The sequence below is a fragment of the Chionomys nivalis genome, chromosome 3, assembly GCF_950005125.1.
Source record: "Chionomys nivalis chromosome 3, mChiNiv1.1, whole genome shotgun sequence".
Taxonomy (NCBI): domain Eukaryota; kingdom Metazoa; phylum Chordata; class Mammalia; order Rodentia; family Cricetidae; genus Chionomys; species Chionomys nivalis.
Window position 1 is genome coordinate 112,091,647 of NC_080088.1, and position 239,966 is coordinate 112,331,612.

At 52.1% G+C, this 239,966-nt stretch overlaps 2 protein-coding genes across 13 annotated transcripts; one reads left to right on the forward strand and one right to left on the reverse strand.

Moving 5' to 3' along the window:
* Positions 1-45,866: 45,866 nt before the first annotated feature.
* Positions 45,867-223,206, forward strand: Cux2 (cut like homeobox 2). Of its 10 annotated transcripts, XM_057764410.1 has the most exons (23): positions 45,940-45,985; positions 52,686-52,760; positions 160,578-160,691; positions 164,288-164,335; positions 183,126-183,204; positions 194,135-194,269; positions 195,514-195,634; positions 196,893-196,969; positions 197,962-198,028; positions 199,122-199,170; positions 201,729-201,833; positions 204,090-204,281; positions 204,358-204,416; positions 205,626-205,674; positions 205,749-205,869; positions 206,697-207,338; positions 207,956-208,057; positions 210,999-211,783; positions 212,271-212,442; positions 213,563-213,832; positions 215,626-215,814; positions 217,091-217,364; positions 220,189-223,203. In XM_057764410.1, exons 4-23 carry the CDS (start codon positions 164,300-164,302, stop codon positions 220,949-220,951), a joined length of 4,287 nt encoding a protein of 1,428 aa, XP_057620393.1. In that variant the 5' UTR covers positions 45,940-45,985; positions 52,686-52,760; positions 160,578-160,691; positions 164,288-164,299; the 3' UTR covers positions 220,952-223,203. The 10 variants fall into 10 exon arrangements, with proteins under 10 accessions (XP_057620392.1, XP_057620391.1, XP_057620397.1 ...); XM_057764409.1 differs by lacking the exon at positions 52,686-52,760 and having other exon boundaries at positions 45,867-45,985; positions 205,770-205,869; positions 220,189-223,205; XM_057764408.1 differs by lacking the exon at positions 52,686-52,760 and having other exon boundaries at positions 45,867-45,985; positions 220,189-223,204.
* A 4,354-nt stretch (positions 223,207-227,560) lies between these two features.
* Pheta1 (PH domain containing endocytic trafficking adaptor 1) lies at positions 227,561-233,267 on the reverse strand. Of its 3 annotated transcripts, none has more exons than XM_057763415.1 (4): positions 233,152-233,267; positions 231,935-232,019; positions 231,256-231,335; positions 227,561-230,163 (listed from the first exon to the last, which is right to left on the reverse strand). In XM_057763415.1, exon 4 carries the CDS (start codon positions 230,137-230,139, stop codon positions 229,426-229,428), a length of 714 nt encoding a protein of 237 aa, XP_057619398.1. In that variant the 5' UTR covers positions 230,140-230,163; positions 231,256-231,335; positions 231,935-232,019; positions 233,152-233,267; the 3' UTR covers positions 227,561-229,425. The 3 variants fall into 3 exon arrangements, with proteins under 3 accessions (XP_057619398.1, XP_057619396.1, XP_057619397.1); XM_057763413.1 differs by having other exon boundaries at positions 231,242-231,335; XM_057763414.1 differs by lacking the exon at positions 233,152-233,267 and adding an exon at positions 232,808-233,142 and having other exon boundaries at positions 231,242-231,335.
* Between the last annotated feature and the right edge of the window lie 6,699 nt (positions 233,268-239,966).

Sequence of the window (239,966 nt, forward strand, 5' to 3'; positions counted from 1 at the left end):
GAATCCCAAATACAAGCCTTTGCTCTTATAGGGCTAAATGTTGATTTATTCCTCTAAGCAAGCAAAGAACAAACCAAACAACCCCCAAATGCCAAACCTCAAGGAAATTCACGTAAACTTCAGAAATGACCAGATGGAGTCAAGTCTTCGCCTCTGCACTAAAGGGGAAGTGGGTTTACAGAATTCACTGTCTCCAGCTCCAATCCTGGTACTGGGTTAGAAAAAAACATGTTTTAAACTGAAAGTGGTGGTGCATGCCTTTAATCCCAGCACTCGGGAGGCTGAGGCAGGCGGAGCTGTGAGTTCGAGGCCAGCCTGGTCTACAGAGCAAGTTACAGGACAGCCAGTGCTACAAAGAGAAACCTGTCTCAAAAAACAAAACAAAAAGATGTTTCTTTGTTACAAAAGGATGGACAGAAGTGACTGATGGTGGTTCTGGTTGTGGGGGCACCAGTGTGTGCCACACAGGGACTGTCCACAGAGAGGACACAACTCCTCGGGCTGGAGAGACCTCCCATGCTCAGAACAAGGGGAAACACACCAGATCCTGCAGTTTGAGGACCACAAAGACATCTGACTTAGTCCCCGGCAGAAAGATGTAAAACCTCTCGGGGTTGTCACGAGGATAAAATCAGAGTTTTTGTCTTTTGTTTTTTGTCTTTTTTTCAAGACAGGGTTCCTCTGTGTAACAGCCAAAATTAGATTATTTTATGGTTGTGATTATTTTGTGGATGTTGACCTGGGGACTCTGTTGGGGTGAAAAGCCCGCTAACTTGCCTCCCCGCCCCCCAGGCTTGGGGATTGGTCTGATGGTGAGGGGCAAGCTTGGAAATGGAGCATCCTTTTAGTATGGGCTGTGGGCACTACGGAGACCCACGGTCAAGGTCTCCATCTGAACCTGGGCCTGATACCTCCTCCACCTAGGTTCACAGTGCTCTTGAAGAGAGCCCTGGAAGGAGCTCCCCACTTCCAGAGGCCTGTTAAAGTAACAGTTTGAACTTAGTAGTGAGCAAGCACTGGAGTCAAGAGCACTGGAGCCGGAGTTGTCTGAAGCCGGGACGGCAGGGCAAGACTGGGGCTGGAGTTCCTAGCTTGGGAAAAAATAAAAGAGAAATAAGGGCTGGAGAGGGCTTGGATGTCAAGAGGACTCACTGCTCTTCTAGAGGAGTCGAGTTTGGTTCCCAGCACCCAGGCAAGGAGGCTCAACAGCCACCTGTAACTGTAGCTATAGGAATTTGTCACCTTCTTCTGGCTTCCCCCGAACACATGCACTCTCTGGGCATATCTACAGACAGACAGACAGACAGACAGACAGACATAGAAATTAAAAAGACTAAAATAAGTTAAAAAGCAAAGAAAACAAAATCCTGAAACAGGATTCCTGTTAAAGTAGAATTTGGGATACATTGTGAGCAATTTGGAGACTTGGGTGTGCAGGGATGTTTTATGCCTTTTATCCATCTGTTTGAGATAGATTCTCACTGTGTAGTCCAGGCTAGCTTTGAACTTGTGATCTTCCTGCCTCAGCCTCTTGAGTGTTGGATCACAGGCCTGGACCACGATGCCCAGCCTGGGAAGGATTTGAACTCATCTTCTCTTCAGGTGCCTTTCCCATGCCAGCTGCCAGAACGGAGTCTAAGCTGTGTGGCTCGGCTGTCAGGAGCGAGGCCCCTTGTGCCTTGCTGACACGGTTGGTTTTGAAACTTCTCAGTAGAGCCCAGGAGCTTGGAGCGAGCAGCAGAGCGTGAGGGTTGGCCTATCTAACTGAAAGGCCGAGCAGGTGAGGGGAGGTACCTACCATGGCTCTCCGGTCTCTTTAGAAAGTGGCCTCACCACGCCAACCTGCCTTGGGTGCTGGGCCATTTAAGGAGGGTGATGGAGCTCGAGTCTTTGTAGAAGGAGGGCCCTGACAGCCTGGAGCTGTGACTGACGGCTGCTGTCTCCACGGATAGCTTATCTCCTTCTGTCAAGACTTGGAAGGTGCTGGTGACAGCTGCCCCTGGGAAGCAGTCACTCCAGCTGGCCAGGGGGAACAAAGGGGGGTACTCTAGCACCTGCTGGGGGGCACGCCTAGAAGATGGACACACAGAACTACCTTCAACATTCTAGAATGCTCCTGGGCACAGCTACGTTCAGTCAGGTAAGCTCTTACACACAACGCTGGGTGCACACAGAAGCATTGCAGTGTGAAGTCCTTGTCCCTTTTTGTCCCCCAACTTTTTTTTTTTCAGTTCTAACTCTTCCACTGATTCCCAGACCCAAAGCCCCTGTTGTCTTGATTCAGCCCTGACAAGATGTTTCTGTATTCTTCCCCGATGATGCCTTGCTTGTGAATACAGTTCCCTCTAATTCCACCCCAGATCTTGCTCATGACAGTAGCTACCATTACTTTGGGGTCTCCCCTCTACCCCCACACTCTGCACTCTAACTTTCCTCTACGCCCCGCTCTGATGGCCCTTCTGGACCACTCTGCCCTCCTTAACCTGACAGTAATTGCTTAGCAATTGACCTTGACCTGCTAAAGTGCCACAGCCATTGAACGCTGGGGCTCCAGGTCAGCTTTCCCGGGGGGCCCTGGACGAGACTTCACCAGACCCAACCCTGGTATTGTCACCCTGTGAACAAGCAAATAACTCTAGTCTTAAAACATCGCTGTTATTAAATGATGGTGAACAACAGCTAACATGTACTTACTTTGTGCTGCGGCTGCAGGTGGTCTGTGCAGTTCTAGTTGCGGGATGACAGACAGACAGACACACACACACAGTGGGGTTGGGGAGGGAGAGAAATTGAGATTATTGTCTTCAGCCTTCCTGGCTCCACTCTAATTGCAGGAGGACAGACAGACAGACACACACACACACACACACACAGTGGGGCTGGGGAGAGAGAGAAATTGAGATTATTGTCTTCTGCCTTCCTGGCTCCACTCTAGTTGCGGGAGGACAGACAGACAGACACACACACAGTGGGGTTGGGGAGGGAGAGAAATTGAGATTATTGTCTTCTGCCTTCCTGGCTCCACTTCCCACTCCAGGCCGCAGACACTCAACTCTTTAGGACAGATGCTCCGAGCCGGCTGAGTTGGAATGGACATGCCCTAGGCCCTAGGAGAGATGGTATGGCTTGTGCTGGATCCTCAGGACTGGACGAGGGCTTTATGCTGTGGCATCCCCAGCCTCTGAATGGTGATCTTCCTGCACCGAGTGACAGCAAGTGCTTATCGCCAGCTCGCCCACCTCTCCCAGTCTTCTCCCTGTCTATTTCACCCCAAACCACACCGTAGGGCAGATGTTCCTATCAGATTCTTTTCTCAGACGAAAAGAACTGAAGTTTGGAGAGGATCCTTGCTGGGCCTTATAGTCAGAGTCTCTGCCTTGAGCAATGCTGGGTTTGGCACCCAGGATGCTGGGGTTTCTCTCTGCACCTCCCTTTGGCCTGAGATCCAGCTGCCCCTAGCTGTCCCCCACTAGGAGCAGAGGTCCCACTGGGAGCCAGACACTATTGGTGGCTTTTTCTCCCACTGTATTGTCAGCCTGGGCTGACTGGTTGGCCAGGCGCCTTTTACCAGCGCCCTTCAAATACCCTCCGGCAGCTGTCGTGGCGAGCACGACATTCCATGGCATTGTCCTCTGTGTGAGACCCAGATGCCAGTGACAGCTGGCCTGACCTGCCTGCAGCCCCTTCGCTGAGTGACTTGGAACCGCTACAGCCCAGCGGGTTTCTGAGCCCTCTGATCTATATAAAGGCTCCTCAGTCATGCGACCTGAGGTCATGGGGGTGAAGAGCCTTTCAGCTTGTCCTCAGCCAACACTCTGTGGGCCCCTGAGCTCAGGGAGCACAGGCTGGTGGCCTCAGCTCTGTGCACACAGGGGCAGTGCCTCCTGGCTTTGGCAGGATGAGTAGCCACTTTTGTGGTCTTTGCTCAGCTGCTGCCAGGAGCAGCTTCCGCTGGCCACATGCCCACAACCAAAATGTCCCCAGATGCCGCCAACTATTCCCAGAGAGAAAGGAATCAGTGGCTGGGATGACGGCAAGGGTGAGATGATCTCCTACAGGGCACAGTCTCCTTCCTGTCCCCTGGATGACCCATCACCATTATTTACCATCCTCTGAAGCAAGTACCAATGAGGGACCTTGGCAACAGGCAGCACTTGCGTTGAACTTGAGTGCTGGTCTCTTGGGACACAGAACAATGCCAGCTACATTTTGTCTTGCCTGATCATATGGCAAATATTCAACTTTCTTGCAGATGGCAGTCCTCTGGGGTCACCCTGTTTGTGGTAGGGACCAGACATACCTCCAGCAACCCGTACCCCGCCAGAGTTCCGTGAGTGTTTGCTGAGTGACTGGATGATGGTCTCTGGTAATGCTATCTCTTTCTCTAGAATTTTCCAGGACAAGAGTAAGGAACCGTCCATCGGTCGGGTTCTTGTTCCTGGCACACAATAGGTGGTCATCAAGACTGGTCCCATAGAAGTGAGTTTTCTCGTTGGCGCAAAAGGACAGTCAAAGTTATTTTGCCTCCCAGGGGAAAAGTGTATAGAAATAGCTGGCTGGTGCCGGATGGAGAACGGAGGTAAGGTGGCTTTGTCCTAGCCAGGAACAAGGGCTCTCTACAGAGGGCGCCAGAAGATAGGAGAGAGGAGGGAGACAGAGGCGGGGCTTTGGGAAGGAAGGTATGTAGATGGTTGGCTTTGGGGTGGCTCAGGAGTTTCCAAAAGTGATCTGGCCCCATCACTATGCCCTGATTGTCCCTAGAGTCAGCCAGGGAATGTTTAGACACAGGGGAAAAAACAGCTGCTTCTAATCCTAAACAGGGGCCCAGAACTGCGTTTTTTTCCATGCCTGCCTGCTTCTTGTCAAGTGTTTTGTTTTCAGAGGACATGTTCAAGATTGTGTCTATTGAGCTGGGGAGATGGCTCAACCAGGAAAATGTTCAGCTTACAAACATGAAGACCAGAGTTTAATCCCCACAAACCACAGAAAAAGCCAGGGGTGATGCTGTGTTAGCACCAGCATCCCTTCCTGGGGTTGGAGGCAGGAGGCTCTCTGAGACTTTCCTAGCTGAACTGAGAGTCCCAGGTCCCTGGGAGAGACCCTGTCTCAAAAAACAAGGGGAGACTGTCAAGATGGCTCAACAGGTAAAGGGGCTTGCTGCCAAGTCTGACAACTGAGTTTAGTCCTGGAACCTACATAGTGGCATGGTGGAGGGAGAGGATAGATTCCCACAGCTGTTCTGTCCTCTGACTTCTGTGTGTGTGGTCTCACATACACACAGACACACACACAGACACACACACAGACACACACACAGTCTCACACACAGACACACACACAGACACAGACACACATATACACAGACACACCCACAAACACACACAGACACACACACAGACACAGAGACACACACAGACACAGAGACACACACAGAGACACACACAGACACAGACACATACACAGACACACACAGAGAGACACGCATAGACACACACACACAGAGACACACACAGAGACACACAGACACACATATACACAGACACACACACACACACACTTGTAGTCGGAATTTCTTTGGATTTTCAGCTCCTGAATGGAGACTTTTTATTAATTATGAAAGCTTGGCCTTAGCTTAGGCTTGTTCCCAACTAGCTCTTAAAACTTCAATTAACCCACTTATATTAATCTACATTCTGCTACCTATCCTCAGTTCCATATGTCTGATTCTCTCCACATCTCACTTGTAAACCGCCCCTTCTCAGATTCTTCCCAGAGTTCCTCTCTCTCCCCAGAAGTCCCGCCTGTCCTCCCTGCCTAGCTATTGGCCATTCAGCTCTTTATTAAACCAATCAGAAGGTGCCTTAGGCAGGTGAGGTAAAACAGACATCTTCACACGGTGTGATCAAATATCTCACAACACATGCTCATAAATAAATAAAATGTAAAAATAATTAAACAATCAAACAAAAACCGCAAAGAAAAACCAGGCGGGTGGTGTCTGAGGGAAGAGGCGTGGAGCTGGGTAGGCAATGGATGCTGTTTGCCTGACCCTCCATGTATAAAGGCAGTATTTTATTTATTTACTTACTGTTTTCAAGACAGGGTTTCTCTGTGTAGTCCTGGCTGTACTGAAACTCACTCTGTAACCCAGGTTAGCCTCGAAATCACAGAGATCCGCCTGCCTCTGCCTTCTGGGTGCTGGGATTAAAGGTGTGCGCCACCACTGCCCAGCTCGGGTAGTGTTTTTCTTGACTCTCATATCAAAGGTGGTATTTTAACAAAGCCTGCTAAGTCCTTGCAATAATGGGGAGACCAGGAAGACGGCAACATAGGAATTCAAACCCAGGACCTGTGTTGGGTTGGAGTCCACAGAACAAGCAGCCACTAAAATGGACAAATGACTCCTCTCTAGGGAGGGTCTTTGCCATGACTGAAACTCGAGAAGCTTCCAGCCTTTCTTGTTGTGTTTCCTCTCGGCTGAAGAGCCCCTGGGTCCAGCTGCGGTGGTGTTGGTGGCAGTGGCAGTGGTGGCGGTGGCAGTGGGTGACAACGGTTGAGGTGATGGCGGTGGTGGAAGAACCCAGGTGATCCGTGCCCTGGTTGAAGTTGACCTCCGTTCCTTTTTCCTGACCCCCCTCCCCCGTTCCTGCTCTCAGTCCTCACCGAGGGGGAATTTGGGACTTGACTTTATTTCTGCGAGCATCTGTCTCCCACCAGAACTCCTTTAGTGCTGAGAGTTCCTCCCGTAGGGACGAGCGCTAAAGTGGGCTTGGCTCCCTCTACTGGCCGCCTGCTGCTTGCTGTAGAAATGGATAAAAGCTCATGAAACCAAGGAAAGCAGCGCTGCTCCTGGCCGGACGCCGCTTTGGATGCAAAGCCATTATTATCAGGAATATTGATGACGTCACCTCAGGTCCTGGTAGCCATGCTCCGGTGGCTGGAATCAGCTGCGATCCTTGAAAAGTCACAGCTGCGTGGGCAAGAAGAAAATCGCCAAAGAGGTCAAAGATCAAGTCCATTGTGAATGTGTACGACTAACAATCACCTCATGCCCACGGGGTACTCTGTGGATATCCCCTGGACAAAACTGGGCTCAACAAAGATGTTCCTAGAGATTTAGCTCTGAGATATAAGGCCAGGTGGGAAGTCAAGGTCAAATGTGGGATGTGAGGGCTGGAGAGATGGCTCAGTGGTTAAGAGCACTGGCTGCTCTTCCAGAGGTCCTGAGTGCAATTCCCATGCACCCACATGGTGGCTCACACTATCATGCCCTCTTCCGTCATAAAGATGTGCATGAAGATAGATAACAAATAAATCTTTAACAAAACCGGGCGGTGGTAGCACATGTCTTTAATCCCAGCACTCGGGAGGCAGAGGCAGGTGGATCTCTGTGAATTCGAGACCATCCTGGACTACAAGAGCTAGTTCCAGGACAGGCTCCAAAGCTACAGAGAAACCTTGTCTCGAAAAACAAAAAACAAACAAACAAAAAGTTTGGGCTGTGATACAAGACAGGCAAGAACAAGTGGTTCTTCTAGAAGCTTCGGTTTTAGGTATATTTTTGTATCCCTTATTGAAAATAAAGTCAGCAAAAACTGGGCTAGAAGTTCTGATTTTGTGGGGAGATTTGGATGCAGTAGACCTGTATGAAGGGTAATCTTGGTTGTCAACTTGACAAGTGGGAAGAGGCACTCAGTTGAAGAATTGCCCCCATCGGATTAGCCTGTGGGCACGTCTGTGAGGTATTTTCTTGACTGCTGATTGATGGAGAAGGGGAACCACTGGGGGCGGTGCCACCCTGAAGGAGGAGGTCCTGGGTTATGTAAGAAAGCTACCTGAGCAAGCCATGGAGAGCAAGTCAGTGTGCAGCTTCCTCCTTGGTCCGCGCCTCCAGCTCCTGCCTGGCTTGGCTTCCAGCGGCTACACACTGTAACCCCTCAGGCGCAATGCGTCCTTCTCTCCTCGTGTTACCTTTCGGTCATGGAGTTTATGACAACAACAGGAAGTCAACTAGAACATGCTTAAATATAAAGCTCGAAAGACCTGTGGGAAACTGGAGAATTTCCAGAAAGATCCCGAGGGAGCTGTACTTGAATGCCAGCTGATGTTTCTCAAGGCAAGATCTACCTTCCGGAAAGGCGATCCGCGGCTACGGGTCTTCTCTATCCCGAACCGGGTACCGCAGACACAGGCTCTGCCTTGGCCAACCAGGGACATTCCCGCAGGCTCCCAGTCCTGGTCATGCAGCCAGGCAGTTCCGTGGCCGGCCGGCAGGGGGAGGCACTGCGCCAGGCTCTGCGCTCCTGCGGGCCTGGGAAGGGAGACTGGATCTGAGTCTCCACACTCTACTTGTTTGATGGTCCATCTTCCCATCCATCCACCTACCTACCCACCCACCCAGCCATCCCCCCTCCCTTCTCCCTTCTCCCCCTCCTTTTTCTTTCCTTCCGTTGCGTCCTTCCTTTCTTGCTTTACATAAATGAGAGATAATCTTTCTTCTCTTTCTTCCTTTTTACAAAGCCGAGTGTGGCACCCGTGTAAACATTTCTTTCTCAGTAACCTGACAAGACAGTCATTCCATGTCAATCGACGCTGAGCTGTCCTGTCCTGGGGACCTGGAAGCCCTTCCTGTGGCTATCGCACAGCTCGGGTGTTAGGGAATGTCCTGCGTCCCATAGCGTGGGGCCTTTTATTTCCTGTCTGTTGCTTCCTTGTGTTTTGGTTGCTGTTTTGGGTCCTGGGATGGAAGCTAGGGCCTTGCAGATGCTACTCACCCCTTATTATCTCCTGGGATGTAAATGCTGGCAGGGAGGGCTGCCCGCTATCAAAGCAGAGGGGCCTGGTGTCATTACAGCACAGCGGGTCTTTGAGGTTCAGGGAACCCCCAGGACTTGTTTATTTAGGTACTTTGTATGTATGTGTGTGTATGTATGTATGTATGTATGTGTGTATGTATGTATGTGTGTGTTTGTATGTGTGTATGCATGTTATGCGTGTATGTATGTATGTATGCATGCATGTATTGTGCACGCATGTGTGTATGTATGTGTATATGTATGTATATATGTGTACATATGCATGCATGTATATATGTATGCATGTGTATATGTATGTATGTGTGTATATGTATGTATGCGTGTATGTATGTATATATGTGTGTATGTATGTGTGTATGAATGTATATATGTGTATGTGTATGTATGTATGTGTGTATGTATGTATGTGTGTATGTGTGTATGTATGTGTGTATGTATGTGTGTATGTGTGTGTATGTATGTGTGTATGTATGTGTGTGTATGTGTGTATGTATGTATGTATGTATGTATGTATGTATGTATGTATATGGGCGTTTTGTCTGTATGTATGTACATTTGCACACCAGAAACCAGAAGAGAGAATCAGACAACAGTTATAGATGGCTGTGAGCCACCTTGTGGGTGCTGGGAATTGAACCTGAGTCCTTCATAAGAGCAGTCAGTGCTCTTAACTATTAAGCCATATCTCCAGCCCCCTTAATTTGATTTTTTCATATATATATATATATATATATATATATCTCCTCCCTATATTCCCCAGGCTGGCCTTGAACTCACAATCCTCCTGCCTCAGCCCCCTGAATGTTGGGCTCATGTATCCCTGGTACTGAGTCGCTTGTTCTCAGAGTGGTCCCTTGGAGTCCGCATGGCTAGTCTGGAAGGACATTTTAATTTTCCTCATTACATATGACTTTTTTCTACACTGGGAACTCATAGCTTTCTATATTAATTTTCCTCAAAAGGTAGTATTTTAGCTTGTTATAAAAACCCAACACACAAGGAACAATTAAAAATATATTTCAGCCGGGTGATAGTGGCATACACCTTTAATAACTCTGTGATTAGGCAGATCTCTGTGCACCACCACTGCCCGGCCTCTGTGGCTAACCAATGGGAATGCTAGGATTAAAGGTGTCCACCACCTCTGCCTGGCCTGTACGGCTGACCAGTGTGGCGAGCTCTGCACTCCGATCTTCAGGACAGCTTGATTTGTTAGATCACAAACAAACTATCACCACAGTCTCCTGTGTTGCTTCTGAGATGTCTTGTTTCCGGTTTTACCTTTGTCTATCAACCGTTTCAAGGTAATTTTGTAGGGAGCCAAGTGTGAGCGAGCGATCTTATTCTTCTGTTTCCTTTTACATAGGGTAGCCTGATGCTTTGAGCACAGTCCATCGAAGGCAATTATTTCTCTACCAAATTGAAAACCAGTTGCCTATGTGAGGAGGTCCTCAGTTTCCTGTGTGCCTCCCTGCCTACCCACAGCATATAGCTTTAGCATGAGCTTTGAATCAGGTAACAGGGGCTGGAGAGATGGCTCAGCAGTTAAGAAGAGAGTGGTCGATTCCTACCACCTGCATGGAGGCTCACAGCTGTCCATAACTCCAGACCCAGGGTATCTGATGTCCTCTTCTGACTTCCTTGGGCACCAGTCACACATGTGATGCATGAGAAAAAAACACTCATACACAAAATTAATTAAAAAAGAGATCAGGTAATAAAATGTGATGTCTTCTCACTTGGGGATTTTAATTTGTCACTAGAGAGGCTGAGGGAAAGAAATAACTTTGTCTTCAAGCCCAACAGGTCTTAGGCCACTACACCTTGTGTTCAGCGGCCCTGAAGCTCTCCCAGCAGGGGGTGCCATGGGCTGCTGGTCTCAGGCTGGACCAGCAGGTGGTGCTGCAGGCTGCAGGCGGCTTTCCTGAAGTCCACGGTACTCTGCATGGCTAGTCAGAGCTTCCCCACCAGGTGGCGGTGTCACACAGTCCATTGTTCACCCGGAGCCATCCTTTAAGCCACACTTGCCCGGCTCCATCCTTTTACACATCCCAGACATCGCCTCTGTGTAGGAGCATGGCAGAGTTCTGAAGACCACCTCAGAAACGCCGACGTCTCAGGGTGAGGAAGCCCCCCGTATGAAAACAAAAGTTCTTTATGGCTGATTTGGAAAGTCCTTCCTGTCCCACTGTTACTGAATGCATTTCCTTGTTTTGTCTTTCCAGAAGTTTCTCTGGGGATCTTAGGGGACAAAATGGTGATGCACAGATGGTGGTTCATCCAGGCCCGTGAGAGCTGCTTATCAAATTCTGAGGTGGGGTTGCAGGCTGGCTGCTAAGGAAGCCTTAGTTTCATTGCTGAGAGCAGACACCCATGACCAAGGCAATTTAGGAAAGCCGAGGGCTCCCTTGCGGTTTCAGAGGGTGGGCAGTGGGGCATGCTGGTTGGCAGGCAGTCACGGCGTCATGGTGCTGGTGCTGGGGCAGTAGCTGAGAGCTCATATCAGATGTGTAAGTTGCAGGTAGAGAGAGACAGGCAGGCAGGCAGACAGACAGACAGACTGACTGACTGGGCTTGGCAGTTTGTTAATCCCACCATACCTGGCCCTAAGGTTTTATCATTTCCTATCTAAATTCCAAATCAAGTGCTGGGTGCAAGGTAGAAAAGAAACTTTTGTGGATTTTTTTTTTTTTTTTTTGATTTTTCGAGACAGGGTTTCTCCGTAGCTTTTTTTGGTTCCTGTCCTGGAACTAGCTCTTGTAGTCCAGGCAGGCCTCGAACTCACAGAGATCTGCCTTCCGAGTGCTGGGATTAAAGGCGTGCGCCACCACCCGGCTGTGGATTTTTTTTTTAAAGACAGTCTTTTTATGCAGCCAAGGATAGCCAGGAACTCATTGTAACTTTGGTCAGTTTGAACTCATGGCAATCTTCCTGCCTCAGCCTCCCAAGTGCAGATATTACAGGTGTTGAGTCACTACATCCAGTTTAGTAAAGGGGTTATTGATGAACGTGGAGAAACAACCGAGCCACTGACCCCCACCTCCGCCCCAAGAGTCCCACCCCACAGAGCCATGTGTCCTGGCTCCAAGCTCCGGCCACCATCACAGAAATGGAAGTTGCCTGGCACGGTGGTGGAGAGGTGGCCAGGTGCCAGCGATGGGCTCTGCTACTAAGAACATATGACTCCATATGCCCACGGACTGGGCTGGCTCTGGGCCACCCTCCCCAGATGGCCATGTATAATTCACGCGTCTGTGACGCCGTGTCTGCCTTGCTGCTCAGCCTTCAGCTCGCAGACTGACAATTTAGGCCTCTGAACTCACAGTGCCTGGGAGGCCACCGAGAATCCTGGAGAACCAGGGACCCCAGTATAGGAGTCTAGGTCAAACCAGCTCCTTAGGCAGCTTCAGGAAGGTCTGCATTTGGGTCTGCACTCTAAGATTTTCCTGGATGTCAGGTGGACCTGATCAGCCTTGTGGCTGAGGCCAGGCCACTTTCATTTACACCAGAGGTCGTCATTCTCAGGGTAAGAGTTGTCAGGCCAGTGATGGCGCACGCCCTTAATCCCAGCACTCGGAAGGCAGAGGCAGGCAGATCTCTGTGAGTTCGATGACAGCCTGATCTAAAAAGAAAGTTCTAGGACAGCCAGGCCTAAAAGAAGAGCTGGAGTTGGGGAATGGCTCAGCTGGCAAAGCGCTTGCCACAGAGGTGTTGAGACCTGAGTCCATCCTCAACACCTACATCTAAAGGAGGGGCATGGTCTGGAGAGAGACCTCAGTGGTGAAGGGGGCTTGCTGTTCTTGCAGAGGACCTGAGTTCAAGTCCCAGCAACATGCACACATGCACACATACCTATGTGCACACATGCACACAAACACACACATGCACACACATGTGCGCACACACAGATATGGTTCTCTCCCATGTGCACACACACACACAAACACATGTGCACACAAGCACACAAACACACACACGCACACACATGTGTGCACACACATGTGCACACACATATGGTTCTTCTCTCCCATGTGCACACACGCACACAAACACACACATGTACACACACACATATGGTTCTTCTCTCCCATGTGCATCTGTGCACACACAGAAAGAGGACATTTTTCAGTCTGCCCTTCTGGAGTTTTCTTTGGCTCCTGTGTTCTAGGTGAGGAATTACAGGCATGACCACTGCTGGGATGCTGAATTCACTCCCAGGTTGGGGGCCTGTGCTTGGATGGGATAGTGTGGGATGAGATCTGGTGGCCCAGGGGTTATATAGACCCAAGCACCAGTGACTTGGCAACCCTAGGAACCAGGTCTGCCTCAGCAACTTAGCTCCTTTCTATAGCAAAACGAGACAGAAGGGCTGAGGCTGGAGCTCAGGGGTGGAGCACTTGCCCACTGTGCAGAAGCAGAGGATGGAGCTCAGGGGTGGAGCATTTGCCCACAGTGAAGGAGCTGAGAATGGAGCTCAGGGGTGGAGCACTTGCCCACTGTGCAGGGATGAGGATGGAGCTCGGGGTGGAGCACTTGCCCACTGTGCAGGGATGAGGATGGAGCTCAGGGGTGGAGCACTTACCCACTGTGCAGGCAGTTCTCGAGTTCTGGTCTCAGTAAAGTGAGAAGACAGAAAGCTGGTAGGTGCTGGAGGGATGCTGAGCAGTAATGCTCATTGGTCTTCCAGAGGACCTGGGTTTGATTCCCAGCACCCACATGGCAGCTCACAACTGTGAGTGAGCTCTGGGGGATCTGATACCCTCTTTTGGCCACTGTGGTCCCTGCAAGCACATGGTGCATAGACACACGTATAGGCAAACACTCACGCACATTAAAAAAACATGGAGTAAATAATTACAGTAAGCAAGGGCACTGCTGGATCTGTGTTTGAGGCCTTCTCCCTCTTCCTCATCTTCCTGTCCTTGCTCTGTCTGCTTTGGACCCGGGTTCTTTCCTTCTGTTTCTGTGGCATGCTCGTGAATTTACAGCCATCACAACTGAGTCCTGTCCCACTGCCTATGAGTTCCTTCACCTGGGCCAGGGTCACACGGTGTGGCCACTATTACATATTTTTAACTTCCTCGTCCTTTGACCAGGTGGTGGAACACTGGAAACAAATGCTGGGGTCTTTTTAGAAGAAGGAATGAACAAAAAGTCTCAGATCAGCAGTTCTCAAACTGTGGGTCATGGTGCCTCTGAGGACCAAACAACCTTTCCACAGGGGTCACCTAAGGCTTTCGGAAAACAGATCATTACATTATGATTCATAACAGCAGCAAAAGTACAGTTATGAAGCAGCTACAAAAATAATTTTATAGTTGGGGGTCACCACAGCATGAGGAACTGTATTAAAGGGTCACAGCACTAGGAAGGTTGAGGACCACTGCCTTGGATGAAGAAGCCCAGCTACTACATGAGGGGGCGGAATCAGCTGACATAACCAGGACAATCAGACAGGAGCTGATGTGAGACTGGACAACAAACATGGAGAGAAAGTTCTTTGAGTTTCCAAAGAATCTCAGGTACCTCAGGCTGGCCTCCTTTGAGTTTCCAAAGGATCTCGTGTAGCTCAGGGTGGCCTCTGATTTGCTACCTGGCCAAGGATGGCCTTGAACTTCAGAGCCTCAGGCAGTTTATTCTCTGAGGGTCACTTGAGTAAAGTCCTCCTGAGTTCAAGCCATATACAATTGCAAGGACAAGTCACACGTGGCAAAAACACGTTTTCCATAGAGGAGCAAAAAGGACAGCAGGTAACGGACCCACCCCTCTCCGCGAGGAGAAGCACGCAAACACATTCTGAGAACAGTTTTGTGTTCTGACACAGTGCCAACCCAAACCATAAAGACATGAGTTCAGACCCCTGGAGCCCACATGAAAGCCGGACGCAGCAGCAAGGGTCTAAGCTCGGTGTTTCTGCAGTGAGCTGGGAGGCAGACACAGGACTCCCCCAAGGCTTGTGGACTAGCTGCCCTGGTGGACACAGGAATAAACAAGAGAGCCTGCCTCAAGTGAGGTAGAAGTGGAGAACCCACACCCTTGCTTGTGCGTCTACTGTTACACACATGCTGTGGCTACTGTACACTCACCGCACACACACCTGCACACACACACACACCTGCGCACACTCAAAACACGGTAGGTGGTGAGCCCTGGGCCCCATATGCCCACACATACACATGCACACACATGTATGAAGGAGACAGCAGACACCGGATCATCATGCATATTAGGCCATGACTGTGATAGACTGTTCCCTCTGACTCTGACCTTCTAGGTAGCTCTACCCCTGCTCAGCCCAAACCTTCTGCCTCCATCTCAGGCTGAACACATGATCTTATTTAAGGACGGTGGGAGCTTTTGTTGCTTTCCCTTCCTAGGTGGGTCACGTGATGGCTGTGGTGGCTGTGCTGGCCTCTGAGCCCTGGTCCCCCCACCCCTCCAGTTTCAGAGGCACCCATGGGGCACAAAGGGAAGAATGCAATCAGATGCAACAGCTCAGCTAGGTGGCTGCCACAGGCCTCAGTCATGTGGAACCCGCCAAATTGAAAAGATCTTAGGTTAATCAAATCTCTTTCTCCTCCGCTTTTATCAAACTCAAGAGGGGCCGACCTACTAATTAGAAACGCTTTTTCATGTAAAACACAGGCACTTCAGAGATAAGGAGGGGAGACCCAGACTCTGATGTTATGGAGAGAGGCCAGCAATACTCCCTGCTGCTAGACAGGATAGGAAAGCTTCTCTTACAGGATTCCAGGAGAATGTCTGCTTGAGGCTGGCAGTCACAGAGCAAGCGTTCATCCTGGAATGTCCTACACAGTCACTGTGGCTGGTTTCTATTTTTGTGTTTTTATGTGTGTCTGGGTGTTTTGCCTATGTTATGTCTGTGCACTGTACGTGTGCAGTACCTGAGGGGGCCAGAAGGGGGCCGAAGATCCCCTGACACTGGAGTCGCAGATAGTTGTGAGTTGCCCTGTGGGTGCTGGGAATCAAGCCTAGATATTCTAGAAGAACAACAAGTGCTCTTAAGCATTGAGCCAGCTCTTCAGCCCCTAGTTTATATTTTCACCTTATATGTGGGTCTTAGGTTTACTATTGCTGGAATGAAACACCATGATGAGAAAGTAAGCTGGCGAGGAAAGGGTTTATTTAGGTTTTGTCCATCGCTGAAGGAAGTCGGGACAGGAACTCAAGCAGGGCAGGAACCTGAAGGCAGGAGCTGGTGCAGAGGCCATGGAGGGTGCTGCTTCTCCGTAGCTTTTGGTTCCTGTCCTGGAACTAGCTCTTGTAGACCAGGCTGGCCTCGAATTCACAGAGATCCACCTGCCTCTGCCTCCCAAGTGCTGGGATTAAAGGCGTGCGCCACCACCGCCCGGCTTTCAGTCTGCTTTCTTACAGAGCCCAGGACCACCAGCCTGAGGTGGCACCACCCACAATGGGCAGGGCCCTCCCCTATCAATCACTAACTAAGAAAATGCCTTCCAGCTGGATCTTACGGATGCATTTCCTCAACTGAGGCTCCCTCCTCTCAGATAACTCCAGCTTGTGTCTAGTCGCCACAAAACTAGCCAGGACAGTGTGCGTGTCCTGTGGGTGCCCCACCCTATGGAACAACGCTCTCTGCTTTATTCCCCTGAGACAGGATCTCTCCTTGATCCCAGAGCTAGGCTGGTGGCTAGCCAGCCCCCGCTGTCCTCATGCCTTCGCCTTCCACAGCGCTGGGGTGACAGGTGTCTCTGCCTTGGTTTCTCACTTGGCATTTGAACTCAGGTCTCCGTACAGGCAAAGCAAGTGCTCCTAGCTGCTAAGCTGTCTGTCCAGCCACCGCCATGGCCATTTAAATGTAAATGAGTGAAATGAAAATACACTTTTTTTTTTGTCTGTCATTAGCCACATTCACAAGCCTCAGTCATAGGTCTGTGGCTGGGGGCTTTCGATCAGAGATCCGCCTGTCTCTGCCTCCCGAGTGCTGAGATTAAAGGTGTGTGCCACCACCGCCCAGCTGTAATTTATTAATTGATGTAGGAAGGCCCAGCCTATATGGGCAGTGCCACCCCTGGGCAGCTGGGCCTGTGTTACAATGGAAGGTAATTGAACAAGCCAGTGAGTAGTGTTCCTCTACGGCCTCTGCTTCAGTTCCTGCCTCCAGGTTTCTACTTTGACCTCAGTGATGGTCTGTCTGTTCCTTGGATGTGAAAGCTGAAATAAACCCATTCCTTGTTGAAGGAGCTGCGGGCTGTGTTCCTGCCACCCAGCTCCCGGCCGCCTGGCTAGCTTATGCCCCGAAATAACAACACACAAATTGTATTATTCTTTTAAACACTGCTTGGCCCATTATATCTAGCCTCTTCTTGGCTAATTCTCACATATTAATTTAGCCCATTTCTAATAATCTGTGTAGCACCCCAAGGTGCGCTTACTGGGAAGATTCTAGCCTATGTCCATCCTGGGTTGGAGCTTCATCGTGTCTGCCCTGGACTGGAGTGGCAGGGCGTGTGAGCTCACTTCCCTTCTTCCCAGCATTCTATTCTGTTTACTCCACCCACCTAAAGGCTGGCCTATCAAATGGGCCAAGGCAGTTTCTTTATTAGCCAATGACCTTCCTCCATCAATTCCTCACCAAGTTGCTTTTAGTCTGTGTTTCATCCCAGGAACAGAGAAGCAAGGTAGGACAGGAATTGGCAGTGGAGAACGTGATTGTTCTGGGGGAGGACTGTGGGTCTACAGGCCTGGAAAAGCCATTGCGTGTGTTCCTGTGCTTTCTGGACTGTTCTGTAGGAGCTTGGAAGATGAGAACGTTGAGAGCAGTGCAGAAGATGGAGGCCTGGCTCGTGACGTTTCAGAGGGAAGTGAAGACTCTATCAGGGCTACATATGTGGTGAGAATCTGTGGAATTAAAACCTGTGCTTTCCTGGGGCTTAAAATCATCTGTGGTTCACAAGAGCGCAGCATCATTGAGGTGAAATCTGGGAGGTATTTGCTTGGCAACAGCACACAGAAGCTGTGGTCCAGCAGCAGACGACCACCAAGGACGGGGGCAGGTTTGGCACGGAGTAGGCCTGAGCCTGAGAGAAGCTGTATGCACTGTCTGCAGAGCACTGGAGAGAACTGGAGAGGTGGGCTTGCCCGAGCCCTGTGGAACCAAGGAGATGGTGCCTAAGTCCCAGAAGCCAGACTCTAAATTTTCTAAACTGTTGAATTTTGGTTTGCTTTGATCTGCCTGTAACTGTGTCCTGGTTCTTCCTCTTGGAGTAAGAGAATTTGGCTTGGTTCTTTTCCCACAGGACCCACAGTTAAGAGACTGGATATCTTAATGAATCATTGAGGGTCAGCAAAGGGGTCACACAGACAAACTTGGAGATGTGCTAAGCGAAAGAGGCCAGTCACAAAGGTCGCCACTGACAGACATACGGAAGAGACAAAGCATATCGACAGAAAGTTGAACAGGGGCTGCCAGGGGCTGGGAAGCAAGGGGCACAGGGGGAGACTACTGTGCATAATTTCAAAGTGGAGTGATGGTCAAGTTTGGGAGATAGATCAAGGTGACAGTTGTCCATCGTGGAAAACGGTGACCGTGGTGTCGTGAATATTTACTACAAACATTCTCTTGCCTTTGGGGAGTGGAATGCTTCCTCAGACACCTCATGCCCACTTTGAATTCCACAGTGCATTTGTTGACTGCACCAGAGCTAACAGTCAAATGACACTGGGCATGCTAACCTGCCCCCATGGTGGGCACCAACCCTGCTGCGGGGTAGCCGGGACTGCGTAGGTCTCTCCACTCAGTGCAGTGTTTACTGAGGATTTAGTGTGGGCCGGGTGCTGGGCTGCAGCAGATACTGTGGGGAGCAAGTGGTATCTCTGTTCTGGGGGGAGCTGCTTGGTCTTCACCGCCTGGAGGACATGACTTAGATATCACTGGCCTTGACCTGAGTGAGGGCACAGTCACGAGGGTCCCTCAGGAAGTCCCCGACTCTAAAACTTAAATGTACAGGGAAATTAGGCAGGGATGGAGCCAGGATCCAGGTGGGGTAAATGTCATAGCCCCAGCGCCATGCAGACTACCAGGGACCTTATGTGCAACGCACAAGTGACACAGCCTACGGGACCTGTGGGGGAGGAGGTAAAGGTACACCGAGCTTTTTCTTCATGTCCTAGAGGTTGTTAGAGAGTTGAAGATACATGCAGGACCAGCTTTCCTGGTGTCTGCCTGTGAACCGAGCCAGCTCTCAGCTGTGGAAGAGTGTTCCAGGCTGAGGGAACAGCAAGCCAGAAGGCTCAGAGTCAAAGTAGAGCTGGCTTTTCCTAGGAATTCCCATCCTTGAGGGGAGCAGGGGGAGGCAAGGCAGAAGGACCGGAAGTGGCAGCCTCCTGAGCTTTGGTAGCCAGCCGAAGAGTTTGAACTTGACCTTGAGGGCAAGAGGAAGTCACAGAAAAATAGGGTTAGTATGAACCTTTTTAAAGTCATTTTTAAAGGATCTTTTCTGGTTAACAAAATGAGATATTATTAGTCTCAGCAACTAGGGGGAAAAAGAAAACAAAACAACCCAAACAAACCCTGCAGGCGTAATCTTTCACTTGCCAGTGTTCGCAGACAGCGGGCTTGTGTTTTAACTCATGTGCTGACGCCATTAAAGCCTGTTTGGGGACCTCAGCTGTGTTGTACTGCAGACTTGGTGTGTTTACTCCACACTGCACCCAATTCCCCCAATCTCTGCAAATTTGCCCTTAACAGGAAAATACTGGGTTCCCAGCATCTCTCTACCTCACCAGAATATGCCCCTGGGGGCAGCGCAGGCTCACGGTGCAAGTCCCTCCTTGCTGTGCACTGGGTCCAGCCCGGACCCCGCCCCCTTCCTGACCCCTGCCACTCGGCCACCAGGGTCGTTTCCTGTTCTCCAAGCCCCAATACCTGGGACATAAACACAGTCTATAGAACATTCTAGAATGTGAGCTTCGCAGCCAAAGTCTTCCCCCAACAGAAACCTGGGTGCTTCCAGGAACAGTGAATACGGATCTTACTCTAGGCTTTTGGAGCTTCGTGAGAAATGAAGAATCACAAAGGGTACTTCTCAGAGCAGAGTTACGTCCCGTGCACCCCTTGCCCCAGCCCCTACCCATACAAAAACCATATTTTACCAAAATATATCTCCCACCAGCACTCCCGAAACTCCTCACTAGCCGATGATATTTATTAGGACGTGAGTCCCATTAATTCCGGGCATCATCTTAATATTGTATTTATGATGGGCCTGCGCCCCTCTTCCAGCCCAGTCCGTGGTTGTGGCCGGGCTGCTGGGCAGGCTGCGAGAAGTCGTCAATCCTGGCTGCAGGAGATGGGCTCTGCCCGGGTTTCCGTTTGCTTTTCATGAATCTTCTTATTTAGGACCGCACCCTCCTCTCAGATGGCAATCCCAACTTCTTTGTACTCGTACTGAGCTGAGCCTGAGCCGTGGACTCTGCCGTGAGAGTTACTATCCTGGAGGACTCGGGTGGGGAGGGAAGATAGATGGGGGCGGAGTCGGGAGGTGTGGCCCTGCAACAGGGTGGCCTGTGGGGACCAGAGTCCTTGGAACGAAGGGGTTCCAAAAACTAAGAGTTCTGATGTGTGTCCTTAAATGATACCACACAAAACACACATCTTAATACCACACTACATACACACACTGCACATACACACACATACCACACACACTGTACACACCACACACAATATACACACACACCACACACACATACCACACCACCCAACATACACAGACCCCCACAAAACACACATCACATACAAACACACAAATCACACATATCACACATACCACATACATACACCACACACACATACATACACCACACATACACATATACCATACCACATACACACAGCATACACATACACCACACACATACACACACACCACATACACACACCACAGACCACATACACGCATACACAAACACATACACACACACATACTCACACCACATCACACACACACCACACACACACATACCACACACCACACACATACATACATATACCACACCACATACACACAGCACACACATACATCACACCACACACATACACATACATATACCACTGTGCAATGCCCAGTAAAAGCCACAATACAGTCAAAACTTTAATCCCAACACTTGAGAGGCAAAGGCAGGCAGATCTCTGTGAGTTCAAGGCCAGCCTGGTCTACAGAATGAGTTCCAGGACAGCCAGAGATACAAAGAGAAACCCTTTCTCCAAAAACCAAAACCAAACCAAAACAAAAAACTTGAGCAGAGGATGCCCTGGGGACACCTGCCTTTCCAGTATCCCCAGGACTGGGAGCCACACCTTCTACCCTCACTACACACACCTTGGGCAATGATATCACACCCCTCGTGCCTCTCCACACAGTGATTGGTTCTCCATACTCAGGCCCAGCCAATCAGGGCTTGCCCTATTTCTGGCTGCTGTAACTGGTTCTGAGATGACCTGAGATTGGCTTGTAAGGGTAGCCCTCCTCCAGAATGAGTGAAGTCAGGACTCAAAGCTGGGCTGACGGATGGGATAACAGCTTGAGTTTCTGGCGCCATCTTGTCATCACGAGGGAGAAGCTACTTGCTCAGGAGAACTTGATTCCTGACAGGGAAGGAGACAGCCATCACCTAACAATGACCACAATGACCCACGAGTTGTATATTCCATGGCCAAAGTCTACTCCCAGCAGCCTGAGAGTATCTGAGTTCTGTGGCAGCTTCCATTTCACAGGCAGGAAGATGGAGGCACAGGGGCCACCCAGGCAGGGCGGCGAATGGCCCCAGCTCCTACGACTCAGTCATCGTTCATCAGCATTAACTGAGCACCTACTGTGGACCGGGTTGCACAGAGACATGGACAGTATCCCTGGTCTGTGGCATAGCCAGTATTGGGTTGCCATGGTGACTCGGCACTGGCTCGGTGGGGAGGAGCAGAAATGTGCGATCTTCCGGTTCTGCTGGCATCAAGTTCAAGGTCACGGCAGGGCCTGCTGGCCTGTGGTGTGGTGACCCTACCTCCTGGCTGAAGGATGCGGCTCTGTGGACAAGTGTAGGAAGGGAGGCTCCCGATGCTTCTAATGCCTCCAGTTTTGCTGGGCCAGGCCTATCCTGTGACTTTGGTGTAACCTTAATCTCATCTTCAGGGGACAGGTACACCGTCATATGGGGTGCTGGATGGCACTGGGGTAGCATGACTGGGACACCACCTCCAGGCCTTCAGGAGTGGGGGTTGCAGAGTGGGCGGGCCAGCTGTGAGGGAGCCAGCGGGGCGTAGTGTGCCTGTGTCTTGCGGAGAAACAGGGAGCCGGGCTGGTCCTCGCAGACCCTCACAAATGTCAGGGGTATTTTTAGCCCACGATCCGATGCGTCCGGTGGCGGATGGCAGAAGTGAGACTGTCTGGGCAGACAAAATGCGCAGCCGCAGGAATCTCTATTTCAGGCTGTGGGCCCGGCTCCGCTGGAGAGAGCAGGCAGACCGTCCGGCAGCTGGAACCAGAAACCGGGCCACACTTGGGGTAACCGAGGCCTAGAACCTCCTCTGGTCCACTCCGGGAAGGGTGAGAAGGCCCTGCGACAAGTGCCATCTGAGTGGGTGTCCTGGTGTGGGGGTGGCCAGTGAGATGGCTGCTCTTGATTCCTTGATCCAGAGCCATTGTTAGCCTAACGACTGTGGGTACAGGAGAAGCCCTCTGGGTCAGGGAAGGGTCCCTAGGAGGGTGTGACTGTAGTGGAATCTGCGGGCTGTGTTCCTGCCACCCCAGCTCCTGGTCGCCTGGCTAGCTTATGCCCCAAAATAACAACACACAAACTGTATTCATTTAAACACTGCTTGGCCCATTAGCTCTAGCCCTTACTGGCTAATTCTCATATCCCGATCAACCCATCTCTAATAATCTGTGTAGCGCCAGTCTTACCAGGAAAGGTTCAGCATGTCTGACTTGGCGGCTTGCTTCATCGCGTCTGCCCTGGCGATGAGCAGCATGGCGTCTGTCTCTGAGAGGAGCTATTGAGTCTGAGCTCACTTCCTCTTCCTCCCAGCATTCTGTTCTGTTTACTCCACCCACCTATGTTCTAACCTATAAGGGCCAAGCAGTTTCTTTGTTTTTTAACCAATGACCTTCCTCCATCAGTGTGACACTATAGCAACCCAGGTCACGAAGCCTGGCCTGGCCTGGAGAACAGAAGCCTTGAGAAGGAAGGTCAGTGATAAAGACATAAATAAATAAATACAACGTGTCCCTTCTCTGCAGGACACACTGTCAGGATCCCCTGTGGACACCCAAAATGGCCAACGGTGGCATCCTTATGCCCACGCTCCTGTCTGTGTTTATGAATCAGCCATGGAAGGAGCTGCTGGGCCACCGTAGCCCTGAGCAAGGTTGACCATAAAACCCACCTACAGCCCAGAGATGCCAAATGTGCACTCTGTGGGAATGACACTTGGGGGGCTGAGGCCCAGAGAACCCTTCATCCCAGGAGTTCCAGGCTAGCCTGGACAGCAGAGTGGGAACCTATCTCAAAGATAAATTAGTGAAAGAAAGGGCAATTTCAAAGGTGGAAGAGGGATAGATGGAGGAAGGAAGGAGGGAAGGAAAGAGGGAACTTCAGCACATGGCTGACCTACGTCTGTTCTTACTTCAGTCTCACGGCAGGCAGGAATAGAAGACAAACTTTTAGTCCCATTTTACTGCTGAGGGGACAGGCTCAGAGAAATTGGCCTACTTGCCCGAGGGCACACAGAGGCAGCCGCAACCCTTGGGTCCACCTTCAGGCATTTTGTTACAGTACTGGAGACCACCCATGCAGACCACGCAGAAGATGCCCCAGAGCCCTGGAGAGCCCTGGAGAGCCCCGGAGAGCCCTGGAGAGCCCTGGAGAGCCCTGGAGAGCCCTGGAGAGCCCAGGCTCGCCCCTTTCCAGCTACAGCTCAGCTCAGGCTCCTTTCACACTGTTTGCTTTGCTCGGTGGGACCACATCTCACGCCATCCTATGTCTCCAAGACAGCTCAGGGTGCTGGCCTTCCTAGCAGACAGCCATGTGTGCCAGCCATCCACACAATTATCACTCATTTTTGTACTATGCTTTAAATGGACTCATGTTTTTTTAAACTGTAAATAGACGTATAGGACAAGGCAGCTTTACAGTACTATAAACGAAACGCCAGTTTTTCTTTGCAGAAATAGAACACAAACTAAAAATAAATATATAAATATTAAAGTTTTTTTTTTTTTTAATTCCCATGTTCATCTCTGCACAATCCGTGTGTTGCAGTCCCCTCCCACCACCACACTGGTTTCTTGTTCCTTCTGAAGGCAGAGTAACAATGGGGATTACAAAGACACACATTATTAAAGAAGTCGGGGGTGGGCTACGAATGCCAGAAACACGACAAAGCGACCCCAGGAATCTGCGGCATGGATGGACGGCCTCTGTGGTGTTACCCATTCCACGGGGCACCTAACCAACTCTTGTCTTCACGAGCATGCAGCAGACCCAAAGGAGGGGTCCCCTCCAAAGTGGGTGCTCAAAAAAAAATACCTCCATGCTTGGGGGAGATGGCTCTGTGGCTTTGCCCAAGCTAGGCTGTCAGCCAAGCACAAAGAGCCAGCCGTGGAGAGGTGGACACAGGTGACAGACACCCTCTTACTTCCTTTCCCAGCCCTTGAAGAGCCTCTGCCTGTTCTTCTCCCCTGGAAGAGTCTAGGCTCGTATTGGCATACTGAAGGCTCTGAGGAGGCCTGCAGCTGTCCAGCTGTGTTGAAGTTGGCCATTGCTGGAAACAGGGTGGTGGCTGAGGGTAGGGGTGTGGCCACATACATTCCAACTGAAACCTGAGTGTCAGTCTCAGCTGCCACCTGAGAGCTGTGTGACCTGGAACAGTCGGCGTGCACAGAGCACTTAGCGTCCCTCTGCCTGATGTCACCTAGGGGCACTGTAAGCAGTGAGGCCAGGGTCACATGGGAAGTGCCTGGTTTGGGATTTGAACCCAGGAACTGTTCGAACCATAGATCCCTAGCTGGGACCCTGTGTCCAGCTCATCCTGAACTTCTGGTTCCAATCCCTGGGTGTCCCCCATCCCTGGCATAGCCCACTGGTAACAAAGGAACAGGTTTTCTTGTCTGAGGTGGTCCCTGTCATTGCTCAGACACATGGAGAAGTTGCCTCCAGTCTTACTCAAGCTTCCTGCTACCACCACCAAATGGGATGTGGCTGCTACTGATGCCTGCCCCTCACACAGATTTCTAGAATGTTCTTTGGGCTCACCACCTGCCTGCCTTCAGATAGACTGTGCCACTCCTTAGCATTGTGTGAGATACACACTCACCAAGGAGAACAGAGGCTGGTAACATTGATGATGGTTTATTCTGGCCTGACCAGTTCTCTACACACTCAGACACGTTTGGCTAAAACAGCCTGTGTGTAGGACCCGGGTTTCCATCCCAGCCGATGTAAATTACCTCTGACCCATATATTTTCCTGGAAATCAATGCATTTTAACACGAGATAATATTTATGAAATTGAATTTTTTATTGAAGCTAATGCAATTCTATTCTATCTTATGCATTTTTATTAAACTAATGCATTTTAAATTAATCCATTGTATATTAACTACAACAGACATGGGTACTTACAGGCAAATGATATACGCCCGCCAAGATCAATACAGCGGCCAGAAGTTGCCACATGAGTGAGGGCGCTGAGAGCTCGGGCCATGAGGCCATGCAAGATGGGAACTTTCTCAAAATCATTACCGTGTACAAACCTGAAGATTCTGAATTAATTCCCTGATTCAGAATGGGAGGTGAATCACTTTTGATCAAGTAGACAACTGATTTTAATTGAATTTTAATATTTCTGTGTGTGTGATTTTGTGCCACAGTCCCTGGTGTGGGTGTCTCTGTTGCTGGCCTAGCTGCTTCTCCTAGCTCCACCCTCCATCTCCTGAGGAGCACTGGGTGACTCTATTGGCTTTCTGTGGGTGCCGGGGATTTGAACTCAGGTCCTCACGCTTGCGCAGCAAGTGTTTTACTCCCAAGCTGTCTCCCCATTTTAGTTTTTTTATTTGTAAAAGTTTTTGAGATGCTAATTTGATTAGAGTGTTTCTCTTTTCATTCCTCCCAGCACGCCCAGATTCTTCTACCCTCCTCATCTTCAAATTGAAGCCTTTTTTAAAAGCAATTTTTTTTTGGTTTGTTTTAGAGACAGGCTTTCACTGTGTAGCCCTGGCTGCCCTGGAACTCACTCTGTAGACCAGGGTGGCCTAGAACTCACAGAGATCCACCTGTCTCTGCCTCCCAAGTGCTGGGATTAAAGGTGTGCGCCACTACCTGGCTTAAATGAATTTTTATTGTATGCATGTAAGTATATGTATACACACATATATTTAGATATAACTTGTTTAGTCTGTGTAAACTACCTGTATGTGTGTTTTGGGGAATGACCTTTTGGCACTGGACAGCCTGTTGGTGTGCTCTTTCCTGGGACAGTCCACCTCTTCAGCTTTCCTCTGTTGTCTGTAGTTCTCTATGGAGGCCTGGTGGGCTTTCACCCGTCCATCTTGGCACATTTGTTGGTGTTGTCCTTGTTCAGCTCAGGTTTAGGTTGTTACGCCCAGATGGCGGAGTCACCCAGACCAACTAGGAGACGGAGTCCTGTATGTAAAAACAAAGAACCTTTCTTCTTACACGAGTTTGCAAACTCAGATTGTCTGTGTGTCCAATGTACTGAAACGATCAGAGAGCCCCAAGCTCAGTTGGGCTTGGGTTTTTATAGTAGCAAAGGTATGGGTGAGGGATTTTTAAGGCTCAGGACCCCGATTACTGACATTTGTCTAGGGGTGTCCTGGTGAAAAGCAATGGCTGGGTTCTGGCAGGTGATTCCATCTACAATGGTTGGGATGTTAGAAGTTTCCTTTGGATGGTCTGCTCCTGGGTGCTGCCTGCTTAAGGCTTTTCCTGGAACCCGGTGCTGCCTGCTGTGGCAGCTGTGTGGTCTGGGCACCATGTGTAGCTTGTGACATTCCTAGGAGACAGAGTCTCACAGCGAAGTCCCTGATCCTCTGGCTCTTACGCTCTTGCTACCTTCTCTTCCACAATGTCCCCTGAGCTATGTACTGGACTGCTTTATAGATGTATCCATGCAGACGGAGCTATGTATGGACTGCTTTATAGATGTATCCATGCAGACAGAGCCCCATAATGCTGCACTTTGATTGGCTGTAGTTTTCTGTGATGGTCTTCATCTGTTGGAAAGAGAAGTTTCCTTGAGGAAGGGTGAAGACTACACTTATCTGTGGGTATATGTGCAAATATCTAGAGACTGTTGTTTGGGAGTACGCTGGTTTAGTAAATTAGGGGCTGCAGATTCTCCTCTTAACTGTGGCTTCAGTTCTGAGTAGTTAACTAGGTGTCTAGTACCAGGCATGGTTCCCTCTTGTTAAGGGTCTTCCGTCTACTTAGAGAGCTGTTGGTTACTGCCTAGACCCTCATGCCACTACTGGACACTATGGTTATCACGCCAAGCTGGTCATTGTTGTGGTTCCTAGGCATCATAGCTAGGTAGGCCTGATGGTTACTGCCATCCTTTGTAAGCTTACATGGTGCCTTCTGGAACCACGAAAGTTAGTCTTCGGGGAGGGGGCATTCAGGTCAGTTCCAGCTCGGGGGCTCTGGGTCCTGTTTTGGAAGTGCACGGTGTCTTCGGCAGTAGGGAATGACTTACCTTATGCCTCTGCTAGGGCAACCAAGGGCAACAGCGATAGGCTGCATGGTTTGGGAGTTTTAGGACATCCCTGACCAGCAACTCAAAAGGGGACTCCTTACGTCAGATTTTGGGTTTTTTCTTAGATGGTCTTTGCATCTTGGAGGAACACTGTCAGTTTAGATTTTATAAAATTTATTGAAACCATATGCTTTCCCATGGAGGTATGTGCATTATGGTGACTTTTATTTTTGGAAATAGTTAATAGTGTGATTCCTTGTGGCTTTTTCACCCAGCTGTATTGATATTTTACCTCCCTTTCCCTTTTCCCCCAACAGAACTCTATGCTGCTGTTTCCCTCCCTTTACCCTTCTCCCACCTTCCGCTGTGTTTCTCTCCCCTTCCCTAGGAGCCCCCTCCTTCCAGCTCAGTCTTTTTAACTCACTCTGTAGCTCAGGATGGGCTCAAACTTCAGATCCTCCTGCCTTAGCCTCCCCCGTGCTGGGATGACAGGTATGAGCCATCCCATACTGAGATGAGACTCAAGTACCTGACTGCTCTGTAAAAGACACCAAAATTGCCGGGTGGTGGTGCGGTGATGGCACATGCCTTTGATCCCAGAAGAGGCAGGCAGATCTTTGAGTTCAAGGCCAGCCTGGTCTGCAGAGTGATTTCCAGGACAGTCAGGTCTACACAGAGAAACCCTGCTTCAAAAACAACAAACAAACGAAACACTACCACCACCCAAGTTTTCAAATGATTTATTTTGGAAGAGAGAGAGAGAGAGAGAGAGAGAGAGAGAGAGAGAGAGAGAGAGAGAGAGAGAGAGAAAGAAAAAAAAAAGAAAGAACAAAAGAAAGAAAGAAAGAAAGAAAGAAAGAAAGAAAGAAAGAAAGAAAGAAAGAAAGAAAGAAATTAACTCAGCCTGGCTCTCGGCAGGAACAAAACCAATGGGCTCCAACTGGCATCCGGAGAAGAGTCCCTAAGGTTGTGGCTTAGTTAGTAGAGTACCCACTTAGCATGTGGGAAGCCCTGGGGTCCACCCCCAGCACTGCATAAAGCAGTATAGACCTGCAATCCAGCCATGAGGGGAAGGCAGGCAGGCAGAGTTCAATACAGAGACCCTGCCCCTCAAGGGATGGTATAGCAGAGGTGAAGGTCCTGGGGCTCCTGACTGAGTCGTTCCCATCAGGCATAGCTGTTACCTGAGGTGGATAGCAGCCAGGAACAGGTAGGTACTCTTCACCCACACCCCAGATCCCCTGACTGGGCCCTTCCTGTATAAATCCAGCAGAAGACAGAGAACAGGTAGCCCCGGGTGGGAAGTCACTCACTGAAGGACGGAGAAAGCGACCTTGGCGCCCAGTGAAGCCATCAGGCACCTGCCGGGAGCTCAGGACTATGTGAGTTCATTCTCACGCCTGGAGAGGAAGCTACTGTCCCCTTGTCTGGATGGGGAAACTGAGGCTTATGGAGATAATATGGTACATCTAGGGTTTGGACAGAGGTCTGTTCAACTCTTCTGAGAAAGGTGACTTCTCTTTAAAAGATCTTTCTCTTTAGAAAAGGAAGGTCTATATAGCTTTCTTTAGCCCCACCATGCCTTTGTTGTATAGGACTCTGGTATGAAGAGTTGACACTTGGGGTTATGGCAGCCATATTTTTTTTTCAAGACAGGGTTTCTCTGTCCTGGAACTAGCTCTTGTAGACCAGGCTGGCCTCGAACTCACAAAGATTCGCCTGCCTCTGCCTCTCGAGTGCTGGGATTAAAGGTGTGCGCCACTACCACCGGGCCAAATGGCAGTCATTTCTTGATCATGACATAAGATACCACCAGGAGGCTGAGTGGCACAGAACATGAACAACAAAGGGGTTTGGATTCTTGCTGACTGTTTTGTGTCTCAGCCAAGCTCCAGATTCCTCCGTAGAAACTTCATGCTCATTGAGAGTGAACACACATCTTTCCTGTTGGCATTGGTAGAATCTACCCTACGTTACATTAATAGCTGGATGTTTCCCTGATGTACTGTCGTATGCAGAGGTGCAAGGCTGCTGTCCTGGTGTTTCCTGTGAGGCTCTCCGAAGGGAGACTAAGCTAAAGGTGTGCACTAATTGCAGCTCCGTTTTCCAGCGTGTGACCTCAGATAGACCGCTCTGCCTCTGGGAAGCATGCACAGGACGAGCTGGCTCGTGGCTGGAAGACTACAGGTTCCGCAGGGTCCTCCTTGACCCCTGAGCCCTTTAGCTGTGTGTCATCTTTTCTCTCCTGCTGTGCCTGGAAGTACGATGGGAAGGATGCTGCTCCAATTCTGTAGTGTCCATGTCGTTCGTCTCCAGGGACAGATGGAGGGAGGAAGCATGTGCGTGGAGGTCACCGGGGAAGTTGGAGTCATTTTTCCTCCGATGAAAATGATCTCAAAGTTACAGAAAAGCTAGAAGGGAGGCGTTGCTCATGGATTAATGCTTATGTCAAACCCCTGAGTCTGTCCTGGACCCCAAATGCTTGCTGTGTTCAACAGACCCCGACAGGACACAGTGCAGGAAAATACCAGGGCGGGGGTAGGTGGCGGCAGGAGTCAGGTGTCCCCAGTACCGGAGGCTGCACAACCGAAGTCATCTTGTCCCTTGTCAGGCACCGGTGAGGTCTGTAAATGCTGCCGTGGCGTGGCCTTTCCAGAAGACACGGGAACAAATGTCTCCTCTCTAAGACTGAGCACCAATGACAGACCATTCCAGCCCAACTTAGGAGACAGATGAGTTTATTGGGGTTCCCTACAGCAGCGTGGGTCAGTTAAAGGCAGCTGCATGGCCAGAGACGCACCCTGGTGTGGGTGAAGTCTCCTGAGAGCTTGGTCCCCGGAGCTCCCTGATCAGCGTGTAGGCAGCTCCATGGTAGAGGCAACCACTCCCTGACTCTTCTGTTTCTATAACGGGGAGGGGGCCTGTGAATAACCTTCGAACGCCACTATCCCCTTGTGAGGGTCCCACTCTCACAACCTCATCAAAACTTAATTTTTGTCTTCCAAAGGTGTCATGGGGTGACCTAGGCCGGGAGAGGAGAGGGGTGCCCTTAACCTGCAGCTGTGGCCTTGGCTACAAATAAGTCGGAGGCCAGGATGGGGGTGGGAGCAGAGGAAGGGAGTTGAGGGTGGGTGTGGCTCTGAGTGCCTTGCTTTGGGTCCTCTGCTGTGAGATCTAGGGCAAGTGTCCTACCCTTTCTAGGCAGGTCATTCCTGTTTCTAAATGTCCTCTTGGTTGCTGACCAGTTGATATCCTCCAGGCTTCTCCCTTGTTGCCACCCTGCCGTGATGTAGAATGGGCCTGGCTTCAGTCTGGCCTACCATTGTGATGACTAGCTCAGGCTCAGTCATGTGATCTCACCTGGACTAATGAGTCTCTTCTCTATTAGTAATATATTTATTTAGACAGAGCCTCGCTGTGTACTCTGATGTCCTAGAACTCACTCTGTAGACCAGAGCTTCACCTGCCTCTTCCTCCTGGGTGCTGGGATCAAAGACGTGCTATACCATACCTGGCTTCCCCAGGATCTACCTTCCTTCCTTCCTTCCTTCCTTCCTTCCTTCCTTCCTTCCTTCCTTCCTTCCTTCCTTCCCTCCCTCCCTCCTTCCCTCCCTCCTTCCCTCCCTCCTTCCCTCCCTCCTTCCCTCCCTCCTTCCCTCCTTTCTTTCTTTCTTTCTTTCTTTCTTTCTTTCTTTCTTTCTTTCTTTCTTTCTTCTCTCATTTTACATACAGTCCCTGTTCCCACTCCTTCCCTCCTCCCATTTCCTCCCCTTTCTCCCCGCTACCACCCACTCCTCAGAGAGGGTAAGGCACATTGCTTTGAGGCAGGACCAAGGCCCTCCCCACTATATCTAGGCTGAGCAAGGTGTTCCTCCAAAGAGAATGGGTTTCAAAAAGCAAGTATGAGCAGTAGGGATAAATCCTGGTCTCACTGCCAGTGACCCCACAGTCTGCCCCAGATACACAACTGTCACCACATTCAGAGGCCTCGTTTGGTCCTATGCTGGTTCCCTCACTGTCAGGCGAGAGGGTGTCAGATCCCCTGGGACTGGAGTTACAGACGGTTGTGAGCCACCGCGTGGGTGCTTGGGATGGAACCCAGCTCCTCAGCGAGAGCAGCTACAGCTCTAACCATTGGGAAATCTCTCTGCTCCAAGCCGCTTGTGCTAAGGGCAGGAGAAATCACCAGAAATGGATCTGTGACGTGATGCTGGCCAATGAGGTTCGTGGAAAAAATGGTCTGGACAGGGCTTCCAGGAGAAGTCGCCTGAGGGAAAGCACCCGCTCTTGGTACCGATCTTTTGTGTCAGCCATTTTTCTGTCTCAGTGGCAAAATCACCTGAGGACATCAGCTTAAAGGAGAAGTGGATTCTTGGCCTTCGGCCGGCTGTTTCCAGTCTGTGGTGAGGAAGATCAGCAGGTGGAGAGCCTGAGGAGGAAGAGCTGCTCCCCTGGCAGCCACCATGCCGAGAGACCTCGACCAAGTGACAGAGCCCCACACTAAGGCCTGGCAAGCTGTGCATCCATCAGCAGATTAAACCAATTCAAGGTGGAAGTAGGAGCCCTCAGGATCTTGTCCTTCTCAGAGGCCTTTGAAATCAGCCTGCTGGGGACACAAGCCTAAGGGACATCTAAGATTCAAGTGCACCGGTCCTCTCCTGAGACCTACGATTCTGATAGTGCTGTCTGTCCCCCAGGGCCCCTGTGATCACCTTGCTTTGCTGTGAGTATGTCAGAGCTTAGAGATGGGACCCTGGCACCTGGTGCTGTGTGCTCAGTTCCCATCAGTCCCTTGGGATCTGCCTACCTGAGGGACAACTCTGTCCTCATGACTGAAACAGTGCTAAGACACAGGCCTGTGACCCCAGTACTCTGGAGGTGGAGGCAAGGTCATTTTCAAGGTTATTCTACACTACATGATGAGTTCAAGGCCATCCTGGGTACTTGAGGGCCTGTTTAAAATGAAAAGACGGATGTGGAGGATGGCTCACGGGGTAAAGGTACTTGCCCCTGGACCAATTCCCGGGCCAAGGACTTGGGATGACCCAGTTGACGAGGCCTGAGTCGGGAGGTGTCTATATCACTTCAAGGAGGAAGCTGGCGATCATGTGTCCCAGAAAAAACGTGAGTTACCCACAGCCCCTGAGCTCACAGGTGGGGCCTGGCCCGCCACATGCAGGGCCCGCTCTCCCACAGAGCCGATGAGGGACAACACACCCAGCCTCTCCATCCCGGTTTGCATAAAAACCCACGTCCATGAAGTAGCAACTGCAATGTTTTGCAGTCACATAGCAAAGATATTTAAAAATATCACCCATATGTGTTTTAAATACAGGCAAATAGCTGGCGCGACAGCCGGCTTCACACCCGCGTGCCATTCTGAGCGCGCTTCTTCTCGCTCCAACTCTCAGAATCGCACGTTGAAGGCCAGACAAACCCAGAATGCTGCGAGCTGTGGCATCCAGAATCTCTCCCACTCACAGCCCAGCTTTTCCCTGGGAGGGGGTCCAATATGACCTGAGGAGGAAGCTAAGTGTTCTGAGCTAAGACCTCCCTCCACCCCAAGCCGTGATTGGTTAGACATTCTTGTAATCCAAGGCAAGAAGGTCAGGAGTTCAAAGCCACCTTTAACCACATAGTGAGCTTGGGGGCAGCATGATGAGTCCCTGTATCAGAAAAAACAAAAACAAAAACCCACAGACCCAAATCTTCAATCCATCCTTCACAAAGTCACACCTAGCAGAACATTGTCCGTGACATTAAAGAGTATGCGTGGCTTTAAGACCAACTTTGGGGTCGGTGAGATGGTTCAGCAGGTAAAGGTGCTTACCACCAAGTCTAATCACCAGAGATGGATCCACATGGTGGTGGGAAAGGACTGACTTCTGCAAATTGTCCTCTGGCTTTTGTGCATGAACACACGCACACACGCACACACACACACACACACGGCTGGGGAGACACCAGAGTTGGTGCTCTGTCTCACCCTTTATCAGATACATCATTGCTCCTCACTGTTCGGGGCTCAGTAGAGACTGGCTTCAGCCAGCGGATGAGCCGTGTGACAGGAGACAGCGCATACTGACCAGATATCCGCTTATCCTTAGCTGACCCCAAGGGACAGGAGTACCGAGGAAGGACGGGCCCTCCCTGCAGCCACAGACAAGGGACAGGATGGGACACCGGTGTTGAGCCACCCTGGCCAAGCTGTTCCCTCTGTGTACCCTGCTTCTCTCAAGTCACCAAGGCAGCCCCATCCATGGCCTCCCTGCCTCCACTGCAGACCCAGATACCTCTTGCCTTCCTTTCTCATCTCTCCCTTCTGTCTTTGCTCTTCTCCTGCTCTTCTCTCCTTTAACAGGGATTTCACAAATGCCGTCATAGTTAGCTCCCGCTGTGAACTTGACAGGCAGAGGGAGATAAACTGAAGAACTGCCGCCGTCAGGTTGGCCTGTGGCCGTTTCTGTGGGCATTTATGGCTTACTGACCGATGGAGAGGGGTCCAGCTCACTGTGGGCGGTGCCATCCCTACACCGGTGGGCCTGGGCCTTACGGGAAGGCTATTGGGTGTGAGCCTGGAGTGAGCCAGCGAGCAGCTTTCTGGTGGTTTCTGCCTCAAGCACCAGCCCTGACTTCCCTCGAAGATGGGCTGAAATGGTCTCATTTCTCCACAGGGTACTCACGGTATTCCAGATTACACTGTGCACATATTTTGGGGGACAGACCCCAAAATGCCTTCTTTGTATCAGTTTCACCTGCCGTGCCGTAGGAGGCTCCAGTTTCTTCACACCCTTGTTGACGCTTAGTGGTTGGCATTTGGCCAGAGTGGTGAGCGTCAAGTCATTTCTTTATCATTTATTTCCATATGTGGTGGTGGTGGGGGTCACTTGCATGTATGCCATGGTGCCTGTGGAGGTGAGATTTCTGGAGTTGAGTTCAGGTTCTGTGTCTTGATGGTAAGCGCCTTTCCTGCTGAGCCACTTCGTTTTGTTTTGATCCCTTCCCCCTTGCCTGCGGAGGCTGATCAGCACTGTTCTGATTTATTGGTCAGAAGAATGTCCCCTTGTGTGAATTGCGCACCCAAGGGTGTTCCATGGAACTTAGCAGGTGATGTTGTTACAGGGCCTCTCTGGGGACATTTGAGTGAGTCTCTTGGGTTAAGCACCAGTTTGCTGAGCAGCTAGAAAGAATTCCAGATGGTAACAGCAGACAGAACACAGCTGCAGGAAGCTTGGGGGAGGCCATGGGATTCTCCTGTGTGTCTCACTGATGTCCTATGGAGTGACAGGTCCCAGAGAGCCTCCCTTTCCCACAGCCACACAGTATGGTGCCTCTGCATAGCCGCTGAGCCCCTAGAACACAGGCGGAGTCATTAGGAACGCAGCCTGCAGCACCCGAGAATGTCACCCAGGTGGGTCCTGTTAGGGTGAGAGAGGAAGCCAACGCTACTGTCTTGTTTCTTTGGTTAGAGTAGATCACGTGTTCAGACCCATGCTGGAGTGGGGCTGGCGGTGAGGTGGCCATTGCAGAAGTAGGTGCATGGGTTTGGGGCTCACCAGCAGTGGGGTGGCCAAAGCAGAGGAGGAGTCGGGTGTGATTAAAGGCGGTAATGTTGCCTTCCCCTGCAGGCTGCATTGTCTGTTCTGTTCTCTGAAGGAGGACAGTGATGGCCAAAGAGGCTGAGTGTCTGCAGAGACGGCACAGCCGGCAACCATGGATTCAGGATTCACACTTGACTCAGTCACCTTGGGCAGCCCAGCGCGCACCTTTTAAATGGATGGAGGAGCTCCCAGGCCCCACCTCTCTTTTGCTGCTGTGTCTTGTCTGTACCACTATCTCCCTTCGCCTTACAGCTTAGCAGGTGTCTGATCAGCGGCATGCTGGCCCACCTCCCTGAGGCACTCTCAACCCGACAGCCATAGGGTGGGGGCGTTGTATGGCTTGTCCTCCTCAGGGACCGGAAGGAAGAGCATGGCTGTGAGGCACCCTACTCCATGTCTAAACACAGGCTTCAGATTCTCAGGAGGCTTCTGGACTTCCTCTGGCGTGCCCAAGCCAGTTCAGTGGGAAACAGGGACCTGGAGAAAGCCAGCCAGCTCTGGACTGTCCTGTCTGGATTCACCATTCCCGTTTGAAGTCCCTGGGTCAGTGACATCATCCCTGTGCCTCAGTGTTCCCATCTGGGAGGTGGGTTCAGTCCTCGTGGGGTTGTGAAGCTAGTGAGCTAGTTGGTGCTTAGAGCGATATCTGAGATCATAATTAATTCCAATGATTGGCTCGGGCTCCTGAGGGTCCCTGAGCTCCCTGCACTGAAGCCTGCTCCACCAGCTGCTCTGAGAACAGCCATCCACTTGTGGACTCTGCACACATTTCTCTTAACACAGCACAAAGAGGTTCTCACAGTGCAAACAGGGAAATGGAGACTCCAGAAAGTGGGGTGACTGTCCAAGTTCACACCTAAGAAGTGGCTGAGCCAGAACTTGAACTGGATTTCAGAGTTGGGTTTCTCTGGTTTTAGCCCTTTTTTCTTGGTCACTGGAGGCCATCCTGGACCAGGCTGGAGAGATACTGGGACAGGGAAGTGGGCGTGGCTTCCATGTGGTTCTGATTGTCTCTTCCAACTGCCCCCTTAGGAATCTGGACCCACTGACTGGCAGAGGCAACAGGCTCAGAGATGTGAGGTCACTAGCCCGGCTTACACAGCCAGGAAGGTGTGGAACAGAGATCCACGTTGTCCTTGAACTTGAGTCTGAGGCCAGCTCTGAGGCCAGCTCTGGCTCAAGGCCACCCTAAGCTGCCTGTATGCATTCCTGCAGGTCAGAAGAGGGCACCAGACCCCATTACAGATGGTTGTGAGCCACCATGTGGTTGCTGGGAATTGAACTCAGGACCTTTGGAAGAGCAGGCAATGCTCTTAACCTCTGAGCCACCTCTCCAGCCCCTGTCACATGCTTTTTCAAGTGCATGTTTGGATTTAACCCAGATTTAGAGCAGGGCAGAGGAGGCCATGTAGGAGAAGCCAGCTATACCTCCCCATCTGAGATCTTTCGGTACTGCTGCCCAGGGAAGGGAATAGGAGAGAGGGGAGCCCTTCAACACGTAGGGGTTCCCCGAAATACCCTTCCAGTTGTTACATGCCAGCTGTGGGAATGCCCAGCATACTCTGTGAGGTCAAGGGGGGCACTGGGTTGGAGCACAGTTGGAATATACAAACAGTGTCCACCAGATGGGGCTTGTGGCAAAGCCAGGTACTGGGAAGTTCCTAGAAAGCCCCCCCCCCCCGTCGCCCTCCCCAACCCCCCCACTTCCAGGACACGCCTTGTGTGCTCACAAGGCTGTGGAACTCAGATGTGCAGACGGGTGTGTCTCTGAGAAGCTGATTTTAACTTTCAAGAGTCATGCACATGCATTGCAAACCTGTACCCATTGTCCATGTGGGCAGAGGGGCACACATACAGTGTCTGTGAGTACAGGTAGCCCAAGTATGCGCTGTGTGCATGTATGTGCAGAGATGAACAGAGAGCGTGTAGGCATGTGGTAGAGGTCAGACCTGAACCTGTGTCTGAGTTCACCTGAGTCTCCTTCCTAGGAAGTGTGGAGGCCTAGGGGATAGAACAGCCGGCCTTTTGGAGTGCTGTCTGCATAAAACATTCTACAGTACCCCAAGTCAGGTGGCGATGGGGGGTGGTGCTCCTTCAAAATTAAGCTCTTTGAAGGTCTTTGGAGTGGGAAGGAGGAGAGCTTCTAGAATCTTCTTTCAGGGCTTGCTGAGTTCAGCAAGGGAAGACACAGACAATGGCTACAGAAAGGATTTTATTCCCAGCTGGGAAAGGGATTCAGCACCCCAGGGAAGTAATCAAAGGCACCTAGAGAAAGGAGATGGGGTGCCACCAAAAGCTGAGAACTTGACCCCAGCCTTGGTCAGAACAGGATTTTACCCCAGCTCTGTTGCTCCAAGGCTGGGTGACTTGAGCAAGTTACTTACCCTCTCTGAGCCATTTCCTGGGCTAGGAAGGGAAGAGAGGACAGTGCTGACCTCCCAGCACTGCTAGGTAGAACGTGAGGTGGTAGGCTGGGCTAGCCTCGGGCAAGGAATGGAAGAATGTGGGCCATAAGCTAGCTGGCTCTGAGGTTTCTTTTCTGTCCTATGGGGAGGCGGCATCACTTTGAGGTTTTGGGTACCATGTGCAGAGAAAGTAGAAGTTCCCAGGAGGCTGACAGAGAGGTGACTCAGGAACTGGAGTCACAGACAAGTGTGTCCCTCCCCTCTTCCATTCCATTGGCTGCCACTGCCCGAAGCCATCCTTATCCTGGCTGCAAGTGTGCCTCACACCCAACTTCCAAACCATGCTCCTCCTCTCCTGATGAGCTCTTCCACCTCATTGGGCCTCAGTTTGTTGACCTGCAAAATGGGCATAGCCACCTCTGCTGTAAGGATCAAGGCAAATCCTGCCACCACCACCATGCACAGCAGGCACCATGAGCCTGTAATAGTGACAACCGGAAGGGACAGAGACTAAGGTGAGAGTCACTGTCATTTTACCAAAGCAACCATGGAATTCTCCCTTTTTTGTTTGACTCATGGCTGGTACCTCAGTTAATGGCAAGGACCCCTGTCACACACACATGTTGCAGGAGAGGGAAGAGAACGAGGGGAAGGGGGAGGAGCTGGGAAGACAGCAGAGAGAAGGTGTGTGTGGTTGGAGGCAGAGAATTAAAAACAGAGATGAGGGGCTGGGAATGGTGGTGCCTGCTTATCATCCAGCACTCAGGAGGCTGAGGCAGGAAGATGGCAAGTTGGAAGGCAATCTGGGATACAGCATAAGATTCTCCCCCATTCCCCACGAGACTGGAGTAGCCCTGTGTTCCTCCTCATCCCAGGATTTTTTTGGGGGGGAGGGGATGGTAGATGTGCTAGGAGATTTGGGTTTCAGAGGACATGGCAGGTCCATGGCCACCCTGCAGGCTGACAGAGGGTCAGAGGCCTTGCAGGCCAGAAGCTGACATCTTTGAGGCAGGGGTCACATGGGTTGATATGGAATGTCCTTCTGTATATGTGTTGCTTTTATTGGTTGATGAATAAAGCTGTTTGGGCTAATGGCTTAGCAGAGTAAAGTCCGGCAGGAAATCAGAACAGAGAGAGAGAGAGAGAGAGAGAGAGAGAGAGCAGAGTCAGAGAGACACCATGTAGCCGAAGGAGACAGACACAATACCCTTACCAGTAAGCCACAGCCTCATGCTGATACATAGATTAATAGAATAGAATTAATTAATAGAAAGTTAATTTAAGATGTAAGAGTTGGTTAATAAGAAGCCTGAGTTAATAGTTAATATAGTTTCTGTGTGTTATATGGATCTGGGCATCCAGGAAATGAACGAATGGTCTCCATTTACAATGGGTATCCCGCATTCCTCACCTCTTATCTCTGGGTTTTTTTTTTTGTTTGTTTGTTTTTATTATAGACTTACCATATCTATTTAAATGTATGTGTGGGTATGCACATGTGAGTGCAGTGCCCACGGAGTCCAGAAGAGGGCACCAGAGCTCTAGAATTGAAATTATAGGTAATTGTAAGTTGTCCAGTATGGGTGCTGGGAACAAAACCCTGGCCCTCTGGATGAGTGATAAACACTTAGTCCTGTTTCTGATTACAAAGCCATCTGTGGGTAGAATCCCAGATTCTTATGCCCCAATACCTACCACAACATTGGAAACCAAAGAGACTGAGGATGAAGCTCTGGGATAGATTGCTTGCCTAGGGTATGCTAGGTTGAGTTTTTTCCTTTCAAATCCACAGTGTGAAGCTGTAATCTCAGCAACAGGGAAGTGGAGGCCGAGGACCAGAAGTTCAAGGCTATCCTCAGCTACATAGTGAGTTTGAGAGTAGCCTGGGCAATATGAGATCCTATCTCCAATGAATAGCGAAGAGATAAAATCAAACCATGGTATGCTAAAGCACCTCCTTGAAGCTAATCCTGTGTGTGGTGTGAGGTAGGGGTCTAATTGAGTTGGGGTTTTCCCTCCTATGCCGTTAGCCTGTTGGCCCAGAATCCTCTGATGTGTGTCTTTTCCTTTCTGGTTTCTGGGACCAACTTTTCCCACCTATTCTTGTGTATCTACTCCATGTGAGTGAATCCGTCCTGGCTTCTCATTCTGTCTTGCTCCTCTTCTCTGTCATCTTGACGAGGTGACATTCGGGATCTGATGGGAAAGTTCTCTCACCCCAGTAGTCTTCAAATGAGCCCCAGCTGCTCTCGACCCTGTGACATCATGATAATGTCAAGTGTCAGGTTTCAGGAGAGGCCTAGCTGCGGTTTCAATGGCAATGGCCTGAATTTATGGACACAGGTGAGGAGGGAAAGAAAGGCTTTTACCCTGGAAAGTGCCAGGCTGTGACTACAGTGGCTCCCTGCTCAGCTCTCTTCTAGATGGGCCAGCAGGCTCTGATATGCAGTGGCAGGGGTGCCAGGAGGGGTCCCTAGGGAAAGCACATTCTCCCATTCCAACCAAATGAAGATTTCTCATGAAAAGACTAAGTTATACTTTATAAAAAGGTAATTATGGAAGCCAGTGAGATGGCTCAGCTGGTAAAGGCTCTGAGTTCAATCCCTAGGACCCACATGGTGGAAAGAGAGAACTTACTCCTGCAAGTTGTCTTTAAATAAATATATATATATTATATGCATAATTAATTTTTATTTTCGTTGGTGTTTGGCCTGCATGTATGTTTGTGTGAGGGTGTCATAAGTCCTGGAACTGGAGTTACAGACAGTTGTGAGCTGCCATGTGGGTGATGAGAATTGAACCCGTGTCTTCTGGAAGAACAGCCAGTGCTCTTAACTGCTGAGCCATCTCTCTGGCCCTGTGAGTTGTCTTCTGATCTCCAGATGTCTTCTGTGTCACGTGCCCACCCCTCCCCAAATAAATAGATTGGTAGCAAGTTTTTAAAAAAAATATTTTTAATTAATTAAGGCTGGGTGTGTGGCTCAGTAGTAAATTACTTGGTCTAGCATATGGGAGGCCTGGACAAATTGGCCAGCTCCATGTCCCAACGACAGATCTTGATTCAAAAATTACGGGGAGTGGTGTCTGAGGTTGACTTCTCGCCTCCACATGCTCATATAGGCAATACGCTTGCATGTGCACATGCCTCCACATTCAATCCTCCACATGTTCTATATGCAATACGCTTGTGTGTGCACATGCCTCCACATTCAATCCTCCACATACTCATATAGGCAATACGCTTGCATGTGCACATGCCTACACATTCAATTACACAAATTTAAGATGGTGTGGAATTTAAGGGGCTCTAATTTTTTTTTTTTTTTGTGGCTGTTTGATGTCTTTTCCTTGGTGTCCCTCTGGGAAGCACAGTATAACATAAGCTGGGAATGTCCACAATCCTGCTCCAAATTTGCAGCCATCTATCTGATCGGTGATATTTCACAGCCATCTGGACACAGCCTCAGCCCACAAATAAATCACCCTGGCCTTCTTCCAGGATGGAACAATATTCTCTTGTCCACTCAACCAGGGTGTTTTGTAGGGTGTGTGTGTTGAGGCAGGGAACCAGTTACCCATTTACCGTGACCTGGCTGTCTGTTACCTGTGGTCAATAGAGTTCACTGTCTTATGCTATGGTTAAACTCTTCACGTCTAACGGATAAATTATGGTTCCTCATAGATAAGTGTGCATAAGAAAGACACAGTGTATGATCTGAGGTGTCAGGGATCTCCTGTGGGCCTTGGAGAGTGCCCCCCTGCACCTAAGGAGAGTTGTGGGTAAGGCAATGTTGAGACCTTATAAAAAGGGAAGCCACATAACCCAGACCTGAACGGAACGGGAGGACTAGGGAGCAGATCTTGGGGCCAGTGAGGACTGGAGAGGAGCAGTTCCACAGGAGCTGTTCAAATTTGAGCCCCCCCCCCCCCCCCCCCCGGGAGGAAGACTAGGAACCACTAGCCCCAACTTCCTCTCTTTCCACCCTTTGATCTCCTAACAGGCATACCATTGGTCAATCCAAATGTTAGTCAGACAGGAAGGGCGCCTGGGAGTTGTAGTCCACTGAGGTCAGCAGGTGCAGAGCGAATGGGGGAGAACTAAAAGCTAATACTCAACACACAGACAATGCAATTGTTTATTTAAGTAGTGTTGGCATTGGAGGAGAGCTGGGCGCGGAGACTCTGTCCCACTAGTGGGGTTCCTCGGTAGTTCTGATGGCTCATGGGGAATTGGCGCTTGACTGAGGCCCTATCCGAACTCTGTGGCCCATTCTTCCTCCCCATCAATCGTAGATCACTGCGGACAAGCCAGGCATCTGTCCTTACTCTGGCCCCTGAACTCATGGTAAACTGAAACTTGCCACTTCAGGACCTTATGCACCCTACCTGCAGTCTGGGAGGGCCAATCACTCCACGGGCCAGCGGCCTCTGCGCATTCTTAGTGCTTCACGCACATCCTTGTCCCATCGTGGGAACATTATCGCACTGGCACCCACGAGGAAAAGAAGACACGAAGGTACACTGGGTTGTCCAGGTCTCTAAGCCTCGGGTGACATAGCTAGACTCAACATCCAGTCTAGCCACTCTGCCTTGAGAGCAACTGACATTTATTTGTGAAATGTTCGCAACCAGTAGCCACTTTATAGGGCGGTGGCTGCCAGCACTGGGTAGAAGGAATTGTTGCCCTTGGCCCTTGCAGCCAGTCAGGACAGAGGCCGGGTGGTGGACTTGACCATGCGGCAGCCTCCCTGAGCCTCCGTCTGCAGGCGGTTGCCAGGTTGTGCCCCCTCTCCCCGACTCTCTCAGGATGTTCCCACTTACAGATTAATTCCAAAGCTTGCCTCACTCCTTGCCTGGCAGCTGCGATGGCGACGCCAGGCTCTCAAAGGGCATTTTCCTTTTGTTTCATTTTTGATGCCGAGATCTCGAATATCATTATGTGCCGGGCTGAGGACCTGCCAGCCTCTTCCCAGGGATTCTCCTACAGTTTATGAATTTCTCCAAGGACCCTGGCTGCTGCTGCTTCTTTCCGGGCTGCCCAAGAAGGGCTTCTCGGTTCCTGTTGTAATTTCCTAACGTTCATCTGGGGGAGTGGTTGGCATTGGGAGTCCAGAATTCATCAGGACCTGCTTAAGTTTCTCTCGTTAAAAACAAACAAACAAACAAACAAACAAACAAAAGTCAACCCAAAAACGTGGCAAGCATTTTATCATGATAATATTTAAAATTGTACTGTCTTATCCAAGGTCATTTGTCTGCTGAGAAAGTCTGAATTTCCTGGCTTACATGGACCACCCATAATATCACTTCCTAGAGCTAACTCTATTTAGGGGTAAAGACCTAACTGCTTAATTCATTATTGCTGAGCCAGAGACCATTACAGATGCGGCTGGAATGGGAACCCCACATCTAATAAGGCACAGGCTGGCAATGTGCTCAGAACGTGGCCGGGAGAGAGACGGCTGGAATTTATTTTGTGAATAAAGCAATAAGCCGCTAAACAAAGCTAATATGTTTCAACGGAGACAGAAAGACACGATCGCTCGGTATTTATGTAGCAGCCTGTTCCTCAGTGGGACTGCAAGTTGCCGCCATTAAAATGGTCGGAATTCTTCAGAGACTCGGCTGTATTAAGTCATTTAAAAATATCACAGACTTAAAACAATCTGAATTATTGGATTTCCGTGCTGCTCCTGGGTAAGCATGTTTGCCGTGGCAATTTCCTGCTTGGTCAAAGGCGCAGCCTGACTTAGTGAGGAAGGAAGAAAACTTGTTGGCAGAATCTTTATGTGGCGCCAAATGGTTGAAACAAAACCAGATTTTGATTTTGTGTCTGTAGTTCTGACTTTTAATTTTGACCTAATTTTAGATTCCCCAAAACATCTCAAGGAAATGTAAACAACACGTGCAGGAGACAGAACCCTCAAATGTTAGCGTGTGTATCGCCCAGGTCTCAGGCTCTGCAGAGAGAGACATGGGATGGTCTTGTCTCGTTTGCAAGGTTTGAGTTAGTCACAGGCATGGCTTCTCCCTTTTCTCTCCTCACCACCTCTGTGTGTTTTCTAGAAACAAAGCTATTTGGTTCCACGGGACACAAGGCAAGGATCCAAATCGGAGTGTTAATGTTAATACAATATGTTATCTGTTGACTTTGGGCCAAATTTGCCATTGAGTCCAGTTGATGGCCTTTGGAGACAAAGAAGACCCCTGGTCACCCCTTGTAATCACTTTGTCAAATTTCTTTGGCGTTCTTCAGCCTGGAATGTGTGCGCAGTGCCCCTCTGTTTGGACACTGACATTTTTTTTGAAGGAAGCAGTCCATTTATTTTGGAGAATTCCCCCCTCTATTTGGGATTGTGTGATATTTCTTCGGGCAGGAACACCACACAGGCAGAAGTCTTTCTCGGTACAGCATACCAGGAGTCTCGCCATAGCAGTGTGTCCCATAGAGGCAGAGTCAGACATATGTTTAAAATACTCTTTCATTGGAAGCTCTGTTTGTTAAATGTGCTTTGAAAAGGTCTCACAATCTCTAGTTTTTTTTTTAATCCTCTATTACAGGTTTTTAAAGAACAGACTCAAAGACAAGGAAGCTGCAAGCTGCACAGATACCCAAGAAGAAATTGTAGCCATTTTAAAAAATTGCAACGCATTAGTTATGAAATTTGCCTAAATTCATTTTGCAGAATGAGAGCTGTAATTTGAAGGCAGAGTTATTGAGAGAGGAAATAAACCACATGTCACGTGCAATTTAATCTGGCAGGGAAATGGGCCACTCGGAATTGCTAACTCGGCCTAATTCGTTCCTTCTCTGGGAAAGCTCCGCTCTTCGTCTGAGGAGTCTTTTCAACTCCTGAGTTAATGTATTTGCCCAGCCGTCACAGAAAAAAATGTATGAGGACAGTAAGAGAAATACTGTATCCTCCTTTAAATCACACACAGCTCGAGTGATGGCTGGGAGCGATCACACCTTCTCCCGAAGCATTTAAGAAACAGTTATTTACATTACATTAAAAACTTTAATTGCTTCGAAGCACGTGCTCGGAGACACAAATATTGGAAAATCATCAAAAATATCCATCATGATTCTCTGTCCTTTACAAACTCTTCTAAACTCCATCTTTTTTATAGCCCACTGTATTGATCTATTGTCCCAGACCAAGAGTGATGCCAAGAGTCCAAGCAGGGTCATAAAAAGAGAATATAATTTCGGCTAGCTGTCCATAAAAGCTGGTCTTTTGACAGAGAAGCTTGTGTATGTGTGTGTGTGTGTGGGGGGAGGCTGTGGCTCTTCTTTTGGAAGGGGAAGTAAATGGGGGTGATGTGCGGGGTAGTCGCACAGGGCCAGGAAAGAAGGGTCACGAGGAGTTTTCGGGATTGGTGTCTCCAGGCGTGACGGGATTCTGAGTCCTTTCTGGAGGGTGAGATGTAGGGAGAGGTCTGGAGGTTCGCAGACACAGAAAGGGAAAGGAAAATGTGAAAGATGACCCCTTGTCACTTCTTTGGTCCAAGGTCTGAACTGTAAAAGGCTAGGATCTCCCCTCTCTGTGCTAAAGATCAATTCTCCAAAGGCAACGAAAGCACAGGAACGCCATGCTGCAGGGCTGGGGGTCCCCTGGTGGATTGACCACAGTAATGTTTACATGACCTCCACACAGTGGTAAGAGGTCCGGAGCCCCTGTAGCAGGCCTGGGGCCCCTCAACCGATCCAAGAGTCTTTGGGGAAAGGCTTTTGCAAAGGTTTCTCTAAGAACACCCTGCAGCAATGATCACTCCACATCAGGGTCTTGCATGGTAAAGTTGTGGGGTGCGCCACGCCCGCTAAATAATAATGACCAAAGCCCTACTGTGAAGACTCAAAGCACAGACACGCAGGGTCCTGGGTCCCCAGCCAGGACCACGACCCCGTCTCGGGTCGAAGGCTCCCGGTGCGGGCGAGCACGGTGCTAGGCGCCCGGAGACTTTCCCACGGCTCCGGGACGCCCCCTGGCGGAAGCGTGTGTCGCGCGGGGGACCTCGGCCAGCCCGGCGCGCGTGTGCTCCGTGCTCCCCTTGCGCGAAGTCACGCAGAGACCGGCCCCACGCGCTGCAGAGCGCCCACTTTGTTCTTTCCGGTCCCTGTCGCCCGCGGCCCCTCCGCGCTCCCGCCGCCCCCTGCGCATCGATCCGCGCGCGCGGCGCTGTCGATAAGTTTGCGAGAAGCCAAAGTCAAGTGCGTACGCGTGGAGCCGGGCCGCGCTCCCGGGGTCCAGCCCGGGTGTTGGCGGCAGCCGCATCCCCGGCCGCGCGCCCGCCCCCAAGATGGCGGCCGAGGGGGGACCGCGGGGGGCCCGGGGGCCGAGGCCGGCCAGGGCGGCACGGGCGACCAGGGGGCCGCGCTCAAGACGGCGCCTGGACCTGCGGCGGCTGCAGGTGAGCGAGCCAGCTTGCCTTTGTTCGCCGCCGCCTCGATCGGCCGGCCGCCGGGACGTGGGAGCCTCCGGGGCGGGAGGAGCGCGGGGAGCGGGAGGAGCGCGGGGAGCACGGAGAGCGCGGGCAGCGCGGGGAGCGGGGAGCGGGACGCGGCTGCGCAGCCGCCCAGCCACCGCCGCCGCCGCCACCGGCTGCTGCAGCCCGGACACTCGGTGCTCCTCCCGGGCAGATCCCTGCGGGTTAGTCTCTGCGTCTTGCTTTCCCCCTCCCTCAGTTTGCTAACCCCCCTCCGTCCGTTTTCCCTCCCTCCGCCTGCTTTCTGCCTCCCTCCTTTCCACCTCTGTCTTGCCACCCCCTCCCGCTTTGCTTTCCTTACCCTCCCCTTGCTTGCTCCCTCATCTTGCTCCCTTCCCCCGCTTGCTCACCCCCACCTCCACCTTCCCCTCCATCCCAGTCCCCGGGCCTGGAGCCCCAGGCTCGAGCGCGCGCAACTTTGCGCACCTGCCGCGGGGCGGAGCAGGTGCGCGGTCTGCGGCCCCTGGGAACTTTTGCACCCGCGGCCCAGGCTTGTGGCTCGACCTCGCCGGCTTCCGCACCCTGCTCTCCCTGCCCTGGGTCTCCTGGGTTCCCGTGGACCCCCTCGCTCCCCTCTCCTTCCCTGGGGCGACGCTCTTCGCAGCCCCAGCACTTTTTCCGCTGTTCCTGGTGCGCGGGCTCCCGGTGCCCGGGGTTGGGATGTTTGCTGCCATCTTTCTGAGGCCCAGGGTTTTGGGGGGTGTCTCACAGTAGCCCAACTGGAGACACACCTGGGTGCTCAGTATGCCCGCAGAGGCTCCCCATGCCCTGCAGTCGGACAGTCACGGCAGGTGCGGCGATGACTAGGGGCGGGGAAGGCGTACGGATAACCGCGCTCTGAGAGCATTCTGCCTGGCCAGTGACATTCTCAGAAGACGGGGCAGCATGTCTGGAGATTTCATTAAAAAAAAAAAAAAACCGGGGGGGGACCCCACTTTATCCTTTTAATCTGCCCGCAGATCTCGTTAAGTTGCCTCTGATAAGTGGCTCCAGCCCCCCTCTTCTCTATTCCCACTTCTCGCTCCCCTCCTCCCGCAAAGCCATTGAGCCGGAGAGAAAATCGGGGCACTCAGGCATGCAGTTAATAACTGCGAGAACCGTACAATTCCTGGTCCGCGCCCGAGTTGAGGTTACAGTTTGGTGGCCGGCTGAGATGGGCAGGGTTGTTAGCTGTGCTTGCTGATTTAAAAGATGCTAAAGTGGCCTTTGGTTGGGGGGTGGGAAGAGAAGGAATGAGAGGGAGAGAGAGTTGGGTAGCCACATTGGGCTTGGCACGAAGGCCAATGGTAATCGTATTCCCTGCTAATGTTTGTAAATGAGACCCGGGCAGGCTGGGGGACAGCGTCTTTATTTATGATTGATGTTCTGTAACATAAGGAATGACAAGAACGCGGCAGACGAGAGGGGAGTGAGCAGCTGGGCTGGCGGAAGCCCTTAGCCGGGTGCTATTGTTATTCTGCTGGAGAGAATTGCCACGGTGAGGTTTACAGCGCCGGTATTTGCCCGGGTCGGCAGGAATGCCAGTTAACACAATTCTCATTAGATAACTCGCTTTCCATCGAGGAGCCTGGGTTGCAGGTTTGATGGGAGAGAAGCTGACCCGAGACTGAGAGCTGGGTGCGGCTTCCCGCATTGATTTCTGAGCTGGGGGTGTTGATGCTTGCTGCTCCCTGCCCCTAGTCTTGGTGGGGAGTCTTTTGTGGAAGGTCACCCCAGTCTTGGTTCCAGCTGACTCCCTAGGGTCTGCAAGCCTTTTGTTAGGTTCTTAGAACACACTGAGATAGAAAAGGATATTTGAGCTGTAAGGGGGTGGTAGACAGGCCTGTCCAGGTGGCAGGGACCGGCAGCACTAAGACCTCTCCCCCCAATAGGGGATGTGCAAGGTTGTGTGTCTGGGGGAACTCATTAAGACAATGGCTGTACGTCTGGTACAAACAGACTCCCAGGGAGTGTGGGGGGGGGGCTCATCTGAATCGATATAAAGAGGAGGAGATGTCCCCCAGGGAGTTCGCAAAGGCTGCATAGTTCTAGAGCTCAGAGCTATGACTGTGGCAGTTCCAGCATGCAGCTATCCAGCCCCAGGCCAGCACAACTGCCCACTCCTTCCCCAGTCTCAGAATCTCCTGTGCTCCCTTGCGCAGTGGGCAAAGCCCAGGGTCTTTCGGGTATCCACCTCTGAGCCCTTTGCCCAGGGACCCTTTCTGGTAATCCTGCTAATGACTCCTCCTCCACGCTCGCCTGCATCTTCATTTTTCATCCTCCACAGAGGAGAGGAAACTTCTGCAGCTTATTTTGACATACAGGTAGGAACTGTGGATCTATGCAGGCTCGGAACTGGGGCTCCCATACCCAGAGCTGGGGCCTGGGAGGACTGTGAGTCTTGTATCCTGGGTTGTTCAGGTTGCGTGGTTCCTTGCAGCTTGATTCCTAAGTCTTAAAGTGATCAAGCCAGTAAAAGCAGCCCATGTCCCCAGGCTGGACCACATTGCTGACGCTGTCCCATTCGGAACAAGAAAGGTGACCTTGTGCCAGCTGGGCTCTCAGCCCTCTGAAATATATATATATATATATATATTTTAAACATGGAAGCTGTCCAGTTAGTCATTTTTTGTTCCAGCACATTATTCTCTGAGCATAGTGGAATGAACATGCTGGGGCTGGCTTGGTGGGGTGGAAGTCAGTCAACCCCAGGGGTTGGGGGCTCAAGGACCTTGGCACTCCTCAGTCCCCTCCCCCACTCTCCTTCTTTCCCCCTTCTTTGCTTGTAGCAGCTCAGAAATAAGGAGAAATAAAATCCCGTCCTGAGTTAATGCTGGCATATTTCATTTGGTTATAGGATGGTTTTATGGTGAGCATCACTAATGCGGGCTTATTTTATGGCTTTTCTGTGTATTGTCGTTGTAACTGGATTCATGGGTTCATGGTTTTCTCTTCTGTTTTCCTTTACCTCTTCTCTCCCTTTTAGATGTTCTGGGGGGTCCTGGCCCCCAGAACATCTTTCCTCTCTCCCAAAGAGAGTTGCTTAAGCTAAGCGGTTAGGGGCACCCAGTTTGAATGAGGGGATGGAGTCCCTCTGCCCAGCTGTGCTTGTGGGAGAGGGGAGTGATGGGGTTGGTGCCCCTCCCAGGAGACTCAGGTAGGAAAATGCTGTCCCTCTCTGAGGAATCCGCCGAACCCTCAGGATGAGCCAGCAGGACTGGGCCTTTTAGAAGCGTATTACAGAAACTTCTAGAATGGCTGGAGGCCAGGTATTGCTTTGTGGAATATTGTTCTGTGCTCAAAGTTCAGAAAAGAGTGTCGATATAACTAAAATATTATAACCTGTGATGTTCAGGAGCAGGTAGATTTTACACATCAGCTGTGAAGTGCTTAGACAGTCATTAGAGCCGTGACAGCCTGACTCACCTAAATGTGCTATCACTCCACACGTGTCAAATCCTCTTCTCCCCATGACGGCGGTAAATAAGCCATCAGCCGTGGTGAGCCCCAACTTTGGAAACTTTGACAGTGTAGAGTTGCTGTCTGTCAGAGCGGGGAGGAGGCAGGGAGGGCTTGGTGTGCCATGCCAGGCCAGCATGTGGGGAGACCGAGGAGGGGGTGGGGGTACGAGTGGGATCAGGGGAACTTTCTCTAGAAATACCTCAAGGTTAAGAAGGTTGAGCCCAAGTCACCGTCCTGTATGCGTTCATTAAGTCCAGCCGGCTGGTGTGCCATTCCTTCTGCCTTCCTGCTTCCCGAGACCTCCTTTTCCCAGAAAGAGCTGGAAGCAGATGTTCATGTATTAAGGAGCCCAGCCATCGTTTCTGGGTACCCTCCCCTCCCCCAGTCCTGGTTTCTCACCTGGTCAGAAAGATGGGCTCTCTGTTGGAGTGCTGGGAAGGAGCAGAACAGCTCTCCCCCCCCCCCCCCCCCCGCCGCGTGCTCCCTGTCCAGGTTGTGTGTGTGTTGGAGATACCTTAGGATTTCCTTTAGGAGATGGAGACAGTATGAGGAGTTGGCTGAGCACTTTGGTGTCTAGGTGACCTGCACAGACCTGGCTGCATGGGCGTGGGGGTTGTGCCAGCATATACACAAATAGAATAATTGACTTCCCCCACCCCCGTCTTTCTTTTTCTTTTAATTTGCCCATTAAAAGAGGATTCTATCTTCAGACTTGACATTCTGCGAGGTAACCTTTCTTCCGTGGTGTCTTACACGTAAACACCTTGGCTGGTCTAAGTTTGGGTCTGGTTGATGGCAGTCAGGGGCCGCCTAGGAACTGTAGGTTTGTATGCCATTTTCTGCAAGGGGAGCAACGGCTAACCAGTTCCCGGTCACCTGGCGGTGAGACAGGGCTTGGTACAGGTGAGGCTCAGGTGGGCCTTGAAGCAGTGGCTTGGTACAGGTGAGACTCAGGCGGGCCTTGAAGCAGTAGCTTGGTATGGGTGAGGCTCACCTTTCCTACCTGTGCTTTTTCTTTTCTCTTTTTCTTTGAGACGGGGCTGACTAGCCCAGGCTTGCCTCAAACTCTGGATCCTCCTACCTCAGCTTTCTAAGTGCTAGGACCCAGGCAACCCTGTACTGGCCTGCTTTTGATCCTGGCCTGGGGACCTGTCTCTATGGTGGGGGAGATGACCCAGCACCCCAGGTCTTCCAGAAGACTGAGCCACTGTGTAGGCTGAGGTAGAGAGAGAGGAAGGGGCACTCAGTGTCACATTCTATGGCTTAGCCCAGCTTCAGCTCTGCTGTGACTGGTGTTGGTGGTGATGGCGGGGGCTGCTGGTCCTTTAAGTAATTTTATTCTGAGACAAGAAATTCTTAGGGTAGAGTTCACTGTATGCTGAATCTCCCTGACTCCCTGGCAAAGATAGGTTGAAGTGCTTCATAAAATGATAGTTTCCTCTGATGCATGCGTTAAGCCTCTAATCCCTTTGTTCCGATGAATACCATGTGACCTGACCCCACCCCTCCACCCCTCCATCTCTGTCCCCTACTCACTCTGCTCTTCCATCACACAGAACCCACCCCTACCCCATGGCCTTTGCACATGCATTTCCCTTATCTGGAACCTTGTCGTTGCCCCCAGTCTCTAATCGTCTCCGCTCTCCCCACAAACAGTAAATCTGACCTCTCCCATTTTACTTTATTTCTGCGTGTAGGTGTGTGTGCAGGTGCGTGTGGGTGCGTGTGCAGGTTCATGTGTGTGCAGGTGCGTGTGTGTGTGTGCAGGGGTGTGTGTGTGTGCAGGTGCATGTGTGTATTTGTAGGTGCATGTGTGTGTGTGTGTGCAGGTGCGTGTGCAGGTACGTGTGGGTGCTGTGCAGGTGCATGTGGGTGCGCATGGAGGCTGGTGGTTGACATCAGGTGTCTCCCTCAGGCACTGGCCATCCTATTTTTTGGGTCAGGATGTGATGGTTAGTTCTGACGGTCAACAGACATGGCCTCAAGTCTCCTGGAAGAGTGTAGTGAGGGGTTGTCTAGATTGGGTTAGCCTGTGGTATGTCTGTATGTCTGTGGGGGATCATCTAAATGGATTTGGGAGACCCCAGTCTGGAAGCGTGCAGCACCGTTCCCTGCCTTGGCCCAGGGTTGTGTAAGAGCATAGGAAGCTAGCAACGATCGTACATGTGTTTGTGCTCTCTGATTCTGGCTGTGAATGTCCTAGTGCTTCAAGCCTTTCCAGGGTTTTCATTTTACCCTCCGAGCCATCTCCCCAGCCTGACTTTTTTTGTTGTTGTTATTGTTTACTTTTTTTTTTTCAAGATAGGGTTTCTCTGTAGCTTTGGAGCCTGTCCTGGAACTAGCTCTTGTAGACCAGGCTGACCTGGAACTCACAGAGACCCACCTGACTCTGCCCTGCCTCCTGAATGCTGGGATTAAAGATGTGCGCCACCACTGCCCAGCTTTTGTTTTTGTTTTTTGATACAGGGTTTCTCTTTGTAGCCCTGGCCACCCTGGAGCTTGCTCTGTAGACCAGGCTGTCCTTGAACTCTGATATCCGCCTGCCTCTGCCTCCCAAGTGCTGGGGTTAAAGGCGTGCACCACCACCGTCTTTGTGTGTGTGTTTTAATGCAAAGGTGTATCCAGGCTTTCTAGGGACCATGCATTTTCTCAAGGTTGACCTCAACTTTCTGGGGATGTGGTGGCTCTGTGCAGCCTAGGAAATAGTTGTCTGCCATCAGATGTGGTAACTGACTTCCACAAAGGCTCAGGACAGTCACATACTTGGAGGTTCCTGGTTCACCATCCAACTCTGCCTCCATAGTGTACCTGGAGCCTTGGCCAATGAAAGTGAATGGGTGTGACTGGCTGTAGCCAATAAGAACAAAGAGGTGTGGCTAGCCTTAGTCAATAAGTGGTCCTAGTCAATAAAACTTTATTCACAAAAGTAGGTAATGATAGCCATGGAGTGGCCTGGGGTCTGTGGTTATTCCCTCATCTCCTGGTTGTGAAATATCTGTCATATAGGCAAGCCATTCCTGGATTTTCCCTTTTCAAGAAAGAATGCATTGCCTCTGCTTTAAGATGGAAGCCTGGCTGTCCAGGATTTTGATAGATGCCCTGCCTCCTGGCTTCCTGTCTCCCTGTCACCTGCCAGTGTGTGACCTTGAGCAGTGACTAGCCTATCTGTGCCTTTCTCTTTCAGTGGGACTGTTAGTATTCCCCTACTACGTGGAGTACGGCGGTGTTCAGCAGAGCGTGGGGCGTGCGACCATGCTTTGTAAGTGCTTGTTCCTTCTTAGGTGTTTTTTAGGGTGTGGGGCAGCAGCCAGAACCTGCCGGCTTGGCAGACTGTCTCGAGGCTTTTTGGGTGTTGCGGTATGCTTTCCTAGTATCATGCAGACGCCTGCATAGGTGACGGAGGTTGCAGCATGGAACCCTGCGTGGCCCACAGGTGTGTCTGTCTGTCTGTGTGGATGAACTGGGATGTGCATGCTTTCTCGTGAAAGCTGTTGGTGTTTAGAACATGGGAGATTTTAACTCAGAAATACAGCTGCTTCGGTTCCCTTGTAGATGAGGGGCTTTAGTGCCGGGAAGGGTGTTCCCAACTGAGGGAACAGCTGGCCGCAAAAGCGCAAAGGATCGGGGGTCCACGGGGGTCAGGACAACTGGAGGGCCAAGATCACTGGCTATCAAGGTTACCTTGTCCTGGTTATGGCTGTTTTAACAGGTGCCTTGAGTCAGAAAAAACTCTTCCAGGGACCCCAAGGCTCCTGACAGTCCCGTGGAGAGAGATGGGTGTGGTACAGAGTCAAGTAGCTAGTCGCCTCCAAAAGTGCCTGCTGAAGACCCTTCCCCACCCCCACTCTGTCTCTGCCATCCTCTAGGCGAACCAAACTGCAGTTCCCGGATATACGTTTGTCATTAAAAAGAAAGGCAGAAGAAAATCAATCCCCGGGCGTTCTGCTCTGAGTTGGTTGTCTGCCCAGGGCGCCTGGAGCCCAGCAGTGCTTAAGACTGTGTGAGCCGCTGTCACTCAAACTGGACAGGACCAATGGGTCCCTGGGAGCCGCTCTGCTGGATTGGCTCGAACAATTGGCCGCTTAGGTGTGGGTGCTGTGGCTGGGGAAACCAGAGAGATGATCACTTCCCTGGGCGGGGACCCCTGAAAGGATCACCACTCAGCAGCTTGTCATTTGATACCTGTTGTCCCCCATGAGCAACTCTGGACCTGTGTCGGTAGGCTGTGTTGAAACCTCAAATCTTCTGTCTGCTGTTTACCAGCTGTGTGGCTTGGCTGAGTTGCTTAACCTCTCTGAGCCATGGCTTCTCATATATAAAGTGCAGATAGCGGTGGTAGTAAACTCAATGCTGGGAACCCAACACACAGAAATGCTAGAGAGAGCTGGAATTTATAACTGCTGTTGTTTTACTCTGTAGATGTTTGTTTACTATTCATGGGGACACTAATAACGATAATTAGTAATTATATAAATAATAGTGTAACAACATAATTAAGATAACTTGTAAACTATGTGGTTAGAGGGTATAGATATTACATAGATGTTAGCCAGAAGGAGGAAGACTGGGTGCCGGAAGCTGCGAGATGACAGGCACAGGCAAGGTGAACACAATCTGGACACTGAGCTTGTCACCAGATGTTGGAATGTGACCAAGAAGTCGTCTGTACCTGACTTCCTGGAAACAATGACTTTTGAAGCAGGGATCTGAGGGAACACTCCCCAAAGTGGGAACAGCATGTGCAAAGGCCCCATGCGCAGAGAGCTGCATATAGCACAGACCTGGAGCAGGCAGGAGGCGGGGCCTCAGGTTCCAGCTGTGCTGTAGGAACCGCCTGCCCCTGTGCCCCCCTCCTCTCCCAGAGGACAATTGCTGCACTGTCAAACACAGGAAATGCCTCGGGAACCTTATTTTGTAACTAGTTAACCCACTTCACCCACCTTCCCTTTCAATCTCATGACTGTGCATGGCACTGCCAGGGTTCAAATCCCAGCTCTACCGCTTGCTGGCCGCGTGTCCTACTTTCTCTCTTGAGGCTTGCTTTTCCCACCTGCAGGTGGGCATGTTGGTGGCTTTGTTGGTCAGGGTTGCAAGGGAGTGTCTTGTAGAGTGTCCAGGGAAGGTGACAGGTCTTAACTGCTCAGCCTCCACAGGGGGACGCAGCACACAGAGTAGCTGGGACAGGCCCAATGCATTTTCTTTGCTATGCACCCCATCTTCATGTGTGCTTCTTGGAGGCAGCAGACAGAAAGTGAGGTCACATACCTAGGGCTCCCACTGCTGGGAAACACCCTCTAAGATGTCCATCAAATTCCGAGGGAGCTGTCATGGTGCTCTAACTCTGGTCTGGTCCAAAACGTCTCTCTCTTGCCTCCTGCCTTCATGCCTCTGTGGCATCTTCACTGTTTCCTGGCAGCACCCAACCACAGTCCTTTGCCCCAAGTGTCTGACCCGTCCTTCCCGGAGATCTTCCTCTGGTTCGCTGACCCCTGCTTCTGTAACCCCCATTTAGACAGAACCCCATCATCCTTTCTGAAATACTCCTTAGCTGCCCCCACTGGTTTGATCATTCATTCACTTATTCATTCATTTGTTCCTTCTTCCTTCTCCTCTCCCCTCAGGGAGTCACTCTGGAGCACTCAAGCTAATGGAAACCATTCGGCCTCAGGCCAGTGGTGAGCCTGGTTTATCTTTAGCTCTGTGCGACTTGCTTTAGAAACTGGTGACCCCAATTCCAGTCCCCTTCTAATTAATGTGGCTATGAATTAATTTCCAGTGGCTGTGGGCCACCTGCGATGGTTTGCCAGCCTCAGTCGTAGAAGACTCAAAGCACTTAGGGACAGCTGTCATGGTGACAGGACATAGGTAGGTGGCATCTCTCACCAGATGCCATGCGTGTCCGCTCAGGGATCAGAGAGGAGCTGAGAGCGCGGACAGTGACTCCAGTCTAAAGTCAGAGTCCAGTCTGGAGATGTAACTGGTGTGAGCGACCCTTGGACTTGAGCAGGGAGGCCTTGGGCAACCTTTCTGTCTCAGTTTCTTTATCTGTAGGATGGGTATCAGGTCTAGCCCCCCTCTTCTTGGGATGTGAGATAAGACACAGAGGCCCTTGACCACGGCCTGGAGCCAGTTTGTTCCTGTCTCTCTGGCATCTCTTGCTCCTGTCTCTCTCACGTTGGGGCCTCTCTCCACTTCAGAGAACCAAGTCTCTGGGTGGAGGTGGCTGCTCTGATATCTGGTGGGAGGAGGCACTTAAGTTTGGATGACGTAGGTGTGATGCCCCATGGCCTCCTCTAACCCAGCATAGTCAGCTGCTTCCTGCTTGGTCCACTGAGAGCCAGAAGCTGGGAGATGAGGGTTGGGGAGGTCAGAGCACGCCCTTGGGGTGCCCATGTGGTTTGGTGACTCTTGCGTCTTAATTCAAGCCAGACAGAAGTGAGAGCCTTGGCTCCCCTTGCTCTGTGATCCAAAGCCCCCGTCAATTCTCATTTTATCGCTCAATCCAATGCCATATTTCCCACAGGTGGCATTGCCAGGGCTGGAACCCATCTCTGTGAGTGACTAGGGGCCTTGCCGGGCTGAGCCCACCTGCACTCCCTACACTTGCCTTTCTCCTCCCTCCCTCCTTCCTTCTCTCTCTCTCTTCCCCCTCCTTTTCCAAACAGTCTCCTATAGCCTAGGCTGGTTTCAAACTTGCTGCGTAGCCAAGGATGACCTTTAAGTCCTGCTCTTCCTGCCTCTTCCTCCCCGGTGTGGGAATTACAGGTGTTCACACCACCCCCGGTTTATGTGGTGCTGGGGAACGGAACCCAGAGCTCTTGTGCACCAGGCAAGCACTGTGCTGTGTCCCCAGCCTCTTCAAACAACCTTCCATCATCAACTCTAGGAAATGATCCTGGCCCCAGCCCAGAACAGCCTGGGCAGTAGTTTAGTCAGTGACTCCAGACTAGTGGTCTTAACCTGTGGGTCACGACCCCTTGGGAGGGTCACCTAAGACCAAGGGGAAACCCAGACTTTTACATTATGATTCATAACAGTAAGATTCATGCAGTTATGAAGTAGCAACGAAAATAATTTTATGACTGCAGGTCATCACAACATGAGGAACTTTATTAAAAGAACTGCATTAGGAAGGCTGAGAACCACTGCTCTAGAACATTCCCTAGTCTGGATGGATAGTGAGTGCTCCCCACCATCCAGCCCACCTTCCCACCAGTGTGGGGTGGCTTGGCACCCCCAGTCCTGTGGCCTGTGTTCCACAAGATGAAACTCCGGACTGGACTGATAATAAGCAGCTATTGATCCCTGTGGTGGTCGTTATCAAGATTTATTTAGTCAATATGGCCTCCCCGCTCAATAAATTGTGTCGTTGATAAAGAAGGAAGGAGACGGACTTGTAGACTGTATTAAAAAGTTTTTCAGATTTTCATTTAACAGCTTACTCCACCCCCACCCTTTCCGAGCTGAGCCCGTAGCAGCAGCACAGGCTACCGGTGAACTTGGCACCCGCGAATTGATGTCTTCCACTTCCTTCCGGGCTTTGCTTCACCCCCTCCCATCAGCACCCCGTTTTCTCGTTTGATATTCACTGTCTTTGGGGGCTGACAGTGTAGTTACCCTAGACTATAGATGCAGTCTCTGAGCCCAAGATCACCCAGGGCTTCATCCCGGGCTGTCTGGCCGGACTGTTTGCTCAGCGGCTGTCACTCATCAAGTAAATGGCCGGCTGTGTTTTCACTGGGTGCTGTGAGCAGGCCTTGGAGCCTGCTGGGGTCTGTGGGTGCCAAACGGATGGGGAAGCACAGACGTGGAAACGGAGGGAAGAGAAGTGTCCAAGTCGGATGGGGGTGCCTGTCCACTCAGGGTGGCTGGTGCTGGGGGCCGCCCTGTGTAGGTGATGCTCCGGCTGTGAGAAGGAGTTGATTAGGCAAAATGCAGGCAGAAGAGAGCTCATAGCCACAAGCAACTTCCTGCTCTCGGCAGGGTGGGCAACATCTGGCCGCGGGTGTGAGGGTTTGAATGAGAAATGTCCAATGTCCGCCAAGGGCTCATGCGTTTGAAGAGTTGGTCCCCAGCTGGTGGCTCTCTTTAGGGAGTCTGGGCAGCCTTTGTGAGTTGGGGCATTGGGCTTATGTCTGTCTGTCCTGCCCACTTCCCCGGAGATGTGAGGGAGTCCAATCCTTCCCCTGCCCGCCACCATGACACTGGACTGTGCTCTGTCATCCAGAGTAGCCCTTCCTCCTTCAAGGTGCCCATTAGGTGTTTGGTCACAGGGAAGAAGTAACAGCATAAGGATGTGGGGGGTAGCCCCATTTTTTTGTCTCCAGGAAATCCGAGAGGCCAACTTCCCCTTCTATTTAACCACCTTCCAGAATGTCATCTGCATTTCCGTTTCTGTCCCTAACTCTTCCACCCACCCTGCAGCTACTTCCAGCTGCCACCTCCTCACAGCCCTCCCCCCCACCTCCGCCATGTCCTCCTCTTCCCTTCCCACCTCCTGATGTCACTTCCTCTCGGGTCCTTCTTGGTGTCTCTTCACTTTGTCCCCTAGGTGACTTGCCGTATCCCCTAGTTACCTGCTCTCCACCCAACCCTACCAGCTTCTTTACACAGCTTCCAACTTCTGCTCTTAGCAACATTGTAAAATTTTATTGTACCCGTATTTACTTAATTTTATCTGCATGTCTGTCTTGCACGTGTGAATATAGACCATGGAGGTACCTGGTGCCTGTGGGCACCAGAAGAGTGACAGGTGGTTGTGAGCTGTAGCCTCATAGAACATCATCCACATCCTTCTGTGGGTGCTGGGAACCAAACCCAGGTCCTCTGCAAGAGCATCTCTCTCAGCCACTAAGCCATCTCTCCAACCACTATGGACACCTTTTGACCGTGTGTGGCAAAGCTGTCTCTGGGTCCAGATGACCAGATTGAACTCTTATCCCCTGGGCCTCCACCTGAGGACCCCGAGATCCACAGGACAGAAACTATTGGCTCCCGTCTCCCACCCTCCCCCTGTCAGGCTGTCACTCAACCAAGGGGTTCACCACCATTATCTACTTATCTACTCCCTTTGCCACCATTGGCAGCTGGACAGAGGCCCTGTCACTTCCTCTGGACTTGCTTACCTGGCTTGTCTTCTGGACTGCCTTTGGCTCCCCACCATGCTCACACAGTGGGGTGTTTATAGATCAGGTAAGAACCAGCTATAGCAGGTAGAGTTCTGAGTTTGAGGTTAGCCTGGTCTTTTAGGTGTCTGTTTTGTTCCTTTTTTTTTTTTTTAAAGATTTATTATATATACAGTGTTCTGTACTGCCTGTCTGCCTGCAGGCCCAAAGAGGGCACCAAATCTCATTACAGATGGTTGTGAGCCACCATGTGGTTGCTGGGAATTGAACTCAGGACCTCTGGAAGAGCAGCCAGTGCTCTTAACCACTGAGCCATCTCTCCAGCCCCCTGGTCCTCCATTCTTTTACTGTTTTCTTGAGTATTTTCTAATGTAGCATTGGTTTTCTTTGCAGTTACACAAGGGTTTGACATATTCATTTTAACTCATCTGATTAGGGCTCAGGTTTACCACTGTTTGATTAACATTCTTGCACATGCTAGGCCAGTGTTTTAACACTGAGCCACACTCCAGCCCCGGCCCCTCTGAGTCACACTCCTGCCCCTGCCCCTCTTCTGTACCTGATCTTGAACAACTATTTCTTGTACTTTCTACTCTTTAGTCCCAGGCCTCTGGAAGATCCCCTGCCCCACACCCCTAGCATATTAATGCCCCCTCCCTACCACCCCCTCTCCCACTAGAACCCTGTTGAACATCCTTTCCCTTTGGGCGCTTATAAAATTGGGTCACCAGGGACTGGTCTTGTGGGTGTCATTCCCTGTCCACAGTGAGGCTCTTCTGCCCTGTGTTCCCACAGCTGTGGTGTTCTGTGTGCACATGTGGTCAGCAGAGCCCTCGGAAGCCATGAGCTGAAACAGATCCCTTCACCCTCAGGTTTCTTGTCGGTTTGGTCACAGTGATGAAAAGGTAACCAAAATGGTGGGCTGCTGGCTAAGCCCACCTCCCCCATAGACCCCAGGCTCCTTCCAGCTTGGCTTCTCTTGTAGCTTGTGGGTCCCCTGATGTCACACTCTCTGGGGGATCCGCTGTGGCCAATTCTGGAACTGAGTGAAGGTGATTTTGCTTTTCTTGGCTTCCCTGTAGACGTCTGGAAAATGGGCAGGCATATCACTACAGATGAAAGACGTTTAGTATTTGAAAAAGTGTATATTAAATATATATCTTTAATTACTTTTATTTGTGTGTGTGCACACATGCGCTACAGTGTGCCTGCAGAGGTCAGAAGACAGCTTGCGAGAGGTCAGTTCTTCCATTCTACCATGTGGGTCCTGGGAATTGAACTTGGGTCAAGAGGCTTAGTGGCAAGCACCCTCTGAGCCGTCTTGCTAGCCCCCAAATATTTAGCTTTTGTTTTCTTTGTTCAGATTTAGTGATCAGTTAGACCCTCAGTGCTTCCCACAGCGACACTATGATGTGGGTCTTGCTAATCTCCCATTTTCAACGACTTGTCCCATGCCACACAACAGAGCCAGGCAGTCTGAGCGGCACACGCAGGCTTACCTGGCCTGTTATTGGTGTCACTGGGAAGGGGCCACTGTACTTGCAGCTGCCTCTCCCTTCTCCTAAAGCTAGTTCGTGTGCGGGCTGATGAGCGCGGGCGGCCCGCAGGAGACAGAGATGCCTGACAGGAATGGGAGCCAGGGCCAGAGTTCCTACAAATGCTCCCCACATAAGCCGTAGGCTTAGGATGTGCAGGTCCCTATAGAAGGAACCAGAGGACATCTGTGACCGTTTCCTGTCCCTCACCAGCTGAGGTCTCTGGACCCAGTCCCTCAGGCCAGTAGCCTGGCGCCTCTCCAAGCCAGCCTGTCCCTCAGAGGAAGTCCTGCACAGCCTCCATGATTGGGGGAGTTGGTCCCATGGCCCATGGCCTACTTTGAGAGGCTCAGCTCTGGAAAAGAATCCTTCGGAGCCGTGCAGGGCTCTGTGGAGGCTTCTGGAATGTGGGTAGTAGGAGAGACAAAGGCCCAGTTGCCACTACCAGCCTAGCTGCCAAGGTGGGGATCCCAAGGAAGGCAGACCCCCTCCTTCTTCCTCAGATGCCCCCTCACATCCCGTCCAGACGATGCCCTGGGTGGCTAGGGCCAGTCTGAGCCCTGCAGGTGAGCGGCCTTAGCTGAACCTGCTTCTTCCCCGGGGACCTTAGCACTGTGATGTGTGGCCTCCACGCACTGCTTTCAGGCTCTTTGCCTCGACCCTGCAGTGTCCTGGGCCCTTCCTGTAACGTGGTGGAAGTGGGTTATGGCTTTCTTTGGGAATGGTGTTTCTCAAGCTGGTCTGTGAAGCAGCAGAGTGTGGAGTGAGGCAAATCATGCATCTGTGTAGATGTATCAGTCAGTCATCGCCGTGTAACAAGACACGCAAGTCTTGTGGGAGTCATGACTGTAGGGCTCACAGGGTCGGTCAGTGAGGCAGAGCCCAGTTGAAGTGGCCGTCACCATTCTTGACAGCTGGGCATCAGCTGGCTCAGCTGCCCCAGCTGCCCGCAGGATTGCTGTGTGGCCTGCCCGGTAGGGGTTTCTCCCCACTGCTCAGTGCCCAGGTTTCCAGAGAAAAGGTGGAAACTTGGCTTTTGTCATTAGGCTTGGACATTGGTTGTCACTCAGTTAGCTTTGCCTCCAGCAACGGTCAGCCGTCCAAAGGGAGAGAGGTCTAGACGCCACTCCTCAGTGGCTGGCGTGTCAGCCACGCTCCATGAAGAACCTGGGAAGGGAGAGATATGGTGGCTGCCATCTTGGGAGAAGTTGTTTTCTGTGGAAAGGGAGGAGATGATTCATATCATTCAGGTGCAGGCGTGACAGAAAGTGGTTGGGGGAGACAGTGAGTGTGTTATAGGTTTGTGGAATGACTAGTAGTGACAGGAAGTAGCCAAGTAGGAGTGTAACAGGAAAGTCTGTGAGGAAAGAGTGGATGTGACGAGAAATGCCCAAATAGGAAGTGTGACAGGAGAGTGTGTAAGGGGAAGGAGTGTGACAGGAGAGTGTGTGAGGAGAATGGGTGTGACAGGAGAGTGTGTGAGGGGAATGGGTGTGACAGAGTGTGTGAGGGGAATGGGTGTGACAGAGTGTGTGAGGGGAATGGGTGTGACAGAGTGTGTGAGGGGAATGGGTGTGACAGAGTGTGTGAGGGGAATGGGTGTGACAGAGTGTGTGAGGGGAGTGGGTGTGACAGGAGAGTGTGTGAGGGGAATGGGTGTGACAGAGTGTGTGAGGGGAATGGGTGTGACAGAGTGTGTGAGGGGAGTGGGTGTGACAGGAGAGAGTGTGAGGGGAGTGGGTGTGACAGGAGAGTGTGTGAGGGGAGTGGGTGTGACAGAGTGTGTGAGGGGAATGGGTGTGACAGAGTGTGTGAGGGGAATGGGTGTGACAGGAGAGAGTGTGAGGGGAGTGGGTGTGACAGGAGAGTGTGTGAGGGGAATGGGTGTGACAGGAGAGTGTGTGAGGGGAATGGGTGTGACAGGAGAGTGTGTGAGGGGAATGGGTGTGACAGGAGAGTGTGTGAGGTGAATGGGTGTGACAGGGGAGTATTGAGGAGAATGGGTGTGACAGGGGAGCGTGTGAGGAGAATGGGTGTAACAGGAGAAAGTGTGAGGGGAATGGGTGTGACAGAGTGTGTGAGGGGAATGGGTGTGACAGGGGAGCGTGTGAGGGGAATGGGTGTGACAGGAGAAAGTGTGAGGGGAATGGGTGTGACAGGAGAGTGTGTGAGGGGAGTGGGTGTGACAGGAGAAAGTGTGAGGGGAATGGGTTGACAGGAGTGTGTGAGGGGAATGGGTGTGACAGGAGAGCGTGTGAGGGGAATGGGTGTGACAGGAGAGCGTGTGAGGGGAACGGGTGTGACAGGAGGCCGGTTCTGCCCGAGTCTGCCTTGGTGGCAGTAGTGAAGTCCTGAGTCTCTGAGCTGCCCCCTGAGCACCTTGGGGCTGCTGTCCAGTTCGCACATGGGGACCCAGGCCTCACCCGTCTGGCTGCCCCTCCTGACGCTCTGGGCCCTGCTTGGCCCTGCCTTAGACTTCTCTCAGCCGCATCTTTCCTGTGGGCTTCGTGCTCCCCACTCCCACAGCGCTCCCCTTCTTTGAGAGAAAGCATGACTCCCACCTCAACAGCCTGGAAGCCCTCCAACTACCACACTTCTCTTCAAATAAAAGCAGCTAATTAACATTATTCTTTAATTATTGCCTTTATCAACAAGGGGTCTGATTGCACCAGCAGGGTAGTTGCTTTCCCTTCAACTGCTCAAGTGAGTGCTTCAGTTCCTGGTGCTTTTGAAATGAATTTGATGTCATCTGCCCAGAGTCACTTAATGGGGACGCCCGGGTAATGACTGAACGCACTAACTCCGTTAGCAGCCCTGGAAGCGTGTAATTTGGCCCCTCAGGCAACCGCACTTTGAAAGTCTCTGGATAGTTTTGAACTCTCTGTTCTTAATTAAATATGCAATTTTTCACGGTAACCAGGTTAATTCTTTTGTGTTGTGTTGTAATACTGTTAGGAATTTTCAGAGTTCTTATTAAACATTATTCAGGCATTGTGAATTCCATAATTAAAAAAAATGAGAAGAACAAAGCTTGATTCCCTCTTTTCTTTTTTTTTCCCTGGCTAATTTATCAAATGAATTTTGCAAATTTTTCTTTCTGTCCCCAGACAGTGTGGCAAGTGTTTTAAAGGGGAAGGATTTAATTGCCCTGTAGGGATTGGCTGGTTATGAAGGATTTGGCTGTTTGATTAGTAAACCCAGTTGGGACCGGTCTAATACTCCATGATCTTAAAAATTGTCTGATTGTACCCTCTCGGAGGATCTTCGCTGCTCGCTCCCGCCCGTCCGCCCTCACAAGTTTGATTATGAAGCTGTGGGGAGAGGAGCCGGCAGCATCGACTTTACTTTAAATTGGGGATCTTGGGATTTTTTTTGCCCCCACCCCCACCTTGATTGGGGAGGGAAGAGGAGAGACAAAGGCAGAGACACGTAAACAGTGAGGGTGTGGGGGACACACATACACACAGGCAGCGACAGACACACAGACACCAAGACAGAATGATTCTCAAATCTCGGGTACCATGCAAGATGGAGGATGGTCAAGAGGGTGAGGCCCTAGGGGACATTTCACTGTATCCTTACAGATGATGGTTCCCCACCCCTGCCAGCTAGTCTAGATGCAGTTCCTCTGCAGGGAGGGAGGGAGGACCCATTTCCATTCTGGAATTGGGACCTGTTCCCAAAATGTACAGTCTGCCCTACTCTGAGCTTCCTGTTGGCAAAAGAGACAGGAACCCTAACTACCCTTAATCAGGTCATGGGGCTTCTCGGGTAGGGGATATGGTAGAGTGAGACAGGGCCTTGAAATGCTGACCCCTGGCACCTTTGTTTCCAGAAAGGCCACCTGCTTTTGCCTCAGTTTTCCCCATCTGTGAGATGGGGCAGATGACTGCTAGCCCTTTCGAGCTCTCCTGCCCTTCCAAATCTGTGTCTGTGCACATGCATGCACGCGTGCACATGTGCATACACACATGCACATACACACACGAGCACATGCATCCACACATGGATGTACGTGCACACACACAACCCCAGGATGCTGGCGTGGTGCAGCCTGCGCCTCCTCTTCTCTGGTCTATTTTTACTCCTGTTTCGGTCGTTGGGGACAAAGAAGAGCTCAGGAAGATTTCTGGGATTTGGGGCAGAGAGCGAGGCACACCGTGGGAGGATTTAGGAGAAATCGTCCGACTGCAAGGGAAAGAAGTACATTGTTACAGGACCTTGGATGTGGAGAAGGGAGTGCGATCCTGGACAGGCCCAGAGGACAGCTCTCTGTGTTCCTGTCCACTTCTTAATCCCATTGCGTTCCATGAGGCCAGCAGTCCTGGTCCAGTCTTTCATTGAGCAACTCTGGCTGTCCTTGGTTTTGTGTATACCGCCCTGGTGGCCCCCTTCTCCTGTCCCCCACCCCAGGCAGGGCTAAGACCTCTTTGAGACTTTGCTTTTAGATGTCCACTCCTAGTGTCCTTGCCTTGTTGTGGCAGGAGGGCTGGAGGCCTCGTGGTCAACAGCTTGGTTATAGGGGCAGGTATGTGCCACTCTGGACCTGTTTCCTCCCCCAGGAAATGGGTCTTTGACTGGGGACAGTGGAGTGAATTTTGTATAGGCTAGCATACAGTAGGTACTTTGTAAGTTAGCGGCATGGCGGCCGGATGAGTGGCTCTCGTTATGTCCCCCAGGGTACAGTGGGCATTCACCTGCCTCAGGAATGGTCGCAGTTGTCAAGCTGCCTGGGCTGGTGAGTGCATTTCTTTGGGGGCTTTGCATTGCACATGAGGGAGGCCCCCAAAGGGAGCCCCACCTGTATTATGCATATATATGTCACAGCTAAGTCAGAGGAGTGTGCGTACAAGGTCTTTCCAGCAGACAGGCTTGCTTATCTTACTGTGATTAAATATTTATCTGGGGCTTGTGAATACAGTACCTGGAAGTAGATAAAGTGACGTCATATGTGAAAGATGGGAGAAGCTGCATGCCCAGCTCAGCCTGGAGGAAGCAGAGTGGGAGGGGCTAGGCAGGGATGACTTAATTCCTTCACCTGGTGATGGGCCAGCAAACTTTGCATCTCCTCAGTGTTAGGCAGCCAGCCAAGTACCAGGGAGGACCCTGGGGATCAAAGGTCCTGGAGTGAGGGGGACATGCCTGTAGTTTTAGGAAGGGAGGGACAGGGAGTTTGGTGTGACCGGGTCCCAGTGGGAGGCCTCTGAGCTACCAGGTATGACTGGGAGGATGGGCAGCCTGGTTCTGATGGAGCTGTTTTTTTGGTTTTTTTTTTTTGAGACAGGGTTTCCCTGTGTAACAATCCTAGCTGTCCTGGAACTAGCTCTTGTAGACCAGGCTGGCCTCGAACTCACAGGGATTCACCTGCCTCTGCCTCCCGAGTGCTGGGATTAAAGGCGTGCGCCACCATGGCCCAGCCTCTGATGGAGCTGGTTTCCAGCTCTGTTGAAGGGCCAGTCAAGGACACTATTGTCCTCTTGTCTGTGACTCTTACGACATCTGGGAAATTGAAGGGCACAGCAGACCTAGGGACAGGCATGCAGCATGTCTCCTGCCCAGGCATATGGGGAGGGGGAGGGGTGGCTTCTTCTCATTCAAATATATACTTTCTGTTTCTTTCTGCCATTTACTATTTACCTAGGGGTTTGTGGAAGAAGGAAAGATTTTTAAAAATCCACCATTGCTTGAGGCACCCAACCCAGAGGAGCAAACATTTATGCAGGTGTACACGCGTGAAATATGTCCTGTGCTGTTGAGACTGGGGAGCCTCCATTCCCTGAGGCTGGGGGAAGCTGGTGCAGTGGGGCTGTCACCTGCTAGGTGGTGTCACACCCCTCCCATCTGCCTTGAGTCCAGCTCTCAGCATGGTCACTGTGGGGCCGGAGGCTCTGCACCAGCTGCTGTCTCCCTACTGAGGTCCCCTGATGAGTGGCTGGGGTTTGGGGGGCAGTCCAGGGCACTTAGCAGTGCCCCGATGTCTTAGCATCATGGTCACCCTGGAGTACTGATTCATGGTGGCTTTCCGAGCGGTAGACCTGCTGCTGGGGTTTGATGGTTCTCCCTGAACCATTTGGGCTGTTGAGTAAATGCTGCCCATTTTAAGACTGTTTCTGGCAGGATCTGTCAGGTGCCAGCCACACTGGGATCAGGGAAGTTCCAGGCAAGATGGTCAAGGACACCTCTTCCCAGAATTGCCAGCTCAGCCCTGATGTCACTGGAGACAGGCGTCTAAGAGGCAGGCTGGACTTAGGGAGGGACCTCACTGGGTGGTGGCTCAGTAGGACAGGTGCTTGCCACAGACCCTTTGTCCAACAAAAAGGTAGGTGCTGGGCAGTGGCGGTACACACCTTTAATCCTAGCAATCCCAGTACTTGGGAGTCAGAGGCAGGCAGATCTCTGAGTTCGAGGTCAGCCTGGTCTACAGAACTAGTTCTAGGACAGCCAGGGCTACACACAGGAAACCCTGTCTCCAAAAAATAAATAAAAAAGGTGGAGTGTGTTGAGGAAGAAAACCACCATTGACCTCTACCCTACACAACACATGCACACACATAAACATGTGTACACATATAAATAAATAGAACAGGGACAGACGGTGCCTGGTGTTTCCAGGCTTGGGATGGGAGGGAACGCCCCTTTGTCTCTGGACACATGGTTGGCTCTGACCTGGATGGCTGGCCTTTTGCTCATTCATTGTAACACTCCACGCCTCCTTGGCCTCCGTCGCTCCTGTGACTCGGGGTCTCTGTGGGTACAGACAAACTCAGGGTGTCCCTTTGCAGCACCCCACTCGTCCTGACAGGGCTTGGATTTTTAGTGTGAAGCTGGACAAGTGGAGAGACCATCTCTGATCAGCGAGTCTTTTAACATGTCTTTTCTATGCTGTGTGTATGAGTGTTTTGCATGCACGTGTATGTGCACGGTCTGTATGCCTGCTGCCTGCAGAGACCAGGAGAGAGTTGTCAGACAGCGTGAGCCGCCACGTGCGCGGTGAGAATGCCACCTGGGTCCTCTGAGCAGCCTGAGCGATGAACCCTATTCTCACATCATTGGGAAGGGGGCCTGGGACTTGGGAAGCTTCGGGCCCAATGCCTGGTACACAGTAGGTGTTCACTGTTACTGTCATTGCCGTTTCTCGAGGGAAGAACTGACCTCCAAGGGGTTGCTTTTAGCATCTGTTCTGATTTAGATGGCAAACACCCCTCCCTTCCCAGTCTCACGTGTCCCAACACTCGGTCCCTAGTGGCTGGCTGTCCCAGGAGGTTGTTAAACTTTTAAGAGGCGAAGCCTCATAGGAGGAAATGGGCTGCTGGGTGGAGGTGAAGGTTTATTAGCCCTACTCCCCTTCCTCCTCCTTCCACTTCTGGTCCCACCCAGATGGCAGGAGGTGAAGAGACTCAGTCACTGGCTCTGCCTGTCGCCATGAAGGACTGTATCCCCTCTACCTGTGAGCGGAATCAGTCTTCCCTTCCTAAACCTCTGTCATAGCAATGAGAAAGTAGCCGGCAGAGCCCATGGAGAATCGGCCTGTTTTCAGAGGCTCCTGGTCTGGGCTCTGCTCTTGTTGTGGGTTATAATTTTGGGTTGAAAATCCTTTTTTTCTGGACAGTAGTGGCACATGTCTTTAATCCCAGAACTCGGGAGGCAGAGGCAGGCGGATCCCTGTGAGTGAGGCCAGCCTGGTCTAGAGAGTGAGTTCCAGGACAGCCAGGGCTACACAGAGAAACCCTGTCTTGGAAAAAAAAATAAAAGCAAACAAAGAAAAGAAGAAAGTTCATCTTAGATATGATTGTCTTCTGGTGAATTCTGCCACCTGGATGGACCCACGTGCCAGAACTCAGCCAGAGGGTAAATACTGTTCGTTTTGTTACCTGTATACCATCTTCTTACACAACCGCTCGACTCTGCCCTGTTCGAAAGCGTATGTAAACAGGTGCTGCTTGAGCCAATGAGTGCTGGGGAGGGGAAGCCTGGGAGATGAAGCCGAGGTCATTCACCCTTGTGCTCGAGAGACTTTCTGTTTGCTTTTACTGAATGTCCGGGGTATTACTAAATGAGCACGACATTTTGTTGTTGTTGTTGTTGTTGATTAATTTCCTGACCGAGTTTTGTTCTGTTTTTTGAGACAGGGTTTATCTGTGTAGCTCTGGCTGTCCTGGAACTCACTCTGTAAACAAGGCCAGCTTCAAATTTGGAGATCTGCCTGCCTATGCTCCCCTCTCCTGCCCCTTCCCATGCTGGGATGAAAGGTTCTTGGACCTGCAGCATCTTTGCTGTTTGGGAACCAGTTCATTCGGGGGCCCTTTCCAAACCTACTAAGTCAGCATCCCTGGGATGAGACCTCGAAGTCTCAAACCACACAGGTCACCCGTGTGATTCCACAGCACCACTAAGAGCCCCAAATCCTTGTAAGCGTAGAGTTTGACTACATGTGAGTGTGGACTGGCCACTTCCTGTTTCATCAGAGAAGTCTCCTGCCTCCCTTGGAGCTTGATTCCTTCTTCAAGGGTTTTCCTCAGGGTCGTGGTGGTCAATATGTGTGGGTTTAGAGCAGGGGGTGTTGAGTCCACTGGCATCAGGTTTGACTCCATCTTTGACTGAACAAGCTGTGCACTCCCCACATAGCCCCGTGCCTCTCTGAGCCCTAGCTTGTCCTCCTGCAGGATGGGATGGGATGGGATGGGATGGGATGGGATGGGATGGGATGGGATGGGATGGGATGGGATGGGATGGGATGGTGAGGCTGACCACTCATGGCGGACCCTCAGAGCTCTCCGTTTGTGGTCCTGTTTGTGACTGGCCTAGCCTTGTGAGGCAGCTTCCCGGACAACAGACTTGGGGACATCTTCCTGTGAGGTGGGCAGGTCCTTATGTAGTTTTGGGCCAGTTAGTAGGCGGGGGGCCAGCAGGTGGCAGATAAGCCTGGGGTGTCCTCCGCCTCTACTTCTAGAGTGGCCATCATACATTCTACACGTCCATCAATTCTGTGGCTTAACCGTGCCCATTCCCACAGCCGTTCCTGCAAGAGGAAATCACATGACTCAGTGCCCATCTGTGATGACACACTGAAAGCCACCTTCTTGGAGGTGACCAAGCGGGTTTGAGTCTTGTCTCTATAGCATGGCCACAGGAGTATACCTGGGCTCTTTATGTATTAAAGCTTTTTCAAGTTAAATCAATATCATCTGTAGCCAGAAACACAGCTCCCCTCCCCGCCCCAATCTCTCATGGAAGATTCTGGAAACTCTTACCCATTCCGTGCTGCCTGATCAGAATTTTTACAGTGGTGAGAAGGGAAAATATATGGCTGTTGTCTGTCCTGGTTGCTGTATTGTTTAGGGTGTTGATAACAGGGGACAGAGGGTGGCTGCTGTCTGTCCTGGTGTGCTGTATTGTTTAGGGTGTTGATGACAGGGGACAGAGGGTGGCTGCTGTCTGTCCTGGTGTGCTGTATTGTTTAGGGTGTTGATGATGGGGGGGACAACAGAGGTGGCTGCTGTCTGTCCTCGTGTGCTGGATTGTTTAGGGTGTTGATGACGGGGGACAGAGGTGGGGTGGGGGGGTCACACCATATTGCAGCTCTCCTGGCCTCCAGGGACTTCGGTGCAGTGTCTCTAGTGTTTGTGACTGGGTCCCTGGCAGAGCTTTGGCACAGTCACAGTGTTCAGGGACACCTAAGGGCTCCCTGAAACTTCTCTTCACCCCTCTAGCATAACAGCTGTGGCGTTCTGGGTGTAAAAGTGGCCTGAAGACACCCCACGCCTAGCGTCTCTCCGAGTCCATCTCACCTTTTGCCACTCAGTCCATTCTCCCTGTGTGACCTCATGATCAAGGTCGTTTCTCGTGCTGCTTTTGCCCACATGCCGTGTCTGATTCTGCCGGGATGGCTCTTTCCTCCTCATCTCTTTTCTCCCTCTTGGGTTTACGCTGGGTTTGGCCGCTTCAAACCAAAATAACTTGCAGTGCGCAGGAAAAATCATTTCTGTGTATGAGTGACACAGGGACAAAAGCCAGCAAGCTGGCCCACTGCTGTCCTTTGAAGGTGCTTGTCAGCGAGCTCCATGGTGAGAAGTGTCAGGTGCCACCTTTGTGACTGAAGATGCCTGCCCCTGTGAGCTGCTGCTGCTTCTTCTTTTTCTTCCCCGAGAAAGCCTTCTGCCCAACCTCTGGGTATCAGGGGGCCTCAAGCCACATCCGTTCTTTACAGAGATGAAAGGAGGAGGCTGGCGGAGCTGCTGGCATTAGCCATGGGCACCAGCAAGGACCTCGAGGCTGTGGCTTTGTTACCTGCCTGCTCCACCCTCACACACACCCCCGCCCCTGGTGATCTGTGTGGTCGCGTGTGTCTGGTACCTCTAGGCAGAGCCCCGAGGAGGTAGGGTGCTGGCTCTATTCCCATGCTTCCCTGTGGGTGGGAAGAGAAATCTTGGAGTTTTGAATGTGGCTCTGGAGTTCGACTTGATCTGGGTTCAAATCCTGACTCTGCTATCCTTACAGAGTCAATCCCATCACCTCCTTAAGCCTCAGTGTCCTCATCTACAGCTAGAACTGTCGGGTACAGTGGCCATAACTTTTCTTGTCTCTGTGACAGAAATGCCTTAAGGGATGAAGGAATTCTTCTGGGTCACAACTCGTGGGATATAGTCTGTCATGGAGGGGACGGTCCAGCACTGGGCGGGAAAATGAGGCCTCGGTAGACTAACCGAGAGCTTGAGATAGCTTCTCACATACACCTGGGATCAAGCCATAAGGCCTGCGCTGCCCCCAGCACCCTCTCCCCCATGAAGCTCCACCTCTTTTTATCAGATGGGTCTTGCAATTGTTTTCTCGAGGTCTCTTCTTTTGGCATGACCTTTGCAGAGCAGAAAGTTATAGTTTTCATTATTTGTTTTCAAAATTTGATTTACTTTCGTTTATGTCTCTATGCACATGAGTGCAGTGGCCATGGAGGCCTGGAGAGGGCGTCAGATCTCCTGGAACTAGAGTTACAGTTTCCCAGTGTGGGTCCTGGGAACCAAACTTGGGCCTTCTGCAAGAACATCCTGAGGAGCCATCTCTTCAGCCCTTGAACTTCTTAATTTAATGAAGTCAAGTTCGGCAACCATTTCTTTCACTGACCATGTCTTTGCGTTGGGTCTGGATCATCACCACTGCATTCCTGGTCGTCCGGGTCACTTCCTGTTCCTGTCTAGGAGGCTGAGACGGCTTCTGTACAGCGCAGTACACTGCTCTATCCATTCTGAGTTTACTGGGGTGAAGACTGGCAGGTCTTGACCTGGGCTGTTCCTGTGTGTGGCTGTGGACTGTTCAGTGGTGCTGACTTTCGAATGGCTAATACCACTTCTCCCTCGTCAAAGCTCCGTCTGTTGAAATCATACTGACCTTCCTCTGCCACGCTGACTTTATCACTGCAGCTCTTTAGCGGTGGGAAGTCTGATGTGCATGAGCCTTCCTGGGGCTTTTGTCTCTCCTTGAAACCTTGGCTTTTGATTGACAGTTCGTTGGGTCTGCAGACCAAGTTGCTGGTGTTGAGTTTGGCTGTCCAAGAACATGGAATATCTCTGCCAGTCTAGTTAGGTCCTCCACTCCATGCATGAGCGTTCCAGAGTTTCCCTCTTCCACTTCCTGTGTGTAATTTTGAAGATTCAGTGTTTTCTGCTTTGTGTGCAGGGACACCACCATCTACCCACCCAGGCTCCTGGTTGTTTTTTTTTTTTTTTTTTTTTTTTTCTTTTTTTGAGCCAGGGTCTCACTTTGTAGCCCAGCTTGACTTGGAACTCACAGTGATCCTCCTGCCTTAGCCTCCCAAGTCCTGGGATTGCAGGTAGGTGACTCTCTTTTGGCTACCAAGGGACATTTGAGTGACTCCCTTAGCAGGGCCATCTAGAACAGGTGCATGAATGTCTCTTAACGTAGAGGTACACAAGACTTTCCTGGGTGGAGATCACAGTTCCTCCAATCACACCGTTGGTCCTGGAGGCTTGTGGGATCCATACCAGGTGTCGGGGGATTCCTCTGTCAGGAGAGACAGAAGTATCTCTAGGGAGAAACCCTGGTGTGGCTCCAGGCGGCATGTGGATAGATATGGCTGGAGACACGAGTAATGATTTCAAAATAGGATGCCACCTCTGCCAACTAAGTGTGGCCTCTAGTTCCTTTTAACACATTTATTTTCTATCTAACTAATTTAAGTGTGATGTGTGGGTGATCTATGTGGACGTGCAGGTGCCAGAGGACATCAGGTGTGCTGCAGCATCACTCTCTGCCGTATCCCTTGAGGCACATCTTTCATGACTTCCGTCACTCATTTATTTAAATTTTGAAAAAGGGTCCCCCGTAGCCTCGGCTGCCCTCAGTATGTCTCCGAGGAGAAACCAATCGTTTATGTGGTGTCAGGATTGGAACCCAGGGCCCTGGACATGTCAGGCAGGCACTCTGTCACCCGAGCCACATCCCCAGTCCCACCGTTCCTTAAGGAAGAGACAGTAATAAAAGAATCCAAGCTACTCATTTCAGGGATCTGACTTCCTCTGTCCGTGTAGACGCTGCTCTGATTCTGACTGTGTGACTTTTTAGCTGGGTATCGTTCCCTCTCTGTGCCTCAGTTTCTTCAGCTCTTTCCCCACGCCCCACAATTGCCTGAGTTGACCTACATACACTTGGCATGTTGGAACGGGGCTTCCCAGGGCAAGTGAGGTGTTGACCTAGAGGGTACGGGTGTTGTACTGTGGAGCCTTTGGTCAGAGGCTGGGAATGGTGTTCAGTTTGGGTGCCAGATTTTATAATAAATCAACAAATCTGTAAGATAATTACCAATATTAATGATCAATAACAGGATTTAGAGGATGCTCAGTTAAATTGGAATATTGGATAAATAATTCTTTTTTTCAAGACAGAGTTTCTCTGTGTAGTTCTGGCTGTCCTGGAAGTTGCTTATAGATCAGACTAACCATGAACTCAGAGATCCCCCTGCCTCTGCCTCCTGAGTGCTGGGATTAAAGGTGTGCACCACCACCACTTGGCAGGACAAATAATTCTTACTGCAAGTATACAAAATATTTGAGATACGTTTAACACTAAAAAAAAAAAAAAAAATCAATGTGTCTTTTGTCTGACTTACCATGGTGTATTTATTTAGCTGGACAACCTAAAAGGTTTGCTTTTTATTTTATTTATATTTCATTTTTGTTTTTGAGACAGTGTCTTGCTGTGTGGCTCAGGCTGGCCTTAGAGTCCTTCTGCCTCAGCCCCCTTAGTACAGGATGGGATTTGGCTTACTTGTATTAGATCAGACAAACCCAACCCCTCACCTCTAGTATCTCGTCCAGGAGCCAGGCTCCATCCTGGAGGGCTGTGTCCTGGCCCAGCTGTGGTTCTCCTCTGACTCCCATGGGCTGTGTTATGAGGAGCACATGACATCACTCCACACCCTGTGTTTCTCCGTCCACTGGCCCAGGTGCTTGCTGACCAGGCTGCAGGGTGAATCCTTCAGGCAAATGAGTCAGGGTCACTTGTGGGTTCACGGGCACCAAGAGGGTCCTGTGTGCGCTGTGCCCTGCTTTCGGCTGTGGACGCGCAGGCTGGTTCTGTCTGCTTGTCATCCCAGCAGACGCGGAAGCCAGACTGGGTACATCCTAGCATGGTACATCCTCGGCAGCCATGAGCCGGGCTGCAGGGAGCCAGGCTGCGGGCAGCCAGGCTCGCATTGATCGCAGTTCTTGGAAGGCCTGTCACGAGGACAACAGGCAGAGAGTAAACAGAGCTGGTGGCCAGAAGCTGTCAGGGTCGGGCCAGCTCATTTCTAGGGACTGGCCAGTACTGTCCATTGGCATTGAGGACGCGGCACTCCTCCCCCACTCCAAGTCTGAAGCCTCCTGAGACCCTCTGTCCAGGTAAGATTGGGCCTGACTGAGAGTATGGTCCTTAAACCCCCACTGCTGTCTTTCACCCTATCCCTTCCATCCTGGAATTTCAGGAACTCAGGCTCCTTAGCTCATTCCTCCCATCCTCACGGGACCTCTCTGTCTCAGGCCTGGTCAGACTGGGTTTTGGGTCTTGTCACAGCCCTTGACCCTGGAGCTGTCTCCTGCTGGCTCTGGGGGTCCAGCTGGTATCTGTGTTGCTGTGGGCTGCCACCCGCTGGACCAGGTGTGGTGACAGCCCCGGAAGGGCTCACGATGTGGTCGGTGACCCTGAGGCAGATTCTGTCTGGGTCGGCTGCTGCAGAAAGAACTAGGTAAGAGCAGATTCTCAGGTCCTGAAGGGTCTGCGGCAGGCTTCAGTCTCTTAGCGGCTCGCAGATGCTCAGGCATCTCGGTGGTTAGTGACACGGAAGTCCGTGGGGTGCTCTTGGCGCTGTTGTTTTGAGTGTATGTGTTGAAGACGTATCTGTGACGCTTTAGCTTCTGTGTGTTTATCCAAGTGCTTGCTGATGCTCAGTATTGCTGTGGACAGGGGAAAAGCGTGCCATGACCTTGTAGGCCTCAGCACTGAGGAGTCTGCTTCAAAGAGGCCTGATGTCTGGCCTGGGGTTGAGGGCTTGCTGTGCGCCAGACAGCATGGTGGTGACCCATGTGAGGCTGGGTTCTCAGCATCCTGTGCCAAAGCACCAACAGGTCAGGTCCCTTTTCCACAGTCACACAGCCGGTAAGTGGATGAGCTGGATTTTGAACCCTGGACTTGATCCTCAAACTCAGTCACATATGGTGAAGGACCTCTGGGGTCTCGTGCCCTGAAGCACAAGTGGGGGTCATTGTTACAAAGATCAGCTCCAAGGAGGAGGCGGGGTGGATTCAGCTGGGTGTGTAGGTGACCGTGTCAAGGACTCTAGGGGTCTGTGCTGTGGTAGTGACCTCAGCACCCATCATTTTCCTGTCCTTCCGTCCTGAACTGTGGCCTGGAAAACCGGCTGTTTTCTTACTCCATTGAACCTATGAGAAAGCCGAAACTTGGAGAGTTTGTGCCCCTGCTCTGACTCACAGCCGGGACACGGCAGAGGCAAGATTCAGGCTGTTCAGTTACATCTCACCCTGCTTTGCTTCTCCCAGAGGCCCGGGTCAGGGAGCAACTGGGCTCCCCTGGGCTCTTCTCCCAGTCTCCAGGCCACCCCCCACTCGCAAGCCCCACTGAAGACGCATCCATTTCCCTCCCATATTTATCCTTCCCATTGGGTCAGCTGTTAGACCCAGGCCTTGAAGTTGCAGTATCAAATTCCGGTGGCCTTGTTGCCCTGAGAGTCCTTCTCCTTGCTCAGCAGAATGTAAACTGTGTATGGGGGAGGTGGAGAGGGAGCAGGAAGAAGAAGGGGAGAGGGAGAGGAGGTGATGGAAAACCTTTCTTTGATCTTGCTTTGGTAAGATTGGGCTCTCAGAAGAGCTCTAATTCAAGGTCAGAGAGCATAGAAATTGGTGAGAAGGCCCAGGGCCCCACTGCACATAGCTGCAGGCTCTGGACACCTCTGACCAACATCCCAAAGAGCCTTCCTTTGTATGCGGAGGCAAACGTCTGGAGTAGGTAGTATTGCTGGGCCTCTTCTGCCAATTGCCACCCCCGTCTTTATTCATTTCTGTAGTTCAAGGGAAATCTTCGCTCAACCTGGGAATCAGGAATGGCCTCCCCCAAGCCTTGTGTCCCCAGAGGCCCCGGCCAGCCTGCCTTCCCTGTTCAGAGAGGCTTTTTAGTCAAAGGCACAGCCCAGGCCAGGCCCCAGCGGATGCCAGTAATGTATTCACAGTCGTGCCACGCAGCCCCCGTGTGTCTTGAACCCTGGCCTCTGGGGATTGGTGAGGCCATGCCATCGACCCAAAGTCCTGGACCGATGCCCTGGTCTAAATCCATCAGGCTCAGCGGCCCCTGGGTCCTGGACCACTGAATAATTTACGGTTCCTGGGAGCGGCAGGGAGCGGGTCACTGGAGTTCATGGGTTAATAACAGGTTTGGTTTTCGATGTCAGCAGCTCTCCCGATAACGTATGAAAGAATCCTATTCTGTTGATTAGATTTTGAAATGGATCAATTTTTAATCAGCCAAACACCTGACTCACTCAATAAGCAGCGCATTGTGCAGACAGGATGGAGGCCGGCTTTATTTACAGGAGTGTTTGTTTTTTTGGGGGGCCAGTGCGTAAATGCCCACCCCACTCCCTCCTCCTGGCAGAAATTGACCGGGTTATCTCTGACCTCAAAAGGCAGCGTTTGATTCCCTTTCTGATTACTTGGGAAATCCATGGGTCTGTTTAAGAGATAAGAATGACAGCTAACAGTTTGATTTAGTCATCGTACTTATTGACGGAGAGAGCATTTATTTGCCAATGAAGAAATTTTGCTTAATGTAACGTCGTGGAAGGACGAGGAGACAGAGAGCTAGCTCTGGCTGTGTGTGTGTGGAAAGCGAGGTGGACAGGCAGAGGGAATTGCAGTGGTGGGGGGGTGGGAGGTTACTGGGTTCACTGGCCCTGCCCTGCGAGGGTCTGAAAATACCATCAGTGAACAAGTGTGCCAAATTTGCCAAAGACAGATGCTGGCAGAGCAGGGTGTGTCACGTTGGGTCATCTTATTTATTCATTCAACAAACACTAGAATTGGTAAGATCACGCTCAACCGGGGACAGCCTGGAAGGGTGAGGGATGGATCCGGCAGGTTTGGTCCCTAGTCAAGGGACTGAGGAGGAGATGGTGTTGACGCCAGTCCTGCCTATAATGTCCTTGGTCCGTGGGGGCAGAGGGCCCTTAGTGAGACTTCACTGTAGACGAGCCCTTGGGTCTTCCCCCAAACTCAAGAGCTGGGATCGGAGCTGAGAGTGTGAGGTTAGGCTTGTGTCTCTCAGCATTGCCTTTCACAATCGGGGTCGTCGGATAGACAAAAAATTAAAGCAACTTCCTCTATAGAACCTTCTAGAAGAACTCAACAGGAACTGCAGACAGTGGGAGTCCCCGGGAGGGGGTTCTTGGGTAACCTCAGTTCTCCGTATACTGAGGCATGTGCGGTCATTTGGGGCTATACCTTGGCATGCACCTGGGGACCAGCAGTGGCATTCAGAGCTGGAACTGGAGTTGCTCCCCCTGTTTGGGTCACCTGCCTGCAGCTGTGATCATACAGCTGTGTCATGTTGGGGGCAGCCACTGTCTTCCAGTGGGGCTCATCCTCCTCATAGTACCTGGGGGAAGTCATGAACTTGGTTGCCCCTGGAGTATCCTGGGTAGGACTCCTCCCTCTCATAACCTCTTAATCCAAGCTTGATATGGGTTGGTGACCCATTCCTAGAGAGACCTCAGCAGAGCCAGCTGAGTTAGTAGTGTTAGAAGCCCTGGGTTCTGGCCTGTCACTTGCACTCCTGGTGACCTGAACAGGATTTCTGGGCCTCTGTTTCTCACATGTACAATGGGAATGACAGGACCATCACACCTGTCGCAGGGCCTGTGAGCCTCTTGTCCTGTCTTCTCATACAAGCCCCCATTTGTCTAGTAGCCACCCCCAAAGCACCTGTGCACAAGACACTGCTGGGCCGTCTTTACTCTCCACCACTCTCAGTGCGATTAAGTGTAGACTTTGCACACCTTTTTGATTGATTCCTCTCATTAAAATGCCAGCTCTGGGAAGGCGGGGACTTTATCTCTTTTGCATGCCACTGTGTGCCAAGCACACAATTATCTGGCACACAGTAGATACATGGTTAAGTTCCCGTGCGGGGAAGGAACAAGAGGAGTCGATGTATTCTGAGCAGCAAGCTCAGGTACATTCCCGGTCACGTGACTGCCTGGAGCTCGTGAGCTGTGCGGTTTCCTCCTCTGTCGGATGCTGAGCTCTCGCCCGAGACATTGGTTACTGTAAGCTGATGCAGATTCGGAGTTCTCTGCCTACCGCTCGAGCCGTGATTTTTCAGCACATGGGGAGCGGGTGGGAGGCTCAGGGAGCTGTTGGTACCCATTTCTGTAGGCTGGAAAGCTAGGCTGTGCTTGGTAGGAACCTCAGCCAAAGCTGTGCTGTGGTGATACTTTGTGCTGTAACAAATAAACCTTGCCTGAAGATCAAACTGCATAGCTAGCTGCACTAGTTAGCCATAGAGGCCAGGCAGTGGTGGCACACACCTTTAATCCCAGCACTTGGGAAGCAGGGGCAGATGGGTCTCTGTCAGTTCAAGGCCACCCTGGGCTATGCGAAATTGATTCAGTCTAAAAGAGAAACAGAGATCACACCTTTGACACCAATACTTGGGATCACACACCTTTAATCCCAGCGCAGGAGTGATATGGCTGAGCAGAGAGAGGAATATAAGAGGGAGGAGACAGGAACTCAGACCATTCAATCTGAGGATTCCTAGAGACAGAATCACCCATTTGGTCTGAGGATTCGGCAGAGGTAAGAACTAGTGGCTGGCTGCTCTGCTTCTCTGATCTTTCAGCATTTATTTCTTTTTCTGACTTAGGGTTTTTATTATTAAAACTGAAAGACCCTACAGACCCCCTCTCAGAACCTGCAGCTAGCATACTCCCGTGAGAACATCCTGTTTGCTTGAGTCTGCTCTCATGAGAACATCCCGTTTGCTTAGGAAAACAGGATACCTATAGTCAACACATGTGCCAAACTTAAAATGTTAGCAGTTTACAAAAGGAACAGTTGCCCCTATGGAAGACCCCAGCTTAGCTGCTGTAATGCCATTCTGCAAAGCAGGATATCTGTAAAATAGGACATCTATACAACAGGATATCTGTTGCCATACATCTGTGCTGGGAGAGGAAAAACCACTTATGCCCCCTCGCCTCATTCCAACCGACCAAGGACCACGCATCTGCTTCTGTAAACCTGCTTTTGCCGCCCTCTTTCCTATAAAAAGACCTTCTCCCAGTCTGCGGGTGCGCAAGTCCTCCGAAGAGACTTTGCCGCCCGCAGGTACCTGTGTATACTCAATAAACCTCTTGCAGATTGCAGCCTGTGGTCTCGGACTGTTCCTGGGATCCCGGGGTCTTCTCCTGAGGGAAGGTCCTCTCCAGGGTCTTTCAAAACCAATTAGAATTCACGCTACACTGTGGTGTCCAGAGGACCTGACCCAGGCCACCAGCTCAAGTCTACTCCCCTGAGACTCCCATCATGAGGGACTTCCTAGACACAGGAGGGGTGGGTCTGGCCCCTAAAAACACAGTGGCAGGGGGGACAGGGCAGGGTGAGGGCAGGTTGACTGCAGATGCCGTGTGAACCACTGTATGGAGGCTGCCTCTTCGGCAACTGTGACAGGGCAGGAAGAGACCAAAGAGTCGCAGACTTCCACCTGCTGGCGACCATGTGTCTGGCTTTTTCCAAAACAAGGCCACCCGTTCTGAGGGTTGAGTGGCCTGGAGCATGGAGCCCCTCCCCACCCTCTCCCTCAGTCATCCATTCCTGGGAGCTTCTCCCCAGAGGAAGGCCCTGGGTCTAGTCTCTCTGAGAGGCATAATGACTCTTGAGTTCAAATGAATGGGACAGATGTGAGGTTGAGAAGAAAAGGAGGTTCCCTGTGACGTTCAGTGGACACCTGCTGTGTGCACGCCCGAGAGGCCAGCCCAGCACTCATGGGATTGTACTCTGGTAACAGGGCCCAGCTAACCGTGCTCTGGGCATGTATGATCACCATGTACCCTCCGCAATAAAGGACACAGGGGGCAGTATGTTGGGGGCCCTGGGACTGGCAGGGAAGCTGGGAAAAGAGGCTGCTTCAGGGTGAGCCACTTGGGACCCAGAGAACTTACTCATCCTAGGTGCCTTGGTGGGGGCCTTGCCATAGACTTTAAGGAGAGCCACAGCGGCATGAGTCCTGGTGGAAGAGTTGGTCATTGCAGGAGGGAACGCTGGGTCACCAGGGGGCAGAGGGCCTACATTCCCTTCCTGTGGATGTGTTGAGAGATTGCCTGAGAGAGCAAGATTTTTCTTTTCTTTTTCTTTTTCCCTCCCTCTTTTTAAGGCCAGTTTAAAAAGAATTTCTTTTTCCTTTCTCCCTGTGAACAGGCCAGGGGCTATTACGGAAATAGTAAACAGAGGCCCCACAGAAGCGGCCTGTTTTAATTAGGGCATTAAAGTAGCTTAACGCTTACACTTTATATTTTTGTGAACTTGATTGTATAGCATTTTAAGCACCTGTGAACGTTTTAAGGACTCTGGGCGGTGGTTATTTGCAGTCTCACAGGAAAGCTTCTATTTTAAAGCAGGCTGTGGCGAGGGGCCTTGCAGACTTCTTTGCTGTGCCTCCCGGGGGAACGAGTCAGGTCACGATGTTGGCGTGTGGCCTATGGTTCCTGGATCTCACCCAGCCACTCTGGGGTCTCTCCTGCGGGGGTGCACCCTCCTGGGTGTTGGGACTTGGTGATCCTGGGAGTCTAGCCGGTGTGCTCAGAAGCCTGATGGTCTTTCCCCAGTGTCTTTCCCCCTCCTATATGTCTTTGTCCCTCCCTTTTCTAGCCACTGGGGTGACTTGGACAACCTGCAACAGCTCCCAGCTCCCGACCCCCTCAATCTCTTCTCCATCCACTGTCTCTTTGCTCAGAAACCTTCCAGACCTCTCACCAAGGTCAGAGGAAATATAAAGGTGCACTCTCCCGCTCACCAAGGCCTTGGGCAGCCTTGGGTGCCCTCCTTTCCCTCGCATTCTCCCACAGCCCCAGCCTGCCCCGGATTCCCTCATTCTCTTAGCATCTGTTAACTTCTGTGTCTATGTGTGCATATATGCGTTCATGTACACGTGTGTGTGTGCATACATGCACGAGGAAGGCAGAGATCAAAGTCGGGTGTCTTCCTAAATTGTTCTTTGCCTTTCTTTTCTTTTCTTTTCTTTTTTTCTTTCCTTTCTTTTCTTTCTTCTTTTTTTTTTTTTATTGAGACAGGGTCTCTTGCTGAACCCTGGGCTTGCCAATTAAGCCAAGCTGGCTGGCCATGGCACCCCAGGGACCCACTTGTCTCGTGTCCCCAGAACTGTGATACATGTATCACCACGTCTGGCTTTTTACGCAAGGGCTGGGGATGGAACTCGGGTCCCTGTTCTGTGTCCTCAGCGCCTGCTGCTCTACACCAGTGGTTCTCAACTTTGCTAAAGCTGCGACCTTTTAATACAGTTCCTCATGTTGTGTTTTGTTGCTACCGCATAACTGTAACTTTGCTGCTGTTATGAACTGCGATGTAAAGATCTGATATGTTAGATGTCTGGTATGCAACCCTGGTGAAAAGATCATGACCCACAGGTTGAGAACCACTGTATTAGACCCTGCACCAAGCACACGGTGAGCTTCCCTACCCACTGGAGCTGGCCTTCAGAGAAGGGGAATTAGAATAAAGGCACAGACCAGGCACCTGGGTGGCCACCACAGTGCAGGCCTGAATGCCCTCTGGAGTCCCTCCTGTTAAAGGCTCCATCCTCAGCCTGAGACAGTGTTGGGAGTTGGCCAAACCTTTAAGAGGCGTGACCTAGTAGGAGGAAGTTAGATGACTGGGCATGCCCTTGAAGGGCACTGGGGACTCATGGTCCCTTTCTCTTCTTACTTCCTAGCTGAGAGGTAGCATTTGGAGATGTCCCCCACTAATAAAAATGAAAAATGAAGTCCTCAAAGAAGGGAAGAATAAGCCAGGGCTATTCTCACATGACCTCCCTGTTTCTTGTTCATCAGAGATAGACTGGGAATGTTGACACCACAGTGATGGGCAGAGGTCACCTCAGGGGTCTCTCCAGGGTGCCAGCCCAGGTCTGGAGCATGCTGAGGAGTCTAGAGGAGGGTTGGAAAGGCTGCCGCAGCCTTCTCTGTGGGGGGAAGCTTAGACAACATCAGATGGGAAGCCAGTGGGCTGAAAGGGTGAAGGGGCCCAACCAAAGAGACACCTTGCACACTTTTGGTTTGGACAGAGCCTGGGTTTGCTTGTGCCGTGGGACCTTTGTACACGCCACCGCCTTCCCCCAGGTTGCCTTCTCCCAGCTGGTCCCCGAGAGTCCAGTCCCTGACCATGTTAGTTGAAACACCCCTTGTCTGTATTCTGTTCAAGCCTTTGCTTCCTTCCCCAATGTGTGGTTCACTTTTCACCAGGTTCTAGATTGTTTATTTGAGGTCAGAGTCTCCTTAACACGTGGAGTTGAGAGATCTTGTTCCAGTTGGGACTGAGTGAATTTCCCACGGGTGATGGCCACCCAGGAACCTTCTCTGAGTCCAGTCTTGGCTGCAAGCTGTGTGGCTGGTGTGAGCCCAGGATCGGCCGTGTGGTGGTAGGCTGCAGGAGGCATCTGGCTCATGTGCAGTCTGGCCTGCAGCCTCGTTCCTGGTTCTTTTTTTTTTTTTTTTTTGGTTTTTCGAGACAGGGTTTCTCTGTGGCTTTGGAGCCTGTCCTGGAACTAGCTCTTGTAGACCAGGCTGGTCTCGAACTCACAGAGATCCGCCTACCTCTGCCTCCCAAGTGCTGGGATTAAAGGCGTGCGCCACCACCGCCCGGCTCGTTCCTGGTTCTTGAAACAGCATGGTGGCCACACTTAGGACTCATAGCAATGGCCTTGGTGATTGCCACTTCCACCAGCCACCAAACCCTGTCGTTAAGGGAGGGCATGCCTTCCACTCTTGTCAGAAACCTTGGCTGTGTGTCAAACTATATTCCCTTCGTGGGGAGTGCCAGAGGGCGGGGCTAAAGACCGTGTTGGTTTCATGGACGGGTGAAGTGCAGAGGCCACTGATGCCTGGGACTTCCTGACCTGGGGTGCGTCCAGCAGGGGAAACATTTTGATCAAAGGGAACATGTTCGGCTGACCTGATGATTTCTTCTCTTACTGATGAGAGCTTGGAACATATTGATTGAGGTGATCAACATTAGATCTTTCATAGTTAATGAGGAGCTGTCTGATTGATATTGGAAACAGTCACTGCCCGGGGCTTTTAATGAAGCCTGTGGAGTGGAGAGAGAGAGACACTTGACATTACAGGTGGAGGAGTGTGGGCAAGGGAGGAGGAGGGCTCTGCTCCAGCTGCTGCCCTCCATCCTTGAAGCCTCAGAGCCTGGCTCTGCCCATCCCTTGGTCTCTGGGACCCTTTGCATCATCTTCTGTGAAATGGGAATAATACTGTTCTCTCCGGGGGGCTTGGTGGCTTCGGAGGGTCAGAAGTGACTCTGCATGTGAAGCTCTTGGCATGATGGGGACACAGTGACGTTTCCTGTTGGTACCTGGCTGTGCAGTTGGTGAAATGGTTATACTGTAGAATTTCTTTCCACTGCTGTGGGTGATAGTGTTGAGCTAGACAGGGCGTTGTTCCTCGGGAGAAGGCACACACCGGCTTCTCCGACCAGCATGTCTTGGTGTTCATGGGCTTTGCCATGCGCCATCCATCCACCCAGTCATTGGGTCCTATGCTAGCGCAGGTAGGGAGGGAGGACGCGTGGATTTGACATTCCTTTGCCTGGAACAGCACTTGGACATAGTTGGAGCTTAGTAATTTTTTTAGAATGAGTATTAAGAACAAACATGCCTGGAGTGGGGGGTCTAAGAACCAAGGGCAAAATTTCAGAGAAATGGAAACTTAAGTTGGCATAAACCTGTCCTCGGCAGCTTTATACCCAAGAGCCTGAGATAGAAAAGAAGCCAGCTGGGTTTCAGTGAGCCCATGGTTATATTATGGTATGCTCCTGTGAACGGTGGTTAGACTGCTATAGTCTGCCTGAGCCCATGGCTGACTGTGGTATGTCCGTGTGAATCTTTGGCTAAACTGTGGTACAACCTATGTAAGCCTGCGTTTAATTATGGTATGCCCACATGAGCTAGTGGTTAGATTCTGGTGCATACAAATGAGCTGTTGGCTAGACTATAGTATGCCCAAATGAGCTTTTGGTTAGATTGTGATATGCCTGTGTGCATCCATGGTTAGACTGTGGTAGGCACATGTGAGACCTTGGTTAGACTGTGATATGCCTGTGTGCATCCATGGTTAGACGGTGGTATGCACATGTGAGCCCTTGAATAGACTGTGGTATGCACATGTGAGCCCTTGGTTAGACTGTGGTAGGCCTGTGTGAGGCCTTGGTTAGACTGTGGTAGGCCTGTGTGAGGCCTTGGTTAGACTGTGGTAGGCTTGTGTGAGCCCTTGGTTAGACTGTGGTAGGCTTGTGTGAGCCCTTGGTTAGACTGTGGTAGGCCTGTGTGAGGCCTTGGTTAGACTGTGGTAGGCTTGTGTGAGCCCTTGGTTAGACTGTGGTAGGCTTGTGTGAGCCCTTGGTTAGACTGTGGTAGGCTTGTATGAGCCCTTGGCCTCATCTCAAGCAAGGACGTTGCTGTACTTTGTTGGATGTTGTTATGTTTGTTTATAAGTGGGGAAACTGAGGCTTGAGGGGGGGAACTGGAGCTGTTCTCCCCTAGCCCCAGCTCCCTCTGTTTGGTTTGTCTCACTCCACTGTATTCTTAGAGTCCCCCATCCCTGTACAGTGACCCAGGAGCCAGCTCCGCAGGAATTCTAGCTGAGCTGAGATCTAGTCTGTAGGCCACCAGGCTGAGCCCTGGGCATTGACCCCTCTTTTCCACCCGAACAGTCTCCTCTCAGAGGAGGGATGAATTAAAGAAGAAAGCATCTAAAGGGTCCGTGAGGTACTGAGTCAGAGGGCTTAAGACCTGAGTTCAGATCCCCAGCACCCACAGACAAAGCACCTGTAGCCCAGTGCCGGAGCTGGAGGATCCACAATTCCTGGGGGTCTTTGACTAGCCAGTGTAGCTGAAGCAGTGAGCTCTAGGCTGGTGAGAGGCCCTGTCCCAAAGGAGGGGTGTCGTTCCTGAAGATGATGCCCGAGGCTGTTCTGTGACATGCTCACATACATGCCATACATGAAATGTGTGCGCGCACCCCCACCCCCGCGCCCAGAGTCAGCATAGTGAGGTGCAGGAGGCTGCATAGAGAGGACTGCCTAGGCGGGGGCAGCTGGCCCTATTTGGCCCTTTTATTCGGGTTGCAGAAGAGGGAGTCACACCTCAGGGTGACAGAGAAAGGATGTGACTCAGACACTCCTTTCCAGGAAGGCCTGGAGCCGACAGCTAGCACCGGGCTAACCAAGGTCAAGGTCCCGCTATGGGGACCTGAGTCTGGGAAGAAACGCAGCAGGGACATTGAGCGTACAGGTGGGCCACCTCAGCCAATGCACAGCCCCCATGCCAACTTTCCCTGATACCTTCTAGAGATCTGGAGGCAATGGTCGGCAGAGCAGTGTTAGGCCACACTCCTTCCACGGGCTCCAGGGAGGTTGTCCCTGTTCTTCAGCCCTGGTCACGTAGGCAGGGCCTCGCTGCACAGGCTGCCCTGCGTCTCCCCTCCCTGGCACCCCTGGCACCCTTCTGTCAGTTCCGTGCTTCTCTTTCTTTCCACTTTGGAGGGGCTAGTCGTGGGAGTGGGGTCACCCTAGCCCCATATGCCACCTTCACTTGACTCGATTGAATCTCCCAAAGTCCTAGATCTGGGGCCACATCTTGGGATTCTGAGAAGATGTGAATTGGGTGGGGGGTGTCACGCTTCAACCCAACCCCAGCATCATCAGGAGACATTTGGGGTGAGGGTATCCTCTGTGCTTGGAGTTTGGGGACTCCAGGCTTTGTGTCGGCCGTGTGTGACTGTCTCCACAGCTACAGGTGGAACCACGGATAGGCTGTGCACCATGATGGGGCCTTGGCCAGAGGTTGCCCGTGGACCTTGCTGTGCCTGAGGAGACCCCCCGCCCCTTGAGGGGTGGAGCTCATGCCACCCTCGCCAGCCTCAGTTTTCCGCTCAGTAAGGTGGGGATGGCAGTCTGGGTTGTGCTTCACCCCTTCCAGGCAGTGAAGGCCTTAAACCCATTGTTTCATGCTAGGGGTAGGGGCGTCCAAGGGCCTCTCTGTTGAGACAAAGAATGTGGGACTTGGAGAAGTATGACCCCAGTGATGGCTGCTGGTTTCAGGAGCTCAGCCCCACTTCTGGGACCCAGCGAGTGATTTGCCAAGAATGGGCCAACAGGACTGGGCCAAGCTCTTTATTAATAAAGTCACAGTGGGGACTCTGAGGCTCCTCTTTGCAGGGGTTCTGTGAGGGGGGAGCTGATTGCTATCCCATTTTACAGACAGTGTAACTGAGGCATGGGCAGGGTGAAGCCCACTGTGCAAGGCTACGCAGCTAGCCAGTGGCAGAATCAGAATTCAAATGCATGTCTCCCCTCCTTAGGTGCCTCCGTGCCTCAGTTTACCTTTCCTCTAGTGGAGTCATGCGATCCCTCCTCTGCAGTGGAACCACTCCTAACCTCAGAGGTGACAAGAACTCCGGTGCACTCTGGAAGTCTCAGATTCCCTGTCCCTCCCTCACACCACCACTTGAGATCTTTACACGGATGGGAACTGTGTGCGGGGTGGTGAGCCTGGGGCGGCGGTGAGCGCGCGTGTGTTTGCAGCAAATATTTTATAATAGACAGGCCTCGTCTGCCACTTCTAAAAGTAGTGGGGGAAAAAAACCCACTTTGAGAAAATAAAAATAGCCCCATTGCCTAAGATGCTGAAGTCACTAGCTCGGCAGGGACAGCGAGCAAGTCCTGGGGTAGAAACTTCTGGGACAGATGCCTACACTTCTAGGGAACAAGTCCCCATGGTTGGCTTTTGGACAAATGGGCCACTTGTCCATATCTTCTCTTCTGAGACTCAGAGGGGTGCCTCCCATGAGATGTTCATCCTCCTTATTCTTTCCAGTGACTTTACAGTTGATCATTGTTCTGACTGTGGCCACGGAGCTCCTATTTTGTGGAGTCCCAATTGTGCCTGGTGAAATGGGAGCTTGGCTGGGCCTTTGTGCCCATCTCGAGCCTGAGGCTGCCAACCCTGTGCCTCCAGGCTTGAGCCTGAACTAGTGTGTATCTTATAGGGCCCCCACCGGGAGGAGATGGACGGAGAAGGGCTTCCTGGGTGGCCTTGGGTTAAATAAGTATCGGCCACTGATGGAAGTGGTGGCCAACAACATCACCACGGGAGCCTTGATCCTGCACATCACAGAGGAAGCTTGGTGAGAGGAGTCATTGGGCCCAGCAGAGCTATGGGGACAGGGAGAAATGTGGAGACTGGTTCCTGGCCGCTGCCCTGTCATCTACAGCCAGGAGAGTCTAGATGAGGGTCACTGTTTGAACCGGGAGGGGTGCGGGAACCTGGATGTGAGAAGCGTGTCTTTCCTTGGTGCTCCTAGTAGTACCACCATCCAAAGCAGTGACAAGATGGTGGGGTTCTGTGGCGTGCGTGGGATTTGTCTGTGGGACCAGAGTTTGGATAGGTTTGTTTTTGGCGGTAGGGTAGAAACAGCTACTAAGTTGTTTCTTTGTCCGCATCACCTTGTGAGCAGTGGATCCTTGCTGAGAGTCCTCTCCTGCCCTCAGGCATTTCTCAGGGACAGCTTTTGTTGAATGAGTCACTGTTGGTTTTCCTGGGGGAGCACAAAGCTCAGAGGAATTTGGGATCAAGCTCTGGTTAGTGACCAGCTGTGCGTCCTTAGGCAGGTGGCTTGCCCTCTCAGGGGTTTGGTTTTGTCTTGTTTGATCTTGGTCTTTGAAATGGAGGCAAGGATCCATGGGTCCCTGTTTTACATTCGATTCCTCATTTGTCAAGTGTCCTGTGACTGTCCACCTGGGCTGTCGTGAAAGGCTCCTGGGAGGAACGTTCAGGGCTGTTCTGTCGTCATGGCCTTGCTCGCAGTGGGACTTTCCAAGCTACCAGTGCTGTATGACGTCCCACACTTCACTCACGGTGGCCCAGGAGGCTCATGGCCCCTGTCTACTGTGTTTGGGCACTGTTACTCTGTCATGCCCCTCCCAGTATCATTTTGATTTTTGGTTTTTTTTTGTTTTTTGTTTGTTTGTTTTTTGTTTGCTTGCTTGTTTTTTTTTTTTTTTTTTCTTTTTTCAACACAGGGTTTCTCAGTAGCTATGGAGCCAGTCTTGGAACTCGGGGTTGAGTTCAGGCTGGCCTTGAACTCACAGAGATCCACCTGCCTCTGCCTCCTGAGTGCTAGGATTAAAGACACGTATCCCCACCACCTGGCTTGTTTTGTTTTTTCCTCAGAAAAAGTCTGACTTTGTAGCTTTGGCTATCCTGGAGCTCACTATGTAGACCAGGCTGTCCCCAAACTCACAGAGATTTGCCTGCTTCTGCCTCCTGAGTTTTATGCCTCCTTCCCTCCCAATATCTTGAAGCCACAGTTGGGGGTACTTTGGACCAGTGGATTCGGTACATTCTTGGTCAGATTCCTGGAGCCTGGCCCCAGATCTGGCCTGGGGAGAGCCAGAGTGGAGCCTGGGAGTGAGGGTGGCTCACCAGCGCCCCCCCCCCCCCCCCCCCCCCCCCCCGGTCAGGCTGAATTTCTTTCTGTAGGGTCTTAGATGCAGCTGGGGCCCCGTGGGAGTGCCTGGGGCACGGCTTATCCTGAGCACAGAGTTCCCCGAGTGAGTTTCAGTTGAAGGGTGTTAGTGCCACTGAGCTCCCCATCAGCGGGAACAGCAGGATTGGCAGGAACAGCCCAGGGAGCAAAGCATCATTGTTCCTGGAGCCTGGTTCATACCCTTGTGACTTCTAGGGGCTAAGATAGAGCCTCTCAGCATGGGCAAGGTGGAGATGAACCACGCTTCATTCTGCAGCTGCTGACCTTGGCTCTCTAACACCCCCCCCCTCCCCACACACACACCACTGCTGTCCTGGGCAACCGTCCCAGTGGCCTCCATGCTTGAATGATGGAGGCCAGGCCCCAGGCTGCTGCTATCCGTGTGGTAGCTTGAGAATCTGAAAAGTAGACCCTCCCTTGTGCCTTCTCATCAGAACCCATCTTGACTTCCCTGGCTTCTTCTGATATGCCCAGGAGGTTACTGTGGGGTCCTCAGCTGTGTGTGCCTCCTGAGCCCCAGGGATGGCTGTGCGGTGAGATCCACATTATTCTGGGCTGGGCCCAAGGGTCTTAGATACTCAGTCTCACCACCCACCTCCCTTCTACCTCCTTTCCGGCCCCCCCTTCCCACAGTACTCCCCAGCCCTTCCTCCCTTTCCCTCTCAGCCCGGGGCACTAGGGAGAAAACAAAGACTCTTGGATCTCTCTTTTTGGCTTTATTTATTAAAGACAAACTAATATGGGAGACAGGCACAGGGCACCAGCAGCAGTGGGAGAGCTTTAAAATTCTATTAATCATGGCAGCGGTAACGAATGCTTATGAAGGTGTCTTGGATGCATGGGGGGTGCCTGATAACTGAGACAGGCTGCTGCGACAGGGATAGTGGGGAAGCCCGCCCATCTCAGCACAGGCTGGGGATACCACACTCAACCGCACCCAGGGCCGGACTGGAAGCAGCCACAGGAGCCACATGCTGCTGGTCCAGGCACAGGCTTGGGGCTGTATGATACCCAGGAACTTCACTGGGTCCCAGGAACAGTGCAGGGTCTTTATGATTTTGTTGGGGTTCAGGTGAGCGTGCACTGGGGTTCAAGTGGGCTTGTGTTGGGATCCAAGGGTCCAGGTGAGCATGTGTCAGGGCTGAGGGGGCTCCCTTTCTTGTGTAGTTTGTACCCAGGGTTGGGCATCTGGTGAGTGAGTTTCAGGAGCTGTTTTGTGGCATGAGCTCCCGCCATGGTGGCCTGTGCACTTGACCTTTTTGCAGAGAGCTCTCCTGCCACCACAGAGAGCAGGACTGCAGGGAGAAAGCTGGCAGGAGCTGCTCTAGAGGGCCAGGCCTGTGTCCAGGGTCCTAAGCCTGGAGACTGAGAGTCCTCAGAGTATTGTTGGAGCCACAGACAGATGTCCACTGGTGTTTCCATTGCCCACCTGTTGTTCCACTAGGGTCTGACCTGGTAGCCCTTAGCAGGACAGGTAAAAGCCCAAAGCCTGTGTCACCATCCTCCTGTTAGTGTGTCCTTGCTTGCTTCTATCTTTTCTGGTTCTCTCTGGCATCTGTGGGAGGAAGACCTAAGCTCTGGGCTGTTGTTGCCCCAATTGTTGGCTCATTCATCCTTCAACTCCCGGGATCTAGTGGTTTATTGCAGGTTGCCCTCAGGGAATCCCAGGATCAGATAGACTCAGAATGAGGCAGGTAGAGGAAGCTGACTTGAGCTGGCAGCTGGGAGGCCCAAGAGCTGTGGGTAGGTGCTTGGCTAGCCTGGAAGTCCGAGGCCAGCTGCCTGGATGGGGACAGCAGCCTGTGTTCCGCGTCCCAGTGAAGATGGGATCTAGACTGTCCTGCTGGACATAGGATCTCGGGCCCCCCAGCTGGGGTAAAAGTGACATGGAGGCTTAGAGGTGACTGAGTATGTTCTGATGGGAGAAGGCAACTGGAGCAAAAGCCAGAGTCACAGCCCAGAGGGCCTGGGGCCCCCAGGGTTGGAGCAAGGCCCCAGCTAAACTAGCATTTTGTGTCCTTTTCCTGGGGGCTGATTCACGTAGCTCACTCTGCTCTCTCAGGCCCTGTGTGGTCTCCTTTCTCATCTGAGCTGTTACTGGGCTCAGATTAGGCCCTATAGGGGGTGTGAAGTGAGATGGTGAGCAAGTAGGGTGCTTTGTGAGTGGGTAATGGAGCCCCACTTTTCATCCCGCCTCCCACTGTCAGATCTCGCCACTTGAAAGCCAGTGTGTGTGGTGCTAATGTGGAAAGCAGGGCTGGGGCCACAGGGACCCAACTTACTGAGATGTGATTGTGGGGAAAGTTGGGGTATCATTGTAGATTTGAGACTTCTGATTGCCCTGACCACTTCAGTGGGGCCTGCAGGAACAATGTAGGTGACCAGCGGGTCCCAGGGCTGGAGCCTGGGACACAGTACTTCGTGTCCCTTCGATGCCTGGCCCTGCTGGTGGTCAGTGCAGGGGGGAGGTGGCATCTAGCTGTCTCAAGAGCCAAAGAGGTAACGCCACTGCCTTTAAAATTAGAAGGAAGATGTTTGTTGCGGAGCAGAACCTGCGTCAGCTCTGAGTCCTGTGGGAAGGGCCGCTAGCAGCCTTTCGCATTTATTTTTGCACATTCTTTGCATGTGCCGAGGCTGCTGACGGCCCTCGCTCAGCTCGCTCTTGGAGGGGCTCACGCTGCCCATCCCTGCTGTCACCGGCTGTCACTGGACGTTGCTGTATCGGTGGCTCTCGAGAGGACAGAGCTGCCCAGGGTGAGTGCAGGAGGATGTGGGGTGCGCAGGATTCAAGACGGTGTCCTTGTGTCTGTCCGTGTCCTGTCTACTGTGTGTGGTGGGGGGGCTGGATGTGTAACTTCATGATTTTCTCCCTCAGGTCATGGCTTTGAGAATCACCTGCATGTGAGGTGGCGTGGGGGTCTTTGTCCTGTGCATGTGTGTTCAGGGTTGCGGCTTTCAGGGTCTGCGCCTGTCTTCAGGAGGTGGCCATGGGTGTGGCTACATGCGGGTTTATGCTCTGCACCCTGTGTGGCCTTGGGGAGACCCAAGTCTGTAATCGTGGTTCCCTGTGGCTGCAGGTATGTTGTGTCTGCTTCAGGGAATGGACGTGTGTGAGCATACACTGTGTGCCTATACAAGGGTGTGTATAAGTGCCTTTGAACATATGTGCACGCACAGGGTGCGTGAACAGTGCACTGTGTGGGTGCACAGTGTGTGAGCGTTTTGGGTGAGCGATGGTTGGGCACACGTGAGCTGCATGTGTATGTGCACATGGCACTCTTTTGGCTCCTGCCAGCCAGAGCGAGGATGCCATGGACCTGCCTGGCCTTGAAAGCTGGTGCAGGCCGAGGGGGACAGGCAGACTGCCCAGCCGGTCCTGGATGGAGCTGTGACTGTTCCTCCACCCGGCCCTGCTTGCCGTCTGTGGTATTGTGGCTTGCTGTGGCCTGTGGCTGACAAGGGCTGCCCTGTCCCCAGGCTTTCCCAGCAGCATCTCCAGAGACGGCATCTCCGGCCCTGGAGATCATCAGGATGCTCGCTCAGTCCTCTTTGGGATACAACCTCCCTACGCTTTTACCCTCCAGGGCTTCCAGCTGGGGGAACCTTTCCCCTGCGTGGGTCTGCACAGTAGATCCTACCTTCTGCAGAGCAGGTGGCTGGATGGGAGAGGGAATGTCACAAAGCAGAAGTCAGGCACCTTGCAAGGTGCAGCGAACCCAGCCTCTGGGTGGTACTATATCCAGTCTGCCTTCCAGTGCTGTGTGGCCTTGAGCATGTCAGTTGGCCTCTCTGAGTCTCACTGCTTCGGCTGTAAGATGGAGTTGGCACAGTGCCGGGGCTGGTGGCTATTTCTCGTTTGTTACTGAGAAGACCTTTCTTGATCCGCACAGGTCTACATGGCCAGCTGGTGTGCGTTGTGTGTTCTATCCATGTGTGATCCTAGCCAGGTCAGTCTACCCGTGTCTCACTTTCCTTACCTTACTTATTAAGTAGCATTATTAACTGTACCTACGTCTTGGTGGTACTGTGAGTGTGTCTCCTCATTTTACATGAAAGGTTACAGAGCAGGCACTATTGTTGTTATTTCTGGAACAGTGGAATGCAGATTAAAACATCCCTAACCTGAAAGCACTCCCATTGTTCCACTCTGCGTGGAGGCCTCTTCTCCACAGCCCTGCCTGGGCTAGGATATAGGCAGCGGCAGCATGGCACGGGGGTGAAGGGCGGTGTCCCCGTGGGTGGGCCGATCTGTCCTCCTCTCTCCAGTAAACCAGCACAGTGGGTACACACTTGGCTGAAACCACCCTGGGCTGCAGCCAGGGGCAGGAGCAACTCACAGAAGGGACCCTGGCAGTGCTCACTCAGCCTTGGTTCAGCCACCTTCTGGCTTGCAGCAGTTGCGGCCACCCAGACTGTCGTGTGCTCCCTGCAGAGGTGACGTGTGAACGGTGGTGGCAGGCCTCAGGGGAGGGTGGTGTGGTGTTGCCCGATACAATGCCCGGAGTCAGCCGGCTCTATAGCCCCTGTGGGGTGCTTAGGTGCACAGCACCGTGCGTGGCCTGGGTGGGTGGCAAAGCCGTTTCCACTTAATCCTGGCATCCAGGTTGCTGTTAAAGTCCTGGCTTCTCTAAGTGCTGGGTGACCTTGAGCCAAGCGCTTGACCTCTCTGGCTCCCTCTCTAGCTGCTTACATTTTTTTTTTTAGTGTTTAAAAATCGGGTGTGTATATGCAGGCATGTGCACATGCCACAGGACATATGTGGAGGTCAGAGGACAACTTTTGGGAGCCAGTTCTCTCCTGCCACCCTGTGTGAATCTTGGTGGTAGGTGGTAGGCACCTTTGCCCACTGAGCTCTCTTGCTGGCCCTGCTTTACTCCTTTAACCTGGTGGATGACATAGTGAGCTCCTACTGTGGCCAAGGGTGCTGCTGGATTCAGGCCCAGCCTGGCAGCTGATAACAGGGTTATGATAGGGATCTGTGCCCTCCCCTCCCCCACCCCGCAGGCTGCGGTGGTGTAGTTGGTCACCAAACTGCAGGTATAATGACCGGAGATAGAGATGTCATGAAAGGCCAAGACCAGGGTGTGGGTTAGAAGCCGGTGGTGGGGGTGGGGGTGGGGGGATGGGGGGATGGGGGGGGTTGGGAAGCAACACTCCTAGTAGCTGTCAGCTGCAGGACCCTCATTCATCCAGCGAGTGAGTTCTTCTGGGCTCTTCCTGATGCAAGGGGGCCTGTGTCAGCGACAGAGAGCTGGTTTAATGCGCAGAACCCCTGTGGGTTTCTCCGGAACTGGGTCACGGTGAGGGAGACCCAGAGCTGCTCTCTCTGTCATGATTCAACTCTGTGGATCTGTGTAAGGTGCACTCAGGGGGCGCCCACTTCTACAGATCAGGAGACCCGAATGTTCCAGGCATGGCCTCCCGTGTCTCTATCTAGCTTCTGGGATGTGGTTGTCTCGGCAGGCAGCTTTCTCCCTACTCCTAAGGCTAGAGCGTTGCTCTTCCTTAGTAGGTACAGTAAGTGACTTGGGTGTCACACTGGAGGGACTCTCTGCCAGGGTGGTGAGTGGCTCGGAACACCTGTGCGTTCTTCTCCCACAAGTCCTGCCCTGGGCTCCATGACCACTAGCGCCTAGCCCTTGTGGTTGTATCTTTAGTCTTTCATGGGCACGACGAGGTCTTGTTCCACACCTGGCACCTAGCCCCATTGTACCCCGGCTGCCTGATGCTCCGTCACAGGCCAGGGTCTCTGATAGGCCACAGCTCCCCATTTGATCCCAACCCCGTGGCATAAAAATACACTAGGTGCCAAAGGAGCTCCTATCAATGGGTTTCGAGCCTTGGGAAAGGCTCAGTTTAGAAGCCAGCCTCCTGGGGAGGCTAAGGGCGTCCTAAACAAAACCCCTGAGCCATCTTTCTGAACTCCTCATTTATAGATGGGTCCCCATCTTTCCCGGGCTCCTCAGGCTGTGAGATGTGAGACAACTCCCTAAACCTCTCCAAGCCTCTGCTTGCTCGCCTGTAACGTTCACATTTATGTCTGAGGAAGGAACTGAACACAGGGCTGTGGACCCCAGCACGGCTGCCGGTTACCAGGCGCAAAGACAGTGCTAAACTCCATTTCTGCTTAGTGGAGGAGAGAGTCCTGGGAGACTCGCCCAAGGTCAAAGAGTAGGGTGCTCACCTGGCCTCCCAGGCAGCCCCGACTCTAAATCATGGGTCTCCTGCTGGGACTTGGCCCTTGGGAGGGGGGGGGAGACGGACGGCAGCCCTGCAGTAGGGCGGGGACAGTATGAGTGGGTGGTGCCAATGTCGCCACCTCCGCCACGTGGCTTTGCTTACAGCACTCTGCGCCTCCCAGCCTGACATTTTGTGACCTTTCTCCTCCCCCAGCTTCTGCCCATAGCTGCTCAACCCAGTGGTTCAGCACTGTCCCCAGATAGCCTCAGGGCCACACTGAGGGTTCAGGTGCAAAGAGGCATGCCCCCCTTCTTTCTGTCCAGCACCTCAGAAATATTGGGGGTGATTGAAAGGAAATGTTTTAGCTACAGTGAGGTGAAGTCTGAGGTCCTGAGCGATGGTGTGGCCTTGGGGGTCCCTCTCCAGTGGCCTTGGGGGCCCTTCTCCAGTTCATTTGAGTTGATAGGCGATGGATATTGATTTCTCTCTTCCCTGCAAGGGTTGAGGAGGTGGTGACTCAGCAGAGGGAATGGTTTGAAATTCGGGACTGGGTTGGACGGGGGGGGGGGGGGGGGGGAGATGGGGGAGCAGGAAGCTGCATGTTCTCCCCTCCTCAGCTGGCCAGAGTTGTGAGTAGCCAGGTGGCTTCCTCAATGGCTGTCATCACAGAGGGGAAGGACTCTGGATCCAGCAGGAGCGTGCCCTTGTCTCCTCCCATCGAAGTGATAAAGTGCCATGGCTTTGCCTCCCTGTGACTCAGTTTTCCCATCTGCATGTGCCTACTGGGTGGGCCATGCAGGGGGCGGAGGGATTCTGACTGCAGCCATGGTGCTGGCGGCTCACCCCAAGAGCTTTCATTCGTGTGTGTGTGTGTGTGTGTGTGTGTGTGTGGTGCTGCGGTGGGCCTGAGGCCTCTCTCTCCCTTGCTAGACAAGAGGTCTGCCAGCAGGCTTCACCCCCCAGCCCCAGTAAGGAGTTTGAGTTGCTGCTAGACTGGTATAGTCTATGGGACACCAGAGGAGAGGGCTTAGGGTGGGTCTCAGGCAATTCTAGAGGACTTCCTGGAGGAGGCTTTTGAATGACATCATGTGACCGAAAGGGGTGGTGCGTGTCAGACACGAATAGATGGGAATGCATAGAAGTCTCAGGAGATGCAGGGGGACAACGACTGTCCACTGGGGCCAGGAGAGGGATGGTACAGCCGGGGTCAGGGAGAAGTAAGGAAGTGACTAAGTTATGGAGCTTTGCTGGGTCAGCCACCCTTGTGAAATGGTCAGTGGACAAGCTACGGTGACAGCTGCACCAGCACCGTCCTTCCGTGGGCACCAGCCCCGTGCTCCACACAGTGCCGATGACAGCTTATCATGCCATGGGAACCACAACCCATTGATAGTGCCCAGGGTTGGACCCTGGTGAGCCCCTCTGTCCTGGCCTGCAGGCCCCTCACTGGGCCCTGGGTCTGATTTCCCAGGTTTCCTGTGTGACAGTGGAACACACCCCTGCTCCGCAGGGCTCCCGCCTGACCTAGTGGGGCAGTTTTCATGCAAGTATCACTCACGATTCTTTTCTGCAGCTACATTTTGTTGTCCCCTGCGCTCCAGGGTTGCAGGGGCTGCTGCAGTCACCCATGCAGGAGTGGGCCTGCCTTGGAAGATCAGAGTACATAGGAAGGGAAGGTCAGGGCCTGGCAAGAAGTCACTTCTTAACTCTTGATGGTGAAATGGCTGACAAAAACATTCACAGAATGTCAAAAAGAACTGAGATAGGAATTCCCCAGAGTCCTGTGTGTTTGGGTTCCACCTCATGACAGAACCAAAGGTGCCTGAGAGCCACCCGGACATTTGGTCTCTGTTCAACCCCAGTAGGGGCTCCGTTGACTCCCATGTCCCCAGTGCGGAGTCCGTTTCTGCTCCTTCTAGTTACTTCCACCCCTGATTTACGCGGTGCTGTGCGGGATCAGCTCAGGGTCCTTAGAGGCTAGGGCAGGCACCCTCCCAGCAGTGCCACCTCCCACCCCCAGGCTTGGTCCTTTAAAACCCTGACCCTTTGGGTGTGCGCCGACCTTTTTGCTCTGGAGGCTGGCTGTCCTCCGTGGCTGTAGCTTGTGTATTTTGGGCATCGATGTTGGAGGAGGGAGACAGTGTCTTCCTGGCACCCTGACAGGAGGTGCCACTGTCAACCTGTCCCCACCGTGACTGATACTGACTTGATGTCAACTGGCCTCTCCCCTGAAGGGTTAGTCCTTCTCCGTGTGTGATCAGTAAGTCTCTCGTGGGGGGGAGGGGGCATTTGGAGGCTTGCTCAGAAGTTTAATGGTGACCCCACTGATTTTAGCATCCAAGATACCCCTTGCCTCAGTGACTGTGGTGTGCCACACGGCAATTTTCTGATTCCCATATCCCTTTCTATTGATGAGTTGATGATCTTTCTCTCCCCTTCCAGGTGTTTGTTGAATACAGATGCTGAACGTTAGAACGAGTCTCCCCATGCTTGTATGACAGGCACGTCACTGAGCCAGCCCCCCTCATTCTTCCCTCTCGTCTCTGTGCCTCTGTCTAAAATTTGAGACAAGGTCTCGGTGTCACCCAGGCTGGCCTCAGACTCCCTGTGTCTGTCCTAGGCGGGTGTGAGCCCAGACCCTGAGGTGACAGGTGTGACACTGCGCCCAGCTTTTCCTCTCGTTCTTTTTCCCTCCACGGAAGCCAGCCTGTTCATCCCGCGGGAGCTCCCTCCATTGGAGGTGACTGAGCAGGCTCCCCCTCGGGTCTCCTGTGAGCTCCTGTTCACACATCTGGGCAAGTGCTCGGTTGGCTCAATACTTTGGCGAGAACCCCTGGCAGTGGCCACTTGGTGTGGCATCGGTAGGTGCCCCACGTCTGGCATTGAGAGCTCGTAGCTGTCACCGTGAGCTGTTCACTGTTGAAGTCCCTATCCTGTGCCTTTAGTCCTCATCAGCAGCCTCTGCTGGGTCTGCAAACTCATTCACCAGCACCACCTCTTGCTCTTAGCTCTGGGACATGTCTCTATGGAGATAGTGGCCCTCAGTGCCATCAGCTCCTGCAGAAACAAGGGAAGAGTTTTCAGAAGGAAGGGCAGGCACTCACCTCCTCCCCGTCACCCACCATTGGGTGTCCTGCTTTGCCGACCTTCTGCAAAGATGTCCAGGGAAATGTTTAAAAGCGTTGCCAGCAGCCCTGGAGTGGGAATGCATGGGGCCGGCCACTTTCACTGTTACTGTCTGCACCCATGCTCTGGTTGTCACACCCTCTCTGGCACTTGGGGTCCTTACTTCTTGGCTCCTGTACCCTCTGGGCTTGCAAGTGGCCTTGGGACCTTCCTTGCTTTCTGGAAGGACAATCTGTTCCAGGCTCCGTGGGTTCATTCCTGCAGCAGTTCGGGGCCACAGTCACAGTGGCCCTCGGGACAGAGTCGGGGTACAGCAAGTGGGAGATTGACACTTGGGTCCCGTCTCTTTCCTTACTCTGGCCCAGGGTGTGTCCCACCAGTCCAGTTCTTCACCTCCACTCCCCTCCTCTGTCATCTTCCCCAGGACATGCTGGGCCATCTCCCTACCTCCCCCTTCTGACTTGGGCCTGTCCTTTTCCCCAGAGAAGATCTGAGAGCTCAAGACACCACGTGGGTCAGGCCCTCACCTGTGGTCCCTTGGTCATGTATGACTCTTACTGTGGGTCCTTTTCTGGTACTGTTCAGCCCAAGGGGCTGCTCACTGTTTCTGCCTTTCTGTATCTAAGGGTTCTCCCCTGACCAAACTCAGACCAAAAAAAAAATGACATGTAATATCCCTTCACCAAAGCAACTTAAAAAATTAATACGGGCCTCCGTGTGCCACCCCGCCTCCACACGAGCAGCTCGTGCTCTCTGTTTGAGATTAAAACTCACATTTCATTTTTATATGCTGTGCTTAATCCAATAATGATTTTGCGTTGCAAACGGCAATAATATCTCTCAGCATAGTTAATCAGACTAGACTTAATGCTGTCACTATTTATTAACCTTTGTTGAAAAGCAAGAAGTTTCTCTCTGATCTGCGATTGTTGGTCTTGTCAGGATCTATCAAGTGAGAAAACAGTTTTGGCATTCATTAAAACGGCGCAAATCCCGAAATGACAATCGGGGCTGGGTGGGATCTAGTGCGTGAAATCCGCACCATGTTTATCAGGATGACTGAGGAGCGTGGTGGGGAGGCATGCAGGATGGTGGGGACCCGGCCCTAGATTCTCCTGACTAAAATCCTATTCCCAGGAGTTGAAGGAGGGAGGGCGGAGGATGGAGACTGAGCCACCGGGTGTCAATTGTCCTGCCATTCCTTTAGACGTAAGCGGTGTGTGTCTCTCATCTCCACGGCCTGCATGGGTCTGGGGAGATGGCGCAGCAGGGAAAGCGTCTCTCTTCAGAGGTGGAGACCTAACGTGGGCCCTTGAACCCATATAAGAGGATGTGTAAAGGTGTGTGTGCGCGCGCGCGTGTGCGCTGTGAGCACGCGTAGTGCCAGCTCTGATGTCTGGCCAGCCTGGCCTGCTTGGTGAGTTCCAAGTGCATGAGGGACCTTCTCTCAAAAAACAAGGTCGTTGGCACCTGGGGCTCAGTGCAGGGGTGGAGGGGTCCCAGTGTTCTCAGCTGGGACCTGCATAAGGAGGGAGGGACCTTGTGGGAACTCCCCTGGCACCTGGGAGTTGAGCAGGTTCGAGTGTCTTGAAACTGCCTCTCTGGAAAGTCCCCAGGTGAGGCTGATGCCGTGGGTCTGTAAGCCCCGAGAACTTACTGGTTTGGAGTTTTGTGAACCTTGCTGAGATGTCACTGCTGGGCCATCCACTGACCCTGGTTGGCAGCTGGATTAGGGTGGTTTGTCCTGGGACCTTGCTGGCTCCGGGCACCTCACTTACTTCCTGCTGACTCTTTTCTTCAGCATTGTTCATGCCCTTGCTGACCAGCCCCGGATAGCCTCCCCATGCAGGTCCCCATCAGCAGGGCACAGTGAGGCCGAGAGGTACCTAAGAGGTTCCAGGGCCGTGAGGACGCTGGTGGGTGCCATGTCAGGCAGAAGACTTTGCCCATTCACCTGGCTGAGTCCCAAAGGGACAACCCGGTGCCCACACCTGTTCCCCTGATAGGAAACTGACTTTGAGAAAAAGGAAGCCTTCCACCCTCTAAAGCATCCAAAGGAAGGTGGGCTTTCAGGGTTTCCCTTTAGTCCACTTCTGAGAGCTCCTGCCTCTGGTGTCCCTCTCCAGCCTTCACTTTTCAAAGATGGCTTAAGAAGAACCTAACTGGGGGCCGGAGATGTGGCTCAGTTGATGGGGGGCTTGCCCAACACAGCCAGCCGTGGTAATCTCAGCACGGTGGAATTCTGCAGGGACTCAGAAGTTCAGAGTCATCCCTGACTACATAGTGCACTTGAGGTCAGCCTGGGCTACCTGAGACCCTGTCTCAAAACAAAACCAAAAGCCTGGGCGCTACAGTTCATCCGCAAGGTAAAGGCAGCAAGCATTCTGGAGTTGCCTGGGGCAGCCAAGGTTGGTGACTGCTGCGAGGATCTCTCCCAGGAACGAGGAAGCCTCTGCCCTTGTGAGAGGAGGCCGGGAGCGGGTGTGGTTCATTATCTGGAAGAACAGAAGAATTCAGAGCTCTCCCTTGCTTCAGATCGTGAAGGCGCTCAGCCTGGTGCAGAAGATGGGAGCTTCCGGAATTAAGGCAGCTACCTCTGACTGCGCCAAGATCAATGCCGGCTGCAACACAAAAACTACCTTTTATTTCTGCCTTGCAAAATCAAGGCCTACACGCGCTCTGGGAGGCAGCATGCTGGGATAGCAGGACTCTGGGATCTGCCTGTAGGGGTAGAGGAACTGCTTCTCCCCCTGTGGAGGTGGGACCTCAGGACTGCAGAGACCTAAAGGGCCCCAGGATGCTCCCAGCAGCACTTACAGTCTGTGCTCTCTTCTCTTCTGGGCCCTGAGAAACATCTTGCCACCTCTGAAGGCTAAAAGAAACCATGTTGAGGAAGCCCGTGGGTTTCAGCTGCACAGGGTCTCTCGTGTCTTCTGTCTGTTCCATACAGTATTTCAAAGGCTTATTTTAGTTTTGAAAAATTAGGTGTATGTGAGTGCAAGTTTTCATGGGGCGCAGAAGAGCATCCGATCTCCTGGATCTAGTTCTAGGTGGTTGTGAACCACCCAATGTGAGTGCGGGGAACTAAACTCAGGAACTCTGTAAGAGCACGAGCTATCTCTTCTGCCCCTACTTTAATATTTATTGTATTTTATTTGTGTGTATGCACGTATGTGTGTGAGCATGTATGTGCACCTGTGTGTTCTTGCATGTGTACACATGTATCAGAAGACAGCATACGGGAGTCAGTTCTCTCTGTCAGTTGGGTCTCAGGAATTAACCTCAGGTCAGCATGCTTGGCTGCAAGTGTCTTGCCAGGTGGCCCTAAGGCCACTTGGTTCTAAGATGTAGCATGGCCCCATGTCCGTAGGCACTGAGGTGTTGTGTAGCATCAATTGTTCACCTGGCTGAGCTCAGCAAGTCTGCAGTCCCGGCCACAGTGCTTGGCACTTTGGGTCATCTCTCAAGGAGGTGATGTGTGAGGCACATTTGGAAGGATGGAGCTCGCCAGGGATGGAGGGAAAGGAAATCCTCATAGCTAAGAGGAATAGCATCAACCAAGGTCCTGGGGCATAAAGGAGCTGGTTCGGAACTTGATGGAAGCCTGTGGGCGAGATGGTGGAGGGGGCAGGATGGTGGAGGGGGCGGGCAGTAAGGGGGGGTGAAGAGTGCCGAGTTCTAGGTGGGAATTGGGGAGGAACTTGGGGTTCTGAACACCCGACTCAGGCTCTCCCCAGCATGTGATGGACACTGGGGCAGTTGGATTGTCACACGCTGTCGCCCATTGCTTGTTTTCATAAGCTGTGACCTTTGACACCCCCATTCCCTTGTATTCAAACCCTTCCCCTTTTCTGTTTGAGTCTGTCGTGTGCCTCAAGTTCTCTGCGTCTGTGTTGTGAGGGAAGGTTTGAGGGCCCTTGTCATGTCTTAGGTGGACTTCCAGCTTAAGGATCATTTTTAATTTTTTAAATGTGTTTTGCCTGCATGTGTGCCCATGCCCCACTTTTGTGCCTAGAGCCTGTAGAGGCTGGAAAGGGGCATTGGATCTCTTGGCACCAGAGTTGCAGTTGGTTGCGAGCTGGCTTGTGGGTACTGGGATGGAGCCCAGACCCTTTGCAAGAGTCGTTGGTGCTCTTAAGCCATCTCTGTGCCGCCCCCTGGACATCCGACTTCAACACTGTGTGCCTTGGCTTCTCTCTTCCAAGGTGAAGTAAGCCTCTGCGTATGGGTTGTTGCTTCCTACGGAGAAGCCTGTCCACCCTCCCGGCAGGCACCAGGTAGCACTGTCCACCCTTCCGACAGGCACCAGGTAGCACCCTGGAGCTTCATGGAGGGTCGGGCATGAGTTAATGTCTTCAGCTTTGCTCTCCCATTTCAAGACTTCTCTCAATAGTCTGCGTCCTTTGCATTTTCATATGAATGCAGAAATTGGCTTTTTTCTTTCTTCTACCGACCAACCAGAGCGGGCCCGAGGGGGCTGACAGAGGCTGACTGTGTGGACTCACTACTCTGGAGAAAGCAGAAGTGAAGGAGAAGCCCACCCGCGTAGTCATCCATCCATGAATGCGGACACGTGGCTCTCCCTCTCCTCCCCCTCTCATCCCAGCTCCTCTTTTAGTTCACTGGAGTGCCCGCATAGATCTTTCCTCTGCACCGCCCTCCGGCCCCCCCCTTCCTGGCACTAATTCTTCACGTCGTGACGGTTTACATCTGTCGCCTCCAGAAAATCATAAGCTCCTGAAGGACAGAGGGACCAGCTTTCTCTGGTTTATGGACTCGAACTCTGGGAGTTTGCCATGACCTGTGCCTTGCTGGTCATGTCAATCCCAGTTCCATCTACTCCTTAGTATCTGTCTGCAAATGAGTAACTGAGTCCTCCTTCAACCCCTGTTTGGCCTTGTGCTTCATACTCAGCTCCGGCTGCCGTGTGTTGCACCTTGAGAGTCCATGATCAAACGCCAGGCAGGTGTGTAATTGCAGTTTTTACATTTATGGATTTATTGTACGTATGTGTGTACATGTGCGTGCATGACTGTATCTGTGTTTGCCTGTGTATGGAGGTCAGAAGACAGCTTGCAGGAGTTGGTTCTCTTCGTCCACCATGGGGTTCTAACTTGGGCTGTCAGGCGTGGCAGCAAGCACCTTTATGCGCAGAGTCATCTTGCTGGTCTCATTGTAGGTGGTGGTGATAATGCAGATCTTTAATTTATTTGGTTAAAAAAAAAAAAAGTACCATTTTCTAGTGTCGCTTAGAGCACTGGGAAAACCAGCCGTGGGTCTTGATCAAATTAGGTTCCCCTGGTGAGTGGGAAGGGCTGAGTCTACAAGATGTCGACAGGTAGGGAAGACAAGCCATGCACCCACCCCCGCCTCGTCCTGAAGAACCACAACATAGGGCAACGTGTTGGTGACTAATTGGTTTGTGGACATGACTGGGCTAGATAGATTTCATTGTGCTTTTGATCCTGAGTCGATATGGAGGCCGGGTGTTAATGAAGTCCCCTGGGCAAGGACTGTAAGGAAGATTGTAGGAAGAACTTTCTGAGAAGACTGGAGGTGGCCAGACTGCCAGCATGGACTGTAGAACGTGGGGATTCAGACAGAGGCAGGGGGATTGGGAAGGTGGGGTGCTGCATGGGAACCCTGGAGGGGGATACTGGGGGGACCCTCTGAGCTGATTCCCTAAGTTAACTAAGACTGAGGAGAAACTTGCGTGGGGCTCCCTAGGGGCCGTGGGATGAAGATGTCACACAGTAACATTCACCTTGTCGCGGTTGGTATTTCCTATTCCTCTCAATCCCATGTTAGTTGCCGAACAGCCTGGAAAAGCAGAGGCAGCGATGACCATTGTTCTCCCCAAATCACAGATCAGCAAATCGAGACTGCTGCCCAGCCTGCTGCTTCAGCTGTAACCAGGAAACTTGTCTGATACTAGCCCTACTGTCTTTGGTGATGGATTTAATTGGCTCTTATTTGTGATTCCAGAACCAAAGTGATACCTCTCTTCATGAGGGGCTGGAGAGGTGACTCATAAGTTAAGAGCATTCTCTGTTTTTCCAGGTTCAATTCCCAGTACCCACATGGCAGTTCACAACTGTCTGTAACTATGGCTCCAGGGGATCTGACACCTTCACACAGACATACATGCAGGCAAAACACTAATGCACATAAAATAAAAATGAATTAATCATTTAAAAATATTTAAATGGAGAAAAAAATGACACCTGAGTCCACAGAGAATAGTGTCGCCTCAGGCCCAGGGCATAGCAGGACACCCGGTTATTGTGCAACTGGCCGGTTGTCATGAGACACTGACAAGGAAGCCGTGGGACCGCAGTGGGTTGGCCCGTATCAGGCCACACTGGGTGACGCTTGTGAGAGTCCCAGCAGACAAGCTTCCTTCTCAGGCTGACTCAGGTGACTGGACTAGCTCCCCGTGATTGCTGGAAGCTCCTGTTTTTGGGGTCACTGGTCCGTGTGGTGTCTGCTAGTGTGTTCATTTAATTCTGTGGTACATGGCATGAGGGTCTCCATCTTGCTGCTTTGGTCCAGCCCGCTGGGTTCTCATGTAGAAGGTTAGTTCCAACCCGTGGTCTCCCAACAACATTGCTTGAGGAAGTAAAACTCTGTTGTGCTTGTTTGCTTAGCCCCTGGACTCTGCAGAGGGCCTGATGGGTGGGTATTCAGATATCTGGAGGGTGAACAAATACATTTGAGGAACTGAGGTCAAAGGTTAAGAAGGGCACAGCTGGTAGCGACTGTCCAATCGGGAGAGGCCGGGGGAGCCAGCACACCCATGTGACCCTGACACTCTGTAGGCTGAGGCATGGGCATCACAGGTTCTGAGGGTAGAAATACACTTGTGTAGTTTCTGTGTTGACTCACGTTCACCTGGTAGGGTAGGCTGGACCATGATGCTTCCAGAAGTCCTCATTTCCTAGAGCTCTCAAATGGCTCTCAGCAGAGATGGGGACACTGGATGCCGGGTGTGGTCTAGGGACATAGTGGAGAGTGCTGGTCAAGCCGCCTGTCTTGGGCTTCTTCTGTTGCGATAAAACAACACGGTCAAAAAGCAAGTTGGGAGGAAAGGGTTTATCCGGCTTACTCAGGGCAGGAACCTGGAGGCAGGGGCTGATGCAGAGGCCGTGAAGGGTGCTGCTAACCGGCTTGTTTACCCTGCCTTGCTCAATCTGCTTTCTTAAAGAACCCAGGACCAACAGCCCAGGGATGGTACTACCCACCATGGGCAGGGCCCTCCCCCATTGGTCACTGATTGAGAAAATGCCTTACTGCTGGACCTCATGGAGACGTCTCCTCAGCTGAGGCTCGTTCCCCTCCGATGACTTTAGTTGGTGTCAGATTGACTCGGAACCAGCACCTGTCATTCCATGCGGGCCGTATCGTGCCATGGTGAGGAGAGAGCCTATACATACTTTGGTGAGCTCATGCCACACAGCGTTGTCCTCATTTGTGGATGTCACTCACCGCGGTCACTTAGAGACCCACAGTGATGGAGCAGCTGCTGCCAGCTCTGATACAGCGGTCGCCATGCTAGAAGTCTGGAGACTTCTACGGTCTCATGTCAACCATAAGACTCTTCATTCATGCTTCACGTCTGTGTTCCCAGTCACGTGGTATCACTGAGCCCCAAGGAGACAGTGGAGGCAGAGACCCGAAGCTCTGTAGAGATATTCACGTCTGCCATGTGCACTGGTAAAAGAATATGTCATCTGATTCCACAGCAACCCTGAGAAGAATACCGGTAAACATAGCTGACGCCATGCCACGTGCTCTGTGCCGTTTGCCAGAACAGCATGCTTAGCACCATCCAAGGTGCTGGAAAAATTCCCATTTTACAGATAAGAAAATAGAGGCTCAGAGAGGTAAAGTTACTTGCCCAAAGTCACACAGCTAGGAAGTGGTAGACACAGTGTTTGAACCTGAGCCATTTTGGCTACAGAATCTATACGGTATTAACTCATTTACTGATGGAGAATATTGAAACTTATTGAGCCCCAGCTATTGCTTATCATCTTGCCCGTAGTCTCCAGTAGGAGAAGTCCCTATTCCATTTGGGCAGTGGGGGTTATCAGCCATCCCTCCTGGGTCTCTCTTGGGTGGGCGCCTCACAATCCTTAGCTCTGAGTTCCTGAAATGAGCCCTGTACCATGCCTGCTTGGTAAGGCCAAGACTTTTCTTTTAGTATTTCTAGACAGGGTTTCTCTGTGTAGCCCTGAAACTTGCTGTGTAGATCAGGCTGGCCTCAACTCACAGAGACTCCCCTGCCTCTGCCTCCTGAGTGCTGAGATTAAAGACGTGCGCCACCGCTACCCAACTGAGCCAAGACTTTTCAAATCCATCACTCAACCCAGACATTAGTAAGGATTAAATGACAGAGCTGGAGAGGTGACTTAGCGGTTAAGAGCCTGGGCTGTGCTTGCACAGGACCGGAGTTCAGTTCCCAGCGCCTTAGGTGCTGACAACCACCCATGACTCCTGTTCCAGGGGATCCAATACTTCCAGCCTCTGTGGGCACCTACGCTCACATGCCTAAGACCTTACACACTTAGGATATGCAAATATTAAATATACAGTCTCTTAGAGAGTTAAGTGATACAAATACGTCAGAGTTTAGTAAACTGCTTTATCCAGAGGGACACAGTTAAGGGCAGCAGCAGCTGTCCAAAACCTCAGGTGGTATTAACTCCGTATGGGCTGTGTTTTCCCCATGTATACAAACCTGGAATGAATTTAATTTTTATAATTCAGGCATGACAGGGGATAAAATAACAATAAAGTAAGATTTTTTGTGACAACATCTCCTGAAACCAGGAAAGCAGGCTGGGGAGTGGCCAGCCAGTAGAGTGTGAGGGACCTGCATTTGAGCTCAGCATCCACATAAAAAGCAGATACAGAGTTGTGGGCCTAAAATCCCAATGCTGAGAGTGGGCAGGCAGGCAGGCAGAGAGACAGGAAGGTCTGTGGGGCTTACTGAGCAGGCTATAGCTGAATTGGAATTGGCAGGATACAGGTTCCACGAGAGACTCCGTCTCAAAAATAGTGTGGAGAGCGCTGGAGGAAAGTGCACATCTCCTGCAGTCAGTGCACACATGTCCACGTGCATACATATATCCTGAGGTCTGTGCACACACATCCACGTGCATGCACATCTCCTGCAGTCAGTGCACACACATGCCCATGTGCATACATATATCCTGTGGTCAGTGCACTCACATGTCCACATGCATGCACATATCCTACGGTCTGTGCACACACATGTCCACGTGCATACATATATCCTGAGGTCAGTGCACACACATGTCCACGTGCATGCACATATCCTGAGGTCAGTGCGCACACATGCCCATGTGCATATATATATCCTGAGGTCTATGCACACACATGTCCATGTGCATGCATATATCCTGAGGTCAGTGCACACACATGTCCATGTCCACGTGCATACATATATCCTGAGGTCTGTGCACACACATGTCCACGTGCATACATATATTCTGAGGTCAGTGCACACACATGTCCACGTGCATACATATATCCTGCGGTCAGTGCATACACATGTCCACATGTATGCACATATCCTGAGGTCAGTGTTGCACACATGCCCATGTGCATACATATATCCTGAGGTCTATGCACACACATGTCCACGTGCATGCGTATATCCTGAGGTCAGTGCACACACATGTCCACGTGCGTGCACATATCCTGAGGTCAGTGCACACACATGTCCACATGCATGCATATATCTTGAGGTCAGTGTACACACATGTCCACGTGTTTGTGTGCAGAGTTTTATGACTGCTTCCCCGTCACTCAAAATACCTCATTGTGTTCTCAAGATACTGCTAGGCGGCTTGGTGCCTGTGTAGCAAGGGGAGTAAGCAGGGCGATGCATTGCTGGGTTAGGGCGTAAAGGTTCCATGACACAACACTGCCGTTCTAGCGACAGTCAGTCTGAAAACTGAGCCGGTTACCAGGCATATGGCGGGTGGGAAGGTCACACATATAGTGTAGGTATATGACAGAAGAAGTTCTGATACCACTTCCTGGCTGGGACAGAGCATGAGTGTGTGACCTTTCATGCAATACTAGAGTAATACATAATTCAAAACTCATGAACTGTTTATTTATGGAACTTTACCTTTATTTTTGAACAGCAGTGATCTCAGTTAGATGAAACCATGGAAAACTAACTCACAGATCCCGTAGATATTTTTTCCATCGTGGGCCATATGGTCTCTGTCACGGCTACTCAACTCAGCCACAGCAAAGGCAGTGTGTGCAGGAAAGAACGTGGCTGATTTCCAGTCAAATTTTATTCACATTATCGGATGAGCTGGATTTGGCTCACAAGCCAGAGTTTCCCAACTTTTGTCTAGAATATCCCTTACCTGTCCAGAGATTTTTTTTTCCAAGATGAGGTTTTTTTAAACTATCCTGGCTGTCCCGGAACTCGCTTTGTAGACCAGGCCGGCCTCTTAGATCCACCTGCTCTTTGAAATGCTTGGTTGCTCCAGGTTCTGACTCTGGCCAGAGCCCTCTCCACTGATCCGTCAGGCTGAGTTCCATTCCTGGTGAACCAGATCTTTCCTAGAGTCCCATCCAGTCCCCCACAGCAACATGGGCCTGTATCCTCAGAGGTTTGGATTTCACAGATAGAGCTCTGCCATCTAAATAGAACTGTAGGGGAAGATTCCAGGCCTGTCCACTTGGGGCTGCTGAGACGTCTTTGCCGGGAGCTCCCGAAAGCCTGATGCTTCTTACCCCTAACATTAATTTAAAATAAAGAGAATGACTCTAAGGGCTGGGGAGAGGCTCAGTCGGTGAAATGCTTGCTGCATATACGTAAGAACCTGGGTTCGGATCCCTAGGGTCCATGTAAAAAGCTGTGCTCAGTGATGCATGCCATCCTAGCACAGGGGAGGCAGAGACAGGAGGCCCCCTGAATCTTGCTGGTCAGCCAGTCTGTTCAGTGGGTCTGGCTTCAGTGAGAGACCCTGACTCAAAGAATAGGATGGAGAGTGATTGAGCAAGACACCTGAGGTCTATCAACCTTTGGTTTACATGCACACACACGACATGCTCGCTTTTTACATGGGCCCTAGGGATCCGAACCCAGGTCCTTATGCATGCACAGCAAGCACTTCACCGACTGAGCCTCTCCCCAGCCGCGAGAGTCATTCTCTTTATTTTAAGTTAACGATAGGGGTGAGAAGCATCAGGCTTTCGGAACTCCTGGCAAAGATGTCTCAGCAGCCCCAAGTGAACACACACACAAAGCAACTGTTTGAGGTCATCTGCCACTGTCTACCTTCTCCCCCCCCCCCCCCCCCGCCCAGGCCCAGCAGGACACACACCCCTCACGGAGGAGGAATAGTTTTTACAAGTAGCTTCATGGAACAGGGATGGGCTAAGCGGTTGTAATTTCTCGCGAGGCTGTTTTTATAGAAGAAAATCGAGTCAACGCTCTGGAGTATACTCGGCTCTTTCCTGAGATAGGAGAATTAATCAAGCTGCAGAGCTCGCTGTCTTAAGACGCCGGGCAGGAGGGCCCGTTTCAACAGCAGATTGGTGCTGGGAGGCGCGGATGAAAGGAATGCCGGCCCTCTCCCGGTGCCTTAAATATTGGCAGGCGGTGGGGTCAAGATGTTTCCTTTTCTTTTGTTGTTTGGGAAAGCCATACAGATAATTAATGCCGCTGAAAGGAGCCTGCTCCTCTGGCGTCTGCCAGGCTGGGCTCCCCCCACCCCGCAGTCTGGGATCTTCTGGGGAGGAAAAGAAAGTGAAGCCCCCAGGGGGGCGCTGGCAATTTACACAAGCAATAAATATCGTCCAGAGAGCAGACAGGACTAGCTAGGGCCTCCCAGCTACAGACATTTGAGAGGGAGACTCAAGTCACTGGTGAACTTGACGCTTTAAAGCCATCCGGTCCTGCATTGTGCAGCCCTGAGGTGTGGCTGTCACAGTGATGATTCGGAAAGGGAGGTGGTCGCAAAAGCCCAGAGAGGGCACACAATGGGTTTGATGCTCAAAGGTCTTTGTTGTGCTGCATATATGGCTAGCAGGAAAATCTACCATCACATTGGAGGCAGCTGTGGGATCATGTGGTCTTGGCCAAGTCTAGTGGGTCCCCAGGATCTCTGTGTGTGCCTAATCATGCCGGAACCAGGGCACCACAAGAAGCTGACTTGCTGAGTCCTGGTTTCATGCAGTTTCTGTATTTCACTCCCTCACACTTCACTAAAGCGAAAAGGACTCTCGCTGGTCCCGCAGGACAGATAAGGAAACTGAGGATGAGATCATATGGCTAGCCAGAGTCAGAACCAGGATTGCAGCCTGTGTAGTCGGCTCCAAAACTGATGCAGAGGTGCGGACGGGGAGGATACATCTGTGCACTCTAGTTAGCCAGCTTATATGGCATAAAAAGCAGATAGCCCAGAGGCTGTTGGTACACTCAGTGTCTTGTGATGGCCACTCCAGGCTCATTCTGAAATATACTCCTCTCCTGACTGTTAAACCAGCCATCCTCAAGGGGAAGCTCACACGCGGTATCAGTCCCTCTCTGGCATGTTCTGTTGTCCCTGAGGGCTGCCTCCTGACGACATCTCCTGGCGGGGGACCTCTGTAGCATCTGAACTCTTGCACCAGTCTCTTTCCCTTCGGGTTGTGCTTTCAGGGCTTCTTAGTGCTGTAACAGCTTCGGTACCCCGTGCCTTTTCATGATTGATTAATATTCCACGGCATCCCGTCCACGGCATTCCACGGCAGTCCACGGGTGGATCTCGTTTTCTGCCTCTGCCGTGGCTGGCGTTTGAGCTGTGTCCTTTGGGAAGGCTGTTATGATTAGTGATGTGGGGACGTAGAAACACTTTTGCTTTGGATTCTTTGGGGATGTGGAATCGACTACTGGTGTGGCCACACTGTGCTTTCCTTTTTGGGGAAAGTCCCCCCAGACTCTTCATGGCTGGTGGGGGATCACTCTTCACAGTGATCTTTAACTGTGGCTAGACCTCTCAGGCTGTCCCAGGTTGAGCTTGTTGGATCTTCTTGCAAGGCAGCCATTTAGCTGTGTCTTTGTACAGCAGACTTTTTACTTGAGTTCCAGGACAATTCATCTATGTAACAGATTTGGGTACCACCATCGTGCCTGATGTTGCACCAGGTGCATTGAGGAGCATCTGGATGACTCTTGTGTCAGGCCTGACTGGGTGACGCGCAGAGTTCTCAACCACACTGACCTCAGCTGAGGTCGCTGATGGTAGACTCAGCCTCCTGAGGGCATGAGGTCAAAGCTGGGGCCTCTGGGATTCTGAATGCGCCCATGTTTTCAAGCCTGGGCCAGCCCTCTGCCTGTGGTAACTCATGACTTTTGAATAACAGCCCATCTGTTTGCTAATAGGCATGCTAAGCTCAGAGAGGCTGTGAGGCTCACCCAAGGTCACCCAGCAAGAGTGTGAGCTGCCTTCTGTCGGGTTCTTCCTGGGTACTAGAGAGGTAAATGCTGAACCAGGCATGAGAGTGTAGCTGTCGTCCTGGTACTCTGGGGGTCGAGGCAGGAGGGTCAGGTGTTCAAAGCCGGCTGGGGCAACAGAGTAGAACCCTACCTCAAACAAACAAACAAAGAGTTCAGCATTTTGTTTTTTCCTTTATAATGGAGAAAGTTATGTATAAAGAATAATAAAATAGCCCTCATTGCCCCATCATCCAGCTGGTGGCTGGCCATTGCCCTCTTCTGAATAGCAGACACACACCTGCAGCATTTGAGACAAAGCTCGGGTGTGTCTGTGGATGGTGATGGGACCCTCACTGGCCATCATTTTTGATTTTCTACTTTGCAGGTTTAGAAGTTTCTGTCTTTTTCCTGCCTGACTTGTACAGCTGTACTTTTGGGATTCCCTAAAGTACAGATACTCTAAGTGTCTGTAACGAGGCTCCTGCCTCTCCCCGCCCTGAGCTCATTCCTGTAAAGTACTGGGAACATACCCACCTCCGCTGAGTTTTATCTTTGGTGTGCTTGTGGGTGCACTCACACGTGTGCACATGCCTGTGGAGGCCAGAGGCTGATGTCAGGTTGCATCCCCAGGACCCACTTACGGGCCTGGAGCTCACCGAGTAGGCTGTTCTGGCTAGCCAGCACACCCCAGGGACCAGCCTGTCTCTGCCTTCTCATGCCCTAGGGTGACAGACACGCACTGAGGCACTTGACTTTTTACATGTGTTCTGGAGATCCGAACTCCGGTCCTTCAGCTTCCAGGAAAACTTTCTCCAACTTGGCCATCTCCTCAGCTCCAACTTTCTTTTCGTCTTTCCTTTCTTTTCTTCTTTTGTAGTTTGTTGAACAGGGTTTTTCTGTGTAGCTTTGGAGCCTGTACTCACTCTGTAGACCAGGCTGACCTGGAACTCACAGAGATCCGCCTGCCTCTGCCTCCCAAGTGCTGGGATTAAAGGTGTGCATCCCCACCTCCTGGCTTTCATTATTAATGTGAGTTTTAAAGCATAGGTCCTGCCCCTTGAGTTTTCGGGATCAGCCCTCTACACATACACACTGAAGAGGATGGCTGAGGTTCCCTGATCCTAAATGTGGCTTTTAGGAGGGTGGTCCTCACTCTGGCAGCTCTCTCTTTTCTTCCAGCAGCCCCACTTAGTGTATGGTAAGGACAGCCTCAGGGCTTGGGTATCATACGCCAGACCCTGTGAGACACCAACCTCGGAGCCTTACTTCTGTAAGCCAGACTTGAAGTTAGTTTGTGTGGATGGAGTACAAATAGAGGTGCATAGTGTTGAACATCGAGTTAAGCGCTCAATGATTTTTTTACTAGAACCTTCTCTCCAGACTGCTTAGAAGTGATGGAGGGATGAAGTCTCACATCCCTGATGCTCACTAACTGTCTGATCGCCTGAGCACAGCCCTGCTGTGGAGTTTGTGGGATGGGGCTGTGGGCGAGCCGTGTGATAGGCTGTGTAGCCTAGTCTACTGCGGTGGTGGAGGCTCCAGCTGCCAGGACTCCCCCTCTGCCAGCTCCCCACCCTAATGTGGCCGCTCTGGGCCTACCACCACCGGGAGGGATTTGGCACGAGCACCAGCAGATGCCAGCCTCGGCCCGTGCACAGATGTATCTGCCAGTTTCTGACGGGAAGACGTGATCTGGGAATCGCTCACTTCATTGATAATTAAATTCAAATTAAGAGAGATTTGCATTTATGAAATGCCTGTTTGACAAGGTGTCACCATTCCACCCACCACCAGGGTGCTGGGAAGCTGATGGGAGGGGGACAGCTGGGGGAGAGGGTGGAGGGCGGCAGAGGGTCACAACTCCGTAGGGAATGACACCACAGGGTCTCCTCCAGGCCACCTAACCTGCCAAGTCTCACCCTACCCTCCCTTAGCTGCCCACAGGGTCCCCCTCAGGGTTTCACAGCCATAATATGACTTTGAGTGTCAGAAGGGGACCTGTCACCACCCCCTCCATCAAATGTTAGCAAGGATACCCAGCTTGTCTCTAGGGACTTAGATCTTGATCGCCATGCAGGAAGAGTCACGAATCCCATCTGCCCCTTGCTTATTAAAATTCTGGGTCCCTTCCTACCCCAGGTGTGTCTCATGACCCCATGTGGGACCCCATTGGGACCACAAACCTTCTATAGCTACCTTTGTCTTGCCTCCCTCTTCCACCTCCTTTAGAGGATTAGCTGTCTCCTCAAAAGGCCAAAGGCACAAAAAACCCATTTCACACCCCATCCTACTCAGGGTTCCCCACACTGACCTCACAGTTCCAAGATGGCTGCTTGTGCGCAGCCCATCCTCAGTCTCCCGGGCCCACCGTCCTCACAGTTCCTTTTGATGTGGATAGACATGCAGGTGACTTTATTTCCCAGATTCACTAAGGCTTTTGAAGTTCTCGGCTTTCGGCCTCATGGCCAGTTTTTTTTTTCTTTCTCTTTTTTTCTTCAAGACAAGGTTTCTCTGTGTAGCCCTGGCTGTCCTGGAACTCGTTCTGTGGACCAGGCTGGCCTTGAACTCAGAGATCCGCCTGTTGTTTTTGTCTCTTGATTGTTGGGATTAAAGGTGTGTGCCGGTGGCTACAGCCGGCTTTCTTCCTCCTGTCATTCTTCCAGCCCATGGTTTGTGATTGACACTCACAGCAGGTCAAGGCAGCCTGTCCCCACCAGGCTGAGGTGTCTGCAGAAGCAGGGTGAGCTGGGGCTTTTCTTTGTGATCAGAGTACAGGGCTTCCTCGAGCCCATCAGAGTCCTCGTGTAACCTCCAAAGCTGTGTGACCTTGGCAGTTTCTACCACCTCTCTGAACCTCAGTTTCTCCTCTGTAAAGCAACATCATATCTCATTATGGTGTTGCTAGTGTGACATTTCTCTGGCTTTTTCTACATGGGAACAGTAAGTGGGGGGGGGGTCTGTGGTGACTCCCACATGACTCAGCTCTCTAATTTTCCAGCGTCCCTTCAAAGGTTGTGAGGAAGCAGCATGTGAGGGGGTGATCCCCCAAACCTTAGAATTAAGATATTTATTCACTTATGTCCTGTACATTTGAGTTTGTGTGTGCAGATGCATGTGTACATTTATGTGTGTGTGTATGCACACATGCATGTGTGTATGTAGAGGCTCAAGGCTGATGTTCAAGTCTCCTTTGATGACTCTCCACTGTATACGTTGAGGCACGATCTCTCATGTGAACCCAGAGCTTGCTTGTCTAGCCAACCAGCATTCTCTGAGAGTTCTTCTCTATCTCCTGTGTGTTGCCTACCAGCCTCTCTCATGGGTCCTGGGGATCAGGACTCTGGTCCTCTTGCTTGCATGGTGAGTACTTTCATCCTCAGCTTTTTCCACAGTCCTGCAATTATAATTACATTCTATTTCTCCTTAGGGGCTGATTAAGGGCTCAGGTTTTGGCTCCATTGTGCGCGCACCACACACACACACACACACATGCGCGCGTGGTAGGGATGTCTCCTTCAGTACTTGAAAGAACCCTGTGGTAGTTGAGGGAGAGAACCCTCCTCCAAGCCACAGGTTTCCTGTCTCTGAAGTGGGCGCAGCACCGTGTCCTAAGACAGACTGAAATAATGACAGGAAGGACTGGCCTTTCCTAGCTGTCCCCATACTGTCCTGGACCGCCTTAGCCTCCAAGAAGCCAGCACCAACCCAGGTTACAGGAAAGGGACACTGAGATGCAGAGAGGTGACACAACCTCTTAAGTCACACACCCAGTGAGTGACAGTTCTGGGCTACCTCAAAGCCTAGAGTCCCCAAGTCCTGGTCCCCCCCTCCCCATGTCAAGTTCTAGTTTCAGATGGTGTTCCCAGTAAATGTTGACAGCAGTGGTGGCAGGGGGTACTTGGATGGGGTGGGATGGACAGGCACAAGGACTTCCCGGTAAATCCCTGCGCAGACTCTCAGATCTCCACCCGACTGTCGAATGAGAAGGCATGCACCAGGCCAGCCCCTTACTGAGTTCAGCCGGGCGTCCAGAAAGCAGTGGCATCGCCTCTACTGGGTCCCCCAATGTGCTATCTCTGAAGCCAGGTGGAATAGTACAGCTGGAGGTACGGTGGCATGAAGTATCGCCCGGCCGGGAAATCCCCCTGTATCTGCTGTGCTATCTCATTACTGCCTTAGAGAAGTCCTCAGACCATGTATTGAACATTATAAATGGGAATAAGATGGTTCTGGTAATGGCTTAATAAAGCAGGTGAGGCAGCCCCGACTGTCTGCTGGGTCCTTGGACTGCGGCCAGATTGATCTGTCAGGGAGGCAGAAGGCAGGGCCTGCGTGGGGCCCCTGCGCTGTCTCTGTGAGGGGCCATGGACTCTTGGAAGCACTCACTGGTCAGGTTTTTTGGCTAATAGCAGTCATCAGGTTGGCTGAGAGCTGTCAATCACCAGTTCCGCCTTCTAAAGCCGTTAGCTTCCGACTGGAGGGAAAGAGCCATGGCTGAGGATGTTGACCCACTGTGGTGGTCCATGGCCGGAGAGGAAGATGGGCTCAGTTGTGCAGAGAGATAGATACGAGCTCTCTATCCTACTGTGCCATTGCTGTGTGCCCAGAAAGCTGCTGTGGACTCGAGTCTCCCGGCCTTCTGTGTACGTTGGTGACCTGAGCTACGATTGTCTGCTCCTGTTCCCCCTCCAAAAACACTGAGTATCACGTGGTCACCTTCATCTCCGTGCCTGGAGCCCCCACCACCCAGTTGCTGGACTCCCATCGTCGCTATTGCCAGATCAAACCTTCCTGCTTGCACATGCTTCCCTGACCGGTGACAGGGAGGGCGCATGAGGAGCCACGTCCCGAGGGGAGAGGGAAGATGTCCCTAGGTGCTCTGTGTGGTTCCAGTCCCACTCTAGCGTCCCCATCTACCCAGACTCCTGTGCGGTGTTGGAGGTCAAGTTCCAGCACATCCAGAGCCCCTCCCCAGGCCTGGCATTCTCATCAGGCGTCATCCTCGTCGTCATGGCAACGGGACCCAGGACCCCAGAGATGGGACGTAGAATTAATGGCAGCGCCGGGTAAAGGATTCCTGTCTGGGCGAGCTTGATGGATTACGTTGACGAACCATTTGTCATACTGTAATTGTTCTGGCAAATGTAATACCCACTAGTATAAACATCGCACTGCTTTGCTAATAAAACCCAAAATAGGAAGAGAAAGGATGATACAGTGCCATGCTCACTTAAAGAGACAACGCCTCCATTCTGCATGGGGCCACTGCTCTTCCCTGCGGTATCGGTGCCAGGCAGCAGTTGCCTATCCAGCATGTGTGGTGTGGCTGCTGGGCTGGCCTTCCCTCACCTCCTTTGCATTATTATTATTATTATTACTATTATTATTATTTGGTGGCTGGGCCTTTTTCTCCAGTAGAGTCCATTTGCCCAGGACTTAAGGCCACTGACTCCGAGAAGCCCTCTTGGACCTGCCTCCCCTGAGCAGCCAGCCCTTCTCTGAGCTCTCTTACCTTTGGCTCCCTACTGCTAGCTATGAGGTTCCTGGAGCTAGGGTGAAGGTCTGAGTGTCTTCATCTCTCTACCCCTCCCCAGAGATGCACACAATGGTATCTGGGACACAGATGGCACCTGATGGATGCTCAGCGAAGGGTCTATCTGAGCAGCCTGGTGGACCGCACCCACCCACATCCTCAGGAGCCATCTGTGGCTCTGGCTGGGCCTGCTCACCCACTGTCCACTTCGGCCACTGCTTCTGCCTTTTCCTAACTCCCCAGCTGCCTAACTCCCGGGTGTCACCTGTCTCAGATAGCTGCACCATGCAGGGGCCTCAGACAGACAGCTCTCAGCTCCTTGGGCTTCACGCTGTCAAAGCTTGGTGCTGATACGCTGCTTTCCCTGGGCTTTGCCAGGAACAACCGAGGGCGTGTTCGCCTGCTCTGACCGTAGCTGCCCCTTGGAGCCTCTGTAGACACCGCGTTTGGCTGCCTGGAGCAGGAAGCCGAGGAAACAGTGTCTGACGTCAGCTGGCACGTTCACTTATCTTTTAGGGTAGCGTTAGGTTTACAGCGCAACTGAGCGCCTGCCCATCCCCATTGCAGTCAGCTGTGCGGTCTTTATCCACATGCAGTGGCTGCTTCTCCTCCAGGCCCACATCTGCAGGCCAGGAAAACACTAAAAGAGGAAGCCGAAGATGCAGAGGGAGAATTAGTTCATCCTCTATAACCAACCACTCAAAGCTGCAAGAGAACCGGGACAACATCACTTCCTCCAGCTCAGGTGGCCACGTCCTGACTCTCAGTACCTCATCTGGGCTGGATCTTAAAGAGTGATCAGTGACGTGGGGTAGTTCCAATCCAAAGTGACTTCTTTCCCTAGAAAATGAGGCAACGAGGACACAGACTCACAGAGGAATGGCGTATGAGGACGCCACAGATAACAGTGTCCGGGAACAGATGATGGTGGTGGTGGCTGTGCTGAGCCCACAGAGCCAGGTCCTTGGAGTGGTGCAGTGTGGACCTTGTGCTGTGTGTGATTTGCCATCCTTGTTACTATTGCTTAGAATCAGTCCCCTTCTGGTACTGAGCCACACTGTGTCTACCTGTCCTTTTTATTCTTGCTGGGATGGAAGCGGGGACCTTCCACATGCTAGAGAAGCACCCCCCTTGAGTGCTGCAGCCCTCTACTGCAGTCAAGTGATCTGAAGCAGTCTTCAGATCACAATCCCCTTACTGCACAGCAAGGGCACTCACTCCCAGTCCGTCACAGTGCCAAGGTTCAGAGAGGGTAAAGCATTTGTCCAAAGCTGCAGTGCTTGCTGTACTGGTCCCTGTGTTTGAGACCGCTCTCTCCTCTGCTCCCCCTCACCCTAACCTAGACTCTGATTAAACCAGGATTGTGTTTTGTTGTTTCTTTGGCTGGGACGTTCGTCCGACACCGTTGTTGTGGGGACAGTGTGCTGTGGAGGGCCAGCTGCAGCACCATGAGATGCCAGAAGCGTTTGTTGACTTTTGTGATGAGTTTATCCCTAGGCACTGGTGTCTCCAGGGAAGACATCTCTGTGCTGGCCGGGCTGAGTTCCAGGGGCCTCTTGACCACACTCAGGATGCCATGCGGCTGCCTGGGTTTGAAGCCACCCCGATCTGGTCTGTGGAGATGCCCAGGTGGAAGAAGTTCACAGTGCTTTCCTTTGCCTTTGGAAGGGCTCCAGAGCACCCCAGCCCCCGTTACCCTCTCACCCTGGGCACCATGGACTATGTTGAATGCCCATTTTTGGCATGTGGCTATATGTATATATTTGGGGCCTTAACGGTGCTCATTGGCAAGTTTCTAGAAACAAAACAAATCCTTGTTTAGTGTGTGCCAAGGTTTGGCCCCCACCCCAGGGTGTTTCTGTGACAAACCCCAGAGCCCTGTTGACTCCATAAAGCAGAAAGCACCTGAGCCCATTTTGATGGAAAATCCTATTGGTGGGCTTACATGGTGGCTGACGTACACAGTAGGGGCTTAGCTGTTTCTCTGTGGCCAAAGGCAGAACAGCGAGGCCAAGTGTCCATTTTCTTACATTTGTCTCTATTATTTAAATATGTTTTATGACAACATGTAATAACTTAGTGGCAAGAAAGAAAGGAAGGAAGGAAGGAAGGAAGGAAGGAAGGAAGGAAAAGAAATAAAGAAAGAAAAGTCTTTCTCCAAAGCAGGAGATTTCAGAACTCACACGGGTGCCTGTCCTGTGGAAACTGCAGAGGGTGAGGCCGCGTGGGGTCCCTAGCCCTGCTGTGTTCTCCAGAGGAACACTGGGCTGCTGTCTGCCATTTTCCCTGGGGCTTTTGTGGGGTGGAAGGGGTATGGAAGGCAGGAAGGCAGCTGAAGAGCAAAGACCAGCGTCTGCCTTGCTTCTGTCCCATCAGGAAGCAGAAGGTGAACTCTTGGTGACTCCCAGCTCCTTCCAGACCCACTGAGCCTCAGGACAGATCTTGTGGGTGGTAGTATGGAGATGGAGGAGAGGAATAGAATTTTAGCATCTTTCTGGCAAGCAGGTGTCTGGGTCATAGGGTGAGAACTTTTTTTTCTGATTTTTTTTCATTCATTCAGGAGTTAATTGGCTAGTTAGTCATCTCGCAGTCGTGGGGGGGAGGAAAAGGTCCCACACCCAGACTCGCACACATCTCCATATTCTGAAGCTCTTTAAGCTGAAATTCCACCCTGGGTGTTTTCATTGTTGTTGTTGTTTTATTTTTTAGTTTACAAATGACCGGGTCAGTGGGAAGAAAGACAGACGCCTCTCCCACGTTTGGAGTCCTGCGTAATTTCTATCTCTTGACCTTTGATGTATTTGGATGTAAGCAGCAGTGAAAATGAAGAGCTATGACCGTCATTTCACGCCCTGGCTGTACTAACCGGTTCCTGCCCGAGCGCCGGGGGTTTTAAATTGGCTAATGCGGAATGCTCGCTGAGCTAATAATAATTCAGATTACTTCTGTCAGCTATTCCGGTTTCATGGGTAATTTAGTAGTTGAATAAATTTTTTTTTTTTTTAAAAAAAAATTCATTCGTTACCATGGGCTGCGATGAATCAGTAGATGGTTTAACATTGGCAGCGGTAACTGTAAGAAGATTTAAATCGCTACTGAAAAGGATTTGAGTGAAGGTAATGTTTTATAATGTTCTAAGCCATATGCACTACTTTCAGGCCTCATCAGTTTTACATTGATTCCTAGTGAAGTGTTTAATTGCATCGTGAATGCTATATAATTCAGTTCTTTCTGCTAATATGGTATATATCTCAAAGTGATATACAGCCCTGACGGGGAATTCACCGGTTTGCGTCTGGGTTTGGGAGGACAGCGGGTACCTGGTGCCTTCGACCACGTGGAAGGCCGATGGCCCCCTAGGGTGGAGGGCTGGGGCTCGGCTCCATCTCAGTGAGAGTAGAAGGCATTGTTGGCACCTACAGGGTGGGTGGTGTCTGTCACCAAGGGGCCCACCAAGGGGCCATGCCAGCCGGATGGGTCAGGGGGGTGGGGAAGTCCCCCCTGCTGGCTGACACGGTGCATGGAGCTTTGCACAGAGCTGGCAAGGCCCGTGCATGCTGATGGGCCACTTGCAAGTGGCTGCCGGCCCTTCTGTTGTCGTCTGTTTAAGCCTGCCTTGAATATTCACAGGGGTCTCTGCCGTGGAGGAAGTGGTAGCAGGTTTGTGGGGTGAGGGGCTGGCACACACGCCCTGGGATCGTCTTGAGTCCGAGGGGCCTGGGAAACGGACACAGTTGGCAAAGTGCTTGGCTTACAAGTGTGAGGGCCTGAGTTTGAGTCCCTAGTACCCACATTTTAAAAGGAGCTGGGCATGGTGGCACTCACTTGTTTGTAATCATAGCACCGGGGAGGTGGGGGACCAGCAACCCACATGACCTCTGACCTCCACACGCACACACACACACTCGTGTGCTCACGTACATATATTACACATGGAAGAAGCTGGTGGATTAAGCCCCACAGTGACCCCTGGCAGTGTCTGGATAATGGGGCTCTGAGCTCATGGAACACGTGGAAATATGTATCCTCAGAAGGGGAGGGGCAGCCTCTATCTCCAGTCACATCCCTAGGCTTCAGTCCAGGGACTGTAAGAGCAAGCTAGACCTCCGAATTTGTATGCAAAACCCCTCGTTTTTAAAGAAAAATTCAAACATATACACCATCCAGGCCAAACTAAATACAGTATGTCTGTGGGCATAGGCTGCCTGAGCCACCTGTTTGCCGTGTCTGTTCCCGGGCAGGGCTCTGCTGTTAAAGTAAGATTTTTTTTTTCCTGTCAGCCGACAAATGCAGTTCAAGATGGGGGAGGCAGTGCAAAAGGCCTGCCAGCCTGGGATGGATCACTGGAGCTGGGCATGGCCATACCGTAGGCAGGGGAGAAGGCTGACAGTTGGGAATGGGGAGGATACCTTCTCAGGTAGAGATAAAGACAAAGGGACAGGCAAGGTGAGTGGGGTCCTAAAAGCCGTTGGTAGAGGCAGAGGGGCCTGAGGCTGGGATGTCTCTGCTGGGTGACATCAAAGCTCAATGCTTGCGGCCATCACTCGGTCACTTGACTCCTGCTTCAGAATCTGAGGTGACGTCATTCCAGGGAGACAGTGGTCACCAGGAGAATGCCCTTGCTTTCTGCAGCTCCTGTGTTTATGGAGACAGATAAGCCACACTCAAATGTGTCATGACTACCATAGGAGGTTGGCACAGGTGTCCCTTTCCCTCGCCCTACAGGGACCTGCTTGCCTAAACCCCCATCCTACGTTCTCAGAAACAGGGCCACCATGACAGCACTACAACCTGACTGGTTCACAAGAATGTTTCTCCTCTCAGCCCCCTCTGGAACCAAGTGGTTCCTTCGAGGCCTCCCCTTCCTTCCCTTTTCTCCGGCACAGGTGTCTTCCTTTTTATTTTTACTATGTTCTTTCTACATGCCCTCATGTCCAAAATACCCTCTTTTCTTAAGGACCAAAGTCTCAAGCCTGGTATAGAGACTTTTAATCCCAGCCTTCAATCCCAGCATTTGGGAGGCAGAGGCAGTCGGATCTCTGTGAGTTCAAGGCCAGCCTGGTCTACAGAGTGAGTTTCAGGACAGCCAGGGCTACACAGAGAAACCTTTAGAAAACAAAGTAGGTTGGAAGTCTTATCAGACAGACCCACACCAGTAACCTTATTGAAGCTTGATTGGTCTGTCCAGTCCAGACCCTGTCTCCAAATAAGATCACATCCTGAGGTCTTAAAACACGTGGAAATGAAGGTCACCGTTCAGCCTTTCACATTCTAATTAGAAGGATAGCAGGGATGTGATTGTGGCCAAGCAAAAGACACTAGAAAACCGCCATAGCAAGTGGCTGGGTGTGAGTGCGTCTCTCTGCTCTCTGATGCTGGTCACATCTGTCCCGGAGTGGCAGGACCTTCAAACGCAGTTGGTGTGTGTTTAGCCGTCTGATCTCAGCTATCAGCAAGCAGCCTGGCTCCGCCCTCTGCGTGGCGCCAGCACGAGGTAATCAGAGCTGCCTTTTTATGCACCCCTCCTCGAGGAGGCCAGCCTTTTTGATCTGTGTGACCTTGACTCAGATTTACCCATGCCCCAGAAGCAGGGATCGCGGCATGTTATTTCTGAAGGCATCCTGGGTGTTGCCAAGATGGGGAGGCTGCCGGTGCCCATGGTAGAGATTAGGGGGTGCATCCTGCTAGGAGGTGACTGAGATGCCTTTCTGGGAGCTGCTGGGTCAGCAGGTGGAGCCCCTGACAGGGTGTGAGGTTGGGGGAGGCTGTAGCCATGAGTTTGGGAGGAAAGAGTCCGGGGACACTGTGGCCTCAGTCTCGGGGCCCTGGGGGCTCTATACAGCACAGCCCTAAGTGTTGAGCCTTAAGTTTGGATCCCAGTTTTTTTCCTTTTTTGTGTGGTGTAGGCCAGCTGGAAGGTGGGATAATTGTTGGTTTATCTGTGGAAATAAGAGCAAATACTCCCCAAACTCGCCTCTAGGTTAACATAAGAGAATATACAGTATTGGTCTGGTCCCTGGACTCTATGTCTTAGCTGCCTGCATGGCCTGGCCTGGCTCTACAGCCTAGCCTTGCTCCGCCTGCCGTGGGTGAAGGGGTATAAGAAAGGCATGGTGTCTGTCCCCAGGCAAGTCTCCAGAACTGGGAGCATCTCCTAGGTTCCTCTGGGCCGTGATGCTGAGTGGCCTTTCTACTCAGAAGTCATTTCCAGCCCTGACTCAGGTATAGAAGTATCCTGTCACTCATTTGCCAACACCACTGATGCCAATGCCAATGATGACCATTAGAAAAGGGGGGGCTGGTGAAGTGACCCAATAGGTAAGGGTATCTGCCGTTAAGCCTGATGATAAGAGTTTGATTCTCAGCACCCACGTGATGGAGAAAGAATTAATTCCCAAAGGTTGTCCTCTGACCTCTACGAATGCACTATGGCAGATGCATACATGTGGGGACACATATGAATGCATAAACACAAAACTTTTTATTCTGCATGGTCTCTTGTCATCAGAGCGCTGCCTCAGGCCATCAGAAGTCCCCCTCCCCCAGGTGACAGGGATCTGCGTTCTTGTGGGAGCCATGCCTATCTACTGCAGATGGGCTGGTGTACCCCAATTACTCTGGCTGCCCCACTTGCTAATCTGGACACTTTACCGCACGAAGACACATGTTCCCGAAAGTTCCACCTGGCCAGGGTTTTGCAGCCTGTCAGCATTTTGAGGGTCTCGTGGATTAGCATTTGGTATTGAATTAGTGCTCATTTTCTCTATACGATATAAAAGGATAATCACATTAGTGACTTTCATAGCACATCAGATTAGACGTTTGGAACATGTCCCCGCCTAGAACAGCGATAAGAGGGATAAAAAGAAGGAACGACAACAACAACCACAGGTGACCTGGCTTCCTTCTCCACTCTTTGTAACAACAACCCTCTCTCTGCTCCAGCCTCCTGGTCCCCACGGAGGATGGAATTCGTTTTGCCCCCAACATATGTGGGCATGCATGTAAGATATTACCAGAGGCATCAAATTAATGTCTAGCTAATCTCAGGGCAGAAATATAGGCAGAGCTGAGGCCATAATTAATAGCACTAATTATTCTCCTGCCCCTACCCTTACCCTTGTTCCCCGAGACTCCCAGCAGAAGCTGCATAAATGATTGCCTCTTGCTGGCTGCCGTCAGTGGCAGGGATGCTGCCACTAGACTCAGAATTCAACCCCCTGTCTCAGGTCACTGGCTAAAGGACTCAAAAGTTGTCTGTACAGCAGAAGAGAGCTGGTCCAGAGTAGAAAGTGGCGAGTTCGCACTTGGGGCTCTGTTCACTCACAACAGGCAGGAGGCACCGTAAGATGGGTCAGGCTCCACAGATGACCTGGGGACAGCTTTCCCTACACTGCTCTAAGGATTTATCTTCCTTTTGTGCGTGCGTGCATATGTGTATGTGTATGCATTCATGGGTAGGCCAGAGACCAGCCTCGGGTCATTCCTCAGTCACTGCCCACCTGTTTTGAGACAGTCTCTCACTGGGATATGGTACCTGCTGACTCAGCTGGGTGGACCAGCAAACCTCAGGGATCTGTGTGCCTCTGCCTCCCAGTGCTGGGATTACAAGTGCATGGCTCAGGCTTGTCTCTTGGTGTGGGTCCTCACGCTTGCACCGCAGGCACTGTATTCACTGAGCCGTCTCCCCAGCCTGGTTGGAGATTCTTAGATCATGGTCTGGGTCAGCAGAGAGCCTCATCGAATCCGTGAGCAGTGTGCAGCTGGCCTGTGGGGACATGACCTTCATGCCAGTGCTGACCCCCTCACTTAAAGGAACGAGGCTCTAGTTGGGAAAGGTGACGGGTGATAATAAAGCTGAACATGAGGACAAAGGGTACAGCTGGCACCCTCTGATAAGTGTAGGGGAAGCTAGTAGCACGGCCCCCGTAGGAGAGGAGCTAGGATGTGGTATGTTTAAAGAACTAAAGCATCCAGCATTGTGGCGCATGCCTTTCTTCCCAGCACTTGGGAGGCAGAGGCAGGTGAATCTCTGTGATCTCATCATCTACCTATACTTCCAGGATAGTCAGAGCTGCACAGTGAGGCTCTTAAAACTACAAATAGGAGCAATCTGGAGTGTATGTAGAGTTAATGGAAATGAAGAAGCAAGACAGATTCAAAGACTCAGCTCAAGGTTACTGCAGGTGTCTGAACAAAGACTGAAGAATAGATAGGCCTAGTTCATCGATGGGTTTGCTGTGTATGGCATTCTATTAGTAATGCCTACCATGGGCCTAGGAAAGGTGATGGCCATATGCATGCCATGTATTTGCTTTATCTGTCTTGTGAGGCATTTGTTGGTTGCTGGGAGAGGGGGAGGAAGATAAAGGGTCACCTAGGGGTAGTATTTGGTGGCTTTAGCAGCGGCTGTGGGTAATTTGACAGGGATAGTTGTCTGCTGTTCCCAGCGGGCATCAATGAGCTAATGGATGGGCTGGCACACAGTGTGAAGATCTCACTTTGTCTCTGCCTGAGATTGCCAGGAATCAGTTCAGGCAAACAGAGTCCTCAGAAGGTGCAGAAAGATGGCCAGACCCCGGCGAGCTGTGTAAAGGTCCTGCTTGGTTCTGAATGATGTCATCAGGGTGGTTCTGAGAGCCCAGGCAAGGCAGGCCTCAACAGTGGAGCAGGGAATAGCAAGTAGTTTTCAGCGAAGTCCGGTGAAAACAGGCATGAGGCTGGGCACAGTCTCCTTCCCTTCTTCACAGCTGGGGAAGACCCCCCAGGGTGCGGCTATAGAAGTCCCGCTGAGCTGAAGACACTGGCTCAGTGGGTGGAGTGCTCACCTAGCACACAGGCAGTCCTGGGCTCAATCCCAGCAGGCCTGCCTGTGGGTTGGAGGCAGATGGGTCAGGAGTTCAAGTCATTCCTAGCTATGCCAAAGCATCTGCCTTTGTTGCTGTTGCTTCCCTAAACTCCATCTTAAGAAGGCAGGGCACACTGGGCCCCCAGGAGTTATAGTTGTGGAAACATTGGGAAGACGGTATATGGGAAGAATGTTTGACCTTAATAACTCTGCCCTGCCTCTAGCAGTATCTAGAACAGTGATTCTCAACCTGTGGGTCACAATCCTTTGGAAGGTTGAGTGACCCCTTTCACAAGGGTTACAGAAGATCATAAGAAAACACAGATAGGAGGCTGGAGAGATGGCTCAGCGGTTAAGAGCATTGCCTGCTCTTCCAAAGGTCCTGAGTTCAATTCCCAGCAACCACATGGTGGCTCACAACCATCTGTAATGAGGTCTGGTGCCCTCTTCTGGCCTTCAGGCATACACACAGAATGAATATTGTATACATAATAAATAAATAAATATTTAAAAAAAAAAGAAAACACAGATAACTTACATTACAATTTGTAGGAGTAGCAAAATTATAGTTAGGAAGTAGCAATGAAAATAATTTTATGGTTGGGGTCGCCACAACATGAGGAACTGTATTAAAGGGTCGCAGCGTTAGGAAGGTTGAGAACCGCTGCTCTGGAAAAGAAAGTATCAAGAGCGTGCGCTATGACTCTGTCTGGGCCATCACAGGCAGTTGCGTGGCTTAACCCTCTCAGCTCAGAACAGAGAGCATTTCCTTCTTCACAGATGGGTGGGGAGGATGGCTTTGGAGACAGGGGTCCTGGGATGAATCCTATAGGGACCTGGGACCCTATAGACTTCTCCCCTCCTCCCCAGGGAGGCACTGGCACCCAAGCCACATTTCCTGCCAGGACTTTAGAGGCATTTCCCAAAGGACCTGATGCTGAGCCAGATTGGAGAACATCTGGGCAGGCCATTTTTGAACGTAAGCTTTATTCTATAAGCAACATACGTGTGGCTTTAAATGGAGCGTTTCAGATGAGCGCTCGTGAGCAGGCTCGACTTCCGGCCTCCTCCCCTCACCAGTGCACACGGCGGCCTTGCTTACGCTGACAGCGTAGGATGGACTGACAGTGCTGGGTGGAAGCCAGACTCCAGGGGCTGGAGACACAGCTTAGCAGATAAAATGCTTGCTGTGAACGCTTGAGGACCTGAGTTTGGATCCCCAGAACCCACGGAAAGCCAAGAGTGGCAGTGTGCTTCAAGGAAGTCCCATGTGCTGGGGAGGCTGGGACAATGTGGTCAATCAGTGAGCTCCTGGTGTAGTGAGACACCCTGCCTCAGAAAACTAACAGAATGATAGAAGGAAACACCGTATCAACCTACACACACGCGCATACAAACATATAAACCATACACACAGACAGATAAGAAACCAAACTTCAAAGCCAGGCAGTGGAGGCGCAGGCCTTTAATCCCATCACTCGGGAGGCAGAGACAGGTGAATCTCTGTGAGTTTGAGGCCAGCCAGGTCTGCAGAGCGAGTTCCAGGACAGCCAGGGCTACACAGAAAAACCCTGCCTTGAAAAAGCAAAAAGAGAAAAAAAGAAAACAAAAAAGAAAGAAAGAAAGAAAAAAAAAACAGACTTCAGACTTTGAATTTGGGAATTGTCTCCCAGGATGCTGGGCAGTAGTAATGAGGGCGGCTCCCTGGCAATTTCTCTGTCACAAAAGGAGCAGCCGCCCGGCACAGCATCACTCAGCTGGGATGGCTGGAAGTGTATTAAATGTCATTTCTCCTTATAACATCTTCAACTCACAGCGGACTTGTTGGGGCACGCCCCCAGCAAATCAGGAGCGCCTGTAATCCTCACTGGTTCGTGGGACATGGTGGATGGCCTTGCCAGTGTGACCTTGTTCCCCCATCCGTCAGGCACAAAAGGGGATTGGGGTGTGGTTTCCTTGATTCTAGTGTGTTCTAAGAATGGAGTCTCCATGGTGGGTCGGGCAAGTGTGTCAGACATGGGCTCAGGACACCTCGGAGGCAGAGAGTGCCTCTTAGTTACACACAGCTATCATCTTGGTGCCTAGGGAGATGGCGCAGCGATGGGATCCAATCATATTCTCAGGGGTCCCTCTGGAGCAGTGCTGAGTGGACTCAGGGTATCTGCATTGTGGCTGAGGGTGACCCAGGCTCAGCTCTAGAAATGGCTGGTGGGTGCACTGGTAGGTGACATAATGGGGAATGGAATGAGCAGAGGTGAAAATCTTTCCCAGGCTGGGACCAGGCAGTGGTGGACTTACCAGTGGTTTCTGTAGACGCGGATGGCAGGGGAACAGAAATGAGATGCCCCTGGCCTCCCACAGGGACAGCAGGGCCCCAGTGAGCCTGGAGGTGACACAGCCAGACTGACAATGGGAACCGGCTCTGGGGACTGTGGGGGCCTGCAGTCACCATGGGCAGTGTACATGGTCACTTTCCCCCAACCAACAGCACTTGTCAAGCCCTGGTAACACAGACACCCAGGAGAAAGGGAGAACCTCTGGGATACAGGCCCTTAGTCACCACGAGTCCCCAGCAGTGCTGAGTTGGGGTGGCTCCCCCGGCATGCAAGCACCAGAAGGCCGGGTAACCTCTGTGGGAATGGTTGGGAGCAGCTTCCTAGCTGGGTCTGTCCCCTTCTTTCAGAAAGTAGGGAAACATCGTGTCTGCCACAGAAGCCCCGCCTCCAGGCCAACCCCCATCCAGCTCAGCAAAAGCTCCAGTGTCCTCAGGCTGGAGCCTTGCAGGTGTGTCTGTGCCACCAGTGAAGAAACTGAGGCTTGGCAAAGTGACAGGGTCATTGCAGCCAATGACGGGCCTGTGTGAAGCTGGCCCTGCCCAGCTGTGCCAAGTGCCCACTGGGTGCCATTCCTCAGTCACAGCCGCTCTTAAACGGGCTGGGACCGTGACATCCTTTTTACCAAAAGAGAAACTGAGGCCCAAGGAGAAGAAAGTCTTTGTCCTGAGTCACTCAGCTAGAAGAGGACAGCACCAGGCAGTATTCACACCTCACATCTGTCCTCACAGCCAAGCCCAAAGCATCCCTGTGGCCCTGGGGCAGGAGATAGAACTGAGCATGCCCAGCGAGGAGGATGTGTCAGAGGCTCGAGGGTGGATTGGGGCAGTGTGGCAGGGGCCTGAAAACCTAGTTCCAGAGAGGTGGGCCCAGTGACGTGCAGAGCAGAGGTCAGAGCATAGGCACCAGGCTCCCACATCCCAGCTGTCGCTGCCCATCACAGCAGCTCTCACTGGCAGTGAAACAGATCTTGTGATGTGACCTCTGCCTCCTGGTCCTGGCCAGGGCCTCCTGGTCTCCTGTCTTATGGGTTCCTTGCATCACAGTGTTTCCTTGTTATCAGTGCCTGGCCCAAAGCTCACGGTGACACATGGGTGAAATTAGAAGGCCAGGAGGGGCTGACCATTTGTGCATCGTAAGGTAGGGTTACTATGTTCCTGGTGCTGTATCTGAGATGTTTTCATAACCCTTCTCATCTAAGTCCATCACAAGTCTGTCGGGTGGAATCCTCTTCCCCCTCGCAGCAAACGGAGACACGGAGTGATTTAATTATGTGTCTGAGGTGCCCCAACCAGGACGTGACAGTGCCAAGGCTTGAACTCAAGCCAGCTCAGGCCTTGTGTGTTGCCCGCACGATCCAGCTCAGATTCTGCCACCCTCCTGCCCCTGCCACTCTCCCATGCCCCAAACTCAACCCCACACTCACTGTCACCATGATCACAGGCTCCCAGTCACAGAGGATTGTGGAAAGTGGCTGAGTCACCCTCCCTGCTTATCACCTGTCATTGCGAAAGCCAGGGCCTCTGGGACATTTAAGAGAAGGGGCAAAATGTTCTTCGTGGCCAAGGCTGTTGGAAAGAGAGATGCCCTAAGTCTGCCCCCTCTTCCAGGCCTCACTCAGTGGGCATGTGGCCCATGTTGGCCTGCCTGGCTCTGCTCACAGTGGACACATGGCTTCTGCTGACCCCAGCGTCAATCATCCCAGACCTCCGCTGCCATGCCTGGGTGAGGAGTGTCATATTGCATTAGCAGGTCCCTGTCAGTCCCTGTCATGTTGGGGTGCAGCGGGAAGGCCAGTGCTTCCTCTAATGTGATTCGGAAGTGACTAATCCGGGAAGGCTCCCGCGTTGTATCCTGGGAAATAAACATTGCAAGGCCATGGAGGTGGCCTGATAGGAAGTCCTGCCACGATTGTGACGTGATGGGTCCATGGGCGGAGTCTTTCCAAAACTGTGAGGAACTCCATAGTAGGAGACCCGAGGATTAAGGTCAACACCGGGCCGGGGAGTTGGTTAAGTACCAGCACTCAAGCCTGAGGACCCGGGTTCGAGCCCTAGCACCCCAGTAAAAAAGCTGAGCCTGGCCTATTAGCATAACCCTGGGGAGGCAGAGCTGGGGGTCCCGGGCACACTGATCAGCCAGCCTTGCCAAATGAATGAGCCTGCCTGACGAAATGAGATTTAGATTGAGAGCGGCTAAGGAGCACACTTAAAAGTGACCGCTGACATAGACACACATCTGACTGTCAGATTCACAACTATATGCTCCCCTGTTTTGGCTTGGATGTTGTCTCCCCCAAAATTCATTTCAGACCCTTGTCTGAGAATAGGGTCTCTGCAGAGGTCGTTGGTGAAGCCAAGCTCATACAGGATTCGGGTGACTCTAACTGCCACAGCAGGTGTCCTGGTGAGAAAGCTATATGAAAACCAGACATGGTGAAGCCATGAGCGACTGAGGCAGAGATGGATTCAGCTCCAAGTCTAAGGATATCCAGGCAAGCAGAGCCATTGTGCACTAGGGGAGGCAAAGAAGGAGGTGGACCTGTGCTTTGGAGGTGTGACCTCCAGAACCGTGAGAGAACTGTGTCCTCTTGTCACAGGGCATCTGTCTGGTGGTCGTTTGTCAAGTGACCCCAGGAAACAAATGACCCTTTCCCACCACCCCAGGGAAACAGAGGCCACTTCTATCAGCTCAAAGATGGCAGACAGCTTAGGTGTTCTCAGGCGGCACCAGGCCAGCTGACTGTCCCCGCCTGCAAGTGTCCTTGGAGGGCCAAGAAGAGGCAGGCAGTGGCGGGCAGCTGGCATCCAGGCTGTGCAGCCTGCCTCACATCACGTTAACGTGTGATTAAGGGGTCTTTAAGGCTCCCATTAGTCCCCCTCTGCTATCTAATAGCGCTCTCGGATTTAGAACAGAATATTATTTACTCGTTAGCTGATAGCGGAGCCAGAGCCTGCTGTGTGGTGGGGAACCACAATTAGAGACAATTACACAGGGACTGTGGAGCTTCTGGTGGGCCTGGCCATGTGGGTCAGGGTGGCCTGTCATGCGTGGGGATGACATAAGGTGACCTCCAGGAAAGCTGGGCCTGCTACTGGTCACCAGAGGCTCATAAAACATAGGCATGAGTCCCCGTGCAGACCCAGCCACCTCCATACAGACCTGGGGTTCATCACCATAGTGTGGGGTCAGCAGTGGCAACCCCCTGAGGTGGCAAAGGGACTCACGGAAATGTCCACACATCCCTTAGGCAAGTGTGTTAGGAACTTGAATGCCCAGCAGCTTCCTGGGGCAGATGACACACCTGTGACCAAAGCCAAGAAGTGGCTAGATGCCAGCCAGCTTTGAATGATGAAGCCTGAAACCTTCCCAGCATGCCTCTGTGCCCGAGGCAGAGGCACCTGGCTGGATCTAGTCTTCTCTTACACCAGACAAGAAAGGGGTAGATGGTCACCCACCAGTGAGTAGGAGCCTGTCTCTCAGCAGACAAGAAAGGGGTAGATGGTCTCTCAGCAGACAAGAAAGGGGCGGATGGTCACTCACCAGTGAGTAGGAGCCTGTCTCTCAGCAGACAAGAAAGGGGCGGATGGTCACTCACCAGTGAGTAGGGGCCTGTCTCTCAGCAGCAACAACTTGACCTAGGCCAAGATGTATGTATATATGGTCAGAAGGGTAGGACCGGAAGGGTCAGGCTCTGGGATCAGTGGCTCTGGCCCAGATGTTTATAATAAGAGTAGAGGAGGGGGCAGAGTCAAGGAGAGCCAAGACCTTGGGGTAGTGATGGAGGTAGAGGTGCTGGGGTTGCGAGCGTAGCCTCTCACAGCTGAGCCCTGGCGGCCCTCTTTTTAACAGACATAATGCAGCATGTGGAAGGAGCTTCCTGGAGTTTGTCCTTCATACACTCCTTGACCCTAGCAAGTCTGACCCTCAGGTCACACTGGTGATTCTGCGTAGACACTCAATTGATAGGTCCCAGTGATCCCTAAAAATCTGAAGCTGTCCTAGGAGACATACTCGGTGCATGCTGCCACCTGTCCCATGTGGTGATACCTCCCACCATGGCAGGAGGAAGGATCTGGATTAACCCAAAAGATGCAGAGCCAAACAAGAAGGCGAGTCTGTCTTGAGCAGGTACAACCTTCACACTGTCACTACGTTGGGAGTCAGGCTGTCCACATATTTCAAAGCACCAGGCCAGGCAAGCTTGAAGCACAGCAAGTTCGGGATGCCACATAGGTTGCTCCCACCCCTACCTCAGCCCTGTAAGCTTCCAAGGGAAGCTGATGCAGATTAAGGGTATCTCTCTCTAGTCCAGAGCCCATCAGGGAGTGACCCTCTCATTGTGGATTCCAGGATGTGCAGGGGACATGGGTTGCATGTCTGGCTGCACACAGGTGGCTCGTGGCTTTGTGGGTTTCCAGAGTGGCCCCCTCTTAGACAGGCATGTGACTTCAGAGATCTCCAGGAGCAGGGATGCCCAGGCACAAGTGACCTACCTCTGTCACTTCCCAGAACTCCAAACAGGTCCCTGATATGATAATGATGATCCCTTTTGACTACTATGAGAAGAAGCCAGGGAAAAGGCACCTTAACTGAGGGTATTTGATATTTTCTACTCCAGATATCAGCCCCCCACTCCTGTTGGACAAGCAAGGGGCACACACCGATGTGTGTGAGTGTGTGCGTGTTTGCGTGCACTCACTTTGATTTTAATAAACCTCACCAGGGATCCGATATCAATTCCTGTCGGCACAGTGCAGCACTTCTGAGCCAGAACTAAATAAAAATAAACATTAAGCAATTATTGGAATTTAGGTTTTTTAAAAAATCAGCGGGCTGCAAGAACAAGACACCCCTTAGTGGGGTACAACTGTCAGGCCTTTGAATGAGCCTGTGGCTCTAGGCATCTGGGTGTCGTGGATAGTACCCCAGCAGGCTCCTTGCGTATCCTATGATAATGGCTTTGTTTGGGGACTTGGGAGGGGCTCAGTGTCTCCATCTTGAGCAGAGATTCCCACCCACCGTGGTCCCAGCAGTGGAGAGGAATCTGAACCCCAAGTTGCCCCAGGCCCCTGCACTTGTAATCCGTGGGCTTTCCTTGTTCCAAAGGAGCCCACATCTTTCCTCCAAGATAGATTGGCAGTCACAGTTCGTCTCTTCAGAACTGATCCCCTTTGGAAAACTGAGTGAGATGGGATGCAGGGAACCAGATGTCAGCATCAAGAGAGCACCACACCCAGGTTACAGGAAAAGGAGCTGGTACCCCTCCAACTTTCTCTCCAAGAAGAGCCTAGCGATCTGCCCAAGTCACAGGTTAGCATAGCCAACAGCTCCCAGGATCCCTCAGGGTGGGTGGCCCAGGCTTACAGACTAGTGGAAGATCTCCTGCCAGCAATTCCTTGCCTGCTGGGGTGGGGGGTGTTAGGGAGAGTCCTCTTCCTCCTTCCCCTCCCATCTGGACCTTGGCTGGGGAGTGGACAGTGAGGTCATTGCTTCCCCAGCATGCACTAGTCTGTCTGCAGGGTCCCTACTTCTCCCAGTTGGCAGGAGCCGCCTGCCTTTCTTAGTTCTGCAGCGACTCTGGTGCTCCCGGCCAGCGGAGCAGGGGAGACCCAAGCCCGAGGTGAGAAGGCCTCCTGCAGTGCAAAGTGTCTGGAGCCTGCTGGAGCTTAGAGACCGCCGGGAAAAGAATGAAGACTCTGAGCAGGGAGGAGACAGCAGAGAGAGCATTGAAGGGTCTTGCAGGGCACCCTCCCATAGGGTGCTAACCCCACAGGCTGGTTTTGGGTGGAAATGGACTGAGGGTCAGAAGTTCTGAGCAGGGAAGGAGCAGCATCCCGAATGTCTCTTCTGGCTGCTGATGGGGTCTGAGGGGTTGGGCAGTTGAAGGAGCTAGGGACCCTCGAGAGGCTGCTGCAGGCATCTGGTCCAGATCAGTATACCGAGCAAACTGACGGCAGCAGGTTGGTGCTCAAGCACCTGAGTATTTATGCCAACTCCCACTTCCTGGTGGGTGGTTTTATCCTGGGACCTCAGCCTCTTTTGTAGGCATAATGCTTGAGGTCAGGGTTACATGAACCGGAGGTGATTCTGGAGCTCCTGTTGGTCACACACTACTAGTGGTTGATCAAAGACTCGGAGACTCTACCTTCTTTTGAATTTTTTAAATACTCATTCTGAGGGAAAAGGTGGGTCTGTATCCATTTTTCAGATGAGGAAGACTGAGGTTCAGAAAAGGCAAGGATTTGTCTTAAGCTCTCCTGACCTGGCTAAGGGAAAATCAAAGGCTCCCACTCGGCCTCTGATGCCTGTGCCCTGTGAGCACTCAGCAGGTCACTAAGTAAGGTCAACGATAGTGCCCAGGTCCGTGGCCAGCTTGCCAAAAAGCATTCCAAAGCCTTGGAAGAAGTTGCTGTTTGGGGGAGTTTGAAATTGCCAGATAGCAACAGTTTCTCAGGGTTCAGCAGCAATCCAAGCATGGGGCAGGGGTGCCTTTCCAGAAAACCCCGCCATGGGGTAAGGAGAAGCAGTGTCATCCAACCTAACCCCTCTACAAGCGACCCCCCCACACACACATGCACCTCACACACACGTGTGCACACATGCACACGCAAGCCAAAGGGGCCATATGGGGACACACATCCTGGAGTCAGTCTATAATGCAATCAATTTTGTATATCCCCGGTGAAATGGCAGCATTTAGTTAACGTCTTTTATAAGAGCAGCTGAGTTTTATCACAAATCACATTCCATTTCCAGTCAGCTGGGACCCCTTGAAGGCTAAAATGCATTCACGTCTTCCGAGGAAATTTACCAATTCCTCAATAAAGGCCCATTTGCCTCTGCATGTAAAATTGACACATTTATTGACTATTAAACCTCAAAGACTAGCGTTGGGTTTTGTGCCCCAGCCCCCCAACCCTCCCCCATATTTTCTTAAACTTCTACTTGATGCTTTTGAAGCTTCCTAGTCACAGGAGAAGCAGGAATGTCATAGGTGCAGGTGACGCCTGACTTAAGGGCGTGCAGGTCCCCCTGGGAGCTGTGGGCCTGGCCCTGGGCCCCTGGGAGCTGTGGGCCTGGCCCTGGGCCCCTGGGAGCTGTGGGCCTGGCCCTGGGCCCCTGGGAGCTGTGGGCCTGGCCCTGGCCTTGGTGTCACAGCACCGCTGTCACGTTAGGCTTGCAGCAAAAGTTGTCCGGATGGATGCGCTAGTGGTGTTTACAGAAGGCAGGTCCACCCTCCTCACACCAAATGGCACCAATTACCATGAGGGCCCATGAATAGTTTTTTTTTTTTACTGGCATTCCTGAGGGGGACAGATGTCATTTCTAGTCAGGACAGTCTCTTCACAAGTGGGAAAAATGGAGGATGATACAGGGGGAAGAGGGGTGCTGAGCTGCTGAATGTGGGGTCTGGTGCTGGGTCCTATCTCGGAATGAGATCTGCGCTTTGTTTTGGCGGGTTCCAGTGGCCAGGACACTCTCCCTTGGGTTTAATTTAAAATTTAAAATGGTGGAAGTTGGAACCCGGCAAGATAACTCAGTGCTTGCCACACAAGCGTGAGGTTCTGAGTTTGATCCCCAGAACCCATGTGAAGGGCCAGGTGTGCTGGTATGCCATTGTCATCTCAGCTGGGAGCTCACGCCAGTGAGAGACCCTGCCTCAAACACTCAAAGGTGGTCGGGTCTGAGGAACCACACTCAACCTGGTCATGTGCTCACAAACAAATGTGGTAGCCATGCTTTGAGAGGGGAATCGACTGGGTGGAGGAATCTGAGTGGTGGGTGGAGCAGACGCAGGTTCCAATCTTGACTCTTCCTTGCCAGCCTCGTAGCCATGAATATGTGTTTTTCTCTTAAAACCTCGGGGTCCTGCTGTATAAAGCCGAGACAACCAGCATTTATCTTAGTTCTCTTGGCAGGGTTAAATGAGATGGTCCACTTGAAGAAGGTTCTGGAAGGAGTCTCAGTGACCATTGCTCTTGTCCTGGGGATAAGGTACAGTGGCAGGTTAGCATAGGAAAAGTAAGGTCCAGCCACTTGTCTCAGGTTCCATTTTCCTGTCCCCAGAAACCGGTCATTCACTCTCTGCTAAGATGGTTGTTCCCGCTCTAGACATCACCAGCTAGTGGGGGTGGGTCAACTGGGGGCTCCTCTGGCCAGGCACCTTCATGCCCGTTTCCTCTGGCACGCTAGTGTCCCTGCAGCTTGTACTTCCGGGATATCTAGCACATTCTTGGGAGCTGAGCCTCATGTGCCCCTTTAGCTTAGCCTGCTGAGTCCTGAGGACCCAAATCTAATCCCTTTCCATTTCCTGTAGCCGTGTCAGGACCCATGAGGACAGAGGGCACAGGGTAGACTCTTTGTAGCATGTTCATGTGTCCTCAGAGAGGTCCCTTGGATAGCAGCCAGCCAGCTCTGGATTAGCAGACTTTGCCTCTGCCTGTCAAAGTGATCACTTATCTCTCGGAGCCTTAGTTTCTGCATCCATATAATGGGATAAAAAATATTCCTGTCTTACAGGAATATTATATAGCCTCCATTCAAACAATTGCCCCCTGGTATACCATGAATAACTATCACTTTATCTTTGGTATAGCTGCTAAAATATGTGCAAAGACAAGTTTAAGAAAAACAGAACAGACCCACTCTGTGCTGAGTGCTTGGCGTGCAGAGGCTAGGGGTAAGGTGCAGCGGCTTGTGGTCACTACAGACAGACACACGTGCAAAGAGTGAAGAACATTCCTCCAAGGTCACCCATAGGCTTGAATGGAACCCGCAGGCCTGGGCGACTGAGGGCTCGAAGACCGCCCCTGGCTGCTGTCCTCGGTGGTTAGCAGAACTCGCTTTAGCTGGAAGATTCTCTTTCATTTTAAAAGTCAGCCAGTGTAATAAATCTTGCCCTGAAATCTGGGCAGTACATCTCGGCTGGAGTGTGAGATAAATCTAATATTCTGTAGTCTCCGTGAAAGGGGCCCTGGGCGGATCTGTATCAGGGTGACAGGCAAGCTTGCTCTTGACTCGACAGGGCCAGCTTCCCCGTCAGCTCTGTAACGATGGAGGCAAGACCCTGCTCCTCTGCTTCTCTTCCCTCTCTCCCTCCCTCCATCTTCATCCCTCCATCTCTCCACCCCTCCATCCCCCATCCCTCTACCTTTCCATCCCCCACCTCTTCACCCCTCCATCTCTCCATCCCTGCCTTCCTCTCTTGCTCATCTCCCCACATTTAGAGCGTAGCTCTCAACTATGAATTTAAAGATACTTCCCTATGATGGGAACAGGATGGGTCCCATGGTCTTTGGGACACCAGGAGGATCGGGCTCCTTCAACAACTAGAGTCCAGGCACCTGTGGTACCAGTGTTGCAATGAGGGTTAGGAGAATGTAAAGGAGACCAGGATGAGCCTCTGAGGACGTGGGCATCCGTGCTGTCCTGGGGATGCTGGTGACGGAGTCTTCAATAGGAATATAGGAGTCAGGACCAGGGGATCAGAGAGTCATGGCAGGGTGTAGCCAGTGTTTATCAGGCTCAGGGGGATCCATGTGCTGTGCTGCGTCGGGACCCCAAGGACAGAGGTCACGATAGGGCAGAGTGCAGCTGAGAAGAACTGACACAGGCCTGACAGGCCATGCCTGGCCTTCTGCTCCTCACTGGGTGACTCATGGACAGAACAGGTCTGTGTGGAGGGCCCTGGTCCCAGCCGATGGTGGGAGCCCTAGGAGGGGAAGGGACTGTCCTTATTCAGAGCTATGCAGAAGCCCACCTAGGCTCTAAACATGGAGAAGCATGCCCGCCAACAGAGTCAACCAGCCCCAGCCTCACAACTTAAAATCTCCTTCCCCCTCTGAGCCTGAGCCTCACTTGGACCTAATACCAATACCCACGGTGGTGGAGAAGTGGGAGATAAATGATAAAAACAGACATGAGGCGCCGGAGCGGAGACTCAGCAAGCGCCAAGCTCTGTTTGCTTGCCGTGTGGCCCAGGAAACGTTCCATTGACTCTGTTTCATAATCCTCAACGTGAGACTGACAATTGCAGGACTGTGTGGTGTCACTGGGGCCTGGCTCTCCTGGGCTGAGAAATATTAGCTGTTCGTTGCGTACTCTACTGTGCCCCCAGCAGGGCCTGTCACCTACCCACTGTGTGGGAACAAGTCCCTCTGACTCAGCATTGTCACCCCAGAGACAGAAAGCTCACCCAAACGACAGGTCCCAAAAGACCCTGTCACCTGCCTGGTTCTCAAAGGCAAAAGGTTTCTGTCAGCCACCGTCCTTCTGGTTCAGTGTGAACAGCCTATTCCTAAAGGAAGGGGCAGAGCTAGACCGAGGGCTCCCTCTAACTGCCTTGAAGCCCGCAGATCTCTGACAAGAGGCCTTTGTGTCTGATATCTGGGCTTCACAAGAGGCCAAGTGACAATTTAGTTTGATTAATGTCAATACAGAAAGGCAAAAAGAACACTGGCTCTAACTGGCCAGCCCCACTGTTTCTGAAACTTTTTAAATGGCAGAACAAAGGGCCTGTGAGAGTCTGGCGGGCCTGAGGTCTCAGCTCCTGCCTGGAGGCCGAGATGTCTCTGTATGTATACTGGGATCATCTGGTCCTCACCTGGCTGCCAGAGTGTGTGTGGGAAGGGACAGAGACCAAGCCATCACCCTGCCTCAGAGCCAGAAGGCAAGTGGGTTAGGCTCTCCACCATTGTTGAGAGAAGACAGCCAGCCTGGAACCCTCTCTGTAGAGATCACCTCCTGGCTTCACCTTGGTGGGCATGCAAGAGGCCCTCCCCTTGCTTAGAAGGAATAAACAGGCTTTAATGAAGTTACATTGCGACATAATGGGAATCATGAAAGCGCCGTCATCCTGCAGGGTCCCCGGACAGTCTTTATTATCGACTATGCCGAAATCGGCTTTGCAGAGCTCGGGCAGCAGCCACGAGAAGAATGCAAAAGTGTCCTTAAATTACCTGCTGGAAGTAACCAGTGGTACATTCCACCAGGGCCGTGTGCCGGGGAAGCTGCCGTTGGGACGGTCTGTCAGAGCCGCACAACTGCCCCACAACAGATGTTCGCCCTGCTCCTCCATCGGCTGTTTGATGAGAAATTTACTGCTCTCCCGCTGGGCAGGCAGCCCCTCTCCGCGGCCTCGGCTATGAGACAGGCCAGCCGTTGGCGCCCGGCCAGGGCCAGGCTGTTTTGATGGAAGCCGTGAAAAGCTCTGGCTTGGAAGGCGCCGGCGATAATGCACCGGCTAGACTCTCCTGATTGGCCAATCGATCGGCCTGATTTGATTTATTGATCAATCCCCTCAAATTTGGCGTCTGAGAAGCTGCAGTGATCTTTAACTGCGGTGAACGTCTCCGCCTGCCGGAGAATGAGCCCCCACTAAGGAATGTATGAAAGGAACCGGGGCTTATCTTAATCACACACCGCCCGGTGCTGGCCGAGCCCCGCCGTGCACCGCCCCCTCGCCCGGGCAGGCCTGCGCCGATCTATAAATTGATGGAATTCAAAGCCTCCAGCATCGATTACCGCTATAACAAACAGCGGTGCGCAGAATGTCTGATTATTTTTAGACAAAGATTCTGTTCTCTCAGCAGCAATTTTGCTGAGCCTGTCACTGGCTCAGAAGTCTGTTGATTGCAATTAGATGCAAATACAAAAAAAAAAATTAAACTCTCTGCAGCTTCACTCCTGTTTCCAGTTATTAAATCTCTCTCTTTGTTTGCTGTTTCCTCATGATATCTACAGCTGGGTGAGATATTTGGTTGGCAGAACAGGGTCTTTGGGATCTGATGGAGAAGCAGGTGGCTACCCGACCTGCACACTGGATTATCTCGCAGGAGGAGAGGGTGACTTATCCTGGGAGAGGAGAATCCACAGAAGGTGTGTAAGGATGCCTGTTTAAAAGTGTGCAAAGGGGCCGGCCATAGTGATGCATGCCTCTCATCCCAGCATGAGAAGTGGAGGCAGGAGGATCAGGAGTTCAAGGTCATCAACCACCTAGTGGGTTCAGGGTCAGCCTGGGAAATGTGAGACCTGGCTGTGGGAGAGGGGGAATAGTGAAATATAAAGATATTCAATGGAGCTGGAGGTGCGCGGGGGGGGGGTGCTTTGGAGGCAGAAGGCTCACAAATTCAAGACCAGCCTGGACTGAATAGCTAGATCCTGTGTCAAAAACAAAAACAAATACAAATGAACAACAGCAGAACCCAACAGCAGTGAGGAGCTCGGTGGCTCCGTGGGTAAAGAGCCTGCTTCACAGGTGTGAGGCTCTTTGTGTGTATTCCCATGGAAAAGCTAAGTGTGGCAGCATGTTTCTGAGGTCAGGTGTGTGCAAGACAGGAGGAGCTGCATCTGATGAAGACAAAGAATGAGGAAATGCCTGCCATCGACCTTCCCCACCCACTCCACCCCCACTGTTCCCCAACACACATACACACACATACACACACACACACACACACACACGTGGCAGGAGGCCATTCTGGTACTTGAAGCCAGCTCAGGACATCAAAGGCATGACCCATGAGTGGGGGCAGCTTCCCTATTCTTGATGATGTACAAGCCCTAGCCAGGGATGCAGCTCCTAGAGGCTGGGGGCCCTGGGATTAATGAATTCCACACTGGGACTGCAGGTGGGGCCCTCTCCACACTGGCAGAACAGGCTTTAGTAAACTGTGGGTACAAGCAAATTAGGTACCCCCCGTTGCCCGGCCTAGCGGCCAGCATCCTGACTCTCGATGAGCCCATTCATCATGCTGGCACCCTTTGGTTGATCTGTGTTCTTGGATCCATTAGCCTCAGAGTCCTTGACAGCGGCGCAGCTGTAAGCCGAGCCCATCGGGTGACTGACAATTCATTACTCGGTTGGATGGAGAGAAGACTCAGGTGACAGTGCCAAGGCCTCTCGGTTCCCAAAAGCCAGCTCCACTCGGAATTGGCAGCCTTGGTCTAATTTTAGAACATTTGTTGTTGGTAATACAGAAGGAGGGGCGAGGCTTGGACTCTGAGATCAGATAGCCCGAGCTCAGAAAGACATCATTGGGCCAAGGGCAACGCTTCCACTGCCCTGGAAGGATCCTGCAGGCAAGCAGGTGTGGGGGCACTGGAGGTCACCCCGGGATCACAGGTCAAGGTTGTTCAAAAAAATAACTGCTCCTTGGACAGCAGATACTGTGGCAGGTCCCAGGTCTCCGTGTATCTTCCTCCTCCCAGCTGCCCAGCTACCTGTCCGGTGGACTGCCATGCAGACGCTGAGGCCCGGATACACCTGGAGGCTTGCTCAAGGTTGCGTAGCAAAGAAGACCAAGAGTCATCTGATTCTGGAGTTGAAGATCTCACCCAGCGGAGGAGGAAGGGTTGCATGGATAGTGCAGGAGCCTCCAGGGGAGACTCAGCTGAGCTCCTGAATAGCCAAGGATAGCCGGCTATCTTTCCATGTAGGTCTGGAACGGGGACCTCTGAGACTGCACCTGTTCCATCCATCTGGACACTGGGAGCAACCAGTTTGGTCTCACTCAGAAGTTTCCGTGCAAGCACCCTTCAAGGTGCTTCTCCAGGAGGCCCTGCGCAAGGATGTCAGGAAGCAGATGAACTCAAGGTCACCTGACTGAAAGCCGGACGCCATTGTGCTGCCGCTGTGATGATGAAGTCACATTGACCTTGGGGGGAACCCTGTGCTCACCTCATTCTCTCTGACCTCAGGTACATGTTCAGACTTCTGTAGGCATCTCCCTGTCCAGGTGACTGAGGTCACAAGGAGCAGATACACATCCCTATAGCTAAGTACCATGTGCCCACGTTTAGTTTGGTGCCCCCTGGAGGACAGTGACTAACACAGGCTAATGGCTTGGGATCATTCCAGGCCAGGACCAACAGGAGTGGTGGCCTCTCTGAAGTCACTGAGCCAGTAGCTGCCCAACCCACAGTCACCTGGCAAAGGTTTGTCTGTGTCCCTCCTCTTCACGTATTCGTCCTGTCCCACTTATAAGACATACTTTGACATGACCGGTAAGAGATGGCCCCTCCTGGAGGCAGTGATGGCAAAAACAGGGCCGTTAGGGGAGAAGTCAGCAGCAACTGTCATACTGACAAGCAACCCTGCCCCATGACAGACCCACCTTTGTGTCACACCCATTCGTGAACACCAAAATGGTTGTCTACGGGTACTGGTGACAGATATCGACAGGAAGAGCAAAGGCTGGTAGTGACCTGTGTCCCTGAGTCGAGGATTTGGAGCAGTGTGTGGCCATGAAGAGAGGGTTGTAAATAAGGTAGGTGTCCAGGAGTAGGGGATTTAAAATGACCTAAGGGGGCTGCGGAGACGACCCAGTGAGAGAAGGGCTTCAGCCTGAGAGCCTGAGTTCCCACACCATGCGAAAGGCCAGGCATGGCTGTGCGTACTCTAATGCTGGCGTGAGGGAGGCGGGGACTGGTGGATTCCTGGAGATCACTGGCCAGCCAGCTTCACCAAATCAATGAGTCCTGTGAGAGACCTGTCTCCACAGAATAATGAACAGCTCCTGAGAAATGGTACTTGAGAATGACCTCTGGCGTGTGCACACACATACACACATACATATACACATTCACTTGTGGACACTTGAACATACACACTCATAAGCACACAAAAACTTCAGCAAAAATAACCCGTGTCCATGCATGAGGGAGTCAGACTAACCGTAGTGTCTGTGAGTTGGGGATCCGAACTGTCTGATGTTGGTTAGGAGCTGAGTATGCATGGTAAAGCACTTCTACACAGAATACTCTGTGTACGTAAAAGAGGGGAACGATGCCTTGTGTGCGGATGTGTGGCACAGGTGAGCTAGACCTATGTAGGGGGCTCTCTGAGTAAGCGGACATGGACGACACCCATTGCAGGAGAAGACAGGAGAGGGCTATGTGGCAGCTGAGGGGCTGTGGGCATCTCTGAGTAGTCAGTGGTGATAAGCACCTGGGGGGGGGATACTCTTGAGCTGAGGCCTTCTGTCTCAGTGACTGTCCTCTGCTGATGGCTTTTTTAAAAAGCAAGTTTTTACTCTTAAAAACCCACGCAAGGAAACGAACATAAATCCTTGGCATCAGATGAGGGTGTACACACAGGCCATTGCTTACTGGCTGGGTACCACTGACTCAGCTGTGCCATTGCCATGCCTCTGGGTGCTTGGTCAGTGGCGTCAGTGAGCTTTGGTGATTTGACTCCTGTTTGCTCTCTGCGCATGATGGTCACTGTCCTGGCTCCACTCACATTGGCTCCTGGTGGCCTTGGCAGTCTCTCGGCCTGCAGGAGAGACTCGGTCCATTTCAAGGTCTCTCTAGGAGGTGGACAGGACAGGTGTCCTGACCCCATCGCTGGGGTTTCAGGGTCTTCCCCTGAGTCATCTGTGACACCTGCGACACTGAGTCTCCATGCAAAACAAGCCAGGAGCGCTGAGCCCCGGTGCAGCCTCTGGCTCTACCGGACCGCGACAGCGCAGCCTCTCGTACCGCCGCCTGTGTGTTGGTGAAACAGTGTGAGGCACAGATAGAGCGAGACTGGCAGCAGACAGGGAAAGAGGGCATGAGCCTCGGGCCCTGGGCCTTGCGTGCAGCACCTGGTCATCCTGGAACTACCATCGTAGGGGTCTAGTGGGCACAGAGCCTGGGTCAGGGAAGGAGGTTTCAAGGCTTCCCCAGACGCCCCCATCCTTAGTGTGGGGGCTGAGTTCTTGAAGGGTGTTTGTCAAAAACCCCACCCATGGCGTGCTCATGGTTTTCAAATGGAAAACTAAGGTTTGGTTTTGTTTGTGGTTGTCTCTCTCTCTCTGTCTCTCTCTCTCTCTCATGCATGCGCGTGAATGTTTCTCTGTGTATGTGTGTGTGTGTGTGTGTGTTATGTGTGTAATGTCTAACACATGGAGGCCAGAAGATGACATCATGCACCCTGCTCCTTCGTGCTCCACCTTATTCTTGAGACAGGATTTCTCTCTGAGCTGGGGGCTAGGCTGGGGTGACAGTCTCGTGGATGTCACTTGGGTGCTAGGATTTTTTTTCTTTTGGAACAGGGTTTGCTAAGTGTCTCAGGCTAGCCTTGAACTCAGAATCCTCCTGAGTGCTGGGATGTGGGTCTGCACCACTTTGCCTGGCTGGAACATCAACTTGTCTCGGGGTCTCTGCTCCAGCCTACTGTTTCCAGGCCTGACGTCAAGGGTCTCTGGGCATCTGAGGTTCCCGAGGTGGTCCCAGACCCCACCTAGGCCTCCCTGCCCCATGTGTATGAGGGGCAGGGCTGACAGCTGATGCAGTCATTATCTCCTGCCTCCGACAGCCAGACCCATCGATTGGATGCTTTCACTGAGTCGCTTTGATTTTGAACTTGACCCTTCCGGCTCACTTTCTGATGTCCCTCAAGGGCGTATTTTCAAAATTGCAAGTGGGCCAGCCAGACAGTTGCTCAGCCGTTGGAATCAAAGGCAGCTGAGCATCCAGGGGCTCAGGAGAATGTGACAAATACACCTCTTGGCTCTTGAGCCCACCTCCCAACTTGTTCTGGCAAGCATTTATTTAGCACCTACTGCATGCACTGTACCGAATGAGTATTTGACCTCAGCTGTCAAATACTAGCACAGCGTGTTCCCTGCATCAGGAATACAGAAGAGGAGAGGCATGGAAGTAGAGAGGACGGGGAAGTGCAGGGGAGAGGTGAGAGGGTAGGCACATTTTCTGTGCCCAAGGAGCAGGTACTGTGTGCACCAAGCGTTGGTGTAGATGGGGGCACTAGAAGAGACACAGATGACCCCGCCTCCGCCCGAAATAGCAGAGACTGCAAGAAACAAGCAGACGTAAGGGAGAGCAGATGTCCTCCCCCTCCCCCACCCTTGCCAGGCCAGGAGGGAGGAAGGACCAGAGACGCCATCACATGGAAGGCAGGGGCGGCCTGGCAGACCAGTCAGGGGCATCAGAGGGAGGCAGGCAGGCACAAAGGCCCTGGGGTAACCAAGAACTAAGGGCAATGGGAACAGAGTGAGGAGAGGATACAGACTTGACCCGGCCTGCGCAAGACTCAGGGCTTTGTTCTCAAGAGCTGTGGGAAGTCACTCTCTCCTTGTGACTGAGTTTAAGGCCGGGGAGTGGCGGAATCTAATTCATGTTTCAGTGGCGGGAACTGGGGGGCGGGATGACTGTGGACCCCCCCCCCCGATTCTTTAGCTTTGTGCTATCGTTGAGATCTTTCCTGGCCTTCTTCTATTAAGTCACCTTGTGAAGCCTCCATAGCAAAGTACAAGGGAGAGGTGGGTGGATTCCAGGGACTGTGCCCCCCAACCCCCGTTCATTAAGAAAAGCACAAGGGTCCAAGGCTTATCACAGCAAATGGCCTTGGGACCAGGGCTGACATCCAAAGACAGTCATGTCCTCTCAACGCACAGCGTTCCTGCGCTCATCCCCATCCACGCCCACAGTAGAACTCCAGCCCTGACTGAGCTCTTCAGTGTGTGCCTGTTGGCCTCTGTGAGATTGGTCTGTTGCTTCTTGTCGTTCACTTGAGCCTGAGGCTGTAAGGGCCACCCTGTGGGGCTCTTGGCCCTCGGTGTTAATGGACATCTGAGTCACTTCCACTTGGGAGCTGTTGTGAGCGTTGCCTTGTTGATACATTCCTCTCCATCTTGATCACATTCATGAATTATCTGGAGAACTGGGTGAACCACAGAGCCTGGCTCTGGGGCCTGGCGGGGCCGAAGTCATCATTCCTCAAGAATTCTTGGTGGTTTCCCAGCTGCTGGCCCACAGCCATCCTGTATGCCCGAGGAGGCTCCGTGTGGGTCGACAGATTTCTCCAGGATTCGTGTGCCGCAGGGGACTGTGGCAGCGTAGGGAGATGCACGAGGCTCTGACAGGCACCAACTGGAACCCCTCCCGCAGTGTCTGAGGTTTGGGTTTTTCCATGAACTTGCCAGCACTTGCTACTGTCTGTTGTTTCCTTGGCTTTGTCTTGTTACTCTGGCTGTCCTGGCTACTTGCTATGTCGCCCAGGCTGGCCTCAAACTCAGAACAGTCTCCCTGCATCGCTCCCCAGCTCTGCAGCACCACCCCGATTTGCCAGTGGCGTGATTGGTGGTTGTGTTGTCTTGCATCTTGGGGTAGGCATCTTACCTGCTGTTTCCTGCTGTGTCCCTCCATCCTCTCCATCCTTCTATTGATTGTCTTTCTTTGAATCTTTAGGAGTTTTTGACTCTGGCCTTTGTGCTCAAATGTCACCTCATAGGTTTGTTTGTTTTTTGTTATTGTTGTGGGTTTTTTGTTTTGTTTTGATTTTGGATTTTTGGAGACAAAGTATTTCTGTGTAGCTTTGGAGCCTGTCCTAGAACTTGCTCTGTAGACCAGTCTGGTCTCGAGCTCACAGAGATCTGCCTGCCTCTGCCTCCCGAGTGCTGGGATTAAAGGCGTGCGCCACCACTGCCCGGCTTTGTTTGATTTATTTATTTATTTATTTTTGCATTTGCTTGTTTGTGTCTCTGTATGTGTAGGTCAGAGGACAACTTGGAGTCAGACCCTTCTACCATGCAGGTCCAGAGGATTGAACGTAGGTCATCAGGTTTGGCAGCAAACTCCTTTACCTGTTGAGCCGTCTTTGTAGCCCCACATTTGACAGTTATTTCCTGGGGCATGGATGTGAGTAGTGACCTGAGAAGGTGGGGATGATGTTGTGGGGTGGGGTAGCCCTTGGGCGTTTTTGTTTGGTTGATTTTGTTTCTTCGAGATAGGGTTTCTCTGTGTAACAGCCCTGCCTGTCTTGGAACTTGCTTTGTAGACCGGGCTGACCTTGAAACTCACAGAGGTCCACCTGCCTCTGCCTCCTGAGTGCTGGGATTAAAGGTGTGCACCAACCATACCTGGCTGATTTTGCTGTTTTGAGGTAGAGTTTTACTCTTAGGTCAGACTGGCTTAAAACTCAACTTCTGACCCTCCTGCCTCCACCTCCCAAGTGCTTGGGATTCCCGGCATTCCTCACCACACCTGACCATATTCAACCGTGTGAACACGTGGCAGAACTTTCTAGATGTTGCTCCAGCTGTGGTGATGTCATCAGTGATGGGGCAAATATGCTTTGCTGTCTTGACTTTGAGCGAGGTAACCATCAAACTATCATCTCCATGTACAAAGCTCCTTGGGGTTTTCTGTCACTTTTAAGTGTGTGAAACCCAGAAAGCTTTGAGGGCAGCTTGCACCGTGGCCTGTGAAGAGTGGGTGCAGTGTGCGTGTGCCAAGGAAGTGAGACCTGTATCTTTAAGGGTTGGCAGTTGAGGCAAGCGCCCTGGTGGCCAGGAGGGAATTCTGCCTGGCATCCACTCATGAAGAATGGGATTGAGGTTGTCTGGGGGTCACTTGAACCAGGCCACCCACTCAAATCGTGGGCCCCATGGCACTTCCACACATCCCGAGGCTGGCACAGGCACCCCAGGCTCAGCCATCGTGGACTGAGTGGCCCCAAGGTGTTTTGTATAGCAGAACAATTTAAAATAATTAGAAACTTTCCAGAACGTCTCTAAACACACTGGTGTGGGCCTTAAGAGCAGCTCCTATTAGCAGGGACGGCTGCTGACTGGTGAGGAGAGGCACTGATATAAGCCCCTTGATTAACTCATTTGAATATCTTTTGAGAACAAATTCTGAATCTCTTTCTATTTTCTCCTATTGTACTGGCTGCACATCTGCTGGCTGGGGTGGGGGATGGTAGTGAGTTCCGTCCCAACCACTCCCAGCCTGGGATGGGGCAGGGCTCCTGCAAATGGCCACACTCATCCCTGCCTTGCCCAGCCTGGCATCTGCCTTTCACAGAAGTGTCAGGGTCTAAGGGGGGCTTGCGGGGAGCAGTGTGGTGTCCCTGCAGGTCCCTCAGAATAACAGGACAATTCCAGGATAGAGCTTCGGGTCTCTGGTCCCCTCCAACAGCACGGACACACCACCCCACGGACACCTCTTTAGTGTTTTTCTCATGGCTAAAGCAAGACCCTACAGCCCGCCTCAGCGTGTTGGCTGGGTGAACCTCTGTATGCCTTCCCAAACGTGTCTCTAAGGAGAGGATAATGACAGGGCCCCTTCCTGGGGTTCTTGTAGCGTAGGTTGTGCACACCACAGACACCTCACTCTGACAGACCACGCTGCAACTGTCGGGCCAGGTGCAAGGCCCCAGCGAGTCTGTTTGGTACAAATTGCAACTGCATGGTTGTGAGTTTTGTCCTGAACTGGTTGCCAATCATTAAAATTGGGAGGTTTTTTATATAAAAAGTAAGGATTTGGAACTTGGAGTGGAGGTAGCTGCCCACTCCTGGCCTGTGGGATATCACTAGGCCAGAGCTGAGCTCCCACAGTGGGAGGACAATGTCCCCCCTTACTGAGGGCCCCTATCTTTTATGATGGTATCATCAACTGGATTCTAGTTCTCTGAGCTCTGGAGGTCTGCAGGGGACAGGTGGACCCTCCCTAGATGCCCCCAGTGACCGTCATGTAGAAGTGTGCTTGAGACACGTTTGGTAGAACTCTAGCATGCCCGCAGCCCTCGCTTCCGTTCCCAGCCGCACGTGAGCTGGATGTGATGATGCAAGTCTGCTGTCCCAGCACTTGGGAGATGGGGGAGGAGTCTGAACAATTCAAGGACATCCTGGGCTACTTAGCAAGTTCAAGACCTGCCTGGGGGCTGTGTGAGACCTTGCCTCAAAAAACAAAAAGCACAGATGTGTGTGTGGATGAGTGTGAGCTCCAAATCTCCCTGCGTGAAGTCTTCCCAGGTGAAGACACTTGGTATATACAGGGCCTTGGTCTAAAGATGGAGGGAGAACCCAGGCTTGGTTGTATCCTCTTGGGCCTCACCCCAGCCAGCTCCTCAACCACCCAGCAGTCATGAAAAGCCAGTTCTGTCCCCTTGGATCCCTCTCCTGCCTCTCCGTTCTGATACTCCAGACACTACACAGTGCCCTCCACAGGCACCCCAAGGAGTCCTGGGACCTCGGCAGCCACGGATTCCGGCCTTGCTTCCTCCACATGAGGCCTTTTTATATATTTAGTTTGAAGCTGTTAAAAAAAATAATTTTGAGAAAGAAGACTGGAGAGATGGTTCAGCAGTTAAGAGCACTGGTTGTTCTTCTAGAGGTCCTGGGCTCAATTCCCAGCACCTACGTGGTGGCTCACAACCATCTGTAATGGTGTCTGATGCCCTGGTGTACAGGTGTACATGCAGACAGAGTGCTCAAACCCTAAAAGATACATAAATAAACCCATTTCTTTAAACAGGAAGAAAGGAAGAGAAGGTCAGACTGAAAAGTTGGCTGGTCCCTTAAAATTCTTTCTGAACAAGCCCCAAGAATCAAGTCAAGAGCCAGGTGTGGTGGTGCACCGCACCACGGGCACACTTGTCATCAGTGCCGGGGTGGCAGGGAGGGGGGCGGGGTTAGGGATGGGCTGGTGCTCTCTGAGTGCTTAGCCTGCCGGTGAGCTCCCGGTTCAGGGTGAGACCCTGTCTTAAAACAGGGTGTATAGATTCCTAAGGGAGGTTATCTACAGCTGGCCTCTGCCCTCTGCCCTGTGTGTACCACACACACTCACACACATATACATATACACACAACACACTCACATACACACTCACACATGCGTGCATGCGTACAGCACACACACCACATGCACACATACACACACCACCTAAACCTGCCTTTAAAATCTTTGCCTCCCCCCTCCCCTTGCTCAAAAACGGCTTTGCCTATTTGGGTTATTTTTAGAAAGATGCCTGGCATGTCGGCTGACAGAATCTGCATCCTAAGTTTCCACCTGATGGGACAGGGTAGGGTGGGGTGGGGGCACAAAACACCGCTTTAGACTGGGAACCACCTGGAAATGACCGTGCAGGTCCCCACACACCTCCAGAAGAGCCAAGAGGTGAAGGACAGGGATGGGGTTCCTTCTCAGAGCTGCCTCTAGCATCATCGAATGCACTCAGCACCCAAAGCTGAGGCAGGAGTGCCACCCAGACCCCATTCCCACACTCTGCAACCCTGAGCCCAGAAGCACCTCCTTGGAGTCCTCACTGTCACCTCTGTGACACAAGAATGCTAGTGACAGAGACCTAAGAGTGTGACTGTGATGTCTGTGATCATCACAATAGCACAGCCTGGGCCCGGACAAGGAGAGATGTGGGAAGAAATCTTGTACAAACTTTTAAGAACCTGAGTTGATCGCTAAAGGAAGCTGGCCTCCCTTCTGGCTTCTTGTGGGCTGTTTTGAACAGCTTTATGAGGTGTAACTTAGGTGAAACTGACCTACTATGTGCAGGCAGCCTGATGTATCTTTGTAGCACGATTAATAAAAACCCAGAGACAGTTATTGGGGTTCGACCTGAAGGTCAGAAAAACAAAACATCCAATCACTGGTTCTTACCTCTACCTCAGTCTGAAATGGTGATCCTGACTCCAGGAATCTCAGAATGAGACTGTGTGTGAGAACTGTCTCCTCCTGTCTCATAGTCCTCTCTAGTGCTGGGATTAAAGGTGTGCACCACTACCACCCGGTTTCTGTGGTACACTAGTGTGGCTACTGGGATTAAAGGTGTGTGTCACCACTGCCTGGTAAGGCTGACCAGGGCGACTGTTTTACTCTCTGAACTTCAGGCAAGCTTGCTTTATTAAAATACAAATGGGTGTTTATGGAGTTGCAAGGCTTTTATGGTATGTGTCTGGAACATTACCATCACCCAAAAGGCCTTTTCTATCCAGCCCAGCCCAGCCCAATCGCAGGCTTTTTCCTGCCTTTCCCATCCATGGAACAGGGAGGGGCTCCAGCCCTCGTTCTGTCCCTGAGCACCATGTTACCAAGGTTCACCCCGTGGTTGCAGAACAACATCTCAGTCTGCAGAGAGACCATGCCATCCAACATCTGTGTGTTTGTCTGCATATGAGGATGGCCCACAGAGGTTGGAAGAGTGTGTTGGATTCCATGGAGCTGGACTTACAGGCTGTTGTGAATGACCGTCTTGGTGCTGGGAACCGAACTCTGGTCCTTTGCAAGAGGAGCAAGTGCTCTTAACCACTGAGCTGTCTCTCTAGCCTGGGGCTCAGGTTTCCAAGACCCACCTCGCCAGGCACCTCTGCTTCCCGTGGCTCACTGAAGGAAGGATGAGGAACGAGAGTCAGAAGGAAGAGACAGCAGAGAGGGGCTGTGCTCAGAGACTCACGCTTGGGGTACCTGCTGTTTTTTAAGCCCTAGCAGTTATAGCCTGTGCTTGAGGACGCAGCAGCTTCCATCTTGTCCTGCCATTTTCTTGTTCCCCAGATCTGGCTAAGAGGTGCTGACTTCACAGCTGAGCAAACTCCCAGGTCGAAACCACCAGGGTAGACCAGCGTGCCCGCTCAGGCCTGTTTGGAGTCCCCCTGGTTTCATCCCTTCATCCAGACCTTCTCTCCCTCTTCTCTTTCTTTTCACGTTAAAACTCCGGGGTTCTTTAAGCTCTCCATAAGGTCAGAGCCATGAGCAATGACCAGTCCCCAGTGAGCCCTGGAGAGGACTGACTTAGCCTGAGACTGTGGCAAGTGGAGAGAGAAGAGAACCAGTCGAGGTCTGAGCAGCTAGCTCCGTCTGCCACACAAGGGTGGGCGCCAAGAGAGGAGGCAGCGGCCTGGAAATGGCCTTCGCTGGCGGGTAGCAGCTTGGACAAAGGCGGGAGGGTGGTTTCTGGCATCTTGGGAGTAGTTAAGAGTGTCTGGGTTCCTCTGTTTACTAGTACCCTCATGCAGAGACTGAGAGCAACTGGCCTTAAGGCAGGTGGGATCTGAACCCAGGTCTGCCATCTCACAGTCCTGCCCTGTTCTATAGGCCAGCCTCTGGAACCTAACACCCAGACTCCCTCTCTCCAGTTAAAGTGATATCTACCCAGAATTCTCCCCACTTCACAGACCGGGAAACTGAGGCTTAGGCAGCTGGAGGAGCTGGAGACAGGATTCAACTCCATTCACACTCCTAAGCCTCTGCCTGAAACTGCACTGAATCATAAATCCGCCATCTACCCGAACTAGCCAGGCTGGGTGGAGACATGGTCCCCACCCACCCTGCCTCTCAGAGCAGGTCTGTCTCATAGAACAGGGCCCCTTCCTAGCGCATGGCCAGCTGCCTTTGATTTTTCCCTGACTTCCTGACCCAGTTCCTGGAGCTCCTCCCTGACATTCCCAGCAGCCTGGGCTTCCATCCTCCATCTCAGGCCCCTGCCCCAGAGTCATCTACCTACCCAGAAAGCCACCGTCCCCTGCCCATGGCCCTCAAGAGGCCCTTGGGAAAGGCTAACTCAGAGAGAGTGCTTGATAAACTTTCTTCCCTGCTGGCGTCAGGGCATTGTCATGTTGCCTTTGTTGCCCAGACGTGAGAGCCTCCTGTTGCTTGCCCAGGCTTTCTTCCCGCCGTCGGCCTCAAATCAGGCATCCTAGATGAGACGGTGATGTGTGGAAGGGTGGCCAGTGCGGAGCTCTGTCTGGCCTGCCCCTCACTGTGGATTTAGGGCAGTGGCATGATCTCGAGGGACACCTTTTCTCTGGCTGCAGCAACACTTATTAGGAACACAGACCTCTTGGCAGGTGAGGTGGTGAGGCATGGAAAGCACCCTCTCGCGAGGAACATCAATTCCCGTGAGGGATGCAGGGCCACCACCCTAGCAAGTGTCCAGGGCATAGGAGGTGCTTGGTGAATGAATGAATGAATGAATGAATGAATGAATGAATGAATGAGTGGATGGTTGGGTAAGTGGATGTGCGAACAAAGGAATCGGTGAGAGGTGAGGTGGGACAATGAAGGAGTGAGTGAATGTTTGCTGCTGTCATCTTCCCCAGCTCTTCTCTGGGACAGGGTTGCCCAGCCAGCTCACCCCCATACCAGCCCGGAGCCCTGATGCCCTCAGAGTGGGACTCTGTTCCCCTGATGCCCAGGGGCGGGGCACTTCCGCAGGGCTGCTTGAGAGCAGCGAGCAGTAATCAAGGTAGGAGGATGCCATCGGATGTGCTGGTGTCAGGTGATTAGGGGTCTGATTGGCGCCCTCCCTCCAGGACAGCTACCTCCGGGTCCTGCAGTGGCAGGATCAGGCTGCTTTCCTGAAAGACGCCTGGGAAGTGTCTGCGGTGCTGAGGGAAGCAACTGCTGGGGGGTGGGCAGTCAAGTCCCGTGGGTCTCTCTTTCATTTGTTCCTTTACTCAAACATTCACTCACCCCGCGAGTAGCGGGTGCCTCACGTGCACTGGGCATTCGGTGTGCGGTAGTGATCTGAGCAGATGGTCTTGTCACTGTGGTAGATGCTGGAGAATTCTGGGTGTAGCATAAGGTTGTAAGTGGCCAGAGGAAAAAACCACCTAAATGTGTGGATGGCAAAGGGTGTGCAGAGAAAAAGCAGAGGGTTCAGGCGAGGGAGTCCCCTCTGCTCTTCTAAGGAGGAGGTGGGGTAGGTTTTTGTAATAGCTGAGACACCACGGTGTTGGGAAACCCCTAGGCCTTCTGAGAGCACAGCATTGCAGGCCAATGACCAGCACTGCAAACACCTACGGCAGAATTGTGCTTGACCTCCTCAGGAGCCAGGCAAGACCAATGTGACCAGAGCAGTGAGCTAGGGCAGGGTTTAGAACAGGAAAAAGGGACAGAGAGAGAGAGAGAGAGAGAGAGAGAGAGAGAGAGAGAGTGAGTGTGTGTGTGTGTGTGTGTGTGTGTGGTGGGGGGTGATGGCCTCGTGGCTGCCAGGCAGGGAATGGATGGGGTGGAGGGCAGTGGGAGCCAAATGGGGACACTTTAAGGAGCAGACCAGAAAAACTGGATAGAAATTATTTCATCAAGCTGACAAACTTGCCCATTTGACACATTGGCACCAAGGACATGGCAGGTGACCTCACCTGCCTCCAGAATCTCTGGTCTGGCAGTGGCCTCCACCCAAATACCAACATGGACCCCAGGTACCCTAAGATTCCAGAGCACCCAGCAGTTCCCAGGTTGCAGCGCTCCTGACACCCCAAAGGGAGACGAGGCTGACTCCTCACGGTTTTAATCCCAGCTGCTGAGAGGCATAGGGCTGTCCACCAGCCTGCTAGCAAGCCGTGGCTGCTGTAGAATATTATTTTAAGGTGTGTGACTTTTGTTTCTGTTGCATTTGTTTAACTCTGTGAAGCTGTGTTACTGAGCCTGTCTAAAACACCTGATGGTCTTTTAATAAAGAGCTGGACGGCCAGTAGCGAGGCAGGAGAGAAATGGGTGGGGCTGGCAGGCAGAGAGGAGAAACATGAGGAGAAATCTGAGAGAAAGAAGGAACGAGAGAGGAAGGAGAAGGACTTCAGGGGCCAGTCACCCCAGCTACACGACAGGATGTGGAGTGAGAGTGGGAGTAAGAGAGAAATAAGAGAAAGGTGAAAACTCATTTAAGATAAGAAAGCTGACTAGAAACAAGCCTAGCAAAGGCCTGGCATGGCACCTCCAAAAAGTCAAAAGAGTAGAAACCAACCAACAACACATGACTTCTGTCCACCAGCCAGCTAGCAACACGTGATTTCCTGTCTACCCCACCCCCATCCCCAACTGTCAGCTTGGGGCTTCCTAAGACTGCAAGCCTTCTTTGGACCTCTGGAAGCCAGAGTCATGGGTGCTGGTGCACGACTTAAGATGCTCTCGTTGTCTTCATGCCCTGTATGACCAGGCGTGCCATGTGGTCAGGACCTGTCCTTGACACTGTTGTAGAAACCAAAAATAGTTGTCAAGTGAATGAGTGAGTGGGGGATGGAGGATGGAGAACAGCTGACTGGATGGGTAAATGGTGGATGGGTGGAAAGACAGATGGATACGTGATGGGGATGCATGGATGGATGCTGGGTGGGTGACGGATGGATGGGTGGAAAGATGGATATGTGAAGGATGGACGGATGGATGGATGGACGGATGGGTGGGTAGCTGGATGTTGTCTAGGAAGGTGGATAGACAGCTAGGTAAGCAGATGATAGACGGGGAATAGGTGATGAATAGATGGACAGAAGAATGGGTAGGTAGACGATAGACGTATTATGGATAGATATTGGATAGGTGGAAAGATGGATGGTTAAGTAGGTGGGTAATAGATGGTGACTAGATTACAGGTGATGGATGTACGGGTTGACAGAGAGATGGACAGACAGTTTGTGTCCTTGCAGATCCCATATATCATCTGTGTTGCAAGACAGTTCATTCATGCCCTCAACACGTTCCTGGAAATCCACTGCCCTCTCAACACTGAGGACCAGGTGACCTGTGCCGGTTAGGGATGACTGTCTGCCTTACAGCACTTACAGTGGGTCAGTCACTGTGAGGACAGCGGGCGATCCTCTGTTTACACCCAGGCTTTGGGGTTTGGCCTCATTCTGAACAGTCACCTGCACTGCTGGAATCCAGTGAGGACAGCCTGGCTCAGAGAGCTTCTCGCAGGCTCCACCCCTCGCCCCGGCCCCAGATAATTGGCCCAATACATCTTGGTGCTGGAAATTTACATACAGCGCAGGAAGTGATGGATGAGCCAGTCTGTCTCCGCCCGGCGCAGCTATCCATCTCAGTGGGCTGCGAGGCCATCTGTCTTTCTGTCTCCTTGCTGGTGGCAGGCCATCATGTGCCCTCCATCCTGGGTCATCCAAGGCTCCTCTGCAAGCAACACGCCCCTCTCTGAGCCACCCCCAGGATTGCTCCTTCCCTGCGGTTCCTAGGTCCACCTTCCCCTGGCTCCATGGATCTGTCACGCAGAGTGGACATTCTTCTGTCCCAGAGATTAACCGAGAGCTGCTGTTGTGAAGCATGTCCTTGTTTACTCTGCGCACAGGTCGGCTGCAGATAACTGAATGCCTCCTTTGCACCAGGCATTTTACAAGTACTGATATGTAGGCCCAGTCAGTTATCTGAGGTCCCCTCCCGAACTCCCTAACCTTTCCTTGGAAGACAGTGACACTGGCTAATTTTATTGTATGGCCCCATTGGTTTTATGTCATGTGGTTTGAGACATGGTCTCTCACTGAACCTGGAGTTCTTTGATTTGGCTAGACAAGTTGGCCATGAACTCCCAGGATCCACCTGTCTCTGCCCCCTGCTCCCAGCTGGTAAGTGGGTTACAGAAGTACATATCCTTAATGCCTAGCTCTTTACCAGCTTCTGGAGATCTGGGCTCAGGTCCTCGTGTGTGTGTGTGTGTGTGTGTGTGTGTGTGTGTGTGTTGTAGCAAGCACTGTATCCACCAAGCCATCTCTACAGCATCAGTTAGTGAACTAAGAGGAGTGTCATTATTTAAAGACCAGGGACAGGCAAGCTGTGATGCCAGGCTTAGAATAACGGTCACTTTGAGCAGCTCTTGAGGCTGGGGTGAGGGTTGAGGGGTACTAGAAACACAAACGTCCTGTCTTAAGCTGGACAGAAGATATGTGGTGTAAAAAAAGATCCGTTGAGTGTAGTGTCAAACTCAAAAGTTAATGTGTGCTTTGATGCAAAGGAACTAAATCAGACATAGTGGCATGTCCATGCAATCTCAGCACTTGGGAAAGAGACGGAGGCAGGAGGATCCAAAGTTTGAGACCAACCTAGCCTACACAGTAGCGTCCTGTCTCAAAGAAATCTGAAACCAGAGGTAACCCCAGGTGTTCATTTGACGATAAATAGAAATCAGACCAGCTGTGGGGCTGAACATCTGTAATCCAAGCACCGAGGAACACGGCACAAGGAGGTTAAATAGTTCAAAGCCACCCTGGGCTGCATAGTGAGCGTAGTGTGTTTGAGGTCAACCTGGACTCTTTATATATAAAACAAAGATAATTCAAGTGGAGGAGCATTGTGGTCAAAGTTATGCCAAGGGGCATGTTCTGACCTGAGGCCCTGGAGGACCATCCCAGAGCTGGGGCACACGCCAGGCAGTGGGTGAGCATGGGGAAGTGTGGACCAGCGGCAGAGCCCCTGGTGCAGCTCCACCTCAGCTTCCCCTCTCCCTGCTTGCTGGCTCGGGCCTCAGCTGCATCTATCATCTGCTCCCAGCTCATTAAAATTATCTCTTTTTAGTTGCAAATGGGCTGTTTATGAGGATCATTACTTGAATGGTCTGCGCAGGGCTCCGGGCTGTCTGTCTGCTGCTGATGGCTAGTTAGGTTAATCGCATGTGTCTCCTCTCTGCCTGGGCCTGGCCCAAAGTCTGGGACTGTGTAGATCATGGCTGGGGCTGGACAGGATAGTCTCGCTGAAGCGTGGCTGGCGCGGCCGGCATAGGGATGTCTTTGAAGCCGGACTTGAGAATGAGGCTGGCTTATGTTTCTGAGACTAGTTCTTCTGTTCCCTTGAAATAAATGTAATTCCATGGGCTTTTCTAAGTGTGTTTATTTTAAAAGCCCGTTGTCGATTCCATCTCTTGGTTTGTTGATTTTTAAATATCTATTCTTTCAAAGTATAAGAGGATCCGTTTTAATGTCTTTGCTTGGCACCCTGTCCCTTTGTGTGTGTGTGTGTGTGTGTGTGTGTGTGTGTATGTGTGTGTGTGTGTGTGTGTGAGAGAGAGAGAGAGAGAGAGAGAGAGATATTTTTACTCACCTGTGAAAACCTAGGACATTTGGACCTAGCATGGTGTCCTCTGTACCCCTGGTGTATCTAAGGAAGAGATGAATATCAGCCGGTGTTTATTGAACTCCTGGCAGGGTGCATTTATGATCTTGAATTATTTAAAACAATCTCCCCCAAACACCCTCAGCTGATAGAGAAAGGGAGCCGAGGACAGCTGAAAAGCAAGGCATTGAAAATTTGCCTTCAGAACCCACCAAGGAGCCTCCCCCACCTCAGTTTTTAGGGCTGCCTGTAACTCGCCTCCTAGCCCCTGCCTGAGTCCTCTCAAGACTCCTTACTGTGCTCATTGCATAGCGTGATGAACAGCAGGAACCTGTTTTGGTGCCCGGAACACACACGCACTCAATAAATGTAGTTACGATTATTGCATTTATTGTTGTCATGATCGTTGTTGCTTGCATATTTACTGTAGAAATAATGCAAGAACTCAAGATAGAAGGAAGAGCACCAACTGAGACAGAGTTGAGGGGATCATGGTCCGCATGTCTGCGACTGTATCTGCTCCTTTAGGACTGAGCAGGAGAGCTGGACTTGCAGTGGTCCAGGGCTGGCCCTGCTTTGTGCTGGTACAGGCAACAGACTCCCAGCTGGTCAAATCTGCACCCACTAGCAACCAGGGATGTACAGATAGAGGGAGGGCCCTGATGTCCACACACTAGCAACTAGATGTCCCCTGCACGCTGTTTTCCTCTCGTAACCTGTGTTAGGTAAGTGTGTGTGTGTGTGTGTGTGTGTATGCTCACATGTGTGTGGTCATACATATGTCCTCAATCATTCCCCACTTTGTTCACAGGTGCTTAGTCTCTCTGAACTCCAAGTTCACACTCCTGGACAATCCGGCTTGGATAGGGATTCTCCTTACCAGCAGGCCATCGTGCCTACCTAGCTTCCTGGTAGGTGCTGGTGATCTGGACTGCAGTCCTCATGTTTGCACAGCAATCCCTTCGTCTACCGAGCCCTCTCTCTAGCCCCTCAGAGTCCAGCTCCAAGCACTGGTACCAATAGCGACTGTGTGAAGAGGTTCAGGGTCCCCAGTATAGGAACCTACGCCTGCAGATTTACCAAGGCTCATCTGTGATCCCAACACCCAGGCAGCTGAGGCAGGAGCACTGTGAATTAGTGACAGTCTGAGCTCCAAAAACTTATAAATATTTGTAAATAAGTGCTTATGAGACTTACAGTGTAAGATACGGAACAATCCAGAAGCCAGTGGGACATCCCAAGTTCCATCCTATGTCCAATGGCAGGGCAAAAAAGACATTCAGTGAACCTTAACGTTCTAGTTCTTTCTCCCCTGCCAAGTGAGGGCCTCATCCTCTTGGTCTTGCCAAGTGTTGGGACACAGACACACAGACACACACACAGACACACACACACACACACATACACGCGCGCGCGCCCCCCCAGGCGGCTCCGCCCCATGCTGCTGTGGAAATCTGTTTCAGCACCTTGGAGAGCGCCGCCGCCCTCACCCAGGTTTTAAGCAGCAACAGTTGGTGCCCCCCCTTCCGTCGTGATTTTCTCCCAAAGTTAGCTTTTTTATATATAGAAATAGATATTCCTTCTTGAATTCACCCCCTCCAAGAGCTCCAGGGCCCAGAGGCTGTCCTTACAGGTTTGGGGGGCCAGGTCTGTGACACTATGGTAAATTGCCACCGAGCAGGCGTTTCAGACACCAGCGGGCTTTTACAAAGGCTCTGCAGTGGGTTGACAGTACTTTTATCTCGTTATCTAGCAGTGAAAGGGTTTCATTGTGTGTGCAAAACGAATGTGTATTAGCGGTGACAAATAGGGTCTTTCAGCACGCCGCCGCACTTCGTCATACATATGTTGGATTAAAGAGTGCGCCCTGGAAATGCGCTCCCCGCATCTGCGTGCGCGTTTTTTAATAAATCTGATTGCAGGAATTTATTGCACCACCGGATTTAGGAAATTATGGGGCTTGATTGCTGCAAATATAATCGGGTGATGTATGCAGGAGGGTTCATCGAGTTATCGTCCAGAAAAAAAAAAGAAAAAGTCTCAAGTCATTGCCAGCCTTGCAGGCCACATAAACAGCGCTTCTTGAATTATGCAGATGAGTCCTGACAACGCCTCCTGTGAAAGCCCCTGCAAAGGGAGCTCCTAGAGAAGCCATCAAGCACATACATACCAGGAACAGGCCCCATCCGTGATGCATGGTCCCCTCATCCCCCCCCCCATTCCTGGTCTCCTGTGTCCAAACCCTGGTCCTATTCCTGAATGTGCGCAGTCAGGCCAGCTCCCCTTCCCCCCCTGCAACCTGGCAACCTGGTTCTTTCCAGTCGGCAAGGGTTCTGGGAACCTTCCGTGATTTACCGTGGGGTACACGCAAGGTCAGCGTGCTTCTCTTCGGCACCTTCATTTTTCCAAAATCTACTGGAATTAAAAAGCCATCTATATCGTAAGAGGCGAATTTATGAGCCTTTAAGGGAGAAAGCAGCAGTTGGAGCGGCGCCCGCCGCTGATGTATGGAAGCTGTCGGCAGCACTCGCGCTCGGGGAAGGGGGGGGGCGAGAAGCGCCCATACAATATGCCGCGCGCCGCTATTTTGACACGCTTTGGAGATGTTTTCTTCAGTTACTGACAGGCTTATGCCATCACTCCTTGGAAATTTAAGAGTTGGGGCTGGGGTGGGGAGAGATTGGGAGGAGATACAACCTCAGTTTAACTTTGACCCAGCTTCTTAGGAGGACAAAAAAAACCAAATAGCCCACATTGTCCTGGGGGTCTTTTTGTGGTTGTTGTTTTATGCCTCTTTTTTGTTTTTGTTGTTGTTGTTGTTGTTGTTGTTTTTAACTTTTTTCATTCATGCCAGGAGTCAATATCTAGCTTTTTCTCAGTCCTGTGAATTACAAAAACTTGTCCCGGGTGCTGCGTTTACAATAATTCAAAAGCAAAGAGAAGAGGACAAATCAATCTCTCTCTCTCTCTCTCTCTCTCTCTCTCTCTCTCTCGTTCCAGAAGGAGCTTAATTCCATTGCATTGGAGCTGTCTGGACCACAGGAGGAAAGCAGCGAGCATTCTCCTAAACGTTTAATTGAACTCCGCCGGGAATTTAGGAAAAATGTGCCAAAGGTAGTGTGTGCCTGCCGCTACAGCATTGCCTCCGAAGGAATGCAGCTTGCTCTCTTCCCCCTCTGTTCAAACTGCATCGTGAACGCTGTAACATAAGTGACTAACAGGAAAAGAAGCTAATTAGCCACAAAGCTAAATCCTAGCCTCTGCCCGTCAGCCTTCACAGTCTGGGGGGAGAGGGCTCCCCAGTGCAATGACTGGAGTTGGAACACCACGGTGCCTCCACCCACATCACTGTTCCCCAGGACACCAGGCAGCTTAGAGTTGCCGTCAGTCTAAGCCCTGATCTTGGGTGAGATGGTGGTCATTTGATGACAAAAATAATTGGGCCTGAAGTCTAGATCATCTTCTGCCTGCCCTTAGGCCTGGAAGATGTAGCCAGGGCTCTGAAACCCACCCCTCACTGTCAATCAGTGCACCTGCCCGTCTCCTCTTCCATCAAGGTTCCAGACCCCAGTCTTGGTCCACAGATAGAAGGCCCAGGCAATGGAAAACCCACTCCCTCTCCCCTAAGGAGCAGACCGGCCCGGACATGTGTCTGTTCTTTTCTGAGGCTGAATGGGAGAATTTTATTTTTCCCCTGCTATCAGGACCCCTGTTGCTTCTCAAATTAAAAAAATATATAAGTTAAGCCGGATGGTGATGGTGCACACCTTTAATCCCAGCACTCGGGAGGCAGAGGCAGGCAGACCTCTGTGAGTTCAAGGGTAGCCTGGTCTACAGAGGGAGTTCCAGGACAGCCAGAGCTGTTACACAAAGAAACCCTGTTTCGGAAAACAAACAAATAAAATAAAATTTAAAAAGTGGCAAGAATAAACAGCAAAATGGAGCCCTTAGATCCTGTGTCACTGACAGAGCTGAGACCCTCACAGAGAGTATAGGCCACAGACTCAGGGCTAGGCCTAAGCTCCAGCCAGCAGCCTCTGCTTCTGTCAGTTCCTGTCTCGGCTTACCTGCTGCGGTGTGCTGAACCATGGAGGGCAGGTGGGGGCTGGCAGATGTCCCAGGAGCATGGTGGGAGGCTTCCAGGGACTCTTGTGGCTCTTGGTGATAGAGGACGACCTTGGGTGTGAGAGGCAGGGCACAGGGGCTGGGCCTTACCTGAAGCTGTCAAATCCCACCACCATGTCATAAGCAACTGTGGTACTTCAGGGCAAGTTTTGGGATGAGGTCCAGCTAGAACTTGTTTCTAGGGTAAATCTAGGAAGCTGTGTGTGAAGAAGTGTGCAGCAAAGAGGCAGAGACCTCAGACAGGGTCTCTTGCTGTCATGACTTCTTAACAAGCCCAAGTGAGGTCACACGTAGCTCAGGCTAGCCTCCAGCTCCTCATACAGTTGAGAGTGTCCCTGAATTTCTTGTCTCTCTCCTCTATCTCCCAAGTGCTGGCTTATAGGTGTGTGCTATTGTGCCCCGTTTATGTGATGCGTGGGGCAGAACCCGGAGCCTTGTACACGCTAGGCAAGCACTCTGCAAACTGAGCCATATCCCCAGCCCACCCTTCTCTTTTAAACATCATAGTGTGGTCTATAAACAGAGTTTTCTCCCCATATCGAGAGTGCATCTGGCCCTCCCATCTCTGGGAAGCGTAGCTGAGTCCATTGTCGGCCTTCATAGCCCCACACACCTTCTTTCTTCCTCTGGCCTTCAGACCAGCTGTCTCATCCTCTCTCCCCCAGCATAGTGAACTCATCCTCAGCTACCGCTTCACACGGGAGCCCTCAGGTGAGGAGGGAAATCCAGGCCAGGTTTTCAGCCTGTGAGTTTGACTTACATAATCTTCAATGCTACATAATTATGCAATTACATAATTAGAAGGGATAAATTTCCACTCCTATTATAGTCATGGCTCTGGAAACTCTCATCCCTCCTGATGGGAGAGTCGTGATAACTTTATTTCAGAGCATCGTCTGGGGGTCCAGTCCACCTACTGAGTGTGTCCTCCCCTGGACTTACACATTCATTGGCAGGACTTGGCCCAGCACCCATCTACTTCCCCATCTCATGGCTCCCAGACGTGAACCCCTAAACTCATCTGAATATGGGGTTTTGAGAATGAAAAGAGCCTATGCAAGGCATCTTGTGACCTGGGCTCCGCTTGCAGCTGAGTCACCTGCTTGCCATTTCACCTTGAGTAGCCCAGTCCCCGTGGGCCTTGGTACTCCCTTTATAAAATCGGGCTTAAGTTAAACTTTGTGTTAGCTCCCCATGCTTTCTCTGATCCACCCCGCTGCCACTGTCCGAGGCTCAACCGCAGTTTCCAGCAGCAGTCCCTTTAATCAGTGCTGTGGCATGCAACCACCTCCTCTTGGTGGCCTCCTGCTTCTGTGCACTAGGCTTGAGACTGTGACCTTGAGCCTCCTAAGTCTGCCATTGCTCAGCCTAGCAACCTGGCTCCTGAAACCAAAGCCACAGGCACCATCTGTGTGTCCCCTAAAAGCCCACCTTACATCCAGCCAGCAGCTACTCTGGGAAGGCCCAGAGGCAGAAGTCAGTGTAGAGGGCTAGCTCGGACCAGAGCAGGCACCTTGTCCAGGGGGAGAAGTAGCAGGGTGTGTCACCATGGTTATGGGTTTCTCCATAACCTCCATCCCTCCTCCTGCTTCCATGTCGTTCATCCCGCCTCTTTACTGCTCCCACGGGGTTTTCCTTGTGACTTTGACCAATTGTGGCAGTAGGAAGGATCCCCAGTGGATCCCTGAGGTACTCACAGGCTTAGGGGTTAGCACCTTGGGACACTCACCTCCGCTGAGTTCTGGGGGAGCCCCAGACACCACTCCTTGGGTCTGAGAAACTGGGACATCAGTGGATAGAGCTGAGCCCTCCTGTGTGCTCAGAGCATTGGTGAAGTTATTGGTCTGGTCCAGAGCCACATCCCTAGAGATCATTCCGTGCTCTGGTGAGGAAGGACAGACAGGAATAATGGTGACTTTTGGTGAAATGCAGGGTGCAGGTTCATGGGAGATGGCTGTGTGGAAGAAGCAGCCAGCCCATGTCACACCCGGAAGGACAAAGGGACTTCTTGGGGGGACTTTTTCCACCTAGCACTGAAAGTGGAGAATCAGGGCCAGCTCTTCAGCCCCCGTCCTTCTAAACTAGGCCACAGGACCAACCATGCCAGGCCCAAGGATGTCATGAGTACCATCATTGCAATATTCAGGAGGCTGAGGCAGGGGAATCTTGAGTTCAGACCAACCTGAGCTACATAGAAAGACCCCATCTCAAAATGTTAATGGCTGGGTATGTAGCTCAGGGGTGGAATTCTTTGCTCCATCCCCAGTGCCACCAAAAATAAAATAGGTGTGCATTTAGGAAATAGCCATCCTGCCTCCCTCTCCAGAATACCCAGTTCTGTGACATTGAGGACCTTAAAAAGCACTGCAGGGACAAAATCTAGTGTGCGTACGTGTGTGTGTGTGTATGTGTGTGTGTGTATGCACGTGTGTACGTATACGTGCGTGTATGTGTGTGTGTACATATGCGTGCGTGCATGTGTGTGTGTTCCTTACAAAACCACAGTTCAGGTTCCACAGAGAACGATGGTGGGGTGGGCTGGGGATCACGTGCACTGTGCAGACCCTCCGTCATCTCTTTTTCAGGGAATCAGAGAGATGGTGGCTCCCGTGCTGAAGAGCTTCCAAGCCGAGGTAAGTAAGAGCCAGTAGCCAAGTGCTTGGGGATGTGGGGGCAACGTGCACTGGGCTTCCCTCTTCGCAGGCTACCCCTCCCCAGGCTGAAATCTGAGGTCTGCTGCCCTGCTAAGGCATCCTTGTGGATAAGGCCCAGGGCCCTCCCAGAACATCCACCTCCCACCACCCTCTGGGTGAAACCAGCCTTGCTCATGGCCTTTGCGGCTATCTGGCAGTGACTGCCTCTGCCTCCCATCCACCCTGTGACAATCAAATGTACCATCTACGGCACTGGTACCATCCCTTCGCCTGCCTGAGAAGATGCTGGGGTCGTGCTGGGCTGGGGAGGGGAGCCCATCTCTAATACCCCATGGGCAAGGACTCCCGCTGAGCTCAGGTGGACCCAGAAAACCCTCCCACGGCCCCTGAGGTGAAGGGGAGGGCTCCTGTTCATTCTCCACTCCGCAGCTCCTCAGCCATCTCTCCCTCAGAGCCACATTACATGCAGGCCTCGGCTACAGATACATGAATGTTGGTGTGGGCAGGATGCCTGAACCTCCATGTCCCTCTCTGTACCGTGGGAATAGAGACTTGCGGTCCTTCTGTGTAGTTTTGGACATGGATAGTGAGAGAGACCTCAGGAAAGAGGGGGATACGCCCACCTGGCCCTCTGTCTCAGGGTCACAGGAATGTAGCTGGGGTTGGAACCCTGCCTCTACCATTTACTGGCTGTGGGTGTGACCTGAGGTGAGTTACTTGGCCTCTCTGTGCCTCTATGTCCTCTTCTGTCAAATTGGTGATCATTTTCTCTCTCAACAAGATTGAGGCTTAGCGGGGTGCAAGGAAGTGTTCAAAATAGTGCCTTGGGTGTTCAAAGCCTGGAGACAGCTGGGAGTGGTGGCACACACCTATAATCCCAGTGCTTGGGAAAGTGGAGGCCATCCTGGCCTGCGAGGAATGATGTCTTCCCTCTGCCACAGAAGAAAGACTTGGACGTTAGAAGTGATGAGAAGATCCGAGGCACAGCCTCATGGGTAGTGGGCTTAGAATTTCAGCCCTGCTTCTTTAGCTGTGTGGCCCTGGGGAGGACCTCTCTGAACCTCAACTCTCCTCCTGGGACATAAAAACAAGCCTGAAAATCCAAAGGAAGAGGAAGCTGCTGGGGAGCACATGGTACGGTGTGCAGACAGTTGTTCTGAGGGATCTCTCTGGCCACCCACCCACAGGACTTATCTTGACTGTGTTCCCCAAGCCCCTGCCTGCCTCGTGGTCACTGCATTAAAATGCCATGGCCGTAGGTCCCGCCTCACCCCTATGGGGAGGAAAGTGGCCACAGAGCCAAATCAAGGTCAGATCCATTCGTGCCTTCCAATCCAGCAACCTTGGTGTATGCAGAGTTGGGGGTCCCCTCACCCCAAATACTTTTCCTGACTATGGGAGGTGTGGTGGGGAGGAAGTGGACTCGGCCCGCTGTGAATCAAGGCTTCCTTGATTGCTCAAAGGGCAATTTAGATCCCCCCCACACACACACCTCCCAGGAAAACATGCCAGCCAGGGAAGGTGGTTTCTGGGAACCAGCCTGAAATGGCCGAAGTTTGAAAATCCTCACGCAGAGAAAGGGAGCCAGCCCAAAAGCCCCACTAATTATAAAAGTTGCTTTTATGAAAGATAATTCAAAGCAGTAATTTAGCAAACATAATCAAGCCACGCAGATGGGGCCGCTGATGGATGGATTGCAACATGCAATTAGCGGCTCTCACAGTTACATGTCATTAACCCTCCACGCACAAAAATTATTTTCTCATTATTAGTTGAAAAGGTAAAATTAAGCTGACTAGACACTAAAGGAACAAACCACAATTAATTACCTTCATTTATTACAGTCATTATCTTAGAGTTATTTTTGCTTGGAGACAGAGAGATACAAACATCTAAATTAAAAGTTTTGTTTTTGCTAAATTTGAGGTGAGACGGTTCCAAGTGTTACATGCACCAGCTTGCCCCCTAGACCTCAGGGCCCCCCCAGCAGGCCCCTCTTGTGCAGTTTCCTCTTTGCAGGGTGGCCTGGGGGCGGGGGGTGACAGAAGCCCTTTCAGTTTCTCTGGAGCAGAGCTGGTCACCTGAGCCTAAAGGGAACACAGCAGTTTGGGGACTGTCCCTGAATGGACATATGTGACTTTGGCGAGTGATTTCCTGTGTCTGAGTCAGTGAGTTACTCAGTGCCAGGTGGCAGACATGTCACTAGTGTGCAATACGGCAGGCATCGTGTACCTCAGCCTGCAGCCAACAGTGCCCTCGTCCCTGGAACTGAGGAGCGCATGTGACCACCGCTGGTACCAAGAGACAGTTCTGGTGACTCCCCAGTACAGAGGAGGTGGAGCCATAGCTCTGGGGCTCACTGGCCAGCCTGGTCTGCTTGGCGAGCTGTAGACTAGTGAGAGACCCTGTCAAAAGGTGTGCAGCAGCTGAGGAATGGCATTGCAAGTTGTTCCCAGTTCCACATGCACACACAGATACACGTACTTACACACACACACACACACACACACACACGTACGTGTACATGTGTTCTTACCTGTAGTGTATTAAAAGCATCTGATGTCACCCTCGGGAGGGCTACATCCAGTCATCGCCTCTGCCCCTCTTGGCATGGGAGCAGCAGGCATTTTTGCAATACACTCAAGGACTTCCCAGGGAAGACAAACCACCTTCCCACATAGCCCTCTACAAATGTCTTTGGATGGTCCAATGTTTGTGTTATGCTCCCACGAGGCTGGAGACAGCTCAGAGCTGTCCCTACCCCTGGGGAAGTCCTGCCCCCTTGTTCAACCCGGGAGAAGTTGTCCAGAGCCAAAGGGGACCTGGTGTGCTCTCCCTGAACTTGTACTGCCACAGCCACGCATCCTGTCCCTTATCTGTACACATATGCCCTGGAGTGCCCCATCAAACCAGACATCTGTATCTCTTTGGGCTTGGGCCTGCTTTCACAAGAGACCAAGGTGGCCCTTAGCCTGCCTGGCGGTTCTGCCTCCTGACATGTCCTGCCAGCCAGCACACTCCCTGTTGGGAGAAGCCATGTCAAAAAGTGCTACCTAAAGAAGACAGGCCAAGAGCTGGTGGCTGAGCTCTGTTAACTGCAGGCTCAACACCACCACCTGTGTCCTAAGGTGTCGAGAAGAGCCCAGTCACGCTGCCAAACCGTGAGCGATTTTGCTAAGGGGTTGTTTAGGAGTGTTGCTAATTCCGAAGATAAAAGGAGCAACCCCACTTTTTTCTTGACTGTGTGACCTTGAGCAAGAGTCACTTAACTTCTCTGGGTCCCTGCCCCTCCCCCTTCAAAAGATTTTGATTTGTCTATATTTATTTGGTGTGCGTGTGGGGGGGGGGGTGTGGGTGTGTGTGCGCGTGCGTGTATGCATTGCAGCACATGGGTGCTAACCAAGGGAGGATTTGCAGGCGTCATTTCTCCCCTTCCACCTTGTGGGTGCTAGAGACTTACTCTCTGGTCTCTGCTTTGAAATGAAGATCCGAATCATGGCTGCCCCTGAGGCTCACGGGGAGCTCAATGCACTGATACTGATACAGGGAGAACATACGATAGAAGAGAGGCTGGCCATGCCACACTTGTGCCTCCCACAAGTCCTGTGTGGGAGCCACTCACCCAGTTCCTCTGGTGAGCTAACTGAGGCTCAGCCACAGCCTACAAGACTCTACTTGGGCGGGGACAGCAACCAGTAAGGCCTCAATGGCTTAACACTGCGAGTAAGGCACAGCCTAGATTGTATGTACCCTTCTGTAGGTCTCAGCTGGCTCAGAGAGGGCAAAGCGCTTGCCCAGGTCCTCACAGCCCTCCAGCCATAGCCTTGAGGATGGGAACTACAAGCCTCAGTTTGGAGAGCTACCTGGGTTCCTCGACATCCAGGGGACCAAGAGTTGCTGCGAAGGCCTAGCTGGGGAGCCCATAATGTACACGGAAGTGAGAGTTTAAGTTGGGACTGAGTTATGTGATACTAAATTCTCATCAGACAGGAGTGTCACCTGCAGCACGAGGCAGGTGCTAACGGCCCACGCCCTCCCCGCTCCCTGCCCACCCTCTCTGGTGGTGTCTTGAGGACCATCATGTCTCCTTGGCGGTCTTGCCGGCTGGAGGCGAGGCTCCCACTAACCCACACGTCCATCTGGATTTGCTGTCAGCCCACCAAGGCATCCTCGGGCTGTGATGCCGAGTTACAACCAAATTAAGAACCCTCAGCCATCCTCTTTGATTCGCTCTCTCTGCCTTATCAAGTAAATTATTAATGCTCCTGCCCCCCAGTTAAGCAGATACTTGCAGCCATTATGGGTCCTTCTCATTAGAAATAACATCATCTAAGGAAGGGTGTTGATTGATTTTTTTTTTAATCTTGGAATCATGGACGTGAACCACATATTTACATGGCATTCCCTTTAACTCGAATTCTTGTGCTTTATTTTTATATTATTGATCCTTTTTTGACACGAATTGCTTTTTGGCCTTGTGTGCACGCTGTAAGCTTTCCACCCGGCAAAGGAACCGGCTGCGCCCAGCCACGAAGAGCAATGACTCTGGCTGCGTGGCAGGAACATTCCCGCACATTTAACAGCAATTAGTCTACCCTGCTGCCCAGACGCTCGTGTATGAAAATTTACAAGCCTTTTAATAGACTGAGCTCTGGGACCGGGCGGGCCTGGCGCCGGGCAGATGAGGCTATCGGGTGTACATCCATTGAGCTGCCGCCTCAGTCAGACGGAGGTGGGGGTGGGCGGGGAGGGGGGAGCTACTGGAAACACAGATCACTCACTTCAGCAGGGGTTGTGTGGCCCAACACACAGACACGCATTCAGCTGCTCAGTCGGTGCTTATTGAGCGCCTACTGTATGCCAGACATGGAGCTAGGTGCTGGAAGTACACAAGAGTTCAGGTCCCTTCCACGCCTGGTGCCAAGGATGGAGCAGAGTGGGCATAAACCCAGGGTCATACAGACCTGAGTTCATGTGGTGGCCCTGCTTGTGACCAGGTTCCTGATTGAGCCTCAGTTTGCCTGGCTGTAGAATGGGGCATGCAAGCACCTGTGCCCCCGCGGAGGTGGGGAAGAGTCACCAAAATAATGATGCTTGGGACCTGGTTATTCAGCCTGTTGCCCGCTGAATTCTACACACCTTCCCTGACTTTGCCAGAACCTCACTGCAGGCTCCCCCGATTTCTCCCTGTTGCCCACAGTGGCTCTCAACACCCTTTCTCTTGTGAGGAGGCCCCTGCTTTTCACTAGCTCCACTTAGACCTCACTCAGCAAACATTGACTTGGTACCTACTGTATACCAGGGTGAGTGGCCAGCTACTGTGTGTATGTGTGAGCCTACGTGTGAGGATGTATGTGGAGAATCTCACTGGGATTGGCTAACTGGGCTTGCCCCTTAGCCAGGCTGGCTAGCAGATGCACAGCTGAGTTCTGCAAGGGCCCAACCTCCCCGGCACTGGGATTACAACTGTGCTTCCAGCTCTTTTTTCTATTTTTATTTTTTAGAGGTGGGTTCTTGACATCAAACCGGGGTCCTCCTGCTTACAAGGAAGTACTTTACTGGCTGAGCCATCTCCTTAGTCCCTTAAGTTCTGTTTCCTGCCCCTGCGGCACTGTGGCCTTGTGGGAGAGAGGTGGACATTGGCCAGTGTTGTCTAGCAGTGCTCACTGAGGTTCATGTAGCCTAAGTGGATAATGAAAGACTGAGCAGGCCCCTGGGTACCACACTGGGGACCCTAGGGATACCATGGGGTACCCAGTGCAGCCTCCCTGGGTCAAACTTCCCATCGCTGTGACTGATAACCCGAGTAAAGCCAGGGAGGAAGATGACTGGGGCTCAGGGTTTCAGAGGCCTCTGTCTGTGGCCCCGTGGCCCTGCCTTTCTGAACTGAGCCAACATTGTGCCGGAAGAGGATGGTGGAACAGCTGCTCACCTCATGGCAGCCAGGAAGCAGAAAGACAGACAGAAAGTAGCAGGAATAAGCTACACCTTTTAGAGACCAGATAGCTGAGAGCCAGCCAATGGGTGAATCCACAGACTAGATCCCAGCCCTCTTCATCCAATCACGTCTCAAGGTCCTGCCTCTGAGCCGTGCAGCATCAGCACCCTGTTCTGAATCTAATGGGAGCTCAGCTCACGAGTGCAGGGCACGCATGTACACACTGCACACGTGATTAGCCTTTCGGCCCCATGTTCCCGGTGCACGCCGGAGCCCAACCGCCAGGCCTGGCCCCCCACCTGCCTGTTTCTGATGTGTGACTGCGTGTCTTCTCTTGTATAGTGAAACTTGGGATTTGCAGTAGTTAAAGCTGAGGATTAGGAGAGACACAGGGATCGAGGGGGCTTCATCCCAAGCACCCCCAAAAGCAAAGGAAGGCTATAGTGAGAAGGTCTGAGATCGCAGTGGCCTTGACTACAGTGTAAGGGAACATGGCTCCGGAACGAATGGGTGGCACCGGTGCTGCCAGGGCCGAGCACATCACACCCCAAAGGCCCCATTGCTAACACAAAGGCCTGGATCTAATGACCCCTGGGGTTATAGTCAGAATGGGGCCTGTACCTAGCCCTTCAGTGCAGGCACAGGAGTCAGATTCTTCTTGCATTGGGGTTCCTCACTAAGGGGAACACCAAACAGGCTCCCCAGATTCTCATATCATAACCCAACATTCCTACAGCCCTAAGCAGCAGGAATAGGGTCCCGAGAAGCTGAGGAACCTACCCAAGTTCACACAGCCAGAAGAAAGGTCCCGGATCCCATCAACTCACCTCCAGCTTCAGTCTCCCATTCTGGGAAGTGGCTTCCCCACCTTCTTCATCCCTGCCAGTGGGGTTGGAAGACTGACAGGACCACCACATGATCACACTTGGTGAACTATGGGAGAATTCGGGGCTGGACTGCCCAACCTCGTGTGCCAGCTCCCCACTTTCACTGTCCAGGGAAGTCTTCCTAGGGCTTTAAAACTGGGTCCTGAGCCAGGGGTAGGCGGATCCGTGAGGTGGGCTGAGCACTCTGCGCCTCAGTTTACCCAGGTCTGCCTGTGCAGATGGCTCTGTGTGGACCTCTGTCTGTTCTGTGAGCTCAGAGAGGTCTCTGGACTGCTGTGGGCTTTGGTCCAGAAGGGCCCAGCTGGCATAGGGACACAGGTGTCATCCCAGCGCTCAGGATGCTGAGGAAGGAGGATCAAGGCCAGTCTGGGCTACTTCAGCAGCTACTGCAGCATCAGGAGTCAAGGGGAGGAAGGACTCTCCCTGCCCCTCTTCTGAGTCCGAAGTTCAAGGTCAAGCTCAGTCAGTTCAAGGTCAGCCTTGGCTACACAATAAGCTCAAAGCTAGCCTGGGCTATATGAGCCCCTGTCTAATAACGATAATGATAGTGATGATAATAATATTTTTTGAGTTGTCTAAAAGACTTCCCCAGCATCCAGAACCACCTGGGACAGAGAAGGGTGGTAGTGCTGGGCTTCTGAGCCTTTACATATTCTGTTCTTTTGCCCCCCAAATACTTTTCCTTCCCCAACTCCATATGTAAATGTCCACGTGTCCTGCAAGCGTCCACCCAAATGGCCTTGGCATGAGATTCTGTGACCCTCTGCCCTGAGCACATGGTTCTTTTTTTTTTACCAGCTCCTGAAAAACCACATGATCTGCTTCTCCGGGGCTGACAGAACCCACCCCACACCCCATTACAACCCTCTGACAACTTCAGCAACTCCTAGGATGGAATTCAGTCCTCTTGGCATCCATTTGGGACTCTGCATCTGCCCCGCCCACCCTCTTTGCACCCTCTCCTTCCCTTTTTAAATATTTCTTGATCACCCGTTCTCTGTCTCGGGGCCTTTGCACCTACTCCCTCTGCATTACCCCCACAGGCAAGACGGTCAGCCTGGGCGCTGTGAGGTTCTGGGTCAGGTGGGAGGGTGTTCAGCAGCCTGACTAGGATGTCCCCACTAATCACCCACAGCACCTCCCTCCATGACAGTTCTCCCTCAGAGACAGTTCATGCACCGCTAGGCTCCCCTAGCACCTGCAACGCCTCCAAAGCTCTGGTCACATGTCACTCCTACTGGGAAACCGCTAAGACTCCTTGTCCCTTTCACAGAGCGCGGCACAGTTCTTCCCTGTGCCTGTTTGTCTAATTACCCAGATGCCGAAGACACACACACTGTAGACTCCTGTGCTTCCCAGTCCCTCATAGCTCCACTCAGCAGGAGCTGGGGGAGCATTGATGAAGTGCGTATTGATTGGCATGCGATTGGATCGGCAGATGTGGTTCTTGGTGTTTCTGTTCCAGGCAGCATTCGGAATGGTCTGTGGTTCCGAGTTATTTCTCGTGACCCACCTAAGCTGGGGACTGTCATTGTCAACATTTTATAATACACGAAGGGGTTAGTGACCTGCCCAGAGCCACACAGCTGCTTCTGATTGGCTGCCCTGCCATTTAACCATGATTTATTGAGCACTCACCATGTGCCAGATCCTAAGGATAAATTACAGAGCAGGAGAAATGCAGCTCTAAGTTACATGTGTGTGCACAACATACACACATAGAGCGCATGCATACATGCACACATGGAAAATGGCTCCTTTTTCAGGCAGAGATGCCCAGGCATTGGGTAGGGTCACACAGACAGCTGGTGGCACAGTCCTTTTCTTCTTCCGTGCCTTGTATGCTTCCCACTGCACACCCTGTCCACAGGGCAGGGACACTTTAACAGTCTAACCAGTCAATTATAATAATATTTTTCTCTCCAAATGTTTAAGAGGGGGGGTTGATGTGCTAAGGTATAATCATGGCTCAGAGACAGAGCTGACATTAGTTATTAATTAGACTATTATGCATTCCACGGTGATAATTGCTTCGCTGTGGAGTCACCAAGCATGAAACGGACCCGGCAAAGAAATGCAATCTATCAATCCTTGGAGCCGCAGCACAATGCGGCCGCTTACCTTGAGCCAGTACCTCAGCAGGAAACAAAAAGAAATTAATGGTGCCAGTGATAGGCAGTAGCAAGCCAGCCCCTTCCTCATCCCAGCCCCAGGAGGGTTCACCGGCTGGTCCCAGGGACAGCATGGAAACAAAGTGAAAATGGCCATTTGTCTTGGGGACATCTTTTCCCACCTCCGCCTTCCCACCTTGTCATTTGCGGGGAGACATTGTCACCATCTCCATCACTGCCCTTGGCCCGCCAGGGGCAGCCTCCCTGCTGGTGCTCTGCTTCTACCCAGGTTCCAGCCCTGCCCTCGGTGGATAGGTCCTGAGGCTTGGGGTGGGAGGTGTCCGTGGCAGACACAGCCAGAGTCCAATCTTAACACAGGAAACAGAGATCCCTGAGGGTGAGCATGTGCCCTGAGACCCATCCAGTGGCAGTTATCACACTTAAGAGAGCATCCACCGTGGTTAAATGCACCCATTGGTGTTTGGTGTCTTGGCGATTGGGTCTGTGCTGCCTGTTTTACAGGTGAAGGTTGGCTGGAATGGCTTGAGTTGGCCCCACAGCTGATGGTATCGCTGGGATTTGAACCCAGGATCCTGAGGGGTGAGAAAGCAGAGGTGGGCTCGCAGAGGGCAGGACAAAGCATACACGAGGCAAAGACCTCCTGATGCCTCTCTCCAGGCCAGCTTCCTCAGCCTCCAGACACTTCTGGATGGACCAGGCTCACATTGACCAAGAAGCATCAATCATCCAAGTCTGAGCTCAGCCTCCCAACGTAACAGACATCCCTGGCTCAGCCTGAGGCCTGTGCAGCCCATCAGCTTCATCCAATCGGCTCCAGAACAGAAGTCAACCTCAGCGTAAACATGGCGGCTCCGGTTACCTCAGGGAAAGAAAGAGGAAGCCTGCAGAGCTGGCTCCCGGCCTCATATCGATTATGTCTGCCTGGCATAGAAGCTCCTGAACAATTGGATGATTGTCTCTGATGAAGTCCATCCTTGCCACACTGCTCCCCTGCCTCCTTCCAGCCACGTCCCAAAGCCATTAGGGGTGTCCCTCCCTGCAGGAAAGAAAGGAAGGAGACACTGTCTGCAGAGAGTGACAGGCACATTCTGTCTCAGAGACCTGAGAGCTGTCACCTGACCACCACAGAAACACTTGGACAGAGACCATGGTTGGCGACAGCCACCCTGGTGGCTGTCAAGAGTGGCTCAGGTCTGTAGTTCCAGTGCAGGAGAAGGTTTGCTGTGATTACAAGGTCAGCCGGGCCCGGAGAGATGGCTCAACTGTGACAAGCCTGTGCTGCTCTTGCCGAGGACGTGGACTCAGTTCCCAGCACCCACATGGCAGCTCACAACTGCATGTAACTCCAGCTCCAGGGGATCTGACACCTCCTTCTGGCCTCTGCAAGTGCTCGGTTCACACACACACACACACACACACACACACACACATGCACACACGGCCTCTTTGAAAGGCCCACATACCAAGGAGCTCTGGCCCAACCCAAGGTCCTGTCTCTGGTCAGCCCCAGCCAGTTCCCCATCATTTCTGCCGCGTTCCTGGTGCATTGGCACCTCGGCCTTCCTCTGCACCTCGTGCTAATTGGTCTCAGCAGCAGACTCCTCACAGTGGGAGGAAGGGACTTTCAGGTCTGAAGTCACCCTGTTAGCTACAAGGAAACCCTGCGATTGGGGCAACAGGAGGGACTGTTTTCCCTCGCGGGCTTCTGTCTCTGGCTGGACACAAACTTCATTTCGGCAAATATTTATTGGGCTTCTCCGACATGCCAGATGCCGTCCTGGGCACTGAGCGAAACATTCCAAACCTTGCTGTGCCATGTTGCCTGCTGTCTGTAGAGGCCCTGCTCACCCTGATGCTGGGCCACTTTCTGTTCCTCACCCCATCAATCCAAACCAGATATTGAGCTATTCCTTTATTCCTTTGATTTGGCAGGGTCTGATGTAGCCCAGGTTAGCCTTAAACTCCTAATCCTCTTGCCTCCACTTTCTGAGTCCTGGGATCACAGTGTCACGACAGCCAATAGCAATGGAGAACCTTCTCTGTGGGGCAGCTGTGTGTAAGCAAATCACAGACTGTGGGCTAAATTCTGAGCTCACTGCCTGCCCTCCTAGAGAATTTTTTTTTTTTTTTTTTTTTTTGGATTTTCGAGGCAGGGTTTCTCCGTAGCTTTTGGTTCCTGTCCTGGAACTAGCTCTTGTAGACCAGGCTGGCCTCGAACTCCCAGAGATCTGCCTGCCTCTGCCTCCCGAATGCTGGGATTAAAGGCATGCGCCACCACCGCCCGGCCCTAGAGAAAGATTTAATAGAATACAGCCTCCTTTACGTATGCCCACTGTTTTTGTAGGAACAGGGCGGCGCTCAGGGGCTGCCATAGAGACCAATGTATATGGCCAAAGTGCTGAAAATATTTATTCTGGCTAGAGCTGTGCCCCCATCGGGCTGAGGTCCCCTCAGGGCTTCCTCCAGCCACTCCTCAGAGACCTTCCAAAGGACACGGCTATATTTAAAAGCCTGGGAAGGACAGCACTTTGATGGCATTTGCGTGGCCGCTGTTCCTTAAAGGGCACACATGTTCCTTTAGCTTCTCTTTTCTGGGCTGGCATTTTGGAGAATGTGCCAGAATGGAATTGAGAGGAGAAAGCACTGCTACTGGAGACCCCCCTCACCCCCTCCCCAGGCCAGCTTTCCAGGGCAAGGCCATGGCGCATGTAGCTGAGAGAGCTTGGGTTTTCACTCAGCTAGTGTGCGCCAGCAGGTGTGATAGGGAACCCACGAGGCACAGCCCAAGGCCAGAGGGCACCTGTGACCCAGCGTCTCTGGCTCTGTGCCCTCACCTTGTCTCTAGGTTCTGGCGACTTCTACCTCTCAGGTGCCCTTTGGCTCTAACTCATCCTTGTGGCCCTTTGGCAATGCCTTGGCCCACATTACCTTATACGTAAGAGTGGCGGGCCCATGGTGGGGCTCCAGGGTGAGCACTTGTCTAGCATGCCCAGAGGCCCTGAGTTGCGTTTTTAGCACTGCCAGACAACAAGAAACAGCAGATAAGACCTGTCCTTTAACTGTTAGTCTGGGGGCACACCTGCCGAGCCTTGGCAGGTGTACGTGGGAAAACTGAGGTACAAGGAAACCATACTGCTAGGGGTTGGGGTTTAGGTCTCAGTAGCTCAGACCTGACTCCAAAGCCCACTTTCTTCCCAGCCCTTCCTTGAATCATCATACTTGTCCTAAGCACCAGCTGCATGCATGCCCTGTGCTTGCTCCTGGCCTCCCGCCTGGCCCTGACTGGCCTCAGAGCCAGTCACCCTTCCACTTCAATAGGACTTGGCTTCCAGAGTCATCTGGGGGCCCAGAGGGATGGGTGGGCAGGGCCTGGCTTTCTGAGTGGGGCCTGCAGTATTAGAAGGCTTGCTGCGTCTGCCTCAGGGAAGTACCTTGGGTGTGTGAGGCAGCCAGCAAAACAAGGCAGGGACTGTGTGCAGGGCTACACACCAGAGGTTAAAATGAATCTGGCAGGTGCACCGGGCCTGGGACAGGGGCACTTCAACTCCGGCCGTCTGAACAGACGGCCCAGATGGTTCCAGGTGGTCGCTGTCGATGGAAGCGTGGGCCCCGGGTGGCCAGATTCTCCAGCTCCCCAGAGAAGCTGGCAGTTTGGCACTCTTGTGGTTTCCAAGCCTGGCTCCCTCTCTATGCACATATTTGCATACTGCGGTCCTTTCTGGGGTGCCATTTACATACCGCAGTCAAATGTGCAAATCGGGAGTGTCTGGCTTGATGGCTTCTGACAGCTCCAATATTTTTTAAACACTGGAGTGTCCAAGAAAATAGGATTGCAGGGCGGCTCCAGCCTACACTTCATGGCCTTCTCAGCTGTCACGTGCCACATGATCGCGTGAGCGGGCACACGCTTGTCCACGCTAGGGCCTGGCCTTGGGGGGTTAAGGATAGTAATGCCACTGCTCACAGCAAGGGCTTGGGCTCTGGGGCCACCTCTGCCCCTTGCTGTGTGGCTTGTCACTGCTTGCTCCCCGGCTCTCTGAATCCTAGTTCTCACTGTTGTTAACATGGGGACTCTGGCCCAGGTTAAGGAGGTCCACATGACAAGGTCTTAGCAATTCTTCTAATGCATGACAAAATCTTGAGATGTGGTCTTTTAGTTTGTAGACTTTTTTTTTTTTTTTATCAGAGCAGTTTGAGGTTGAAAGAGAATTAGAACTGGGACTTCCAAACTTCCACGTGTCCCACCACTCACTGGAAGCTTTTCACGGCAGTTGCCACACTGATGAACCGCCCCTCCCCCTCTCCCCCATGTTACGTGGTACTGTGTGGCACTCTTGTGGGTTATGGCAGGCGCATGACAGCAGGAAAGCCTGTCTCACTCTGCTGAAGGACAGACTTGGTGGAGGTAAGCTGGCCATGGTTCTAGCATACCTGACATGGAAGCCACTATCACCCACCTAGGTTGCTAGGGAGTTCACACAAATTCCAGCCCCCCCTCCCCCCGTTACCTGTCACGCAACTAATTCTGTGTCCAAAGTCACTCTCTGCCTTAGTCCTCCTGTGATACTTCAAGCCACTGTCTCAGCCTCTCTGGACCTCTCTCTCACTCATGACTGCCCCACGGAGCCTTTGGAGGCTCTTTGTGCTCTATAAAATTGCAAGGTATTATGATTATCATTCTATCCAGAGAAACAGCATTCACCGAGGACAGAGGTCTAGCCCGAGGCTGAGAAAGAAGAGAACCCAGAACTTGGTGCAATTGTTTGTGAATTCACCCTCCTGGGGTGCAGGGTTACACTCCAAGTGGCCACTTAAGCTGTTAAGGTGGCAGGGCCAGGAGGCCTGTGCCACTGAGTCACGTTCACCCAACCAGGGCACCCAAACAGGGGGAGAGGTCTTGGACTCCTCTCAGCACCCTAGACAAGGACTCCTGCTCTACCCTTGGCCACAACCTAGCACAGCAGGAGGCCATACTACCCTCCTATCTAGGACACAGCCTTGAGGAATTCCCGGCTCCTTCTTCCTGCCAAGAGCTGGTTTCTTTCTTTCCTTCCTTTTCTTTTTTTCTCCTTTCTCTTTTTTTCTTTCTTTTTTTCTTATTACCCCCAAAGCAAAATTTATTTGTCAGGTACTAAAGGAAGCCTCCTGTCCCTTTTATGCCGGCAGCCCTCAGCAGAGGAGTGAAATCGTGTATTTCGCTGCTAAGAAAAGCCCCGGCTTATACAATTTTAACAATAGAAAACTGATCTTTGCGCTCCAATGCGTGGAGGCTTGGAGGAAAACCGGCAGCATTCAGGTGGCTGGCGCATTACAAATGAGCGCTTTGCCTTTGTTTTGAGTGACAGGCAATTTAAATGCAGTATTATATGGAGTCCAGGGAATTTTTTTTCCCACCCCAGAATGGGGGTTGGGGAATGCAAAAAGGTGGGAGGAACAAGAAGGGCTGAGGAACTCTGCATTCCCCCCTGCATGAGTTGAAAAGTCCAACTTGAGCTATTTAGTTCGGAAATCAGGAGTTCGTGGTTAGAGTAATTGGTGATTATACTCTAGCTAATAGTGGCTGTAGCCTGGCCTGCTGAGCCACGTTGGGGTGCATCTTGCTGGGTCCCCAGAGCCCGGCATAAACACATTGGGGGCCACATTGTGTTCCCTGGAAAGTGTTAGTGCCGACATTTGAAAACATGGCCCTCTGTTTTATTTTTAACCTGCCTAATAAATGTGGTAATAAAATTCCCCGTGGTTCCTCTCGCCCCAGCCGAAGTCCCCCTCTGGCCTTGCAACAGGCCTGGGGATAGTGACTCAAGGTGGGCAGGGTAGGGAAGAGTGCAGAGACAAGTGCTGTCTGCCTGCCTAGGTGGCGGGAATTAACGCACCTAAAACAGGAAGGTCAGTGGATAGAACACTGGGCATGGAAGTGTGAGCAGCTGAGTTCAAATCTCTAGCGCCCACGTAAAACCCAGATGGGGAAGCATAGACTGCAGGAACCCCCAGCAGGCAAGAGCCACATAGATGGTAGCATCAGGCCCTTCCTCCCCTGGATTCACTGCCAGGGTCCTGTCGGGTTCCTGCAGAGCAGGCCTTGTAAGCGCCGTGCAATGCATACTATTGGTGTTTCTAAAATAGGGCGTGCGGCTGGCCACAACTGTCTCCGTGTTGTCATGTGACCTCCAGATTGCTGCTGTCACAAGCCCAGTCTAGATACTTTACTTCCACCCTTCCTTGTGACCAGGCGTAGCGACAGGCAGGACACAGTCTTTCTCCTGCTAAGCTTCCGGTCAAGGCCTGTGGGTTAAAGGCACCGAATGTCCACTTCTAAGTGGTCAGTGGTGCGTGGATGGTGGTGAGTGTATGGACATTATAGGAAGACAGTCACAGAGATAGAGACGCCACTACAAACTGGCCGGCACCGTGATGGGAAAGGAGAGCATGGCTGAGGCTGGGGTAACTGTAAAGGACTCGGCCGGCCCTTTTCCCCAACACCTGCTTTTATAACTCATGAGAACATCTTCACCCTCCTGCAAACCCCAGCCAGGACTGTGTTCAGCACGGACAACTGGGAACTAGAGTGTCTGAATATATATGATATGTATATATTCTTCATATTGGATGGGTGATGAAGCGTTGCTTCTGTGGCTTCCGTGAGCTATGCGTCAACTGTGCTACAGCTTCTAGCCTCAAGCAGCTGCAGGACCCTGGGGACACAGCAGCATCCAAAGGGGTCAAATGACCACCACCGAGCCGGGCGGTGGTGGCACACGCCTTTAATCCCAGCACTCGGGAGGCAGAGGCAGACGGATCTCTGGGAGTTCGAGGCCAGCCTTGTCTACAAGAGCTAGTTCTGGGACAGGCACCAAAGCTACAGAGAAACCCTGTCTCGAAAAAACCAAAAAAAAAAAAAATGACCACCACCATCCCTACCAACCAACCACACACACACACACCCAACCTGGGACTCTTGCCTTCTCAGGGACAAAGGGCAACTGTTTGCTTGCCTACACGGTCAGACAATGGTGAAGGCAACTTGGTAACTTGCCATGTCTTTGAAGATGGATGTTCACAAGCGAGAGCATGTGGTTGGCCTCAACATTTTACTGTCATTGCCGTCCTCTTGGGGACACTCCCAAACTCACTGCTCCCCAACACTCCCAACATACGTGTCATTTCACCGCCTCCCTGCTGTGGCTCCCTTTCGCTTGGAATAGTCTGTCTTTGGAGGAGGGCAAGCCACCTGTGCTGGGTGATGATGTTTTCCCACACTTCCTGCCCTGTCCCTCCCCAGCACCCTTCCCTTCTCAGGGAGAGATGGGGATTTGCCAAGTCCCACCACCAAACTGGGTCAGCCTTCCCCCACTTCCACCCTCTGCCAGTCCCCCACCCCAGCCCATGCTTTTCCTTCCAACACTAAGTGGTTGTAATTAACAAATCATCTGGGGAATTGCCTGGAGGTCCGTCCCCACCGGTTTAGGACTATTCTTAGTCCTCGGTACTGCATATCTCAGGGACTCTTGGAAAGTTGGTTGAGTGGATCAAAGACCATCTCACCCTGGTCGGAGAGCAGAGTCTCTGCTCAGGAGAACAATGGGGTGAAGCTGCAGTTGTCACTGGCCTTTTAAGTCCGTGTTTGACACTGACTGCGCGTTTCTCTCCACTTCTCTAACGTAACTCTCCCTTTCCACAAGGCCTCTGTGGACCATCTCTGTCAGCTAGAAACCTAATGATCACAGGCAGAGTCTGACCCTTTCTGGGAACCACGTTGTTAAATGGTATAAAGGGACCTCGCGTCATCGCAGCGGAGTATAGCTCAATTTTTAAAATGGTGGTGAGCTATGCTGTCCTTTTTTATGCGGAGTCTTTGAAATCCTGTATGTATTTCATATGCGTTATATGTTTTGATTTGGACTTCCTGTGGTTCAAGGGGTCCAGAGTCACACATGGCTTTGACAAACCATATTGGGCAGCATGGCAGCCATATTGACAGTGTGAGCAGTGTGAACCTCTATATTGAATGTGTTTTTCAGATTGCTTTTTCCTTGGTGCACTGGTATGCATAGGTTTTCTCTTAGGTTGTTTTTGTGAAACACCAGAGAGACGAACACAGTCAAGAACTCAGAATTGGCAGAGTCAAGGCAGAAATTGGTCACGCTTGGTGGTAAACATATCTGTGAGGCCTCAGGCATGCCAGAACCCTTTGAGGGAGTTGTGTTACTAGCTTCCCCGTCTTTGTGAGTGAGGAAATGGAGGCATGAGTTCTTAGGTGAATGTGTGTTCAATTAGCCCATCTATAACTGGGGTTTGAAACCGTGGTATCTTCCTCTCTGGACAGGTTGTCTCAGAAATGGCCTCCACCATTGGGAAGCCAAAGAGCCCTGACATCATTTGGGTGGGGAATAGGGTTGGTGCTGCACACTCAGTTTGTTTATTTGGTAAAAGGCACTGATGGGGGCGGGGGCGGCTGGAGAGATGGCTCAGAGGTTAAGAGCATTGGCTGTTCTTCCAGAGGTCCTGAGTTCAGTTCCTAGCAACCACATGGTGGTTCACAACCATCTATAATGAGATCTAGTGCCCTCTTCTGGCCTGCAAACATATGTGCAGGCAGAACATTGTATACATAATAAATAAATAAATCTTTAAAAAGAGGCACTGATGGGCTAGGGGTAGGGCTCAGCTGATGAAGAGCATGCTTGAAGGTCTGGGTTCATCGCAAGTGATGCACTCCTGTAGCCTTAGAGCTTGGGAGGCTGGGCGGGACGACCAAGGTTCAGTGGACTACATAAGACCCTGCTGTGCCTCCCTCTGAGAAAAATGCTTGTATTGGGCACCAACTTTGAGCCAGAAAGAGCTCTGAGGGCTGTGTTTATGGGAAGGCCTCACACTCCCTCGCTGAGAGTTATGGGAAGTGAAGACAGTCCACACTCCCACCCACCACACAGGGAGTTGGTACTGGGAGGGACACGTGTGGTACCTGCAGCATGAGGCCCACTGCCGCCCACCGTGACCCAGCCAGCCAGGGTCCTGTAGATGTGGGGTTGCTGTCGGCGCCTCCCAGCACTGACCTCAGAATGGAAGGCCCAGGACTCTGCATTGCAACTGGCCAGCAAGAGCTAGGATCAGGGCCACTGGACTTCACTGTCCGAAGTGGGGAAACGAGAGGGTCCTGAGCCCAGACCTTCCACAGCTGTCGGCCCCAAGGTCACCTAGCCACATGATGCAGGTGACACGTCTCATCGGCAGAACAAGAACACGAGTAAGCAGAGGACGGGGTTGAGCTTAGCTCCTCACCACTCGGTTGGCTGTTGTGTTCAGCCAGTCGGGAAGCATTTATTGAGCAACATCAGTATACCGGGAACTTTGGTATCAACCCTGTTACTCTCTGATGCTGGTTGAAGCTGTGTCTTCTGAGAGCTAGCAGTAGCACAGTGTTTGTCGAGCGTGTCCCCCTTTCTCCCAAAGCGGGTTGGATTTGAACTCAACAGCTCTGCCCTCGAGTAAAGATTACTAACCAATGTATTAATAACCTATTGTTGCCTTTCCCTATGTTTACATCTTTCGGGCTGGTTAGAAAGGGAGTCCTGTTATGATTTAGCCCCCACCCCCACCCCTGGGCTCAGAGAAGGGCAGCCACATAGCCTGGGCATAGCGCACCTGGGCTGTGAGCTCAGAGTCCTTAATATGGGAGACTCTGGGAATATGGGAGCCTCAACTTGTAACCGCGAACCCCCCCATTTTTCTTCCCCCCTTTGCACAGGAAGGTATTGGTCCCCTTGCAGGTTCCGGGCCATGGCTACACGTGACACTTTCTCTTCTTCCCAAAGGTGGTGGCCCTGAGTAAGAGGAGTCAGGAAGCAGAGGCGGCGCTCCTGAGTGTTTATAAGCAATTAATTGAAGCGCCAGGTAAGAAGCTCTTGGACTCCGTAATTGAATAATTACCACTGAGAAGCACTGTGAGCGGGGACACGGATACCACAGTTGCTTCCTGGCGCTGGGGTCTGGAGACAGGCCTGGACCCAGAGAGAGGCCAGGCCCTCTGGCAGCTGGGGCCTGGGGGTGGGGGTGGTGCAGGTGAAGGTGGTGGTGATGTGTGAGAGAGAGAGAGACAAAGAGAGACAGAGAGACGGAGAGAGAGAGAGACTTAATCAGCCTGGTATGACGTGTCTTCATGGCTCCTTCCTGATTTCTGCCTTGCAAGTTGGAGGGCAGCTTTGACGTGATGCCTGCCTGGGTCTTCTCATCCAGGGTCGCAGATGACTCAGCCAGCAGGGGACGGTAGAGGGATAATGCCACTTTTCCAACAGCCAACCTCAGAATCTCAGTACTGAGGGGAGTTTCCCTTCCAGACAAAATGGACAAAGCAGGGGAGGATCTGCTGACCTGCTCACAGTGGTTAGGGCCAACCCCTGCCCCGTGTCTGTCAGAAGTGTGCTCCACCCGATGGCTGTACCCACTCACAGTGGTTAGGGCCAACCCCTGCCCCGTGTCTGTCAGAAGTGTGCTCCACCCGACCACTGTGCCCGTGTCTGCTATGGCAGTGCATGATTACACTCTAAGGAAACATCTAGAACAGGCATCTAGATTCACTATGAGACTGCAGAGGCCAGGGGAGGGGTACGGGCTTTCCTTCTGGGTGGAGAAGATTCTAGAACTTGAGGGAGGCAAGGCAAGGGTACTCTGTAGGTGAACTGTGTGCTACTGGAGGGTTTCCTTAAACAACAAACCCCCAGCGAGACAAGCGTCACCTCAGATGAACACAGCAGCCTTCCGCTGCTGCAAGTCTCCCCGTCCGAGGTCCTGGCAGTACTCTGCCTGCAATGCTGGCCTTGGTCCGGCTGTGGGTCTTAGCATGGTGACCCTTTTGAGGATATTTGGCTTAAGTACATTATTCCTGTCACTTCCCCATGTGTTGGCTCACACTGCCCCTCACATAGCAGATGTCAGGGCCCCAAGGTCACCACCCCAATAGACTGCCTTGCTAAGCTTGTGGGGGGCACCAGCCATTCTGACACTTGGGGTATCCTGACTCAGGTCAGACATGCGGCTTCAAGTTGGGCGTGGTAGTTTACATCTGTGACTCTAGCACTCAGAAGGCTGAGGCTAGCCTGGGCTACACAGTGAGACTGTCTCAACAACAAAGTAAAACAGTTGGGGAGGTGGCTCAGTTGGCACAATGCTTGCCTGGATCTCATCTCTAGCAACACGTGACATCCTGGGTGTGGTGGTGAATGCTGGCAATTCAGAGCCAGGCTGATTCCGGGGGTTCAGGGACAGGCAGCCTCTAGCCTATTTGAGGAGCAACAGGACGCTGAGGCCTGTCTCAAAAAACAAGGAAGGACACCTGAGGCTGACTTCTGACCTCCACCTGGCAGACACATGCATGCACACTCAGGCAGACGTGCAAGTGTACACGCACACGTGTGCATGCATGTAAGAGGAAACTATATTTCACTTCTCGGATTCGCCATGGGACCCTCATCTTTCAGAACCCCAGGCTGTTTTAACTCAGTTGTGGGCTCAGCCAAGAGCCACATGAGCCCCGGAGACTGGTGTGGAACCTTCCAAAAAAAAATCCTCATTGCCTCTTACACCTGTCCCCAAAACCTGGGTACTCAGAGGTCATGGGGAGGCTGGGGAGCCCAGCATTGACCCCATGCCTTCCCAGGTATCCTCCCGTGAAGAAGGGGGAGGGAAGGGGTGCCATATCCCAGCTGTCACCGAGTTAGAAAACGAAGAGCCTTAACGGATGGAGATGCGCCACACAAACAGCCCCTTTAGGGGCACTAATTCATTTTCGAGACATTTAAGAATAACACAATGTTTTAATGATTTCTTCAGGGAATCGAGAAGATGTATTTTTGTGCTCATTAAATGTTATCCACAGACACGAGAAGCAAATGTCAGATGTGGAGGTTTGGGGGGACTCTGAGCATGCAGGCACACACACACTCGCACACTCTTCTCACCCCTACGCAGCCGGGATGCACTGACTCTCCATTGGTCTGTGTCTTGACAGGCAAATTATTTGTCGCAGTTACCCCCACCCAAGTCCTGATTCAACATTTCCGTCTGAATGACTGGCTGCTGCCAGCACGAGCCCTTGGCAGGCAGCGAGACGCGGGCTGATTGCTCAGCAACTATTTTGATAAGTGCGCAGTCCGTGTATCTGTAATTACGGAAGAAAACCGTAAATCTTTTGGATATTGTTCGCACAGATGTGGCACGAAGTGAGAAAAAAAAAACCAGTAAAATGTGTTAAAAGCGTAATTAATGTCATTGTTGTGAGGGAAGACTTGATTTAAACTCCTTGGCTTCAAGCGTGCCGTGTTGATAGCTGATGTCTTCACTGTGCACAAGCCAAGTCGTGGGGGGACCCGGCCCAGCCTCAGCAGGAGAACCTGGGGACCCAGTGACTAGAACACAGGGAAAAGAAAAGGGGAACAGGAGGAGGAGAGAGCCAGGGAGGCCAGGGGGACACGTGGACACACGACTGAGCCCACTGCAAGACAGGTGAGTGGCCCAAACGGCTTCTTGTATTTTCTTTGGGTTTCTAAAACTCAAGTGCAAGACTTGAGACTTCCCTGCTGGTGTGCCTTTCTCTGCAGTGTCCTCTCGGGGTGAGACCGCTTGGGGAAGAGGGAAGGAAGGTTTCGGCTGCAGTGTACATAATCAGGACTCTGTCCTCAGTGTGTTGAGCTGCATGGCCTTAGCCCAGAACCTCATCCTCTCTGGTCTCTATATCTTTAAAAAAAAGAGGTCACAGAACCTTCTGGTTGGTTGGCGTGAGGGTTTGATGCTTCATGTGTGAGGGGATTTTAAGGAACATCCCATAGCCTGTGAACATCAGAGTCCAGGGGTTGCAAGTATCTGCTGTGGATCACACGGGGCTGTCACCTGTCTAGGACCCTGGGGACACCGTGTGGGTGACACTATTGGTTGGGGCAACAGGGAGCTACTGGCCAGGTTTCGGGGTTTTTAATGTGTCTTCCCAAGCCTAAAAAAAAAGAATAAGAAAGAAAGTAGCATTGCTGTACACACACAAAGGTCTCTCAGACAACAGCAAGTGGAAGGAAGGCAATCGAGGAACCATTTGTCACCTCACTGTGCTGCCCCATGTGAACCTCTACAGAGGCCCCCCGGGTCCCCTTCCCCAGCCTCAGCTGCGGTTCTGTCTCCTATGTAGCTGTTCTTGGGTGTCCCAAGCCCCTTTCCACACTGCCCATGCACCGAGGGCTCAGTGCTGTTGTGCTGGGTTTCTCTGGATGAGAAGAACAGAATGTACGAAGGAAAGTCCACGTCTTGATCATAAACCCTGTGGTCAGAACAGACGAGGCTGCTTCTCCTTGTTGGTCTGCACAGCTCCTCTGTGTTTACTCTGTGTCCTCAGACATTATATTTTGCAAGTGGACCATTTGTGTCGTTCCTTCATGCGCATCGGGACTTTAGGATTGTTGACGTGTAGATGCTCTTTGCATATTAGGGATGGGAGTGTTGGTACTGGTAGACATGCTTGGCACTTTCTCTCCTAAACTGATTTTTGCTTTTTAACTTTGTTCATAACCTCTCTTATATACAGTACCTAGCAGATGTGCAAACCACGATTTCTAGAAAGTAGAGAGTCTTACCAAATCTTTCTTTCTGTGTCCTATTTTTAAACACATTTTCGCCTGAAGGTTGGAAGGGGGTTTTGAGTATTTTTGTGATCTTCTAAAATTTTAAATCTGAACTGTATGAAATATATTTTCGATGGAAACAGGAAGTAAAATAGCTAGTTTTGAGATTTGTCCCAAATGGCTAATTCTAGCGCCATCTAGCGATGGCCGTGGCTAAGAGGTTTTAGTATAATCGGGAATAGTGGTGCCCACTGTTGCTCCTGCTGTCACCCCCTTCTTCCCTCCCTCCCTCCCTCCTCCCTCCTTCCCTCCCTCCTTCCCTCCCACCCTCCCTTCCCATCCCCCATGCTTGTGTCTCCAGGGAGTCATAAGAACACAGAGAAACACTTCATTTGCACTTGAATGGAAGACAGAGGTGCCATCTTGCCAGGACATTTCTGGGGTGCTGTTTCAGGGTGCTGCCTGCATGACAGGCATTATGCTAGCCCCTCAAAGGCACACACACACACTCATACACCCCCTTCAAGGTAGGCTCAGAGAGGTCAGGACTGGAGGTCACACAGCAGAGAAGAACTGGAATCTAAGACCGGCAGATTTTGATGTCCACCGTCACTGCTGAATTCATTTGTAAATTGAAGGACTTCGGGAAATTTGGGGAAAGAGAGGACACTGCGGAAGGGCCTTTACTGCCAGTCCTTTGGGGGGCTGGACCAGGAGGCTAGGAAGACTCTTGCTGGAAACCAGCTGCTCTCACTCGCAGAGCCCCAGCGTCTTCTGTGTGATCCCCCAGTGCTGAAGGTAGCAAAGAGCTACAAATGGGGGGGGGGGGGAGACAGCAGAGGAAGAAGGGGGCTCCACTCTACAGTGATGGGCCAGGCCCCCTCTGCCGTTCTGTGTCTCCCTCCATGCCTGGCTCCTCCCCAGCCTGTTTCCCCGACACATAAAATGTAGACAGTGGTATCTCCTTTATGGGGCTGTGGCTCCTGCGCCACTGCTTTGGCAAGTATTGAGTGCCTGCTGTTTGCCACAGAGGCACGGTGTTGAGTGAGATGGACCCCTTCCTGCCCTCCTGGGATGTCTGTGCACTTCACACATGGAGCCGTGTTTGCACCGTGACATGTTTTGTGACCGGGGGACTTTGAGAAACTGTCTCCCTTTCTGGACTGCTGTTTTCCTCTGGACAGATGAGCTCATTCCCCGCTACCTTAGAAGTATTGAACGGGATGGCATTTCAGGTGCCTGGCTTGTCGTAGCTGCTCAGCTAACAGTGGCTTCTGCTGTCACTGAAAATACGCAGTGCCAGGGAGGGGGACCCTCAAGACCCTCCCCTCCCCCGTTTCCAGAAGCCGCTGAGCCGGTCAGCTCAGGCCACTGTGGGGAGAAAGGACCGGGTAGGGTAGGCCCATGGCTGTTGTAGAGGGAGGGAGCTGTAACCCATCTGCTGAGGAAAAGTTAGGACTCTGTGCCACCCACGCAGGCACCGCCCGAGCCCAGATGGGAGCAGGCTACTGCCTGGGCTTGAGCTTGGAGGGGCGCACGCATACTTCTGCATATATGTTTCTAAGCAGCCTTGTGGCCAGCCTTCTGGCTTCAGCATCCCCAAAATTCCTCTGCGTGCCACTTTGGGGTGGATGCAAAAGGAGGGAAGGTCCAGACATCTTTCCCTGTGTCTCCAGCCGCTGCCTCCCACCATGAGCACCAGGAGGCATAGGACAGGCTTCCTCACACAACAAGAATGCTCTCCACCCCTTTTATTACCACCCATCTCTCACCCTCACCTGTCGCCATCCACATCTGGGCCACCCTCACCCTTTTTAGAAGTCCAGTCAGTTTAACTTATCCACAGCCTTGCTTGTTCATATACTTTGGATTTGAGGGTTCCCAGCTTTTGCTTTTGAGATATCTAGGTTGGATCAAAAAGCTCCTGTGTTCCCAGGCCTGCAGCCCCACCCTCTGCACACGGGCCCTAGCTGCAGGAGCCATGGGGGGGGGGGGCAATGCCCTTAGCCTGGTGTCCCAGGAAACTGAACCAGGCAGAAGGAAGTGGAGGGGACTGTTGTGGGTGCCAGTGGCCTCTCTGAGCCCCACGGCCTCATCTATGACTGTGAACTGAGGAACCACTGAGGTCTTGTTACTGGGATGGTGACTCTAGAGGATAGGGGAGCGGAGAGCACCCCTTCCGCAGCCTAACCTGGACTGTTTCTCCAGATATATCATGTTGACTAGAACATTCTGCTTCATCATGCTGCCCCTGCTCAGTGTCTCCCCTAGACAGGTCTCACCTGCCCAGCCCACCCCACAAGTCCATTCTCGATGACATGGGCCTCATCTTTCTCTTGGTCCTCTGTCCCATCTGAGTGGCGACTGCAGAGGCCAGGTCTCTCCTCTCCTTCGATGCTCCCGTAGTACCCAGCAGGCCCTGGCAGTGTGTGGCAGGAGGGAGAACCATGCCTGGCATTTAGTGCAGGCTCAACAGCCATGAGCTTGTGGCTACCGCTGCAACTGGCTTGTGCCCCACATCTCTGCAGGTCAGAAGTCAAGGCCTGCCTCCCAGGACTGCGCCCTGCAGGCGTAGGGAGGACCCCCTCTGCCTTCCCCAGCTTGGACAGTACGATGGGCAGTTGGTCAGTGGTCATGGTGCCTCTGTCAGAGCCCCATGCAGGGCCCCAGGTGATCACCTCCAGCTTCCTCCTCCATTACTCTTCTCAGACGACCCACATTTATTGGCTACATGCCATGTGACCAAGCGCCGGACCCCAGGGATGAGGGAGACAACATGGAAGCCAGGGGCCAGTCCCGTCAAGGGCGTTTCTCGCGTTGTTTAGTCTGTGACCACACACAGCTAGCAGTGAGCCCACCCCACCCCGTCCCCAGGAAACCTGGCTGACTGTCTCCCCTCCTGCCGCGGTCACCACCCACAGCTACTGGGACCAGTGTGAGTGGCCTCCCATCTTGTTCCCCTTCAGCCACATTGCACATAGCTCGTGTGAGTCTTCCCACTGCCCTTGAACTCAGCCACAGGAGTGTTGGCCTGTGTCATGCCATGAATTACCACAGTGCTCGGTACAATACCTCTACTCACCGGCTCTGGGTGCACACCCCCACATACCTGTGCCTGACTTTCCCCAGGGAGGACTGGATTACGAATATGCGCAGGATTCTAGAGGTTGCAAGTTCAGGGTCAGGGCGGAAGCTCTGCCTCCTGCACAGCGTCCACCTGAGAGCTTGGCCCCTGCTCCTGGTTCCTTGCAGAGCGGGTAGGTGTGACTGCCTTGAATGTTCTCAGGCACTGCTGGGAGCAGTTTGGCTCTTGTGGCCTTGAGGGAACTCAGTGGGGGAGCCGGGCGCTATTCCCCCTCCCCCTCTCCTCTCAGGTGCTCTGTTGCAGAAGGGACATACAATAATCTCACTAACGGGAACCATGGCAGTGCAGTGCCTGGACCAGAGGTTTGCACTGTCTGGGGCTCCATGAGCTGACTGTCCTTTGTTGACCCCAGGTAGTATGTCCCCTTCCTATCTCCAACTGCCTACAGGGAAACTGAGGCCCCAGGGACCCTAAGCCACTTTCCATGGCAATGTCATAGCCAGGATTTGGCCTTGAGTCCGTGGCTCCCCTCATCACAGGCCCTGGAAGTGACCAAGCAAGAGGGTGGCAGGCTCCCTGGGGAGCTCTAGGGTTCCTCCATACCCACACCAGCTGGAAGACTGGGGATCTCAGCCTGCCCTGGTCTACTGTGGGGGGATCCCTTCCCCCATTGCCTTACTCAGGGGTAGTACCTCATGCCTCAGTTTCTCCATCTATACAACAGAGATACATTGCTTACCTCCCAATGTGGCTGAGAGGACTCCGTTACAGCACTGGGTTGGGATTAAGTGGCAAATGAAGCAAGCCAGCCTATCTCCAGGAGAGCCTTCTGTGTGGTCTCAGGAGTTCCCAGAGCGCAGTTATCTCAGAGCAAGGAGAGTTGGATCCATTTCTCCCAGGAACCCATGAAAGCATGTGGGGTCACCCTCTACCTCCAGACTTCACAGACCGTCGCTGTAGGCTGGCTGGCCCCAGGACACCTGAGCTCCCGTGAGCAGCCAGCACCTTGCCTTGCTCAGCTCCCACACTCCTGCTCTCCGGACTTCGGGCAGCGGTAACTGTACAGAGCCACATGGCCCGCGGGGCCAGGGCCGTTCCCACCCTGAGTCACACCATCTCTCCCTCCCTGTCTCTTATCTATTTGAGTAGGTTGCGCAGAGGGTCAAACCCAGAGCCTTGCGCCCACTAGGCAAGCGCTCCATTGCTGAGCCACATCTCCAGCCCCCCCACCCCCACCCCGTAGCCAAGGTCTTATGTAACCCAGGCTGGCCTTGATCAGGGTGTTATGCAGCCCAGGTTGGCCTCATCTTCTTGCCTCCATCTCCAGCGTGCTGGGATTAGAGGTGTGTGCCATCACTCCTGATTTGTGAGGAGTCAGTGTTGAAACCCTGGGCTCCATGCACACGAGGCCAGCATTAAACCAGCCAAGGTGCATCCCCAGGCTTCCTTTTACTAAGTCACCCTGGTGGACCTTGAACTTGCAATCCTCCTGCCGTGGCCACCAGAGGGGTTGAGTTGACAAGCCTCATCACCAGGTCGCCAGGTCGCTGTCTTCTTTTGAATCTCCCCTTTAATGCCTCCTGGGAAGTAAAAAATTCCCAGGCCATATCCCTTTCACCTCTCCTGTGTGGAGGCCAGACTCCCAGGGTGGGATACACACATCAGCCAGGAACTCAGGGAGGGCCAAGAGCTGCCCCTGGTCTCTGTGAACAGCAGGTGACAGACACCTTTCCTGCTCTGGTGCGCTCCTTTGGCCTGCCTTCTGGGCCTCTGGGCCCCAATCTGAAACTTTCCTGTCGCATGGCCTCTTTTACCTCTGCTCTCCATGTTTATCTAACTTCCCTGACCCCTGCAAACGCCCAGCGCCTTTTTTCTTCCTTCCTCAAAAACCAGGCCACAATAGAAAGCAATTCCTTGAACTTATTAAAAAATCTAGACTTGTAAATTAATTTGTTCGTGTTGTACAAAGGCAGTGCAGATGGGCTCGTTAGCATGCACACAACAAATAATTAGAGATGAATTTTTAGCCGGCCTGCCTAATGCGCTTGCTGGGTTAATTATGTCAATGTATAATTACACCAGCCCAGGGAGGCATAATGGCACACCCCACTGAGCAGGCCCAGCCTAATGACAGGCGTTGGGGAGGGGTGCTGACAGAGGAGAGCCACTGCCAAGTCCCTCACACCTGCTCACCTCGATGCACGCACGCGTCGTCCAGCCTTCCGCCACCCCAACAAACAGGAGACAGAATAAAACAAGGAGCCACCTCGTTCGGGCCAGACCCTGCAGCCCCGAAGGCGTCCCCATGTGGACATGGTGCTTGTCTAGACTGCGAGGCTTCAGCCAGGATCAGTGAGAAGGGAGAAGCAAATGGTTGTGACTCCAGTGTGGGCCAAGGGATAGCAGACGTGGACTTAGAGAGGAATGAGACTGTGGTGGGACCTTTGAAGGGGACACAGGGTCAGGATGGACTCAATGTAGAGGCCTTCCTGGAAGAGGTGGCATTTGAGCTGCTGGAAGAGGGGAGCATGTTCTTGCTGGCACTCCTGTGCATAGCGTCTGAGGTGAGGGCTGGGGCATCATGAAGAAGGAGTAGTTGGGGTTTCTGTGTCTCATGAGGTCTTGGGGGCTGTGTTGAGCCCCCTGGGTGCTGCCACCTATGGTGAGGCACAGAAGGGGACAGCTGCTTGTCAAAGCTGTACAACAATCCTGAGAATGGAGTGTGTGGGTCAATGGGAAAGGGGCTCGGGATGAGAAGGAACTAGGGCCTCAGGTACCGTGGTCCAGGACACACCCATGAGCCTTGCATGCACCTGCTGAGGCCGTAATTGCACACGCTGGGTTCGACCACATTCGTAAGCTCCCACCAGAGACCCTGACCCCAGTGTCACATCACCTGACTCCCCGAGCCTCGGTTGTTGTTGTTGTTTTCATATGACAATGGGTTGGATCCAAGCCAGCCACAGGGGTGCACTGAGAACTGTGGTTCCTGTGTTGGGATCTGCCCCCTGCAAGGTGTCTCTCCCCTTGACCATGGTGTGCTCACCCAGGGGCGAGAGAGAGCTTTACTGGAAATAGGCAGTGAGGGCTCCAGGAGCAGTGGAAGAGCCATAGAACTGATGGTCATTTGACCGCAAGGGACTGGAAAGGTGGGATCCAGCCCCCCCCCCCCGCCAGAGCATCCTTGCTCAGCTTGGACCCCTCAGCAGTTTCACTGTCTCATGTAGTCACTATGTATATGTGGCGACAAGTGGGGGGGAGGGGGGCGGGAGTGTGTGAGTCCGACCATAATAGCAGAAGTCAGTTACATGCTGATTGAGACACCAAGCAGGGGAGAGGAAGCTCCCAAAACGTACAAGTATCCTAGAAGACTTGGAGGGGCCTCCCAACCTTAGAAATGTATGACAACATGCAGGCATGGTGCTAGAGAAGGAACGAAAAATATTACATTCTATTCACAGGCAGAGAATAAGATAGTGCCCTCATCTGGGTACGGTGTCATGTACCTTTAATCCCAGCTCTCGTGAGGCAGAGGCAGGTGAATCTCTATGAGCTTGAGGCCAGCCTGGTTTACAGAGTTAAGTTCCAGGACAACCAGGGATACATAGAGATGCCCCATCTAAAAACAAAACAAAAATAAATAATAAATAAATTAAAAGGTTGGGTCTGGCATAGGCTTTTGAAACCTCAAAGCCACACCCACTGAACAATCTCAGCCTGGCCGCACCTCCTAATCCTTCCCAAATAGTTCCCATATCTGTGAGCCAAGCATTTAAACACATGAGCCTATGAGGGCCATTCTCATTCAAACCAGCACTTGCAGGGACCCAGGTTTGTTTTCCAGCACCCTTGTACGGTGGCTCACAACCACCTGTAACTCCAACTCCAGGGCATCTGACACCTCAGGCCACCCACACTCGTGTGCACATACCCCCTACACACACACACACACATACACACACACAATTTTAAAAATGTTTTGAATCTTTAAATGAAAAAGAAAGAAGTTATCTCTATTCTCCATAGCCGTCAGAGTGACTCCAAGTGGTTCTTACATACTTTCTCCCGGTTTTCTGTGGAAGGCCACCTTGATCCCCTGACCCCCACCTTCCCCCTTCTCTCTCTCTCCTTGCAGACGCTGTTCCTTCGTTTGAGGTGGCGCAGACTCTGGACGACAGACTGCAGCGCCCCAGCTTTGGCCCCAGCGGGCAGTGCTTACAAGACCTGCACATCTTGTGGAAGAGGTGCCCAGAGCCACCCAGAATCAGAGGTACTGACGATGCCACCATGGGATCATGGTGGGACAAACCTGGATGTCGGAGTTTCAGCCAAGCCTGGGTCGTGGGACGGGAGCTGGGCTTCACTGCCTCCGGTGACAGTGGGTTATGGTAGCAGGGCACAGAATCTGTGCTCTCGGGCCCTATCACCTTGTACACTTGGCATCCAGTCAGAGCAGTGCTGACTGCCATGCCTGAACATTCCAGTCCTCAGGAAGCCGAGACCAAGGGCCAGCCCAAACTACGCAGACCCTGTCTCAAAACAAACGAACAAACAAACAAAAAACTTGTATAAACTGACAACATCACTCCATGGCATGGTTAAGTGGAAGGGTTCGTATTGTAGATATGAGAGAGAACAGCCAGAGGCATCTGGGAGAGCAGGACAGCTAGGGAGGGAGAGAAGGAAGGAGGAAGGAAGAGAGAGAGAGAGAGAGAGAGAGAGAGAGAGAGAGAAAGAGAGAGAGAGAGAGAGAGGGAGGGAAGGAGGGAGGGAGGGAGCAAGAGAAAGCATAGCTGGGGGAGGGGAGTGCAGGGTAGAGAGGAGGAGGAGGTGGGAGGGCTGGGTACTGACTGAAGTGTGTAACAGGTGCTTGTGGTGCGGAGGGAGCTGGAGACCAGCATGTGTGTTGGTGCACTAACAGGCACCACAGATAGCTGTCCCTTCTGCCAGTGATAAGGGAGATGGCCCCTTTTGGTCAGAAGGGGCCCCTGAGTGTGCTGTCTGACTGGAACTTTGGGAACTGTCTTTGTGTCTTAGCCAGGGTCACTATTACTGTGATGAAACCCCGTAACCATAAGCGGTTTGGGAAGGAAAGGGTTTATCTGGCTTACACTGTTTGTCACTGAGAGAAGTCAGGACAGGAACTCAAGCAGGGCAGGAACCTGGAGGCAGGAGCTGATTCAGAGGCCATGGAGGGTGCTGCTTCCTGGCTTGCTCCCCATGGCTTGCTCAGTCAGCTTTTTTATAGAACCCAGGACCACCAGCCCAAGAATGACCCCACCCACCATGGATTGATCACTAATTAAGAAAATGCCCTACTGGCCTGTCTACAACCCATGTTATGGAAGTATTGAGGCTCCCTACTCTTCTCAGATGACAGTAGCGGTGTCAGCATGCTTTATGAGCATGCCAGCCCAAAAGCCAGAGGGGCTGGTCCCAGCGGTCCATGTGGCCTGTGGGAAACTTCTGTGACTGCATCTCAGTGATGAGTGTGGTCCTCCCTGTCTTCCACAGAGCAGAACGAGGGGACGTGTCCTACTGGGCACACGCCAGCCAACGGCAGCCACCTGCCAGGTCCCCAGCATACCCTCCTGACAGACACCTTGCTGCAGAAGGATGAGGCCGAGAGACAGAAGTGAGGAGGGAGGGAGGGAAGGATGGAGAGAGGGATGGGGAGGGAGGGCCACCAGGAAGCCCACCTGGAGCAGTCAAGGGCAGGTGGGAGATGGGGAAGGGTGAGGACCCTGAGGCCGATGCTAGGACTCTTACCTCATCACTCTTGGGCCTCAGTTACTCTGTCTGAGTAATGGGCTGGTCTGGATACATTCATTAGTCTTACCCAGAGGGGTGGATATATATACTTCTGAGCTGGCCAAGAGGAAGAAATAAAGATAAGCCATGTTGATAAAACAGTAAAGAAAAATCTAGCAAGAGGGAGAGCATAAGATGGTCTTTCCAGGGCCCTAGGAGGGCATGGTGGGGGAGGGGGTCAGTCAGTGAGACTTCTGCAGGGGTAGATGGGAAGGGTGTGACAGGCCCAGGGAGCAGCCTGTTTGAAGGATCTGAGGTAGAAGCCTGGAGCAGCAATGGCTGAGCGGGGAAGACTCGTTCCCAGTTAGGAGCATCGGCCCCAGCTCTGTGTGTATCACCCTTCCCCAACTCACTGCCAGCAGACTCGCTGCTGCTCCACCTGGGAGAGGCCTCAGTGGGCTGGCTGAATATCCAAGCTCCTGCCACAGGCAGCAGAATGACCCTGTGGAACAGGAATAAAACCAGGAAGGCCGCAGACTGCAGGCCCCACGACACCCACTGTGGTGGAGCCCATCAAGAGCTCTGCTTTATAGATAAGCATAGACAGGGTTACCTGTCCCAGGGCTACTTCCAGATTACCACACAGAGGCTTATATTAATTGTAAATGCTCAATCAATAGCTCAGGCATGTTACTAACTAGCTCTTACATTTTAAGTTAACCATATTCCTTATTTATGCTCTGCCACATGGCAGGACCTTTATCAGCATGGCACGTTTATCTCCTGCTCCCTCTGCATCTGGCTGGCAACTCCTGACTCCGCCCTTCCTCATCCCATCATTCCCAGTTTGGCTTTCCCACCTAACTTAATTCTGTTCAGCTATTGACCAGTCAGCTTGTTTATTAAATCAATCATAGTGATATACATTCATACAGTATAAAGGAATATTCCCCAGCAGACGACACACTGAGGCCCAGGGCATCAGTGCCAGCCACAGGGGACCGTAGCAGCGGAGCAGACTGTGGGAGCGGTAGATATATCAGGTCTGGATTCCTCATAAAGTGCAGACAGTGGGGAGGGTGTAGCTCAGGGTGGGACCAGGTCGGTTCCTGCAACCAGCATGAGCAGTCCTGTCTCTGCAGGGGCCTCCAAGAAGTCCACGTCACCTTGGCAGCCAGGCTGGGGGAGGCAGAGGAGAAAATCAAGGTGTTACATTCAGGTATGACCCCGGCTCAGGTGGTAGCCCTCAAGCTAGGTGGCTGGAAACAGTGTGGGGGTCAAACCATGAACTTGGGGAGATGGGTTGGGTGAGCCCCAAGAAGGAAAGGAAGCCAGAAGTAGGGTGTAGAGAACAACTCATTCAGCAGGGGCTAGCCCAAAGCTGCAAGCTTGGATGGAACCAAATGGGGTGATTCTTTGACAGCACTGAGCCCTGGAAGCAGGTGGAACCAGGTTTCCAGGAAGGTGGCTACTGCCCTGGGCCACAAGGCAGGATCTGGTGGCCCAGTAAGTAACCTACCCTTTAGATTTCTCCATGTAACTGGCAGGCAGCTGAGGCAGGAGGATTAAGGCTAGCCTGAGCTACATAGTGAGTTCCAGACCAGCCTTAGACATACTGTGAAATACTGTCCCTAAACACCAAAACAAAGAAAAAGAAGACAAAAAAACAAAAACAAAAACAAACAACAAAAAAAAAAACACTGATTTTTTTCTAGAAATCTCTCAGTGTCAGTCACAGACTGAAGCTCCTGCCTTTGCTAGCAAGGCTGGCCTCGGTGGGTCGAGTGGCCCCGCCCAGGCCTGCAGTGCAGTGGACATCCCCACTAAGCCACTGCTCCCTGCCCCTCTCAGGCTATAACACAGTGGTCCTCAGCCTTCCTAATGCTGCGGGCCCTTTAATACAGTTCCTCATGTTGTGGTGACCCCAACCATAACATTATTCTCATTGTACCTCATAGCTGTAACTGTGCTACTGTAATGAATCTTAATGTAATTATCTGATACGTGACCCCGTGAAAGGGCATCCGCGACACAAAAGGGGTCGTGATCCACGGGTTGGGAACCCACTGCTCTAAAAGGCCCTCATCTGCCCCTGAGGAGGGTCCCCCCCTGCCAGCTTTTCAGTCCCTTTCCACCCAAACTGCCTTCTAGCGTGTATGGGGGGGGGAGGCTGGCCAGTGCTGCTCCTCACCGGGTCTTCACCCCTCCCAGCGCTAAAGGCCACACAGACGGAGCTGCTGGAGCTGAGGAGGAAATACGATGAGGAGGCTGCGGCCAAGTAAGTGAGCTGGGGACGCCTTCTCCCTCTGTACACACCACACACGCACACACGCGCACACACACATACGCATGCACACACACGTGCGCGCGCGCACACACACACACAGGCAACCTCTTTCTGACTCTCCACTCTCTGAGCGGCGCTGTCCCTCATTCCCAGGCATGCACCCAATCCATCTTCCCATACCACTCACACACAACACCCTTGGACCCACCTGAATGAGGCTACTGGGCACCCTCACCCCTGACCCTAACCCCTGACCCATGGAGGCCAAGTGACAGCATTGCAGTGACTCCGAGTGGAAGCCCTTCTTCAGATTTAAGACATCGCTCACTCTATAAGCATCGAGTGCCTACTGTTTATCTGGTGTTGTGCCTCTGAGACCCTGGGGGAACCATGAACTCCTACCCCTACACGGACAGTAACAGCCACTAGGCTGCCCCGGCTTTAGTCAGAGCAGACTCAGACAGTAACAGCCACGAGGCTGCCCCAACTTAGTGAGAGCAGACACAGACAGTAACAGCCACGAGGCGTCCATTCATAGTTACTGTTGCGCACTTGCTGTGTGCAGGCGCTGTGCTGAGCTTGTGATCGCTGTCTCCAAGGTAAGAGCTTGCTGAGGCAGGGGCATTGAAGGCAGGTGTGGCCCAGGCAGGCAGCCCAGTGCCCCTTGAGCAGTTGGGACAGCCAGTGCAGGGAAAGTCTAGAGCATGTGTGCACACAGGTGACCAGCAGTGGCCCCCAGATCCCAGAGTCCCACCCAACTAGGCAGACCTGTCCTGGCCCTCAGTGTGGAAGAAGTGGTACCACTGTGTGGGGGAGCTGACTCTTAGGGGGAAGGGCGCTCTGTAGAGGTACAGTGGGGGGCAGCACTGGTGGTGGCTCCCCAGAGATGGGGGCCCTGAGGGTGGTAGGGGCTGGGCTGCCTTCAAGAGAAGTTTTGAGGCGCAGTCCCCAGTTCCCAGCAGTCAGGACTATTTTCCACTCTGCCTGTTTTTGTCTCTGAGTGTGGAGCACAGCCTCCATGGCCCACACTGAGGTACAGTGGAGGCTGAAAGCCAGTCTCAGGGCCCCTTTCCTTTGTGTCTAGGGCAGACGAGGTCGGCCTGATCATGACGAACCTGGAGAAAGCCAACCAGGTAAGCAGAAAGTCCCCCCGAAGCTTCCAGTGGGTGGGGATGAGGGCAGGACTGAGGGAGAAGGGCTGGCTGGGAGGTGTGTGGGCCCCAGCTCTCTGGCCTTGCCAGGCTCCCTGAAATGCCACAGCTGAGGCCTGACCAGGAAGGGCCTACAAACTCCTCATCCATGAACATCCCCATGGTGAGCAGGCTGGCCAGTCCTGTGGCAGGACACATGGCAGTTATCCTCGGAGCACTACAGGAGGCCCCGTGGCAGGGGACACCTTGGGCACCTGGGGGCTGGCTTTCAGAGCTTGCTGGGAGGCCAGTCCCTGTGGGCACAGTGCAGACTCCTGACACCTCTTGAGCCTCAGCTCTTGCCACCATGGGGTCAGTGTCTCCCAGGAGGCAGGGCCAGGGCAGTGGTGACAGTGGCTTTCCTGAGCTCAGCTCCTGTGGTTGGTTGCTTGGACTTTCTGTTTGGTTTGAGGCAGGATCTGCTGTGTCTCAGGCTGGCCTTGAACTGCCAGAGTAGCTGACAATGACTTTGAACTCCTGCTCCTCCTGCTAGGATTACAGGTGTGTGCCGCCACATTAAATTTATGTTTCCTATAACCTGTGCTGGGGATTGAAGCCTGCGGCTTCACACGTGCTGAGCGAGCCCTGCCAACTGAGCCACAGGGCTTCCTGTGTGTTTTTAATGATAATTAAAGGATCCCTATTTTTAGTATTTACCTTTATAGTATTTTTAGTGGATTTTCTTGTTGTTTTTCCAGTGTTTTGAGGCAGGGTTTCTCTGTGAAGCCCTGGCTGTCCTGGAACTCACTCTGTAGACCAGACTGGCCTCAAATTCAGAGATCCCTCTGCCTCTGCTTCCTGAGTGCTGGGATTAAAGGCTTGTACTACCACAGCTTGTTTTTTATTTGTTTGTTTGTTTCTTTTTGTTTGTTTGTTTGTTTTTTCCTGAGACGGAGTCTCATTATAGCCGTGGCTGGCATGGAAGTTATTGTGAAGACCAGGCAAGCCTTGAACTCACGAGAGCTGCCTGTCTCTGGGTCTAAAAGCACCACCATGCCCAGCCTATCTTATACTTTTAATTAGCTCATTCACTCATATGGTTCAAAATAAAAGAGAGAGAGAGAGAACTCAGCAGATCCTGGGGCAGTGCCCCTCTCCCCAACAGCCTGCTGACCAGTTTCTGGGTGCTTCTTCCAGAGATGCCACCTATTCACAAGTGAACACATAGACCCACATGCTCCATATGCCTCTGGTGGAGTCTTCCCTGTGCCCACTGGCATGAACTCATCTAACCCAGAGGCAGCAGGCTTTGCTTCAAACACCAGGAAATAAATATTTTAACTCCTTCAACCATAGTTTGTGTCACAGAGAGGCAACTTCGTCATTGCAGCAGGAAAGCTTGGACATTGTGTCCATGAGTGACCATGCCTGTGTCCCAATAAAGCTTTATTTATAAGGACAGTGGCATCCGGGCGGTGGTGGCGCACGCCTTTAATCCCAGCACTCGGGAGGCAGAGGCAGGCGGATCTCTGTGAGTTCGAGGCCAGCCTGGTCTACAAGAGCTAGTTCCGGGACAGGCACCAAAGCTACCGAGAAACCCTGTCTCAAAAAACAAAACAAAAAAAAAAAAAAAAAATTAGGACAGTGGCTTATAGATTGCTGACTCTGCTGTGGATGATTGTTGATAGTTAATGTCAACCTTTCCCCTCCTCTCAACCAATGCGTTCACAATTAACCTCAGGCAGACACCATCTCACACATGTATGAGCCAATGGGTATCACCGTTCCCGAAAGTGGAATTACTGGGAAAGGGGTCTGTGCCTTCTGGACATGGCAAATGGAGCCACACTGATTTCCGGTCCCCTTTTGCAGGGACCAGTCTGGTGATAATGAAGTCATGTGTCCAAACTTTCAGATCTTGCCCAATGGCATGGGCTTTAGGAAAGGTGGTATATACCTGTGGTAGAGACAGGAGGACCAGGAATTCAAGGTCATATTTAGCCACATATCAAGTTCAGAGCCAGTCCAGACTATAGAAGATTCTGGAATAAATAACCAAGTGGGTTAAGCTCTTTTAGCAAATTACCCCACTCTGTCTTTAAGCACTCAAGCCTTCTCTGATGCTTTTAATGCCTCCATTTTGCAAAAGGGAAACTGAGGCCTTAGAAGGCCAAGTGGCTCTCCCAGAGGCCTATCACACTCTGTGAACCAGGGCCACCTCTGCAGATGCCCCCTCTGGGGCACAACCTAGACCCAGTCTAGAGCCACCTGGGAATGGGTGCGGACAGCCACTTCCTGCCCTTCCCCCCGCTGGCAGAAGGAGTATGTTCGCTTTTGGGGTCCCAGGCACCCCAGCATCATCTAGAGATGCCCCTGACAGCCTCTGTTCTCTAATGCCATCTCACCAGGAAAGGAAAGGTGCCCAGTCACGAGCTCAGTGGTGGCTTCCTAGGTCGTGACCTGGGTCAGGACCCACAACATGAGCACCTAGATCCTGGGAGTCCCAGGATGGTGCAGGTCTCGCTTTATGCCTCTCACTAGCTCCCTTCTTCCCTCCCCAGCGAGCAGAGGCCGCCCAGCGGGAGGTGGAAAGCCTACGGGAGCAGCTGGCCTCGGTCAACAGCTCCATCCGCCTGGCTTGCTGTTCCCCTCAGGGACCCAGTGGGGTAAGTAAGGCTGTACCTCGGAAGGGAGTGTGGCAGAGGGAAAGACTAGAGGAGGCCACATCTTTGCCCATGGGAAAAGTGGGAGGCCCTGGAGGGCACTGTGGATGTGAGCAGGGACTCATGGGGGCTGACGTTGTTAAGGTCGGCCTCCTAAGACGGTTACTTGCAACCTGTTTTACCAGCACAGTGATGCTGGTAATGCTGTAGCCACCATTTTAAGTGTTCCAGCTTCCATCAACTCTTGATTAACGAAAAGCCTTGTGTCTTCCTTCGGACGCCTCCATCACCTTGCCCGGGAATGCTGGAATTGTTCACAGGTCAGAGAGGGTCACACCCATTGCAAGGTGTGCCAAGATTTGGGCAACGTGATTGAGGTGCAGTGCATATGGTGGCCACCAGGGGGTACTGTTGAACATCGGTCTCGTATTGGTTGGTGGCTGCTTAGGACCTTATGGCCCTGATTAGGCACTAGAAGAAGGCTTGGGGCTTGTACTTAGTTAGCCCTTAAGTCCTAAAACTTACAAGTGACTCCCATGGGTCCTGCCCCTTCTGCCAGCCACATGCTATACAGAACCCACCTCAAGGTCGCTGAACAAGTCAGCCTATCTTTACCCTTTTCCCTGGCCTGGGGTCATTGCCTGCCTAAAGGTTTTAGTCACCACCCACCATTCTGCCCTTATGTCGTCTCCGGTCTGCCCCCTTCCCGTGTTTCTGCATGCGGTGTTCATGCCGTCCTTAACATGTGGGCACTATGTCAGAACACTCCTTCAGTGTGTATACTGGACAGTGTCTCTGTCTATAGCCGTGATGGTGTGTGTGCACACACGCTGACAGTGCCTCGGTTTCCCTCCCCCATCCTCACCTACCTTACAGGGTTATGGAGAGGACTGCGTGGCTCACAGAAGGTGCTGGGAACCAGCCAATGCTTTTGACTGCTATGATGAGCATGTGGCTCTGCTCATCAGAGTTCATGGCCTCTTGCACCCACGCGTGTGCGTGGATGGGATGATATGGATCAGTGACTGTGGGTCTTTGATGTGAGACGTTCAGTGTGTGTGTGTGTGTCTGTCCGTCTGTCTGTCCGTATGAGACTCCAGGAAGGTACATGTGACTGGCTCCCAGGAGACGGTGTCTTTGTTGACCTGCCAGGTGACTGTGCCAGAGAAGCACTATCTAGAGAGCGGCAGAGCCTTGGTGGCTGTCTGGGGAGGAGTTACCCGTGGTTCTTAATTAACCCCCCTGGAGCCTGCAAATGGCTAGCCAGCCACAGGGAGCCTGACTGGTTTGGGAGGCAGTTTTTCTGAACACAACAGTGGCGCTTGATGCTAATTAATTTAATGTATTAATGGCATCCGCTTCCTGTTTTAATTGGCATTTATCTCCAAGGAAGAAAGCAGGATTAGTAGTGGTGGGCTGTTTTTGTGCAGGAAGGTTTTCTTTTCTTTTTTCTAAGTACTTCTTAGATTATGTGACTGAGCCTGAGAGTAGCCTGACCCAGGTCCCACAGAGTCATAGGGACACAGGGGCAGTTTCCAAGACTCTAGATGGGTGACAGGCCTGGAACAAATTAGGAGATAGAAGATGCCACAGTAATGTGGCCTGTGCCTGGGGTATCTTTGTTCTAGCCCCGAGGCTCCCTGGTTCCCTGGATGGGTCGACTCCCTCAAACCTGTTTTGGAATTCCTTTGCCACAGTTCCTCCCTGCTCAGCCCCCCCCCCTTTTTTCCTTTCTCTGTGTGTACATATACATGTACGCATATGGGCATATATGTGTATGTGCGTGTTTCCATGTGTGTTGAAGCCAGAGGACAATCTTGGATGCTGTTCCCTGGAGGCTGTCCACCTTATTGTCTGAGAAAAGTTCTCTCACTGACCTGGACCGCAGGGACTAGGCTAGGCTGGCCAGGTAGTGAGCTCCAGGGATCCAGCTGCCTCCACCTGCCCAGCTTCACAAGGAGGCCGCCATGCCCAGCTTTTCCTCACGTGCTCCAGAGATGAAACTGAGGCCCCCCCCGCTACTTAACTAACAGAGGCTTAGCTGACCTGGAACCTTGTGGTCATCCTCCTGCCTCTGACACCCAGCTATGGATGTTCTTTGGCAAGAAAGGTTTTGAATGGGGCATGGCTTACGTAGAGGAAACTGTTCAGGCCATACATAGGAGATAGGAGATGCCTGGGATATTGGATCACCAGACGGAATGTTCCCTTCTGCTTGGCTCAGCTCTCAAAGCCACTCACAACCCATTCCGTCCCCAGGAGAAGGTGAGCTTCGCGCTGTGCTCAGGTCCCCGGCTGGAGGCAGCACTGGCCTCCAAGGACAGAGAGATCCTGAGGCTGCTGAAGGATGCACAGCAGCTACGACACTCCTTGCAGGAGCTGGAGGAGGTCTCAGCCAACCAGATCGCTGAGCTGGAGCGGCAACTGGCAGCCAAATCTGAGGCCATAGAGGCAGGTCCCAGGGTGGCAGGGTTGGTGGCAGGCTGGGAGCACAGGGCCAGCATCACTGACCTCATTTGTCTTCTAGAAACTACAAGAAAAGCTCGAGGCCCAGGCTGACTATGAAGAAATTAAAACAGAGCTGAGGTATGAGGCTGAACGGTGCTGGCCAGGGCTGTGTGTGAAGCCCATGACCGCCCCTCTCATCTTCCCACTATGGTGTCCGCATCTCCTCCAGTTAGCACTTGGCCCATCAAAACTGGTCCAGTTCAAGCTAGGCATGGTGATGCATACCTGTTAGCCTAGCATTCAGGAGGCTGAGGCAGGGGGGCTGTCACCCCAGCCTGGTCTTCAACAAAACAAACTGGTTGTCTTAGTTTGGTCTCTACTGCTGTGGTAAAATGCTAACGCAAGCCGACTTGTAGCTTACAGATTCCAGGCCATCATCAGGGGAGGCCAGGGCAGGAAGCAGGAGCTGAAGCAAAGGCCATGGAGGATGCTGCTTCCTGGCTTGCTCAGCCTGCTTTCTTAGAGTACCAAGGACCACTTTGCTTATAGAAGGGCTTTCCTTCCCACACCAATCACTAATCAAGGAAACACTCCCACAGCCTAAAGGCCAATCTCACAGAGACATTTTCTCAGTTAAGGGTTCCCTCTCCAATGACTCTGGCCTGTATCACGTTGACAGAGAAACTAGCCTCATCCTGTTCTGTGAAGATGTGGAGATAGTTACCTTGTCATAGTTTGCAGTAGACAGTTGACCCTTGGTGTCCCCCGGGTCAGATGCCTAAGCCCCCAGTATGGAAGCCAGGCTCAGCCTCCTGTGACTTCATCCTCTCTTCTCCCGTGACCCCTAGCCCAGTGGCTGCACATCCCTCCATTCCCGTGGAGCTGCTTCGGTGCTCAGCATACAGCCCAAGGCAAATCCAATTTTCGCTTTCTGAAAAACAATGTAGTCTATTGTTTCCATCCTTGTTTGCTAAAAGCACAAGGCTGGGTAGCCCAATGGCAGAGGATTTGTGAGGCATGCAAGAGGCCCTGGGTCCCTTCCCTAGAACCACAAAGGAATGGAGAAGAAGGGGTGGGAAGCAAGAGAAAGCTAGGAGAAAGGGGGAGAGAGGTTGATAGTACTGTAAACCTGTAATCCCAGCCCCTGAGAGGTGGAGGCAGGAGGATCAGGATTTCAAGGCCAGCCTCAGCTACATAATGAGTTTGAAGCTAGCCTGGGCTACCTGAGACCCACAGACCCAAGGTTACCTGGGAAGAGTCTAGTAGCAAAGGTATAGACAGCACCCCGCTTGAGGCCTCCCCTCCTGCTGGGGCGCTGACCCCAGGCCTCTTCACTTTCTCTGGCAGCATCCTGAGAGCCATGAAGCTGGCCTCCAGCACCTGCAGCCTCCCGCAGGTACATGTCCCCGCCTCCATCCCTGTCCCCAGAAGCCAGCTGCCCCCGAGCCCGCACCAACCATGCCGTCTCAGCCTTGCTTCCTGTCTCCTCAGGCCCTGACCAAGCCAGACGACCCATTGCACATGGCCAAGGAGGCGTTCTTTCCCAGCCAGAAGTTCCTGATGGAGAAGCCAGCACTGCTGGCCAGCCCTGGTAGGGGACAAGGGACACTCTGAGGGCCACCTGGGCTGGGGTCTGGGCAGGGATGCCCCTGGACTGTTTAATCCCCTCCCCAGGGCCACTGCTGTCTATGAGGCAGGAGATCCAAGACCAAGCGCAGGAGATGAATGCCTGCTGTGCGGTGCTTCCTCATATCCAAAGTGCTAGGGAGTCCCAAGGCTCCCGATGACCTCCCTTGACCCTGAGTCCAGCTGGGCTTTAATAAGAAGTCAGGATGGGAAGGTGTCTGTACCCCACCCCACAGCCAGCCCTCAAGGAATGGCGCACAGCTTAAAACTGCCTTCTCCCCACAAGTGGCTCAGTGACCTTTTAACCTTGTGACCCTCCCCAAGAACACAGCAGGGGCATTAGTCATCCCTTCACTTCTAAACTGAAAGTGCTGGTGACCTGAGTGATCATAGGACACCTGTGTGACACCTGTGTGACACCTGTGTGACACCTGTGTGACACCTGTGTGACACCTGTGTGACAGGGAGCCCATCCCTGCTTGCTAGGGTAATCTTCCCAATGGCAGCAGAGGGTGCCCATAAACCGGCATGTGAAGGGGGTCCGAGGAGGTAGGATTTGAGAATGGAGGGGAAACAGCCAGCTTGGGTGTTTATTATCTCTGAGGTCTATAGCCTTTCCTTCTCTCTGTCCCTCTATTACCCCATATTTCCTGTCCCCGCTCTCTGAACCCATCTCTGTCCCCTCGCTCTCCGTCACTCTAACCATGTCTCTTGCCTCTGCATATCCCTCTCCTCCATTACCATCACCTCTTTGTCCCACTGTCTGTCTGTGCATCCCTCCTGGTGTTCTAGAGGAGGACCCCTCGGAGGATGACTCTATCAAGAGTTCACTGGGCACGGAGCCCCCCTACCCTCAGCTTCCACCTCCGCCAGGCCTGGAAGACCCACTGTCCCCAAGCCCTGGGCAGCCCCTGCTGGGCTCCAGCCTGGGTCCTGATGGGCCAAGGACTTTCTCACTGTCCCCCTTCCCCAGCCTGGCATCCGGGGAGAGGCTGGCTGGGGACCCACTGCTGCCCAAGAACATAATGGGCCCGGCTGCCTTCAAAGGGGAAGCGGGCAATCTGCTGGCATGCCCACCTGCCTTCTATGGTGGTGCCAAGCCTCCAACGGCTCCCGCCACCTCGGCACTCGGCCCTGAGCCCACTGGGGCCCCAGAGCCTGTGGACGGGGCTGGGCCAGAGGAGGAGCAGCTGGACACGGCGGAGATCGCCTTCCAGGTGAAGGAACAGCTGCTGAAGCACAACATTGGCCAACGTGTGTTCGGTCACTATGTGCTGGGACTGTCACAAGGCTCGGTGAGTGAGATCCTGGCACGGCCCAAGCCCTGGCGCAAGCTCACGGTGAAGGGTAAGGAGCCCTTCATCAAGATGAAGCAGTTCCTGTCAGATGAGCAGAATGTGCTGGCCCTGCGCACCATCCAGGTGCGGCAGCGAGGTGAGCCATGAAGCAGCCCCACCACCGTCCAGCGCCATGTGTAACCCGGGGTAGGTGAGCCGCTGCCCTGTGCCTCAATTTCCCCCTTTTGAGGGAAAGATGTATGACCTCACTCCCTCCTTCACTGGGTCACCCCCCCCCCCAGCTCAGCCTGGGCTCTAGGCCAGTTCCCCAACTTCCCCATCTATCAGCTCTCTGGAGAGGGGCTAAAAGGACCCAGAACGCCAGGATGGCAGAGCTGCTCAAGTAGTGGAAACTGGTCAGGCGCACGCCTTTGATCCCAGCACTCAGGAGACAGAGGCAGGTGGATCTCTGTGAGTTCCAGAACAGCAAAAGCTGCACAGAGAGACCCCATCTTAAAAAAAAGAAAAGTGTTAGCTGTTGCCGTCATCGTCATGGTCTGTTACTGTTAAGCCGAAGTCCGGCTGGGCACATGGCTCATTCCCAAGGCCCTGGGTTCCAGCCCCAGAGTCACTATGCCATCGATTGTATGTCCCATAGAGTAAGCTCCACTGCCCTTCCCAAGGACAGCCTGGTCCACACCCTCCTGCCCACCTCTGGGGCCTGACCCCCCATACCTACAGGCCCCACAGCCGCCACCTTCGTGCCTCCCCCAGGCAGCATCACCCCAAGAATCCGCACACCTGAGACAGGCTCAGACGACGCCATCAAGAGTATCCTGGAGCAGGCCAAGAAGGAAATTGAGTCTCAGAAGGGAGGTGAGTAGGCCTTAACCAATGACCTCTGACCCTTGTCTACACCTCAAGGCTGCTCTGAGCAGGGGGCAGGGCCTCCTCCATCTGTCACCCCAGAGCATTCCAAGGGCCAGAGGACCTTTCTGGAGCACAAACACAGGCATGCCACTGTTCAGGTATCTCCTTCAGCTCCCGACTGCTCCTGAGAAAATATCCCAGCCGTTTAGCAAGACCTCCAGAGCAGAGTCTTCATGCCTTCCACACGTCTCCCAGGACTCCTATAGACCCTGACACTACGCCCTACCCAGGACGTATAACCAACTCCCATTCACTTCCTGATGTGTCACCTCCTCTAGGAAACCCCCACCTTACTCAGATGGGCTGGGGTCTTCCCACTGTGTCCTACAGTACTGAGTACTAAACAGTGCTGTGATTAGCTGGTTAGCTGTGTGACCTCGGGCTAGTAACCTGGCCTCTCTCTCTGCCTCTGTTTCCTCATCTTTAAGATGGGGATGGTATTAGCCCCCTTTTCTGAAAGCTTTTGGGGGGACCAAGTGAGGTCAGTGAGGGGAGTACAGGTACACAGAGGAACATGGACAGAGCAATACAGTCACAACCGTCTTCCATCCAGGTGGTGGCGCATGCCTTTAATCCCAGCACTTGGGAGGCAGAGGCAGGCAGATCTCTGTGAGTTCGAGGCCAGCCTGGTCTACAAAGCGAGTTCCAGGACAATCAGGGCTTCAGAAGGAAACCCTGTCTCAAAAAAACAAGAAAAAGGAAAGAAAATGGGAAGGGGAGGGGAGAGGAGGGGAAGGGAGGGAAGGGAGGGAGGGAGGGAGGAAGGAAGGAAGGAAGAAAGAAAGAAAGAAAGAAAGAAAGAAAGAAAGAAAGAAAGAAAGAAATCTTCCTCTTCCTTGTGATTCTGCAGTCAGTAGAATCCCTGCCACTGACTTGGGGGCTTCTGCCCTCAGGCCCAACTTGCACACTTAGCACCCCGCAGTATATCCTTGGCTGCCTGCAATGCTAGGTTCAGCGCTCCCACCCCACTGTGCGGTGTCTCCTGCCCCCTGGTGGAGGATCAGTGCAAGTGTCCTGGCTGCAAAGCCATATATGGAAAATGTGTCCCCAACTGAGGGCACATGCCCGGTGGGCTGTCTGCACTGCCCCACTATCTAATCCTCATGGTCACTCATGACACATCTTATAGCTCCTACTGCTTGCTAGACAGGGCTACAGATGCTGGTGAGATTTAGCAAGGCCACACCAGTCAGTCTGGGTGACAGACTGTGTTAAACTGTGTTAACTGCAGTGTTAAAGTTAGCAACAGGATCGAGAAAATGTTCACGTGGTAACAGGGCCAGAGACAAGAGACTGAGTCACAAGGGTGGGCACACCCCCCAACTCCCACCTCCACAAGCCCCAAACAGCTGGGAAGAACCGAGTAGAGAGTACTAGCCCTCGCCAAGGAGGAGGGGTTCTTGGTCCACTGCTAGCTCCAGGTGTCTTCTTTTTTTTTTTTTTTTTTTTTTTTTTGGTTTTTCGAGACAGGGTTTCTCTGTGGCTTTGGAGCCTGTCCTGGAACTAGCTCTGTAGACCGGGCTGGTCTCGAACTCACAGAGATCCGCCTGCCTCTGCCTCCCGAGTGCTGGGATTAAAGGCGTGCGCCACCACCGCCCGGCTTCCAGGTGTCTTCTTGAGAGAACCAAAAGAAACGTCCAGAATGGGGGGGAAGGGCGTTTATACGACCTGCTTATGACAGGGACAGGCTGGCTTGGCGGTGGTGGCGCATCCCTTTTATCCCAGCACTCAGGAGGCAGAAACAGGAGGATCTCTGTGATCAGAGTGAGCTCCAGGACAGCCAGGGCTACACAGAGCGATCCTGTCTTGAAAACTGAAGGGGAGGGGAAGCCTTCCCATCCCAAAGACCGACTCGGCCTGAGTTGGATGGTTCTTTGAAGTCATGTGGGTTGTCATCCCTTCCTGTTTGAAATGTTTTCTCTCCGTGTCCCCAGGATGCAGACGGCACAGAAGGGTCATAGAGGAAGGTCGTGGGGACCTGTCTGGTCCAGACACAGCACCTGGTCATATCCTGATCAATTGCTGTTCCTGGGGCACAGACGAATCTGCCCTTGGTTTGTGATGTTCTCTCTGCTCACTTCCTGTGTGGCCTTCTCCTTCTTGTATGTGTTCATTTCCTGTAGCCAACTGAGCCTCTGGGAACTATGGCCTCCACCCAGCTTAGAGAGTCTGTGTGCCTGTGACCCGGCCCTCCCTCTCCTCTCCTCCCCTCCATAGCCATCAACCTGTTTTTTCTTTTTCTATCAATTTATCGTGTTTGCCATTCAATAAGATTTTTCCCTAAATCGTGTTGTTTAACTTACTTGCTTGGTGCTTCTTGGAGACATGTTACACTTCCAATCATTTTTTTTTTTTTAATTTTAATCTGACACAGGATTTCTCTGTGTGACCCTGGCTGTCTGTAGACCAGGCTGACCTCTGAGCACTGGGATTAAAGGTGTGCGCCACCATGCCCAGCCTGTGGATCACCTTCCAGAGCTTTGTTTTCTGTTCTGGTGTGTCACTAAGATTCCTGCCTGGCTTTGCAGGGAACTCCCGTTTCGCTGCTGTGTTGCACCGTGTCCACACCATCGCTCATTATCCGGTCTTTCTCTTTCTTAACCTTGAACTTGTACACGGTGGGCTCGTGGCACATATAAAAGGCATGGTTTAGGTTTGGGCTTTGCCTTGGACACCGTCTTGGCTCCATCTTCACTTTCCCTGTATGTTCTAAGATTTTACTATCGATCTGATTATTTTTTAGATGCCTGCCTAATATTCCATCAGAGCACTACTGCCTGACCAGTTCCCCGCTGTTGGATACAGAGGTTGCCCCCACATTCATATGGTATAAACACAACTTGGTCTGATAATGGGCCCTTGTTCACCCTGTCACCCTCCCCCACAGGTGAATCCAAGAACTCCCCAGCTTCTGTGAGCATCCCCAACGGCACAGCCTCCTCCAGCACCTCGGAAGACGCCATCAAGAACATTCTGGAACAAGCCCGCCGTGAGATGCAAGCCCAGCAGCAGGCCCTGCTGGAGATGGAGTCGGGACCCAGGGGCCGCTCTGTGCCTCCCTCTCCTCCGGAGCGGTCCTCGCTGGCCACTGTGAGCCAGAACGGGGCCCTGGCCTGCGTGAAGCAGGAGGATGGCGGTGGCGGCTGCAGCAGTAGCAGCGGCAATAGCAGTGCGCAGGCGCCACTTGCGGTCCTGTCCCCGGCTGCGTTTGTGCAGCGGATCATCCGTAAGGTGAAGTCCGAGATAGGCGATGCGGGCTACTTTGACCACCACTGGGCGTCGGACCGCGGCCTGCTCAGCCGTCCATATGCCTCCGTGTCGCCTTCCCTCTCCTCCTCTTCCTCCAGCTACTCTGGCCAGCCCAATGGGCGAGCCTGGCCCCGTGGAGATGAGGCAGCCATCGCCCCTGAGGACGAAGCAGTCATGGGCGAGGATGAGCCCCCCAGGGTGGGAGAGCTCAAGGCTGAGGCCGGGGTCCCGGAGGTGGGCGGCGGGCGGCTGCCCTACTACCCGGCCTATGTGCCCCGCACGCTCAAGCCCACGGTGCCGCCCCTGACACCTGAACAGTACGAGTTATACATGTACCGGGAGGTAGACACACTGGAGCTGACCCGACAGGTCAAGGAGAAGCTGGCCAAGAATGGCATCTGCCAGCGCATCTTTGGGGAGAAGGTGTGGACCACAGGGGACCTGGGGACCCAGAAATAAGGCCCACTGGCCCTAAGATCTGTAGTCTGGAGGGTGACCCGGGTAGGAAGCCACTCCTCAGGAGCCCAGTCAGATGTCTGACTGGTATCTAGCCATCCCTGGACACTAACCCAAGTAAAAGCCAGTCCCCTGCCTCCCACACTCCTCTGGAGGTCCCATGGTCCAGCCCCTGAAGATTAAGGACTCAGCCCAGTTCAATACCTTAATGTCCCTGGTGTTGGAACCTCAGGTTTAAATAGCAGAGGTTCAAGAGGGGTCACAAACCAGAGCTGGGAGAGAAGACTTAAGTGGGAGGCGCAAAGTGGCATCCTGTGGGGGAACAGTGACCCTTAAGGTCACGTGGGAGTTCTGTACACAGGGCCCTGCTGAGGGTGGAGAGCAGGTTCTGAAGGGCCTGGGAGCAGCCAGGAAGGCCACATACGGGATTTGCTAATCTGCCTTCCACCTGTAGGTCCTGGGACTGTCCCAGGGCAGCGTGAGCGACATGCTGTCACGGCCGAAGCCATGGAGCAAACTGACCCAGAAGGGCCGAGAGCCCTTCATCCGCATGCAGCTGTGGCTATCGGACCAGCTGGGCCAGGGCCAGGGCCAGGCCCCACCCCAGCAGCCCAGCACCACACAGGGTGAGTACAGGGCACAGGGCCTTGCTGGCCCACCTCTGCCCCCTCTCCATCCTCCACACCATTCTACAGCCCCCAGTGCTGTCACCTGGGACACGTGTTCCTAACCCATGCCCCCCTTTCCCTCCTCTGTTCTACCCAGCAGAAGTAAGTGCTGAAGGCCTGGGCCCAAGAATTTAGAGCAGGTGGGACAGACAAAGCCCCTGGAGCCCTGTATTCCCTCCCGCCACAGGATCAAACTCACCAGCTCCCTAGAGACCCAGCGTTGCTCTTCAGTCTGTCCTAGCAGAGGCCTGGGCCAGTCAGCTGGTCACTAATGAGGGCAGCAGCAGGGTGGAGCCTGTACTTAGCAGGGGAAGAAAATGGAGGCCCAGAGAGTTGCCTAGAGTCACAGGGCCAGTGTGCAAGGCTCCTGGCGCTCTGTAGGTGCACTCATTTCAGAACTTGTGGCTGCAGACAGAAAGGTTCACCTGCTCCAGAGACCGCAAAAAAGCCCAGGACCAGAGCCCAGATTTGATAGCCCCACCTGTTGGGATCCAGGGAAGCCACACCTTGAGTCACAGAAATAACCAGGACTGCCAGAGGGCTACAAACCAGGACCGAGTGCTAGGTGACAGAATCCCAGGTGACGGTTTCACTTGAGCCATCGGACTAGAGCTCTCCTGTCAATTCGTGGCTACAAAACACGGACAGGCTGTTGGTAGACAGACAGACAGGCAAAGCAAGTGACAGACAGACATCTGACAGAGACTGATGGGCAAGAGAGGCTGCAGACAGGTGGCAGACAGACAGGCAAGCAGCACTCTGGGGCAGAGACAGGAGGATTGCGAGCTCAAGGCCAGTTTTAGCCACGTATGAAGGCCCGTATCTCCAAGTGGAATTATTGAAAAGAGTTGAACTACCGTTCACCAGTAGAGTATTTGCCTAGGATGAGCAAGGCTCTGGTTCAACTCCCAGCCCGACAGAAAAAGGAAAAGCTAGGTAGCATGAGGCCCCTGGACAGTCCCTTCCTGGGATGCACTATAGTGGCTGAAGATGCTTTGCTTCCAGTCTCAGCTCTGACAAGCCATCCTGCCCAGCCATGCCCAGTGGCAGTGACCACCGCACTGTCTCTTGCCTACAGCCAGTCCCACTGAGCCGAGGTCCTCACCATCACCTCCCCCAAGCCCCACGGAGCCTGAAAAGACTTCCCAGGAGCCCCTGGGCCTGTCTCTGGAAAGCAGCAAAGAGAATCAGCAGCCTGAGGGTCGGGCCAGCTCCTCCCTGGGTGGGAAGCCCTTCTCAGGCAGCCAGGCTGCAGGGGGCATCCAGGAGATGGTGGCCATGTCCCCAGAGCTGGACACATACTCCATCACCAAGAGGGTCAAGGAGGTCCTCACTGACAACAACCTAGGTACGTGGCGAGGCCGGGTGCTGCCCGCAGCCCTAGACTAGCTCTTCTGGACTTGGAGCAAAGTGTCACTGGGATTCCCAGCCTGGAGCTCCCAGCCAGCCCTGAGCATGCAGGACCCCATGGGAGACGCATGACTCCGACCAGGACTCCGGCTGAGGAACGAAAGGGAGGTGGCACAGCTTGGCTCTCAAAACTGCCCTGCGGCAGGCCTTAAGAAACCCCAGTCAGCTCAAGCCTTTAATCCCACTACTTGGGAGGCAGAGGCAGACAGGATCTCTGAGTTGAGCCTGGGCTACACAGTGAGTTCCAGGACAGCCATGTCTTGAAAAAAAAAAAAAATCCATTCCCTGGAGCAATGATGAAGCCTGTCCATGGGACCAGGGAGCAGGGTGACTCGTTCCTCTGAATCAGAGATGCATGCCAGCTCAGTCCCCCACCCACCAGGGACACATGCAAGCCCAACAACTGTCACCATGGTTTTTATTATGAGAGAAAGATAGTGTTGTCCCAATACCCAACACAAACTGGGCACAGTACTCATTCAGTAGTCCTAGCACTGTAGGAGGCTGAGGCAGGAGAATAGCCACAAGATCAAAGCCTGCCTGGGCTACAGAGTGAGACCTTTTCTCAAAAAAAAAAAAAAAAAAGAAGAAGAAAGTTAAAAGTCAGTAACAAAGGCTAGCCCAGCAGTGGGGGCACACACCTTTAACAGCACTCGGGATACAGAGGCAGGTGGATCTCTGTGAGTTCGAGGCCAGCCTGATCTACAGAGTGAGTTTCAGGACAGCCAGAGCTACACAGAGAAACCCTGTCTGAAAAACAAACAAACTAACTAAAAAGCATGGGGGCTGGAAAGATGGTTCAGTAGCTAAGGACGCTGGCTGCTCTTTCAGTTCCTAGCACCCACATGTGTAGCTCACAACTATCTACAGCTCCAGTTCCAGGAATCCAGTGCCCTCTTCTGACCTCCTAGGGTATCAGACAGGCAGTGTTGTGCAGACATACAAGCAAGCAAAACACCCAGACACATAAATAAAAAATAAAAACAAATGAACAAAAACCTGGACCTGATGATGCAACCTGTAACTCAGAGTTAGCGTTGGGGCAGAGACGCCAGGAAACGGTGAGCTCCAGGGCCAGTCAGAGATCCTGTCTGCAAAAACTGAGGTTTAGAAAGCAATTGAGGAAAACCAAGGTTGACCTGTGGCCTCCACAGGAAGACAGTTGGAGCCAGGTGTGTCCTTCATCCCTGTCATCAGTACTTGAGAGCCTGGGGCAAGAGGATCACGAGTTTGAGCTACCAAGCAAGATTCTTAGAACACACAAGAAGCTAGAAAGGGACGGGGGTGGCAGAAACGGGTAACACGGAGCTTGCCCGACATGCATGGGGCCTGTGGTTTGATCCCGGCACCCGTCCCACCAAAAACAGTCTATAACCCTGGTGACCTTCAGCAGGTGCCCCTCTAGGCTAATCCTGGGGTAGAGTTAATGGGTCAGAGGTCAAACACATTTGGAATTTGGATAGAATCCTCTAGGGTATCCTGGGGGTGGGGTACAAGCTTGTGTACAATACAGGGTGTGTGTTGGCAGTTTGGAGGGGCGGGCCCATGGGAATGAAGAACCATCCTACAGAAAATCGGTTTTAGTGTTACTGCCCAGTGCCAAACCTCCCCAGTCTCTTGTGCAGAAAGAATGCTGGGCCACCCTCCCTGGCCTGGTCCTCCTCTGACTCCCCTGGGAGTGGGCCCCTGTGCCTAACCTAGGATGACAATTGCCCTCTGCCCTGTCTCCAGGGCAGCGGTTGTTTGGTGAGAGCATCCTGGGGCTGACACAGGGCTCCGTGTCAGACCTGCTGTCGAGGCCCAAACCCTGGCACAAGCTGAGCTTGAAGGGCCGGGAGCCCTTCGTGCGCATGCAGATGTGGCTGAGCGACCCCCACAACGTGGAGAGGCTGCGGGACATGAAGAAGCTGGAGAAGAAAGGTGAGACCAGGTCCCTGCCATACGCTGAAGATCCCCATCTGGCAGCAATCCCCTACCAAAATCACATGTGGTGTCTCTCATGCCGTCCATACATCCAGAGATGGCACGTGGTCTTGCCAATGTCAGCAGCACGCTGTCCCCAGCTCCCTGTCAGGCCTCTCTCTCCTCTAGATGAGCTCGATCCTCTGCCCCTTACCTAGCCTATGAGACAGAGAGCAGGCCCAGTAGTTCCTTCAAGGGCATGCTGGGAAAGTGTCACCATTGCTGAGCTTACCTAGCATTCATGAAGCCCTGGATTCATTCGCCAACACTGCCTAAACCAGGCATGGTACCACACATCTATAATTTCAGCACCATCCAGGAGGCAGAGGTGGGAAGATCAGAAGTTTAGTGTCATCCTAGGCTACATAGTGAGTTCAAGGCCAGCCTGGATTGTGTGAGACCTTGTCTCAAGTCAAAATAAGACTCCAAGGACCTAAAGACTCCTGCTAGACCCCTTTGCTTAAAGTTCCCAACTCCTCCTCCCAGTATCGCTCAGGTGGGCCTAAGCCTCTTAGAGCGAGTCTGTACGGCCAGCCAGCTCCCATATAACCACATAGAGACTTAGTATTAATTATGAAAGCTCAGCCGATGGCGTAGGCTTGTTTCTAACTAGCTCTTGTAACTTAGTTTACTTTCTGCCTCATGGCTTTATTACCTCATCTTCCTATTAACCATCCTGTTTGCTCTGTGACTGGCTGGCAACCCTGCCTTCTTCCCAGCATTCTCTCTGCCATAAAAACCCTACCTAGCTGTTGACTGTTGACCAGTCACAGTGACATATCTTCACACAGCATAAAGGACCATCCCACAGCCGCCTCTGGAGAACCTTCTAGATCTAAACCGCAGCAGAGCTTTTGCTCATGTTTTGTTGTGAGGTCACCATGCCTCCTACCGTAAGAGGGCTTATTCAAAGTGGCCCCTCACACAGCAAACTCTTGTGAAACTTAGTGGCACTTCTAACAGCCTTGCCGGCCACAGAGCTCCCTGGTTTGAGCACCCTCTGACTGCAGGCACCCCTTCGTGGTCTGGAGTGGCTGTGTTAGAGAATACCCCCTAACTGCGGCCAACTTCACAAGCACAGGAGACAGGCCAGCATCTCTGCAGAGCCAAGGGAGCAGGAACAGGACAGGAGTGGGGACACGGAGGGCTCTGCTGGGCTGGCTGGCTACTGACCCTGTAGATCTACCATCCCTGCCAAGTGGCAATGGCCCCTCACCCGCCCCTCTCTCTCCAGCCTATCTGAAGCGCCGCTATGGGCTCATCAACACAGGCTCGGACAGCGAGTCACCAGCTGCGCATTCCGAGTGCCCCAGCCCCTGTCAGCAGCCACAGGAGCTGAGCCTCACGCAGGCCAAGAAGCCACGCGTGGTGCTGGCACCCGCCGAGAAGGAAGCGCTGCGGAAGGCCTACCAACTGGAGCCCTATCCCTCGCAGCAGACCATAGAGCTGTTGTCATTCCAGCTCAACCTCAAGACCAACACCGTCATCAACTGGTTCCATAACTACAGGTAGTCACAGATTGGCAGAGAGAGGGCCGTGGGAACACAGACACAGGGACCCAGTAGGTCATGGTAACACAGAGGGTCACAGGATACAGACAGACATAAGGAAGGCCAGGAGGTTCATGGGAACACCTGAGGGTTGTCCGGGCCCGGGAGCTGCGCTGGATCGCAAAGCTGTTTCTAGATTCCCAGATGCACTAACTCTGTCACCTCTAGCTGAGGGACCTGAACTCTCCCCTGAGTCCTGTGTTGTAAGCTGTGAACAAGACTATAGTGTATCCCCCTTGTCAGTGTTGATGTAAAGGCCTGGTACATCCAGAACTGACAGTGACCCTAATGTCACACCCACTCTGTGCAGTGGCCTCTAGTAAGGAATAGATCAGGAGCAGACCTGAGGCGTCTCCGGCTGGAGCTGACTAGGATCTCGTGGTCTCTCTTACTCGTGAGGCTGAAGGAACACCTGCCCCACTGCAGCCTCAGGTGTGGTGGCTCCTCCAAGCGTGGCTCCTTTCCGTCCTTTCCATCTCAGAGGTCCCAAGTGCTGTGGCTTTGGCGAGGCCACATGGTTTCCCGAGGCTGGCCTAGGAGCCCCTGAAGGAGGCTTGGTGGAAACTGTAGGGATCATATCTGAGATCCTACCCACTCTCTGAACAAGAAGTGTCGCCAGGATCCATGTGGCACTGTGGAAGGGTCTATCCATTCGTTCTGGGGCAGAGAGCTGTCCCAAGATCCCCAAGAAGGAAAAAGGTTAGCAGGGGTGAGATATACATTCACCTCTTCCTAGCCTACACGTCGGCATCACACACCCCTTAGCTGTGTGACCTTTGGCAGGTCACCAACCTCTCAGAGTCTCGTGATGATTCTACAAGATGAGACACATCACTCCTGCCCCGACCCCAGTGCCAATCAGGAACTGTGGGAGTGAGCACCCTACGTAGAGCTTCTAACCAGTGCAGACCCAGACTATAGCACAGCAGGAGGCATGGGTCCTAACAGCTTTCTCTCCTCCCCTCCGGAGTGGCAATGGAGACACCAGCTCTGTTTCTCATTTCTCATAGGAACCAAGCATTCTAACATCATCCATCACATTCTTTAAAAACATATCCACAGAGAGCTGGGCTCCAGAGATCAGGGGCTCAAAGCCTGATTAGCATATATACATCATGGGCCACGTCATTTCACTTCAGCCTGATTAATATGGCAAAGAGAAGGAGAGAATGGGCAGGTGCTTAGGGAAGAGGGCATCTTGTCTCCAGAAAACTTGAACGAAGAGGTCATGATGATTTGAGGTGGGTTTTGAAGAACAAATAAGAGTGATCTCAGCCAGGTGGTGGTGGTGCACGCCTTCAATCTTAGCACTCGGGAGGCAGAGGCAGGCGGATCTCTGTGAGTTTGAGGCCAACCTGATCTATAAGAGCTAGTTCTAGGACAGGCTCCAAAGCTACAGAGAAACCCTGTCTCAAAAAGCAAAAAAGAGCGATCTCTGAGAGTTCAAGGCCAGCCTGGTCTACATAGTGAATTTCAAGCCAGCCACGGCTGTATAATGAGACCCTGTCTCCAAAAACGGAAGAAAAGAAAAGAAAATCATGCTTTCCATAAGAAGGGCCCTGGGTTCCAAACACACCAAGAGAAAGAAGGGGCCGGGCAATGCCGACAAGAGAGCTTGCCCGCACGATCATGAAGACCTGATTGTGATCCCCAACTCTCACTTTTTTTAAAGCCATGCATTGGGCCAGCAAGCTGGGCTCAGAGGGCACCCACGCCTCCTGATGATTTTGACAACCTGAGCTTGATCCCCAGGACCCACAAGGCTAAAGGAGAGCGCCAAGTCCCCCAAGGTGTTCTCTGACTTCTCTCTAGAGTGTATGCATGCACACTGGACAAATATATGTAATTTAAAACTTTAAAAAGAAAAGACACATAACACCTGTGATCCCAAAGCTAGGGAGGAAGAGACAGGAAGCTCCTGGGCTCACTGGGCGATCAGTCCAGCCAGTGTGAATACCAAGTTCACCGAGAGAGTGACTGTCTTAGAAGCTAAGTGAGTGAGAAAGACACCAGGCCGACCTCTGACCTCCATGGCTCCCTAAGACATTGAAGATAAAATAAGATGTATGAGTATTGATGAAGTTACCTCCCTATTCTTCCTTTCTTATTGCTATGATAGAACACCGACTGAAAACGTCTTGGGGAGGAAAGGGTCATTTGGCTGACACCTCAGTTCATGGTCCATCATTGAGGGAGGTCAAGGCAGGAACTGAAGCAGAACCCATGGGAGGAGCTGCGTATTGGCCTGCTGACATGGCTGCTCCCTGGCTCATGCTTATATATACAGAGCAGAGCCTAGGGATGCCGCCCACAGTGGACTGGGCCCTCCTACGTCAGTTAACAGTCAAGACAGTCTCTCACGAACATGGCATGGGACAGTCCAATCAAGGCAGTCCTTCAGATGAGGTTGCCTCTTCCCAGGTTAATTCGGGGTTGTGTCAATTTGACAGTAAAAGCTAACCACACATCAGCCAGTGTTGACTTCGGGCCTCCGTGCACACTCACATACACACAGAAGTCTCAGCTATAGACGCAGAGAGGAACATTAATTACCAGGTGTTTGCTCAGCACCTCCTCTGTCCCAGGTACTAAAGGGAGGGAGGCAGGCACTGCCCGATCCGCTGCTGTGGGAAGGAGGAACAGTGGACGCTGTAAAGAACAGGACTGGAAGGCACAGCTGTAGACACGGGTGTTGCTCAGGGTGGTCGCTGTTCTTGTGGGCTGAGTCTGGGGTCAGCAGCCCCTGTCGAGCTCCAGACCCTCACCCTTGTCTCTACCACAGGTCCAGGATGCGTCGTGAGATGCTGGTGGAAGGAGCACAGGATGACCCAGACCTGGACCCAAGTGGAGGTCCCAGTGTCCTGCCACCTGGCCACACCCACATAGACCCCACCCCTCAGAGCCCTGACTCAGAGGCTGAGGACCAAAAGCCCCCAATGAAGAGCCTGGAGCTTCAGGAATCTGGGAGCCCTGCACCCCTAGCAGCCCCAGACAGGGCTCTGGTGAGGATTAAGCAGGAGGAAGATACAGAGATGGACGAGGACAGCCAGCCCCTGGATGTAGGGGATCCAGACAGAGGACAAGGCAGCCCCAAAGAGGAGAATGCCCATCCTCTGGGGAATAACAAACTCCTTTCAGACCCGCCCAACCCAGACAGCCCCCCATTGCACATCTCTCAAGAAAAGGAGGTTGGGGAGCAGGTTCACTCAGACCCCCTGAGTTTCAAGTCCACCTCAGAGTCCTCATGCTGCAGCCTGGAGGGGCCGCCGAACTCTCCCTCTGCCATCTCTTCACCAGACCTCATGACATGCGTGTCACCCATTCCCTCATCCTCAGCCCCCATCTCCCCATCCCTCCCTGGTGCCCCACCTGCCAAAGTGCCGAGTGCCAGCCCCACTGCTGACACAGCTGCGGCTTTGCACCCCAGCACCAAGGTGAATCCCAACTTGCAGCGGCGGCATGAGAAAATGGCCAACTTGAACAGTATTATCTACCGACTGGAGAGGGCTGCCAACCGGGAAGAGGCTTTGGAGTGGGAATTCTGAACCAGGGGTGAGGGACATACCCCAGTGGTCACCTTTCCTCCTTCCTTCTCTCTCCCAGATGGGGTGGGGCCAGAGAGGCAAGAACTCAGCCATGCAAATGTGGACAGCAGTGTTAAGCCGTTTACGTTTATTGTTGTAACACTAGTTACCTGAAGTTGTGTGTGAGCAGATGCCGCCAGCCCTGCGTGTAGGAGGCACTGGGATCCTGCCTTTGTCCCCTCCCCCACGGGAGGCAGGACCAAAACAACACGACATTCTCACCCAAAAACTCCAAACTCTTTTAGAAAAATAAAGAAATATTTATAGACCTCTTTCAGCTATTTTAATAAAGGATCCTTGGAATTTATTCCCAGCTGATGCTGTTTTGATATTAAAGAGTTATAAAATCAGATGCTGTCACTGCTGCTGTGGAGCAGACACAGAAGCTGTGTCATTTTTTTTGCCATGAGATGAGATTAAAAGACAACTGTTCAAAGCCATCACGAAGCATTCTAAGACGGACCAAATTCAGAGAACCCTTGGACTGCGGTTTGGTGTTTTTCCCCCATGCCTGTCTGTGAGACAGCACGATGCTGCTGCCCTTCCAGAATCCGCGTTTTGCAAAGAAAAAGTCCAAAAGACTCTAAATGAAAACCTCCGTGCTGCTGAGGGTGGGACCATGCTGGTGGCCTGTCTGCAGCCTCCATGTCACAGGAGATCCTGTCGCTGGTGAAAATGTTGCCCTTAGCGAATGTGGTGTGTTTCACAAAGGCCTCCACTCCCCGAATTAGAAACCTTCTGTGTATAAACAAAGTGTTTCCAGAACCTTTGGAAGCCGGTGTGGGGGAGTTATTCAAAGAGAGTTGTTTATGTCAGAGTGACCCTGACCCCCATCCTGAATGGTGCCCGTGCTTGGAAGGTTTCTCCTACGGTCTGAGCCAGGCCTTTTTTCCTAGAAAAGAGAAGTGTTGATTCACCGTAGCCCCCAAAGCTTAGCAACCAGCTCCAAAAACTAGATCCATTCAGCCGGAAACCTCAACTCAGTTTCTCACCATCTTCTCAAGTTGACATCGATGCTTCCCTGGAATGTGTCCGTGAGTCTGTGAAACTTGGAAAGGCCAAGGTCACCACAACATGAACACCACATCCCCACGCAAGTCCTGCTTGGGATCAAAGATGTGACTCCCCTGACTCAGAAGCAGCCTTCCCCCTACATCCTGACTGTGGCTTCCAGGGATGCCATGGTCTCCATATCATGTCAGTGGTTGAGTGCTGCTTTTATTCCTTTGCTCCCCAAGCTGTGGAAGCCGCACTGGTGATAAACGTGGGGTCATCTCTGCTGCCGTTCAGTGCTCGAGGGACAAACCGATCTTCGGCGCAGTGACTCTCTTGAAATCATGTGAACCAAAAAGTTGGCAATCAGAAAGGGGAAGAAAAAAGAATGTTCCGGAATTTCTAATTCTCGTGCGCCCAGCCAGGCAGCAGACAGTAGACATCAGATAGGCCCTGGAAAACCTCTTTTCCACACACAACCCTGGCTGTGCACCGAGAAGCTTTCCACTGTATACATTTTTATCCAGAGGAGGGTATTTTTATATTCTGACACTAGGAAACCATGAAAGTTTTCAGAGGAATCCATTCTGGGACAAACAAAGCCTGTCTTGGCCTCTGCCACCTCCATTGCCACACACACCCACAGGGAGACCCTGCCACTTTTCGTCTTGAAGCTACATGTTGAGGTGATCCATGCCACACATCGATGCTACTCAGCAGAATTCACCGTGGCTTTAGTGTGACAGGATTCGGTGTGACCTTTGAACACACAAGCCTGGTTGTGCAGAAGCCCCACGGGCCTGCAAACAGGTCTGTCTGGTTCGCATCCTACAACGGTTTGAAACAAAACAACACAAACACACGAACTGTTTCTATGAGAGATTGATGAACTTTGTCTAAAATTTTACATAAAGGGACACCTTCTGTAAACATGTCCCCAAATACAGAATTGTATAATAATCCCAGGTGTCCCCATCTGTTCTGGAGTTGGGGTGCAAGGTGGGTGCAGAGTCGGCCCTCAGAGGTATCATACAAAATTAGGATTTTTTTTAAATTTTTGTTTTGCGGGGTTTTGGTGGTGGTGTGTTTATTTTTTAAGACAAGGTCTCACCGTGTAGCCCAGGCTGGCCTAGAACTCATAGCGATCTTCCTGCCTCCGCCTCCTGAGTGTTAGGATTAATTTCTTTATTATTATTAGGGTTTGTGTGGTGTGTGAGTATGTATAGCTGTGTGGCAATCAGAGAGCAGCTTGCCAGGGTTGATTCTGTGGGTTTCAGGGAGTTGAATTTGGGCCGTGAGGCTAGCATGATGAGTGTCTTTACCTGCTGAGCCACCTCACCAGCTCAAAATCATGTATTTAAATCTTAGGCTTTGGGGGTTGCTTATTTGTTTATCTATCTATCAAGACAGGTCTCACTATGTAGCCCTGGCTTACCTGTAACTGGCTATGTAGACCAGGCTGGCCTGGAACTCAGGAGTTCCACCTGCCTCTGCTTTCTGAGTGCTTGGATTAAAGGCGTGGGCCATGATTTGGTTTTGAGAGAGTCTCGTGTGATCCAGGCCCTCAGACTCACGTTGTCGTGCTGGGATTATAGTCATTCACCACCTGGCCCAATGAATACTGTTTCTCAGTTGAGTCCCAGCAGTCAAATGGGGGTGTATCCCTTAAGCACTGCAGATGCCAACTTCTGAAAACTCTGAGCTCTGGCTCTGTCTGTTGCGACAACAGCCAGCTGAGGAGTGGCCTCTCTTGCCCACGGCCTGAGTGGCTATGGTAGCAGCATCTGGTTGGTGACTGAGTGCAGGATCCCAGATGCTCTAAAGACAGCCTGGGACTGGAAGGCCAGTAGCCTAAAGGCTGGGTGGTTTGGACTCTGGGGCCTGGGACTAGGGGTCAAGATTGAGCCTTGCTTTTTTATACTTGTGACCACAAACCACAGCCATCAACCAGTCTATAACTAGAGTGGGGAATTGGTCTGTGCCAGAAGAGCCACCAAAAGGGCCTTCCCCAGACTGGCACAGTACTGCCCACTCCCAGATATGTAATGCAGGCCTCAGTTTCCACATCTGTAAAATAGGGTGTTGCAGCAGTGACTCAGGGTGCATTCTGGGGTGGCGTCTTGGAATTGTGTGGAGCATGGGTACACCTGTTCAGAGCCTGAACCAGGAGCTTGACAATCATGTGACTGTCATCTGAAGCAGGAGGTGGGTGTGGGGTGTCTTGCCTTGTGCCTCAGCCATCACTCACCCATGAACCAGAGCCACATGCAGTGTCTCCGATGGCTCATCGGGAAACCTTCCTATAACCCCTGGTTTCCACACAGCCCCTTGCAGGAGGACTGGCTGACTCATTATCCCCACCATGTCTAGGAGAACTTGCCTGAATCCCAAAGGCCAGCTCCCAAGTGGCACAGGTTGGGGGTGGGGAAGCAGTAACCAGTGCTGCCCCACAAAGGGTGACCTTGCAGGCTGGCCCAGGCCTCTCTGAGTCAGGGAGCTAGACTGCCTAGTTTCCATGCCAACCCCACTTCTGAGAACTTGGTGTCCATGAGGGAATGCCAGAAACTCCGTACGCTGTAAAGTGGAGTGGCTATACATTTCCTTAATTACTGGGGACTGACCATTCTGGTCCCAGGTCACTACTCTTGGCAAGGTTGAGAAATTGATAGGACACGGTGATGTACTCTTGTTATCCTAGCTCCTCAAGAAGCAGAGGCAGGGGGATTACTGAGTGTAGCCATTCGAGAACAACCTTGACAACACAGCAACACTTTCTTGAAAATTCAAAACAAAACAAAAACCTAGTCAAAAATCCACATTCTGAGCCAGGCGGTGGTGGCGCACACCTTTAATCCCAGCACTCAGGAGGCAAAGAAACCCAGAATGTCATTTGAGACCCTAAACAAGCCAGTGCCCTGTTAGCTCTGGGGACTCAGGTTCCTTCGTGGACCACCAGCTTTGGTGTTGCCATTCTGTCCCTTGTCCTGAAGTAGAAACTTGAAGGAAAACACCAAACTATAGAATTCTGAGCTGGAGGAGGAAGGGCAGAGGGATTGGGATGGACTGGGAAAACCTGGAGGCCTTCCTGGAGGAAGGTTTGGATGGGTGCAAGAGTGCAGTGAGCTGAATGGGAGCGGTGTCCATCTAGCTAGTATTTATTTAGTGACTACTGCATGCTCCACGCCTTGGCAGAGGAACCAGGAGGGAAGGGCATAAAGGTATGGGGTCCAGGAATCCTGCATGGAGCAGAGGACACCGTGACAAATGAACTGTGACAGAGATGGAGAGGGTCCCGAGGGAGGTGGCTGTAGAGGGTGTGGTGGGGCTAAGAACCCACCAGAAAGAGGCCAGAGGAGCCTGCAGTGTGGTGAAGGGGAGCATGGGAGGGAGACTGAGACCTGACTGAGAAGCTCATGGGGCATGATGGGAAGCATGCTTCTCTTAGGGTACTGGGAGCCACAGCAGGCCTGAGGCAGGGGTGTTGCATTTGGATTTGCACTTTTAGGTAGGTGGTCCACGTGCCTGCCCTGACTCACCCCTCCCCCTTCTCGTTTAGCCCCTTCCATTCAGTAAGGGACCCAAATGAATGGCTGTCTCACCTCCCCCATTCCCACCCTGGCTGAATCCATCTTTTGTTTGTTTGTTTTGGGACAGGGTTTCTCTGTGTAACCCTGGCTGTCCTGGAACTCACTCTGTAGACCAGGCTGGCCTCAAACTCACAGAGATCCACCTGCCTCTACGTCCTGAGTGCTGGGATCAAAGGTGTGCACCACCTTCCAGCTGGGTCTGTCGTTCTACAGCTCAGCTCTCTACAGCCTTGGTAGTGTTAGTTGCTATAGAAACCAGGCCTTCACAGCACCCAAATGCTGAAACCACCCCAAGACCCAAGAGCCGCAGGACTGGGCTAACCCACTAGGGAGTCAGCCTGCGCACCCACACGCCAGCCTTACAGTCAGGCAGCCAGTTGGGGTTCCATTTCCTCATCTGTGGAATGCCTGTGGCTGGAGAACCCACTGGCTACTGGTGCTGCAGGAAGCTGCTCAACCTCAGCGGTGCCCGGTCCTCAGCCTCAGCCCAGTGGGACTGCCCCTCTTCATCACCCTAAATCTGAACATCACAGCCATCTTCATCCGTTGAGGTCACAGGCCCACAAGTACGCCCACCATCCCGATGGTTCTGAGGTTCGCTTGCATGTGGCTGTGGTAAATACTGCAGCAATGAGCAAACACGCACACCGAGACCCTCTCAATCCCTGTGTCCCATTGAGGTTCTGTCTTTTTTATTCCCCTGTAGATTGGGTGTTCTGCCTGCAGGTATGTCTATATGAGGGCATCAGATCCCCTGAAACAGGAGTTACAGACAGTTGTGAGCTGTCATGTGGGTGCTGGGAATTAACTCTGCACCTCCGGAGAGTTCTCTCCAGCTCCCCACGGTTCTGTCTTGTTTTATCTGAGGAACTAGCCATGCACTGGGGTCCATCCCTCCACATTCCCATTATCGACCTTGGTCACTTTCTTCATAGCAGCTCTCTGATGGACACTGGTGACCTCACTCACATCTCATTGGCCAAAGCTGGGTCAAGGGGCCATTCTTTGGCAGTCAAATGACAGCAGTGTGGCTGATCCAGGTGGATTAATCACTTGGGGTGGGTGGATGCTGCACAACCGTAACCTCTAGCCTGAGTGGTCCTCCATCCCTAGTGGCTCCTTAGAATATTCCTGACCACACAGTGCCTCTAGATCTGTGCCCAGCACGTCAACATTGATTAACTGCTCCCAAGGCCACCTGCCACTCCAAGGAATATTCTGGTAAGGGCATACCTGTGACCCCGCCTCTTGAGGCAGCCTCCCTCCCTTGCACATGGTCCCCTAACCTTGATGCTTATTTTTGGGAGAGGGGTTTCAAGACAGGGTTTCTCTGTGTAGCCCTGGTTGTCCTGGAACTAGCTTTATTGTCAAATTCAGAGATCCACCTGCCTCTGCCTCTCAAGTGCCAGGATTAAAGGCATGGCCACCACCACCTGGCGACTTTGATGCTCTATTTTGTGAACTTAAACATGAGTTATGTGGGTTGCTCAGTTCACGCCGAAGCCAAATGTTCCTGAAGGTACTTAATTTTTCTAGGCTGCTGAGGGAGAGCTATGGCAGGCACATCCTGAGTCTACATCTGGTTAAGACCCTGGGCCTTAACCGCCATGTTGGGCCACCCTGGGCCTGCCTCTTCTCCTTGTAAAGCCACCATGAGCTCAGTGAAGTGGAGACCCAGCACTAACAGCAGACGTTACTGTCTTAGGGGCAGGTACACATAACATTTTTGACAGTGTTACAGTCAAAAACCATCTTCCAGGGCTGGCTCAGTGGTTAAGAGCATTGGCACTTCTTCCGTAGGACTGGAGTTCAATTCCCAGCACCCACATGGCAGTTCACAACTGTCTGTAACTCCAGTTCCAGGGAATCTGACACTTTCACCTCAATGCATATAAAATAATGTGAAATAAATTATATATATATATGTATATACACACACACACACACACACACATATAATCTTCCACTGGGAAGTTATGGTGCACCCCTTTAATCCCAGCACTCAGGAGGCAGAAGCAGGTGGATTTCTGAGTTCAAGGCCAACTTGGTCTACAGAGCAAGTTCCAAGACAGCCAGGGCTACAAAGAGAAACTGTGTTTCCAAAAACTCAAAACAAAAACCCCCCAAAAGAAAAAGCACAGCAGACATTACTAATCAACTACAGAGACTCTTTTTCTCGTTTTTCATAGTGCCAGGATCTTTTGTAGTCCACTCCTGAGCTATCAGGAACAGGCCAGTAAGAAGGGCCAGGGTCTGTTCAGACGGGCTCACCTGTAGCTAGCGTGCTTCCTGCCTCGCCCTTGAATGCTGGGACAGGTATGCACTATCGTCAGGCTTGGACCTCCCCTCTCCTCACCATCAGGTAGTTTGGGCCCACACACGTCAATCACCTGCCCATCTTTTTGTATGGCCTGTGGCCCTCCATGTACCTCCTGAAGGCACCACCAGCCACAGGGTCAGAGGTTGATACTTCAGTTGACACTTGAGCTGTGTGGCCTTGGCAACCTCTCTGGGCCTCCATTTCCCCCCTCACAAGAAGAGGTCATTGATTTCCCTGGGAGATGATAGGGCAGCCTGGCTGAAGGACACTTCATGTTCCTTCTAGGGCCCACCAGGCATATCAACTGGGATTCTGTAGGGAGGAAAATAATACAAGCAGCCATTCCTTGACCAGCTTTTATTTTGGCCCTCGTACCCTGTCCATGGCAGACATCTCTTAGCCCTAGAGTCAGCTGGACCATCTTTGTGCTTTTGGGAAAAAGGGCATCTCTCCCCTCCCCTATTTCCTGCGCTGTACCTTTAGTTTGTAAACCCATCCCAGACTAGAGTCTATGCCTTAGCCCGCCAGCTGGGTCACACCAGGGAGACCTGAGCCCCACCCAGTGGGAGAGTTAAAAAGATAGGGACCAAGTCCCCAGAGGCACCTGTGCAGACAGCAGAGCTCAGTGACAGCTAGGCGTCAGTGTGTCTCCTGGTAGGGCTGGACTCCCTGGGGACAATGCCACCCCTTCCCTCCAGTCAACAGTAACGGGAGGGGGCGTTGCAGATACTAAACTTCACTGCTGGAAGAAAGACAAATGCAATACCTTATATACTTCAAAGTGAACCCACAGCCAAGCCCTGGTGCCTGAACCAGCAGGCAGCCAAGAGGCTCTGGTGGCAGAATCACCTACAGAACCCCAACCCAGGGCCTCCCGGGACAGAGGAGTGGGGCCAGGGTGAAATCTGTCCATCTGACGCAGAGACTGGAGTGAGTGTCCTCCAGTCCCCAGGGCAGGGCACTGAGGAGGACTGTAAACAAGACCCAGGTGGGGCAGGTTGTCCCGCCCAACACTCTGGAAGAGAGCCAGCACTGAGAAGGGACCCAGCAGGGAGGCCCACTGGTTGTCTGGAATCAGGCAGAGGTGAACCTGGGAGGAAGCTAGGCCACAGCCCAGGACTGGAGGTTACTTGGCTCTAAGAGGCCCTGCCTGCCAAGGCCGGGCAAAGTCCTGCCTTAGCTGGTTCCAGGCCAGGGCTTTGGGGATTTATCCAGTTTAACTCCACCTTCTACCTGCTGCTTCAGACCCAAATGAGCAGCCCAGGCAGCAGCCTCTGGGCCCAGGCTTCCTGACCCTTGTGAGGACCGGTACTAGGTGGACCTTGGGCCCCATGGGCCTGTGGCCTACTCCAGGGCTGTCCTGGGGCAAGGCTCTCTAGCAACCAATTCCTTGAGTTCTTGTAGAATGTTCAGGTCCCAGGTTCTTCTTGAGAGTAACTGCCACTGAGCCGAGAGGTCAGGTCTTCTGGGTCACATGTCCTTTGTCCCCCGGAAGCCTGGCTTGACTCAGGCTTCCCTCACAGCCAGTAGGCCCCTTAAGGCTGGTCCTGGGTATGAGTCCCACCAGACTCAGAAGGATGCCAGGAGACCTCCAGGCCTGCTAGGCCAGTGTGGCCTCCACGCCACTGGCTCCTGAGGGCCCGCACCTCCAGTCCATACTGCTCATGTAGCTGGGCGAATGATACCAAGGGCCCATTGGTAGCAGAGGCCCTGCGACGGGGCGGTAGCGGTGGGCGCTGGGGGGCTGCAGTGGGTTGCTCAGGCAGCGCACTCCATACTGCCCGGCCATTCTCCTTGGGTCGCGGGTTCGAGACTGGGCTTGGGCTGGCCGGCAAGGCATTGGCAGGGCTTCCCTCCCGCATGGCTGCTAGCTGCTGCTCCAACTCACGCACCACCAAGCGCAGGTAGTGGAAGCTGGCCCGTGACAGCGCCTTCACCCAGCCCTCCAGGGCCGCCTGGCTATCAGCTGCCAGCACGTAGGGCCGAGAGCGACCGCCGGCAAAGTGCACAGCGAAGGCAAACTCCTCCCGGACATCCACCAGCTCCACCGTGCACCCCTCCAGCAGGATGACGCCCAGCGGCTCGCGGCTGGCCTCTGTCTCGAAGTAGAAGAGCATGTTGCCACGAAGCACGAACCAGCGCCGGTGCGAGCCCGCCCCGCGTCCACCACGCTTGTGGAGGAAGCCAGCATTGTCCACTGGAGCATCGCAGGTTGCGTAGAAGGCCAGGCTGCGCTCGTTCAGCTTCATGGCCGCAAGGCCTGCGCTTGTCCCCTGCACCAGAGCTGATGTTACTCCTAAGATCACCAACTCCCGGGCCACCAGTAGCCACCTTCCACCACGCCCACACCAGCCCCACAGTGAGCACGGGGAGACGAGACTCGAACCCAAGTCTCACGCGGCCACTGGGAGCCCTCCTGCTGCCCCTGATTCAGAAAAGAACATTAAGCATTCTGAGCTCTCTCGACACCTCGCAAGTTAGCTCCAGCAGGCAATGACCTTGGGTGGCCCAGGCTAGTGACCATGCCTCAGTTGGAGAAACAGAGGCACACGGAGGAAACAACCACACAGCCAAGGTCACAAAACAAGTTGGCTAGAGCCTTTGTTGGCCCCAGGAGGTCCCTGAGGTCCCAGCTCTGTGACTCAGCCTGGTGAGAGGTGAGCCATAGAGCATGGCAGGTAGGGGAAGAGTGAACACAAAGGCCCTGTGCTGAAAGGCTGTGAGGAATGGGGACCAGAGGGGGTGGAGGAAAACTCACCCAGCGTGCTGAAGCAGCTGTCAGCAAATAGTCTAGGTGACAGGGAGGGGCAGGGCACTCTAACATAGGGGGGCAGCAGTGGGCAGTAGGACCTAGCGGGCGGTGGCACACGGGTGCCCAGTGTGGCGTCTTGGAGGAGGTCCTGCGCCCTGCTGCCCCTGTCACGGCCATACTTTTCAAGAGTATGTGAAGAATCTGGAATGAGTAAGCACTCAGCCAATGTCCACCTTCTGCCTGGGTGGCAGGCACTGCCCGAAATCAGGAGGAATGAGGCCTGGGTGGCGGCTCTGTGGGGCCAGGCTGTCCCACCTGATAGGTGGAGGGAGAAGCGCCTGCCAAACAAATACTTATTTCCTGCCACCTTCTGCCACCCACACTGCAGTCAGGGACAGCTTCCTGCCAAGCTGGAGGCTGAGACCCGCTTATCCCCATGGAGCAATGGGGCTGGGACCTCAGCCCCTGATGGCTCTGGTGTGTTTAATCCTCACTCTGCCTCCTTGTGCTGTGTGGCTTCTTATATCCGCTGTCCCTCTCTAAGCCTGTTTCTGCGTAAGTAACTTATGCATCTCTCCCAAAACATCCGTCGTGCTCACCCGACCCTGCTCACTCAGTTACAAGTCAGCTCAGTCTCCAGGCTGGGTCACCTCGGTGCGCACAGTCAGCCTCTCTGGACCTCTAGTTCTTCATCTATGAAATGAGAGCAAAAGTGTCTAAGTCAAGTTTATGGCAATGAGATCGGGACCCGGGGAACAGGCCCTCTGCCATGGCAGCTGTTAACAGTGTACTCTGCCTCCCTCTAGTCTGTCCTGTCTCAGTGAATGGCCCCTGGTGTACCTCTCCCCTCCAAATCTAATCACTGAGGCCAGGTGATCCTCCCATGCCCACCTCAGTCTTCCAAAGCAATGATCTTCTACGTCCCCATCTCTGTTTTCTGGAACCACTGCAGTAGCCTCTACAGCTGTCGCCTGCCTCCACCTTTACCCTTTCCTATCTTGCCACTCAAGGTAAGATCACCTCTCCTAGACCCACAAAGGTGCCCTTATCTCCCATAACTTCTACCCACTTCTCAGCTCCCCCAATCTCAGCTCCTTTCCCAATCTCTTCCTGCCTTTCTGTCCCCCAAATGCACCAGACACTTTCCTACATCAGGACCTTTGCCCTGACTGTTACTCTCTGCCTGGGCTGCCGTTCCCTACCACATGGTGGGCTTCACCACTGCCTGGGAGAGGCATCCTCAGACCACAAGACACCACCGGGCACTCTACTGCACCCCAGCTGAAGATTACCTGGCTCATTCATGCCTGCTCCAGGAAGGGAGGGTTTTTCTGTCTGGATGTGAGAGCCCAGTGTGTAGCAGGTACTCCTGGGAGCCTACAGGGCAAAGCAAACCTTTGTCAAGATGAGGGCGCTGTGACAAGGAGTGGTCCCCATTCCGCATTCATGGATGGGAAAACTGACCTGCCCCAAGAACAGGGCTCAGAGCAAACAGCCCAAGTGGGGCACTAACCTAGGGGTCATTCTACCCCATTAAGACTGACAATAACTTGCCCAGTGCCCATCACCTACCCACCCTGACTGCTCAGATGGGGCCACCCTAGCCCTAGCAGACAGAAAGCCCAGCCAAGTCCCTGACCCTTGCCTCCTCCAGCTAAGCAAAGAAAAAGAGGCTGAGACACAGGTTTTAGCTTCCCCTGGAGGGAGCAACTGCTGCCCGTTTTCTAACCACCCTTCGCTCCCTCCAGTTCAGTCTGCTGAGGGCACCACACTATTGAATCAACAGGGCATGATGCTCTAGTAACCAGATTCCTGTCCAAGTTGGTCTAGGGTGGAAGACTAGTCACAGCCACTTCCCAGACCTCAGTTTCTTCAATGGGCTTCAAGGAGGCTCAGAAGATAAAAATAAGGACACCCTGTGACAAACTACAGGGGAAACATTCTGAAGCAGGCAGAGCACCAGCTGTGGTAGCTCACACCTGTCATTCCAGCACATGGAAGGTAGATGCCAGCCTCAGCTACAGAGCAAGACCCTGTTTGATCCCAGCACTCGGGAGGCAGAGGAGGCGGATCTCTTGAGTTAGAGGCTAGCCTGGTATACATATAGAGTTCCTGGCCAGCCACAGCTACACAGTCTCAAGACCCTGTCTCAAAAAACAACAAACCAGTTCAGTGGATAAAGGTGCTTGCAGCCAAGCCTTCTGACGGGAATTCGATGACCAGAAACCACATGGTAGAAGCAAAGAACCGACTCCTGCAAGTTGTCCTCTGACCTCCACACGCACGCACGTAAACAAAAATAAATATTAGAAATTATAAGACAAGTGATGAGTCCCCTATCCGTGGGATTATAGCTGGCTCCAGAGCTAGAACTCGAGAGAAACTGAAGCAAGCAGAACCGCAAGCCCGGGCGGTGCGAAGCAGGACCGCGATGGAGGCCGCGGGCGGGTCCCGTGCGACAGCCGCGCAGATCCAGTCCCCGTCGCCGTCCCCGCCCACCGGGTCTCACCTGGCTGAAGGACTGCCGCGACCGTCTGTCAGTCCCATGGCCCGGAACCGCTTGGGGAGCGGCGGCGAACGAGCGCTTTGTTCTCCCCACCGCCGAGCTGCGGAGACCTGCGAGCGCCCCTTTAACCCTGAGCGGCCCGCCCTGGAGGGGCCCGCCCCCGAGCCCTACATGCCCGCCCATTGGCCAGCCCCCACAGGCCCCGCCTCCGAGATCGCCACGCCCCCACTCGCGAGCATGGAAACCACTCTTAAAGGGACCGTGCTGAAGTCACTTGGAGTCTCCAGGGTTCTGTCCTAGAAAAACGGAGGATCTGAGCCAAGGAACAACTAGAACAGCTTCAGAAGTTAAAGACACAAAGCTTGCGGCACGGCTCAGCGAGTAAAGGCGCTTGCTGCCTAGCCTGAGGACCTGAGCTCAGTCTCTGAGACCTATAATACGGAAGGGTTCAGAGCACTGACTCCTACTAGCGCACGACTCCTACTAGCGCACGGTGGTACGAGTGTGTTCACACACACAAACACACACACACACACACACAGAGAAATGTAAGAGATGGGTGTGCTAATGCAGACCTCTAATCCCACCGCAGTGCAGGCAAGAGGCAGGTGGGTCTCTGTGAGTTCAAGGTCAGTCTGCTTCACACGTTCAGATCTAGACTAGCCTGGACTCCAAAAAGGAGAATCTGTCTTTAAAAAAATTAACCCATGGCGTTTCCAGACAAAATCAACAGGTCTGTTGTAAATGTGCAGGACACATTTACATTTGCCCAAGTCAACATTTGCCCAAGTGAAAAGGGAAAGTTCTAGAAGTTAACAAAGCCCGAGGTCCGCGGAACCACTACACCTTTGTGTGCTCTCTCAACAGAAGCTCAGCGTCGCTGGGCTTCCACATTTTGTCCGTAAAATATAAAGACAAGCGAATTATTTACAGGGTGTGATTCAGCTGCAGGCATTCTCAGTAAATAGGAATTGCTGGAGTTTTACTTTCTCCCCTCCTCTTCCCAAAATAACACGGTTCCACCTCCCAGAATCTTTTACTTCCTATTCTTTCAGCCTCCTCACTTCCTTCTACCTTCCTATCCCGGGTCCTCCCAGCCTGAGGACAAGAGAAAAACAGGACAGACCAGGATCCCTGCTCATTCCAGATCGGCTCACCAGCGCCTACTATGTGCAGCCTGGTCCAGAGAGAAGTAGCCAGAAGTCAACCAACAAACAATGCTAATGTGTGGTGTGAGGAAGAGAATAGGCAAGAGCAGGAGGACAGCCTTAAGACAAAGTCTCAGACACAGCCCTTGAGGAGCAGCGACCTAGCGGGATGTGTGAGAACCTTGGGAGACCTGCAGGAAGGGGTCCCCCGAACAGCAAGTCCAACAGGCCCAGTGTGCAAGTGGAGGAAAAAGAAGTTAGGGCCGCAGGCTTTTACTTGGCCGTATTGCAGAGAACACCGTGAAACTGGAGGAAAATGTTGCTTTCAGGCATGCGTGGTAGCACGCACTTGTAATTCCAGCAATTGGAAGAGGCAGGAGGATGGCTGCAAAGCCATAACTACATAGCATGATCCTGTCTTAAAAAATATTTTTTTAATTAATGTAGTAGATCAGGTTGGCCTTGAACTCATGGAGAGCATCTTGTCCTCCCAACTTTAGGGGAGGATTAATGACGGGCACTATGATGCCTGGCCTGTGGGGATTTTGAGCTGAGATGCGGTCTTGGGGGGCTGGAGGACAAGCATGAGCCTAGGGCACGGATCTGAGTAAATGCTGCTGGCACCTTGGAGGGCAGTGGGACAGCAGAGGTGGGCAGTGGGCAAATTTCGTGCCTGGTTTTAAGATATACACAGTTTCCTGATGGCTTTCTATGTGGAGAATGAGAGACTCAGAAAAGGGGTTGAGGGCTGGAGAGATGGCTTGGCGGTTAAGAGCATGGTCTGCTCTTCCAAAGGTCCTGAGTTCAATTCCCAGCAACCACATGGTAGCTCACAACCATCTGTAATGAGGTCTGGTGCAGGCAGACACACAGACAGAATATTGTATACATAATAAATAAATAAATAAACAAATGGGTCTGAGAAATGGACAAAATAGGAGAGTCTGGCCATCTAGAGAAGTTGTCACCAAACTGACATGGAGCCAGCAGGGATCCATGTTGAAAAATAAAGGCCAGCCTACCTCACACCACAGACCAAGACTGATGCCAACAGACCTCAGTACGAGAGAGACCCCGGAAAACCTCTAGGGGCCTGAGGTGGAGAGCACTGGCGTGAGGCCCTGGTGAGATCTCCAGGTGGGAGGGAAGTCCCAGCCTCACTGAGGGAGGAAGGGAAGAAGGGAAGTCCTGAATTAATCCATCACTAGTCAGATGTTGATCAGTCAGTCATCAATTAGTTCTCAGGGGTCAGCAGGTCCTCAGTCAGTCCAGTCATGTCTGTCATCAGAAGTCCTCAGTCTCGGTCACTCAGTCGTCAGTCCCCACCCAGCCAGTTGTCAGTCAGTCTAGCGATCAGTTGTCAGAGTTCTGAAGTCAGTCATCAGACAGTGGTCAATCGGTCCCCTGTCCATCATCGGTCAGTCTGCCCCAGTCAGTCTAGCATGCCTGAGGCCCCAGGTTCAGTTCCCAGCACCACCAGATAAAGGAGACTTAGTCCCCATTCCTCAGCCCTAGCAAACTTCAATTTCCCCTCTGTGTGGATTCCCCATATGGATTTGCAGGACCCATGGCATTCGTTTCTCTCTGTGCATTTTCACTCTCCGGGGCTCCAGAGCAGTTCATGCTGCAGCTGATGGCATCTCCATCCTTTTCGTGACTGAGTAACGTCTCTTTGTTGCTTGTCTGCCCATCCACGGAGGGGCCTTCGGCTGTCTCCACCCATGAATAGCCAATACGTGAGTGGCCGAGGACTGAAGATGGGTGGAAAGGATTATGAATCAGAAACCTCAGAAAGGGGAATTTGGGAACCTACGCTGGGCTGTGGCCACAGATAAGGTTTTGCCTTCAAACCGCGTCTCCAGTGCAGCACACCCCATCTCTGCGGCCACTTCCCTGTCTCAGTGCCCTTTCCTCCTCAGGGCAGTGGGTCCTTTCACCTTCTCCTCCTCCTCCTTGGAGCCCCCTGGGCTCTCAGCTCCATGCTCCTCTGAGCAGCCTCAGGGATCCTTTTGAAGCTTGCCCCAGAACAAATCCTGCCATTGTCTTAGTCAAAGGCATGTCATGGCTCCTCATCACCTCAGAAACAAACCCAGAGTGCTCCCTGCCAGCCAGGAAGCCTTCCTTGCGCTGGCCCTGGCCACTCCTCCAACCTCCTCCCACGTGGTTCCCTTTCTCCCTTGTCCCACCATCACTACCTGCCCTCCCTGTGTTCCAGGACGCACTGTGCCCCAGACCTCTTCCTGTCTACTGTTCCAGAAGACTCCCCACATCCTCCAAGACGCGGCTACCCCATCTGATTCCTGAGGCTTTACTGGGCCACTTCCTCTTCAAAGAGGCAGACGAACCCCAGCCCTTTGTACCTTCTTTCCTTTCTGTCATTCACACAGCCTTTAACATTTAGAGAGCTTCTGTCCTGGGTTCTCAGAAAAGAAGTTTTTAAAAGTGCCATGATAAGGTGGCCACACTTTTAATCCCAGCACTTGAGAGGCAGAGGCAGGCAGATCTCTGTGAGTTTGAGGCCAGCCTGGTCTACAGAATGAATCCCAGGGCAGCTAGGGCTACACAGAGAAATCCTGTTTTTTTTTTTTTCAAAAAGAAAAAACACAAAACAAACAAACAAACACCCCAGAAGCTTGAGACAGCGAACTCCACAGAAGCAGGTACAAGGGAGCAACCGCTGAGGGAATAGGCTGAAACCAGAGACCTTTGTGGGTCAAGGCGTGAGTCTGGGACCTCTGAGGGAGTGGGCCTGAGCCAGGACCTCTGCCAGAGCAGGCCCAAGGCAGCAACCTTGCAGAAAGAGCCCCAAGCAAGCAATCTCTGTGGGAGCAGGCCCGACCGACCCCTGGTATTGCAGAGGGAACCCCAGGAGCGCCTAACGACCTCTAGGAACACTGAGTGACCAACGGCATGACTGAAACCATGGTCGTGACTGCACCACGAGGAGCAACCATCGGAGCCTTGGATCCACTGGCACCTGGAAGATTGATCACCAGAGTCACAGACAGCACCAACTACACCAATCAGAGGACAAGATGGGTAAACAAGGTAAGAACACATGCAACACCACAAAGAGCAACAAAACACCAGTAAAATCTAGTGACCCTACAACAGCAAGGCTTGAACAACCAAATATAGATGAAGCAGAAGAAAATTACCTAAAAAATAACTTTAGGAGAATGTTTGAGGCCCTCAAAATGAAAAATGTACTCAAAGAAATGGAGGAAAAGACAAACAAAAAAAAAAAAAAAAAAGGAAGACATCAGCAAATCCCTTAAAGAAAATCAAGAAAAAGCAAGCAAACATGAGAGAAACTATTCAAGACTTGAAAACTAAAGTAGAGACAATAAAGAAAACACAAGCAGAGGGACTTATAGAAACAGAAATCATAAGAAAATGATCAGGAACCATAAATACAAGCATAAACAGCAGAATACAAGAGACGAAAGAGAGAATCTCAAGCGTTGAAGATACAATAGAAGAAATAGACTTATTGGTCAAAGAAAACATTAAATCTAACAAAAGCTTAACCCAAAATATCCAGGAAATATGGGACACCATGAAAAAACCAAACCTAAGAACAACAGGGATAGAAGAAGGAGAAGAAATCCAACTCAAAATCACAGAAAATATATTTAACAAAATCATAGAAGAAAACTTTCTCAACCCAAACAAAGATATGCCTATGAATTTACAAGAAGCTTACAGAACACCAAATAGACTGGATCAAAAAAAATTCCTCTTGCCACATAATAAACAAAACACTAAAAATACAGAATAAAGAAAGAATATTAAGAGTTGCAAAGGAAAAAGTCCAAATAACACATAAAGGCAGACCTATCAGAATAACACCTGACTTCTCAATGGTAGCAATAAAAGACATGGTCATGGTCAAGCGTTATGCAAACATTAAGAGACCATGGATGCCAGCCCAGACTACAATATGCACCAAAACTTTCAATCACTATACATGGAAAAAACAAAATATTTCATGAAAGAATCAGATTTAACCAATACCTAGTCACAAACCCAGCCCTACACAAAATACTAGAAGAAAAATTCTGACCCAAAGGAGTTAGCTACATTCACAAAAACTCAGAAAATAGATAATCTCAGAGCAGCAAATCCCAGAGAAGTCAAAGAACACTCACAGTAACATCACAAACAATGAAAACCGAAGTAACAGGAACTAGCAATCACTGGTCATTAATATCCCTTAATATAAATGGATTCCACCAGGCGGTGGTGGCGCACACCTTTAATCCCAGCACTTGGGAGGCAGAGGCAGGCGGATCTCTGTGAGTTCGAGACCAGCCTGGTCTACAAGAGCTAGTTCCAGGACAGGCTCCAAAACCACAGAGAAACCCTGTCTCGAAAAACCAAAAAAAAAAAAAAAAAAAAAAAAAACCAAAAAAACCAAAAAAAAAAAAAAACAAAATCAGAATCCATTCTTCTGCTGCATACAAGAAACACACCTCAACCTCAAAGACAGACATCACCTCAGAGTAAAGGGTTGGGAAAAAATTTTCCAATCAAATGGACCTTAGAAACAAACTGCTGTAGTTATCCTAATAGCTAACAAAATAGACTTCAAACTAAAATCAATTAAAAGAGACAAAGAAGGACATTTCATATTAGCCACAGGAAAAATTCATCAAGAGGAAATATCAATACTGAACATCTGTGTCCCGAGTACAAGGGCACCCTCATAAAAAAGGAAACACTTCTAAAGTTCAAATCACACATTAAACCCCACACACTAATAATGGGAGACTTCAAAACTCCACTGTCACCACTGGACAGGTCTGTAAGAAAAAAATTAACAGAGAAATAAGGGAACTAACAGATGCTATGACTCAAATGGACTTAACAGACATCTATAGAACATTCCATCCAAACATAAAAGAATATACCTTCTTCACAGCACTACATGGAACCTTCTCAAAAACTGACCACATACTAGGTAAAAAAACAAACCCCAACAGATACAAAAAAATTGGAATAACCCCAGGTATCTTATTGGATCACCATGGTTTAAAATTAGCATTCAAGGGCTGGAGAAATGGCTCAGCGGTTAAGAGCATTGCCTGCTCTTCCAAAGGTCCTGAGTTCAATTTCCAGCAACCACATAGTAGCTCACAACCATCTGGAATGAGGTCTGGTGCCCTCTTCTGGCCTGCAGGCATATACACAGACAGAACATTGTATACATAATAAATAAATAAATCTTTAAAAAAAATTTAAAAATTAGAATTTAACAGCAACACCAATTCCAGAAAGCCCACAAACACATGGAAATTAAACAGTGCTCACCAGAATCATCAATGGTCAAGAAAGAAATAAAGGAAGAAATTAAAGACTTCCTGAAATTCAATGAAAATGGCGACACAACATAACCAAATTTGTGGGGCACAATGAAAGCAGTGTTAAGAGGAAAGTTCATAGCACTAAATACCTACATAATGAAGCTGGAAAAATCCCACACTATTGAATTAACAGAATTAAAGAAAACTTTAGAACAAAAAGAAGCAAACTCTCCTAAGAGAACTAGACATCAGGAAATAAAGTAAGAGGTGAAATCAACAAAATAGAAACAAAGAAAACAATACAAAGAATCAATGAGACAGAGTTGGTTCTTAGAGAAAATCAACAAAATAGACAAACATTTAT

Bases quoted from the DNA above. Each gene is read 5' to 3' on its own strand.
- Cux2 (XM_057764408.1), top strand. From the start codon at position 45,875: ATGGCGGCCGAGGGGGGACCGCGGGGGGCCCGGGGGCCGAGGCCGGCC. The intron at 199,171-201,728 runs GTAAGCAGAAAG...TTCCCTCCCCAG, and splicing joins ACCTGGAGAAAGCCAACCAG to CGAGCAGAGGCCGCCCAGCG. The intron at 208,058-210,998 runs GTGAGTAGGCCT...CCTCCCCCACAG, and splicing joins AATTGAGTCTCAGAAGGGAG to GTGAATCCAAGAACTCCCCA.
- Pheta1 (XM_057763415.1), bottom strand. From the start codon at position 230,139: ATGAAGCTGAACGAGCGCAGCCTGGCCTTCTACGCAACCTGCGATGCT.